This window comes from Equus asinus, chromosome 4 (assembly GCF_041296235.1).
Source record: "Equus asinus isolate D_3611 breed Donkey chromosome 4, EquAss-T2T_v2, whole genome shotgun sequence".
Lineage (NCBI taxonomy): Eukaryota > Metazoa > Chordata > Mammalia > Perissodactyla > Equidae > Equus > Equus asinus.
The window spans coordinates 31,352,167-31,640,524 of NC_091793.1; the positions used below are offsets into that span (position 1 = coordinate 31,352,167).

General features: G+C 38.8%; 1 protein-coding gene and 2 long non-coding RNA genes across 10 annotated transcripts; 1 reads left to right on the forward strand and 2 right to left on the reverse strand.

Annotated features, from left to right (window-relative positions):
• Nucleotides 1–62,190: 62,190 nt before the first annotated feature.
• On the reverse strand, nt 62,191–184,887 carry ATP2B1 (ATPase plasma membrane Ca2+ transporting 1). 8 transcript variants are annotated; one of them, XM_070507038.1, is made up of 23 exons: nt 184,476–184,631; nt 151,539–151,760; nt 128,469–128,894; nt 117,360–117,557; nt 111,139–111,393; nt 110,922–111,047; nt 106,977–107,117; nt 104,330–104,368; nt 103,427–103,588; nt 101,713–101,927; nt 98,352–98,594; nt 96,741–96,982; nt 93,895–94,132; nt 88,640–88,819; nt 87,879–87,966; nt 87,370–87,476; nt 80,731–80,922; nt 80,285–80,498; nt 79,629–79,840; nt 75,980–76,087; nt 73,858–74,040; nt 73,384–73,470; nt 62,191–65,436 (listed from the first exon to the last, which is right to left on the reverse strand). In XM_070507038.1, the coding sequence occupies exons 3-23, from the start codon at nt 128,674–128,676 to the stop codon at nt 65,125–65,127; spliced, it is 3,750 nt and encodes a 1,249-aa protein (XP_070363139.1). In that variant the 5' UTR covers nt 128,677–128,894; nt 151,539–151,760; nt 184,476–184,631; the 3' UTR covers nt 62,191–65,124. The 8 variants fall into 8 exon arrangements, with proteins under 8 accessions (XP_070363139.1, XP_070363140.1, XP_044599868.1 ...); XM_070507039.1 differs by lacking the exon at nt 184,476–184,631 and adding an exon at nt 183,860–184,106; XM_044743933.2 differs by lacking the exon at nt 151,539–151,760 and having other exon boundaries at nt 184,476–184,887.
• Nucleotides 184,888–188,671: 3,784 nt separating this feature from the next.
• LOC139045047 (uncharacterized) lies at nt 188,672–209,196 on the reverse strand. Its single transcript, XR_011502632.1, has 3 exons — nt 208,850–209,196; nt 195,168–195,263; nt 188,672–189,095 (listed from the first exon to the last, which is right to left on the reverse strand). It is a non-coding gene; the product is annotated as an uncharacterized lncRNA (long non-coding RNA).
• Nucleotides 209,197–243,400: 34,204 nt separating this feature from the next.
• On the forward strand, nt 243,401–265,881 carry LOC123283231 (uncharacterized). The gene is made up of 4 exons (XR_006523831.2): nt 243,401–243,998; nt 258,871–259,001; nt 263,317–263,603; nt 265,156–265,881. It is a non-coding gene; the product is annotated as an uncharacterized lncRNA (long non-coding RNA).
• The last annotated feature ends 22,477 nt before the right edge of the window (nt 265,882–288,358 follow it).

Below are 288,358 nucleotides of genomic sequence, written 5' to 3' on the forward strand. Positions count from 1 at the left end.
AAATGCTGTCCTTGGTCCTGAACCAGCAGTATCTCTTGCTAAAGGGTTGTCTGGCCTACCCAGAGATATTGGTAAATACTCTTTTAGGGCTTATAGTTTAATTTTTAATTTTTTTTAAATGTAGGTTTTACTCTCTCAGAACAAATAAAATCATGGTAATCATTCACAATTTACCTAGCTGAGTCCACGTATTTTGAGAGTTGGTTGAGGTTTCTACATGTAAGAATTTGTTGCCCTTTTCCCACTAGGAAGAAAAGGTAGTACATGCCCCCATTCCCTCTCAGTCCTAATCATAAGCTTATGCATTGGAATGTCAGTGGATATTATGCGTCACTAGGACTTGTCAAGTGACTCTGTAAGAGGGCTGAAAGGGAAGATGGAATTGAAGATGGCTGGCAGGTCTTTGCTAAAATGTCACTCCTCAAAGAGGCTTTATAGACTACCCTATTTACTGTGGCTCCTCCTTCCAGTCATTCCCTATCCAACTACCATGTCTTATTTTCTTCCCGGCCATTTTCCAATGAAGACACACAAATGGCCAATAGGTACATGAAAAGTGCCCAACATCACTAATGGTCAGAGAAATGCAAATCAAAACCACAGTGAGCTACTATCTCACACGTGTTAGAATGGCTAGCAACAGGAGGACAAGAGATAACAAGTGTTGGTAAGGATGTGGAGAGCACTGTTGATGGGAACTTAAATTGGTGCAGCCACTGTGGAAAACAGTATGGAGGGTCCTCAAAAATTAAAAACAGAACTACCATATGATCCAGCAATCCCACTTCTGGGTATATATCCAAAAGAAATGAAAACAAGATCTTGAAGAGATATCTGCACTCCCATGTTCATTGCAACGTTATTCGCAATAGCCAAGACAAGGAAACAACGTAAGTGTCCTTTGATGGATGAATGGCTAAAGAAGATGTGGTAAACATATATATATATATACACACACACACATACATACTTACAGAATGGAATATTATTCAGCCATAAAAGATAAGAAAATCCTGCCATTTGCAACAGCATGAGTGGAGTTTGAGCACATTATGCTAAGTGAAATAAGTCAGACAGAGAAGGACAAATACTGTATGACCTCACTTATATTTGAAATTTTAAAACATCAAACTCATAGAAACAGAGTAGAATGGTGCTTGCCAGAGTTGAGAGAAATGGGGAGATATTGGTCAAAGGGTATGAACTTCCAGTTATAAGATGAATAAGTTCCAGGAATCTAAGGTACAGCATGGCAACTATGGTTAACAGTACTGTGTTGGATCTTTGGAAGTTGCTATGAGAGTAGAGATTTAATGTTCTCACTATAACAACAGCAACAACAAAATAGCAATGATGTGAGGTAAAGGCTGTGTTAACTAACCTTATTATGGTAAACATTTTCAATATATCCATGTATTAAATCGTCACATTGTACAGCTTAAACTTACACAATGTTATATGTCAATTGTATCTCAATAAAAGATAAGTGTTGGTGAGGATGTGGAGAAACTGAAACTCTGATAAATGGATGGTGAAAATGTAAAATGTTACAGCTGCTTTATACTTAGGGGTGCAATTGCTAAGTGATATGCTAATTCTATGTTTAACCTTTTGGGGAACAGTTTGGAAGTTCCTCAAAATGTTAACACAGAGTTACCATATCACCCAGCAATTCTACTCGTAGGTATGTACCCATGATAATTGAACACATGTGTCCACACAAAAACTAGCTACTCACAATAGCCGAAAGTAGGAACAACCCAAATGCCCATCAACTGATTAATGGGTAAACAAAATCCATACAATGGAATATTATCTGACAAATAAAAAGGAATAAAGTACCAATTCTTGGTACAACACGGATGAAACTTGAAAACATTATGCTAAGTGAAAGAAGCCAGGCACAATATTTGACTCCATTCATACACAATATTCAAAATAGGCAAATCCATAGAGGCAGAAGGTGGATTAGTGGTTGCCAGAGACTGAGGGGAGGGAGGAATGAGGAGTGACTACTAGTGAGAAAGGGGCTTCTTTTGGGAGTGATGAAATTGTTCTGGAATTAGATAATGGGGACAGTTTCACAACTTGAAGAACATACTAAAAACCACCGCTTTTTATACTTAAAATAATTTTTTTAAACACAAATAACCACTTATCTCTCACCAGAATGTAAACTCTATATCAGTCATCTTCATGGAATGAGAATGAAAACATTACAAAAAGGCCTAATAGATTAGTAGAGGATTCAACGATGTTTATGCTAGTGAAAAGTTAAGTACCAATGCATTTTCAAGTCAAAATGAGTAAGTAATTGGGAAATGAAGAGCTTGGAGAGTAGCCTGGAGATTTCCATTCATTTCCATAAAATAAATGAGTCGTTCATTTTAGAATTTAGCAGCACAGACGTACCGTTAGGTATTATTAGCATCCACTGCCAGGCAGATAATATGTTTAATGGGAGTTAGATTCTTATCCCTCTGCTGACTCTTCTAAAGTTTGAGTAAATGCTCTCATCAGAGAAGGGAGAAAGGATGCAGGTCAGAGGATAGCGTATGGTGTCTTAGCTTCCCCAGCCCCGTAGACACCGTCTGAGTCTCATGGAGAGAGGGAACACAGGAAGAAACAGAGAAGCTGCTTTATGATTGAGTCTGGAGAGACCCTTGGCACAGACTGCACTGCATGTGTCCCCAGAGGCTACGAAGAAACTAGAATGAAGAGGCTCCGTCTCAGGTCTGCCTCGACCACAACGTGGCCATGGCACAGTGAAGACTGTGGAGACCTTACTAATTTTTTAGTTCAATTGGATAATTTAAATCAGTGGTTCTTAACTAAGGACACCTTTTTCCCCCAAGGAACATTTTGCAATGTCTAGAGACATTTATTGTCACAACTAGGGATGTGGGTGTTACTGCCCTCTGGTGGGTAGAGATCAAGGACGCTGCTAAACATCCTACAATGCGCAGGACAGCTTCAAAAGTCAGTAGAGCCAAGGTGGAGAACTTGATTTAAATGAAAGCACTTAGCACATTGCCCGGCACTTGTTAGATGCTCACTAAATGTTGATTCACCCATATGGGCTGATCTCCTGGTGTTCATGATGTTTCAAATCATTGACAATCCCCTAAAGTCACTGTATGTACCAGAATTTCTTCATTATAAGACATGCTTTTATAAAGAACTACTGTTTTAGTTTTTTGAATTGACATAAGATGTGATAATTTATATATTTTTTCCCCTAAGTAGCTGTTATCAAATCATGGTGGGGGTCAGTTAGTGGCATCTTAAACTCCCAAAACAGGATACTGTATACATTTCTAAGGTTCTAGGATTGTATTTCCTGTATTAGATCAGAAGTTCTTGAAGTAGTGCTTGAAGATGTGAAAAAGTAGTGTATTTATATGTTAGCTGGCTTATTATCACCAATTACATCCTCATTAATTGACTTTTCTCCTGCTGCTGACAAATACCGCTGTCAACTTCTACACATGCTAATCGTTTTCTATGATGAATATGCAGACTGACAAAGAAACCAAAGCCATCAGCTTTGGTGGAGGTCCCAGAGAACAAGTCTTTCAACTCCCTTCTTTTAGAGATGAGAAAGCAGAGGTCGGGAGGGCTCATTTAACTTGCCCAACTCCATTCAGCTAGACAGTGGCAGAGTCAAGCCTTCAAGTCGATGCGCCAGAATTCCAGCTCAGGGCTGACCCTCAAATAACCACAAATGGATAATCTTTATTCAAGATGAGCTCCGCAAGAGGTTACTACTTTTTATTCATCTTGTGTGACTTGGTGACATTCTCTATATGGAACGAAATTTTGGTCCTCAGGCTATATTGATATATTAATTCCACAAACATTATTGGGAACACTGCTAGGAACCAGGCAGTATATTAGGTATTAGACATATAAAGATAAGTAAAAATGGGTACAAGTGTAGAAAACTCAATTTCTAGGCTCAGGCAGATAAAAGTGAGAGAGGCCAGCTATGTTGTAGAGTTACCAGATACAATGCAAGGTGACCTTACTGAATTGCATGAATTGCCTGGGACATACTTACAGTAAAAACAATAAAATAAAATAAAATTGCTGTTTATCTGAACTTCAACTTTAAAGTAGACATCTTGCGTTTTTGTTTGCTAAATCCAGCAACTCTAACTGGATGGGGATTGGGAAGACTGAGAGAGCGTGCCTCATCTCAAAGGGGCAGCTGCTACTCAGCTGTCCCTCAGGGCAGTTGCCATGAGGAATGCAGCTGTTACCAAATCATTGAAATTATTATAAGCTGGAAATCCAGACTTTTAGTTAAAATCTCGCTAACTTTAAAAGTTGTAAACTGATTTGGAAAAATTTTAAGGGCTGTGTGGGCCCCCAAAAAATTATGTCTGTGGATTGTAATGGTGTTTAAGGGAGCCCCCAAATGAGACCTCTCTTTCTCACCCAAATGGAGAACCATTTGAGCCCTACGGGTCTCAGACAGATGGAAGTTAAAGTGTCAGCTCTGATACTGTCACCAGAAAGGATTTGGCTCAAGTGTACAAACAGGCTTGCCAGCAGGCTCCTGAATGGAACTAGCTCTCCTCTCCCCTAATCCAGGGGGAAGGCCAAGAGTGTTCCTTCAGGGCAGTCCCTCCTTATATGGAAACGTGAGCTGGAGAATAAGTTCCCTGGGTCCCCCAACAGTTGGATTTGGTCCGCGAGTCTCCAGTTTTGTTCCCTTGACTTGGTCTCTGACTTTCAAAGTTGCTAGTTCAGTAGAGGAATTGATGTAGTCAAGTACATCCATGTGCTACCAGTACTTTAATGAACATCTATACAGCATCCGTCTCTACAGCATGAATCCTCCCTGGGGCAAGGTGTGTATATGGGTTAGGATGTGACAGAGAGACACTTCCTGCCCTTTCTGAATTTCTGCTAAGACCTGAAGACAATAGGTGGTTAAGTACACTGCATTATAATGAGAAACACTGGGACACCTATGTAGGACTTGCAAGGAGGGGGCAATCAACCAGATTTGTGACTCTCAACAAATATCCATCTCAAGGTTGAGTTTAGGAATAAGAGAATTTTTTTTGAAGAGTGTGTCAGTGTGTTTGTGTCTCAGCCCTGCTTCCCGTGCCTGTAGGGGGAGGGTAGGGGCTCTCTCTTCCTCCCCTCAAATCTGCTGAGAGGAGATTAGACTATCTTCCAGATATGTAACTCTTGGGTTTGCTGAACCTAATCACTGAGATATGACACATGCCTATGAAACCGAAAGGCAGGAGGCTGTGGCTGGCTGGCTGCTCTGAGGGCAGAGACCAGACTGCTGTGAGAGCAGAATGTTTTCCCACTGAGGATGAGGGCAAGGATGTATGTGTCTCTCCAGGACCAGAGGTGAGCTCTGTGGAGGAGAGAGAGAGCCAGCCTGCAGCCTAAGAGAACCTGGAGAGATGCCGTAAACCCAATAAGAGAAGTGGCTGCCAGAGTCCCAGGAGCTGGGGAGGAAATGAGAGTAGCAGACAGAGAAATGCATTGCCCACATCACAGGGAGTACAGCTGAATGTTCTCAGTGAGGTCCTCACAGAATCCACAGAAGTGCCCATGAGAAGAGTTCTCTCAGGGCTCAAACCCAGGGAGAGTTGGTTTCAAACATTTAAAGAGCAGGAATCATCACCATATTACTTTGGAGTGTCTATACAAGTAAGATCTTCCCTGTTTCATCTCTCTCTTCCCTCTGCTTCAACTCAGGAGAAGACAAAGAACTTCTTAGTAAGTGAGAAAGAGGGGGAAATAGAGAAAAAGTTCCACCATTGCCCGAGTTAGATGGGGAAGTAGAAGCGTTCCCCTCCCCCACCCAACACTCACTGCAACTTCTAGGGGTTGAAGTTGAGGGAGGGGAGAAGCTTTAATACTGAATGAATTTCAGAGCTTTAACTATGACATAGAGATGGATATTTTAATTGCTGAAATAAAACTATTTTCTAATTAAAGGTGACTGGAAGACATTTTATTATCAGTAAAGGAACAGATAAGGCATGGGGCTTTCCCCCTCCTCCTTGTATCCCACCAAGATTTCATCCAGGGGCAGGGGAAGAAGTAGTCCTTCTACTACTAGTAGTAGGGTGGATTTGAATAAGCAGCAGAAGAAAAGAACTAAGTTGTCTTCTAATTGCACCCTACAAATCTTGCTCTTTTGTTAACACAAATGCCATATTTTGTTTGTATAACTGAAAGCCCATCTCAGACTGTTCTTGCAGAACAGATTGGGCACAGTTTGATCAAGCCCACAGCTCTGTTTCCCAGTGGTTCTCTTGACTCTGCCCTCCCTCCATGCTGGCTTCTCCCTCAGAATAGCATTCTTCTTGGTTACAAGATGGCCGCCAGCAGCAGATGTAACTACATGCTCCCTGTTCATTTCTGAAAGAGAGAACATCACTTCCTGAAACCAAAGAACAAAGCCTCTCAAAGTTTCCTGCTGAGTAGACCACTTGTGAAGAAATCCCTACAGCCAGGGAAATGTCATGTACTGGCTGGATTAGGCCTGTATTCATTAATCCAGTCAATGGAACATAATCCTGTGGAGGAACCCAGGATCCTCCACAGACACTACAGAAAAAGGTAAATCCAACCAAAATGCAAACCTGTTAAACAATAGGATGGAAACAGCATGGACAATGGTGAGATGGGAAATAAAAAATGTGCACCCCAGGAGATCAGGAAAAGACTGAGTGGAAGACACGGTCATTGAGCCCTGGCCTTTAAAGAGGAAAAGGGATTGGGATTGGGCAGGGGCCCGGGTGGGAGGTGGATGATAAAGGGCTTGGACATGGAGTGTGTAAGGGCACTGCAGATGAATGAATCAATGGGAGGATCCTGGGGCACTAAGAAGCATGATGATATTGTGGAAACTGTAGGTAGCTGGTTTGTTGGAGCGCAGAGTACTGGGGAGGTGAATTTGGGGAATCTGGACATAGTGTGAGCAGAATCTGGCAGGAGCCAGATGGCACACTCAAATAGGGTAATTGAGGAGAACTTAATAAAAAGGACTATTTACAAAGGTGTGGGCAGGAGTAAGGGAAACAGCTGAGATGGTGCTGTGTCATGGAGTAGCAACAGCAGGGATCCATTTTCAACACCAAGGGACCAGAGATCTTAGAGTCTGCGTGATAGGAGCTGGGGCCTCTGGCAAAAGGGTATTGTCTACTCCCAGCAACCTAGCTGGAAGGGGTGGGGGAAATAAAACCGCAATCTCTCTCCTCTTCCTCAATGCTGGTGACTTCCATTGGTTAAAATAAACTGATAGTCATTAGGCAAGGGAGCCCACAGATGCAGTTTAGACAGGTCAGCATCCTGAAGAGGAGTGGAGAGCAGATCTGGAGGGACACCCAGAAAACACCCAGCACAGAAGGACAGACTTGGAACAAACGAAAAATATCAGAAAACACCCTCTGGGTCCCAGGATGTCAAAGTTTCAAAGTTAGGAGCATCACTGGCCTCTAGGGGGAGCTCAAGGATTTCACTCCTTCCACTCTGCAGGAGAAGAAATATCAGTAGAAGCTAAATATTGTAAACTCCGGGCAAAGAGCCCTCCACTAGGGGATGGAACTAGGAGGCATAAAGGGATTGCTTCTGCAATGGGAAATTTCCCCTTTGTCCTTAGATTTACTACATTTGAATTGATCTACAATAATAACTATTAAAATAATCAAAGCTAACACTGAGTATTCGATGTGTACTAAGTTCTTGACTCTCATTTAGTACAACTCTTTGAGGTAAATACCATTGTAATTCCCATTTCATAGATTAGGAGACTGATGGAGCCTGGATTTGAACCCACATTGCCTTGGACCACTCTCTGCTCTTTTTCTTCCTGCTGGTTTCGTCAGCCGGGTGAAAGCTTGCCCTTGCTTAGAAGGCTAAAACCAGGGCAGGGCCCAGGGGAAAGGGAAAACTGAAAAGAGAGAAAACTTTCTATGTTTAGATTTGTCTTCATTTAACAATTGTAAGCATATATTTAATGATTGAGCACTGGCTACCTGCCAGGCTCTGAGCCAGGTGCCGGGGATCCCCAGGAGAACGAGATGAGAGGCACCACAGGGCAAGGCCTGAGAGACTGCAGAGCCTGACTGAGTCTCCTACTTGCTGCCTGTGTGACCCAGCACAAGCCACTTAAGTCACCTAACTCTCTATTTCCTCGTCCCTAAAATATAAGTAACGAGTAAATACAAAGCACTTAGAACAATGCAGGGCATGTTGTTCATATTACAAGCGTATGAGCTGCTATTCTTGCAACACATTGTCAGCCTCTGAAGCTTTTACAGTAGATGGAGAGACACAGAGAGACAAGATCAGGTTCTTGGTTAAGCGCCAAGGAGCTGAGAAGGCCTCACTGCCTGCTACTTTGGCAAGGTCCAAGATTATAACGCAAAAGGAGTTCTAGAAGCTCTAATGGTCCAGCTTAGCTTTTGGGTTTGGGTTCAATGCCCTTATTCAGAGGTGACAGACACGTTCTTGTCTGACATTCCAATTCTGATCAATTGATACTGGCTGCCTGAACCACTGTGTTAAGAGGGATTCTCAGACTGCACGTACAATTAATGAGGAAGAACACCATGAGAGATAAGCGATGTCTGCCATCCATAGAGGATTGAGACGGGCAGCACATGGTTTTAGAACAGTGTTCTTTTGCCTGGATTCTCCCTTCAGCAAGGGCCTCTGGGCAGGACTCAGAGATCCCGGTTATAGTCACAGATTAAGGTAACCAGCCTTGTCCAGGACTGTCCCAATTTTAGCGCTGAAGTCTTGCATCCCAGGAAACACCTCAGTCTTGGGCACAACCCAATTAGCTTCACAAGCTTTTTCTCCTGGACTTCACCTTTAAAAAAAAAAATAATAAGTCCTGAATTCTGACCAGTAGAGATGAATGTTTTTATCTTGGCCAATTTCAGCCTGTGAAAATGCCTGTATTCTGGCCTGTTGTAATGTGCCAGCCTTATGTCCTCACATTTCCCCTGCCTCGCAACAGCTGACCACACAGCTCTCTCCTTTCCCAGTGATTTTCCTGCTATATTCATTGAAGTCTTAGCAGGAAACAGATGGCACCCTCAAAAGGGTTTAACTGGAAAGCATCTCATGCAGGGATTATTTACAGAGGCGTGGGCAGGATTTACGGAACCAACAAGATCTGGGGAGACACCCAGGGATTAGCACTCACCCCCGGAGGCCTGCAGGGTCGGGGAGGGAACACTGTGCCCAGCCTGGTGAGGGCTGGAGCCTCTGCTGAGCTGTGGAGAGGCCAGGAGGAGGAAATATCCTGCCCTTGTTCTCCCCCTGCCCTCAGGCCTCTTTCCAGGGCCTCCTTGCCAGAGGGCAAGGAAAAGCAAGTCAAAGGACAGATTTAGGAGCAGTCAGCCTCCCAGGCCACAGAGCATGGCAAGAAAGAGCAGAGGAAGGATCTAAATAACCAGCTCAGGCCACTCTGTTCTCACTCAGCTTCCATTACTTAGCTAAAGAAACTCAGGTCCCCCACGCAGGAAAGCATGAAGTCTCACCACGGAGGGGTGACAGAGCTCAGTCCTACTCCTTCCTGGAACCTAAGCTGTCACAGCAGCCACCACCAGGATGCAAGGCAGCAAGGAAAGGGAGAAAAAGAAACAACTGCAATGAAATGTAGCTGCCGCAGCCTTGCGTCTAGCAGATCCAACCCGATAATCCTGACTTCCTTCTCACCACTCGTTCCGTGAGTCCCTAACTCTCAACTAGCACCTTGACAGCAAACGTGTTCCTACCTGACGGGGTGGGCCAAACCTTCGTTTCCACAGGACCCAGGTTTGCAGTGGTTCTGTCTTTATCGAGTTGCTGCTGTTTGCCATTGACCGTTGCAGTTGAACTCGGGAGTGCAATAAATCCCATGGGCTCCCGACATAGTGTTGTCCTCATTTTGTAGCAACAATCCAATTTCTCCTTGATAAGCAGAATCAATCACACTGGCCCATACGAACATCCAATTCTCTGCCCTAGATTAGTGGCACGAACAGCCTGAAGTGGCCAGGGGGCATTCTCAGTGTTGTGTAATGGAAAGATTCCTCTCTGTTTGGCACAAGGACCTCAAACTCACTAGACACAATGTTTCAGAGACAGAAAGAAAGTCTTCTCGAACCAGGTTATTAAGTGTAACAATGAGAGAAGCCACTTCCACCTCCACTCCTGGGTTCCCAGCGCTGCATGTCCAACGTCTTATATTGACTACTGATCTGACAACAAGAGATTGTCTCCCCCTGGCTCCAGAACTGAGCCTTCAATAGGTCATTCCATCATTCCCTCAAGCCAGGTGCTTCTAGGTGATGTAAGAACAGTGGATTTCATGATGTGAGCCCAATACCCCAGTTATTTAACTGTAAATGAGTTCCTCTGTCAGAGGCAATGATATGTGTGTTACAATGGGGTGAAAAATGCAGTCGATTAACCACATATGATGGTGCTGGCAGAAGCATCATGGGCAAGAAAGGGAAATCACTCTCCAGAATTTACAACTATTTTCCTGAAGACAAATTTCTGCCCCCTTCCAAAAATGGAGTGGTCCAAAATAATCAACCTAGTCGGCTGGTGCCCCAGGAAATGATGCCAAATAAGGGCTCAATGTGGGCTTCTGTTTTAGAAAGTTGAGCACTCAGCAGCAGCAGTGGCCAGATCAACAGTGGTGAGAAGAAGTCCACGTTTTGGTTCCCAGATATTGCCTCTGTCTCTGTTCCCACAGCCACTTGGTACATGTGCCATTTGCACAAGCATAGAGACAGCCAAGGAAGGAGACTCGCTGACAGACGAGGCCGTCATGGCCACCTCCTTATTTAAACTTCTATGCAGTGGATGTCCTCTGGGGGGCATTTACATGGGGCTCACAAAGCATCAAAGACTATTGCCATTCTTGTATGTCGACCATATAATTTCCCTTTGGATAATCTTGGCACCAATCTTCCAATCGTGTAAAATTACCAAGTCCCTGATAAGTTGACCAACCCATTAGCTACTGCCCATACTGCCCTCACTGTATTTCAGGAAACGTCATGTTATCTCTTCTTCCTTATCAGGTGGCCAACCAGATGTAGTGCCTGAAGTTCTGTCCACTGGATGCTCTCCCTCTGACTCGCAGAGCTACGCCATACCGTTATATCCTTAAACCAGGCCAGCATCCCACATCTTCTCATTAGTTGGTCATAGGGAATTCCCCGTGAGGCCAGAGGTGGGGTTTGAGGGAAAGACAGGAAGCAGCAGGAAGTCTGAGTCATCTGCTTCTGTAGGGAAGAAAAGTGCTGAGAATAGACGAGGGATGTGAAGGAATAAGGAATAGCAGCTCACCCACGTGTGTGCAAGTTCCTTACCCTTCAGTTTAAATAGAATGATTCTTCAGAAGCTTCTTCCTACTTTGAGTGAGAAAATCCCACAGATATAACAGTGTCAATACTACGAGCCAATAATGCAATAAAGGAATCATATCTTAGCACTCAACATGTATTCCTGACAAATAACGTATGTCACAATCCTTCCTAAAATGTCCGTGAAGCAACAGTATGCATCCAATATCTATGTTTAATTGATTTTTGCCAGAAACTCTCTTGAAATGTGAGCTTCTGATAAATTCCTTATGTTTGTGCTTTCTAAAACAAGCTCCATATTTATATATTTTTGGTCAGTGAAGGGGAAAATCAGATCAATTCTAAAAGATCCATTTTATACAGGCATTATTGAAACTGTTGAAATCCCAAGATGGAGTAATAAAATGTGCTTAAACTAACCTATGGTATTAGAAGTCAGGAAGGGAAGCACGGGGCCAGGGGCATCTAGGGGCTGCTGATGTTGTGTTTCCTCCTCTGGGTATTGGTTACATGGGAGAATTCATTTCATGAAATTACAACAAGCTGTGTGCTTATGATAGATGTTCTATTCTATATGCATATTATACTTCAGTAAGAAGAAAAAAATGAAATGTGTTTTATATAATGATGACATTCTTGCAAAAGTTTCCATGAACTACAAACTGGGTTAGAAAATTTTGTGAAATGCTACACAATTAGTGCGTTCTTCCAGCTAAACCATCAGTCCATCAAAATCATTTATTGAAGGGCTAGAATGCAAGGAAATGCACTAGATAGAGCCTATCATCTTGTGGGGAGGGGCATGTATCTACATAGAAACTATTAATTCACAAAACAAATATTTATTACGCATCTACTACATACCAGACACTAGTCTAGACACCTGAGATTACACGAGTGAGCAAAACAGGCAGAACTGTTCTTGTGGAATTGATGCCTTGTGAGAGGAGATGGCCAGCCAATGAACAACAAATAGTAAGCAAATTGCATGATATGTTAGAAGGTGATAAGGGCTACTCAATCAAATGGAGCAGAGTAAGGGAGATAGGGCGTGTTGTGGGGAGAAGTTGGCAATTTTAATTAGGATGTCCAGGTAGGCTTCGCCAAGAAGGTGATTCTTAAGCAAAGATGTGAAGGAGATGATATCAGCTGTGTATATAGGGGGAAGTTTGTGGATGGGGGAAGAGAATCCAGGCAGAAGGACAGTGAGGCAGGAGAGGACCTGATGAGTTCAAGCCAAAGAAGCCAATGTGATTAGGATGAGTCACCAGGGCTGGCCTGGTGGTGCAGTTGTTAAGTTTGCACACTCTTCTTCGGCAGCCTGGGATTCGTGGGTTTGGATCTTGGGCATGGAACTACACACTGCTCATCAAGCCATGCTGTGGTGGCATCCCACATACAAAATAGAGAAAGATTGGCACAGATGTAGCTCAGGGACAATCCTTGTCAAACAAAAAGAGGAAGATTGGCAACAGATGTTAGCTCAGCATGAATCTTCCTCATACACAAAAAAGGAAGACAAGTCAGCACATGGGAAGGGAGTGGATGTGAGGTCAGGGAATTAATGTGGGGAAAGAGAATTGGAGGCTGTTGCAAGATTTTGGTTCTTACTTTCAATGAAATGGGGCAGCATTGCAGGAATTTGATCATGGGAGTGGCATGAGCTGACTTCCATTTTGAAAGGTTCTGGCTGCTGTTTTGAGAATAGACTGCAGGGGAGGAAGGATAGGAGCAGGGAGACCAGTCAGGAGACTGTTGCAATAATCCAGGTGAAAAATGATGGTGGCTTGGACCAGGTTGGTAGCAGCAGACGTGTAAATAATTGTCAGAGTTTGGATATATTTGGAAGATTGAGCCAGCATGATTTGTTGAAGGATTGGATATGAGATTGGGGAAAAGAGAGGAGTCATCATGATATTGAGGTTGGGGCCTGAACAAGGGTGAAGCTGTCATCAACTCAGATGAGGAAGACTGTGGGCAGAGCAGGACTGGGGAGGAAGATTAGAAGTTCACTGTTGGGCACATTAAGTTTGAGATGTTTATTAGATATCCTCACGGAGAGGTCAAGTAGGCAGTTATGTATACATGAGTTTAGAGTCCAGTATAAATGTGTGGATACCATTATAAATTTCAGGTTAATAGGCAGAGAGATTATATTTTGCAAGACTGGATGAAATAACTAAGAAGAAAGTATAAAATAGAGAAGAGAACCAAGGACCAAGGCCTGGAGCGCTCCAAGAGAAGGACCCAGCAGTAGAGAAAGAAGGAACAGCCAGTTCTGTCCTAGGGTATTCTAAGCCTGGGACAGGACTAGTTGACTTAGCGGCACTTACGACTGTAATAATTACCTCCCAGGAAAATAAGTCCAAGGACATTTTTCCAGTTTCTATGCCAAGCCATGATCATGAGTAATTGCATAGTACCTGGCACATAGTAAGAGCTTCCTAATTATTGCAAATTGTTGAATGAATTATTTCAGGACTCTGGGGACAGGCCAAAACCTCTTGAGGCTTGAGCTCTTATTAGAGAGACCTGGTGTTCTAAATACATTTAGACTTCCTGCCCTTTTGTACCCTCCAGGCACACTGGGGACCAGATGAGTCAAGGTGGTTCCTACTTGAGACTGAGCTGGAAGCCTGTAGGCTACTCCATCCAAAGCTTCTGTTCTTCCTCCCTGATCAATTCTATCTGATCAGTGTTTTTTGGTCCTTAAACATCTACCTGCTGTGACCAAGCATTCTTCTGCCCCAGAGCATTGGTCTCGCTGGTCCCTCAGTCTGGACCATCTCCCCTTTGAACAGCTTACTGCCTGCCTCCACTGAAGCCTCTGCTTAACGTCACCTCTTCAGAGAAGCCTATTATCATCACTGGACCTCAAACTGTACTGTCTCTTCCACTTTCTCTTTATACCACCCACTACTGCCTGCCATTACGTTATATTTATTTGTTTGATTGGTGCTAAGGCCTGAGGTGTATCCCCCTAAAATTTGTATGTTGAAACCCTAACCCCAGTGTGCTGCATTTAGATTGAGGAAGTAATTAAAGTTAAATGAGGTCTTAAGACTGGAGCCCTGCTCCAATAGGATCAGTGTCCTTATAAGAAGAGACACGAGAGAACTTTCTTTCTCTCTGCCATGTGAGGACACGAGAGAGCTTGCTTTCTCTCTGTCTGCCATGTGAGGGCAATGAGAAAGTGGCCGTGTACAAGCCAGAAAGAGCCCTCACTAGAAACCAAATTGATCAACACCTTGATCTTGGACTTCTAAACTTCAGAACCGTGAGAAATTTCTGTTGTTGAAGCCCCCTAGTCTACAGTATTTTCTTATAGCAGCATGAGCTGGCTGAGACAATTGGTTACCTTCTGCCTCTTCCACTAAAACAGTCTCTTTAATGCAGAGAATTTCTTTTGTTCTTTCTCTATCCCAGTGTACAAATCTAGAACAAAGCCTCGCCCATAACAGGCAACTTATTAAATGTTGATGAATGAATCAGCTCTCCCAGATCTGGTCAAGATACCACTTAATTAAATAATTATATGGATTACCCCCATGTGGAAGGATCTATGCTTAGCCTGAGTAAAAGTGAAGAACATGTGACCCCTAGCCCACAAAAAGCCTGCCATCTGGCTGTTCTGGGTTAGGTTGCTCTGTTAGGTTGATAGCAATTCACTTCCCAAGATTCCAAATTCTGTTTCCTGCCAGGCTCCTGAGAGAAGGGACGGAGCTTGGGGTAATAGCAAGACTCGTTTTAGCAGAAGTTCCAGGGTGTTTTCCACGAGTATCGTCTCTGGGCAAACAGAGCAGATTTTCAAAGTAAATTTAGCCTCTCATTTGAGATGAACAGTCTGTATTTTTGTCTTATAAATTGTACCCAGCTATCCTTTATTCAACCTCTGCCCTTGAAGAGTGGGAGAAATGGTGTCGCTCACCAAATCACTTACAGGAGGGAGTCCATTATAAAGACACTTACAGGAAAAAGTTTGGAGAAAAAGCCTTGTCCACCCTGTCTGGAGACTCCCAATTCAGGCCTTTATATCCTTGATTAAACTCTGACTTTGAAAAATTCTCCAAGTACACACGCACACACACACACACACACACACACACAGCACAGTTAATATATTCAGACTGAAACCAGCTAACACAGTGGCACATTGTGTAGAGGTTGATCTTCATTGTGACTTAACTCCATGGACTACGTGGACATGAGAGCCAAAACTAGCTATTTGTGTGGGCAAAGGTAATGATACTATGGACACACAAGGCTATTAAAGAACAAAAATAAGAAGATAAGCAGTAAGAAAAGTGTTCAGAGTCTCACAGCTCAGTCCCCTATGAGGAGGTAAAAGGGTTTTATTTCTGTCTCCAGCGTGGGCTCAGGCAAACCCGAGTCTTACTCTTTGTGGTGGGCTTATGAGCAGGGTAAATGGAAAAAGGGAAATTCCTGGCAAGCCCTGGCTTGGAGATGGTACAAAAAAACCTCAGTAAGTATAGTGTATTTCCTTCTTTCCTGAATCCATACTAACTTGCCCAGTAAAACTTTCTTTAGTCCTTTACTGATTCCAAAACTTATTTTAATTCTTGCCTTTCACTTCTTATTTCCTTTCCCACAGATGGTACTGGGTAAAATAAAAGCCTGTAAAAGCAAAGCCTAAAAGACTTTCTTTTCTTTTTTTGGCTTTCAAATGTTTCACATGACTACATGACAGTCTCACCTCATCCACCCACACTAACATTTTTCCTCTTCCTAGCATTAATAGGTCTAAACATACAGTTAGGCAGGAAATTTAGAATAAGGAACTTCATCCACCGTTCTCTTGCCTCTTGGAAGAGTTTTTCAAAACATTGAAGAGTTTTGATTCTAGATACAATGGAGAAAGTACATTCATTCTACCGTGTCCCTCCCACTGAATGCAGCTATAAAACCTGGACAGAGTACATGGGGTATCTGAGGACTCTGAAAGTACATAGTAGCAGGCAGATTGGAGAAGATGAACAAAATGGTGAGTTTATCACTTTTCCCCCTCTGCTATCTGTTGAAATAAGCTCAAGACTGCCTGAAACCCAGAGTGGGCACTGAGGCACAGACAGAGAGCGCTCCAGGAGAGGTCCTCTAATTCTAGCTTAAAGATTGGGAAAGGGAACGCCTAACACTCAGAGAAAATGGAGGAAACCATTATTTTAGTTATTTTTTTCTTTTCTCCATTCTCTCATTTACTTTAGTCTCCAAGAAATACTGCAGTGGTGGCAGTAACAGGAGCATGCAGAAGGCAAAACTCTGAGAAAGAGCAATTCTCCTCCCCAGTTGGAGGAGCAGTGGTCCCAAGGGGACAAGGCAAACCCCTGTGGCTTTGTCTGTCTTTGTGTTCGCTCATCGCTTGGCCTCAGATGTGTGTCAGTTGAAGGACGTGCACAACAGAGTAAGATTACCCAAACCCCAGCTTTCTGGCAGAAGTAAGGTGAGCCCCAGGAAACCAGACTATACCAAGGAGATCACTGAGAGAAAGGAGTTCAGGATCGCAACTCCTTAAAGTTGTTTATGAACTCCTGGGCTTACCCCTGATTTTCACATGCATGAATCTGACCCTAAGCTACATGGACATTGAGAACTGAACTCCTGCCCAAATCCTTGGGTGGAAACTAGGTGGCACATACCGGGGACAGATCTGAATAGGACTGCAAAGGCTTAAAACACTGGAGACATTGAAATCATAACCTACAGACAGCTGGTTGGAGCTTGCAACTTGGACCCAACTGTGTCAATTGTCTGCTAAAACTAAAATATCAATATTTTTGTAGGATTTACCCAGAATCTAATAACATGGTACTCAAAATGTCTAGTATACAATCCGAAAGTATGTAGCCTATAAGGAACCAGGAAGATCATGACTCATTTGGTAAAAGTCAATCAAGAGATGCCAACACTAAGATGACATAGATGGGGGAATTATCAAAGAATTGCTAGCGGAACTATTGTAACAATGCACCACCAAATAAAGAAGTAAACTCATACATGGAAGAGCAGAATGTCTCAGCCAAGGAATAGAATATGTAAAGCAGAAAAACCTGAAAATATTATAACTGAAAAATATAACAACTTAAAAATAAAATCTCATTGGATAGGCTCAATAGCAAAAAAGTGAACTTGAAGATAGATCAATAGAAATTATCCAATTTTGAATAACAAAGAAAAAAAGGTTAAAAAAAGAAAGACCAGAAATTCAGGGGCCTGTAGAACAATGCCAAAAAGTCTAACATTTGTATCATCAGCATCTCAAAAAGAGAAGAAAAAGGTGTGGTGCAGAAAAAATATTAGAAGAAATAACAGCTGAAAACATCCCAAATATGGCAAAAAGAAATAAACTTACAGATTTGAGAAAGTCAGCAAACCCCTAAAAAGATAAATCCCAAGAGATCCATTCCCAGACACCTTATAATCTAATTGTGAAAAAATAAAGACAAAGAAAAAATACTGAAAGAAACCAGAGAAAAACAATACATTACTTATAGAGAAACAATGATCTGAATGACTATAGATTCCTCACCATAAATCATGGAAAAGAAAATGGAGCAACACTTTTAAAGTGCTGAAGGAAAAGAACTGTCAACCCGGAATTCTAAAGCCAGTGACAATATTCTTTAGGAATTAAGGGGGAGAGGACATTCTCAGAGGAGGAAGAACTAAGAGAATTCACTGACTGCAGGCCTGTTCTAAAAGAACAGCTAAAAGGAGTTCTTCAAACAGAAGTGAAAGGATACTTGAAGGAAATTTGTAACATCATTAACGAAGGAAGAGCAAGAGACATGGTAAATAATCTTGGAAAATATACTCTCCTTCTTTTATTGAATATTTTAAAATATGCTTGATGGTTGAAATCAAAAAGTATGACATTGATGGAGTTTAAACATACATAACTCTAATACATAAGACAACTACAACACAAAGTAGAGAGAGAAAAGAGATCTATATGGTGGAAAGCTGTCAAGTAGTAAAATATTGATTCCTCGTAAAATTTGAAAAGTTAAGTATGTGCACTGAAATGTATGGGATTCAGCAAAAGCAGCGCTCAGAGGGAAATTTATAGCACTAAAGATTGATATTAGAAAAGAATAAAGGTTTCAAACCAACAATCTAAATTCCCAATTTATGAAACTAGAGAAAAGAAGAGCAAAATAAACCCAAAGCAATCAAAAGGAAGAACATATTAAAAATAAGAGCACATGTCAATAAAATTGAAAACAGAAGAGCAATAGAAAAGTCAATGAAACCAAAATCTGGTTCTTTAAAAAGACTGTTCACACACACACCTCTAGCAAAACTAAAAGAAGACACGAGTTACCATTATCAAGTATGAAAAGGAATTTCACTACACACGCTGCGGACATTAAAAGCATAATAAGGGAATACTGTGAGCAACTCTACATATATAAATTAGGCAACTTATAAAAGTGGGCCAATTCACAGAAAGAAAACAGAAACTACCAAAACTTAGCTAAGAAAAACTACATATCCTGAATAGTTCTATAGCTATGAAAGAACTTAATTCCTAGTGGAAAACCTTCCAAAAAGGAAATTTCCAGGTGCGGATGATTTCACTGGTGAATTCCACCAAACATTTAAAGAAGAAATAAGACCAATTATACAAAATCTCTTCTAGATAAAGAGCAGAAAGTAACACTGCCTAACTGATTTTATGAAGTCAGCATGACCCTGATGCAAAAACCAAAGAAAGTGCAAGAAAACGAAACTAGAGACCAACATTCCTCAAGAAAATAGATGCAAAAATTCTCAACAAAATCAAATCCAACAATATATGAAAACAAGAATATACTATGCCGAGTGGCATTTATTCTGTGAATGAAAGACTGGTTCACTGTTGAACATCAGTCAATGCACTCCACCGTATTAACAGTCTAAAGAGTAGAAAAACACACGACACCAAAAGCATGATCCACAAAAGAAGAAATCAATAAATTGGACTTCATGAAATTAAAAACTTTTGCTCTGCAAAAGACATTGAGAGCATGAAGAGACAGGCTACAACTGGGTTAAAATACTTGCAAATCATACTTCCAATAAGGGACTTTTGTCCAAAATATAGAAAGAATATCAACAATAAGAAAACAATCCAATTTTAAAATGGACAAAAGGCTTGAATAGAAACTTTACCAAAGAGCATATGTGAATGGCAAATAAGCCCATGAAAAGATGTTCAATAACATTAGCCCTTAAGGAAATGCAAATTAAAACTGTAATCACACATCTATTAGAATGGCTAAAACAAAAATTACTGAAATACAGAGTGGTGGCTACAATGCAGAGCAACTGGAACCCTCATACTTTGCTAGTGAGAATGCAAAATGGTACAAGCACTCTGGAAAAAAGTTTGGAAGTTTTGAATAAAGCTAAACATATTTACACCCACCTTATCCAGCCATTCCCACTGCTAGATATTTACCACGGAGAAATAAATATGTTTACAAAATAACTATGTCCATAATTATTTATATAGTGACTCTAATCACAATCATCAACAATTGGAAACAACCCAAATGTCCTTCAGTTGGTGAATAGATTAACTATGGTACATCTAAATAGTGGAATCCTATTCAACAATATAATGAAACCAACTACTGAATCATGCAATAATTTGGAAGAATCTCAAACGCATTAAGCTGAGTGAAAAGAGCCAGTCTCAAAGGGTTACGTACTAGATGATTCCATTTGTATGAAATTCTGTACAGAACAAAATCATAGTGATGGACAACAAATGAATGATTACTGATCTTTTAGGGTTTAGGGGTTGTGGCGAGGGTGTGATGTCAGAGCAATAACATGAGGGAGTTTTAGGGGGTGATAGAATGTTCTGGATCTTGATCCTGGCAGTGGCTACATGAATTTGTACACGTGTTAAAACGTACATACATAAAAGGTCAATTTTACTGCATGTTATTTAAAAAAACAAGACTAGAAAAAGCACAAAAGATTGCACAGATACGTAAAACAGGCAGAAAATCATCGTTTTACTCAATTTTCCTTTTCCATTTCTCTGGGGTAGAAAACAGTTTAAGCAATGTATTTTCGGGTTCAATGCTCTACATGTTTGCTCATTCCCAACTTCCATCAAAGCGTCCATGCAACTTGAGTCACCAAGTGCAGATCTGGAACAGATAGCTGGGGGAGAGGACAGCCTATCAGAAAGTTAATGACTTGGCCTGATGCCATCGTCTAAAGAAACAAGGAGGACATTCAAACCTTAATGGAAGTATTCAGTCCATGAGACAAGGAGACACACTAAGCTTTAATCAGCTTTTCCTGCATAGGTTCCAAGAGTTTGCTGGGTCAGCAAATGATCAACTTCAAGTTCTGAGCTCATAAGAAAGAGAAATCATTACTTTTCTTTGTTTCTCAAAAAAACTATACACAACAAAACTGTGCCACCAGGCCCAAAGTAAGACTACAGTTTGTTGATTTTTTTTTAGGCGGAAGCTCCCAGAGAACTTATCTGCCTTATGCACAGTTCTTCCCAATATCCAGCACGTAATAGATGTTCACGTAGCGTTATTGAGTTGAATTGAACATTAGAAAGTGGCTTTAATTTGCTAGGATGGCTTTAGGATCCCCAGTTCCAGACTAGATTAGCAGTAAAAATAAGAGGAAGATACCAGGTAGAAAAAACACAGTCCTGGTGAAATGCTTTTCTTGATTAGAACATCGCTTTTCAGATCAGAAAAGGGAGGCATTATCTAGAATCCCACTAATGTAAGTCAGGAGAATTGGCCTTGACTCGAGCCTGGGTTCTGGCTCTCGAGCACACACAGAGCAACCGGCCACAGGGATAGCATAGGCAGGTGGAGATGGCACCTCCCCACCCGGCAGCCCCCTGCCGTGTGGAGTAGAAGGCAGTACCTTAGGAAAACATCAAAGGTGATCTGGAACTTGCTCCAGCTTGCTTGGTTAGTCTTCAGGTTACCTCAGGAAAAGCAGGGACTGTGGTAGGAGTATGCCTGCATCACTTCTGGAAACAGTCAGCTCAGGAACAGAGGCCACGCTAGCCTAGACCAGCACTGTCTCAGCCTCTCCACTGTGCTCATCTATTTGCTTCATTTTCCTCTCTCTGCCTACAGTGTCTCTGCTTATGCATTTGCTCTTTATGTACATCTTCTCTTTTTTAGCTGAGGAAGATTCACCCTGAGCTAACATCTGTTGCCAATCTGCCTCTTTTTTTTGCTTGAGGAAGATTAACCCTGAGCTAACATCCATGCCAGTCTTCCTCTATTTTGTATGTGGGTCACTGCCACAGCATGGCTGACGAGTGGTGTAGGTCCGTACCTGGGATCTGAACCCTCAAACCTGGGCCATCAAAGCAGAACATGCTGAACCCAACCACTATGCCACTGAGCCAGCTCCTACATTTGCTCTTGTTCTCACTACTAACAGGAAGATCTCTTAGAATTTTCTAGTTCCAGTGGGTTACAGAATTTTACTGGGCCATAGTAATATGTCCCAGCCTAGCCAGTGATGGGCTACCCTTGGGTCATGAATGCCTGTACCTGGAATCACAAGGTACAAATGTGGCCACAAAAAGTCGGGGGCTGGGTGTGGGGCAGCTCCCTTCACAGGGAGCGTGAGGGGCAGTGGCTGACATTTAAGGACCGAGGTTCCTCTGGAATTTGGGGCTGGGGCTGATAGTTGTTGGCTGACACTCATACTCATTTATATTGCCAACAGGTGAAGTGGTGAGAAGGGTAGTGGCTTTCTTTAGGCTAGAAGGACAAATTTACACAAAGAGACTGTAGCCCACAGTTCTTGTTGCTGGATGGGCGCCCTTGGGTCCCACACAGAGATGGAATGCTTCCCTCCCGGCATTGGAGGTGCCCTGTGTTGCATGTGGCTTTTGGGGACCTAGTCTATATGTTGGCTAAGAACACGAGTGTAGGATGTCTTGGGTTCCAATCCCAGCCAAGCCACTTGCTTTGTGATTTTGAATAAATAACCTCACCTTCTGAACTCCAGTCTTCTTAGTTATAAAATGGGAATAATTCTCAAACAAAATTCAGATTATGTCACTCTACTACCTAAAATCCTGCATGGCTTCCCATTGCTCAGAATCACATCCCAAGTCCTTACAATGGCTGACAATGCCCAGAACAATGTCTGCACCCTCCTCATTTCCAGGGCCTTCTCCCCTGTCTTGCTCTCCTGCAGCCACACTGGCCTCCTGGCTCCTCCTCGTATACTCTAGGCCTGCTTCTAACCTTGCACCAGCTGTACCTTCTGCCCAGAAAAATCTTTACCCGAGTGCTTCAAGACTCACTTCATCATCAGCTTCCAGTCTGTGCTGAAACACTCCTATCTCAGTGAAGTTTTCCCTGACGACTTTTTAAAATTGTAATCGCTCCCCCTCTTCCAGCATTCTAGATTCCCCTTGCCATGCTCTACTTTTCCATAGCGCATATCCCTTTCTAACAAACACAGCACATAATTAATTATTGATCTTGCTTATTTTCTCTCTCCCACAGCAGAATATAAACCCTGGAGAACAGGAATCTTGTCTGTTTTCTTCATTGATCTGTCTCCAGTCCCCAGTACAGAGCAGGCACAGGGTAGATGTGCAAAAAATACTTTTGAATGAATGAGTTTGTGTATGTCAGCTGCCTTCTGGCTTCATTTCCTTCCACTGCAACCTCAGTTTCTGATGATTAACCTGAATCACCCTCTCACTGTTCATTCATTCATTTATTTGTCTGTTCAACAATTATTTATGTGTCTATTCTGTACCAGACATTGGAGACAGAGCAGTGAACAAAACTAAGTTGTTCCCTCTTCACTTGCCAGGAAGGCAGGCAGTACCTACAGAAACAAATAAAAATATACTATAATGTTTGGTGCCGTATGACACCAGAATATGCCACCCCAAAATATGCCTGTAAGAGACCAGAATATGTCCCCAAATCTACCTCTTTGCCATAAGAATTATTTTGAGAAACAGCAGACACAGGAGAAGCTAGGAAAACACAGCAGAAGTTGCCCTTTAGTCAGGGAAACTCACATTTATAAAGGAAATCTCCATTTGTCCTGGTGTCTCCCTCTCTGCACTCGGAAGAGAAGATGACTCTAAATCACAAGAGACTGTCATCAGCGGAGAGGGCCTGACTTAAATCTGCATAACAAACCCTACTCTCCTTTACCTTGCTTTTCCTGGCCACTTTCCCATGGCTTGCCTCCCCAACACCCTCCTCCCTTGTTTTAGCTGAAGATGGTGTTTAAGCCCAAATTCTAAACCACCTCTTTGAGTTACTCTTCCTGAGTTCCTCCCATGTATATATGAGATATACATGTTCATAAACTTCTGTTTGTTTTTCTCTTTTCAATCTGTTTTTTGTTAGAGCAGCCACAGCCACGGACCTAGATGGGTTGAAGGAAAGATTTTTCTCTCCTATGGTGCCAAAACGTGCTAATGAAAATATCAAGCAGGGTGAGATAGAGTACTACTCTAGGTAGGATGGCCAGGGAGGTGTCCCTGTAGCAATGACATTTAAGGAAGAGTCTGAATGAAGTGAAGAAGTGAGCCATGTGGCTATGGGGAGAAGGTGTTCCTGGCAAGAGAACAGTAGTAAAAACAAGGGCCCAGCGGCAGTGGCATGATTGGCATGTTGCTGCACTCACCCAGCCAAACATCAGGTGGTACAACCTGCTATTGCCACACCTGTACCTGATCAGCCCAACTCTGTTGGAAGAATTTATGCCAACAGGCAGACTGTAGTACTGCAGATCTATTATTGCAACTCTTAGATGGGTTTGAAGCTGGCTGGGTACCTGAGGATTACTGTAAATATTCAATAAGATTACCCTTCTACCTTGTCCCCAACACAGGCATAGACGAAAAGACGTTAATCTTGTCAATTTGCTGTTTTCTTGTTTAACCTGAGGGATGACTCAAGGGTCACAAGGATTTATGAACTTGTTTTACAGAAGAAAAAGAATGCCTTCTGGGGCTGGCCCGGTGGCTAAGTGGTTAAGTTTGCACCTGCTGCTTTGACAGCCTGGGGTTTGCTGGTTCAGATCCTGGGTGTGGACCTATGCACCGCTTGTCAGGCCATGCTGTGGCAGGTGTTCTACATATAAAATAGAGGAAGATGGGCACGGATGTTAGCTCAGGGCCAGTCTTCCTCAGCAAAAAGAGGAGGATTGATGGCAAACGTTAGCTCAGGGCTAATCTTCCTCTAAAAAAAAATAATTAATTTTGAAAGAGAATGCCTTCAAGGAAGTAATGATCACCAGATAACCAGCCCCCAGCTGCCATGGCTGCCCAGAAGTCAGATCACCCAAGGGCTTATCTGGAGTGAAAGAAACATGGATTACCCCTTTGTTTCTCCAAAACTCCTCCTGCTCTATTAAACCCCCTGCTTTCTTCTCTTGTTAAGGTGGATTTGAGAGAAACCTATCCTCCCTCATTCTCATTTTGGCCAATTTGAATAAACCTTTCTCCATCTCCAAGCAGGATGTCTCAGTGATTGGCTTGCTGCATGTCAAGCACGTGAACTTGAGATTAAGAGGTTCAGTATCAGTTCTCAGCTTCCATTGTTCTTAGCTCCTTCTCCCACTCACCTCCTCCCATTCACACTCCACTGAACCAAATATAATAACAACAATAGCCATAACTAACCTTTATTCACACTTTCCATGGCCCTGGTAGCATGCTAAGATTTAAAAAAAATTTTTTTTATACATTCATCTCATTTAATCCTCACCTCAAACATATAGGTTGGGTACTGTTTTTCATAGATGAGAAATCTGAAGCTTAGAGAGATTAAGGACCCCACTAGTAACTGGTTGAGCTAAGAGTCAGTCCAGAAGCAGGCTGTACTAATCCAAATTCCAATCCCATCCTTACTGGCAAACTACCTCACTTCATCTCCTACTTCATTTGCTCAGAAAACCAAAAGCGTGGAGGTGGTCAAGCACGAAAGGTCTCAGATTACTGATATAGTTACCAGCTAAATTTCATCAAATATAAGAGACTCTTGATTATAAGAAGCACCATTACTTCATACAACACTAAGAAAAAATGCTGCAGTTAAATTATAAAACAATGTTAAGACAATTCCTATATAAGAGATATTTCAAGAAATAAACTGTCTTCAAAAATGAATGATTTTTAAGTATGATATCCACGCCCATCAAAACCTCTTTCCTTCTTGTGTCAAAAGATGAGGGGTCCCTCCTCCAAACTAAAGCCTTCTTCCCATGTTCTTTATTCTTTTTCCTCCTTGACCTTTTTCCATTGATTTTTCATTTCTCTCCAGTGTTTGCAACTTTACCTCCTTCAGACTAAAAACATCTTCAGGTCTCTTTCAGCCTGAAAATCATCTGCTTGACCTATGCTATGTCATCCTCTAGCTATTATTCCATTTTTCTCTTTCTCTTCTGATTTCTTCTTCTTTCTTGTCTTGTATTTATGTTGAGACCTTGAAGGGCTATTATAGAGACATCAGATATTTGTGTTCTAATTATAAAGCCTAATATTTGTTTGCGACATCTTTGTTGTGGGCGTATGTTATGATTGTTCTCTGCCCAGCAAAACTTTCATTGGGGAACCACTCTTCCCCCACACCATCCACAAAAATACTGTTCAGTGTATTTTTCAGGTTCAGGAGGACTGACTCTCTAATTCCTTCCCCCAGGAGTGGGCACATGATCCAGGCCTGCCTGGAATACAATATCAAGGTTGCCACTGGCCTCAGGTTGAAACAAGGATGGACACATCACCTAAGCCAGGTCAGTCTGAATTCTGCCCTGAACTTTTCTCTTGAAGTTCTCATGAAAGATGTACTCTGTCTGCCAAGACTGTTTGTGTACCATTAGGGGCCATTTTGTCCACCATGTGGAAATAGCATATCTAAGAGATGAAGAAAGATATGGGTCCCTGATGTCATTACTTGATCTCCTAGACCCAAAGATGCCGAAAACCAGATTACCCCTAGACTTTCAGATACATAAGCTAATAAATTCTTTTTTGTTCATGCTGTTTGATTTGTCCTTCTGTCACTTGCAATCAAGAGTGCTAATGCAGTGTTGTGTTCTCTTATGTGATGGCCAGTCAAGTGCAGCCACAGGAGGAGGCACAGGAGAGGCATAAGAAAAGAGTTTATTAAACTCACAGGTGTAGGGAGGGGGTCACAGCTTGCCACACAGGGTCATAGGGGAAGCGCCAGGTTTGGGTCAGGTGAAAGAAGACAGGAGCAAAGGGAAAGTTGAGACTAGAGCTTTTATGGAATTTGCATGGGAAAGGCAAGGCAAGGCAGGGTAAACAGTCTAGGAGTGCCTAGAATATTTGAATAATTTCAGTGGGTCTCAGCTATAGGCGTGGTCTCTAGTTGCCTGGCACCTGGCCCTGAGATGATTAAGGCAAAACAGTATTTTCTGCTGGGGTGTAAAGCCTGATAGAGGGGGAAAAGGAGGTTGGGCTCTGGATTGGTTAGTTTGCATACCAAATACATGCTCCCAGCTGAGTTCTTTGTTGTTTTTAAGAAGTGGCTATCTTCAGGAGGGGCAATCATTGCCCAGCCAGAAAGATTTGTTTTTTTAAGATGTCAAAATATCATAATATAAAGAAAATAAAAAATATATACAATACACACAGCGTTACAGTTTTCAAAGAGCTTTGACATGCATTCTTTTACTTGATCCTGTGGTTAGGGCAGGCAGGGTATGTGTTTGTCTTGTTCATGACTAGGTTTCTGGGACTCAGCACATGTTAGGTTTATGACAGGTGCTCAAAAATATTTGTTGAATGAAGTGAGCAGTGTGTGTGTTATTACTTACCCCACTTTAGAAAACAGGATTCTGAGTTCGGAAAGCTAGTTAGGTTGTGGACTTGGATCAGAGTGGACTAGTTAAGAGGCTATAGTGAAAGCCTAAACTGGGAGGGGGCAGTGTAAACAGGATGGATTTGGATTATGACACACATGTCAAATCCATTTCAGCCTTTTTTCTGGAGTTCTACAGGAGCTTTTAACTCTCTCTCCCATCAACTTTTTTTTTTTAAAGATTTTATTTTTCCTTTTTCTCCCAAAGCCCCCCGGTACATAGTTGTATATTTTTAGTGTGGGTCCTTCTAGCTGTGGCATGTGGGATGCCGCCTCAGCATGGCCCGGTGAGTATTGCCTTGTCCGAGCCCAGGATCCGAACCGGCGAAACCCTGGGCCACTGGAGTGGAGTGCACAAACTCAACCACTCAGCCACGGGTCCAGCCCCTCTCCCATCAACTTTTGCTCCTCTACAATCCATTATTCACTCAACAGCCAGAGTGATCTTGCTAAGGCGTCAGATCAGATCCTATTACTCTTCTGCTTTAAATCCATCAAGGATTTCCCTTTACTTTCAGGAATAAAACCCCAAATCCTCAACATATCACACAGGTTTTTTGACCCAGCTGGCCCCTGCCTATCCCTTACCTGCATTTCCTCCTCTCCTTCTCTCTGCTCCAGCCACAATAGCTTCTTTCCATCCTAGAAAAATGCAGTTCTCTTCCCAACTCAAAGCCTTTGCCTAGAACACTATCCTTCCTCCGCTCTTTGTCTAGTTAATTCCTCCTCAATATTAGGTTCTCAGTTTCAACATCATCTCCTCCAGAACCTTCCCTGAGTTCTTCACCACTCTCATTCTAGATCAGACCCCTTGCTATCCACTCTTGTCCCTGTGTTGTTGTAACAGAAAGCAATAGGTTTGCTCCTTGGTAAGCGTGGGACCAGTAAGCACACCAGGGACACGCAAGAGTGAAATAAGGTTTATTACTTGCAGCAAGCAAGGAGGACTCTGGGAGGACTCCTGAATTCCAACAAGGGTTTGAGGGGTGCTCGTCTTGTTAAATCAAGGTAGGGTTTATGAATATTCAGTTAAAAGGAAGGCGGGAATTTGGGGGTTATTGTCCAACAGCCGTGTTCTTTCAAGGTGCACGCGTAGCATGCCCACATGCTATTACATACGTTGCATGTTCAAAGGAAGGGGGAGGGGACACATCTGGGAGGAGATTTTAGCATTGTAATGAGATCATAATGAGCAGGTTCACTCTCAGTCACCCAGAAGGGGAGCCGGGTGGCTCAGGTTGGTTTAAACCGGTTCCTCAACAGTAGTCTCAGCTGAAAAACAACTTAAAAGAGTGTTAGTTGCTGTGACAGGAAGCAGCAACTTCCCTCTGCAGGCACCAGTGCCCAGCCTAGCAGAAATCTCAGCCTAGCTACTAACATTTTGGCTTCATAGCCCCTGTCAGTTTGTAATGACTATTGACTATAGACTCTCTGAAACACCATCAACATAAGCTGTTGATCCAACAAAACTTAGAAATGTCTCAGAAGTCAGGAACTGATATTTATAAAGTTTTGAGGTCTGGACTCAAGTGGTTTTAAGGGGATCTGATTGAGATGGAGCAAAATTCTTCATATAATGATTTAGAATTGGTGAATTTAGCGTGAGGTGAGAGTCTTTCAGCAAATCGTTCTTTCCTTTCCTTTTATTTTTTGTGAGGAAGATTGGCCCCGAGCTGACATCTGTTGCCAGTCTTCCTCTATTTTGTATGTGGGACGCCACACAGTATGGCTTGATGAGCAGTGTGTAGGTCCACACCTGGGATCCCAACTCGTGAACCCCAGGCTGCAGAAGTGGAGCAAAGGAACTTAAGCACTACACCACGGGGCTGGCCCTATAAGCAAATCTTGCTAAGTAAACAGTTGTTTGATGAGTGAGCAGTTCGCCAGTTAAGCCATCTATTGTCCTGAGAAATTGACCAAAAGCTGAAGTTGAGATAAATTGATTTTTAGGAAGTTCCTAAAGCGAACAATAAAAGTGTTTACTGGTATATGGCTTTAGCCCCCTGGGCAAGAATTACTGGAACAAATAAGCAAATCATGTTCCTGTAGGTGCCTTAGTTCTTAGTCTCCACTTCAGGTGTGTTGATGCAAGCAGTCTCAGTTCTGATGATGTGCCTGTGTTTATGTCACTCCTTCCGCATTAGCACCCGTGGCAGTTCCAACTTGACATTTGATTAATGTCCATCTCTGCCAGTAGACTGTATACTCTCTGAGGGAGAGTCTGTTTTGCTCCCCATTTTATCCCCGGTACTGGTCACAGCACCGGGAACATGAAAGGTACTCAACTAAAATTTGCCGAATGAATGAGACCTTGGACAATAGCCTGGATGGGAGGATGGGGGAAGAAATCAGAGATTACTTTGTCTTCAGTCCTATGTTCGAGTCATTCTAGTCATGCCAAGATGGGAGCTGGGGGAGCACATTTTGAAGGCAAAGGTGAGAAGCTCCACTTTGAGAAACTGAGTTTCATTTCCAACAGGAAATATACATCAGGAATTCAGAGGAAAGACAAAATCTAGGGCGATATATGCAAATTTTATGAATTTTGTTTCTTTGGAATGACTTAAAATCAAAGTAATGTCGAGCTGTTGGATGACTATCACTGCTATAAATCTAACTTTATCAGAGAAAAATCCTTCTCAAAATCCATTTAGTTTGAAAGTCCCCCTCGGTCAGGCAAGGGCAAGACTAATTAAAATGTACTAGGTTGTAAAGATAATATTAAATGCAGGCAAAGCATCTTCTGTGTGCCAGGCTCTTTTCTAAGTGTTTTACCTCCATTAACTCATTACACCTCACAATAACTCTATGAGGTAAGTGCTATAATCATCTCCATCTACAGATAAGAGACATGCAGAACTGAGCCAAAGCTGCTTGCGACTACATGAAGTAGGACTGGCTACGAGACTTAACTTTCTATTCTGGGAAGTTCTTGCCCAAGAAGATAAAGATAAAGTTGCAAAATATTTGTTTCAAGAACCTCCTGAAAATTCACTTATTTGGAGAATAGATGGCTCAACTGGGAAAACGAGATTGCTTCTCAAAAGGTTATTGACTCATCAAGAGTCACTTCAAAACCCATGCCTTGCTGAATTCACCAATCTTAAACCATTACATCACAAATTTGGCCGCGGTCACAAGCAGGTCCCCACACTAACAGTCTCACCTTAAACCAGACTGCCTAAACCTTCTAAATATCCATCCTTGAAGTCCCCTCTGAGACACACTGAGATGATGTCAAGATGGTGCTCTCCCTTATTGCAATAAGCAATAAACTTGGCTTTATTTAGCAATAGGTTATTTTGGTTCTCTTAACAGAACCAAGAAATTAAAGCCTTGTGCCCAGTTCTTTGCTGATGTGTTCACTAATTTCACATGGAGAAGGAAGTTAAGGCCAGGATTTACTATCCAAGTGGACACCCACCTCACTTGGGTGAAGAAAGTTGTTTTACGAAAATTAAGGGCAGAATTCTTTGTATCTGTTACAGAACTCAGCATAGCATTATACTGAATTAAAATGAACCTAGACTAAAAGACAGAAGCAAGATAGTTAAGTGAGTATAGCCAAAAACATAATCAAAACTAGCCAGGTGACAATGAAGGTTAGATTGAGGAAGGTCCCACCCACTGTCAGCCTCAGAGGTTAAAAATACTGGCTTTGGATTCATAAATGGGTTTAAGTTCTGGCTTTATCATTTTCCAATGATTTGACTTTGGGCCATTAATTTCCCCAAACCTCAGTAGCTCAGCTAATAATGTTAGTACCTACAAGATAGAGTTAATGTGAGGACTAAATGGGATAGTGTATGCCAAGAGTTTGTCATGGTGTAATTGGTGGTATTTATTGTTATTATTGTAATTCACTGCAGGATTTTAGGGCTTGGGAAGAAGGAAGATAAGATCAGTGGTATACTTGAAGGGGACTGGAGAATTCAGAGAAGAAAAAGTCTTATAAGCTGGGAATTTGGGATTGGATTTTTCTGTGGTAGTCTGGTGTTTTTCCAGGAAGATTGGTTACCAAGGCGCAAAGGGTAGTTTCCCAACTAAACTCTCTCCACTTGATATTAGAGCACACTTTACCTCCCAAGAGGGCTGCCTGGGCAGAGTTTAGGACTGTAGGAGAAGCTTGATCTTAGAAGTTTTAGAATTTAGAACCCTGAGAGAGAGAGATGGGATCTGTCAACGAGAAACACCTAAGCGTTTTGTGGGGATATGTAGGAGGTGAGTACTGTAGTTTTCTAGATGTTATCACTGGTGATGAAAAAGAACATGAGCTCACCGAGCCCAAGGTTGTTCTCTTTCAGACTTACTTATTCACCAACCAAGCAAGTCCTGTACAGAAGTATGGAGAGGAGGTGTTAAGCGAGCCCAGTGCTTACTGCATGCCACACCAGCTTTATGTCTGGACTCCAAAGATGAATAATCATGGAGAGGGAGGTCATTTTTCCCATTATTTGTGGAACTATAAAGCTAATGTTTATTTTGTATTTACCATGTGCCTCTAGGGGCTGCTGCTTTGCATGCCTTACCTTATTTAGTCCTTCTCACAAACCCTCTCAGGTATTACGATCCCCATCATTGAATTCCTACTTGATTTATGTGTGTTTTCTTATCAAGTACTCACAACTTTGGAAAGAGCCCTGGGGTCAAGAAAAGGAGAGATGTGGTGTAGTGTTGGATGGAACGTGGAAGCACAGAAAAGTTGAGAGAATCAACAATGCCAAGTTCAAAGTCGAAGTGACAGGATGGAAGGATGGGAGGTTGAATAAGGAGAAGAGCAAACGACCTCTTTTTCAACAGTGTGGCCTAGCTAGTAACTACACATTCAGGGAAGTGTCTTTAAAGATGAAAACAGAATCTTGAGGGTGATCTTGAGATTATGGGGTTGGAAAGGGTGAACTATTTTCTGATTCTAATGTCTCACTTGGAACATTGAGTGGTTTTCTAGACTCCAAATGAATTCTTGGAATAAGACTAGAAGTTGTAAAACAGAATATTGTATATATATGTTCACACTCTCCTGCAATTTTATTTTGTGTGACATGATTTTTAAGTTAACACTATCTCAAGATGCAAATTATATGGGTTTTAATAATTTTAATTTCATCTCATCTCTTCCTAAGACATAGGTGGGTGATTCATTTTTGTGCTAGTTCATACCAACCCTTTGTCAGAAACAGTCAAAATATAAATAAAACTTCTTCAAAAGTAACCCAACGGCAACAATGGAAGTGTGCCAGTGTTGTGAGGTAAATGCCAATCCTTTCACAAATGTTCTAACTTGTTGAACTGTGTATTTCCAAGCTTAAAGGGTCCATTAAGGAGCCAGCCCAGTCACGTAGTGGTTAAATTCATGTGCTCTGCTTTGGTGGCCTGGGGTTTGTGGGTTTGGATCCCAAGTATGGACCTATGCATCACTCAACAAGACATGCTGTGGTGGCATCCTACATACAAAAAAAAAAAAAAAAGGATCCAATAAGTAATCTTAAAAGAAGGGAAGCCTCCTTAGAAAGAATGATATTTGCCAAAGTCTTCATACCTCCTCCAACAACAACTTAGCAAACATTCCTGAGTGTCTTCTATGGGCAACAGTCTGTGCAAGTCTCCATAGGGATACAGGGATGAATGAACATGAACCTGGACAAAAATTACAACACAAAGTAGGAAATGAATTAGCAGCAAGCTGCACAAAATTTAAAGAAATCAGAGAGAGATATTGTCAGATGGACAGGCTTAGGACGTAGGTGGGAATTAAATTTGGTCTTGGATGGGTAAGTGGGGTGAGGTAGAGTGGCACAAGGAGTGTGGGTTTAGAGTAAGTACAGTGGTGAATAGCTTATTTTGATTGAAAAGGGAATTATGGCTTTTGAGGCCCAATAATAAGTCCAATGCTATGAACTTGCTGATTTGTTTTCTAAAGAAAGCCATTAAAAATTGAGTCGAGGAGTGATTTCCTTTGCTGTTACTGAATAACATGAAAAGTACTAGTGTCAGATATATCCCTCTGCCTTCCAGATACACCCTCCACCTTTCTCTTCCTGTTTTCATCTCTGGAAGGCAGACCTGTAGAAGCTACAACATCAAGGGTCTTCCTTACCTTCTGGTTTGACCAATGGGGTAACTTGCAAGAGATCCAAAGGAGGGAGGTGGGGATGTGAGGGGACTTATTTTCCAGGCTCCCTTCTTCGGGATAATCTTGGGCTGCTGCAGCCCTCACAAGAGTTTCACAACTCCCCTTGGCCTTTGGGTTCTGAAAAACACTGCTTCTCCTCTTCTGGTTGGGTCTAGGGGTGGGAACAGCCTGGCTTGGGTACTACTTTATTCTTATTCTTTACGCCCTGTCGTGCCTTTGTAAGGAGTCCTTTTATTAAACTTTCCTCAAGTTATCCTAAGGTGAGTGTACTCTGTTCCTTGCTGAGACCTCTATCAGACCTGGGATAGAGACACACTGGGCATCTGCTCACCTCCAACCCAGGAGGGGCACCAGAGTCTATGTTTATACTATGGGGTCCCACACTCCAGGCCAAAGTTTATTGGAAGCATGTTTGGACACCTGACCCAAATTCGGCCAATCAGATAGTCTTTTTCGGAGTCTGCATTAAGAAATTTTTCATATGGACTAGAGAGGAGGTGCACTCAGGAGGTGTGGGGTGCCATTTTTTCCCACTAAGTGGACTGAGAAGCAGATGAAATTGGTCTGTAGGGACACTTAGCGAAGTTGTCTGAGCTCTGAATGGTTTATCTGTCCTTTGTTCCAGTCCCTCCTGAAGGCCAGGTAAATTCTTGTCCTCAGGTTCTGTGAGATAACTCTACTTTCTTACAATAAACACCCACACACATAACCACATAGTTTTTTTTTTGTCAGTTTAAGCACATTAGAGTTATTTTCTGTTACTTGCAGCCAAAGAGACTTAACTAATAGAAGACCCAAGACACACAGTCCCAGTTACCACTTATGGAGTAGTGTGTGCCAGACTTCACATGACTTATCTTGTTTAATCCTATCAACTACCCTGAGAGGTAGTTTTCTTGAGACTCAGATCTTTCCTGGCTTAAAACTTCCTTCAAATAACTCCCTCTAAGTGTCCCTCAATTTTTTCTGGATGCCCCCCTGCAAGGATTCCTTATTAAAAGGATTCTGATAGCCAATTTCTGATAGGGGAGCTTCCCCATGCCACCAACAAGCATTTCTTGGACATTATCTGGGTGTCCTACAATTCAATTCAATTCAATTCTGACACTATCTACCTAGAGACAGCATCAGTTTCCACAGATAAAGGGCTCAGTCCCACAGGATGGTGCTCCACTTCAGATGCCAATCACAAGCCCAGGTTGTTACCTGTACTTCTGACTGACTGGCTATAAAGAAGACGTCTTGACAACCCCCTCCTTGGGTTGATTAATTTTCTAGGATGGCTCACAGAACTCAGGACATCTATTTACTCACTAGATTATCAATTTATTACAAAGGACATTAAAGGATACAAATCAACAGCCAGATGAAGAAATACGTAGGACAAGGCATGGGGAAAGGGTACAGAGCTTCCATGCCCTCTCCAGGTGTGCCACTCTCCCTGCATCTTCAGATGTTCACCAAGCCGGAAGCTCTCTGAATCCCATCCTTTCGGGTTTTTATGGAGGCTTCATTACATACACATGATTGATTAAATCATTGGACATTGATGATTGAACTCAATCTCCAGGCCCTCTCTGAACCTCCCTGAGGTGGGGGGATGGGACTGAAAGTTCCAACCCTCTAGTCATGGTTGGTTTCCCTGGCAACTAGCCCCCATCCTAGTGGCTTTCCCAAAGTCACCTCAATAACATAAACTCAGATGTGGTTGAAGGGGGTTTGTTATGAATAACAAGACACCAATTTCACCTTTATAGCTCTGAAGCAATTTCAGGAACTGAGGACAAAAGACCAAATATTATGACAAAAGATGCTCCCATTACTCACTGAGGAAACTCCAAGGATTTTGGGAGCTGTAAGCCAGGAACAGTGAACAAAGACTAAATATATATGAGAAATATATTTTGGTCATGTTTATGACCAAAATATATCTTTTTTATTAATCACAATATCACCCTGATGGTTTCTTATAAACCAATCTGTTGGCCTTGGTCACCACACAGTCTGTTCTGTTCTTTTTCTTGATTCACAGATGTTACCACACACATGAAAGTGACAGTATCTACATCTAAGATCCTGCCTGCAGATGCTACCAAATGTCTGGGCCTCAGGGTGCTCAGACATCTCTGAATTTGACGAAGAGAAGGGGAGAATGTCTCCTCTCCCTCTGTGTCAGTTCAGCCCTGTGGCAGTCTTTCATGTGGCCAGAGGCTCCTAAAGTCTTCTGAGGAGATCTGAGATCTATGAGCTAAGGGCAGAGCTTCCCCACTGTGCACCATGGCACAGCAGAGTACCACAAAGGTTACGGGGATATCGATTCCCCTGGCCCTACTGGCAGCCTTAGGGGAGGACTGGGTGGCTACAGCCCTAGCACTGTCCTCTGATGTTGAGCAATCTTAGTTCATCAACCCTCTAATGAACCTCATCTGTGAGCTACAGATACTGTTGTTTTCTGTCAATATCGTGTCATGAATCTAGCCCTCTACACAAATCCCCATCCTATGCCAACCCCAAAGGAATAAATATCCAATCTGGACGAGAGCAACAATTGACATTGTGCTGTTACTTGCATGCTTGCCTTTCCTGTTTTCTGGTTTCTCTTCTTTGTTAGAAAACAAACTTGCATGCAAATGAGGAGGCAGATTTTGGTGTGTGTGTATGTGTGTACTATTAGGAAATAAGAAAGATATTGTCTGTACTCTCATTAGCCAGCCCCAAATTCCCTATTATATATACCATTCCCCTCTGATCAATGAGGAGACAGTCTTGCAGAGTTTAGTCACCTACCTGAGGTCACACACTATGTGGCAGGGTGGAGATTCCAATCCAAGCCTGTCTGGCTTCAGAGACACATGCCTGATTCCACATTGCCACATCCCTTCTTCCCAGTGTTCTGCTGACTAAGATAAGACCTTCGAATCTCCATTTAGAGAACAAGTTCTGGAGTAGCCATGGAGGTGCACCTCTCAGGACTCCCTTCGAGGGAACTGTCACAAGTAATGCAGTCAGGTGACAGCCCCCAGCTGTAGCAACTTTGGGGTTTGGTGCTGTGGGAGATCAGAATTTGCCACCCTAAAAAAAATCTCCTTGGCTTGATTATTCTTAAAAACAAAAGACTCAGAAAGAAACTTTGAGGTTTCACCTAACTGCCTAAAAGAATTTAACATAGAATGCCTGTCCCAGGAAGGAGCTAGTACCATAGATAACTTTAGGTATGATCGATTAGGAGGAACCTTGCTGAGTCCATTTTTATCAGAGTTCTCTCTCCAGTTGCATTGTCTACAACTGGCCCAACAAACATTTGTTTATCAAACATTTGCTTTTCCATCTCCATGTAAATTGCCTTCCTCTCCTTTGAAGTCCCAAACTACTACCTCTAACATCCTCCTTTGTCTTCAACTAAAGATGCTATTTAAGGTGGTGGCTTCAGCCATTTTGGTAAGAACTCAGATTTCCTGTGTTTCTCCCATGTATGCATTACTAAACTTTGATTTTCTCCTGTTATTCTGTCTTGTGTCAATTTAATCCTTAGACCAGCCAGAAGCACCTAGAGGGTAGAGGAATAGCTCTCCCTCTCCTACAGTACAATGTTTGAGGAAAGGACATGTTCTCTTCAGGAAGCTCCAGCCTGGAGACTGGCGTGGCTACCAGGGCCTAGCCACCTCTGCTCAACCTTGGACTCCTCTACAGGAAGTTTATGAGCTGGAATTCCCCACTGGGCTGCCCAGGATGGTCTGAGAGCTGCACTGTAGTCTGAGGCTCTTCCTACGCAATCCTCCATCCTTCCTCCTCTCATGGGTGTCAGACCTGCATTGTGGTCTAAAGACTCACCCTGCCTAGTCCTGTTCCCTCACCCCTCTATCATTATCCCCCATAGATCTCCTGTACTCTTAACACTCTTAACTCTGTCTTAGTGTCTATGCCCTGACGTAAGCTCCCTGAAGGAAGGGCCATGCCACATAATTCTGTTTCTCCTCCACAGCACCTAGTACAATACTTTGCACAGAATGAGTTTCTTGCTTTTTTTTTTTTTTTTTTTTGGATTAATAAGAAGTTTTGCATGGTGGCAAATGAGCAGTTTCAATGTCTTCTTATGCCAGTTCTGGGGAAGCTCTGAGCCCAAAGGCCCAGAATGACACAGGTCAAGGCTTTAGAAGATCAGTCACCCACAGATTTTGTTTAAATGAGGATTCCTGGATCCCAAGCTCAAAGATTCTGACTCAGGTCCATGGGGCAGGGCCAGGACACACCATTTTTATTGAGCACTCCCAATGGATCCTGAGCCAGCAGTCCTCAGACTGTAATTGAGAAACACAACTTTTGAGAATGACTATACACACAGCTCCAACATTTTCCCATTTCCCCACCACTACCACCTTCAGTGGCATGGGTGTCCCTATGAATTTGGGAGGATCTTGGCATATTGCAGGATCAGGATTTTTCTGTTTCCTGGCTATGTTCCAATCTGCATTTAAAAATGAATAGGCCCCAAGGGTAGAGTGTGAAGATTGCCTTGAACTTGGAAGAGACATAAATTGGCGGGATTGCCAGCTGACATCTGGATGTGGGCGGGGACTATGAAAGGTAAGCAGTTAGCCTTATTTCACAGTGTGGATGGCTGACACATGAGTCATTATGGATGGAGTGATTCAGTTTAGTCCAACACTGTCCCTTTGTTATCCAAGCAGGATGTCTTCTGTTCATCTCTAGCCTTCTTTTGAGGGTTGTCTCAAACATCACTTCCTGACTCCTCCAACTGCACATCTTCTTCCAAGATCTCATTGCCCCTAGTACTTCCTTCCATAGGAGTACATTATATTTAAATAGCTTACTTAATGTATCTTTTTCAACCATTAGCCCAAAAATTCTTTGGGAGTGAAGTCTATTTCTTTTCACCTCTTCATTCTAAGGCCTACCCCAGTACCTAGAATATGGTAGGAGCTCAATTGATGGGATGGATAGATGGATGGCTGGATGGATGGAAGACAGAAGGAAGGAATGATTGGAGGATAGAAGTAGGAATAAACTAAAGGTGATCAGGAATCTCCATTTCAGTGCTTCATTTCACTTTACCTCCTGCACCCATATCCAGTATCACGTTAACTTAAAAATAAATGATTTTGTCACAGAAATATATATATTCATCGTTTTTGTGGTTTCAATTGATTTAAATTTACTTTAAATGAATTGAAAATATTTATGAGAACATTTTTAAAAAGTAAAATTGAAGAAATTTTTCTAGTCAAGATGAAAATTTGGATTGGAAGAGGTAGTATGATGTAGTGGGCTTTGGGATCAATTAGTCTGAGGTTAAAACTCCACTTGGTTACTTACTGGTTATGTAGTTTCAGTATCCTCATGTGTAAAATTGGATCAATAATATTTATATTATAACAGTTATATAAACCCTAGCCAAGTGCTTGACACATGGTAAGGGCTCAACCAATATTAATTACCTTCTTCGTCTTAGCCCAAAACTTAATAGAATCCTTATACTCGGAGACCAAACTCATGTCGTCATTTTTTTTTAATTTCTAAACGCATACACAAAGATTAGATGCTCAGTAAGTACATGTTAGATGAATGAGAAAATTGTTTCATTGCTTCTGGCTTATCTCAACTTCTAATTTTAGTTCACTTCAGTGCTAGGAAGCAAATTTAAAAGCATAGCAATATGACTCAAAAAATTAAGATTTTTCTATCCAGAATTCTTGATTTAAATCTTCAGTGGTTGACTTTAGAGAAGAGTGCAAATGTTGGCATTATCTTCTTTATTAGCAATTTGTGAAGAACCAGGATCTCACACAGCTGCGTGCAGCTCAAAGATGTATCAAGCAAAGAATAAATTTCCTGCCCACACAAACTCAAGGCAAAAAATCACAAGCTGTCTTATATTATTCTGACAGCTCAAGCAAGGTTTCTTATTTTTCTCATAAAGAAACTTGACAAAATTACAAGAATTTTCCACTATGTAGAATTTTTACCTTGTGGGATTGTTAAAGCTGATGGTATATTTGTTCTAGGAAAGACTAAAGACTCAGAGTTACAGAAATTTACAGATCTCACTCTAGCAATTCAGCAAATAAAAATTCCTCTTTTAAGCCTCAAGGTGACTAGGGTATGAGCTGCACTGGGTCTGCTCATGCCCCTCTCCAAGATGCGTTCCAAAAGGTACAAGTACTTGGTACTCACAATTGCAGTGTACTCAAAATCATGGCTCAGGACAAAGTGGGCCAGGCCGCCTTGACACCCTGCTGCAGCCTTATTTAAAATGGACTGCAGTGGGAAAAGGGCATTCGATAGAGGCTGTGCTGCTTACAGCTCCATTTACTGGAATCCATCACTACAGAATACAGAGAGGGCTGCAGACATCTAATAGTCTCAGTAAAGCTCAGTTCTAGGCAAAGACCAAGGAAACTTGTCTATTAGGCATTCATCATGTAAGGAGTACTTAATGTTACTGTGTATTTGTATATCTATTTTATTTATACCTTCTTTCCAAAGGGACTATAGAGCTGCTTGTAAGAAAACACATAGGATAAGTGTGGACACTATACAAAACGAAATAAAGGTGAAGCCAGAAGGGTATATACATAGTGCACGTTCTCAGTTCAGTTGCTAGCAGTGGGCTGTAAACCCAGTTTGGAAATTCCCACCAGCCAGCGAATGGTTCTCAGTGGTTCTATGTGGTTCTTAGTGGTTCTCTGTGGTTCTTAGTGTCCAAAAGGCGAAAGCAGGCTGTTGCTCTGAGACACAGAGCAATTCCTGGAATGAAACTCAAGAGAGATATTCCCCACCCCCATAAGCTTGTAAGGGTTGAGGAGTTTCAGTGAATTGCACAACAACCCAGATCTGCTTGAATCCTACCCTGCCATCCTGTCTTCGAGCTCATTCTTTAGGACCCTGTATACACAAAGAAAAGTGGCAGAATGGGAGAAAAATCACTACTCAATTAGCCGATGCTCAGCTACTCAAAATTTCCAAAACCAAGGTCTTCTGGTAAAAACCACCTTTGGCATGAAGTTGAGGCTGAAGCAGAATCAGGTCTCCCATCTCCTTCTGGAAATGTATATGTAGGTGTGCCTACAAAGGGGGGTCACGTCCCTCAAGATTTCTGAGCCTTCTTGCCTCGCCTACTACATGGAATGGGAGAGAGAACAGGACATAGCTAACCCGGAAAGTTGGATGACGTTAACTGCATAACATCACTCCAACCTTAATGGCATAAAAAAATGTCTCTTACTACTATTCTCTATTCTAGTTCTGAGGGTTGACTTGGTTTGAGGAAGAGGTTCTCACTGAGTGCCTCACACAGGTGCAGTCAGAAGGTAGCTGGGGCTGGAATCTCTCAGAGGCTTCCTCGCACACGTGTCCGGTGGGTGATGTTGGCCATTATTTGAAACTGCAGCTGGAACCATCAGCTGGAACACCTACACCAGACTCCTCCATGTACATGGACTTTCTTACAGCGTGATATTTGGGATCCAAAAGCGAGTGTCCCTAAAGATTGATAGAGAGACAGATAGACAGACAAGGCAGAAGCTGGATCACCTTTTTATTTTCAAATAAACTTACTTTTGATATGATTTTAGATTTACAGAAAAGTTGCAAAGAAAACACAAAGAGTTTCCATACACTCCTCAGCCAGTTTCAGTTTCCCCTAATGTTACCATCTTTCCTTACTGTGGTTCCTTTGTCAAAATTAAGAAACTAGCATGGGTTCATAACTATCAATTAAACTCTAGACTTTATCAGGATCTCACTAGTTTTTCCATTAATGTCCATTTTTTCTGTTCCAGGGTCCACTCCAGGGTCCCACTTTGCTTTTATCTTTATATCTCCTAAGCCTCCTCTGGTCTATGAAAGTTTTGAGGAGTACTAGTCAGTTATTTTGTAGAATGTCACTCAAATTGGATTTGTCTGATGTTTTTCTCATGATTAGACTGAAGGGATGGCTTTTGGAAAGAACACTATGGATGTGAAATGCCCTTCTCACCACGTCACACCTGGGGCTGCATGATAGACACATGCTATCACTGGTGCTGTTAACTTTGGTCACCTGGTTAAGGTCGTGTTTCCCATGTTTCTTCGCAGTGAAGCTGCTATTTTTTTCCCTTTTCATATTCTATTCTTTGAAAGCAAGTCACTAGGTTTAACTCCATGCTCAAAAGGGAGGGGGGAGGCTACACTCCACCTCCTGAGGGGGTGGTATCTACGTGGATTACTTGGAATTCCTCTGTGTGGAAGACCTGTCCTCCTTCATTTATTTATTTATACCAGTGTGGACTCATATACTTTATACTTTGGGTTATAATCCAATACTACATTATTTTACTGCTCAAATCGTTCCAGCTTTAGGCATTGGAGGTTCCTTTACTTTGGCTCGTGTGTCCCTTTGACATGCCCTTGCCCTTTGATTGGTTTTTTTTGAGCACTTCCTTACATTCTAGAATAAAGATGCTCCAGGCTTACTTGTCTTTCCCTTTCCTATGCCCTAAAATCAGTCATTTCTACCAGGAGCCCTGGTTCCTTTTATGGGATGATGGTGTTTTATCACCTTTTATGACCTAGCCTCAAGTCACGTAGCGTCTCTTCAGCATGTGGAAACAAAGGTGCACCCAGCTTCAAAGGCGAAGGACATAGACTCCATGTCTTGATGGGGGAGTGGAAAGGTGACATTGTAAGAAGAGTCTCAGGATGAGAGATATTGCTATGGACATTTTTGGAAAATACAAGCTGTCACAGGTGGCCAGTGTATCTCAATGAGAAGGTGAAATTTGAGCAAAGACTTAGAGGAGGTGAGGAAGTCAGCCATGTGGCTATCTGTGGGAGGAAGGATCCAGAGAGAGGTAACAATTAATGCAAGGGCCTCACAATGAGACCATATCTGGTGTTTTGAAGGAGGAGCCAAGGAGCCATTGTAGCTAATGGAGAAGGAGTGATGAGGAGAATCATAGAGGATGAGGATGGAGAGGTAAAGAGAGGTTGGAGAGGATGAAATATAAAGGAACTGGAGGACATTCTGAGGATTTGAGTGAGCAGCCATTGCAGGGTATGGAATGATGACATGACCTGACATATTTTAAAATGATCACTATGGCTACTGTGTTGTGAATTGACCTCAGGGGACAAGGGTGGAAAGAGGCAAACCAGTCAGGATGCTACTGCAGGAATCTATGCCGGGATGACGGTGGCTGGGACCAGGGTGATGGCGGTGGAGGTGGTACAGAGTGATTAGATTCTGAACATCTAAAACTACAGTTAACAGAATTTCCTTCTGTATCGGAGATAGGGTGTAAGAGAAAGAGGAAAATCAAGGACGACTTCAAAATTTGGCCTGAGAAACTGCAAGGATGAAGTTGCCATCAATTGAGATGACTCTGGATGGGGGAACGATCATGAGCTTATTTTTGGAAATGTTAATTTCCAGATGTCTATTAGACATCCAAGTAGAGATGTCAAGTAAGCCTTGAGTATACAAATCTGGAGTTCAGGAAAAGAGTCTGGCCTGGAAACATACATTTGGATGTGACTGCATAGAGATTTGTATTTCAGGTCATAATGAGATCACCAAGGAAGTGAGTGAAGATGGAGAAGAGAATCCAGGACTGATCCCTGGGTCACTCCAACGATAAGAAGGAGCCGTTGAAAGAGACTGAGAGGGAGTAACTAATAAAATACAATAAAAACCAAGAATGTGTGGTGTCTGGGAAGCAAGTGAAGAAAGTGTGTCCAGAAGGAAAGCATCATTGACTGTCAGATGATGCTGCTCATTTCAGTAAGACGAGGGTTCAGAATCTGACCATTGGATTAAACAATACAGAGGTCGTTGATTTTTCTTAACAAGAGCAGTTTAGGTGGAACCATAGGGCTGAAAGGCTCAGGGGAGTGGTTTCATCAGAGAATGTGAGGAGAGGAATTGGAGATAGCGTAGATATCTCTTTGAGGAATTTTACTGCAAAAAGGAATAAAAAGAATGGTGTGGTAACTAGTGGGGAAAAATAAGTTCAAGAGAAGGTTAACATGCCCACAGGAACAAGCCAGTAAAAAGTAAAAGGCTGGTGATTTAGGAGAGAAACAGCCAACTGCTGAAGCAATGTCTTTGCGTCGGTGAGGGGGACTGGGGTCTGCTGTCAGGGCTTCAGTAGGCGCACATATAATTCTTCTGATTCCAGGCAGAAAGGCAGAGTGAGCGGGTGCAGATGCTGGCAAGTCAATGTGGTGTTGGGGTCAGCTGAAACTCTCTTCTGATTGGTCCAATTTTTTCAGTGAAGTAGGAAGCAGAGTCATTAGCTGAGAGTGAGAGCCTGGGAGGGTGTGTTAGAGGTTTGAGGAAAGAGGAAAAGGTGCAGAATAGGCACCTTACAGCATGGGGGAGTGAATGGATTAGGGACATATGGTATGAATTCCTGGCAGCATCATGGGTCCACCTGAGGGTTGTTGTCTTAAATTCAAAGTGAGGTTAGTCCGCACGGCTCTGTTTCCTCCAACCACCTTAAAGCGCAGGTGCTGAGTTGGCAGAGAGTTCGATTTAAGGAGGGTGTGGAGATGGTAATGGAGATGAGGATGTAAGCAAGGGGGTGATTATAATGACTGACTAGAGCATTTAAGCTGAGTAGGGAGGGTAGTGAGGTATGTCCTCCATATGTGGAGTGGGTGAGAGACAATGTGAAGTTTATAGGATCATTGGACTGAATGTTTAGTGGACAAAAAGCAGAAGTGTCGTCCCTGCGGGCTAACTTTCACACCGGGTCACCCTGCCCACCAGTAATAGGCAGTGTTATGAACATACCAATCAGATCATTAATTCTTACTCCCGTGAGCTGGAGAATTTCCTAGGGAAAAGTAACGTAACCTTGGAGTGAGAAGAAAGACAGAAATGCCCGCCTCGCCAATACTATTCACAAAAATTAGACAAGGCAAGGAATGAAGTTCTTTGTGCAGTAAATGCAATAACGAGTTTCATACAGTCTTTATTCTTATAGCAGCCTTTGATGAAGGCTTCTGGCTTCATCACACTAAGGCACAATGCTGACATTTAATACTGTCATGCAGTCATCCCACGGGGGTAGGATCAACACCGCCTGCCCAATTTTTGGGGATGTTGAGATAATGATGTCATATGAATACCAAGAGAATATGAAGAGATTTATTAGTCACACATTGGGGCTTTCTGGGGAGAACAGGACAGTCACCCAAGCTGGGCTGAAAATGTCTGGAGAGAAGGAAGGGGGAGGGGCTTGCTTGTGTGTGTGTGTGTGTGTGTGTGTGTGTGTGTGTAGGAGGTAGGGTTGGAGTGAGGTGAACTTCCACTATGGCGCCAAGAGAGGGAAGGTACCAACTTCCGTATAGGCTTGCCCAGATGCGGGGCAAAAAGGAGAAGGGTTGAGGTGGATGAGACCTGAAAGTTGTCACTTGTCAAACATCAAAAATGGAGTCAGAATGTTTATTACAAACATACGCCACTAATCTATTAGGCAACAAGTGTAGCGTGGTACCTAAATCTTAAGCTTTAGAGTCAGGCTGGAGTTAAATCCTAGCTCTCTAGCTGTGTGATTCTCATCAGCTCCTTGACCTTAGGCAAATTACGTAGTTTCTCTGCTGTGTCTGTTTTCCAGCTTTCTCACCTGGAAAAGAGGCACAAAAGTAGGTAACTCCTGGGTTGTTGTGAGGCTTAATAATGTTGGTGAACTGCTTTGCTAGCTTTGCAAGTTAGCATGCCACATACTAATTTCTGAGAACCCTGTGATTGACGTTTCTATTTCAGATGTGTGTGATCTTCATTGTTGAACCATGTCGTGTTGCCAATGGCTCTGAATATGTTCTTTTTCAATAATTTGTTTCCTTTAGTTCTGAAAGCATTCACGGCATAATTCATAAATTCACGGCACAAAACTTACATCTCTATGCTCTGTTCTGTTTAAGCTCCTCTAATAGTGTACCGTTAGAAAACAAAACTTAACACTAGAAAAAAAAGGGAAGGAATCTTGGCGAATCAGTTTGCGAAGTAAAGAGTTCTTTTAATTTATGTATTAATATTACCTTTGACGTTTAATTTTTCATAGATTCTCTTAAATCATAGAATACGTTTAATACATTTTGAGAAAGTAAAAGCCTGATTTTTTGACATTGTTTATTAGCATCTCTTATATGCTTAACACTCACTTATTCGTTCATCAAATAACTATTGAGCACCAACCTCGTTTGAAACAATGGGACAGGCCCCAGGGATTATGCCATGTGAACAAGCAGATACAGACTCTACTCTCATGGGATTCGGTAGTCTAGGGGGTCTAATGAACCATCAAATAACCTCATTCTAACAATCAGGGTTTTTTTATTTGCAAAAGACAGAAACCAACTCTGGTGACCATAGAAGGAAGCGGCAGTTTTAGAATGATGCTGCGTAACCCACGGATACCACGGGAAGCCTAGAGAGCAATCACACTCAGAGAATGGAGCCTTGCTAGGGGAGCCTGGGCCCCTAGGGTGGTCAAAGCCGGGACAGGGCATTCCTAGTGCCCCTGTTGAATTCTGCCATGGAAATCACTGCCACCACGGCACAGTAGTGCAGCCACTGAACCATTACCTCCACAGCCATCATGAGCCCTAAGCTGTCCTTGCTTCTTCATGGCACCGGCTCTGTATTCATCCAGGAGCAGAAGCATCCAATTGGCTATGCCCATAGCCATGCCCACAGTCTTGGTGTTGGATTGAGGTCAAAGGGAGGACCTCTTTGTTTTCCATGCTGGAAGCTAGGAAATGCTGGGCAAGCAACCAACCAAACACAATTAACATCCACAGCATGTGGAAAAGAAAAATTACAACAATTGTTAAGTGCTTTGAAGGGGCACCAGCAGCAAAAGTACACCATGTTCTGGGTGCTTCCCAGTCTTCTCTAGGGCTGGAACTGCTGGCAGCTCTGCCTCTTGGGGAGGCATCTTCATCCAGAGCAGTGTTGCCCACACCTCGGTCATTCCCAGGCCTCCTTCCCCATGTGGCCAGGTCTGTGCACCATCTGCACTCATATTTATACCCACTTTCTCTTACTTAACTACATCTGCTTTGTTTCACTGCTGTATATGGAAAGCCTGCATCATGTGCCAAAAATAGAAGGTAAAAGTAAGAATAAATACAATGAAACATGACAAAACTATGAAGATCTAGCTAGATAGTTTGCTGAAGGTTCCGAGGCCGCAGCCCACTTTCAGCAAGTGTTAGGTGTTGAAAATTTATTGGCATCCATCAGAGACTTTATACTTGACCTTATTAGAAAAATTAAAAGAGGACACAAGAGGAACAAGTCTTCAATCTTTGTATTTTAGTACTTTTTAAAATGCTTCTCTGGGCACCATTTAAAATTAACTTTCATACTAATATTCCATGCTTTGAGTGATAAATATTAGAAAGAGTGTGGGTTTAAAAACGGGCTAGATTGGACTTTGAATTTCAGTTCCCACACTTGTTTGTTCCGTGATTTTGGGCACATTATATAACCTCTCTGAGCCTCAGTACACCCATCTGTAAAATGGATGCAAGAATACCAGTTTTCCTGGTGTGTTAAATAGGTCAGTGCTTCCCAAACTATGCTGAGCACACGAGTCACCTGGACATCTTGTTAAACTGTAGGCTCTGATCCAGCAGGCTTGGGGCGAGGCCTGAGAGTCTGCATGTCTAACAAAATCCCAGGTGATGCTGATGCTGTCACTTTGTGGACACACACTAAGTAGCAAGTTATAATTCTGTGCTGTCAATACGGTAGTCATCAGCCATACGTGGCTACTGAGCCCTTGAAAGGTGGGCTCATGCACCTAAGAAACGGAATACTTTTATTTAATTTCAGTTAATTTTTTTTATTAATGTTATGATAGATTACAACCTTGTGAGATTTCAGTTGTACATTATTGTTAGTCATGTTGTGAGTACACCACTTCCCCCTTTGTGCCCTCCCCCCACCCCCCCTTTTCCCTGGTAACCACCGATCAGATCTCCTTGTCAATATATTAACTTCCACCTATGAGTGGAGTCATATAGAGTTCGTCTTTCTCTGACTGGCTTATTTCGCTTAACATAATACCCTCGAGGTCCATCCACGTTGCTGCGAATGGGCCAATTTTGTCTTTTTTTATGGCTGAGTAGTATTCCATTGTGTATGTATACCATATCTTCTTTATCCAATCATCAGTTTCTGGGCATGTAGGTTGGTTCCACGTCTTGGCTATTGTAAATAATGCTGTGATGAACATAGGGGTGCAAGGGACTCTTGGGATTTCTGATTTCAGGTTCTTAGGATAGATACCCAGTAATGGGATGGCTGGGTCATAGGGTATTTCTATTTTTAACTTTTTGAGAAATCGCCATACTGTTTTCCACAGTGGCTGTACCAGTTTGCATTCCCACCAACAGTGTATGAGGGTTCCTTTTTCTCCACAACCTCTCCAACATTTGTCGCTCTTGGTTTTGGATGTTTTTGCCAATCTAACGGGTGTAAGGTGATATCTTAGTGTAGTTTTGATTTGCATTTCCCTGATGATTAGCGATGATGAACATCTTTTCATGTGTCTATTGGCCATATTTATATCTTCTTTTGAGAAATGTCTGTTCATGTCCTCTGCCCATTTTTTGATCGGGTTGTTTGTTTTTTTGTTGTTAAGCCATGTGAGTTCTTTGTATATTATGGAGATTAACCCTTTGTCGGATAAATGGCTTGTAAATATTTTTTCCCAATTAGTGAGCTGTTTTTTTGTTTCAATCCTGTTTTCCCTTGCCTTGAAGAAGCTCTTTAGTCTGATGAAGTCCCATTTGTTTATTCTTTCTATTGTTTCCCTCAACTGAGGAGTTATAGTGTCCGAAAAGATTCTTTTGAAACTGATGTCAAAGAGTGTACTGCCTATATTCTCTTCTAGAAGACTTATTGTTTCAGGCCTAATCTTTAGGTCTTTGATCCATTTTGAGTTTATTTTGGTGTGTGGTGAAAAAGAATGGTCAATTTTCAATCTTTTGCATGTGGCTGTCCAGTTTTCCCAGCACCATTTGTTGAAGAGACTTTCTTTTCTCCATTGTAGGCCCTCTGCTCCTTTGTCGAAGATTAGCTGTCCATAGATGTGTGGTTTTATCTCTGTGCTTTCAATTCTGTTCCATTGATCTGTGGACCTGTTTTTGTACCAGTACCATGCTGTTTTGATCACTGTAGCTTTGCAGTATGTTTTGAAATCGGGGATTGTGATTCCGCCAGCTTTGTTTTTCTTGCTCAGGATTGCTTTAGCAATTCGTGGTCTTTTGTTGCCCCATATGAATTTTAGGATTCTTTGTTCAATTTCTGTGAAGAATGTTCTTGGGATTCTGATTGGGATAGCATTGAATCTGTAGATTGCTTTAGGTAGTATGGACATTTTAACTATGTTTATTCTTCCAATCCATGTGCATGGAATGTCTTTCCATCTAATTTCAGTTAATTTTTAAAATCTGATACCTGGTCCAGTTGATTAGAAAACAGTTCCTAGTGTACTTGGAACAACTTGTGCATCTACCATTTCAGCTGTTAATTTTATGAAATCTAAATAACCGAACATCTATTTCCAATAAAAATTTAACATCCAAATTGAGATACGCTCCAAGTGTAAAATAGATTTTGAAGACTTAGTTTAAAAAAATGTAAACTATCCTGTATTAACAGGATTTCTATAGATTACACGTTGAAATGATAATGTTTTCAATATGTTGGGTTAAAATATACTATTAAAATTAATTTCACCTGTTTCTTTTTACTTTTTAAAAATGTGGCTACTAGAAAGGTTAAATTACTTATGTGGCTCAGGTTATATTCCCATGGACAGTGCAGGCACAGACCCTGATCACAGGGCCAGGCTCCTGTCTAAATTGGGTGGGTGACCTCTGGCTGGAAAGAGTGAGTGAGGTGGTGAAGAAAGTTTCTTCCTTCCAGGCAGGATGCTGAGCAAAAAGCCAACATTAGCAGCAAGTTCTTCAGCTCACAGGCTATTTCTTCTGTGGTGGGTTATTTCTACCACATTCCAAGGCAGGCTCTGCTTTTTGGAGAGGTGAAAAAGGAACATGTCAGCAGTCCAAAGTAAGTTGCTCAAAGTTGGCTCTCATAAGAAGATGCTCACTTTTTAAAAGTTGAGGGTCACGGCAAAGGGCCCACTTACCCCAACCTCCTCTGTTAATATTAAGGGGAATTAATTAAAACAGTGTGGGCTCCTGCAAATCTGCTGCTTTATTTCCTGGTCGACTCAGCAGTTCCAAAGGAGGCTGCAAGTTTAATGAAGAGCAGTAATGAAGACATCTGCAAATTTGACACCAACCAAGAAATCAGCAGACGGAAGTGTGCAGAAATGAAAGGTAGTTTTCTCATATTATAAATTACATTATTGTAACCTCACTCCCCCCAACTCTTGTGAAAAAAAATCTTTTTTAAACAACTCAGGCAAATATTTATATGTAGAATCAGACCTGGCAGCAAATTCAAAGAAAACGATTAAGGCCAGCAAAGGCTGCTTCTGTATCAGAGGCTTGGAATCTCCAGGTCTCAGTTAACCTTTCTAAATAGGAACTGACAGCCTTGGATGGAAAATGTGGGGGAGACTAAAATGTTTTTGAAGAATTTTGACTACAAAGTAAACAGCATGAATAGAAAATATTAAATCAGACGCTGCCTCCACATTCCATACAACTGAGTACACAGTGAAATGCACTGTAGAGTTAAAAGGCTTAGATAAAAGAAGTCGAGACAATTTTAGTTTAGTGATGACTCAAACTTCACGGAATTAGTTATGTTGCCATAGGACGGAGAATTTATTTTTTCTGATTATGTTAGATCTTGACAAGAAGTTGTACAGTTGGCAGTGAAGGCATAAATGTGAAGATATTTATCTCTAAGTCTGTCGTCCTTTGTATCACCAAATCAAACCAGGAGAAAATACTTATTAGGTATATTATTCACTAAAGAGTAGAATGTCCTTTTGGTAACTAATTTTTTTTTTTGAAGATTTTACTTTTTTTCCTTTTTCTCCCCAAAGCCCCCCAGTACGTAGTTGTATATTCTTTGTTGTGGATCCTTCTAGTTATGGCATGTGGGATGCCGCCTCAGTGTGGTTTGATGAGCAGTGCCATGTCCGCGCCCAGGATTCGAACCAACGAAACACTGGGCCGCCTGCAGCGGAGCGCGCTAACTTAACCACTCGGCCACGGGGCCAGCCCCTTGGTAACTAATTTTTTTCCCACAAAATAGTACAGTAAATATTTACTATTCAGATTCAGGGTTTATTTTGCTTCAGATGGACGCAAAAGGAAGATGAGGTTAGCAATTCATAGCACAATCAAGATTATGAGGGGAAAAGTTTAAGTGCTAGAACAAGACATGTTAGAAGCACACATTTATGAGCTAATGTTTCATTGTTAGTTTCCAAGTCTTATTATCCAACAGTTATTCTCATCTGAATGGCTTTACATATTTAAATACAATATAATCCCACGTCTCAAATAATCTAGTTGATCAAGATAAGCCTTTTCCATTAGCCTGTTCTAGAGAGATTTTTACTATATTTTAAAAATCTATAATTCAACTAGTCTCAAAGGGTAGTAAATTCAGAACTCTTGCTTACCTGATGAGCTCGTGGGTCATGGAGAGAATCTGTCTGTCTCCCCTGCTGCTTTGTGCCAGCTGTCGTCTCTGTCTGCACCGTCTCCGTCTCTCCAGGCCGGCAGAGCTCCGTCCATCTCTCAATTTCTTGCCCTGGGGATTTCTCTGCTATGCATCTCTAACCCTGGATTCCATCCTCACTAGAGTTAATCCTCCAACATACCCTATTTGGCACCGTTATTGCACTTATTGCGTTATTATAATTGTTCCCATATCAGTCTCAGAAACTGGGGATTGTCTTCTTCATCTTGGTACCCCTTCTGCCTAGAACAGTCCCAGAAAAGGGCAGATGCCCAGTGAGGTCTCTGGACCAGAATGTAAAGCATCACTTTGAGTCATTTGTGTAACAAGACTACTTATTGCTGTAATTTCTGCATTCCTCTGGTCGGCTCGCCCCTTGTCGCCCAGCTTGGGTCTTCCACACTTGCCCCTTGGGACTATCGTTGCTGAGGCCTTTATTCACACAGCTCTTCTTGTTTTTACTACTTTCTGGGGAACAGCCTCATTGTGAACCAAGATCCTCTGCTCACATCCCTTCAGCTGACCTGGTCAGTGAGATCAATGAGCTGTGCCTTAAACCTCCATATATGTGGATTTTCTTTTTCTTGTAGGTGTCCCTTGTCCCTTCCTACAATCTGGATTGCATTAGGCTATTCCTAAATCCATCAAACTTTTTTTTTTTTTATATCTGAAACCCCAACTGTGGGCAGTTCTGAAGACATGAGCAGTACTGCTAACTCACAGAACAAAAGCTTCCACGTATATACACCAATATTTTAAGTCTGGTTGATGGGACCAAGGATAGTTTTCCTTGTCATTAGATACTTTCCTTATTTAATAATGAGTATGGATTATTCATATAATCTGAAATAAAACCAAAGCTATTTATATTTGGGAATGTTTCATAACGAATGTAATCCAAAATCTCCCATATAGAACTGTTTCTAATTCAATGATGGAAGGTAATGTTCGAAAAGGGAAAGTGTAAATAGCTGTTTCTTTTTAAATAAAACTACTAGCTATAATTCATTTGTTCTATCTTCAAATTAACTCAATTAGTCACCTGATAAATCTCAAAAGAGCTTTAGGGGCCAGCCCGGTGGTGAAGCGGTTAAGTTCCTGTGTTCCGCTTCTCGGCGACCCGGGGTTCGCAGGTTCTGATCCTGGGTGTGGACATGGCACCGACTGGCAAAAAGCCATGCTGTGGTAGGCGTCCCATGTATCAAGTAGAGGAAGATGGACAGGATGTTAGCTCAGGGCCAGTCTTCCTCAGCAAAAAGAGGAGGATTGGCAGTAGTTAGTTCAGGGCTAATCTTCCTCAAAGAAAAAAAAAAGAGCTTTATATTTTTCTACATACTAAAATGTCTCATTTATTTAATATAGATCTAATTGTGAATTATTCATGTGATCCCCTTTCTAACTGCTTTGCGCCGTTCCCTTTCTAGCGACTGGAGAAGGGGAAGAAACAGAACACAAAAATAAAATGGCTTCATTCAGTCATTTGTTATTTGTTTTAAGTAATGTTTTGGAGAAGAAGCTTGAAATTAATAGTTAAAAGAAATTATATACATACATATACCTATAAATACACACATATATGCAAGTGGATCTAGCATTCATGGGTCTTCTAGTTCCACAGGTAATCAAGAGCCACTGCAATGTCTTTTCTGACAGACTAAATGAAATCTACAACCTGTAACATCAAAACTACCTCCACATGTGTGTTTCAAGGTTGCACGGCTTTCTAGGGTCAAATTCTATCCAGGTTCTCCATTCTTGAAAAGAGGAAAATCCGTAACGCAAAATACAATACCTTTCAAATGGTCTCTTTAAATTCGCTACAAGCATTGCAGCAAAACAAGTTTATTAAGCTAAAAAGTTTATTGAAGTTACCAGAAAAAGCTAAAAATCTGCATTTAGAAAGCCATGAATCACATATGTGTTTTGTAGGAGGAAGAGGTATTGGAGGGTTTGTTTACTCTAAAGAGAATTAATTTACACTAATTTCTATTATTTAAAAATTAAGAAAAAATAACAAAACTTTTAAAAGCCTAATAAATATATAAAGACAACACCCTACCTCTAGATTCAGCCTCAACTTGATTTCTAACTAGAATCTTGGGCAAGTGACAATCTCTCAGGGGTCTTAACTAACTTATCTATACAATGAAGAAAAGATATGATCAACTGGCCCAAAGTGCTGGTTCCCTAGAGCTTGAGAATTTTTTGAGAGGCTACTAGTTCCACTCAAATGCCTATGAGGTTAGGCAGGTAACATTCTGAATGAAAAAGACCAGAGAGAGAAGAATTTTTCTTGAGAGTGAATCCTTATCAGTCAATCTTTCATTATTCTACACTCAATAGTAAGAAAAATATTTCACTTTCTTCTTAGTTTTACTATGAGATAAACAATAATAAATGGTCACCAATCCTGATAAATGATAGTGGTGTGGAGACCATAGGGAATGGTGGGGACTGTGGCAAACTAAAGAGAGTAGGTAAAGCATCAAGCTATTGTTACCACATGGAATTGAGGGTCTAATGTTGCTAGATGCCAAGAATTTGGATGTTTTTAGTGAAATCTAATTGTCAATGTAGGCAATCGATTAAAAACACTAAAAAAAACCCACCTTATGGGCCATTACCATTCTCTACAAACAAAACACATCACTGGATCAAATAGGGCTCACAGGACACCAGTTTACAATTTCTGTTCTACTATGTCCGTCCGATACTAGGATCAGTACATATTAAATAATTTGCTAATAATGTCCCTTTCAAGAAAAGTCCTACTAACATAACCCACAGAATATTCACTGTGTTCTTTTTATAGGCGGTACTCTGTCCTAGGACTTTCTGACTTATCATCTTAACTCATCATCACAATAACTCTGAGAGGTAGATATACTGTTATACCAAGTAAGGCTCATAAAGACCAAATAACGTGTTCTAAGTCACACAACTCATTTTTTACAGAATTGAGTCTAAAATACTGACATGGAAATATTTACAATATTATGCTGAATGGAAAAAGGCGGCTATAAAAAGTGTGTATGATTTTTAAATTGCTTTTTAAAGACACCTTTTATGATTGAATGTTATTCTATCCTGAAGATATTCCATAATATACATAAACAAGTCTCTATCATTAAACATTTGAGTTGTGATTAAAATCATGTGGGGAAGCATTTTTTAAATATCCTCACTTCATTTTTTTAAAATCATTAATTGATGGCCTATATGTCAGTTACTTTCATTAAAAGCTGTCCTCAAAGGGAAATATGAGTTGTAATGTATCTCTGGTAAGAAAGGTTTATCTTATGTATATGTAAAAGAAGCCACAGGGCTTCTTTGAACTTGAAGCAGGAATTCAGATCGGCTACACAAATTTTTAAGCTATCTAAGCAATCACCTCTGAATCGGTGGGTCAGGTCCCAAATTGCATTCTTTGTCTCTTTGGTGGAAAGAAGCTAGGCTTCCCTCAGGCAACTTAGTTTGGAGAATTGTACAAAGGATTATAGCGGTCTTCTCAGCTAGAAACTTCAGGAGACTTTATTGACATTTATGAATTGAACTTTGAGAGCTACTCCTATTAGCAGGCTATCCTTTGGAGTCCCTTTGTCAACTATACAGATGACAAAAAGTACATCTGCATCTTTTCTCAATTTTCCACTTTTCATAGCAGCAGAATCCCAAATACTACAATTTCAAAATAACAGCTGCCAGGCTGCAGACACAGAGGGATACAAACACCTTGGAGGAAAGGGACCAAAATGATGATGCAACTTGAAAACATGATTTTTATCCCTCAATCTAGAAGACTTTCGAGAATGAAAGGAGAAGCTCTTAATAATCACGTTGGGATGGCAGTCTTGTACACAAAGACTCTCCCTGGTAACCTGGGACACACATACGGTCACTCTCCTATGAAAGACAGTTGTAGAAACTGGAGATATTGAGCACAGAAAAGAGAGGATGGGGATGAGTTTGGAGGGTGGGGGACCTGCAAGCTGCTTTTAGGTGTCTGAAAAACTCCGTGAAGAACTGGTTTGATGTGATCCTAATTCTAACACTTGGAGTGACTGGAACATGATGAAGAGGCTTTACAGTTTGATGTAATGGTCATGAGTTCGGTTGTCCTGTATTCAAATTCCAGATGATACTAACTAGATGTGTGGCCATAGACACGTTTCTTAACTTCATTATAAAAAGAGGACAGTGTTTTAATGACTTACTGAGGTAAAGAGGAAAGCAAGCGACTCGAAATAGGGGCTTAATAAATGTTAGCGTGTGCACGGTATCTACTGCTAGAAATAGTCAAGGATAGGGACTAACCACCCAAGACGTAATATTATGGGATCTTTTAGGGATTAACTAAATGGATAGTCAGAGCCAAAATTTTTGACTAATTTAACTTAGAGATTAAAAAAAAAATCAATTGGTAATTTTTTCTAGGTACGAGATAAGGTTATCTTATGTAAAATCTTATTTTAAAGACATATATCCTTAAATATTTTATTATAAATATTTTAATATTGTATTCATTATGAAATGACATTTTCCTATCAAGTAACACATGCTGTTTACTTTCAACCATGCAAAGAAAGCATAATGTGCTAGAAATAAATTTTAAAATGACATACTGCTTGATTTTGAGACTATATCTGTAAATATGGATTAGAATTTCAAAAACAAGTAAACTTTCATGATCTGATATTTGAAATCCTTTCATTTTGCTTCCACAAAACCAATCAGCTTATTTTAAAATTGGTCATAATGTTTTTCAAATAATGACATCAAGAGGTTTTAACTTATTAGTAAGCATATTTCCACAAAAAATATATTTCAGGTTAGTTTTTAGTCACAGTAAATATAAAAAACTAAGTTTAATATAATCCTCTATATTCTTCCTCTTCTTAACTTTGATGTTTAAAGTAGTAGAGACAACCTGATTTTTTAAAAGCATTTTGTCCAAGGAAACAGAATTTCTGGTACTGAACATCATCTTGATGGGAAAATTTACAAAATTATTTTTTACGCTCTTCATTAACTTCTTGTATTTCAGTACTGTATTTCTCAATGCTTCCCTCTGTTTAACCCAGTAATTCCCAGACTTTGGCTGCATATTAGAATCATCTGGGAAGTTCTTAAAAATCCCAATGCCCAGGCCACACCCTTGACAATACCCTGGGCCTGGGTTGGGTGTGGGGCGGTTTCCTGGTACCAGTATGTTTTAAAGCTCCCAGGTGACTTCAACGTGCAGCAAAGTTTGGGAAATACTGATTTAGCGCATGATCCATGATCCATGATGGGAATACAGATATGACCAGGAACCAAAAAAGCAATTAAAACTACACAACAGTCCCAAACCATCAGAGCAGCTTGTGGTGTTCAGCTAAATGATAACATGATAAAAAAAACTGAATGACTGGGTCACTAGCACACTTATCTGATCCCCACTTCCCAGATGTGAAAGAGGCAAGCAAGCTGCTTCTTTTTAACAGGGAAAAATGTTTTTGAAAGGAAATCTGACTAAAAACAGAAAACAGGGAAATGGAAGCAAACTATTATTTCTAATGAGATGAATCCCCAGGGTAACCTTCCTAGAGCCTTCGGTGTTTATGAACAGTTGGGATTTAAGGGCCCTTTCAACTCTGAAATCTTCTATGTAAACCATATTTATCGGAAGAGGGAGGTAGGAACAGCTCTTCACAGGATTGTTTCTGTTGCTGTTGATTCAACGGTACCGTCTTGCATTGCCCTTTATGATTGTTAAAGTACTTTCACATTTCCAAGTTCATCTGAGCACCCGAAGTTGGGCAGGAATTATAATACTCACAGTCCTGTTGAGGAAAGTGAAGGCTCAAGGTATTAAAAGTTGGGAAGAAGGCAGAGCTGGGACCAGACCCAGGTCTACTAACTCCTAGGCAAATGCTCCTCTGACATAATACCGGCTCTCCCTAAACCTCAGAGATCCACTCTTTGAGTCTCAGCACCCTCCCCAGAGAGGTGACATTCCTCTGGAAAGTACCACTCCTATTTTTTCCTCACTTCTGTTGTGTTGAGGGCAGAGGGACATCCGGTGGGGCATGCACCGTGAGGAGATATGAAGTACAAAAGGGCTCAGGAAGATGGAGAGCTCCAAGGAAGAACATGCAGGAGCAGGAGGAACACGAACAGAGAACGTGCTCATGGCAGTGGAGGGAGGAAGTGACAACTACGTAAGGCGAAAGGGCTGTTATGGAACAAATAAAGAGCCGTTCAAAGCTTTTTTTTTTTCGTATTTATTTTTTGAGGAGGGGAGGGAGGATGTGGACAAAGTGGCGATTTAGGAAGATTTTGGATTATGTATTTGATAGATTTGTGATGGTACGGATTTGGAGGGTTCAGAAACCTGAGTGGATGGGCCCGAAGTAAAGAGGGAATAGCCAAGAGTACTAACAGCGAAACTAGAGACTGACAAGAGTGCTTGAAACCAAGGAGCAACTATTTGTAGCCAAACAGGAAATGCTGTTGACAGCATTTCAACAAGACACCATCTACTTTTGGATCTGAGGGTTATTGCGTGTAGGATGACAGAACATTTAATTAGTGAAAGACTGGGTTAAACGGGCATTAACATCAACCTGGTAGTGGTTTCAGAAGTAAGGCAAAGGTCTGTTGGCAGATCTGCCCTGTGTAAGTCCTTCAGTTTCCCTAATGGAGTAGAAGGGAAGCTAACCACTGTCTTGGGCAGCATTAACTGGGAGCGGTTGAGGAGAAACTAGATGATAAAATCAGCAAAGTGATATGAGTTGACTACAACAATAGTTTAATACAGACAGATGTAAAATCTTGTTCTTTGGGACCATAAACCAGTAACAAAAGCACAAGGGGAGGCAAATGTCTGCTAAAATATGTGAAAAACTACAGGTTTGATTGACAGTGAGAGGTACAATGGAAAAGGTGTGTTCTAGAGTCAGACAAACCACGTGTTGCATCTTGACTCTGAGAAAAATGTAAAGGTTTGGAATAAATGCAATGAAGAATGACCCTGGAAAGAATAAGATACAAATTAAAGGTCAGTTTGAGCATCCGTGTGGAAGAGCTGGACATGAGGGTGAACACTGGTCACCAGCAAGACCGAGCATCCTCTAATGCTTCAGGTGTGAAGCTGACGGTGGTTCAGTTCAGGCACCAAGGCAGTGACACATCAAGGAGACAAAGCCATCTGGGTCCATGAGAGCAGGAGCGAGGGAGCCAGCCTACGTGAGTTAGGAGGCAGTCAGTGAAGCTTAGCAGGCTAGAAAAGACTGGGGGGTGATGGAGGATTCCAGAGACTAGCAGTCATGCTTAGTACAAGATCAGCAGGTGTAAAGAGCTTTTACAAAGCAGGAAATATTTTGGAGGAGATGCCGATTATAATCTTAGAGACTGAACAGCTGAGAAATGGCCATTTTCTGTTTGTGACCATGTTGCTGAATATCACAGAGTGAAAACGAAGACTATTGTGATCCATGAGGGCAACTGCATGGAGGCTAAGGCAAATAAGGAAAATATGTAGGGTCTTCTGAATTGACTGTAAAAATGATGCCAGCCTTGTGTCATCTGGAAGAGCAGGACGAGCATAAAGATAAAGCAGATGAAAGAAAGTAAAAGATCAACAAGACTTGTTAGAAGGGAGCTACAGAGGAAACAGAGAAAGCAAACTGGTATGGAAAGAATCTGAACGAGGCAACAGCTTCCTAACTGGTTTCCTAACTTCCAATCTCTCCCCACAGAGCAGCCAAAGAGCCTTTCGGAAGTCAGATTACATTGCTGCTCTGCTCAAAATCCTCCACTGGCTCCCATCTCAGTACTATAAAAGTCAAAGTTCTTGCCAAGGCGTATAACTACAAGGTCAGGCAGTCTCCCATTACCTCTCGAAGCCTAGCTCCTCCCCTCTCCCACTGTTTCCCTCCACACCAGCTACAATGGCCTTCTTGCTGTTCCTGACACTTGCCAAGCCCTATCCACTGGGATGTCTTCCGGGAAGGCTCTTCCAGACAACCAGGCAGGTGGCTCCTTCACTTCCTTCAGGTCTCTCCTTACATGTCACCTTATCTGAGAGGGCTTCCCTGACCACACTATGTAACACAGCATCGTCCCCTACCACCTGATATAGGTCTGTCTCTCTCACCTACGAGAACATAAACTCCTTGAGAAGAAGGAACTGGCTTGGTTCTCCCAAGTCCAGAACAGTCTGGATTCCCCATGACAGATACCAAATGTCTGTTGAATGAATGGAGGGCAAGAGCAGTAGATAAAGGGCATGAAAGCTGTTGGTAGGTAGATAATTTGGGGGCAGGAAAAGGGGGACTGACTCTAATGTTCCCATAAGTTGAGTCCCAGACTCTAGAAACTTGGTATGACTTTACTGTTACGATCCACTCTCTGCTTCACCACGCTTCAAATGTTGAGATCTGCTTACAGCAGTGAGGAAGTGAAAGTGAAAGACCAATAACTTTAGATACTACAGACTTACCCTTCTCAGAGGGTGTGAAGCCAATGAGAGCAGGCTTACGGTAAAAAGATTTAGAATACTGGATAAATTAAAAGCATTCTAATTTGAATTTCTAACCTCAGACACCACAGGTGTCCCCGAGGTCCCATTCTTATTTTTTTGTATTCATTCCCAAGCTGTGCATTAAGGTATGCCTTTGACTAAATATTTATGATTTCAAAAATAGGCTTATAGGAAAAAAAATGTTTTAAAATAGCTTTACTAAGATAAATGTTAAACATTATAAAAATCAGAAAGCATCTTGTTTGTAGACTATGAGGCCAAATGACTATTCATAAACCACAACCAACCTTAATATAAAATGCTATGAAAACAGTAGTGAAATAATGGTTGCAATTTTCTTATTTTAAAAATTGTGAATTTAAAAGCCAATGTGCAAGTCAGTCCCTTAGGCTAAATATTAAAGCATCACGAATTTTCACCAAGGAAAATACTGCTGAAGGACAAAGTAATTCTTCAGAAACAAATGTAAGACATCCTGTTCTTTAGTTTCATAAATTTCAAGAACAAAAAATGCAAATTATCTCATTGTGATAATATTTTCATTTAGAAAATAAAGCAATAACCTGTCAATAGGTTATCTATGAAACTTAAGAGTAAAAATAACCTATTTTAAAAGTACTGAATCATGAAATACTCTAGCCAAAGTATGCTATTAACAACAACACTCCACTGAGCTTATCTTTGACTCTTCAGCTAGAGGTGGTCTGACTATAAGACAAGCTTGGACTATATGCCTTAATCAATGATTCTTTGCCTCGGTCTCTTGAGTTATTCTCCAGCAAGGTTATGAAGATTCTTCAGATCATCTCGGAAGCATATGATATCAGAAAAGAACAACAACAAAGGAACGCTTAAAAGTTCAGCACAGATCGTTAGGCATTGGGCCCCGACTCAGGTTACCAAGATGCCAGTACTGCAGTGAAGACCAGTAGCTACCAGCTTGGGCTCTGGAGATCTCGTGGGAATCCCAGCTCTACCTCCTAGCCACGTGACTTCGATGGAGCAAGCTACTTAAACTCTCTAAGCCTCAGTTTCCCCGTATGTAAAATGGTAGCAGTGGTACACAAGGTTATTATTTACATAATCCATATAAGGTGCTTAACATACACAGGTGCTCCATAAATACTAATTTATGTTGTGACAATATTCCTCGTAATAGCGAAGGAAAGTATTGGTGCTTATATTTAATCGTCTTAAAAGTAATCTGAAAAATATGTGGTCCTTGTAACTCTGATTTAAATTAAGAGAATCTTAAGGACTTCCTGCATTGAACCCAAAGCTAGACTTGTGTGTTAATGACTTGGGAACTAGTTTTCCTAGGATATAGTGCTGGTTAAGGAAGTTGCACCAGACTGATACTATAAGCAAGCATGCACATTTCTTACTTTAATCCCCTACTTTGGAACCACTAACATTATACTGTTCAATAGTGACACTTTGAATTCAAAGAATACAGATTAAACATGCTTACATTTAGTATATTTATCTGTAAACTGAAGTGTTTTTCTAATAAACAGGGAAAATGTTAAAGAGTTCTTAAGACAAAAAGCATCAAAGTAAAACTCTGAGTTGAGAGTTTAAGGGACAAAATTAACAATCTGTCGAAAAGGAAATTACATTGTAAGGATAAAGATCATTTCCTTTTTGACATGTATTGATGAGAGAACAGGAACACAACCACAACTTGCCTTACTGCATGCAACATTCTTGGTCTTCTTATAACACTTATCCTAAAAGAAGGTTATTTTTCAACGATCTTTCAAAGATTATTTTTAGTTAGGCGGTATAATTATGCTAATACAAGTACCTTATTTTTTGTCTACGAATGAGTTTAACACTGTAATTTTAAAAGATAAAGGTTGATACGGGGTTTGGGCACCAGTCTTAGGGCAGCAATGGTGAAAAAAAAGAAGGCAGTGATAATATGACAGGAATTCTCTTAAGACATGGGGAAGGCAAAATGTCAACCAGCAAAGACTTCTGGAAACTCCCCTTCTTATTCTCTTAATTTTACAAAGGGAACTTAATTCCAAATTCAATCCTAATACATAATACACATATAAAAACTAATTTGACAAAATGGAAAATGTGTCTCATGTCATAAATAAGGTACTTACATATACCCCATAATTTACTAATTATTTTTACTAATGGAAAAATATGGTATTCATAATCATTTAAAGTTCACTCAGTATCTCAACAAAGCTGCTAATTTCTGTTAATAATTTATTACAAAAACCAACTAAAGGCAACTTGATTTTGTTACCATAGAGTTCAGATAATTGCCACGGACAAGTTTGGATTATTTAACAAAAGAATAAGCTCTTACAGTTAATGTGAAAAACTAATCTCTTCCAAAACCAAAGCATGACACTTTCATGGACTGCGGAAATGATCTATTGTGCTGCAAGGACTGAAGTTAGTGGGTAGGAGTAAGGAAAATATACCCACTTTCATTCTAGGGGCAAGATCCTGCACATTTGAACACTGATTCACTGTAACACAACCATAACATTTCAAGTCTATTACAGAATTTTCATGAATCAGATTTTTAAAATTTCAAGCAGAAAAAGGTAATTCCAAAAGATGATGTTCAGATCAACTTAAATATTCAAAAAGTTCAGTCCCCATTCAGAAACAGATAAACAGTATATTTATTAAATGAGTTAAGACAAATAAACTTTACAAATAGACAAATAATAAAAGGCTCAGTGGCTAAAATAGATGGTAAGCATCATTGAAAGAAATCAACACCATCACGGTATCTCAGTTGGCTTACACGTGTAAAAAGAAATTTTCAAAGAGCAATTTCACAGAAATGAAGCCAGTTTTTTTTTCTTATAAACAAATCACCATTTCTTGGTTCAAAACTGACATCTGTTATGAAAATTACCATATCACATATTTGTAAGATGACAAGGAGTAACTCATCTTCAAAGTGCAAGTAAGTCTATTTACAACCACAAAAAAGGCAATGATGAGGAGAAAAAGATTTTTAAAAAATATACAAAGATTAAAAACATTTGGGATGCAAAATTAAACAATTTTTTGGTTAGAGGATAAAAGAGAAAAAGTGATTGAATTACAGATGCTGATTTCTGCTATACATATTATATATGGGATCCAAGATCTTTAACAGCTTGCTTGCATTTTTTTCTACTTACATAATGCTCTGGAAATTTCTGGTAGAAATTACAGTGCCTCAAAGAGAGATATACACACTAAGCATGTCTTGCTACTACTTCATGGATGTCTTAAGACCCGTTTATGGATTAGAGTTGGTGTAAAAAGCCATTGCCTTGAGTTGAAAAATGAATACTGTAAAAGCTCAATACAAATCCTCCAAAGCACATGCACTTCTAAATCTTTTGGTAATTACATTCATATTTAAGCATAACCAAAATAAAAAAGAAAACTGAAAACATTTCCCTTTTCTCTATTCCCTATGCCTTGCAGGCTCTCCAGTTGATAGGGTCAATTTTAGAGTTGAAAGGGTTCTTCGAGATAGTCTAGTCCACCACCCTTGTTTAGGGTAAATGATTTTCCCAAGGTCATGCAGCACGTTAATGGCAAAACCAAGACTAGAAACCAGGTCTTGACTCCTAGCCTTGTACGCCTTCCAGCATATCATGCTACCTCTTTTTACAGTATGATTTGCTATAAATACCTGATGAATAAATGTACAACTACAAATGCTGACAGAGCCAATGTATTTCTAAGACTTGCAGAGGATTACTGCAAAGGACTGATGGAGAGAAAAAGGTTTTCCCCCACCCACCAAAAATATCAAGCACCATCAACTAAATGTTTCCTGCTGGGTCAGCACTCTCAGATGTCAGAGTAGTCCTCGTAAACTTTATGTCAGCCTGAGGATTGTGTATCTGGTGAAATCTGGGCCCTAACACAATGCCAGTTCCTAAAAGGTAAAGACAGAGGCAAAAAAGGGGAGGAGATAGACAAAAGGAAGAAACAAAGACTTAAAGAATCCAATTGGCTTAGAGATGGGCATTCGAGCATACCGTTAATATATCTAAATATTTTTTTTAGGAACTTTTCCACCTTTTCATATAATCTCATTTTACCTAATGTGTTATTTGGCCACTTAAGAAGTAAAATAAATGTATCAAAGACAATGGTGGTCATTTTTGTTTTTTAAACTGAGACTATTTTAGGCAAACTAAATTCTCTGCAGAATATGTCAGATGGTGATTTTCTTGGTATGGTTCTATTAGATTACCACCAAGGAATTACAGCGGCACTTCATGGGGCTGTTACCATCTTGAAATTTATTCCAATTACGGTTAAAGGGAACAGACTGATGTACCATATATGCAGAATTGAGGAAGGAAGCTGAAATTTCTTTTTAAAAAAACAGTGCCATGTATTTATTCAATAAAAGGGCATATTTATTTATGTTTACAAACAAGTTTCAAAAACAAAAGGAAAACATGAATGCTTCTACTTATTAACCTTTTTCAAAATGCCAACAGCCCTCATGCTGTATGAAGGTTCCTAAGGATTTATTAGAAAAATCAATACAGTTCACTCACAGTTCACCAAGACATCACTGAACTAACATGTTTAGACAAAAACAAAAAGGACTAAGGTTCTCTTGTAGTTTGATAGTTTGATTTAATTTGATTTGCCTGAAATAACAAAAGCATTTCAAGCATCTTTCATTATGTAGTTGATGTCCCACATTAAACAATCTACTAAATTCTGAACAAAGGTTATTAGCAAGTTTTCAAAAATTTTAAAAATTAAACAGTTCTTTCAAAACCATTAAGTAGTAAATGTATTTAAGAAACTAATTAGGACAGATGCCATAACTTCATTAGAACACCACTGCTCATGTTTTTTTGTTTTGTTTTCTTTTTTTTGTTTTTTTAAACAAAGCATTAGTGTTATCTATTTGGCTATTAGTATTAGCAATTTATCTACAATATTTAACAAGGTAAATTGTAGGCAAAAATTTAGTACAGTTTCAATAGAAACACCCCCCCCCTTTTTTTTCCTGAAAATACAGCAGTATTTGAAGGACTAATTTTTCTCTGCATCAGTTATAAGGAAGCTTCCCATCTATGAACAGGAACAAAAAAAGTATCTACAAACCTTGTAAACAGATCTGTATCATTTATAAACATAAATAATCCAAATTATTAACAGCCAACAGCAGAAATTAAAGTATCGATTCAATGATCCAGGGCTCTTTGCCTGCTTGCCCGGCTTTCCTCCTAACTCTCTCCCATCAAGGATGGAGATAAACTAAAGGTCTACATTACACTGTTCAGGACCATTCCTAGGTACCACTGATGATCCACAGGTCAACTTACGCTGAGTTACTGTTTATCTGTCAGTTCATTTCTCCCACCCCCCAAAAAGCACCCTCAGTCTGGCAGAAAGCTTTGCTTTTTTTTAAAAAAATAAATCTACATTCGTACAAGTGTGTCTTCTGTTGAAGTCCAAAGACAAGAATACGATCTTGTCCGTCACAATGTGTGAAAAGACCCAGTTTCAATTTGTTTCTTTACAATGCAGCTAGTGTGTTAACATTCAGCTTACAATCAGAGTGATGTTTCCAAACTATGTAGTGGGCTTCCTGGGGATGAAGAGGTAGCAGACTTGTTCATTTCTATGGTAAGGTGAATCCCGCTGTCAACAGCATTGTTATTTTTGTTGGGGGAGGGTGGAGGACTGGAGTTACGTTTTGTAGGAGCATCATCTTCAGCATCAGTGTCATCGATAAGGGGGATGTGAGGCTCTGAATCTTCTATCCTAAACTCAGGATGTGTCATAAAGTTGTGAATCGAACTTCTTGATTCCGGTTTTTCTAACCCTTCATATAAAGAACTACGAAATGCATTCACCACTCGAATCTGTAAATATCAGAAAACACAGAAGGATGTCAGTACACTACTGGGTTAACTTAAAAATGGTGCATTTATGAGTCTGAATCCACAAACAGCTAGGTATGAGTGAATCATATTTGCATGTAATGCAGTGGAACTTGCAATACACTGTAAAAAAAATGAATATTTTAGTAGGACACTACAGAACAACAAAACCACATACTCTAAGAATTAAGAGGTAGAGAATTCAAAGTAATATTAAGAAAATCTCATTTTCACTGGCTCAAAATTTAATAGCCATTTTATAGGATTTTTTCCACTAATAAAATCAAACAAAAAACAAACAAAACAAAAACTTAACCATACACAAGCTGTAGCTGATTTTTTTAAATTAAAAAAATGTAGTTTTTGAAAACAATTCAAGTAAGTTAAACAAAGTCAAGCACAGAGGGTTACTGTTTATCATGCTAGGAATTAGGGTGTCACCGACTATGAAAAAGCCAAGCAAATAGAAGCTGAATGCCACAATGAACTCACATCTACCCCACTACTCCCTTAATTAAAAAATAAAAATAAAGACAAAACCCAAATAAATATCTATAAAATGCCATTAAACAGCTATAAATATTTGAGTATATGCCATTTGTCTATAAAGTGTTAGTGTTTTTCTCTATAACAGATTAAAACTTAAATCAATTTATATACTACAGTTCACTGGAAAGAAAAGATTTAAAAGAAAAACAAAAATATGCCTCTGAGATTCTTCTGTGAAAAATTTCCCAAGGAGAAGACACAAAGTTTTCCAGTATTTTTGCCCCTAAACATACAGCCCAATGATTCCCCTTCCTTCTCAGAAGTCAGCCATATGGAGGAAAAGAGGTTAAGGGGCAATTAACACAAATACACACCCCGACGTTAGGTCTCATTAACCCAGTGTCATACAGACTTTCCAAAAAAAGGGGGACAAAATCCAAATAGTTGAGCATCTGCTGTAACATATCAATTCAGATACAGTGTTTGCTTTTGTTTTGGTTCTAATGAGTCCTGTTTTGTAATGAGACATCGTTTACTCATAACATTAAGAGAAGTAACTGACATTGACATTCCAAAAAAAAAGATGTAGTCACCAAAATCACTTCATAAAACATTTATACATTTTTTTCAAAAGGATATTTGAATGTATTGTTAAAAAATGTAACAGCTTATGCCTTCTTTTTTAACCGTATATATTTAAAGTGTACAAGTTGATGATTTGATATACACGTACAGTATGAAATAATCACTACAATCAAGCTAATTAACATGGCCATCACCACAGTTAGGATTCTACCCAATTAGCAAATTTCAGGTATACAGGACAGTATTGCTACCTCTAGCTGCCAGGATGTGCATTAGATCTCCAGAACTTATCTTGTATAACTGAAACTCCGTAACCCTTGACTAACATCTCCCCATTCCCCTATCCCCTGCCCCTGGTAACCACCATTCTACTCTTTGCTTCCATAAATTTAACTATTTCAGACTCCCACTTCTGGGAATTTATCCAAAGGACTTGAAATCAGGATCTTGAAAAGATACCTGCACTCCTATTATTCACAATAGCTAAGATATGGAAACAACCTAAGTGTCCATCAATGGACAAATGGATAAAGAAAATGTGATATATACATACAATGGGATACTATTCAGCCTTAAAAAGAAGGGAATCCTGCCATTTGTAACAACATCTGTCTAGTTCTGATTAAAACCTCATCTCTCCCCAAAGTGGTCTTCCCTGATTTACCAAGCCCTGTCTGTGGGCAGCTTTCCTCCTTGTTCACTTAGCCCTTTATAGAGAGAGAGAGTGTACAGCACAGCTGAGCAAGGAAGACAGAGGTAAAATGTCTGGGTGTGAATTCCAGCTCTGCCACTGAATAGATGAGGAACCCAGACAAACAGATTTCCTCAACTATAAAATGGGAAATAACAATGATGCCTACTTAGGGGATTATTATGGGAGATTGAATTAGTACAAGCACAGGCTTAGAACATGGTTAGCTCACAAGTGTCAATGTCAGGGCTTCTCAAACTTTAATGTGCACACGAAACAGCTGGGGATCTTGTTAAAATGCAGATTCTGATTCAGTAGGGGTCTGGGATCCTGCACTTCTAACAAGCTCCCAGGTGATGCGGAAGCTACTGGACCATAATCCACCCTTTGAGCAGCAAGCTTCCACTCTCTGTGTTGTGCTGCTTTATCGTATGCTACTGCATAATTCTATTCTACTCACGTGTTTGTACTTTAGTGCCTTCATTTGACACCATTAGCAGCAAATACATTTTCAATTTCTTTTCTTACTCTTGTTCTACCTTTACTAAGACGTAAAATGTTTTACATGTGGTGTGTAAACAATGCCTGCTAAATATACCATTATAATCATTCATTTAGTTGTTTTTTCTTGTGAAACCTCACAATTCACACTTTATGTATGTGGACATTTAGTAGGTATCCCCAGTGTCCTAATGATAAACTATACAGTCAAAAGAAGCAAAAAGATAAACTCTAAAAAAAAAATCTGTTGGTGTCAGTGGCCAGTAGGCCCAGAGGAGAATACAAACTGCAGGGTCAGCCAGCAACCCTGACGGGTGGGGTGAACTGGTCAAGATGACCCTGCAGTTGTTGCTTATCTGACTTGGTTGCTGGCATTTCTGCCTTGTTTTGTCTTGAGCAGTCTGGACAGAGGGAGATAGCGAAGAATCAAGGGGGAAATAAATCCATTTTTGGAAGATGCTAAATCTGAGGAGCTGCAGAACATCCAAGTGAAGACATCCCGAGCTCAGGAGAAAGGCGTGCGCTGAAGTCAGAGATGTGGGAGTCAGCAAGCTCCAAGGAGGGCAGAGGGTACAGAGTAAGCAGGTGAAGCGTGTGTGCATACCCAATCACACACACACACATCTGCAGCAGGTGAAATTAGATTCCTTTTCACAAAAACTTTTCAATTTTGGTTAAGATTTTTGTTCTTTCTGAAAGAACTTCTTAAGTTATCTGAGAACATCAGAGCTTGCAAGGATATTGGAGCTACTTTATTCTAACCATTTTGCAAATGATGAAACTGAGCAACTGAGAGGAATGGTGGCTGACTTATCAAGTCACTCCTAATCAGTGCCAAAGTGTCTTAGAACCAAGATTTTGGGAGTGCCAATTCCCGGTTCTTTGGAAGTCAATGAAAGAAGAGAATACGTGGACATTAACTTTATAGCTCACGTCACCAGAATACAATACTTCCTAAGATTAAGGTTAAGCTGCCTTCCGCTGACTCCACTACTCAGCCACAGGATGGCTGGGTTAGTATGCGCACAGGAAAAGGACAGCTCAGAAATGCTTCAAAGCAACACAATTTTCAAAGAACAGTTCTCATATTAGATACATACAATAAAGTTTATTTTAACCACGGATCACTGAACCAGATTTGTTGTACTTTCTACTCACAAAGAACATAAATAAGAAAGCACTCTCGATCTAAGGCATGACATCGAGCTGACCTACACTTGCTCTGATATCTTACCTTTATATGTAAAATTCTCACAGGACCGTAACAATTCTGAGTAATTAAAAAGCCTAACTGTGTACACAATACTTAGGTAGGAAACTATTTTAATACCACAAAGAATTCAGTTTAAACAGAGACTTAAGAAGTGAGCCTAACTACCCATTCCTCACAATCAAGCCTTATTTTATCCAGTCTTTTAACAATTCCTTTAATATTTATTGAGACCTACTATGCACAACATAGTAATTCCTAAAATTAAGAAAAATTCAATAATCCCTATGTCCAGAAAAATTGTTAAAGAGGAAATTATTCAACAGAGGAAAACACTGCATGAAGGATATATGATAAACAAAAAAATAAAAGTGATGATCATAATCATAAAGTAATTTTAAGAAAATGAAAATGATTATCAAGATAAATAATACATTAAATTTCAGTAACAAATCAAAACAAGATCATGCATCCTGCTAAAGCACCCATTTTCCTAAATACAAACCTAACTTTTGATAGCAGAAGAGAATGACAATATTATTGCCGAGAACGTGGGATGCAAGGACAGCTCTAAAATGAGACTTTTTAATCACTAGCTGATATACCTTATCTTCAACAACAGTTTGCCTATTTCTAAAATTTCTATTCATCGTTACTTTTACTATGTGCACTAACTTAAGGAATTGCAATGATAAAGCAAAAAATATTTTGTAACAAGAAAGAAAATTCTAGGTTGTTTTCCAAAGTTGGGTATTTGCATACTGAATTTTCTCAAAGTAAGACCCACCTGCGTAACGTATAATGTTTTAATTATTTGGAATAGGGGTTGGCAAACACTTTCTGTAAAGGACAAGAGTAAAGGTTTTGTGAGCCATACGGTCTCTGATGCAACTACTCAACCCTGCCCGTGTAGTGGAAAAACTACCAGAGACAATACTGAAATCAATAAGCGTGGCTGTGTTCCAATAAAAATTTATTTTCAAAAACAAGCAACCAGGCAGATTTGGCCCATAGGCTATAGTCTGCCAACCCTTCATCTAGAAGACCAAATTTTCTCTCAATTTCTCCTTTCCAGGAAGGCTTAACTATTGCTTGAGCACAAGAACATATGAACAGGGAAGACAGATAGTAGAATGATATGCTTTATAAATAAAGAAAAAGTATAGAATCCTTTGTCTAGAAATCTTTAAGAGTAAAGATCTGACTGATAAATGAGGGAAAAAGGATGATCTCTCCAGAGACATTTCAAGCTTAGTATAAGACGAAGTCGAAATGGATTACTATTTCTTCCATTTAGCAAAGCAAAGACTCCGAATAAGAGTCACAGAAGTCTGACCTCCACAGATATTTCTAAGACTCTTCTATATTAGGGCAGGAACGCAGAGGAAATGAAAACTTTCATGAAACATATTAACACTACTAATTAATTCTATATACTGGCTGATGTTCTGCACCACCTAAGACAATGTTTCACCAGCAAGGCTGAAAGAAATTCAAGGTAACGGCAATATAATTATGGCAACTATTAGTGTATAATGATAATCTCATGGAGAAGATGTGCCATGAGCCCTCGATATCTCCTTATGCTTCCAGAACAGAGAATATAGAATAAAGAAGTAAACACCTCAAACCCTGATGAAGTAACAGCTGCAAACCTTCCCTAGCTGCTCTCTGAAATACACCTCCATTCCCCTGGCCTCATGGGCCCAGCAACTCTCAGTTTTCATATACAGTTGCGTACCAGAAAAGAGCCTGGGCAGGTGTGGGTGGCTATGTCTCAAAACACAGTTTGTGATTGATTGGATGTTTAACATAAAGCCTGGAATACAATTATACAGAGAAATATAGCAGACCTAAGGTCATGTGACACTCTCCAAATGAAAAAAGTCCATTATTTAAAATTTTGCTAAAATAAAAACAGATATAATACACACCCATGAGATAAATCTGTCTAAAAAGTTTAACATGAAGCTACACATGAGGAATCAATCAGATAAATCCAGAAGTTAGGGCACTTTATAAGACAAGTGGCCCAGATTCTTCAAAAAGTCAATGTCATGAAAAATAAAGGTGGAGAAAATGGTTCCAGGTTAAAGGAGACTAAAGGGTCATAACACACACTGTTGAGGATCCTTTCTTAGATTCTGGATCAAAAAAGCTATAAAGGAAATTTTGGGGGCAGCTGGAGAAATCTGAAGATGGACTGTATATTGGATAAAATGGTATCAATGTTAAATTTCTTGGATGTGATAATATAGTATGATTGTACAGGGGACTTCTCCTTCTTAGGAGGTACATGCTGAAGCATTTAGAGATGAAATGTTACAATAACTGCCCCGCTTAGTTTCAAATGGCTCAGAAAAAAAGTACATATTAATATATAGATAGATAAAGCAGATGTCATAAAATATTAAGGAGTGCTAAATGCAGGTGAAGGGTATTCATGTATTAATCTTTCAAATTGTCTGTCAGTTTAAAATCTTCAAATTTAAAATTTTGAGGGGAGAGAGTCTTTCAGGATAAAGTCTTATTTTTGGATCTTTCTTATAGGATATAAACAGACACTTACCTTCCATTCTAGCCTCACGGACACCTTATATTTTGTTACATTTAGTATCAAACTATGTCACTAAGTCTCACTTTCCTCAACTAGTGAATTCCATCAAGGGTCAGCTCAGGAGTCATTTCCTGCAGGTGATTTTTCCTGACTTCTCAGGGTGGGTTAAGGACCTTGTTATAATATTCTATCTTTCACTATTGTGTAGAAATTCCCAACTACTTGTTTCCCTTACTAGATTACGTGGTCTGGAGGTTCTAGCATAGCCTGGCATATGGTAGGCCTTCCCTAAGTGTTTATGGAACACAACTAAAGAAACCCTAACAGAAGAAGAAGAAGGGATAAGGCGTAACAAGCCACTGAGAGCCAGGAACAATGTGAAATCCACAGACAGACAGAGGGAAGGATGCAATGGAGACGTTAGCTGTCCCAGGCACAAAGTCAGGCAGCTTACATTGACCACTCATTCAGGCAGGGAGTGCCTGGGCAGTTTTTAAAAGGAAGATTCCTATCTGTCCATGTATATAAACTTAACATCCTATCTAATATTACAGGGTCAGTTTGTCCTTAGAGCAACTGTCTGCCCTTTCTCTACATCGTGCTGCCTCTGCTTATTAGCCATGGATGAGTCATTTCAACTCCAAGTCAGTTTTCACACCTGTAAAATGGGGCCAGTTCCTGTTCTGCCTGTTTTAAAACACCGTTCAAAAATACCATAGGAAAATCACTTAAGCAACAGCAAACAGGCCCTGAGCAGACCGTCCTCCAAACAGCACTGCTTTCTCCCTCGATTCCTCCTCTCTCCAGCTTCCCAAGGTTTCTCTTTTCCTCACCTGGCTGAAGACCAAACAGAAAAGACAGATCTCTACCCAAATAAAGATTAACTTAGGTATTTCAGCTGATTTTGGGAGTAGGGGTGAGAGGTGGCTGGGTTTATATCTTTAGTGCCTCCAATATACTGAGAATTCACCATGAAATCAAGACCCTAATTCGCACTAAGGATGATATGGGTTATAAGGCTTTTAGGGAGTTTGCCATTTACTAAAAACCTGAAAGAAAATTTGTTATTCTAGTCAATTAATGGAAATTATGACATGTGATAGCCCAATAATGACTCAATAGTACCCTTTCTCTACTGCTGTGGAAAACTTAAGACAACAGAATATTTCTTATCTAAGATGCAATTTTATATTAAGTTGATTATACAAACAAACAAAAACACCCCACGGATACCACAGAACTTTAAAGCTTATACAGGGACCTCCGCTCAAAAAAAAAAGAAAAAAAGAAATCCAAAGCAAAACCACCAAGTCCAGGCTAAGAAGGCCGAGCAACAGGCTCTACGCTGAGAACTTCCCTTTGGGGCGCTGACTGACTTTCCAAACTGAATGAGATAAAAGTCAAAATGCTAAATTCCTTTGCAGCTTTAAAAACACAATTTCTTGGTTCTGTTAGATCAGTTTCAAATCACATGCTTCTGGGAACCATGCAGGAGGAACATGTTTAAAGGCATATACTCAAAAATTTATAGTCGTTTCACAAAGTCTAAGCTACAATTTTATTCCCCCTATTAACCATCCCAGTTAGCACAGAGACAAGCCCACAGACTTCATATCTAATCTTTGGTTGCAATTGCTCCGCCTGTTATCTAGCCCTCTAAGAAATAAAACAACAACAACGACAACACTTTGAGGTCTCAATCCACTTTACGAAAAGAAAGCTTTATGAAAAGCCTGAACAATGAATTTAAACATTAAGGAGAAAATGAGAAACGTTAGGTGTGTGAAGTAGGAAATGTTAATTTCATGCACTTAGGAACACACACTCACACCCCACAGTAGTAGAAGCAGTAGAAGAGGAAAACACTACATGTGTAGGGGTAGAAATATTTGTTACATCATGATGCTGGCTGGCGATGGAGGGTTGCCGCCTTAGAGCCCCCTGAATGGAACTTCCACTCTGGAAAGCATTCACTACATCCATCTGCAAGGAATCAGAGATTGTGACAGCTTGCTCAGCAAGAGAGAGAGAGAACAAGAGAAAGGACCATTCCATCTATCAACATATAAAAAGTAAAGAAAAAGGCACTTTTTACAGAGCAGATAAACAGGCAAGAGTAGCATTTTGAGATGAAGGGGGGGAAAAAAAGCTAGGAAAAAAGGAGCTTAGGGGCATATAGACACATTCTTTCATGATCTGTTAAAACTTCCACTCATTCCAGGCATCAGTATTATTTTTCAAAAGAATAAGTTTTGTGGGTTGGGAAGGCTGGAAAGGAATTTCAGGAGCACATTCAAACCTCCTCCCCAGGTCCAAAAGCCCTCGGCTCCCGCTCCCGGCACCTCTCCTACCTCTCCACCAGGCCCATACCTGCGTCTGGATTCTGTTCAGACCTCTAAACCACAAGATCTGGCCACGCCGCAACTCCCTTTCAGCGTGATCGATCTCTTCCACGTCCTCTGCCAACTCCTCCTCAGGGATTTCTTCCTTCTGTGTTCCATGACCAGCTTCTTTTAGGAATTTTAAACGGCTAGTTGGAATAGTTGAAATAAGCTACAACACAGGGGAAAGAACTTAGAAATAAATGCTATCAGGCACAATTAAACAGATCAACTTTAACACGAAGGGTACGAAGAGTTGCAAGCACAGCCAACTATCTTTACCAACGAGGCAATGAGATCCTGTCCATCAGAGGCTTTTTTCCTCAGAACACAAATATTCTTCTCTGAGCTACACAAAAGATTTAAGTCTGGAAGGGTAAAAAGTTCTCCTGAATGGAAATAACCTGATTACATTTTTCATATTTTATTGAGGACATTCAAGACAGTAAATTATACAACCATGCTTTGATATATATATTTACTTAAACTCATATTAGTTGTATCTGTTTCAAATAAAATAAAAATGGCAGGTGATCTTATTGATAAAATAAGCTTACATTTCATTAGTGCTGTAACAGTTCAATGAGAAAAACATACCAAAATTAAAAAAATCTTCAAGGTTAAATTGAAAATAGCTTGTTGTTTATTAAATGTATTCACTTTTTATAAAATGCAACTACTTAAAATTGAATTAACACTGATTAATAATGACACCCAACAGGAAGAGATGCCCCAGAAAACATAAAGGATACAAAAAGCACCAATAAATACGGATCAGCCTCTAAGTGTGAGCAGTCACTCCTTAAGGAAGTCAGGCTTGTCAGGGGAAAGAGCACAGTCGGAACCAGAACTGCTTAGAGAACGTCTAGTCCAACTACTTCATTTTACAGAGGTGGAACAGACTCAGAGACATGAGAAGTGACTTGTTCACGGAGTGACTGAGACCTGAGGTCTCCTGACCACCAAAATCAGTGCTCTTTCTCCCACGACACGCTTAACATCAACAGACGACGTCCACCAGAGATAGTAACTGATGCCTGTTGGGTACGTCTGCTGTACTCAATTTCCTCCTGAAATCAGCCAGATTCTTTTGGCAAGGTTGTGGGTTCTGTCTTGTTGAGGGAACATTATGAAATAACCAGAATAGTAATCAAAAAAAAAAAAGTTGGACCAAGTATGGACACCCTACTTAAAAGAAGATCTCAGTTAAAGAGGTCTTCAAAATGAGTAAGAAGAGAAACATCAGAACCTAGAAGCACAATTAAGAAAAAGGTGAGATAAAAGGTGCCTGAAGACTGCGTTAAGTGTAAGTAAACCCTGGATGTTTGGGTTGACAGACATGTAGAATGGCAATAAATTAGCTCACTCCAGTTAGACAGCATAACATGTAAACTTTCATCTACGAAAATGTTAGTACAGCTTCTCCATCAGTTAGTTTTACAGTAATAGTAATGGACGTAAAACGAAGAATGCACACACCATTACTACTTATCTTTTAAAAAATAATGACGTAACATTTGCAAGTCAGCTGCCTACAGTAAGATGAAGTAACTTTCATTTTACAGGCATTGTATTTTATATATACACTGTTAAAGCAATTCCATCCCAATAATATAAAATGTCATTCTGTGGCTCATTATTCCACATACCACTATTTTTATGGAAACATTCTCCACGTGAACTGAAACTGAAGATTTTTCCTATGCTACATTTTTATTAAACTACATAAAAAAGGGTAAGAAGTCTAAAGTATATAGTATTTTTAATATTTTCATAAACATATTTTGAAAAGGCAAAAATAGGTCATAGAGCAAAAAGTATCAATATTAGCATCCTAACCAGTTATCAATACATCATCTCTAAAAAACACATTAAAAAACTACGTAAGAAATCAAAATAGTGTCTTATCGTATAGGCATAATCAAAACAGCAAGTGACATATTAGAACAAATATTACTTTTTAAAAAAACATTACTCCTGAATGCCCTTTCTTGACCCAGAATGATAACTACTTAGAATCAAGTAACAGAACTGATTAAAGAAAATACACACTACAAATTAAAAGAAAAAAGTCACTTTAGGTTTGAACAAACAAATGATGAGATTTTTACCTGGCCCCAGAGCAACGTTCCCATCCCTAGGAATATTGACCATAGCCACTGTTCTATTGAAAGTTCTGAACAACTGAAAGGCTTGCCACCAAACTGCACGATTAATATCTGGAGGAATAATCGAGAGTAAATTTATTTAAGTCTTTTAAATTTTACAATTCACATACTTCAAAAATTACCCAAATATGTGTCCTCTAAAACTCAAGCCAAACAACTGTCAGTCTGATGGTGATGTACATGATATTTGCAGCTGAAAATAAGACAAATAAAGTAAAATCTCCCCTCCACATTTAAATGCATGCATATTTTGTGTTCAAATTAAGCTTACTAAAAATTCAAAAAGACAATTCTCACGACAACTTTACACTGTTCCGTTATGATCTGAAGTAACTATAGTCCCCTCTATTTAGTATAATTCCTTAAATAATTTAGGCCTTCCTGCAAAAGACAGTATACTTTTGTGGAAAACACTATAGGTTATAGAAAAATAGACATAATATTCAATCTTTTTTGTTTTCCTTCTACATAGCTGTTCATTCCTAGTTAACATTTAAATGTTAGGACAAATATAAATGGACTCTGAGAAAAGAAAAACAACTTGCAAAGTTCTATGAAATCTGTGCTAACGCAGGTGGTATGCCTTCAAAATTTGTTCTCCCTGATAGTGGGAAGTCCAATGATCCACACAAATAAAATTCATAATACACACTTATGCTTCCCTCTTTATTTTAAAAGACCTAAAACAGCGTATATGGGAATATTAAGAGTTAAATAATAATATTCACCCTCTTGTGTGTCTGACAGGCCTCTCTTTGATATGGCAGTTAGGAGCTGCCAAATATTGAAATCAAAAAGAATCATTTTGGTATTAACATTAAAAATGTTTTTTTTAAGTTACAAACTCCATTCTTTGGGGCTGTACTTTAACCAGTTCAAGCGATATGTATTTGTCAATTCCACTGTTCTTCAAAGTTAAGATTATTTGTATACTTGTACAGAGAGATTCCCAATTGGTTTGTTAGTAGCCCAACCAGTTGGATTATAACTGACTTGACAATCTTGCTTGAATTTTAATAGAGATATCAAACTGGAATAATTTTCTTTTGTAAACCAAGAAAATAATGTGCATGAAAAAGGCTCAACATTTTTATGAGTTTTCTCAATCTCTCTCTGTTTTTTAATTTAAACTTTATCTTTTCTTTGGTATAAGAAGGGATGTGAAAAGGAGGATGTTAAAATGCTGGAGAGACAATCAATGATTAATATGATAGTTGATTTAGTTTCGCTAGAAATAATAATCTTTCATTTTAGAGTTGGACTATAACTGTATAATTAGTTGTGGCACTTACTTGCACTGTCTCTCTTAATTCTTCACTCATTCTGTCATGTGAACTAACACTATTACCCCATTTCACAGATGAAGAAATTGTAGCTTGTCAGGGTCACACAACTCCTAAGGGGCAGCACTTTGATTTGACCCTGGCCCTGACTGACTCCTAAGTTCATAATCTTAAGTACTATGTTAGACTGCTTCAAGAATCTCTAAGAAATAAGCGAACAGGCACAATTTCCTACACTAATCTGAGGATGTAAGAGCAACTCAAGGGACTACTACTTCAATGGAATCTATTTTGAAAATACTGATACTGCGTTAATTGCTACAAAGTAGAAAAGAAACTAAAAATATTTATAAATACTTAAGGATTATTATATACTTCATGATCAGTTAAAAAAAAAGTGAAGAATGAGAATCAGCTAGTAAATAAAAGAGACAAATTAAATTTAATACAATGTATAAGGTGAAGCCCTTCAGGGACCTCAGATTTATAATCAAGACTCTGGCTACACTGTTTCAGAAACAAAATGAGCTATGTGTAAATGAAGGGTCATGCTTTCCTACCCAGCTGACTGTCTACAAAAGTGCTATTCAAGGTGCTGAGCCACCCTAAGAGGATGAGGAACAGGCGCCAGAGTGCAAGCTGACACACAGTCTGCACAGCACTGCTACCACCCCTACTACCCAACAGAAACGAAACACACCAACCCCAGAGGAAACACAGGGAGGCGGGAAGGCACAGGCTAGTTACCTCACTGTGCACTTGGAACAAACAGACCAGTGGCTGGTCTGCAGACCACCCTTGGCGCAGCACTGGCTTATTTACAAGGCACTGAAGAATGACACCTCACATGATCTGTCTGGGGTGTATCAACCTTTGTTGGGAACTAACTTACTGGATTTGCTTGATAGAGAGGGGCAGTTAAATCTCTGCAATTCTCCTATATTAAAAACAGATAACTCTAATTTCATAAACAAGTAAAAACTAAAACTTTAGCATGCCATGAACAATGGTTTTTATAAAATCTAAATACTTCCAGAAACTACATCGCAAGTAAGCAACGTTTCCCCTAAGAATTACAGAAATTGAAAGCTAAAACAGAAACAGTTTTTACAGAAATAATTAAGTCTAGGGTTTTGGGTTTCAGTATCCACAGTGAACAAGGAAGAGGATGAATAAACTGTTTTAAACTCTTGGATCATCATTTCAAAAAAGCACCATCATTACTCCGATTCCGTTGTTGAAAAAACTCACTTTTTAATTTTAAATTTTACTGTGTTTACTGACTTCCTGGTGTGATCATGCACCATTCACTTACCTGTTTTGATTCCAGATTCTACTATTAACAATCACTTACATGGAAGAGCACCACAGAATCCAAGATGACATAAAAACACAGGTGTAATACACAGTTGTATAAAAAATCACCATATGCAAAGTGATCCTCAGTTTTGTTCTTAGAATGACCTCTAAAAAGTGGGAAAGTTTTTGGTCCTATTTAATCTCAACCTCACTTTCTACTTTCTTTTCTGCCTTGCTTCGACAATATTACAAAATTGAAAAATGGCATGGGGCCGGCCCTATGGCCGAGTGGGTAAGTTCGTGCCCTCCACTTTGGCGGCCCAGGGTTTCGCCGGTTCGGATCCTGGGCACGGACAGGGCACTGCTCAAGCCATAGCACAACCAGAGGCACTCACAACTGGGATATACAACTATGTACTGGGGGGCTTTGGGGAGACGAAGGAAAAAAAAGAAAGACTGGCAGAGAAAGACATTAGCTCAGGTGCCAATCTTTAAGAAGAGAACAATAAAAAGTCATGTACCAACTGAGGAAGCAGTCATTCGGAATCACAGAGATTTTAAAATATTCATTTCAAAACTTTTATTATTTAATAGTAAACAACTGTAGAAATACAACTGCTATTAACGGCTAGAAGCAATGAAGTGATCACTCTAGCTAAACTAGTAAGTGGTAAACTGTAAGATTTACCTTAAATTACATAAGAATTCTAGCAGTTTTCATGATAATGACGTAGAATGAACAATCAGAACCAGAGCAGGGGGCGAAGCATCACGACCAGAGGACCAGTGCAATGAAAGCGGAACTAGCTTCATATACTCTTGTCACACACAGAGTTTCAGGCTAGGGCCAATTTTCACTTGAGTTATGATTTAAAACTCTTTTTTGATGTCATCAAGGTAATACACAGAAACTCCACATATTGCAGTCAAGTAATTTCTGGAACAAGCCACCTGTTTACCTAATGTCTCCCACATAATCAGATTTGAAACTATCTTTTACAATTACCCACCTGTACCACAAAAGTGCCTAAAACAATTGTGCAGAAGATGGCATTATTAAAGATTCCTTCAAACACATTTCTTTCACCGTGAATTTTCCGGGCATTTATTTCGTTGAAAAGTTGCATCAGTACAAATGTATTAAAAACAATAGTATAATGTTCCGAAGGAGGAGCATGCAAAGGAGCATTTCTTCCGCTATCAATATCAAAAAACTTTTCTCCTGAAAGAATGAAAAATTACTGTTTTGTAATTATCATACAAAATAAGTTAACATTTCAAGGAAGTATGCAATAATAAAACGCAGTCAGACCTTTATTTGATCTTAAATGATGGCACAGCAAAGCCGGGAGGGACCTGGGGGTTAGCAAGAACAACTATTTTGTTCATAGATGAGAAAAGTGAACTATGGCGACAAGCTCAAGATCCCATCTCTAAGTAGTGGCAGAACCAGGACAAGAAATCAGGACTCTCTTTACTTCCCTCACCATCCATCCTACTGCCTCCCACAACTTACTAAGCATCATTGATAGAGGAAAAACAAAAGATAGATGGGGAGCCAGAAACAGAACAACTTATGTTCTTGAAAAATTTGTAACATTAAAACATCTGGGATATGAGCTTGGAAGGGAAACAAGTGAAGCTTCATCAGGTGTTGAATTCTTACCAGCAAACAAGAGTGTAAAGACGACGACAAGTTGATAGAATGCATGGCCCAAAATATTCTTCATCATTGTGCGTGAGATGAGAGGCTTGTTTCTACCGTAAGGTTTCCGAAGCAAGAGGGACTCCGTGGGGGGCTCAGTTGCCAGAGCCAGGGAAGCGAGTGTATCCATTATGAGGTTTACCCACAGCATCTGCACAGCCTTAAGAGGTGAATCCTAGAAAAGAGACGTTTCCTAATAGACATCCACAACTATTCAGGGACTCGGCAATTTTCAGGAAGCCTTTTGTATTTAAAAACTTAAAGAACAGAACAGGATTACATTTTTATATAAGTTAACCTAAAATATTAAGCTTCAGCTTAAATATTTATGTACTTTAAAAAGGCAGATTATACATATTTTTTTACTTTAAAATAAACAAGTTTTAATGAACAAATTGTCCACCTACTTGGGTGATGCACGCGCCCGTGAAGGCGACGATCACGGCCACAACGTTCACAGTCAGCTGGAACTGGAGGAATTTGGAGATGCTGTCGTAAACATTTCGTCCCCACATAACTGCTTTAACAATGCTTGTAAAGTTGTCATCTGTGAGAATAATATCAGACGCCTCTTTAGCGACGTCAGTTCCAGCGATACCCTATCAAAAAAAATTCTGTGAATTAGACTAATGTTTAAAATGTAACTTTCAAATATTTGAAAGGATAATGTATAATTAATAAACAAAAATTTACTATTACATTTAATAATCATTGACAAATTTATTGTAAAAGAAGGTGATATCGTTATGCTAAGATATCATCTCTCAGAAAAACATTCTACCTGAGTAGAAATCAGACATAAAGAAGGAGGCATCGAAAATGAAGTTCAAATTGGGTTAAAAACAGAGTAATGGACGAAGGCATTACCGAAGTTCCTTCCGAAAGTCACAGAAAACAATATATGAAAAAATAAAAACCCACAAGGACAAAGTTAGTGGGAAAGGAAATGCTGCAAGAAACCTTTAGAGGCTAGAAAGCAGATAACCAAACAGTAACCTAGCAGACCGCAGAAAGCCGATTCCTAAGCCAGCGGTCGGGAACGTGGCTGTTTTTGCACAGAACTCTCCTATGCAAGGCTCAGGACTTGGCAGCACCAGGTAGCCCTGGATATAGGGGTGCAGGTGGAATTAAAAACAAGAGGATTTCTTGAAAATCTACTGAAGAAGTACTCAGAAGGTCCAACCCTAAAAACAAAAATGTCTACCAACAATAAAACGTGATGGATTAATAAATTGTGGATTAATGAGTGAACTACAGCTATAAAAAGCAACATAAATGAATCTCATGAGCATAATGAATAAAGGAAGCTGGACTCAAAATAATGTCTAATAGAGAGTAATCTTCAGGATACTGGTTATTTTTGTAGAGAGAGAGGGCAGTAATTAGAATGGAGTATGATTGGGGCTTCTAGGGGTATTAGTAATATCCTATTTCTTGCCCTCCATAGAACAGGTCTGTTCACTTGTAATAACCCATTCAGTTGTATGCTTATGACTTCAGCACTTTTCTGTACGTGTGTTATGTTAGTAACAAAATTAAGAGCAAAGGCAGCTAGATCCTCAGAGCCCCTTCCCAAGTCCACGCAACCAGGCAATCTGGTGCCTCCCCTGACCTTGCAGACTGCCTGCCAATTTACTAGAGAGGGTGTGACAGAGAATGTCTGGACTGAAGGGTACGAAGCACTGCTGCGTGGAGAGGTGCTATACCGACAAAGAAGGGGTTAACAGTAACTCTCGCTGACAAGGTTGAGACCACTGCCCTTCTTTCGCCACTTGTTTCCCAGAATACCAGGACTCAGGATTGCCCTCTAGGCAGCAGATTTGAAGATTCTTTTCTGGGAAATCTGATCATTTCAAGAGAAAAGAACTAAAAATACTGCATAAAGTTTCCCTAAGGAAGTGAAATGGACAAGCCAGACGCTTTACTGAGAAGCTTCTGGTTGACAAATCCCTCTTGCAGGCCCAAAGCTTTCCAGCTTTCCACTGTCAGCATGCAGAGACAACCAGAGTCCCCTGACCTCTGAGGAAGGCGTTAACCTGAAAGACAGACTCAACCAAAAGGCACAACGGGGGACAGACTTTGCAGAGACAAGAGCTTATTTAAAAAAATCAAATCCTTAGCAAGAGAGAATGTGCATCGATGAAAGAACAGGATGTTAAATATGAAGGAAGACTCAGAGATCCAAAAACAAGTCTTGAAAGTTAAATATACGACAACAGAAATGAAAAACAAGTTGAGAGAATATCCTGAAAATAAAGCAAGATGACAAAGGAACGGTAAACAGGAAAAAAGAGAAGATAATGAGCTAAGTCCAAGAAGTCCAAAATCACGGGGAGTAATCCACCAAGAAGAAACAGTGGAGAGGAAATGAGACCAGTTTACGAAAATGTCACAAAACTGACGAAAATGAGTTTTCATAGTAAAAAGCTACTCTAAGACAAACAATCATGAAATTTCAGAGGACTGAAAACAAAGAGGAAAGACATATACCTCCAGAAAGGAAAAGAAACAGGAAGGTCAAAATTCAAAATGGTAATGACCGTGGAAAAATCAATTCAAAATTCTGAGTGAAAATGATTTTCAACCTAGATTTTTATACTAAGTCAGATTAAGGATCAAGAGTGAGGAGAGGTTGGAGATTTCAGTCATAAACATTACGAAAAAGTTTAACTCTCACAAACCCATTTTCTCAGAAGTACTGGAAGAGATGGCTCTACCCACGAGAGGGAGCAAACCAAAAAAGAGGATGACATCAAATCCAGGAAATACAAGATGCAACATAAGAGACGGGTAAAGGAAATCCTCAGGAATAGAGGAAAACAAGACAGCTGTGTAGCAGGCCCAGGAAATAGCCACTTCAGACTCAGCATATCAGAGATGTGGGAGACATATCTCTAAAAAGGCGAAACTGGTCAAAGTGCCAGACATTTCTGACACACGAAAGGAGAATCTGACGCTAAATCAGTGTTAAGTACATAAAAAAACTAAGCAAAAAAAAAAAAAAAAATTTTTTTTTTTAAATTAAGAAAGTGAATGAAGAAGAATTTAAAGGGAATACAAAAAGTTTTGCAAGGAAGTAAAAAGTGAAAGTAATTATAGTAGACAACACGGCTCAGCCTGGAACAGCATTTACCATCACAACAAGGACTGTATATTGACCTATCCAAAATTATGATATAACTCTGCCAGAAGAATGACAGGCTAGGTAGTGTGCATGAATGCACACGTGTGCCTGTGGGAAACTGCTAAATCCTTATCTTCCTTAATGAAAAGTCAACAGCAATGCTTTATATTAAAAAAATCAAAAAGCACATTATGATCATACCATTTAGATACAGGGAGGCAAACAACTAAGGAAAACAAAAAGCTAAAATAGTTGTTTCCCTTTAGTCAAAAAACGTGCTGGAAGAAATGACATGTGGTAAGGAACTTAGGTATGAAGTCTTATAGAACTATTTGTCTTTTTTTTTTTTTTTAGGAAGATTAGTCCTGAGCTAACATCTGCCACCAATTCTCCTCTTTTTGCTTGGGAAGATTGGCCCTGAGCTAACATCCGTGCTCATCTTCCTCTACTTTATGTGTGGGACGCCTGCCACAGCATGGCATGATGAGTGGTGATAGGTCTCGCCCCGGATCCAAATGGGCGAACCCTGGGCCACCAAAGCAGAGCGTGCTAACTTAGCTGCTACACCACCGGGGGCCCCCAATTTGTCTTTTTAAATGCTATGCATATATTGCTTTGATAAACACAAAAATAAAGTTCAAATCAAGCGTTTCTCAAAATATTCAATGAAAGAGCAATCTTAATTTAAAAGTTGAGCCTCCAGCTTGTAATGTGAATATTTTACTTTCAATGTGCAACACATTTAACACATCTAAGCCCAACATGTTTCCCTCTCTAATCATTCCCTGTCTTTTACAAATGCAAATCTCATCACTCCCTTGTTCACAATCCTTAAAGAAAGTTAAACAGCTTTTTCATGAGCTTCTCCGAGCTGTCTGATAACATGCAGGGTGAGTCTCCAAACTAATTTTACTCCATCAGAAGTGTGCTTGGGAAGCGCTGATCCACAGGAAGCAAGGACAAATTCCTCATCCTGGCATTCAAGGCCCTCTTCAGGAGGCCCCCTGTCAATTCTCCCTGCTTCACACCCCATTGTGCACAGACACCACACCCCCTTCTTGTTAATGTTAAACCACTGTAATTCACGAAACGAGCTTCTCCCTCCCTCAGTTCAAACGGCACCTTCTGCAGAAAACCTTTCCTAGTCTCTAGGGGCGAAGTCAAGGACTTGTCCCCTGAGGCACTCAGCGCGCTGCGTTTAGTCCTTCACCAGCTGCCACTATGCTCTGATTATTGATTTCCTTGTGTGCTGAAGCTTTAGGAGGCAGCCACTACTCACCTCTCACGCTTCTGGACCAGAACACTGAGAACAGCTTCTTAATGTTTGGAGAGTAAACAAATGAATCCCTTATTAATCCAAAGTTTTAAAAGACAGCATTTTAATTACCTTAGGGAAGATTTTGCCACCACAGATGTATTTGGCCATAGAAATACATCATGACATTCAGTCTTTGATGACAGAAATACCTGTAAATGTGGTTAACTGAATTTTGGTAAGAATAACGTAACACAATAAAAATGTAATCATATTTTAAAAGTACCATGGATGCTTGCTAACTAAAAGAATTCTAAGAGGAGTGGCTAAATAGGGGAAAATGCCAGACCTCTTTGCAAGCTAATAATGTACTCACATTACAGTCCTTCTGTAAATCTTATTTTATTGCTGTAAATTTTATTTGAATGTTGAATTTGCTAAATAAACTATGTCTATTTACAGTATATATAGCAAGAGAGAGACAGTATATAGATAGATAAATCAGTGTTCTAAAATGCTATTTCTGCCCAAAAAAATAATAGAAAAGTTTAGAAAGAATTAATCAATAGCAATTTCTTGTGGGCATCTAATAAACGCCCAAGACAAATAATTTTGTCTTTCAGTTTTAAAATATGAAATTGAAGAACTGAACAAATATGCAAAGTAAATTCCAGCTCGAGCAAGAGTGCTTTCAAGTCCAAGCCACTCGGCACTTACTCTTTCTCTCTGTTTTGAAAACACATTTAGAGATTGTGATGCACTACCTTAAAAAAAAAGTGGTACAGTGGACCTAACGCCTTGAGGGCTTTAAAAATCAAACAAGCAGCCACTGTGTGTGTTTTTGTCTGCACTACTTTACTTAGCTGTATTTATTTAAAGCCCTTAGTCGACCCTAAACACCTAAGTTTGGGGAAGAATTTCTTTTTTTACTTTAAAATGCACCTGTATGTAAATGCCTTCCAGGTCAGCTGTCCAGATGAAAGTAGCAGTAAGAATCCTGCTAAACGCTCAAAAGCAGCAGTGAGTGATGCTACATTCCTGAGCCAAATGCTCCTGTATGCCTACAGCCACGGGAACTGCTGACATAGTCCTTACCCCCCAGCCACTCTTCACAGGTCTTCAGAAGGTCAGACCAAGGTGCTGCCAACTGTACTAAGTTTGGGATAACTCGGGTTGGGGGTCTTTGGGTTGACAGTGATCGCTTGGGAGCAGTTTATCCATGTAACGTCCTTTTTCCACCTCCCTCACTCCTGTTGAAAGGTGGCCACCATGGCGGTGGTTCTGCTAAACTCCTGTTTTAGCAGCAAAATACCAGAGAGACAAATTATGCAAATGAACATTGGTACACATAAATACTCTCTTATCTGAAACCTTTGAGGCCAGACTGTGTTTCCGAATTTAAAGTCTCTCATATTTTAGAAAGATAATGAGGCACATACTTCTATCACAGATTCACCCAGATGGTGTTAGCACCCCCCAAAAACACATTAATATCTCCACAATGGCTATGAATGGTCATATTAAGTAGGACAAATACCATCCTCACATCAGTTCAGAGTAACTTCTGCAATCAAATGAGTCTGCTGCAAATTTAGGAAGGAAATTTCAGTTTTCAGATTTCTGGATTTGGGAATTGTGATTAAGGACCCGTATTTTCCAAAAATGCCATAAAATTAAAATTAAATAAACTACTTAAATTTTCTATGGCACTGAAGGTACAAAGATTCATTCCAACACTGAAAAACTGAAAGAAAGTGATTCAAAGATATAACAACCTAATGTCAATCTTAAACACTTATGTAGCATATGTATTTCATGATATCCTTTTTACAGCATTTCATCAGTACTATGGCTACAGTATGAGAAAATAATAATGAAATCCTGAAATTTTCTGGCACTTCAAATAATCATATCTAAATTGAGGACTTGGAGGGAATAAAGTAGATTTTTTTCAACCAAAAAAGATTACATCCAGGGCCAACCCAGTCGCATAGTGGTTATGTTTGCATGCTCTGCTTTGGCAGCCCAGGGTTCGTGGGCTTGGATCCCAGCACGGACCTACACACTGCTCATCAAGCCATTCTGTGGCATCATCCCCCATACAAAAAATAGAGGAAGATTGGCACAGATGTTAGCTCAGTGACAATCTTCCTCAAGCAAAAAGAGGAAGACTGCCAACAGATATTAGCTTAGGGCCAATCTTCCTCACCAAAACAAAAGAAAGAAAGAAAGAAAAAGATTACATTCATTATATATGAAATGATGACATTCAGTTACTCTTAAGAGACATTTTCAGTTTGCAAGATTCTCAATTATATTATAATTTAAATACAGAAGTGTTCTAAGCCTGTCTCCTACTTATGAGGATTGTTGTAAGGCTCAGATGAGATAAAAGACATTTATACATTTTACAGAGTACAAGATACATGTATGATCTTATAATTGTTCAAAAGAAGTCATCTTCCAGCCAGATTTCATTGCATCAAATAAAGGTAGTGTATAAACTAATTAGATTTATAAACCAATTTAGGCTTATATATTATCCCTCAAACTAATCTTGAGGTACAGTGTTTAAAATCAATAGCAATTTAATAATAAACAAAGCAAACAGATAAAAAAACCAAACCAGTAAATTACATCCGAATACTAGAATAGGTAAGTTCCTACCATTGCAAACCCAACATCCGCTTTCTTTAGTGCTGGGCCATCATTTGTACCATCACCAGTTACAGCTACAACCTGACGTTGTTCTGAGACAGTGCTGTCAATTATACCTGAAATAAAAGTAAATATTTGTGCAGTAGAAATATTTCCTTGAATTAATAAAGTGATTCTGCAGAATACCCTGACTAGCCAGTTTTAGAGACTCAAGAGTAAAAATAAATAATTCAACAAACAGAGAGACATGGAAACTGCTGAGATGTTGGGCAAAGACCAACTCCAGAAACTAAGGTACATGAGGAGCAATATCCTGTTTTACTTCCTGAAGATAACACAATTCACCTAAGGTATCAAGAGGAAATGTATTTAGATTTTATTGGAAAAGATGATATCCATGATAGAATCTAATATTCAGTACCGATTACTATTTTAGGAAGCAGAATTACCATTTTAGGAAGCAATCTATTATTATTTCTGTATTAAGAAACTGTGAAATAATTGTAAAATCTGCTTACCTTTAACCAGTGTATGTTTATCAGTAGGAGATGATCTCGCAAGTACTCGAAGCTTTGGCCAAATCTTGTCTATCCGCTCTTGCTCAATCTATAAATTTTTGTCAAAGTTAAAATGTGCTGATACCTGGTTTCACAATTCAAAATTAGTTATCTAGCGTATATATCAGTGATGCTCAAAGTGTGGCTAACAGACCTGCAGCATCACCAATTCCCGAGAACTTGTGACAGGAGCAAATTCTTGAGCAAGGCCCTAAGCTTATCTTATCAAACACTGGGGTGGGTGTGGGGGGTGGCCGGGAGCTAGCAATCAAGGCTTTCAAAAGCTCTCCAGGTAGTCACTCTGATGCATACACTAGTTTTAGAACCACTGCTATACATACTATTATAAGATCAAATTTTAAAAATCTCCCTGCTATGAAAATGGAAACTCCTTACTTTAGCACAAAAAGCTCAGAGTTTGGGGTCCCCTAAAATACACTCCACATGAACCTTTCCACACTCATCTCCCATTACTCCCTGACACGTTGTAATTCTGAAACTGGCCTAGACTGAAAAAGAGAAGTGTTCACTCCCTTTAGGGCAAATTTCTTTATCCTTTATTCCTTTTATTTCCTAAAATGTTAGTATTTTGCTTCTTGAGGTGCGGGCTGCATTTATTCATGTGCGATGCCTAACACACAGTGCACATTCAATATGTATTTGTTGAACGAAATTCCTAATATATCAAAAACATAGCAACTTAAAAAATAAAAAAACCTTACCTCTCCTTTTTCATTTCGTATTCTTCTATTGAAATCTTTACCTTCTAGGCACAGGAAATCTTCCCCAGGATGTAAAATGCCACACTTGGTAGCAATAGCCCGGGCAGTATTAATATTATCACCAGTGACCATCCGCACAGTAATTCCAGCCCTCTGACATTTCTTTATTGCATCTGGTACCTGGTTTACATGGAAAAACATTCATCTTATCGAGGAAAAGTAGCATTTCCAGAAGAGAAAAATCCCACTGAACAAATAGCATTACTCCATAGGCCCAGAAATAATGATAATTTTAATTTCATCTCAAGATAGTCACTATTTCTTGAATTACTCCCAATAATCTCTTCTCTCCTCTTCCACAGCCACAGTCCTAGTTCAGGCTTCATTTTCAGTTGTCATCCTACTTAATTTGTTTGCATTATTTATTTATCAAAGGCTTTTTAAAGCACCTTTCCCCCGTAGCAACCACTAGGCAATTCTTTTCTGGTTGGCTTTCTACCTTTCTGGTTTTATCGCTCAGACCACACCAGAGTGAAATGTTGGTGTTCTTTAGGATTAGGGTCGGCTCACTTTTTTAAAGGTTACCTCACCTACTCTTGTACCTTCAACTACCATCTGTGTGCTAATAACTTTCACATCTACCTCATTGTCCCAGCTCACTGTGAGAGCCGGATTCCTAGTTCCACCAGAAAGGTGGACACCAGAATCTGGAGACCATGTTTTCTAAACCTACCTATCTAAGAGAACCTAAAGGTCATCTGACCTCTTCCATCTCCCTTACCCGACACATCCTTAAGGGCCAATGAGTCCTGGGGGTTCTATCTCAAAGCGTCCCTGCACCGTGCCCCTACTGCTTGTTGCCTGAGCTAGTGTAAGAGCTTTTTAATGGGTATCCCTATCTATGTGTTTGTCTGTCTTTTAAAACACCTGATATATCTAGCGATAGAATTATTCTTCTTTTCTTTTTCTTTTTTATTTTTTTTTGGTGAGGAAGATTTGCCCTTAGCTAACATCCGCTGCCAATTCTCCTCTTTTTTGCTTGAGGAAGATTAGCCCTGAGCTAACATCTGCGGCAATCTGCCTCTACTTTGTATATGGGATGCTTCCACAGCATGGCTGACAAGCGGTGTAGGTCCACCTCCAGGATCCAAACCCATGAACCCGGGCTGCCAAAGTGGAGCATGCAGAACCTTAACCACTCAGCGCAGGCCAGCATCTAGAGTTATTTTTCTAATACACTTTCTTAACAATGTATGATTCCTCAATTGTTAAACTATAAACCAGAAAGTTCTCACATAACAGAGTATCACATTTAAGCCTCACAATAGTTTTCCAGATTTATCTAAAATTTTTCTGTACTATACACAACTTGACAGATGAATATCTATATATTATTTCTGTGCCTCTGCTTCCGCAGTTCCCTTTGCCTAGAAAATCCTTTCCTACTCTTCTCTAACCAGAAAATCCATACTGATCTTACTACAGCAGAGGCTGCAAATACAAAAGCCTGCAGGGCCACGCAGGGAACACGGATGAGGAAAACGAACTGAAAGTGACAATGCGACATGAATGCCTAAGGAAAGAGCTATTTCCCTCTAGCCTGTTTTCACCGTGGTGGAATGCACACCCAGTGTTGACAGAACCTACCATTTCAAGAGAGAGTAGAAATCTGGATTTGTATGCAGTCTCTCAATACTTCATGTTTTAAATAGAGACACACACACACACACACACACACACACACGGTCCAAAGATAAATCTGGCCTGCAGACTGCCTGTTTGTGACTTTTATGGTAAACAGAATTTCAATGTAACGTCTCTGGGAGTGGTCATGGCTTCCCCTAGTCAGACTTATGGCTTCATATTATACACACTTCTACCACAGCTCATGACATCATATTGCAGTTATTTGTTTACCTGAGTTTTCAGCAGGTCAGTGAGCTTCCTACAGGTAGAACCCTCATCTTTGCATCACCAATGCTTAGTACAATGCCTTTCAGTCATTTAACAAATAAGTGCCTGGCCTATAACTGGAGATTAGTGTTTGCTGAACTACTGAATGTATCTATCTGTTTTAAGATTTACATTGTAGAAGTACTTCCTTTCACCTTGTCAACTCTTAGTCGTTCAAATCACTGAAGGGGAACATCATATGCCTTCCCTCAAATGAACACGTACTGAATGCCAGGCACTATGCTAGGTGCTAGGGACACAGAGGCGAGCGCAAGGACAGAACCTGCTCAGATTATTATTTAACAACAAAAATCAGTATTTGATTTTGAAAACACTAGTTGGCTATATAAATGTAATATACATTCTGGTATCTCATTTGAGATAAAATGTACCCCAAATTTGCCTATCTAAGCACTCAATGATTGGGTGGTATCTCGAGATCATCTGGAATAGGAGAACGGAAAAGAGGGAGAAACTGGTCTCAGGTGAAAATTATATAACAAATAAAAGAAAGCCAAACTAACATTTATTAATTGCCTGCTAACCACCAAATACTCCCACTTGAAATTCACAAACTACCTCTACTTTTACAGATAAGAAACTGGAGAGAAGCCAAATATCTTGTTAAAGCACCTATGCATATGCAACAAGCTGGACTTACTCCAGCTAGTTAAGCAAGGTTTTATACACCAGAACTACACAGTTCAGAACACCCGCTCAGAGAAAGCTGTTTCATATCACACTGTCTCACTTTAGTATAAAAGTACCCATCTCACTTTGTGACACTGAAAAAATAAAGTGCCGCTTACATGTTTAAAAAAAGATAAAACTCCCCGTCAACCTCAATGCCAAGAGCACAACCATAGCAATACTTTTTCCAAAGGACAAAAGTGGCAGACATGCTGATTTAATATTATATTTAGAAAAGATTTAAGCCATAAGTCAATGTATAAAACTTTGAATGGTTTCCTTTGACCAAAGCTTGGCAAATATTATCCACCTGGATGTTTTACAGGCATTCTAAATGCCACAATCCAACAGTGAATTTATCTTGATCTCTAAATAGGCTGCTTCTCCTGATTCTCTTATTACATTGGTAATACCATCTACTACCCACCCAGTTAGGCAAGGTAGAGACTGACTCCCCCTCCTCTATAAGACGTCTAATTGTGGAAATGTTTCCATCCTAAGCCCTCTTCTCTATATGCTTTCCTGGGGAGATCTCCTTTAGCCTCGTAGGTGAATTCTCCAGCCTACACCACTCTCAGGCTCCCAGGTCCAAACGCCTACTTGAATATACCTGGATGTTTCAGACACCTCAACAATGTCAAAAACAATGTATTAAAACCCAGCATACTCATTCTTATCGGTATCTTCATTTATTTTGAAATCATCCCCTTCTTTCCATCCTCCCTGCCACAGCTGGAGTTCCAGCCCATGATCATCTCTTGCCTGGGGATCACACTGCCATCATCTTACTGGCTTCTCTGCTTTTACTCTTCTTTCTCTCTGATTTCTTATACCCTACCCCCAATACTAGTATTGTAACAACATGAATCATGTCACTTCCTAGCCTGCATTTTTTTTATCACTTCCCACTGAATTTCAGAACAAAATTCAGAGCCCTTATTGCTAGCAAGGCCAAAGATAATCTCATCTGTCCCTTCTTGCCCACACTTATGAGCACAGCGGCCTCCTTTCCATCTTTGAAATAGCTAAATACTTTCTCAAGTTCAGGCTCTGCATTTTTTGTTTCATTTGCCTGGAACACTCTTCTTGCAGCTATGGCTCACTTTCAGCCATCAGACCTCGGCTCAAATGTCATATCCTCAGAGATTCTTAATGTGGTCTCTCTCAGTTACCTTATTTCATCACCCTGTGCATATCCTTATAGCTCTTATCACACCCGTACTTGTCTTACCTGATGTTACATCCCCCACATGCCATCCGGAGCATAAGGCCCATCAGGGCAGGGACCAAGTCTCAGTCCTCACAGAACGTGTTCTCACTTGGCATACCGCCTGTGTACCTATCATTTTTTTCTGTTTGGGTATCTTACTTCTCTAGAATATAAATTCCTCGACATTTTGTTCTGTAGTATTTGCAGTCCCTAGAAGAGTGCCTGGTACCACACATTGGGTGTTGAATCAATTAGTCAATAGTCACCAAACAGAAGCTGTTTTTGTCTTTGTCCTTTTGTTTATGTCGCGTCTTTGCTCAGAATGTGCTTACCGCTCTCTCTCTTGCTCTAGCTAATTCCTCCTCAGCCTTTAAGACTCCATCAGGTAATTAACCTTTAGGAAGTCTTACTTACCCCTCCAGTGGTTAATGTAGCATAGTGGGCTTTTAAGCACATGTGTTTTAGACAGAGCCAGGATTTGAACACACGTGCTCTACGGTCTAGAGCTAACCTCCATACAACTCAATTTTTTTTTCGTCTGTCAAATGAGAGTATTAATACTCATCACTCATAGAGATGAATGCTAAATGAATAATACACGTAAAGCACTTGGCATAGAATCTGGCACACAGTAAGTATTCAATAAAAAGATTCTGTACTTTACACTAGGTTGGGGGCTCATGTTCTGTGCACATAAAACATGCTCTGTATGTATCTGACAATGTACTAACATCCTGGGTTATAACTACCACGTGTTTGTCCATCCCCACCCAGGACAGTGAATTCTTTCAGGCCAGGAACCAGATCTCAAAAACCTTTATGTCTCTAGTACCCTAGTATAGTGCCTGGCACACAGGAGCTGCTCAACTAAACTAGAAAACAACCAAAAACCTCTACAACTATAGGCTGTCTAACATAGTAGCAAGATATTTAAATTTAAGTTAAATTAAATTAAAAATTCAGTTTTTCTGTTGCACTAGCCACCCGTCAAGAACTCAGTAGTCATATGTAGCTACTGGCTACTGTACTGAACATAAAGAACATTTCTGTCATCACAGAAAGTTCTATTGGACAGTGCTGGTCCTGAGACCATGAAAACAAATAACTTCATGGCATTTATTATTTAATGTAATATAAATACCAACTGAAAAACCTACCCAGCTCACGGCACTGTGCTAGGTTATGGTACTATAAACACATGGGATCCCAAAGAGAAGCTGTCTAATCAAAAACCATAGAGAAAAGTGAAATAACAGCCCTTGTAATACTTATCTTGGGTTCACACAGAAAATAATAAAATTAGAAACACTGAGAATTTTACTAGAAAACTGGTTACAGCTAGTGCCTAGACCCTCTATAGTTAAGAGATTCTGCACATGCAGAACACAGAACGTTTCACCACCTCAGGTCTCACAGGATCTTCAATCCCCACAACAGCAATGCATGTAAGGCCGGTGACAATATCATTTTCATTATCCCACTCTGGTTCTGGTTCTCCTGCTGGGAAATCTCTGAATGCAAGACATATGGTTCTCAAGCCTTCTGATGCCATCGGTTCAATCACAGTTTTTACAATATCATCACGGTCCCTTGGTCTGAATACTTTTGCCTCACCATTAGCACTCAAGATTTTGAAACACCTAAAAGGAAATGTTGAATCCAAATATCAATAATTAACAAAAATAATGGTTAATGCCATTTAAGTGAACTGGAAGGGCTAGAAATCATGGGATCTGATATCTGGAATTTAGAGAATTAAATATACTGCATTTTTATACACTCAAATCATATTCACTTTTCACTCATTTAAAAACAGATAGTTCTCAGTTCATAATTCTCCACTTTAGCAGTTACTCTAGACATTCTCTAAACCTAATCTTCTGGAAATGCAGAGTAATTTACATTTTCACAAAGAACCCCTAGTGGCAGAGGAGTGTAAACTATACACCTGTCCATTTTGGTAAAGAATGAGACATTAATTTTAATTAACACAAAATTCACACATATTTTCTTCTTTCAAATTAAAAAGACAAATCCAATCAACTCCTTACCTGAGATGCTGTTTCATCACCTATATTGTTTTAACTATGAAAGAAAAAAAGTAACTTATTGTTAAAATAAGTATTCTATTAGAATGAGAGAGATAATGCCAAAATAGTTTTATTTTCAGTGAAACTAACTACAACCTTTTCACTATGTAGTGAATCAAATTACACTGTGTACTTCCCTATTTAAAGTTTATTTTCTCCACACTTGTCTCTCTGCTCTTCTCCCTTGGTGATGCCGCCTCCTCCTGCTTCTAGGCAGGTGATTCTCAAATCCACGTCTTCTCTGTTCTGACAGTTTTCAGCAGCTTTCCATCACTGCTGAACAGTTCCACTCGGATGTTGCACCAGGACCTTAAACTCACTGCATGTAAGACGAAAAACTGCCTCCTCACTGCCAATCCAACGGACATCCATATCGCTCCCAACAATGTCAACGTACGTCTAAAATCTCACTTGAATGACTTACTTTTTCCTCATCGCCTAGCTAGTAGTAGCTCCTAAGTTCCATAGATCTGTGCTCTCAACAGTCTTCTAAATGTTTCCTCTCCTTTCCAGTCCCCTGACACTGCCTTCTTCTGGCTTTGACTTGGAGCTAGACCTATTGTAATAGCCTTTTAATTGATAACTGTTTCCAGTCCATCCTTTTTTCCTCCCAATCCACCTTATTCCTTGATGCAAGACTTATGTTCAATTGCAACTCTGATCATTCCTCTACCTGATGAAAAAAAATGCTTCAGTTGCATTATCTGGCTTACTTCACTGTTTTAACTGCTCAGCCTAACATTTAAAAAGAGCCTCCACAACAAAAAGTAAATATCACTGTGGAGATAGTTACTGTACACTATCTATCAGATTCCACACTAGATGCTTTACATGCATTATTTTCTTTCACTGCCACAGAGTTGGTGGTCATCACCCCTTTTTCAGTGGAGGAAAATGGAAGCTAAAGGAAGAATTTGCCTAACATCCCAAAGCTAGTTAGTCGCAAAAGAAGAGTCGAAGCCTGACTAGTTTTGATTAAAAAACCCCCATGTACCATCTATCTGCTACCCAACAAGCCACGGATGCAAGATTTCTAACCTTTCACACTAAAATCAGATAATCAAGTATCCTGAGACGGGAAGAAGGCTCTATATGGCCTACACGTCACAAAAGCCATCACTACTCAGCTGAAGTCTACGACTAGCCGTTCTCCCCAGCTGGCCTGCATATCCCCACCTCGTTTCCTCTGACAGAGCTTCCTTCACACCTTGATGTTCTTACTTCATAACAAAACCTACCTTAAACGCCAAATCCTTCACAGTACAATCTCTCACTCTAAACCTTTGTACACGTCTGTCATATGCTACATTTTCATTTATTTATATACTTATCTCTTAAACCTGTTAGACAATCTGTCAAGTGTTCATTAAGATAACACTGGATCATAATCCACATACAGGCAAATTAAAAGTAGAAATATTTTAAATGTCACAATTTCAAATGAGTTCTAATTTTCTAAAATTGCTCTTAAATGTGTTTTAAGGTTCTCTACTTCTCTACTGAAATTAAAGAAACCAAAATAATTTCAACACCTGTAACAACACATAAGCATTAGGGAAATTATACATAAACATGTAATGTCAAAATTGAAGTTACTGGTCTGTATAAGGACAGTACAAAAGAAAGATTATCATTCAAAATGACAGGAGATATTTAAATTTGACAGTGCAGCAGCATAAATATCATAAAACCTCACTCTGACATAAAAGGAGAACTCTCAAGATCTAATTTTAGTGCTTTGCTATTCTAAAAACTAATCTATAATTCATTCATCACATTTTCGAGTCCACTAACTACAATGCAGCACTGAAGATATAAACTTGCGTTTTTCTTCCTGGGATGCTTGTATTTTTCATAATCCTACATAATAACGGAATCAACATGTCTAAGAACAAATTTTATTAAATCTACCAGACTGAATGTAATGACCTTATTTTCCCTACAGTAAAATACTAAGAAACAAAAAGCAGCTGGAGTATGAAAATGGTAGAACATCGCGGGCAGATATCTGGACACCATTAAAATACACCAAAAAAACTGAGGTCCTATCAAATGCCTGAGGTTCACAAAGAAGAACACAGCAACAATAACAGCATAGTAGGCATTCCAGAAAGCAACTACAGTTAGCAATTTATTCATCTAAGCATTTTACTCTTACTTTTTCAGAATTATCTCAGATGCACCCTTGCTGAATATTCGAAAACTTCCATCTGAATTTTTCAGGACAGTACTCATGGACTTCCTAACGGAATTGAAGGTGTAGACTCTGTACAGTGCTTCTTCCGGTATTTCATTTCTAACATCCTGATAATCCCGTTTCAAATCCAAAAGAAGTCCCAACAAGGCACATTCAGTTTTATTACCAACATGACGAGGTAATCCACCCTCTTTCTCTGGTGGCTATAAGAGAAAAAGGTTTAGAAGCTAGTATCATCTTGTTTCTTCATGACAATTTAATTTATAATGTAAAACAGAACACAACATTCTAAAACAAAATTATATAGGAAACTTCTACTAATATTGGCATTTCAAAGAGGGACACAGAAAGGTAAGGTAGAAAGGAGTTCTGGGGTAACACAGACATGGATTCCAATCTCAGCCCTGCCAGTTACTAGCTATGTGAACTTTTGGCAAGTTACCCAACTGCTGTGGTCCTTGGCTTCAGCATCTGGAAAACAGGAGCACTTATGACCCAAGAATTAAAGGGGATAAGACATGTAATGTTTAAAGTTGGTTCCTGACATGTAGTGGGATGTAATAAACTTTAATTCCTTTCCTTGTCTCTTCCTGTTTTCGCTACGGGTTTACATTAAATAATTCAAAATTAACTCTACTTTACAAATTTTTATGTCTTAAAATAAAAGTATATACATTAAAATAAAGCACTGTTCCCTTAAAAATATATAAAAACTTTATTTCTCTCACAGTGTCTTCACAAATACCACCTTATACAGTCATTATAACAGTATCAAGGGCAGATATGATCATCTTTACCTAAGAACTAAAGAAGGTAAAGCTCAGACTTTCAGCTAGTAAAAGGCAAAGCTAGATCTAGAACCAAGATCTCATAACCTTCCACTCCAATCATCCAATTCATGCATATTTTCACTAAACAACTTGCAATATTAATTTTGTTCACGGTCTTCATCCATAAATCACTAGAACACATATCAAGTCAAATAATTTCATGCTTTATGCTATAAATGAGACTTGTAAAACTTGCAAAGTTCAAAATACTTTATTCTAAGGTAGCATAAGTCTAGAATTCCTTTACAGAGTTAGTTCCAAAAGGTCTAAACATCACCTTATAGGTAGGATCTACTGAGAAACCAAACAGAGTATATAGCAAGCATACATAAAACATATTAAGTTGAAATCTGGCTTCAAAATTTTCTGCAGAAAATTGAGAGTTGACTTTCTACAGTAAGATAGCCTGGTCTTTCACAAAATGAGCTTAGTAAGAATTTAAAGTTATGAACTTGTACTGGTTACAAAGCTTGAGTTTCTAAACAAAGAAAATTCAAAATATAGGAGAAGAAAAATAAAAGTAAACAGAATGCATATGTTGATCAACAGACCTTACTCATAATGCAAACTGCAGCAAAAAAAACTTATATACATTATATGGATATATGCCTTTCAAAAACTTAACACAATCCAGTGCCTTCAATTTATATATAGTAACGGTAGGTCTCAAGAGCTACCTACAGTCTAATCATTACAAACTGAAAACCTAATTTTCACATATAAATTATTAAAGAAACCTTACCAATATTTTTGATGTATAAGCACAATTCACAGAAATTCCTGTTACAAGATAGGACAAAATATTTGGTGGAATAGCTTCTGGTTCAGGAACCTTTTTATAATGTTTTTCATTTATGTAAGCTTGAACAACTGTCATTCTGTTCATTGTCAATGTTCCTGTTTTATCTGAACAAATAGCTGTAGCATTTCCCATGGTTTCACAAGCATCCAGATGCCGTACTAAGTTATTATCCTTCATCATTTTCTACAGTGACAAAAAAAGAATCTAGTTAAGTTACATATAAAACCAGTCATCTCATTATATTAAAATGAGTATAAACTGCTTTAAAATCAGAATTAAAACTTATAGTTTAAGCACCATTTTAATACTGGAAGAATTTTAGTGTATTTGACCTATTCAAATAAGCTAAAGAGAGTACTAGCTTTCTGTGGTTTCAATCACTTTACTGCTGCATAACATAATCTAGTAAATGAATATAGACACTCGCAACCACAAGCAAATCATGTTGACAATATGCCTCCAACAGCTTCTGCGAAGTGTCCTTGCATTATAGGAACAATGGCGATCTATACTCTAAGTACAGAGGTACTTATAGCAATGCAAGAGTACGTCACATTTAAGGATTAAGTCTCCTTACTAAGTGGAAAACAAAAGATTCTTGTATCAATCACCAAAGAAAAAGAAGCTTTCATCAGTTAAAATATAGAGCTTGTGGGTAGGTATGTAGTTGCCTGATTTTTTTTTTTTTTTGACTCTGATAGATTAACACATCAAACCCAGAATGGGTCATTTTATCTTTTCCATATGCTGGTATGCTTGGTATTCTGTTCCTTATGATCATCTCTTCCTCTGATTTACAAAAACAAAAAAGATAGTTTCTAAAAAACCAAGAGTTTTCACTAAAACTAAAAGGCATTTAATTTCACTAAAATCAAAAGGCATTTAAGTTAAAATGCTTGATAATTCTCAAAACATATGTGGAATGGGTTAAAAATTACATAGAGTTATTTTACAAAGTGTGTTCTCTGACTACTGATACACAAAACACCAGTTCCTTGAAGAAATACATATGGTGAAGAAAGATGTATACCTTCCAAATTACTTGTGACTTGCATCAATATTAAAGATTAAAAGAATGAAGTTCTGCAGTAAAGAAAATGTGTTCAATTTTGCAAAACACTAACAGAGGATCCATTAAGACTAATTTGGGTTAGATAAACATTTAATAAAAGCTTAAAGAACAGTAGTTAAAATGCTCTTATTCATTGGCAAAAATATCCAAAACCAAGAGTGACAAATGTTGGAGAGGCTGTGGAGAAAAAGGAACCCTCATACACTGTTGGTGGGAAAGCAAACTGGTGCAGCCACTATGGAAAACAGTATGGAGATTCCTCAAAAAGTTAAGAATAGAAATACCTTATGACCCAGCCATCCCACTACTGGGTATCTATCCTAACAACCTGAAATCAGCAATTCCAAAAGTTCCATGCACCCCTATGTTCATCGCAGCACTATTCACAATAGCCAAGTCATGGATCCAACCTAAGTGCCCAGCAACTGATGATTGGATAAAGAAGATGTGGTATATATATACAATGGAATACTACTCAGCCATAAAAAAGGACAAAGTCGTCCCATTCACAACAACATGGATAGACCTTGAGGGTATTATGCTGAGTGAAATAAGCCAGACAGAGAAAGACGAACTCTGTATGACTCCACTCATAGGTGGTAGTTAACATATAGACAAGGAGAACTGATGGGTGGTTGCAAGGGGAAAGGGGGGTGGGGGGAGGGCACTAGGGGTGAAGTGGTGTACCTACAACATGACTAATAATGATGTACAACTGTAATTTCACAAGGATGCTAACTTTCATAACCTTAATAAAAAAAAATGCTCTTATTCATTTTCCATTAAAGGAATGCAAATCAGTCCCGCCTATATCTTTTTGATCAACTGAAAAATTAGTATCATTAATGACTATTCAAAATGAACTAATGACAGTAGTGGTAAAATGACTGATCAATGCATCTAAAACTTATGTTGAACTCAATTATTTCTAAATATTTTAAAACATGAAAAAAAGGACAAATGGATGATTATACTGTATTTCATCATCACTTGGACACAATTAACATTTGATTTTTGAAACGGAAAATGTGAAATGCCTGAAAAGAAAATAAACTCAGAAAGCAAAAAATACTCTTATCGTGACAGGTCTATTGTAAAATACTTGGGAAAACTGGAGATAATAATAATGAAGTAGAAACTACGACTAATTGTATTGCTCACTGTCAGCAATGCTACTTTAGGAGAACTGCTAATTAACGTTAGACAATTGAGAAGAGCAGCATTCTTCCATTAAGTATAATTTTATTTGCAAAGCCATTTTGAAAGAAAGATCAAAATTGACCAAGCTAAACCTTTTTTAAAAAAATCCATACCTTTTCCATATAATAAAATTGATAAAAATAAATTAATAATCTTCAAACAGATTATTACTTTAGGTAAACAGCAGTTAGCAAAGCCACCGAAGCTTACTTTCAAGCATTTTACCTGGAAAACAACAAGCACTGAGCTACTGTAAATTGAGTGGTCAGAGGTGACATTTGAAGAGATGTGAATAAGATAGGTGAGCAAATGATTCAAAGGAAGGAACAAGTGGGCCCTGAGATGAGAAGATGGCTGGGATATTTGAGGAATAGCAGGAAGGCTGGTGAGGCCAGACGAGAGGAGAGGCAGGAGAGGAGCATCCAGAGATAAGTAAGAGCCAGCCTGGGCAGGGCCCTGCGGGCTATGGTAATGAGCTTGGATTTTCTTCTCAGTGCACTAAGAAGCCACTGGAGGGTTTTACACAAGGAAGTAATATGATGTGAATTATTTCTTAGAAACATGAGTCTGCCTACCGTGTGAAGGCTCAACTGTGGAGTGATGGGAGCAGAAGGGTGGAAACAAGGAGGCACAGAAGCTCAAACTCCGGTAAACTCTCTTTGCTCTCGTACCACAGGTAAATGACACACGTCCTTACTTTAATTTGACAGATGGGAAAGAGCAGGGGACATGACTTGACAACATTAACTATCATAAAATGAAAAATTAAGCCAGAACTCTGCCTAGCAGAGTCGTGCTCAGTTTTGTGTCAAGGCTGCTCTCCCAGGAACGTGTGGGTCTCGATGTACAGAGATCTTTAACTGGGGGGGAAGAGGAGGAAATTGATGACAGCATTTCTAAAGGAAACAGTGTAAGTTTATGGAAATCTCCTATTTTCAGGACCAGAAAGAAAAGAGCAACCAGATGTGCATTTTATACACCAGCTGAGTCTTTAAACTTAGCATAACACCTTAACTATTTTCTACTTACCTTGACTGAATAAGCCAGGGAGATAGTGACTGCAAGCGGAAGCCCTTCTGGTACAGCTACCACTAAAACCGTAACTCCAATGATGAAGAACTTCACAAAATATTGGATGTAAATTGGTGTACACTCAGCGAGCCACTGCCTCTTCTGAACCCAGAATGTATCAATTACAAAATATAATACTAGAATGATAACTGTGATGGCAGACATCAACAAACCTTTCAGTATATAAAAAAAAGAAAAATGCAATTATTTAAATATTCCAGACACTACCCATCGTTAGTTACATATTAGCCACTGGAAGAATGATAACTGGTTTGGTAACAGTTATTTTAATTTCTCTGAGAAACAGTTACCTCCTTTTTTGCACCTAACTCATCTTGTGACATTGTCAGATTTAATTTCTGCTCCAAGTATAGCCCTGTCCCCAGGAGAGCTGGGAGAAAAGCATTTACGATTCTTTCCTCGACTTAATTCTATCTTCGGTTTTTGACTGAAGCTGAGACAAAATAATGAGCAGTGCTAAGGAAACACCAAAAGCTTAGCATAAGCTGGTGCTTTACCTGTTGGCAACTTGCCTAATGCTGAAAGAGAAGTTGATGAGAATCTGATAAATGGAGAGCCTTGGAATTAAACATTCAATTCAAACCTACGTTTTTTAAGAAAAAAACAAATTATCTGAATAATTCTGTCTTAATTTCTTTTCATCTATCCTTACTGCTTTATTAACTTAGAAAACCAGAATTAATCACGTATCACAAATCTTTGACCTCTCTATTTTATAGGATATTCAGTCCCTTATCAATGAGTAACAAAAATAAGGCATGTCCACATATCTGGGTCTAATAACCCAACCCACTGTCTACTAAATGCCATCACCATCTGAAATCCACCCTTTTCCCCAACACTACATCAGCTGGTATTACCATCTGGCTACATATTACAGGAAGCAAATAGTTGCTATTAGATAATAAGCTTTCTGAGGACAGAAGCAAAAATTTGACTTTTCCCAACACATTCCCAGGAAGTAACAGAATGATGCAATTTAAGTGATTTTAATAATACACGCTGATTCAGCCACACATGTTCTTTTACAAAGATGACACTGCTGGAGGGCATGCACTGTTTTAAGCTAAGAGCTCTGCTTTTTCCTTTTCCCCCTAAAGAGTGGTTCCACTAACAGGCGTTTCCCAGGGACGGAGGCAATTTAGTAACTTCAGGCTCGCCAGGAGGCTGAAATCCATTCAATTAGAGTAAATGGTAACTTTTAGAAAAACATACACCTAATTTTTTTCATAGATAGTGGGAAGACAGCAAGATGTGTACCGTAATTCCTTTTCATGAAAATATAGTTGGGTAATGTGCACTGAACAACCTCACTGCTGGCCCCCTCTCCAGAAACGCGGAGATGAGAGCATGGGCTTATGGACTGGGCAGACTTCGCGTGACTCCTAACCTGACCACTCATTAGCTAGTTGACAGAGGACACCTCCCTCTAGTAAAATGGAGATACAGCTCCCAAGCTGCAATCATGTTATGAGGATTTACAATAACTCCCAAGGCCTGGTTCACTGTGGATAAAATTGAAAATATTTTTAACTCCCTTTCCACTCACAAAGCAACAACTTTGAGCCTTAAGTGCGTCAAAAGATGATTTTTAGGTAGAAAGTTAGTGTATTTTAAAACAAAACCCCTTATTTTCTTTTACAGATCATACCTGCTTTGCCAATCTGAACAGCCAACTTTGTAAGTTTCCCTTGTAAAACAGACTTTTCCTTTTTTGGCAAATTTGCTTTCTTTTTGTCTTTTTCATCACCGTCTCCACCTTCTTCACTCTTCAAAGGCTGCATTTCCATGGCTGCACCATCCTGGGCTTTTGCTACATTTAAGAGCAAATATAACGTCAGTACATTTTAAGGGTACACATCCATTAACATGTGCAAACAATTTTTTAAAGAAACCAGTTTCTTACATAAACTAGAAAAGATTTAAACATTCAGCTTTGTGTGTGTGCATGTCTATGTCCACCAAGAGAAAATAAGACAACAGTGACACCAGGCTGTGACATTTTGAACCAGATTTGAGAATGCTGTGCTAGGTAACAGAGATGGGGCATAAGAAGAAAAGGTCCTAAAACTAAGAGCTAAATACCCCATCACTTCTCTTCCCCTGTGTTGTGGTAGATAATGAGACTCATTCCAAACACCATAAATTCCTCCCATATACGTTATGACCATCATAGAACGTTATGTATAACCATACATATAGAGAAATGTACATAGGTTTATACTCTTAAATGCAAAAAACACGTTATACATTTTCTTATGCATTTTTTCTAGCAATTATATAGGAACCGATGTAAAAATATCCCAAACACTTAAGTTTAAAGTCAATTACATCTGGATTTTTCTAAGTTTACTACCCTAAGACGTAACTAAAATCTTATTATTTAACACTGTAAAGGCAGCTTGAGTAAGGCACTGGAAGAGAGGTTACCCAAGTTAACATACTGTTTTCTCTGCTACATGTGTCCTACTCTTGGATGAATATACTACACAGTAGATACACTTCTGGATATAACGAGAACAAGCTAACTGTACTTTTATCCTTCTGAATTTACCTTTGTTGCGATTCTCAATAGCTCCATCTTGTTTCTTATCTGTAGGAACAAAATGGGAATTAAAGCTTTCCAAGAGAAATGAATACAGCCCTGCTAAATTATGTAAACGTAGTTCACATTTCTATAACAGAACTGTTACACAATGACCTGTGTTTGTGTGTGTGTACAAATTAGAAAGCATTTGGCTTATCATGACCTGCTGGGGCAAACACTCCCTAGGTTTCAACCACAGGGGAATACCCCAAAATAATCTGGGGCATCTAAACTTGTTTGACTTCTCCATAAGACTTTACTCTTTTTTACACTGTAATAAACCCAAATATGGTCTAAGAGGTTTTCAAACTAAATACAGATATAATCCTAAGAAAGTAGAAAAGGGCAGGGGTAGAAAGAGAGGGAGGAATGTCATAGGAAGACAAGAGGCACACAGGAGAGCTTTGACAGAAGTGAGAACAAAAATGGTATGTGTAAAAGATGGGAGAGGCAAGCAAGTAAAACTAGAATATGAAGATACAAAATAAGCCAGTGAGACTACCACGTAAGGTAATTCCCAAGTTAGCTTAGATGTGGAGAAAACAGAAAGATGAGAACGTCTGAAGCAATAAAGTAATCCAGGAGGGTATGGGTCTATTGTTTGGAGAAGGCAGTATAATATTAAAAATGACAAAGAGGAAGTGGAAGTAGAACCATTCAGCCTATTTTTCTTCCAGCTTCTCTATCAAGGAGAGCTATCTTCAAACTTGAAAATGTGGACCAAACATGGTCAAGAAGAAAGAGACGCTCAAGATAGGAGGAGACAGTAAGAGAATACCTAGCTACATTTAATGAGCTCAAGTTTGGAGAGAGAGCCAGACCATGAAGGGAACTGAGACCCATCACCCTGGACCCTCTGGAGTGACCACCAAAGCAGTCAAGGGAACGGGAGGAGAGCTGGAAACCCACAGATGGAAAAATGGTGTTCTGTTCTAAAAAGGAAACCAAAATACCCCCAAGAATCAAAAATGGTAGATAATCAGTTATGTGTTAATTCCTGGGAATACTCTTGACTGGATTAATAAAAAACAGGGGTATAAAATCTTAGAAAGAAGGGTGCTTATTGGAAAAGACACTGTGGGGTCAATAAGAATAAAGTCATGATCCAAACTTCCCTTTCTGTTTTAATAGGGTCTGCTGACTTCAGTCTCCTATAAATCAGGACCTACACAGTGTTACAGTTAAAAGAGCACAGACTCTTGAGCCAGATAAGAGGGTCTGACTGCCACCTAGTAGATCTTTGATCTGAGCAAGTTATACAACCTCCATAAGCCTCAGTTTACACATCAGGAGAAAGAATAACAGTCTCTACGTCATATGGCCGTGAGGATTCATGAGATTATGCACACGAAGCACTCAATAAATGGTATCATTACTCCGGGTTTTCAAATTGCCTTCCACTCCATGTTAAGAAAGCCAAGGTGGCACATGGAGGGCTATTATGAGGAGTGGGATAGGCGAAACCTAGAATGTGGGGCTTGTTACCCTCGCTTGCAGCCAGAACTTTTCAAACACATTTCAGTTTGAAATACAGATTGCATAGCTAAAGCCAAAACTCAAAGAATAAAACACCTAAATATTCAAAACACTTCTGTAGTGCAAACCAAGACTTTAGCGAGGCATTCATTTTAGATCTCAAAATACTTCTGAGTGAGAGAAACATGCACTTACTTTCCTAAGTAAAATTAAATAAATCTAAGTGGTTAAACCACAGTTAACTGCTTTCAGCCTAAAGGGAAAAAGCACCAGAGGAGTGATCCTGAATGGGAGAAAAGGGTGGTACAGCAGATACTGAGAAGCAGGGTGGGGAGGGCTTTTTAAAAAAAGGAACATGGCCCCCAGCTAAGTGATTCTGAGCTGTTTCCTTACATAGGACAGAGCTGCTTATAAGATCCTTGCAGATAAGCTGTGATTATAAACTTTGTTGATGACAGATCACTTGGACGGACAGCAATCAAAACAAAAAAATGTTGGTAGTTAATGATGGGCTGAATATAACAAGACAAACCTAAGAAGTGTCAAAGTGAAGCCTTGGTCTTATGTTCAAAAACCAACTGCGTAAGTACAGACTGGGAAATGTGAATGCTAGCAGAAAATCTGAAAAAGATGAAAAGCTCAATGGGACCAAAGTGTGAGATGCTGACAAAGAAGGCTACTACTCAAGTAGCAGAAAAAATGAACAAATAGAAAGTGAGAGTTTAATTCATTTTGCTGGTCAGATGACAGGGAGATTCTAAAACTAGAGAATTAACAGAATAACAGAATTAACAGAAAAATTAATTAACAAAAAATTAAAATTAAAAGAGTTAACAGAAAAAAACAGAAAAAACAAAATAAAGCCAATGGAAGTGTCTCAGGAGATGCTGAATCTGTCTGGCTATGGTAAAGGCTTCAATGTATTCACTAAAGGCGCTTCATAGACTGTTAGGTCTGAAAGGAAAACTCCCCATTCGTTAATTCTACCACTTCAAAGTGCAATACTGGGTAATTAACTTTTCGTAGAACTTTTCATTTCAGAATCTCATGGAAGAAGCGTACTTTTTTGTACCAGTTCTTCTGATCTTAGTTGCTGCATTTCCACATACCAATTCTTATAGTAAACTGCGATTCTTACTTTTCTTTTCCTTTTTCTTCTCATCTTTCTTCTCTTCCTCTTCACCTCCAGCTCCAAGTAAGGTAAAGATAATTCCAGTTTGAGAATTTACACCTACAGCAGTAACTACCATTCTTCCAGAGCCTTCCATTACATGAGTACCTACAACAACAGAAAACTTGTTTGTCTTTTAAATTCAGTAAGACATTAAATAAAACCTAAGTTCTTGGGCTTAAGGTTTTAGCTCTGTAATAAGTCATATCTGAGTTCAAACCTCACTCTACCACTCATTTATCACGTAATAGCGGGTAAATTATAACATCTCAATTCCCCATCCACAAAACGAGGAAAACAGTACCTACACTTTATAAAAACGAGACTCAAATAAGCCTATAAATGTAAAGTGCTTAGCACACTGCCTGGAATTTGTAGCAGTTCAATGAATGCTCAATATTTTAAATTATTATTATTGTTATTATTAGGGACATTTCCCTAAGAAATAAGTTGCTTATAAAGAAATGTGCTTATAACCAAAAGGATTCCACAGCAACAAATGCCATATTTCCCACATTCAACCCCACAACCGCTACCTAACCCAGGCTTTCTACCACAGCCTGCCTAGATTACTGCAATAGCCTCCTAGCTTGGTCTGTCTTTCCAGTTCATCCTGAAATCAGTTTTAGTCTTCCTGAAATGTGATTTTTTTTGAAAGATATGCCCTGAGCTAACATCTGTTGCCAATCTTCCTCTTTCTTTTTCCCCCTCCCCAAAGCCCCAGGGCATAGTTGTATATCCTAGCTGTAAGTCATTCTAGTTCTTCTATGTAAGCGCCACCACTGAAAGGGAGTGGCTACTCAAAGACGGTGGTGTGGTTCCCAGACCAGGAAGCAAACTCAGCCTGTGGAAGCAGGGAGCGCCCAACTTTAACACTACACCATCAGGACTGGCTCACTAAAATGTAATTTTATCATAAGCCTCTCACTACTCAAAAACTGACTCTACGTCACCTACTAGATTAAGTCCAAAGTCTTACCCTGAAGCCAACCAATCTTTCACACTTTCTCACCCACTACTCTGACATCTTCTTATAATAATATGCCGACAAACTTGTTTACAGTTCTCCAGCTTGTACATCCACATCTCTGCATCTTTCCTCACTCATTAAAAGGCTTCCCATCTCTCTATTCTAATATTTTTGTGAATTCTAAGTAGCTTTCGAAACTTAATGCTTTTTTTTTTTTAACACTCAATAAAGTCTTCTTTATAGTTATCGCTTACTTATTTGATCTCCTAGTTCACAACCATCTGGAGGGGAGGGCCTGTGGCACCTACCACCATCTTATGTACCAAATCAATGCTCAGGGATATTTGCAACATAAGATCATAAAGCATATGTACTTACTCCAATACCTAAGAATTTATATTTGGCTATTAATTACTGACTAATTTATCCAATATGAATTTTTTAGGCCTTTGATTTTGTTTTTAAAAATCTATATTTTGAATACTTCTCTAGTAGCTTCTTTGCCAGTGAACATGTAAAGGAAACAAGAAATGAAATTAAGGATAGTGAAACGATAGTTTTTGTGCGAGGACTATGTATAAAGACAGTTTGTTTCTTTTAACAATTTTGGCTTTCGGTGGATTTCAATTTTTTATGTTCTTACCACAGGTAATCAGAAGTTGGCAGTTAACGTGCTCAGGCAGAGTAAACAGTTTTTGTTCTGGTTATACCCCCACTGCTGAGTAACTGCTTTTAAAAATCTAAATTTAAGAAGCCAAGCACAGCAGCCAGAGATGGCATCATGAGAATAAATTTAAAAATAAACGCATTTCATGTTTTTTAGTACATTTTTGGAAAAGGGAAATAAATGCAGAAAACTTTCCCACCCGGCCTGTGATAAGGGACTCCACAAAGTTGCAGTCTTTTCTTAAACACGGAAAATTTATAGAGTTCTCTTGGTATACTTGGTGTGTTAGGAACCTGCGTCTAGCTACACATCTCTGTTAAAACAGAAAAGGACCAAAGTTCAGTTAAAGATGTCAACCTGAAGAGCTAAGCATTATGTAAATAAGATAGATGTACATGAAAGTTCATGAAGTATATATGGCAAAAAGGCAAGAGGCGACTATCTCAGTTTACCAAATACTGTGGCCCAGTTACTCTGTGATGATAAAGTATGATTAGCTAGCTTCCCTCTCCTTTGGAAAGATTATAGACTATTTGGTTAACAGTAACTACAATTTCTTAGAAGTATGGCAAGGAATGAGTATACATTACACTAAAATACATTATATATCCAAGATATTTGTCTGCTTTAATGAATTACAAGCACACCAATATAAAGAAATACCCAGAGTATGAATGTTCTTAGTGGTGTAGGATATTGAAGGTATACAAATCTCATGATTTTTTCAAAGAAACCTAAGTCTATATTACAACTGAAACTTTCACCATTTATAATGGTGTTTATAATGCATATATAGTCATGCATCGCTTAATGATCGGGATATGCTCCGAGAAATGCATCGTTAGGCTATTCTGTCATTGTGCGAACATCACAGAGTGTACTTACACAAACCTAGATGGTATAGCCTACTACAGACCTCGGCTACATGGTACTAATCTTATGCGACCAGTGTTGTATATGTGGTTTGTCACTGACCGAAATGTCATTAAGTGGCACGTGACTGTACTTGTAATTACTCTGATTTTTAGTGGTGGGATGTTTTGCAGTAAGCTTTTTGGCACATATGTGCAAATCTTAAAAAGGTAACAGTTAAACAAAGCACACGCCTTAAATTGTAATTCTAACTTAAGTGACCCTTGTCACAGGTTTGACTTTGGTTTCAGCAAAACCATGTTCAACTAATTAAAACAAAAAGTTCACAAAGAAGAACTGAAAAACTGTAGCTGCCAAGTTACTAAATAATTAAATCAGCAGGAATTTCCCTACAATATATAAAATGTTAGCATTCCATTAACATCTGAAAATAATAGAAGACAAATAGGCACCATTTTGCTTCCTCCAAACTCTAGTATAATTCAATCTAAAAAATATATTTAAAATAACTGTTGTACAATTTTATAAATTCTATAAAGAATACTAGAAAATTAAGAGTAGGAACCTGGAAATCAAAAGTTAAAGAACTGGCATGTTTGGGAGTCAAGGTGTGGTACTACGGCTTCCTCTCATTCATCATTTTAGAAGGCAGCTTGTAATTTTTCCCATCAGCCCATTCACTTCATTTCCAATTAACCTGAGGTCAAGGTATCACAGTTAGGGTAGCACAAGAGCCTCCCACGTAGCAGCCACCTCCCCTTTTCCAACAAATCCTTCCCTTCTCCACGCTCAGAACATGTCTTAACCACGTGCAAACTCCACCCTGCCCAGTAGATGTGGTGCTACCCCTGGACCTTCTGTTTATGAGTCATATCGTCTTAGATAAGACAGTTTATGTCTCACTCATTCCTCAGCAGTTAAGTGAGGGAGTTGGATTAGGTAAACTTAAAGGATTTTGTTAGTTCTTTAAAAAAAAAAAAAAAAAACCCTGTCCTTTGCAGACTATCATAGAGAATTCATAAATTTGCTGTAAACACAATCATTCTTTAATTTTATACTTCAATAGGCCTTAAGAACAAATGTGATACAGAAAAACTGAACAATTCAATAGAGATCATAGGCTTACATTCTACTTCTATCATTACACCAACATTAACTGAGTTTCAAATCTCTTCATTTTTTGGACACAGATTCCACATTTGGACAATATAGCTCTGGATTCAAAGATTTCTAATGTCTCTGCTAGCTTACAAAAAAAGGTCCCTAAGGATTTTAAGGGTAGAAGCTAAGAAAAAACATAAAATCCTCTCCATATTATTGGCTTGTAGGGAAACTGTGTTTGCTGGCAATGGTATACAGTTGTGGAGGAGGAAAAGTTCAAAGTTGTAAAAGAAATTCATACCTGATAGAAGTAAGGGATCCTTATCTAAAGACTTCTTGACATGGTCAGATTCTCCAGTCAATGAGCTTTCATCAATTTTAAGATCATTGCCTTGAATAAGTATGCCATCAGCTGGAAGAAGATCACCTAAAACAAAAAGCAATGATGTGCTAAACTGTAAACAAGATTGCAATAATATTACACCTAGTGTGAGGCGTGCTGCTCTTTTTTTACTTACCATATTTCACTTGAGCAATATCTCCAACGGTAATGTCAGCTACAGGTATCTGAATGACCTGACCACCCCTGATGACTGTGAACTTCTGTTCTTGCTCAATTCGACTCTGCAAACCTCTAAACTGTTTTTCCTTACTCCAGTCATTGAAAGCGGTTACTAATACCACGCACACCACTGACAAGAGGATTGCAGCCCCTTCAATCCAACCGGTTTCACCTTCACCTTCTTCCTCTCCAACAGAAACTTGTCCACAAACTATTTGGAAAGAAAGAAAATGCTTATCAAAAGAGATTGTGAATTGATGGCAAAAGATACGCAACAAGTTCATTATAGTGTTTACATACCCCATTTATTTTACTTATAGCTCTAAACATCTTACTGAACTCAAAGCATTCCATAACGACAAGAATGATTCCTAGGTCAATTTCAAGTTCCCTGCCTCTCAAGATTCTCACCCCCCGGATAGGGAGGCAGTCTAGGGTACTAGTTAAGAGTAAGGACACTGGGGAAGATTAATCTCAGTGCTAAGGCACGTTAATTATTTTTGAGACTTGGTTTCTTCATCTGTCAAATTAGGATACCACCAACTACCATAGAGTTGTTGTGAGGACTGAATCAGAGGATACCTGTAAAGTAGGCAGAGCAGTGGCTGAAACATCCTTTGCACTCAATGATTACTGCTATTACCTACATTGCATATGGTCGGCAAGACAGACATGAAGTTAGGTATTATACGTTATTTATGAATCATACTTATTTACTGTATCACTTTTACTAGAGTATAACCAAAGCTTGGCTTTCAGAACATGAAAAGTTAAGCAAAGTGCTACTCAGGAATTCAACTATTTGGGCACCTACCCTAGGAGCCAGACACTATTTTGGGAGCTAGAGATACAGCAGTGAGTAAGACATACAAGCTCCCTCTCCTCAGGGAACTCACACTCAGATTGCCAGGTGTGGATGGTGCAGGAAAAATTCAGATGATAAAACACAAATAATTAATTTCAGATACTGTTATGTGCTATGAAGAAAATAAAACATGATGACATGCTATTAAATGAAGAAAGAGGGCTAATTGTGGTTGGGTGAACAGAGAAGGCCCCTCTGAGGAGTCAATGACGTTTGAACTTGGAGCCAATTGCTAAAAGGGAACCAGCCATACAGATCTGAGGGAAGAGCATTCTAGGGAGAGATTAGAGTTAGTACAAAGGTTCTATGGCAGAAGAGTTCGGAAAAAGATAAGGGAGTGGAAAAAAACAAAAACTCAAAACTGTAGGGTCGATAATGGTGAAAAAAGAATAATGGAACAGAGCTTTTTAGACTTCGGGCTATAATCTATCTGTGAGTTCAGAATCAATTAAGTGGCTCATGACCAGCATTTTGAAAAATAAAACAGAACAATACAGTAAGGATATACATATAGCAAAGGTAAGTGTTGTTTCTTGAAAGCTTACATTGGTTATTTACAAATTCACATGAAGAAATACATTCTTCCGAGATCCTACGTAAAGTTATTTCTTATTGAGGGTTAAGCTGAAATCTCTGAAAGCCAATGGTTCTCTTAGGTCAGGCAAAGCAGGAAAAGGATTATTGAGAAGAAAAGAAGGAGTAAATGAATAACAGCAGAAATGGCTGAAGCATATTCCAGAATACTGAGCATGAACTGAAGAGAGGATGTGAGGTGTAAGGGTGCTGAATAAAGATTAATCTGGGAGAGGTATGTGGGACAGGTGAAGGGACAGAAGACAGAGGTTAGAGTAGGATCAACTGGGGCTGAAATGGAAGGGATGATGTGAAAACTCACAAAAAAACATCCCTAGGACCATCAGTAGGATGTAGCCATCAAAGGGTATAAAGAAAGTTCTCCAAAGAAGATGGCAGGATGATCCAATTGTCAGTGCCAGTGCCACCAGCCCCACCAGATACTAAAACTCCTATTTTAATTATATTCAAGCTGAAGAAATGACCATGTATCATTGCGTACAATAACCAGTTACATGAATTAACGGTTTACATTTTCTTAAACAGTAGAAGCTGTAAGGACAGCTGTCCCTTATCACTCCCCCTGCCCAGAAGACAGGAGGTCTGCTCTCTGAATTAGATAAAGCAAGTGTGGACTCAAGAACAGATGAAGGGTGAAATGCCATGCTGACCACTTTCACCAATCTGGAAACACAGCTCAAATATTATCTTCCAAATGAAGCATTTCAGGGGGTTTTGATCTCATTGGTTAAACACATGAAAATGCAATACTTTACAACAGTGTGCAAGAACAGCAGACTGACATCAGAAGATGGAATTTACCAGTCACATCTCAATAAAAACCTTCGCATAACTGGTGGATGGGAGTGAACATAACTACCATGATTTAATGAGTACACTCTTCCACTTAGATTTTCCTGACGTTTTGAGTTTCTTTTTCAGCAAGAGAGACATTAAAACCAAGTTCTGAAATAAACCAAACTTAGACTCAAATCAGGTTAAATCAAGATTATAAAGTATAATTATGTATATGCAATAATGCTATAAAAATTTAAAATTTCATCTTTTTAATTTTTCTATTTCTATTTTTATATATGTTTAAAAATACACTCATTGTATATAGTTACAAATATATATATAATTCATAAATACATCATTTGGAGATATGTGCTCAGATTTTTTTTCCTGATAGGTAAGTAACCAAAACAGTTTAAAGATCAATGCAACAGAAGTTAAGGGGTCTGGGGGCCGGTCCTGGGGCTGAGTGGTTAAGTTAGCACGCTCCACTTCGCTGGCCCATTTCACCAGTTCGGACCCTAGGTGCGGACCTGGCACTGCTCATCAGGCTATGCTGAGGTGGCGTTGCACATAGGACAACTAGAAGGACCTACAACTAGAATATACAACTATGTACTGCAGGGCTTTGGGGAGAAGAAGAAGAAAAAAAATTGGCAGCTGATGTTAGCTTATGGCCAATCTTCAAAAAAAAAAAAAGGTAAGGGGAAGAAACTGTGAGACAATTATTTAATTTTCAGCTTTAAATTTCACCTGCATATTTATAACGAAACTACTGAATATTTCAAAAGAGAACTTGAAACAAATTAATGACATATTTCATTTCATATATAGTTCTACTATCTTGAAATAGACAGCAGTAAAATATTTCTAGAAACTGAATCCTTTTCCTATTGATGAACATTACAAATCTTTAGAGGGATAAAAATAATCCCTAAATCAAAGTGAAGAATGGACTGTAGTTTACCAGTCATATATGAAAAAAAGTATGTTAATAATCTTTTCAGTAAAATGCAAGTATAAATACAACAATAAAAATTGATTTTACCAAAGGTGTTCCCTTGTAAATATATTCACCTGAGAGAGATGCACAATCCAAATTCAGTCTACGTTTTCTACCACAAGGCATATATTCCATTCTAAAATCCCCAACTTGAGCTACTTCTTCGGTGGTATGTAGCACCTGTCTGCATTAATAGCATAACGAAGCAGTTCTTAAAGTGTTGTCCAGGAACCCCAGGGGGATCCTTTGAGGTCAAAACTGTTTGTTTTTTTTTTAAAGATTGGCACCTGGGCTAACAACTGTTGCGAATCTGTTTTTTTGTTTTTTTTTCTGCTTTATTTCCCCAAACCCCCCCTGTACACAGTTGTGTATCTTAGTTGCAGGTCTTTCTAGTTGTGGGATATGGGACGCCGCCTCAACGTGGCCTGATGAGAGGTGCCATGTCCGCACCCAGGATCCGAACCCTGGGCTGCCACAGCGGAGCACGCGAACCTAACCATCCGGCCACGGAGCCAGCCCCAAAACTGTTTTTATAATAACATTAAGACGCTATTTGCCTCATATTGCATGAATGTATAGTGAAATTTCCAAAGACCACATTACATGTGCTAATACAACACCATGAACACAGAAGTAGATGAGAATCCAGTCAGCTTCAATTAAGCCAGACAGCAGAGATATGATGAAATGAAAAACGCTACTCTTTTCATTATTTCCCTTAAAACTTCATTAATAACAATAATCATATTTTATTATATATGTTACTTTAAAACGCATTAACATTTTTAAATTTCTCAGTTTTAATTTAGAATATAGTAAATGTATACAGATATAACCCACAGAATCAAAAGCTCTTTGGAGTCCTCAGTACTTTCAGAGTGTAAAAAGGCCCTGGGACCAAAGAGTCTGAGAAACACTAGTACACTAGTGACTACAGTGCTTATTTTCACACAAAACAGTACCAGTAAGAAATTGTGACCATTTAGATTTCTGTGATGGTAGATTACAATGAATAGGTTTCCTTTTAAGTAAGTTACTACCTCGTAGTGTTAAAACATAACATGATGAAAAGATACATCAAGTACACCAATAAATGTTAACACAAAGTGCAAACACTAACTTTTCAGCATGGAACAAAAATATCTTTCTATGTTTATTAACACCTTCTGGGAGATTTTGAGTCTCTTTAACTGGTCTTATGACACTGACAACTAGATTATCTTCCCAGTTGGATCTAATACCAGTATCTCCTTACGCAAATTTGGGATACGGCCTGTCACTACATCCTATAAAAGAAGCAGTCTGAATTCCAAAAAGGTTTGTCCACCCTTTGTCAGTAACAAAATCCACTCCCATTGATAACAGTTTTCTTTAGTTCTTAGTCTTAGGAAAAAAAAATGTTAAAAAGTTTTTAATAATCTGCTAACTGACTCAATTCTAGAATACCAATTCCTAGTATTCCACAACGACAGTTGGGTAAACTGAACACTAAAGAATTTATCTGGATGTTGCTGAACATGGTATGCATCCTTTGTCAGATAAAGACACACATTTACACATCCTCACTTAGCACACATGCACACATACATGAGCGCACACACACACATATATACACAAAAATATATTTCTGAAATCTGGGAGGATACATATCAAAATGGTATAGCAATAATCTCTAAGAAGTGGGATTTTCAGTGAATATCATTTCCTTTGAATTGTCATTTTCCCCCTAATTTTTCTACAGCAAAATATGTACTATTTATCTAATAAAAATAAATAAAAGTTCTAAAAATAATTTGGCTCAATACTGACAAAAATATTCCCTAAATCCTTTCTTATCTCTGCATTAGCGATTCTCAACCACAGGCAATTCTGTCCCCTGAGGGATACCTGGCAATGTCTGGAGACGTTGTTGGTTGCTTCATTTGGGGGGTGGTACAATGAACATGGCAACAAAGAAGGTTCCAGTGCAAAATGTCAACAGTGCTGCTGCTAAGAAAGCCCGATCTCCATTGATCTCAGATAAACTGGCTTATTCTGTGACCAACATTCTCCAAAAGAAAAGTTCTCACATAAGCTCCAGGCACACCTTTGAAGGAACTACTTCAAATGATTACCTAAGCCAACTTGTAGAGTTAGCAAATATTTGCTCAATTCTTCATAACTTGAAAGGCATAAGAATGAAGCTTTCACACACAAATACTTTGGTGAATCACTCTTCTGATAAACAAAATACTTCTGGCTCACTCTATAGCGACTTAAATACAGTGAGCAAAACCCAAGCTAGATTTCCTAGCAATTCTAGACTATACTCTCGGGGATATCCATTTTAAATAAATTTTTTTAAAAGGAGAAGAAGAAGAAATGTAAAGGTGGGAGAAAAGCAAAACCGTTTGTAGCTACAAGTTAAAGCAGATCTACCATTCTATAACGTATTTTTCCATCACACAGGATACTTTGTAGTATAAACATTTCTAGAATGGCAAGGAAATTACCCAAATCATGTATATAGCAACAAATTTTAAGAACTTGAAAATTAATAGATGGGAAGAGAACAGAATTTTGCTTTCATATGAGTTTCCTAAAGATTTTTTAAAAAATCAAAAAACAAATTAAACACCAATTTTTTCACAATAATGTTCTAAAGAACTTAAAACCTGTGATGGCACAGACACATCATATATACGGCTTAGCTCCTACCAGACACACAGTATGCATATATGGGAGGGTTATCGAGAAGTGACACCATCTATCTCATAGAGTTATTGTGAAAATTATCTGAGGTAATATATTTAAAGAACCATTAAAAGCACTATTAGAATGGTGCCTAGCACAGAGCAAACAGTCAATGAATGCCCACCTGTTATTACGATCTATCAAGTAAGTAAATGAGTGAACTTAGTACCACACATAGAAGTCCTCTTTTCTTCCCCAATTTACTTACGTGCATTATCCCCTTCTGGAGGTTGATAAAAAGAAAGGCCCAATGATACTAGGGCTGCAATTTCTAATATAATTAAAGTGACATCTTGTAATGCTTCCCATACTAACTGAAGAAAGGTTTTTGGCTTTTTAGGAGGTATAAAATTCTTTCCAAACACTGCTTCTCTTCTCTCTATATCTGCAGGGTTTCCACTTAAACCTAATAAAAAGAAAACAAATTTCAGTGAACAGTTTTACAAATGAAAATATCTACTTTATACAAAACACATTCATTTGTTATACTTTAGGTTCCAATTCGGAAGACCCTACCAAAATGGTTTATTTTTGTGTATTAGACTAAGTGTATAGAATTTAAATCACTGAAAAACATGTGCAGTGCTTTAAAAGAACATTTTGAATAGATAATTCAAAACTGGATTAAGAATTTTCACTCTTCCCAACTGCTTATTTTTGATCATACTATCTTATACCGTCTTGTAGACTGACAGAGACCAGAACTGACCCGACAGTTTGGAGGTTTTATATTAGAATTAAACATTTCCCTGACCTTTACTTGTGTTTTCCCTCCAAAGATGGACGAGTATTTAAAGGTATTTATTTGATTCACTTATTGCATTTTGGTTAACTTAATCAGTGAAAGTCTGCTTTTCTCTCTTACTCACTGAAGAACAATGAAAAGTTAATCTATTACAGGCTTTCAAACTTCTCTACTAAAATGTCTGTTACAATTAGATTGATAAAAAATTTGCAAGTCACAAAAAACAGGAGACCTACGACGACCTTTCAAGTTTTACTTTTAGGATTTATTTCCAATTGAAGAAATAGGTGGCGCTATTGACTGACTGCACCTGCGGTCCCTGTAAGGGAAAGGGGACACTGTAGGACCTAAAACTTATTGCCTGGAGTGTGGAATTAGAAAGCTATGAGGGAAGAGGTTAAGAGAGTTGGATAAACATCAATTTTGCCTTTCCTTCACCCCATCAAGCAAGTCCTCCTCCAATTTAACCCAACTGGTCCTGTCAAGCCTGATACATCCCAATTAGCTAAAAGTATATACACATTTACATTATTGTGGGGGTCTGAAAGCACAGCAGTGACAAACGACATTTTTCCTTAGTTTAAGAATATCGAAGAAGGGGCAGAGATACTAGGATGATACAACTTTCAATTTACCATTATAGATTTAAATTTACAATTAATTTAATTAACTTCAACTCTTTTTTTTTTGGCAAGAGCTCATTCTAAGAAAACATCAAAGGAGGAAGACAGGAAAACAGCAGATTACTGGAAAGCTCTCAGCTTTAAATGTTTTAGCTATTAATCTCAACGCAGAGGCAGGCAGAGAGCAGGAGAGAGAGAAGAGAGAAAGTATATTGTTAGAATAAACAATGAGAAAGGAATACATAGATTTTTAAAGTAATTATTTACTTTATTAAAGGTAACGAAAAGATTCCAGAGAATGTTTACACTAGTAACTGTAACAAACTCGGGTTCATACTGGGCAGTTCAGAATGCATTTTAGACTTCTGATGAGAAAAGTCATCAACAGAAGGGCTCCACAGAGCTCTAGGCTTGAGACAGAGTAACAAAAGGAAACGCAGTGAAGAACTGGAGTAACTGATCAGGGAGAAAGACAATATGAGAGAAGAAACTTGCAAATTATAATTTCGAACCCACATACTGTTTCTTCAGACTAGAGCAATGCTCCCCAATCACACATGGCTGCAAACAGTTAACACGAGTCCATGGTTTAACCGAGGGATAGGGGAATCAAGGCAGTGAAGTTTTCCACAAAACAAAATTTATTTGTTTTAAAGAACTATAGTTTGAGAAGTTCCGAGATTACATGCTTACTGATTCTCAAATTAAATGTTCTTTCTTTTATGAAAGGATGATATTAGATAGTGGGAAAGTTTGTTCTGTCTTATGATTTAATGCCCTTATTAGCAAAAATAAAAGACTGCTATCCCTCCTGTGTCAGTCTTCAATTTTTTCTAAGAAATTTGTTTGAAGATAGTGGTTCTATCAGTTGAACTCACATTTAATAGAACCTACCATTAATTACATACATAACACCTGGTAGTTCTAAATATCACTACTGTAACTATAAAAATAATTGATCAAGGCTGGCCCCATGGCATAGTGGTTAAGTTTGGCGCACTCTGCTTTGGTGGCCCAGGTTTGGTTCCTGAGCGCAGACCTACACCACTTGTTGTCAGCCATGCTGTGGCAGCACAAAACAGAGGAAGATTGGCACAGATGTTAGCTCAGGGTGAATCTTCCTCAGCAAAAAAATAAAAATAAACATTGATTAAATCTTAACTTATATTGAATATAACACAAACCAATATTTTATGTTAATGCTGAAAACAACAGCCATGGAGCTAAAGATAGCTTAAAAACGTTATCTTGGAGGGAATTTAGGAAGTAAAAATGTAGCTGGTCCTAAGGTTGTAATTATTCTATCCTACAAGCACACATCTGGGTCATTATACCAATGAAGTTGTCTGGTTTAGGAATTAGAAGACCTAGGTTCCAGTTCACCTACTGAAATCTTGTGCCAGTCGCTCAATCTCTTTGGAGGCTGAGGGGGAACATTAATATTTGTTGGTGTAACTGAAAGACCAAAGGAGAAGGTACAAAATACGTACATCATAAACTACAGGATCATAGTTAATAAACGAAGTAATGGAGAAGACAAGTTACAAACTGAACACCACAGGTTTTAACTCCATTTTGGGGGCAATTAATTTCTATTAATATAAAATAATAACTTACATAGTCTAAATATAATGAAGTTAACAGTTTTGTAACAAGAGTCTGTTCTCCACATCTAAACATCTACTACTGAACATTTCCTACTTCCAGGCGCTGTTCTGTGTGCTGAGGAATCAGTGCGAGCAAGGCAAGTCCTACATTCAGCAACCTAGTGTTATACTGGAGGGAGACAAAGAGACAAGTACAACAAAATAGAGAGAGAATTGGCATTTATTCTAACTGCCAAGGAAACCACTAGAAGATTTTATAGCAGGGTAGTTACATGAGATAACTAATCGCACCAACGTGGCTGTGTGAAGGATAAATTCAAGCGTGCGAGAGTGGAGGGAAAAGAGCGGTTGGGAGGCTGTTGCAGGACAAAGCAAGAGATGACCGTGGCTTGCATCTGGGTTTTAGAAGGGGAGGCAGAGTGATGGATCTGCCACGTATCCTGTACGGAGATCACACAAAACCTGCTGAAGAACTAGGTCTGGTGAAAGACAAACAGAAGAATAAGAATGATACTAGATTTTTTTTTGTCCATTCCCTTAAGTGGATGGATGGTAGAGACATCTACCAAGACAGGACAGGGTTTGGAAAAGGGAGGCAGGAGTTAATGGTTGTTTGATAGATTTAAACATGAGATGCCCATTAAACAAACAAGTGGAGATGTTTGCAGACAGCTGGGCAGCCATATTCAGAACTCAGGGAGAGGTCTGAGCCAGGGAGTCATCAATACGTAGACAATTCTGGAGCCATGGGCCAACGAGAACTCCTAAAAGCTAGAGTACGCAGACAAGGAGAGAGCAAGGCTGAGGCAAGAGCCTTAGAACACTCCAACATTTGATGATCAGACAGGGGAGGAGCGCCCAAACGCAACCGAGAAGAAACTGCAGGAGGCAGGGAGGGCAAGCACACAACAGATTCGTGTAGTACTACGGAAGCTTGGAAAAGGGGAATTTTAAAAAGATGATGCGGCCGACTATATGCGATGGTGTTACAAAGGTTAAGTTAGATGAAGACAGAGAATGGACAACTGGCTTTCACTAGTGGAGGCTGATGACCTTGATAAAGAATCTTCCAGTGGAGTGGTGTGGAAGAAAGTCCGATAAGAAAGAACTGAACAGAGAATGGGAATGAGTAAGTGGAAACAATGAGTATAGATTACTTTTTTCCAGGAGTGTGATGCAGTGGGGAGAAATAAAGCAGTAAAGGTGAATTTAAATGGGTAAAGAAAACCCATTTTATTCTTTTAAAGATGAGTGACAGATTTTAAGGCAGGTTTATTTACCAATGGAAATGATCAAGTAGAGGAGTGAATGATGATACAAGAGACACAGGCTAATGCAGGAGGGAAAGCCTTTGCAGAGGCAAGAGGAATAGAATCCAGAGTGTGGGTGTTACTCTAGGTTCCACTGTGAGGAGGGAGAAACCAAAGTTTGTAGGGAAGCAATATAGCTAAACTGGTGGAACTGGTAATGAGATTACATGGTCCTAGTTTTAAAAATAGATATGATACCAAATCATTAAGAATAACTTATGAACAAATATAACGAGAAATCGTCTGCCTAGTCCTGTTGGCTCAGTTGACTGTAATGCAGTGGTAATGAGGCCAAGGGCACACGTGGTATTGATCTCCTTACGGCCCAGTTAGCTTCAAAGAGAAAACAGATTCAAAACCCATCAAAAGCAGTCTCAGAATATGCTTTTGGGGCCTGGATCCACCATTGTGGGAAGTTAAAAAAAGCCTATATTCATTCTAGAATAGATAATTGCTCCAGAGTACTGTCTATATATTTGAGAAGGACATATTATGGAATAAAATGCAAATTCTATCAATAGCTTGACATCTTACAAGAAAATGTAGCATTCCAAAAGCTGGGACTAATAAAAATCATGTCTCAATTTGGGAAATGAAGAGGGGGGAGTACTGGAATGTAGGAAGCAGGTGGCTTTAACTGAAAATCACAGCTAATATACAGCACATATCACAGTCTTATCAAATTCTGTACATGAAATTATGTCAGTATTTGTGTGTACATATGTGTCCGTGTGGTAGTGGTGATGGCAGCAGCCACCTTGACTTCTTTAAGTGAGGGCCACATGGAAACATACAGACCAAGAAAGTAGGTGAAAATTTATGTTTAGGTGCTTTCTTCTTGGGAAATAAACTAATACTTTCATCATATTGTCAATTTCAAAAGAGGAGGAGACCCCCCCTCCCTGCCAAATTTATGAATCACTGATCAAACGTCAAACTTATGCATTCATTCCCGAATGCCTACCATGGGCCAGACACTGACAGGCACTAAACACACAAAGGGAAATGAGTCAGACAGGATGCCTTTCTCTGGCACTTGCCCTCAAGGAACGCATAGTGTGGTGGGGCAGACTGACAGTAACCAGTGAATCACAACCCAGGGTGTATTACAACGGGGGTGGTGAGGATGTTAGGGCAGTACACAGAGAAGTGGAATCCAACACGTAGGGGTGGGGATGGATAAGGGAATTCCAAGATATCTGACCTGAGAGCTCAGGAATGATTAAGAGGAAAAACAGTCACAGGAAGGACGAGGTAAGGTGTTTTAGGCAAAGAGATCAGGATGTAAGAGGCCCAGAAACAAGAATGACTTTAGCAAAATAGTATTTAAGAAATTTTGCTATGCCTCAAACATTGAGGAGCAGCGTTGGAAAGAAGAGATGACATTAGGAGGTAAGCAGGGGCCAGATCCCAAAGAGATCTGTTAACTTAAGTGAGAAGTCTGAACTTCATTATAGGGCAATGCGAAACCACTGCCAGCTTTAAGCAGGAAAGTGACAAGCAGCATGAAGGGAGACAGGAAAAGCCGCCAGTTTGTTGTTACCTGAATTACTACACAGAAGACAGCGGCCTCAAACAGGGCCATGGGGATGCAGAGAAGCACACGCCCTTGAGTTAAGACAATGCTGGGAGTCAGATTTCCCATGTCTTGCAAACCAAATGAGCGAGAGTGGTTGAGAGACTCCTGTCAAAGTCAAGGCCACGTAACAAGGTGGATAACAGTTTCGTTGGAAAGGGGAAAAAGAGAAATATGCTTCCAGAAGGGGAAGTTCAGCAAAGCTGAGAAAATGAAGATATCGTAAAAGAAGTGATTAGGCTTTTGGGCCCAAAGCTTGGGAGAAACACCTGGACTGAAGCTACAGATGGTGGAATCCTCAGCATCCAGATGATATGTGAAGTCTCAGGAGTGTATGACATCACCCAGGGGAAGTGGATAGATGAACCGAAGCCTGAGGCCCGCCAACTTCTAAAGGAAAGCAGAGGAGGCTGACGAGACCAGCCAGATAGGAAGAAAGAAAACTCTGAGAGCATAACGTTATGAAAGACAGAATGTCTGAGTTCTGTACTCAGAAACTGAACCTAAAAATATTCTAACTAAAGCTATGCTACTTCAGGTTGTATCAAGTACAACTTTAATACTACGAAGTTAGAGAAGTAGTAGTCAGTGTTACAACTATTAGCAAAAAATTCATAAGCAATGAAAATTAGTGACCTGAGCAGGTATTAATTAAATGTATAATTCTCTATTACAGCAGCAATCAATTTCTAGGACGAGGTCATGTAGGATCATCCATATAAAGCCCTCACTGGTAACTCCATACAAGTACTGAAACCTCCACAGCTGGCACACCACAGCTATGCAAATGCTTGCTGAGCACCTGAAAGGGCTGTGCCACCCCGAATAACCAAGGACACACATCAGGGCAACAGAGCGTTCTCATGGTAGTCTATAAGTCAATAATGACTTCTCCTGGGCAAGCGGCTGATTTTTTAGAGAGTTAAAATACATTTCCATGTGTGAATGTTAGTTTTATCATACTGCACTGTGAAGACATGGTCAAGGCACACCATGACCAACAGCCTTACTTCTAGTGAGTGCAAATATCAACTGCCAGCTGAAACACGATGGAAACATTAGTCAGCCAGGGACAACAGCTGTCGACTCTACCCTGCTTCCTACCACATACTTCTTTTGTTTCTTTCTACCAGTTTCCTTTCTTCACTTCCTTTGCTTTTTTTTCTTCTTCTTCTACCTAATTTTAGCAACCACCACCTAAGAAGCTTAGTGTCTCATGTGTTTTCTTGCCTTTCGCAAGTAAACGAAGCTGTGCCTCTTACAGATTACCACTTGATACCCGTCTTTAATTTTTATGAATTCATTTTTATCCTTTGTTTAATGCAGCACTATTGAATGATAAACATGATACCAGGCCTAGAGATCTGCATTCTAAAAGTCTTATTATCAGAGTCTATTCTCCTATTCAATGTAAAATATAATATAGAGAACATAGGAACACATTAAAATGGAAAAGATACCAAAAGCTAGTGTAAAACTAAAAGGATCAAGAAATATGACTTAGAATAAGAATAAGAAGACAATGTAGGAAAACAATAAAGATACAGGAAAAAAAAAACCTGTAATGATAATTTTATGCAGTTAGGATGTTATAAGCAGGTTATTTTGGCATAAAGGTACATTCTTGGATTTGGAGGACTATAAGATTTGTGCTTCTTCTAACAGATAAAGCTAAAAATATGAAGTGACAAGTCTCAATTTCTGTTTACCTTGAAATTTATAGTTCTAATTCTATAAAGTAAAGATGGGTAATCAAAACCATTAGGAAGTTTTTAATACGAAAATCACATGTGGCTCAAAACACTTCCTATTGATCAGTATAAATACAATGTGCTTCAAATCCAGTTAAAGGACTACTCTGCCAAAAAACAAGCAATAAATTAGCAAGTCAAATAAGGAAGCACACAGATACAAAAATAGAACCTTAAACCCAATTTTTTCTTCATTATGTTATTCCTGCCATCAAATACATACTATCGAAGGGCCAGCCAGTGGCATAGTGGTTAAGTTTGCATGCCCCAATTCTGTGGCCCCAGGGTTTGCAGGTTCAGATCCCAGGTGCGGACTTCACACCTCTTGTCAAACCATGCTGTGGCAGCATCCCATATACAAAAAAATAGAGGAAGACTGGCACAGATGTTAGCTCAGGGCCAATCTTCCTCACCAAAAGAACCAAAAAAAATCCCAAACTATTGAGAAGAGAGAACACAGGTACCTCTTTTCTCACAATCTTATCGCAAGCTGTACGAGATGAACTTTTATAACACGTAGTACGCTACAGTGGTCAAAAGCATGTTCTCCGTAGCTAAAGTGTCAAGGTTTGAACCCCTACTCTGGGCTTCTGAATTGTGAGACTTCAGGTAAGTCACTTAACCTTTTTATGCTGTGAGTTCTTTGGCTGTAAAATAGGATAAAGCTGTTGCGAGGACAAAATAAGTTAAATATCTTTAAGTGTTAACAACCAATCTGGCACAAAAAGCGTTACCTAAATGTTACCTACCATTTTTGTTGTTAAGAAATGTCTTAAATTGTTCCTCCACACTTTATAGCAATCTAACATCAACAACCCCAATATTTCTGATTTCCCTTCTCCACTCATTTTTCTCTTAAGCACATATCACTAACAAACTACACATTTCATTTAGTTGTCTCGTAAATTGTCTCCCTCATGTAAAAATAAGGCAGGCATTTTTGTTTTATTCATGGATGTACATCCAGAGCCTAGAAAAGTGCCCTCCACACAGCAGATCCCTGATGGATACAATATCCTGCTAATTCTAAGACACATATATTCTTACATTTTATAAACTTCTCTGAAATTGGGATGTAATTTAATTATACACTCACAGTTATCTTACAATTAAAACTGCCGACATAATTCTTTCTTTAGGGGGTATACAAAATACATGATAATTAACAACCCAGATCTGATCAAAGACTGGATTGTCAATGAATGAATTAATGAAGGAAAGAACTAAAGGGACAGATAAACTTCAGTTTTACCTAAGCAAAATTCATGCACTTTGAAGAATCATTTCCATCTCAGTTTCCCTGACTATAAGCAGGTTACACCAAGAGAAGAGTACCTGTCATCTAGATCATCTTCTTGGGCATACAAACCCCTTGCTACCTATCCCTGATGATGATTCATTTACTATCATTTGCCTAGTTGATCAGTGAAAAATGTTCATTAGCTTTCTGAGCGACTTAGTTCTAAACTTTGGAAATAATATTCCTGTGAAAGCTGCTGTTTTTATTTATTCTTACAATTGTAAACAAATATAATGCTTAAAATGGCTTTTTTACATTCTTCAAAAGAGTATTTCCAAATGACAAACTGTTTATATATAAACAGCGAAGATAAAAGTTTGTACAGATTTTAACAAAAATTAAACTCACAACACTATGAAGAAGATGAGAAAGAATGTTCTAAGAACAAAAGAGGGAAAAATATTGCATACACTTATTTAATAGCACAAAGCAGCAGTAATACACATAAAATTTTGAGTGTTAAGTGAATATTTCTAGAGATCACCCACAGCTTCTATCATATTGTAAAAGAGGTACATAATCATCCCTTTACCAGACTTTAAAAACTACTGTAATAGATGCAAAACTTTCAGTTCACTTGATAAACTTCACTAAGACAAAATCAACATGAGGAGCACCGCCCAAAACGACAAAGGAAAGTGCAGTGCAAACTAAGGAGAAATCATGTCCATTAAAGATGAGAACACAGGATGGACAGGTATTTAGTTATTAGAAGACAAAAGTTTTGATTAACTAACAGCATAGCAACAGAAAGACATGATTGGGGGAAGTGCAATTAAGTGTAGCTTTGAAACTGAAGTTCAACAATGCTTTTATGAACAAACTGTGTTGTTATATCGAGGGCTTTTTTATGTCAGTGTTTCCTATCAATTTGGTAATCATGAAACATCCAACTATTAGGTTTTAGATTAAATGCAGTAAGTACATACAGTTGAATTAATAAATCTACCAACTGAGAACAGCATATTAATGTACAATCTCTAAAGTGATATAAAGTTAGCTAACATTTCAAAGTGGGTTTGCATAATGAACAAGCTCTGATTTTTGTCAAATTACTGTCTATAAAAGTCCATGGGCCAATTTCTGATTCCCTGAATTTACACCAACAAGAGGGAGCCCAGCTATCATTAAAACGGCACAGCGTATTTAAGGTATGACTAAGAAGTTCATGTTTCTAGGATTCTGCTGACTTGAGGAAATGATCCAGAAAATCGGGAAAACTTAACAACAAGTCTTGCGGAAAAGAGAACATACTGCAAGTGATCTGAGGAAGCCCTTTTAGGATGTGTGCGAAGGCGGACACTGGCGCCCTCAAGATCATGCTACCTCAGAAAAATTAAAGTAACTATCTACCATTAAAACAATTAGCAATTCACAGAGAATTATATAAAGGTTTTAAGGAATTTGTTAGTGTGACTTAAAACTCTTGAACAATTTTGGAAATAACTTTTTGCTATTACTTTAAGTTGTACCACAAGTAGTACCATGGCATAAGGTGTTTCAGAAAAAATGTTAAGAAAACACTTTTACATAATTTCTCTATAAGTGCCTTTGGAATATATACCAATATGCTTCAAGTTTTAACATTAATAATTTCCCATCCTTACTAAAATAAATTGTAACCAGCAAACACTCATCCTCACATATCCACTCTGCTCCTTTGCAATCTGGAAACTCCTTCCTGAGACTTCCTAACCTTAATTTTATATTCAACGTGATCAGTATACAAAAGGTCATCCTTCTCACACCATTTCAAAGACCATAATGCAATGAAGTTATAGTGAATTTTCCTTTCTTTAGTCTCAAAAAGAAACTTACTAAAAAGCAAGAATTATGAAACCAAAGCCTTCCTTGAACATAGGGAAAATGAACATAATTCTAAGAATGAAAACTATTTTTAATCAAAGGAAATGTCTGCTAGGTAGAAAATTGCCATCTAACATATACTCCATTTGCTTTAGGACCTTCTGAACTAATTATTAAAGTTTAGGTTAAAAACAACTTGGGCAGCTACTGGCAGTGACAACTATTTTAAGCCAAGTGGCGAAATGAAGGATCCTGGGCCTAGTGTATTTCCACTGAATCCCCTGAGGGCCACCAAGCCTGGTTCCATCCTCTATAGCTCGAGGGGAAAGACAATCTTGCTATTGTAAACAAGCAGCAATAATATGTCCAACAGTACAAAATATTTCCCCCCACCAACCTAAAAGAGATAAATTAATTTGCAACATTATTTTCTTGATCTAAAGTTACTTCAACTGAATCAGAGAGCTGACTCATCTTTAACGTGACTAAAATTATGGGATAATCCTACAATAGCCAGGACAATATAAACATGTTTATGATGAGCCAAATATACTGAACTCTCCACACAAAGGACTAAAAATGAACGTAATAAAACCCACCTTCATTGGGAGATGTTTTCAACCTGGTGCAAATTCCATAGACGTCGCCATAGCTTTCCTGTATTTTTCGTAATGCATCTGTAGACCTGAGCTCCATGAGGGCCCGCAGCTCCGCGAGCGTAATTCCAAAGTCTCCATCATGATTAGCTTCCTTCAAAGAGTTTTTTACTCCACCATATGCAACTGAGTTGTTTGCCATGTCGCCCATTACAAGTATAATTTATTAGGAGGAAAATGTTTCCCAAAAGACTCTAATTTTCACTTGATATATTTCCAAGATGAAAATCTTCTAAATATCAAAATCTTTCTTAAACCACACACTCATTGTATGACTTTGTACAGCAGCATCAGCAGCATTTCCCAGAGAAGTATCTTAACCTTTGGCCCATGACTAGTTTCTTCACATCAAGCATGAGATGTACACATCTGCAGAAGAAAACATTTAAGAGTTAATAAAATCCATCTTAGGGTATTATGCATATAAGTGTACTTTCTAAATGTCATCAGGTAGCTAATCACAGTATACCATTGAATTATAAAAAAATATTTAATTGTCATCTCATGCCTTTAAAATGTTTTACATGATAAAAAAAATCAAAGTATAACTTCTAAATAAAATTGTATATCAAAACACATTAGATCTCACCGTTACTAAATGAAACTGCATTTCACATGACTGAATTTTATGTTCCATTCAGTATGACTGTTATTAATAGTTATCATTAAGCACTTATGCTCCAAGCACTATACTAGTTGCTTTAAATCATTCTCTCATTTAATCACCACAATTTAATCCCATGAGGTGTTATTACGCCTTACTCTACTGAGAAGAGTAAGCTTCAGAGAAATTGAGTTGTTTTTGCACAGCTAACAAATGCCTGAAACCAATGAGCTGGGATATCTCCAAGTCCATGTTTCATCTAACATACAATCCTATTTCTCTAAACGTTTCATATAGAATAACCCCTGAAAGGGCAAAAAGCACAACAAACTTTCTAATACACTTTCTTGCAATTCTCCTTGGCCCCTCTATGACGCCATGTGTAGCTCTGTTATGTATCCTCATTGTTGAGAAATTTAAAGATGGCTTTAAAGTTTGGCTTCCTAAAACGATCTTCCACCACGATTTCTGTCACATGTCACCGCCTTAGGTCCTCCCCTGACTGGCTATATAAGAAATTCCCTACCCCTTAGTCACTCTTTACTGTAACTCTATTTTTATGTTCTTTGCTAGCCCTTAGGATTATCTGCCATTATCTTGTTCATTTATTTATTTGTTATCTTTTTGTCTCCCTCCACCAACAATATTAGTTCTGAAGGCAGGGCACAGGTTTTTATCCATTATCATATCCTGAGAACCTAGAAATGTGCCAGGCACATGGGAGACACTCAATAAATGTTTGAGGAATGAATGGATGCATTACTTTAATTTTTCCTGACAATACTTTCAAGTTCTCCTTACTCTAAACTTCCAGAAGATGAGAGTTCAACTCTTCTTTCTCCATATACATCCTTTAAACAATCATCTCAAAGTTTTTAACATGCCCAACAATGGATTCTTCTCACTCCCTAATTAGAGCTCCCTCCCCCTCTCACCATTATCCTAATCACCTGGGCTTGAGATGGTAAATCATCTTTGATTCCATCCACCGCAGCTTTAGTCAGTTACTAAATTCTTCCCTTCAGTTAATTCCTCCTTTGAAAATCCTATTCTACATTATCATTTTTCTTGCTGATCTTCAAGTCCCCCTGAACAAATTATAACACTACCCCTGCAGGTTCTCTCATTCTAGTATCTCCTACATCCATTCCCTTCTGCATTTTGCTGCTACATTTAGTTTTATAAGTAGGCATCAGGCCCCTATATGTAAATTTATAGGATGAAAATACAATCCCATTGCTCATGCCTGTTTGGCATTCAAGTCTAAACTCTATTTTACCTATTCAACCTCTCTCTCTCCCCAAATACCCTGCCCCATATTTCATAAATAAAAAGCTTAATGATTAGGAACTAGAAAAGACTACTGCCAAGTGCAATTAATCTTCAGCTATGAAACTGTCATCGGGATGTTTGCAAAACATGGTATGTGGTTCTCACAGTTCAGTATCCGTCAAAATCACCTAGGGTACTGTTAAAATACAGATTGCAGGGCCCCATCTCCAGAGTTTTAGTTTCAGTCGGATTAGGGTGGGCTCCATAATTTGCTTTTCTAACAAATTCTCAGGTGATATGATGCCATGTATCCAGGGAGTGCACTGTGAGAACCACTGCACAGGAGAATGGGCTGAAAACTTTGAATCCACACCAGCTGGTAGAGAAGTTTGCTTGCCTGGGTTAAATGTGCAAGGATGTGATAGTTATGGACTCCGTAAGACATTTTGTTTCCATTGCCCACTTCCTCCCATTTCACAAATCCTTATGCTTGCCCAACTATTACCAATTTTACTCATGTCCTAGGCAAAGTGGGCTTCCTCCTACTCACACATCAATTATTATAACAACCCAACTTCAAAAACTGGAGACGGTGGTTATTTGATAATCTCCCTGAGTTTTCATACCCAAAATATGTTGGTATCTGAACCATCATGGCAACTCTAAAATAAATTATTATTATTAATTTAAGAGAAAATAATTAAGATTCACAAGTCTGTGTGTTGGGGGCATGTGTGTCATCATTCCTCTGGTTTCCACAAAGAGGAATTTTCCTTAACAACTTCTGGCTCCCAACTCACCCATTACCACTGAGGTGAAATGAGCTGCCTGACAGGAGATTTTTCCAGGAGCAACTAAACGTATGTCACTTCCTCACCTCTCTGCCTTCTTTTGGAAGGCAGAGGTCTGCAGGACTCATGCATTCTGGTTTGAGTTAATTAGGGGCAGATCCCCAGGTTAAAAAACCTATTGTTCAAAAAAAAAAAAAAAAACCTATTGTTCAAAGTGCCCAGGGTGGGGGCAAATAACTGTTTGGTTCTGGGTTCAATATTAGAACCTCACTATTGTCACAAAAAAACAAACCTTCATTTCAGCTTTAGTCAGTAATAAAACTAGTATTTTTATTCCTACATACCAATCTTTGTCTTTTCTCTTGACAGAATTCAAGCAGGAGAGAAGGGTGTTATTTATTAGGTGCCCTTAAATTTCTCAACAATAAGGATACATAATAGAGTTACACATAATAGAGCTGGAATTTGAATCTCAACTTGTGATTCAAAAGCCAGGCTCCTTCCACTGTACTGTCTCCACTTTAAGTCTTCACGTTTATTAGGTTGAAACGGAAGCCTCGGTAGGTCAAAAAAACAGCTAATATCAAATACACCAATTTATATAATAAAATCAGAATTTAAGAGACATTATAGTGGATATTTGTTATTTGTCACCTCAGCACCCCTTCCCCCATTTTTCAGCAATAGCCCTACTTTTTGTTTAGGGGTCTGCCCTCCCCAACTCTCAATGTAGTCCATTCCCATATCCAGACACTGCCCTGGCCATAACGATGACGGGTTCAAGAATGTGCATGTGACTCAAAGGGCAACATGCAGCAATGAGGCTGCTGCTGTGACTCTGGGGCAGAGGCTTGTTTCTTCTCACAAACTTAAATCTGAGATGTGGAAAGCCCCCACGAATAGATCTAAAAGGGAGAGACAGAGGAAGGGGGAAAGGAGATGTGCCTGTTAGTGCTGGATCATTTGAGCCCCTTGGTCAATCAATGCCTAAAGTCTGTCCCATCTCTGATCTTTTCAGTAATTTGTCAATAAACTTCTTTTGGGGTTGGAGTTTCTATCACTTTGCAACCCACAGGACCTTTGATGAGAATATGATTAAAGAAAGGGAAATCCAGGCAAAAGCACCACGTGCAAATGAGCCACTTTCCAAAAGTGGACTATTTATCTACAAATTATACAGCAACCAGGTTGTTGTCTATTTCTGGATCATCTACAGCCTCTTCCACTACTTTCCTATCTGCCGACTCTTCACTCTTCCACTGACCTAACTAGTGGATTGACAAAAATGCTAAGCACAACAAAAAAGTTTTGCTTTTCACTTGTTAGCTACAACATGGCAATCAAGAGAGAGACCCACTGTTTGGGATTGAGATACAACAGAAAGTAGAACATCCATTTTGCTTCTCTTTGTTCTCTAAAAGATATGATCTCGCCTTTGAAACATTTAAGAAGAAATGTTAAGAGGAAGCTGAGTCCTCAAAAGAGGAGGATTTTAAAGAAAACACATAGCTACTCTATGTGGACCTCCTGGCCTACATAACTTATTCCAGAATCCCTAGATGATGTCTCTGATCAAAGCACCGTTGGCAGTCTTTAAGGGGTTATGGAAAAAAACAGGTGGTTTAAGACTAGAGTTGGGCAAAGTCAGTCTTCACAAAGAAGAATAAGGTGGATTCCAACTGACACATAAGCTTTACTGTGAATGGGTAGGGCCCCAAAAGAAGACAAAAGGATGACTGTGAGGTCCTAGTAATGAGTGAAGCTCATAAAGAGACAGCTTTGATGATAATACAATTTCAGTTCCTTCCTTCACAAGGTCACCTGACTTACAGTCATGGAACAGCTGTATGGATGTTATCCAGACTCAACAATAACAACAAAATCACATATGAGAAAAACTGAAGGAAATATAGGGAAATTAAATTATGGGAAGAAATATGGCGCTGGATGAAATATGGAGCTCTGAAAATGATGATTAATATTATATAGTAACATGAGATTCCTGCAGGCAAGATAGAAAATATATGCTAATTTAACTAAGTGCATTAGACCAAGAGGAACAACCTAGAAGGTGTTTTTTTAATGCATTATTGGGTCCCTAATGCCTGACTCTTCTAAACTTTTGTTAGTGATGTGAAAACACAGAAGTAATGTCTCTCCAATCTGTAGATGACTTGAAGCTCAGTAAGTCCGCAAACATGTGAGATGACAGAATCGGGATCCAGAAAGAGGTGGGAATGAGAGGCTAAATTTAACTAGGTACAAAAGTCTGATCTCCTACACTTCATTCCAAAAAACATAACTGTACAAATCTGACATATGAAAAATGCAATCGTGTAAATTCAAAGACAAAGGTTCAGTTTACTCAAAGCTCGGTATGCATTAACTTGATGCTAATTACCATGATGTAACTGCTTTTCCCTCCCACTCTCAAGCTGTCTCAGGCAGCAAGGACAGGAGTGTAATATCTAACTAACAAAGGGAGGTAACAGAATTCTATTTCGTCTTGGGCAAACATACCACTAATGTTAAAGCTTCATTGGTAAAATACAGACATACTAACAGCACACATCCTTAAATGTGTTAATATATGTAAAACAATTTGAACTTAGCCTGGCACACAGTAAATGGTAAATATATGTTAGCTATTTTTATTGTTATTTAAGAACATTTGCAGATACATTCTGCAGAGAATAATATCCTCCCTCACCAGATGTGGCAGACCCCCCCAAGCCTCTTCAGACAAGGAATGTTTAAAGATGTCTAAACCTAGAGGAAAAGAGAATCCTGATGGTAGTCTAACACAAATGCAGCTCGGCTATACAGATAAAGCCTATGATGACTGAATGCATGAAAAAGAGTGATGAATGAAAGAGAGGCACCAGCTTCTGTGTGTATTACAGATAACAGGCTCACCAGACTTTGCATTGCAGGTCTGAATTATCATGAAACACATACTTGAAAATCGTTAATAATAAAGAGAACGTTGAAGAGTGAGGAAACCAGTTCACTGAAGAACTAGAAGGAATTTAGTCCAGGGTAGGAATTTTTCATGATAGCTACCTTCTCGCATTTGAGATTTTATAGTGTAGAATAGTGGCTAGATATTTTCTGTGGAGTACTGGAGGTCACAAGTAGAATGAAATGAAAGAAAGTTACAGAGGTAGATTTTTGGCTAAGGCAGAACCTTGTAACAATAAATTATCCAAAATTGGAACGGGTCTGTAACAATTTTATATCAGCCCGACTGGATCACAAAGTGCTCAAATATTTGGCTAAACATTATTTCTGGGTGTGCTTGTGAGGGTGTTTCTGGATGAGATTAGCATTCGAATAGGTAGACTAAGTAAGGCAGACTGCCCTTCTTAATCCAGTTGTGGATGGGATGGGGGTGGATATCATCCAATCCACTGAGGACCTGAATAAAACAGAAAGTGAAGAAAGGAGGAATTGTTTCTCTGGAGAAACCTGACTAATAAAGGGTGCCTCCTTAGATAAAACTCTCTACCCCTGGAGCTGATCAAACAAGATGATAATAGAACACATGGGAGAGTGCTCAATACCTGAAAACAACCCACACCCTTTTCGTGACAACTCTAATCTTTAAAAACCCATTCCTATTTTAAAAGTAACACCGTCAGCCCTAATGCACTAAGTATGCTTTATACATGTACACAACTGACTTCCTGTTCAGCACTCCATTCTCCACCAATCCTGCTTAGCTTTTAAAAATCAAGATTCCTTTTAGGCAAGATTACTTCAAAGACAACATACCCCAGACAAGAAAAGTTATTCTTGTATATAATGTATGAAAGATACCACTTAATTTGATGATCTGCTAATTATAGTCATAAGCTTAGGAAAATCATTTGATTAATTTCAACCCGAAATTTAAACTGGTTATAAATCAAAACGAACTTATTTGTTAGAAACCAATCCTTTCATTTAAACTTTCATTACTCTCTTAACATGTCCTTTGAGTCAACTAGTTAAAGATTCTCAAGTAATCTTGATTTTTCAAATCATTCCCAATGCAGAATGAAATTTCAAAACTAACAGAAAAAATTATAGTCCTAAATCTTACTCTTCAATTTTCTAATGTTTCACAGATTTTGTAACTACTTCAGTGCATGAAGTTACTTTTGATTTCATATATTCTTTTCTAAGAAAATTCAAACAGTTCTCTAAAGGTATCCATACTGATATAGCTCAATGAAATGTCCTTGGATTTTCATTTGACATACTGAAATAATTTAAGTGTTAAGTCAAATTTCTATTTACTAGTTAAATTACATGTCTCAGCAAACTTTTAAAAATAAAAAATTAGTATTTACAAAGGTTCTTAATCCATGACTTATTCTACAGGAACACAAACTATGGATCTGAGGTTTTGGGGGAAAAAAAATCCTCTAAAGATAACACAGCTTATTTTCATTCACTATAAGAGAATAGTTATTTAAAAATTTCTAAATCAAAATAAAATACTAACCATAATCAAATTTTAAAAAGCCATCATTCTGTTAAAAAATGGTTACAAAGCAAAGAATCATAGAATTTAAGAGCTGAAAGGGATGTTGGAGACCAAATTCAATTGCTCATTTTAAAGCCACTGAAACCACTCATAATCATCTACTTTCCAAAAGAATAAAGATGCTTATAATAAAGAAAAGCAAGGATTAAATATTCATAAAAATCACTGAACAGAAGAGTAAAAGACCAACATTTAAATCACGGGAAAAATCCTAACAATGTCTGGGTTTTAAGGAGGCCACTACCAGGGAAATAACCGGTATTATACTTCAAAATGGATACTGACAACCTCGCTGTGAGACGCACCATTTGATGAACAAAAAACTTAAAAAACAGTTTTTGGCTGCAGCCTTTCACAAAAGATCACTTCTCAAGAAATCCCCACTTTCTTAGTTTAACGTAACAATTAATTCAACTTCCTGTGCAGATAAGTAACTGTGCGAAGAGGGATAACTAACTAGTCTTTATAGCAGTTTGTCACTGTGGCTGCTCCGGACATGTTACCAACAGTGAGCACTGTCTCAACAATTAAGGAAGCCAGCCCTGCCCTGCTCGCCTCACCCTACTCCACCAGATGCTGGCAGTAACCCTCAGTCTTATTCACACCTTCTTCATCTTTGACTGCCAGAGCTTGAGCAAGAGGTACTATGATCTTTCAACCTTTCTGCAGGAAAAAAAATAACCACCTTATTCCTGATTCACGCTCTAAAAATTTAGCCTTCCAAAAATTAAAACAATTTTTAGTAAGAAATGATAAAAATGTACTGTATATGAAATACTGGCATTTACTATCTGACAGTAATGGCGGAAAGAGCAGATGGTCTAATACCATACGTGTCAAAAGGAGACACCTCAAGATCATTAACGGTGGCGAGTTTCTCTTACAAAGTTTTGTTATATTCAAGTTATTTTGTTAAACCACTCTGAAGAACCAAGGATAACTCAATTTTAATGTTAGTCTGAACTCACATTTTTCACCTCGCGGCTTAAAGAAAACATACACTGCATAAACGACCACAGAGATTATAAAGCTTGTTTAGAAAAGCACGGTCACGCGTTGCTTAATGTCAGGGATACATTCTGAGAAATACGTTGCTAGGCAATTGCGTTGTTGTGCGAACATCACAAGAGTGAACTTACACAAACCTAGATGGTACAGACTCCCACACACCTGGGCTACATGGTACTAATCTTATGGTTTCCACCGTCATAGATGCCCATGGTTGCCCATGGTTGACCGAAAGGTCGTTATGCAGTACATGACTGTAATTTCTATCAGGTGAGTAAAGAATTATAAATATAAATAAGATTATATTCACAAAAGGGGATTTCAGTTTTACAGAATGGATAAAGCATAAAATAAGCACTGTCTACAATGCCTGATTTATTAGTCTCAAAGGACTCATAAATACCATCGCTGTGTCTGCGTTGACTAAAATTAGTCGGACTCCCCTCGGTAAGTTACTGATCTAGCAGACTTGCGGAGGCAGAGACTAAGTACAATACTTTGAAGGGAAAGTTACAGCTGCTGCCAGTGATAAATTCAGCATGACCACTTTAGCAAATGTCTCAGGGTGGGAAATAGGCAGATTAGAAGAGTGGAAGCACCAATTTGTTCTTCTAGTGTCGCTTTTATCACGCAGCTGCAATGATTTGTTTACCTCTGTCTTCCCCAATGAACTGTGAACTCAAGGCAGGATCTGTGCCATTTATTTTTAGCCCTCAGCACTGTCAGGAAGATAGTAGGCGCTCAATGTTTATTGAATAGAAATGTTTGAAACCTTAAGCTAAAAATCAATTTATAAAACAGGCTTTACAATAGTAAACAATGTCAATTCAAACAGAGCAAAACAAAACCTCCTAACTCTATGATTAAAATAATGTGCTAGGTGTATAATGAATTAACAGAGTCATAACATACAAGGAGTTTTCAAACCACCTAGGTATGAAAATATATAAACTTAACTTTCCCTTAAATCCATTTAGACAATATAAAAGATATCTCAGATTTTCAAGTGAATTACACAATGACTGCTACATGGAAATGGTTTTTAACCAGGCTCCTAGATCCTTGAGGCTATGCAAAACAGTAACACCAACTTTCAATATTTCAAACAGCATAGAGGAAATGATACATTTACTGGAGAAATAATTTGTTATGGTTACTCATGCTAAATTAAAATTATACCAAATCAATAGTAATAAAGTTAGCAATTAGGTCCAAATAATAAAGAAATAAAAATTTTACCCAGTAAAGGCCATTTGGTAAGAAAATCCTCAATCCCACGTCTAGCTACCATCCTCTCTGAAATTTTCTATTTCTACTTTATCTCCAACTCACAGATCAACTGATTTCAATCTAGCTGCTTCTCCTGTGCTGCTGTGCTGCTCTTCAAGATGACCACAGAACCCTGTTGTTCCCATATCTAATGGACACATTTAGTCCCCCTTATTTGACCTTCTAGCAACCTTTGCTACTGCTAACCGCTCCCTCATTCTTGAAATGTTCTGCTGCCTTCATTTCTCTGATGCTCCTCTCCTGTTCCCACCACACTGCCATCTCTGGCTGCTTGTTCTCATTTTCCACTGCTTGTTCCTCTTCTTGAATAATTGTCAAGGGAGTCAGTGGGTAGGAGCTGGGTGGCACTGTAATCCTGACCATAATTGTTTTCACCTGTTTTTAGTCAGCGAGCATCAGATCAGTTTACAGATAATAGTAAAAATTTATTTGCATGTGCATCTACAAGGTTTATTTATTTTTCTGTTTCTCTCATATTTCAGAATTTCACAATTCAATTAAAATGATGAAACCACACTATAGCAGTCTGGCTCAGTGAAAGTGTGAATAAAACCACTCAGTTTCCTTATCCTAGCCCAAAACGCAGCCCCGTATTCCCCAAAGCCTTTAGCTTATAAAGAAATATGTCAGCCCAAAGCAGAACAGGTTCCATAAATTGATGATTCACCCCCCTCCCTGGGGCTGTAAGACAATTACTCTTGCTTTTGATCACTGTCATTTCCAGCACACATTATTTGTTTAAGCCAACAAGGTACTTAATCGAGCAGAGCACAGGATACAATTTTAATGTGAATGATCCCAAACACAGATATCTTGAAGTTCATCATAGATATTCTTGCTTTATCATCAAGTCAGGTGGAATTATAACCCACACATTGATGATTACCTGTATCTCTTGAAAGCTTGTCCTAATTTTGCAAGGTTGTATTTACAGAGTTAAAAAACACAACCTCTCTGTATTTACCACAATCAGGATAAATTTATAAGTCCTGGGTCACATATTGGATTATTAAAATCATTTATACACTAATTCTGCATGCTACAGACCCGTGGTTCTCAAACTTCAGCATCACCTGAAGGGCTCCTTAAACCACAGATCACTGGGCTCCACCCACAGACTTCAGAGCAGTAGATCTGGGACAGGCACAAGAACTGACATTTCTAACAACTTCTCAGGTGATGGTAATGCTAATGCTACTGGTCTGGAGAACTACTATTGCAAATAAGTGTGCCCTAAACTTTGACTAAGGACCGAATTGTTGGATTATCACCTTAATCCAAAATTTCCTGAACACAATACAGGCGAATTACTCATGGCTCTTTATTAGGTTATTCCTAATTTGCATGAATAATTGAAAGCAGACCAAATTTAAGAAACATTCTATGAGTGTTACTTTGTTTTAATTTTTAATACCAAGTATATTGATATTTTCCTACTTAAAAACCTTATATTACACAAATATTGCAAATAATTTTCTTCATTCAAAGTAAGAAATGTGGAGAATCATATTGCTACATTTTGAACATATGTAAAATGATTTTAAACACCTAAAGTATTAAATTTTAGCAAAGTTAACAGAGAACTATAATTGAGATAACTACCACTCCTCCAAAATAAACTATATTTGGTTTTTCTCCTATTAGATTGTTCCATTCAGGCATTTTAGGAACTTTCATCCTAACAATAGTTTCCTAGTAAAATATAAGCCTTCAAAAAGCTCAAAAAGAAGGAAAATTAATTTTATGTAATCCTGTGCAGTTTACCACCAAATATAAGAACATATTATATCTCCAGTTAAGTAGGAGAACGAGATGTTCTCTCATTTTTTAGTCTCACTGGTTTTGAGAATTTCAGCTACAGTCAAGGAAGAGATTTCTAAATTAAAACAGTGTTTTTTTCCTTCTGTTCAGGAGCTAGAAAGGCAATACGAACACTTGAATGTCACACCAGCTGCTCTATCAGCCTACTCAGTTCTTAAGAGCTTCTATCCTGTCAGTTCACAAGAACCTACACTTAAATGCTTAAGGAAACAGGATGCTCATTATATCCCTGAGCGAGCGCACAAAAATAAAGTTGGCAGTATTTAGGGAGGCATAATTCTTATCTGTGAATTCAACATGAGCTGTTTGCTTAATTAAAAACTCTAGATTTCAAGGATTATTTATTCCAATATTTAAACAACTGAATACAGAACTAAGGGCAGAAGACATTTTTCCATTTCTTTCTCTTCTTTTTCTTTCTTTATACAGTTTGATAGACGATGGTCTGCAATTTCCAGCTGTGGTTACTAAAGAACAGCTCAGTAAATCAATACTCACTTTTACAACACATTTAAAGAATCTGGCTGAAAAATAAGGAAAGCTATATTTTAAGAGGATGTTAGGCAAGAATCTGATTTACAGTTAACTCACCAAAGTGCAAAGAATACGGACATTAGGGGATGCACTGAGCCGGAACCACTCAATCACATCATGGTGATGATCCTTCAAACCCTCTGGATTCACAGCGTGCCTGACCTTCATTCTGAGACTTTGATTTGTACTCTGTGGCTGCTACTCAAGGGTAGAGCAGCACATTAGAAGTCATCATCATTGGAACTGTTCTTTTTTCAAGATTTCCTCTCTGGTACTACATACTTCCCTTTACTTCTCTTTACTTACACGGAACCCTGTGCACACATTCTCACCTCCAGACTCAAAGGCAGTCAAGACCCCTTCTGATCATACTTGCCTCCCTAAAAAAGCTAACTTCCCCATGGTTGGTGACTCCAGTTTTGCTCTTCTGTCTCACTTGCTCTTTTATCCTCCTACTATGCCCATCTGGTTAACGAGCTACCCCTGAATAGACATAACATCTGGCTGAGCGATGCTGGCTAAAATTTTTAAAACTGAGTTCTCAGTTCCACTAGAAACATATTTTTCTCTGTCATATGTGATCCACTGACACATCTCTAACTTCCTAGCATATTCCTCTTTCTATTCCAAGTCTCCTCAATTACTCTCATCTCTACCCAAGCTACTCTAAGACCTTATTTCCTTAACTGCCACTGCAAGCCACTGGCTCCACTTCGTACTTGTTCCTTCACTTAGCCTACCCAACATTCAGATACATTCTACCACATAAAGGCTGTTCCTCCTCCTCCCCGCCAAATACAAGCCTCTCCTGTATTTTGTTAACCAAAAAAGTTATCCTTTTTCCCCCCTCCTTTTACCATACCTGTTAATAAGATCTATCCTCAATGTTTCTTCCTGAGCATCCACTTTCCCTCTGACCCCTGGCAAACTGGATTCATCCTCACACTTCTGAGTTGTCTCTATGTGCTGATTAATGATCTCAGGCTTCTTCTCAGTCTTCATCCTCCTATATATTTTTGTGTCATTTGACAGTATTCTTCCCTCCTATCCATTACATTACCTACTTCTCTCAGGTCTCCAAGCAATCATCCTTAGCCTACATTCCTTGGCTTCTTAAATCTGTACCACACCCTAAAATGAGGTTACTACCCCAGGATCTGTCCACGGACCTCTCTTTCCTACAAGCTCTCTCTTGGCAACTCATACAACATCATGACCTACATCTAAGGCCTTGATCAAGTTCCAGGGCTAGTTTTCAACCTGTTAGCAGATATCTCCATGGGAATATCTTGCAGCAAATCAAATTCACTCACCAATATTAAACTTATCACCGTCCCTCCAAAATCTGTTGTTCATCTCTGAAGCTCCTATGAGTCCCAAACATATCTGAGCAAGCCCTACACCCAATGCTCTTTCTTCACGAAGTTTACAGCCTAACTGAGGGAGAAAGACAAGTATACGAGTAAATACAATTAAATGTTGCAGAGAGTATTACAAAAGGTTTAGAGAAGCGAAACGTTACATGCATATGTGGCTTCAAGAAATGCTTCACTGTCTAGGGCACAGCTAAACTGAGGAAGAGTGGGGCAGGGGTGGGAAGGGGCTGAAAACGCAGAGGTGTGACTGACAGTCTGATAAACCTGAGCACAGGAGAACAAGGAGGCAGCGCAGGAAAGTGCTGATACCTTGATTAAAAAACATCAGTTTGTTACCTCTGCGAGGTTTCTTAAAAGGTTTCTCTCTTCAAGTACAACTTAAGTTTCCTGAGGGCAGTGGCCACAGCTTGTATTCCTTTTATGGCTCTTACAGAGGCTAATAAATTGCTTAACTGTTCACTGGAATAAAAATGGATAAGAGTAAAGTTTAAATTGTGAAAGATTAATGCAATTAAAATCCTCAAGCTCCCTGAATAGCAAATTGAAATAAAGCAAACAGGCACACACATAAAAAAGAACATAACCAAAACTTCAGGTTAATACAGTACTGAGATGGAGAAAATACACAGTTTTCAAAAGCTCCTGACTTCCTAATTCTTCTGATAATTTTTTAATACAGAGGATTTAAATAATCTTATAAAACTAATGAGAAACTGCATCATCTTTTGAGAAGGTCAGAATGTTTTCCTTTCGTAACAAACGCAGAAAGTAAAATGAAGGAAGCAGGAAGGAGATCAGAAGGCAGGAGTACTTTCAAGACAGTGACAGACAGTGGGCAGTATCCAGGCTGGAAGCATCCCCCTTCTGTGGAGGTCTCCAACAGAGACGTGGACACTGACAGCTTCAGCATGGGCGTCAGGCACCGACTGGGCATCTCTCCTCTCATCCATTTGTTTCAGTAGCACTCTCAGACTCCCCGCCTCCTTTTTCTTTGGAGAAGTTTCAAAAAAACACTCCTACCATCGTTTTCCCTAATAAAAGCTGGCCAATTCCCTTTGCCTTTCTACTAACTTCCCCTTCGAGGAACAGTCAAAACGCCCCCTCTACTGACCCCATGACATGGAATTAGTCTATTTCTACTTCTGCAGTCTTTTTGAGCCACTGTAAGACATTCAGTATGTACTACAATTCTTTCTACCTGATTAAACTGTAGGCTCTGAGGGTGGGATGTTCTTGCTCATTTCTGTATCTCCTAGTGATCACTGAGCAATATCACCTTGGCCATAGAAACTACTGAACACTGGATAACCGGAATGAACTGGAGAACGTGCGGCAATGCACTGAAGACAAGCAGTGGTCCTTTAGTAAGGCCCCTCCTGGGTGCCAAGGAAAGAGACGGTCAATTCCAGAGAAGCAGAGACTCGTTCATCACTCAAGAAGTTGCCTGGCCCACCACCGAATCCTAACTATGATGATGGCAGGTGCATAACTTCTTAGATTTCATTCTAGCACTTTCCTGTACTGGTTGAGTGACCTTGGGCAATTTATCCAGTGTTCCAGCTTCCTCATTTGTAAAATGGGATAACACCATCTACCTCATAATTTGAGAGGTTTAAATGAATTAATACATGAAATATCTTAAAATCATTCCAATGTCGTAGCGCCTGGTACTTAGTAGTAAGCACTCAATAAACTATAGCTGTTTGTTATAATTAGCAGTAACACATTTTTAATTAGTTTTCAATGAACTGTCATATCCAGCATCCATTACATAATACTTAAGTTAGCCTACTGATATAGAAGGCAGATAATACACAGTGTTAAAGATATTTAATTAAATATTTGAATGTGATGTCCTTATATATGACACCTAATAGTATTTAAGAATTAAAAAGCAAGAGAGCTGTATCACACATCCAGAATTTTGTAACAGCTGATCTACAAACTACAAACTAGTTTGGTCTGCTTTAAAAAGAACAGTAGAGTGACACCCCAAACAGAGAAAAAGGTTTTCTCCCCACAATTAAAATTAGATGATTAACTACTGAAGATTCTTGGAGACTTAAATAAAATAATGAAGAAAACTAAACACCAACCTGGAAAACTCTTCTCGACACTACATTGAGGGGAAAAGCACAAAAATACAGCTACCCAATGATTATAACCACACAGAATTCACATACTGTAAGTGAACAAGAACCAGAAAACATGAGGGGTAAATGAGCTAATTTGTCAGAGTAGTCTACAGATTATTTTCTTTCCTAAATGGTTTGGGTGATATTTGTACAAAATAAAACTGAAGTATTTCTCTTCAATTGTTAGGCATTCTGACTTTGATCCATCAGCATTACATTGAAATTCTAGTGCAAGAGAAGATATTTGCCAACTCTGGTATTGACCCACAATATCCTTACCAAAACTGAGAACATTTGAAAGCTAATGTCTATGATCTAGGATATCATAAGCAGAATGTATACTGAGCAGCACACTTTGGTTTAATAATCTTAATAACTTTAATAAAAAATGTACCATGTAAACTATCAATCAAGGTAGTACAAATAATCAATCCTATGCTCAGTGCTGGTCTGAGCCAACAGACTAAATGTAAAGAGGAAAAATGGCATACTACACAAAGACACAGGCACATACACAACAGAAGAACCTTCTCAGAACCTGATCATAGGGAAAAATATCACAGTGCAGCCCTCTGCATTTAAAGGAGAGGCTTCCTAAATCGTCAACAGGCTCAGCTCTGGAAATAGAAACTGCTGGGAGGAATTAAATTTTAAAATCAGTATGTTAGAGTAAGCCATATGACACTGCCATTTTTGTAGATGAAAACTAGTAGAATACCAGCAATTTCATATAGTTCAACCTAATATAATCAATTGAGCAGAGCCCCCAAAATGAGCATCCTAAAAAGAACAAAATGGAACCCAGAGCTCGAGACCTGACATTAGCAAGACTGAATGAATCAATTTAACTCAATGGGGGAAAAACATTCAACAGTCAGAAATGAGCTGGTCAACCATGAAAAGCACAGGCAAAGGGTGGTTAGAACAGAAAAAGAAAATCTGGGCTTTCTCATCCCAGCAGGGTTTAGGAGAGAGAGTATTCTAAGCCACAGTGAGATTCCAGTAGTATTTGTATCCTAACTGTAAAGAATTATAAGACTGATACAGTTATCAGAGTTAAGAAGAGGATGTGCTAAGCAATTTACAGTACACTCTACACAAGTCATTCTACTTAATCCTCCCAACACCCCATGAAAAAGGTACCATTATTACCCCCAAATGCTAATGAGATAACTGGTTTTTGAGAGGTTAAGTAAAGCCTGACTCCATTACACATTCCAAACATATAATACCACTTGTTCTGCCTACACACTCACTAAGCAACCTTCTAATTATAATGTGGTTTCCCATGTGGCAAATCTACAGGGAAGAGAATATGCTAGCCAAGACTTAAGATTCTGTTTCCCAAGGCAGTTACATTTTTTTTTTCTTTACTGTAAATTAATAAATTGACATTCTAATTTTTACATCAATCTCATGAGCTTTGATAACACAAGCCTGACCCAAAAAACAGATTATTAGAGTGCAGATACATGGACTGGGCTTCAGAGCCTGCAAGTCTTAAGACTCTTTACCACAGTAAATCTACTAAGGGATGCAATCCTCATTCCCTTGACAGGACATCCCTCAACAGCAACATTAGTAGCCTCTTCTTTTTTGAAATTTCTAGAGTTCAAAGAGGCAAGAATGAAGGGACAAGATTCTAATCCTGACTCTGCTGCACTAACATTTAATCCTAAGTAAATCACTCTATCTCCTTCCTCAGTCTCATTTTTCTCACATATAAAATAGATGAATTGGGTCCAATGATCATACACTCCTTTCTTATCTAACACCTATGGCTGCCTAGCCTGGGCAACACTCATCGCTTACCTTCCATGTGCAGTTTCTCGTTTTATACCTATTTCTCTGAGCATTCCTTCTCTGTCTCTCTGACAGCCTCCAACTGTCCACTTTCTGCCTCTATGCCCATCCAGTAAAGTCTGGGAATCTCTACTCTTATCTCACCAGTACTCAGTTGTAACTCTAGATTTGTATTTATAAACATTACCTGTATTCCTCAGGTAGATCCTGACTACTACAGATCATACAGAGTCTAGTACATACTCAAGGTAGTGAAAAGCATGCCTTTACCTGAAAGACCCATATGCAATTCAATAGTCTTGGGTTCAGGATTACAACTGGATATCAGTATTCTCTTTTCCAGGTTTTGTTTCTTGCTTCCACTTAGTTCATCTACAAAATCACACTTCCAAGTCTCATTTCTCTCTCATCTCCAAAATCTCCAAAACTTTCATGGTAATGGTAATTTAGTTTTCAGTCCTAACCTCAACCTGAAACCCAAAAACTCCACTCCTATTACCAATCCCCAAATCATTCTAGACCAGCCTTTTGCAAACTGGTCTCCTAGAGAGGGCTAATTCACAGTATGTTCATAACGATGACGTGTAGAGATCAGCACAGTAAATAGGTTTCTTTAGTCAGAGACTTTTCATAGCCTTGTGCATCTGTGAATCTACAAAAGGGAAATGTTATATGTAGCATTTCCTAAACTTATTTTTAACTACTTTTTTTCATGGAGCACCTATTAATATCTCCTGGAACCAGTGTTTCACAGAATACTTTAGGAAAAGCTGTTCTAGTCTTTCCTATTTCAGTTAAAGTATAGACCACTTAAGCTCAAAAGCATCTCTGATTTTTCACTCTCTCCCCAATATCCAATCAGTAGCTAAATTCCTTTTTCTTCCCAATCTTACTATATATTCATCCCTCCTATTCCCTCTAAAACACTGAATATCATACCTTGTCATAGATAAGCATTACAGATCATATCTACAGAATAAATATTAGATATGTTGCCATCAACCCCTCAAGGCTGTCATGAGGATTAAAGAGAATGAATGTGACATCTTGCATAATGTGTCTTTCATAAGCAACCAACATTTCTCCGAGATAGCTGGAATTTGTTCTTAACTATGGCAAATTTTAATTCACAGCTTAAGGATACCCATCTCCTTGATAAGGGAGGCAATAGTTATATACATATCAGCCATGACTGGGGACTTTTAAATGAAGTAAATAAGAAATGCAGATAATATGAATATAGCATCTATAACAACAGTGGCACGTGGCTGTCATGCCTACCATTGGGCTATCATCCCCTTCAAAATATCATCAGGAGGTACAGAATAGGTAAGAGCTTACTGCTAGTTTCTCATCTACTCAACCATTTAAAGCTGGGTTTTTCTAATGCCGTATCTGTAAATTGCACACCTCCTCAACTAGCCTGTAAGTTTCAGAAGAGGTGACGAACGTCATTCATGTACATTTATTTGTACAGTCATGTGTCGCTTAACGACAAGGATATGTCCTGAGAAATACATCATTGTGTGAACATCATAGAGTGTACTTACACAAACTAAGATGGTATAGCCTACTACACACCTAGGCTGTATGGTACTAATCTTAAGTGACCACCATTGTGTATGCTGTCTATAGTTGACTGAAATGTCATTATGCAGTGTAATCCCTTACTGACATTAGCACAAAAAGAACATTCAAACGTGGTTTCCTCATTCAAAGTGTATCTGAGTGCTAGGTGTTAGGGATACAGTGAGGAACAAGACAGAATCTCCCTGTCTCCTTAGAACTTATATTTTTCTGGAGGAGATATATATATGAAACTACTAATTATACAATTAATTACAATTGTGCTAAGTATACATCAGTTGATTATTTTTTAACCTTTGGTTATTCATAGTTTGGTAAGAGGCAGGAAAAAAGTGGGCATTGAACTCATACAAGTGTGTCTTACTAGAGCCTTTTGGAATTGGCCAGAAAATGTAAGTAAACATTTGGAAGAAGACAAAGATGGTTAAATGTGGACACCTTTGGCCACAAGGTAGCATTAAAAGCAAATTCTTTGAGATTATGCCTACGATAGCAAACACACCTCAGAGTACTACCTCTTTGGCTTGTTGTAAGATGCAAAAGAAAAACCACCCAATTTTGAATACTATATAGAGAGAGCACTGTGCTATCAGTTTTATGTAAGCTGAAAGATTATGACGACAATGGTAACAATAATTAATAACTAACATTTACACAGTGTTTTAGTTTCCTATGGCCCTATGAGACTGGTATTATTACTTCCCATTTCACAGTTGAGGAAACTGAAGCGAAGTAGGTTAAGTAATTTGTCCAAGGTCACGAAGCTATTAAGGGCAGAGCTGGAGTTCACACACAGACTGCGTGGTTCACTCCTCCCCACTCTGCCCAGTACCTGATCTCTCTGAGATGCCCATCGATTTGGAAAGTCAGCACATATAATTAAGCTGTCACTGAAATTCTCTGGGAATTTTAACTCTGAAGGATCCTATGTTTAAGAGATCAGGAATTTTCAGTGAACAGCTTTATATTACACTATGAAAATACAAAGCGGCTAAAAAAAGGAAAAGGTGCTGTCCGGTTTACAATCAAGAAGAGAATTCTTCATTAAAAATAGGATAGAAAACCTCAATTTGTGCTGGCAATTAAGCTTATGGCCATGCTTTTCACAATTAAGACACATATGTAATAGCATAGAGGGAATCACATTACATATACGTCACTTTATCTCATTAAGAGTCACAATATTCATCTATTCTGAAGAATGACATACTTGTATTCCGAAGGCAGCATTATTACTTATTCTTTGAAAGATATTATTCTCAACTTTGAGAATATCTGTGTTCCTCTGTAGTATTAACAATGACCTGGAGTGGAGTATGTGGTCTGGTACAAGGTAGGCACTTAAATGTCTGCTAAATGAACGAACGGTACTATTTTACTATAATGCTAGAAAACACACACAAATATAAAATTTGCACCCTCCCCAATACTGCTGTTACATACCTTACAACTGAAGCAATGAAGTGCTTTTACTACGTTTTTAGAAAAGTGAACCCATAACTCAAGTTCCTGATCATCCAAATATTTCACACGATTCAATCATGAGTTAGCATGTTAGCACATGTAAGAAAAGGGTCCTTTTGAGGCTGCCCCAGACTCGCACAATTACAGCGGTGGGAGTGCTGTTTATCTTTTAGGGGGAGACACTGCTTTAACCTTAAAGCCCTATCTAGCCAGGACTTATTTCTAGGTATAATTTATTTAAAAAAATAAATGGTAAAAGGTTCTCAGAAAATAGTGTTACTTAAAGAACACTTAACAAATAAATCTATTTAGGGCAGAAGAAGTATTTTCACTCTCTCAGAGATTCGTCCTCAAACCTTCCTCACTGGAGGAAGGGGGTATATTAGTAGATAGGCGTTAACTTTTAAGGCAGCCGAACCCACTGCTTGCGGGTGTCTAATATGTAAAACACAAAATCCAAGCCGGGCGTGGATGATGGGGACAGGGAAAGAAGGGCAGTGATGGAGAAGCTCCCAATCTCCTCTCCCCCACTGACGGAGCTCCTAGGAGGTTCTGGAAAGAACAGATTAAAGGGTAAAACCAAAGGTTTTCCATTTACGTTCAATAATAAATACTTCTGAATTCACCTTGGATGCGCAGAACCACAATAAGCTATTGCAAAAGAATTACAGACAAGGTTTATCCAGCTGATGGCTGGAAGAATTACTGGTGATGTATTTTGTTAGACTTTCGTGCAGCAGCATCAGATATAACTGCGTATGACTTGGGACACTCATTTACAAATTATAATGCTCTCCTAGAAAAGGTCTGAAAAAAAGCATTTACCATATTTCAATTTTTAAATGGGACGTGTTTCTACTGTTGTGGTTATGTAGACAGACATTATTTACATTAAAAGGACAACAAAGTGGTATGCAAAGTTTGGTATACAAAGTATTCTCTAAGAGAAGACACCACTTTTACTTAACTAAGGGTATAAAAATTGCAAATAGATGCGGCTTATTCATTTTATAGCTGTTGCCACATTCGCATAAAACAAAACAAAACTTTCTGGCTTCCAGATTCTTTCAAGATAATTATCTTTAAAAATACACTTTTAAAACAATTGTAATTCCAAGATTACAAAGCAGCCATTTATGATGATGATGATGATGATGATGATGATGATGCTGATTATAGAACACAACGGAAAAAAGTGTGTTTCGAATCATGTTCTCTCCTTAGAAGAAACTCTGTAGAAACTAGTATCTATTACGGATCGAAAAAAATTTCAGAAGTCACTCTCTCAAAAACAAAAAACCACCACCACCAAAAAAAATCAAAAACAATCACAGTGCCACTCTGAAAAGTATTTCACAATTATGAATATTAACAACTACTTGGTATATCCCATAGCGCCCGGAAAGCAACACAAGGACCAGAAGATAGCAGCTTTCTTTATCGTGCCAGATGATACTGAATACAGACCCTGCGGGATATTAAACACCTCCTATTCTTCACGGACCCAGGGCCCAGCTCTGAGGGACTCCAATCCAGCGCTCAGCCTTTTTGAGAGATTTATCCACAGGGGTCTAATTTCAACCGTGTGCTGGAAAGTGGGAGGCAGTGATTATACCCTCCCCAAATCTTTCTAGCACACTAATGAACATTTTAAGGAATAGTTTCCAACTGAGATTAATTTGTCCTTCAAATATTCTCCTCCTCTCACTAGTGGCGAGATCTGATTCACCATACTTTAAAAGGAAGAACAGAGGACGAAGCTTATAATGAAACTTACGGTTTACTCATTTTAAGGCTGGCAATGCCACACAACAAACGCTCGCTCTCTGCATCCTCCTCTACTATCTCCAGAGGAAAGCTGCACTGCAAGTACTACTACGTATACTTCCTTGAAAATACATGAACCAGCTCCTTCAACTCTTTGCCCGTGCTTATTTCTCCCGGTACCAAGCTGCACCAGTGTTCGCTTCTCCTCCTCTGCAGTGCCAGAAAATCAGGTGTGGCTATTGATAATTCTACCAGCAGTAGACTACTGATTAAATGATATGTTCATCCTGTTCATCGTTTTCAAAAATCCAAAGGAAAGCATAAAAGAGACAATTTTCAAATGCCACAATGAGGGGAGATCTCATAGACCAGAAGCAGATGGCTCGATGACTGGGACAAAAAGGGCACAATATGAAATTTTACAAATACTAAATCCTGCGTTTAGATTTCTTAAGGAAATAGCCATATATATGAGTACAGAATGGAGAAATCTTCAAAAAAATCTAGGGGTTTTATCTAGTTCACCACAAAGTCAACCTAAGCCTGCCTGTATTAAGGCTTTATTAATTTAAATAGGGGAGGCAGTGGTGGATCTTTAAAGTTTCCTGAAGAAGCTAATTAAGGAAAAGCATGATTTGCCTGAATAGGTCTTTGATACTGAGGAAGCTTGGCCATTTCAGAAGCACTTGATTCACTGGGGCGTGCAGGTGGGGCTGGTGTCAGGCTGACAGCACAAGAGAAGAACTCCCTTTGCGTGAGGTCAACGGTTAAGGCGAGGTCAGGGGGAACTCACTTTCACAGAAATCTAAATTCAGATGCTCTTATGGGAAGGCACAAAAACCATCCTCCTATTTAAAACAAAACCAAAAACCATCCTCCTGTTTTTCCGGCAATCAAACAAAAGTCCAGGCAAATGCAACTCCTCATTAGTTAATTCATGAACTGAACACTGAAGATTTATTTTAAAAGGGTAAACTGATGACAGACAACTTTCCCAGTTGTAGTGACCGAGGCACTATTATGTGCTTACCCTTAATGATGAAACGTTCCACTAAAAGACTTCACTCCTAGGGGCTGGCCCCGTGGCTGAGTGGTTAAATTCGCGCGCTCCGCTGCAGGCGGCCCAGTGTTTCGTCGGTTCGAGTCCTGGGCGCGGACATGGCACTGCTCATCAGACCACGCTGAGGCAGCGTCCCACATGCCACAACTAGAAGAACCCACAACGAAGAATACACAACTATGTACCGGGGGGCTTTGGGGAGAAAAAGGAAAAAATAAAATCTTTAAAATAAATAAATAAATAAATAAATAAAAAATAAAAGACTTCACTCCTACAAGCCACGGATCACAGATGGGCAGAGCAGGTTACAGGTACCATCAGGTACATTTCCAAGCTCAGCTGAATCAGCCCTTAACTCCCACCGAGAGAAATGGAGTGGGGTAAGGGGTTACACCATTGTGCATATTCTATCAATAATGAAAGAGATTATAATTGAAATCAAAATCACACACCCTGGCAAAAACTTCCATTCATTCCTCAAAATGAGTGTCTACTGTGTGCTAGGCAACATTTTAGGAACCCAGAACTCAGTGGTGAACATGACCGTGCTACTGCCCTAATGAATCTTCAATTAACTAATTATCTGTCTCCTCCATCTATTTTCTAAGAATGATAAATACTTGAAAGGACAGTGTGCAAGGGAGGGGCACTATTGTAGTGAGGAAGAAGAGTATTTGTCAACAATGCCAAGGAAGCAGGCTCAAGAAGATGTGGAGAAGGGCATTCCTGGTGGAGGGAAGAGGAAAGTCCTAAAGTAGGAACAAGGTTGAAATGTCCAAAAGAGATAGGAAGAAGGCCAGTGCAGCTAGTGCACCGTGCACGAGGCAGAGATCAGCAGGGGATAAATCAGGAAAGAGTTGGAAAGGGCCAGATATTGAGGTCCTTGAAGGCCACAACAAGGAGTCTGAATATTAATTATAATGTGATATGGTCCGATTGGTGCTTTAAGAGTATTCTGGCTTCCATGAAAAATGGACCACGGTGCGAGGAGAAGAAATGAAACTTGACCTCTTTTGTCCATTTTTCTTATTAGACAAGAAAATGAAAATCTCCAAAACAGTGGAGTCAAGGACACTGCATCAAGCAAAATAACTAATCCCTAACGGCCCCTCCCTCCTGCACAAAGTGAGTCTGTGTGAAAGACTTTTAGACATTGACTGCATCAGTGAATAACGAAGATAAACAGGATGACTTGTGACCAAAAATAAAGGTGACTAACGTAGTGCCTTTCTTTTTAAACCCCATGCTTCAAACCATAGTGAACCACAGTGAAAATCAATCCCTTCATGGAACACAGAAGGATTAAACGATGCGACTCTAAAAGTTTTAAAAGGTCATTTTTTTTTTTTAAAGTGGGCATTTGACCTCTATTTCATGTTTTCTCTTGGTGGGTGAAGAAAGAAGAACCAGTGAGTGAGTGACATTCCGAGACGGCTCAACGACCAACAAGCCGGCTGATTAAGCCTTATTCCCTCTCACCTTTATCCTGCTATTCATGTTACTTACCCTTCCAAAATAATCTCTTTGCTCCTTAAGTGAGACTTATGCTGTAAAGCCTGTTTAAAACTACTGCTGGGGAATCAGAAATGGTAAAGATGGTCAGACATACAGTAAGATTTCATGTACATTCTCCAATACATTTAGACAATATAGTAACAGCTCTAAGACTAAGAACATGCCCTCTGGTCGCGGGAAATAGAAAGCTGTTTTGCGTCTGTCTCACTAACACAAACCAAGAATTGCCTCAAGAAGCAACTGAACCTGTACACTGCCAGAAAAGCTCAATGTCAGCTGTGCAAAGAGTCAAAATAAATTTGGTATTAAAGAAATAACTTTGGAGTGATATTTGCAACTTACTTATTCTCCAAGGGCTCCTCATTCACATATTTGCACACACTGTGGTGGTCAATATGCTGGGCACCCATTAAAGTACAGCAGTTTGTGAAATCAGGTATTTTACAAGAATCATATAAATTCTTTTGTTGTTGAAGCAGCTAACCAGTAACACCTACATTTCCCATTTCATATTGTTACCTCCATGCTTTCTAACTTGTACTTCAACCCATATCTTGATTTATACTCCTGAGTAGATCCAAAGCTTTAAGGCCTTCAAGATAGTCCTCGTTTCAGGCACTCAGAAAAAGGTAAACATTATACTAACTTTCAAGCCAAGATCAGAAAAAGGCATCTGAAGATGCTCTATGGCAGAGGTTAGCCAAAATCGCCCACAGCCTGTTTTCCCAAGGCCTAAGGATAAGAATGGTTTTTTAAACAGTTTTAAAGAGTTAAGGAAAAAAAAAAAAAAAAAGAATATGCAACAAAGACTGTAAGTGCTCTTGAAAGCCTAAAATAGTTAATATCTGACCCTTTACAGAAAAAGTTTGCTAACCCCTGGTCTAAGGCAAGCCGTTCCCAAAACAAGCTCTGATCCCAAATAATCTAAAGAGCTTTAAAAAAATAGAGTTTTAGGCCTCCCTCCACACCAACAGAATCAGAGTCTCCAGGACAGGATCTAAGAATCTTAATTTTTAAAAAGCTCCTCTGAGGCACGAGGATAATGGTAGCAACCTATATCCCAACCTCTCTTCCCCCAAAATATAAAATCATAAAGAATGCAAATAGAACCACATGTGACTTCCAGTATTACTAAAAGACAGAATATCATAAATTTCAAATTACCTGTAAGTACAGAAATAAGCACCAAAACCCAACGGAACTCCTATTGCCTCTACAAGCCTGTGGGTGCAGAGCACAGGAGAGTGGAAGCTTAAGAGACGTTAAGAAAAAGAGAAGACAGGACCAGGGGACACATGAAGCACAGACAAAACCACCCACAGAAAAAGAAAGTCCAACAGCAAATGACAAAATACTGAACACGGGAATCTGGCAGTTCACACCATCAGCTATCCAGAAAGAGACTGAAAGGCAACAGCAATGGAAATGCAGGCTTAGACAGGCAGTGCTTCTGGGGAAGAAGCTGGTCAGTGGTGAAGAGAGGTGCCCATGGAAATATGGCAGTGAAGGAATAGAAGGAAAAATTAAGGAGCCTGCAGAAACCAAAAAGAAAAAGACACAAATTTCCGCCTAATCCCCTTCACTACTGCCATCCTCCATTAAAGAAACGTATTTCACTATTTTGACATAGGGCATTTATAAACTGAGAACCCTGTCCATAAAATGCCTAGGAATAGGGGGAAAAAAATCAAACCAATTCCATACAGAGCTAATGGAAGAAGAAAACAGAAAATGAAAATCACAACACTTCCGCTGATGAACATTCTCCCCACAAAACAACACCACACACCAAAAAAGGGGGAAACATTAAAAAACTGTAAAGCAATATTTCAAATTGATGAAATACCTTCAAGCAAGTATTTGAAGATATTAAAAACAAAACCAAAAATCACTTAGAACCAAGAATTCAAAAACTAAAAACAGAAACAAACAAAAATCCAGAAAGAAATGCAGTAAGAACTGATCAATCTCAGAGAAGGAATGAAAGAAAAAGACAAAACCATTTCTGAAATTAAGAATAAATTACAAAATGCTCAAGGGAGAATGGATTTGAGTGAAAATCTAGTAAGAGACACTGAAGAAAGGCAGGAAAGTAAGAGAATAAAAATGAGATAAAGAAATGAGTCATAAGAGTCAGAAGAAAAACGCTGAAATATAAGACATGCAAGAGATCCAACATTGTATAATTGGAGTCTTTTAAGAAAACAATGGAACAGAATTAATATTTAAAACTATAGTTCAAGAAACCTTTCAGAAATAAAATCTAAACCAGCATACTATATTGAAAGGGTCTACTGTATACCTGGGAAATCTGACCTAGAATAATCTCCTTCAAGACATGTCTTAGTAAAAAGACTAGAGTTTAAAGACAAAGGGAAAAATCCTCAGAGCAAAAAAATCACATTTCTTTAAAAAAGAATAAAATTAGACTTCAAAAGCAATATACAAAAGAAAAACGACAAGAGTGGAGCAGCATTTTAAGAAATTTAAGAATGTGGGAGCCAAGCTTTCCTTCAAATACTGTCCACAGAAAGAGAAAAAATTTTGAATGTACAAGAAAAACTCAGGACTCAAGAAAAACTACTATACACATATGCCCTTCCTAAAGAATTTACTATTAGATGAACTTCATCTAGCCAAGAGATAACTAGGGAAGCTTTAGCAAAAGGACTAATGGTGAACATTTAATATATTCAACTGTAGAACTAAGACAAAGGTGGGAACATGGTTAAAAAACAATGTACATGTTGGTAAAGCGGACAGAATGCACAAATATACTAAATAAAATGACGAAAGAGGAAACAACTATTTATGCAGAGGAAATTTTAAAAAACAGACTGAAGACCTCTTACGTAAATAAGTCTTAAAATCTATATGAAATGGATAATTTCTTAAGAAAATACAGCTTACCAAAACTGACTACAGCAGAGATAAAGAAATAGAGAACATCACCAAAGAAAAACCTCCACAAGAGAGCACCAGGTCCAGAGAGTTTCATGGAGGAATTCTACCAAATCTTCAGAGACCAGAGTCCAAATGCTACATAAATTGCTGGAGAGAACAGAAAATAGAAGAAAACTTTCAAGTTTCTTATGAAGCAAGTCTAACACTGATAAACAGACTCCAATATTATATTAAGGGAAAAATACACCATGATAAAGTGATATTTATATGAGGAATGCAAGTAGGGTCCAGTATTAGAAAAGGTATTAGTAAACAGGAATGAATGGATACTTCACGTGAAAAATTATGTATGCGTGATATATATATATATTCTCAACCCTAAAGTCAGTTAATTAATAGGGAAATACTAGGGGCATTCAATATAAGGTCAAAAACAAGGAAAAAATGTCCACCACGTCCACTACTATTTAAAATCATTCTGAAGCTATCAGCCAATGAATTAAACAAAAGAAAACAATTAGAGATAGAAGAACTGGAAAAGAAAACAAAACATTCTCTATAGATAACATGATAATATACCTGGAAAACCCTAGACTCCAGAACTAAGAGAATCAATGAAAACTAACAATGAAACAATTGAGTAGGGTATGAGGATTAAAATTAACACGCAAAAATCAATGGCCTTCATAGACACAATTAATCACCAATTAGAAGATGTAATGGAAAACGCCATCACCAAAAAAGGTTAAAAATACTTAGGAATAAACTTAAGAAGAAATGTTCGAAATCTATATAAAAAGCCTGTAAAACACTCCTGAAAGACGACAATGCAGACTTGAACAAATGGAGAGACATTCTTTGTTCAAGATTAGAATATCTCAACATCATGAAGATGTTACTTTTCCCTAAGTCAATTTGTAAATGTAATGTAATCTAAATGTAAACAAGCTTTTTCTGGAACCAGACAAGCCAATGCTAAAGTTTATATGGAAAAATAAACACACAAGAATAGCCAGGAAACCAGAGCAAAAGGAAGAGCTATGATGGGGAGATTAGTCCTACCAGATATTAAAGCATACTGGAAAGCCCCTATGAATAAAAGAGTGTGGTGCTGATACATGGAAACACGAATGGACTAGAATAGAAAGTCCAGAAATAGACACAACCACATACTGAAATTAGTACAGTTGTCCCTCGGTATCCCTGGGGGATTGGTTCTAGGACGCCCTGTGGACATCATAATTTGAAGATGCTTAAGTCCCATATATAAAATGGCACAGCATTTGAACACAGCCTACTTACATCCTCCCGTATACTTTAAAAAATCATCTCTGGATTAATTATAATACCTAATAAAATGTGAATGCTACGTAAATAGTTGCTATACTGTATTGTTTAGGGAATAATGACAAGAAAAAAAAGTCCATACATGTTCACTACAGGCACAAGCATCACAGGTCTATCAATCCATGGCTGGTTGAATCTGTGGATACAGAACCTCCCCACACCAAGGGCCCAGCTGCTTGTGATGATGGGAGTAACTCAAGTTGCTTGAGAGGGAAAGAAAGCAAAGACGGGCCTTTTCCTAAGTTGTGCTGGGACACTCAAACAGTTATTCAGACGTAGATAAAACAAGATCTACCCACTCCTTTTATAAATTCTTGTAATTTATAAGAATAAATTCCAAGTGGATCAAAGAAATGAAAGCATGCAAAAACTAGAAGAAAACACAAGTGAATCCCTCTGTAACTGGAATGTAAGGAAAGGTTTTCTTCCTACGACTTAAAATTCAGAGGCATTAAATAAGATTGATAAATTTGACCACAAAATTAAACTTCTACATGGTAAAACACAACATAAGCAAAGTCAAGATATAGATAATAAATGTGGAAAAAGTACTAATGACATCATAGAAAAAGGGCTACTTTCTCTAACATATTAAAGAAATTTCTTAAGTTGAAGGAAACAAGACCAGAGAAATACAGAAAAATGAGCAAAAGTCACAGACTATTCACAAAAATACAAAAATAGTCCGTAAAAAAGAGGAAAGATATTCAACATCACTCATAAGAGAAATGCAAATTAAAACTATGGTGAAACATCATCTCTCACCAAACACATCAAAAATTCAAAAGCTGGAAAATGTACTGTTTAGTGAGGCTTTGGGGAAACAATCAGTTCAACATCAATGTATGCAAAATGTCATGTGGCAGTTTTAAAACAGAGCTGCAAATTTTTTGACACTAGTCCCATGGAGAGCTGGGGTCAACGTCCTACCCTTAAATCTGGGCAGAATTGTGACTGCTTCTCCCAACAGAGTACCACAGGAACACCATTGCGGGACTTGAAGCTAGGTTATAAAAGGTGGTGGAATGCCCACTCTCCTCATCTGCTCTCTCAGAACCCAGGCTGCCATTCCTGTGAAGAAGCCCAAGCTACAATGAGAGACCATATTTCTGGCTGAGAGTCCAAAATGAGCCCAAGTTCAGTCATCTCAGTCAGGCACCAGTTATGAGTGAAGAAGCTGCTGTGTAACTATAGCCCCTAACAGTTCTAGCCACTCCCCAGCCATGAGACTCCCCAGTGGAAGGTCCAGACACTGTAGAGGAGAAAGACAAGCCACCCCACTCTCCCTCACCCAAATTTCTGACTGAGAATCAAGAAGTATACATAACAGGACTACTTCACACAATTAAATTTGGGGTGGTCTGTAAAGCAGCCATAGATAACAAGAACATGGCATATCCCTGTGGAAAGGAATCCAACAACAGCTAATAAAACTACTATTAATTTACCCTTTATCTTGGCAATCTCACTTCCAGGAATGTACAGTCATGCATTGCATAACGATGTTTCAGTCAACAGCAGAGCGGATATATGAAGATGGTCCCATAAGATTTGCACCATGTAGCCTAGGTGTGTAGTAGGTTATACCATGTAGGTTTGTGTAAATACACTCTATGGTGTTCATACAAAGACAAAATGGTCTAACAATACACTTCTCACAACATATCCCGTCATTAAGTGGAGCACAACTGTACTTTGAAGATAGATCTTAACAATATGAAAATACATATGCACAAAGTTATTCAGCACAGCATTATTTCTAACTTCAAAATGCTGGAAACTACCTAAATGTCCAAATACTGGAGAGTGTTTGCATAAAGAATAGCTCATACAGAATACCACGCAGCTATAAAAAAGAATATGGAAGATGTCTACAAGCCAATATGGAGGGATTTGTAGGATATATCAAGGATGGAAAAAAGCAGAGTGCAAAACACACACCACTTTTTGTGTAAGAAAGAGGAAATAATATATATATCTGCTTACTAGGGGGAAAAGAAACACAGAAAGAATAAACCAGAAAACAAGAAAATTGGTTACTTGCAAAAGGAGCAGTGGTGGGAGGACAGAAGGGAAGAGGAAAGGACTGACAATTCCAGTACAGTCACGTGCTGACTAACAACGCTTTGGTAAATGGCAGGCCACACATACGATGGTGGTCCCCTAAGATTAGCATCATGTAGCCTGGGTGTGCAGTAGGCTACACCATGTAGGTTTGTGTAAGTACACTCTACAATGTTCACACAGCAACAAAATACCTAATGACAGATTTCTCAGAACACATTCCCCTCCATAAGTGACACATAACATTTTTTACGTGTAGTTTTGACTCCAGAAGCACGTTAACATTCTACTTATTCAAAATATAAAATTGACACAAAAAGTGTTGGGGGGAGGGCTAAACCTGGATACAACGTAAGTAAATGAACCCAACTGTACTTCAAACGAATAAAAGGAACACTCAGAAAAGGGGGTTGGGGAGAACCTAACACAAGTAAATTTTAGACACGCTAGTTTTTTACTACATAGACTTAGTTGGGGGGGGGGAAGGAGTGTAATGAATCTTAAATTTCTCTTAGTACCTTTGTTTTTCATAGTGGCATGGATGTAGAAGTTCTCAAACTATATCATATGTACTATAGGACCGAGCAAAGAATTAAAAGTATTAATGCTGGAAGCTCCAGTTCTCACTGTGGAAGTAGAGAGACAACAAATGGAATGGGGGAAGGCAAAGAAGAACCCCGTGGGCTAGACTGAAATGGGAAGTATCAGTATGAATTCATGATTTCATATATATTCATATATAATTACACACATATACAGATAACATATACACGTCTATACACTTCCTAAAATAAAATAAGGATGCTAAGGATGAGGGAAATTAGGTCTTTCACACATGCATGATTATGATCTGAATTAGGATTGTTCAATACCCAGTTAAAATCAGCCACACCAAGAGAAAAGCAGTTTTTGAAAAAGAAAGACTGGGCTATTTTGGAGCATCTAATCCACAGCTTTATGTTCACCCAGAAAACTTATCTTCTCTTTCGGTCCATCTGAGACTGGATGAGGGACGAGACCTTGGCCTCTCTCCCTCTCGCCTGCTTCCCTGTGTTAATGTAATGAGGACTCCCAGATTCCAGGCTAGCAGTACTAGTTAGCTTCATTTTAGAATTTTGTTGACCAATTGCTCATAGTTTTATTTCTATGAGAAAATCTGTTTCAAGTTCTACCTCAACAAAAATGAACTTTTGGAGCACAATACAATTTGACTCACTGCCTACACTTTAACCCAAAAGAGATTGTTTAAACTATGTAAACATTAAATTGTGAGCTTCCGGCACCACTCTATTTAGTTGATATGACGGAGCCTCTGCCTTTGCCCTCTCTTCTTGGGATAGTCTTCAAATTCATAGATGCAAGTGAATAGGACGGTCAGGGAATGCCTCACCAAGAAAGGAACATTTCAGCAAAGACTTGAAGGATGTGACAAATATTCTGGGAACTAAATTCCTTATTAACAAAGTCTAGAGTCAGTCTTCCTCCCATAACAGACAACAGAAGGGCTTGCTTTCAACCTCCAATCCAATGTCTCTCTAACTCTTCAAATTGAGAGTGAACACAACAGTCAGTAAGCACAGCCAACAGTTCCTCAACATTCCTACTGAGTCTTCTACTTCCCACTGCAGTCCGTCTCATCACTCACATCGCTCTGGGTTTTTCCCCCTTATTTCCGGGGCATTCTTGTGCAACTTCCCTCAATCCAAACAGGAAATATGACATCAGTGCTTCTCGAAGTATGGTCCCCAAGACCAGCATCATCAGCAGACCTTGGAGCCTGTTAGAAAGGCAAATTCTCACACCCATTCCAGATCGATTAAATCAGAAACTCTCCGAGTGGGACCCAGCAATGTTAACAAGCCTTCCAGATGATTCTGATGACTCCTAAAGTTTGAGAATCACATTCTATTTGACTAAAATTACTTATTGTGGATTTCTTTGCTTTCCCTGTTATGGACTGAACTGTGTCTCCTCAAAATTCATATGTCAAAGCCCTAACTCCCGATGTGACTGCCTCTGGAGAAAGGACTTTAAAGAAGTAATTAAGGTCATAAAGGTGGGGCCCGAATCCAATAGAACTGGTGTCCTTGAGCTCAGGGATCTGCTCACAGAGAAAAGGACATGTGACGATACAGCAGGGCAACCATCTACAAGCCAAACAACGAGGACTCAGAGGAAAACCAAACCTACCGACACTATTGATCTTGGATTTCCAGCATCCAGAACTGTTGAGAAAATAAAGTTACATTGTTTAAACCACTTGGCCTGCGGCATTTTGTTCTGGCGGCCCCAGAAGACTAATACATTCCCTTCTACCTCAAGCAATATTTAATTTCAGTGCTTTTTCTCTCTAGGTATGAACTGAAAATACTGGCTATTGCTAAAAAAATTCTCTGAGATTCCCTTAAGCATCAGTAGAACTCGTTCCTCAAGTCATTCTTCCACCCTCTTTAGATGAGAATGGGAGGATTATCTTAGACTTTACTCCCCTGAGGTGATAAACCAGAAGCATATCCAGCTTATTCTGTTAGAAGTCTATTTCCAAGGGCAAAATGGTGCTCCTTCCAATGTCTACAAACCGTCCTAATTTGACTTTTGAGCACACTCACTTTCCAGTTTACACTGGATAAAATGTGATGTGGAGCACATCATTAAACCTTCCAAAAAATCCAAAAGGAAATTTTAGCAAAAACGGCACTACATTGAGTACACCTCCTTAAGAAATACTAACATGTAATAGGTGAATATTAGCCAACTAATCGTATTCATAAACAACCTAACCAGCCTAAGAGCACTCTCCAGACACAGGCCATTCCCACATGCTTCACTAGACTTACATTAGTGCGTGACATTTATGTTTAATTCCAACATGAAACTACATGATCAAGAAGGGTTTCATATTTCAAGTGTGTGGTGCGTGATGTGTGCGCATGCATAGATGCACGCAGCAAATTTACAATAGTTAAACTGTCAATAAGTGCCACTATGGAGGCCACATACATACTAAGAGAAAACAATTGGATATTAATTCAAATAAAAATATGATCCCGTCCCTACCATACACCCGTAACTAGTTTAATATAATACTCTTATGGGGTTACATTTTTCAGAAATACAAATTAGTCTCTTTCAACTTATTTGGCAGTTAAGATCGAGAAAGTGGCTGATCTAATCACACAGTTCCTTCCTCATTTAAAAAATAGTGACAATATCATTTCGCTATAAAGATACTACCACACAAAATGCCTTTTAAAAATGGTATGAAACTCTAATTAGAATGTAACCTGAATATTTATTGAATTAGAAAAATTTTTCTCCAGTTTAAGGAGGTAGTCAAGTTTATAAATGAGAACCATTTTAAAAACACATTCCAATTATTCTTGGAAAAGCATAAATTTAGCTCATCTTCCCCTTAAGGTACATCATCTGATACAGTGTTGCTGGTAAAAATTATAAAATCGGGGCACCTAAGTAAAAGAAACATTGTTTTATCCCATACACTCTATTTGCTAAGACAGAAAAATACTAATATCTGGGGGGAAAGTTCAACAAGGGATTGAAATAAAAGTTACCTGGTAATTTTAGTTGCTAGATTCTACAAGTCATAATAATATTTCCTTTTCTATGTTGAAATCAAACCAAATATGCTTCATATATCTGGAAACCAGTGAAAGACATCTAAATAAGGAGGCAAAACTCATAGAGCATATGGAAGATCATCCTCTCCAACAATTTAGTCATATGCAGAATACTAAGCCAGATGTTTAAAAGAAAAAAAAGAAGAAAGCCCAAGAACATAAATGAACACTCTCCTCCAAGCGAAGACTGGAAAACCAGGACCACAGGGCCAACCAATTGAGAGCTCCTACATTAGCACGCAAAGGATGCATCCACCTTCTTATAAATTAGCCATCATTCTAGATCGAGGTCCTTGGTGGGCATCTAACCCAAGAAGATGAGGCCTTCAGTCAAGGTCAGATTTTTGACACTTCCCTGTATCAGGGAATGAATTTATACCATTCTTTCATAAAACCATTGAGGCTCGTCGATATTACTCTTCATTATTGAGGATAACTGAGTGAACTACAAATAAAGGAACAGTTAAAGCCAGCCTATCAGGTGCACCAATGTTCTAGGTTACAAAATATGTGGAAACTCACGTGAGTCTGTGTGCAGCTATTACAAACTGCAGAACAGGAGAGTGGGCCGCAGGGATTAGGGGTCAGAGTTCCAGCTCTGGACCACTCATGGTAATGAGACCATTTTACCCTAAATCTTGCTCATTTAGCACTCACTACTTACAATAAATAAATGGAAAGACAATAAATTTCCATTTATACCAGAAAGAAACTGCCTGTTTTAACCAATAGTATCCCTAGCATCCAGCAAAGCACCTGAAACTATGCTGGCACAACATAAAGCTGGCACTCAAACATTTTGCTGAATGAATACTATTTCCGTCAAAGCTTAGGAAAGCTAAACACTGAACGGTGGAACGGGCATTAAGTTGGGAATCAGATCTGGGTTTTCATAATCACTGCATGATCTTGGGCAAGTTGCAAGGTCCCCAGGTCTCAGTTTTCTCCTCGACAAAAGAGAGGGTTAGACCAGGTTCTCTAAGATCTCTTCTAGCTGTGAAATTCTTCATCTACCCTCAAAATGCTGCCCCTCATTACCTCCCCAAGGCCAAGTGCAAAACCATCAGTGTTCCCATCCATGGATTTAGGGCCACTCATATCTTTTGCATACAGTCTTCTCTACCAGAAAATGCAGAATACTAAGCCAGGAGTAGAAGAAGCCGGGAGAAGAAGCCTCAAGCTGAGCCACGATGGAGAGTCAGTATCAAGTTCACTTTAATGGTTCAGAACCTCGGTTCACTGACTACCTCCAGTTGTTCCCATCCTGAATCTGAAAACTCCTGTCTAGTCTGACCGGCAATAAACAGATGCTCTTCAAACTTTGTTTTCCATATTGGCCTCCCTTTTAAAACCTCTGTATGGTCTATATTTCAACTTCCTGTTTTCCAACTTAGAGAAAAGATTCACTCTCCAATAACACCTATGTTGTCAGGTCCTAACAGGGCTGCCAAATAAAATACAGGAGATCCAGTTAAATCTGAATTTCAGACAATCAGCAAACAATTTTTTAATCTAAGTATGTCCCATCCAATATTTGGGTGTATACAAAAAAATTATTCATTGTTCATCTGAAATTCAATTTTAATGGGTGTCCTTTATTTTTGCTTACTAAATCTGGCAACTCTGGTCCTCATTTAACATTATCAGCTTCCAAAGAAACAGAATTTTAAAAAGTAACTTAAATACTAAATATAATTTAATTTTTCTGTGATTCAGAAGGAAATTGGGTCTTCCAGTAGCTAAGCTGCACCTCTCTCTGGTCTTTCAACATATCACACTTACAAAACCTCGGAAATGAACTGCAAAACAGCCCATTCCATCTGGCCTTTTTTTTTTGAGGAAGATCAGCCCTGAGCTAACTGCTGCCAATCCTCCTCTTTTTGCTGAGGAAGCCTGGCCCTGAGCTAACATCCATGCCCATCTTCCTCTATTTTATATGTGGGACGCCTACCACAGCATGGCTTACCAAGCGGTGCCACGTCCACACCTGGGATACTAACCGGCGAACCCCGGGCCGCCAAGGCGGAATGTACGAACTTAACTGCTGCGCAACCGGGCCAGCCCCTCATCTGGCCATTTTATGGCCTCAGACTAAGAGAAGTAATAACCTTCATGCTTCTACGACGGAACTTAAAAACATCAAATTCCCAATTTGCAGCTCAGAGGTTGCCTTCTTCCAAATGGCCAGTACTCAATATGGTTTCCTTTTTTTTTAAATTAAGATATAATTTTTCTTTTTTAAAAAAAATATAATTGACAGATAACATTGTATTAGTTTCAGGTGTACAATACGATTCAGTATTTGTATATAACATGAAATGATCACCACAGTAAGTTAATATCCATCACTGCATACAGTTACAAATTTTTTTCTCTTGTGATGGAAACTTTTAATACCTACTCTCTGAGCAACTTCCAAATACGCAAAACAGTATTTACTATAGCCACCACGCGGTACATCACATCCCCACAAACTTACTTATTTTATAACTGCAAGTTTGTGTCTTTTGACACCTTCATCCATCTCGCTGCCCCCTCCCCAAACTCCCAGCAACCACCAATCTGTTCTCTTTGTCTATGAATTCAGTTTTGCTTTTGGGCTTTTTTTTTTTTAAGAGTCCACATAAGTGAGATCATACAGTATTTGTCCCTCTCTAACTTATTTCACTGAGCATAATGTGCTCAAAGTCCATCCATACTGTTGCAAATGGCAAGATTTCCTTCTTTTTATGGCTGAATAATATTCCACTGCGTATATACACATTGTATATAAACTATCTTAATCCTTACTTGTTCTCTGATTTGCTATATTAGTACTTATATTTCTCTCTCTTACCTAACATGTCATAAACCAGTTAGGAAGATACTTCTTTTGTATCCTCACTTTCATCTCCTACCCTTCCCCACACACGGAGTACACACAGTGTTATGTATACAGAGGTTCAACAAGTGCTTCCTAAATATTAAATGTCACTGTAGAATAGTATAAATACAGAAGCTGTGATGGTCTGCATTGAATTCGTACTGATCCTATGACAAACCTGAAATTCACTTTTTGAATTAAATTCATATCATGCTTGACTTTCTATAGCTTAAGGACAAAATGTATAGAAATTCCAGTTATGAACTTTCTGGATACCTGGATTCTTTCTAGTAAGCATTTACTGAGCATCTAATAAATCTAGACTGTGTCCTAGATGTTGCTTACTATGCAGTACGACTACAAAGTAATGAGATATATCAAAATATACATCAGACACATATAGCCTAAAAATATTTATTTTTCCACCAAGAATTATTTGAGCTCATCTCAATAAGGCTGTCATTGCTAAAAACATTTCAAGCACTCCAATTTTGAAATTTCCTTTAGAGTCTGGGGCACTTTTTTAAAGAAAATATCCTCAACAGCAGTAAATCATCTTTTGTTGAAGACACATCATCAAGAGTAATTTAGTAAATAAGTTTCATTCACAAGGTGGATGGCTCACACACTACATGTTACAGGGACATTGGTAAAAAAATTATATCATAGAAACTGTTATCAGAGGCAAGTTTTCTATGAAAGGAAATATTTTGTAACATAGAATCTCCTCAATCAATTCAGAATGCTAATATTCTAAGCCCAAATGAATTGTTCTGTCTTGTAGGATGAAGTCAACAAAATTACACTTTTTAAAAATTAACAAACGTGTTTTACCATTTATTATTTATCACTTAATAGTTTTGACATGAGTGCTTCCTTAGATCTCAAGTGCTATGTTTTTCTACTAGACTCCCTTTCCCTAGATATCATCAGAAATACCACATTTCATCAACAATTACTATTTCCTCCTAAAATCTCTGGTAGCATAAATTCTCCCTTTAAGTTCAGAATAATCTCAAGTCTTCATTGTTTGTCACTTTAAATGTGTCGCACAATCTTCCCACAATCTAAGCAGAACTAGATTTAAATTTGGCTTTTTGCAGTCAATATTTAAGAGTCAGCAAGAATAAAACAAATCTGTAGCCTCTTGTACAGTTTTCATCAGTCCTTAGGTAAACAGGCAAGCACTTCTAGAATCATCCAAGAACATTTTAATTCCAAGAAAAGAAAAAGAAAAAACATCTAGCTCTTGACATTAAACTTCTACTAATACATCAGAGGCTCACCAGTGTGGCAGAAAGAGCGGCGGACCTGGGAGTTAAGAGAGCTGGGCCCGCATGCTGTCTCTGCCCCGCCTTGCCACAACCCCCCACCAGCATTTGGGTCTTTCTCTACCTGCAGAGAAAGAAGCCATCATCCTATTTGGAGGGCTGCTATACACAACAGATGATAGCAACTGTTACATGCAACATGCTTCTGACACAATCAATCCTCTTCTAACTGCAAAAGAAAATCAGATTCTTTATCCTCATGACCTCAAATACTAAAGCCAGTAAGTTCAATCCATTTTCTCTAACTAAAGCAGTGGTCTGAAGTCTGTGACTGTCACTAGCATAACACTCCAACTCTTCATGTCAAAGCATTTATTTACTCAGCAGAATCGGGTTATGAGATATCTGCCATAAATGGAAGCTTATCTTTATAAAGAAAAAAGATTCATTTTAAATGTTTTACACAAAGATCTTCCAATTACATACCACAAAATTATCTCGGACAATTTAAAAAAATCAAACATAATTAAACCGGCAAGTAATCACTGAGGATTACTATTCATTTTTTTAAGACCTACAATGTGTCAGGTACTAACCTAAGTCCTGGGGATCTAAACTCCCACCAACCCAGACTCGCCCTTGAAGAATTCTGCTTATCTAGGGGCATGAACTTGAAAATAGATAAGGATACCAAATGATATTTTAGAAATACCATATTTCCCTGGCTCAAATATATTTCAGAATCATTCTTTCCACTTTCCAGCACTCTGAGCCCATAAAATGGCGAATTCCACCCTTTTTTCCATGTTGAGTCAACGGGAATTTGAATCTCTAATTTTTGCTTAAAATATCTTTCAAAAGTCTGTAATTAAGAAGTAACACTGAATCCAAAAGCTGGTTTATACACAGATAGCTTGTCACATGCCAGACAAAGCAATTAAAGCGAACAGAACTTGTTACCTCTCGGAAAAATCACAGAATTATCAAACTAAGAAACGGCAGTGTTTCCTTTTTTTTTTGCATCAGCACTCAGAGTTACTACTATGGACAAAAATTTAAAAAACACATTGACAACAAAATAAAATCTTTTCAACCAATAGGAAATGCAAACGAAATCTATATACTTCACTAAGTTTCAAAGTTATAGGTCAAATGTAAAGGAGTTAAGGAGATTAAGGAACACAGGTTATAAATAGCCCCATGTTACCATGTTGTTATTCTTAATCAATGGCCAAAATGATTCAGATGACTTAAAACTCAGAAAAGGCTTGGACTCAGATTTCTCTATATTGAAGAAGGTGGAATATGCCTATAATTAATATACTTCTGTCAGTTAGTAGAAGTATTTCCATATGTCTAGTTAATTTTTCATTTTACTCCCCACAGTTATTATTAAATCAATAATTTATTTCTGAATAAATAAATCTGTAATTTATTTTCTTGATTCTGGTGTTTCAGAAGCAAGAAAACAGTAACAATACAAAGTGATGGCAACACACACATGGAAATGACCTTGCCTAGGGAAGCTGGGGGAACGTCTCATGGAAGAACTGTGTTTCTTGAAGGAACAGTGGTATTTTGTAACATGAGGAATCTAGGCAAGGGAAGTATGAGGTACAAAGCATGTCACAGAATAGGGAGTAGGCTGGGCATGTCTGTAATACAGTGAGGTCTCCTGGTGTGACTCCAGGTGACCTCTGTGACAGCAGAGATGGGGCAGTACAGGGCACTCAGAGCCTAACTGGACACACGTGAATTCAGTAAGTGCCAGGGGAGAAGCATCTAATTTTCTGGAGATGTTGGAGGGCTTCGCGAAGAAGTTTCATGATGAGTCCTAAAAGATGGTTAGTCCCTATGAGGGTATTCCAGATTGGAAGAGCAGCAGAGAGCTACTGTATTTGAACCAAAGTTTCCGTGATGATTAAGTTTTGTGAGTTCCTATTTTTGATTTCAGAAATCTCCTTTTTCACTGTCAAGATGTCAATTCCCCATTCTTTCTTGCAATACTTATGCTTGCTTCTGAACAACTTTCAGTTCTTCCAAATTTGCTCTCAACTGCAGTGTGCTGGGAAACCAGTTATCAAAATGTTACAGAAATGTATATAAAATACATGTTAACACACCAAGTAAACACCTAAAGCAGAGTGAGGCACCCAGACGGATAGACTTCTGGCTTCTAAGAGGGTTTTCCTGCCAATTTCCTGGTTCTCTACTTGTTGTACATGGTTCAGGAAGCAAGATAAATAATAGCCTTCAGGCCAGGAGAGAAATTACCCCACACCTCTCTCCATTCTTGTAGTCTCCTTCCTCTTTCATTCCTTCCCATGTCAGAGGCATTCCAGATGGCAAGAGTCCACTAAGTTGTACTCCACGACAAGAACACCATTATTCATCGGAGGAATGGCATGATACAGTTATTTTGGCACATTTTATCCTTTTACACCTATAATTTGTTTAAGTAATTTTAGAGGCAGTACTTGAGAGGAAAAAAAATCTGCTTTGAATATTCAAATACCTATATATTAATATGTATCTCCTAAGTAAATGCAAAAAAGGCACATTCAATCAACTACGTAATCTGTCTCCCCTCCCCTATCACATACCACCTCTAGAGCTGTCATTTTAAAGTCCTCAACACCACTACAATCCAGTGACGATAACTCCAAACTGTGTACATTCGAAACTTTAAGCTATAATCTCTCTTTTCAAGTCCCTGGGGTATCTGCCTTCTGGGGCTACTTAGTATCAAATATATTGGAGGGGCGTGGCCAAAGAATCTATCAAAGGAGGAGTTTTCCCTCCTTTCAGCACAAAGACCTTCACCAACACAGCCTCCACCTGGGGCGACATTCAATTTGAACCTAGGGGTATGCATCGAGAGACGAGACAGTAGATGCAAGTCCAAAATTAGGATGCAACTCAGAACGGCCAGCTTGGCTCACCACCTTAGCTGTATGTGGAAATACAAGCAGGGCTTGGCATAACTTAAAAAAAATTCAAAAGTAATAGTGACAGAAGGACAGAGATCACTCTCAAGAGTTCCAAGAAGAGGATGATGATAGCAAAACTATCAAGATTTGAGGGTTTGCTAGCTGATTCCAAAATGCCTTTCTTCTTTGTATAAGAACAGCTGGAAACAATATATCCCTATTCATTATGGGAAAAGATCAAAGACAGGAAGGGGACATTTGCACACACACACACTGCTTCCCTGGAAGCATACAGCACCTGATGAATCACCGCACAAAAAAGGAAACTGAGAAACACCACGGGCTTACCCAGCCAGGCTGACCTAAAGCTCGCATAACAGCGTCTCTTCACGGCAGGGCTCAGGTGTCACTGTCCAGCACAGTGATTATACAAGTATTTTTTGAAGAAATATATTTATCCAAAATCTTAAGTTTTTCATTCAACATATGAGAATTAAAAAAAAAAACAAAACTGAGATACAATGTCACAGGAAGAGTCTGCTAGGACAAGAACACCTTCCTGAAACTTACAAGTTTTGTTTCACATACAATACAGAACCTTCACTGTTTTAGATTATCTCAACGTAACATTTGCACTTAAAAGTTTAGATGTTAAACTTTTGTAGAGTTGTCTCCTCTATCAAAAAAAAAGATATATTAGTCTTAAAAAAACATTTTAGAAAAACTGTTTACTCATTGGCACTTTGAAATAAAAGTAACTTCCATTTTGATGGTTTTCTTAGTGTTCTATTCCACTTAGTAAAGTCTATCCCACCCTTTAAAAGCAAGGATGGTGGAATTAGCTCAGAAAGAATTAAATTTATATAGCATCGTTACAACAAAATATTTCTCATCCTTGATAGTGTCATTCAGCTGACATATTAATCAGCTGAAATGAAAAGAAACAGTGCTTTGTGATAAATTCTCACCACAAGCATGTTACAGTTTCTAAGGAGAGGGAGGAAAAAAGCATTTTACCAGAGTCCAGTGTCAGTGGATTCAAGATCCAGACCGAGCACAAGATGCTCATTCAAGAGTCATGAGGAACCTCACAGGTATAAGGCACTGTGCCAGGGGTGAGCGATTACAGCCCCTGCTCTCAAACTGAACCCCACACGGAGATGTCAAACATGTAAAAGACAATAAAATATGAATTTTTAAGACGGCTGTGAGGATTTGAGGAAGTAAAGCAAAGACCTAGAAGTGAGTGGCATGAACTGTGCACACAGCAGGAAAAAACAAAGAACCCCAAATACCTAACCAGCCTGACAGAAAGGAGGACGGCAAAAATTTTAATCAAAAGATAACTACCAAAATCCTCTAAACTCAGTAATTGCAAAGGAAATAATTGTAAATGAAGATAAGCATCTACAAATAAAGATGTTCACTGAGGGATTATTTAACATAAGAGAAAAACTCAAAACCCAAACATCCAGTAACAAGAGAATAGCCATGGGATGAAATATTACACTCATTAAAATGATGTTAATGAAAACCATTTAATAACATGAGAAAAAGAATCTAAAGCTTTTTAAAAGCACACTATCATACCTACATTATCTCATGCATGTTAATAGGTATACAAAATTTTTAAAAGATCAAAAATAAAAAGTTGAAGCTGTTTATTTCTCAGAGGTAGGATTACACGTGATTTTGTTTCATTTTTACATTGGTCTATATTTTCCAAACATTATACAGTAAGTGTTGTTACATTTTAGTTGGTAAAAAGGTTATGTAAGTCACTGTATTTTAGGATTTCCCTTTAGATCCATTTACAGCCCTTTTCATCTTTTTTGGTAGAAAGTAAATCTCTCAGTATTCCACAGAACCCACTCATTTAAACAGGTTAATATTTGTAAATTGCTTAGAACAGTACCTGGCAGGTAGAACACAACTACACAGGTGTTCATTTTATTCAGTAATTTTAAATTCCCTTTATCTAGTCAAAGTAACAAGTGTTTTAGAGCTGGTCTGTTTGTCATGGCACCTTGGTATAAGAACATTAGTGGTTTTTTTCCCTCCTAAATTCTAACATCGCTTAAGAGATGACTGCTGTCTCCCTTTCAAGGAAGAAATTCAGTCAAATATCAAGTTCCTCACAGAGAAGACAGGAAATTAATGAAGGGGGTGGAATTTTAAAAGACGGTCCAACTGTAAAGAGACACAAAAGTGTGCTCAACAGATTTATTAAAGAGTCTCTCTCAAGTCAACATTTCATGGGATTAAACTCTAACATTAAGAAGAATATATACAGGGAGGCTGGCCCCGCAGCCGAGTGGTTAAGTTCACGTGCTCCGCTGCAGGCAGCCCAGTGTTTCATTGGTTCGAATCCTGGGTGCGGACATGGCACTGCTCACCAAGCCACGCTGGGGCAGCGTCCCACATGCCACAACTAGAAGGATCCACAACGAAGAATATACAACTATGTACAAGCGGGCTTTGGGAAGAAAAAGGAAAAAATTTTAAAAATATCTAAAAAAAAAAAAAAAGAAGAAGAATATATACATATCCAGATGAATAAATGGAGAAATCATATACCAGACTCTTAGTGGGGAGAGGGCTATGTGTAATTATTTGGAAAATAATGTTTTCAGGAGTTGCTTGAGGGTGTGATGAGTAGTGGTGGTGTGGTGGTGAGGGACACCCCAGGGGAAAGTCAAGAAACTAAAGATGACAACCAACTGTTCTAAATAATAAAAAAAAATGAAGAATTTGAACTTGCAAAGCAGAGGAATACTTGAGGGAGAAATCAAGGAGGACTTTAATTGTTTGAGGACTGTCTTTGCTAAAGAAATTTTCGATCAAGTCTACACTACTCACTTACGCTCTTGTAAAAATGGATTCTTTTATCCAAAGTAATATTGAGTTCTGCATCTAAACTGCACAAGACTGCACATAGACACAAGACCTGGACAACAGGTAACAAATCTGGGTTATCCACACATATAAACCTATTCCATACATGTATTCATTTCTGGTTTTGAGAAACTTATACATGCATAAAGTTTGCTTAGAGAAACAGATCGACAAGGACTTTTTTATTTTTTTTATCAGCAGTTCTTTTAGTCCCCCTATCCCATTTTCGATGCAGAGGCAATGAGGAAGAGGTGCCTTTCATTTTAGTACCTAACTCCATCTCTACAAAGAATACTTACAATGCTCCCATTTGCTTTTTCAGTTTTAGGCATTATATATATCTTTCAACACCATTCTTCCTTCCATCCCCAGCACAAAGACAAATGCTTCACAAAGGACTTTTATCTAGAATATATTAAAGAAACAACAACTCAGTAATAAGACAAACAACCTAACTTAAAAGTGGACAGAAGATCTGGACACTATATGTTACTGGAACCCAAAATGTCCATCAATGCATAAAAGGATAAACAAACTGTGGTATATCCATACAATGAAGTCCTCTTCAGCAATAACAACGATTGGACTCTTAATAAATGCAGCATGGATGAATTTCAAATAATTATGCTGAATGAAAGCAAGACCAAAAAAGAGCACAGACTGTGTGATTCCATGTACATAAAATTCTAGAAAATTCAAATTAATCTATAATGACAGAAAGCAGATTAGTGGTTGCCTGAGGAAAGGAGGTGGGAGAGGCGAAGGGAGGGAAGAAGATCACAATCAGGCACAAGGAAATTTCTAGGGGGATGGTTGTGCTCATTAACTTGACTGTGGTGGTAGTTTCACTGCAGTATACAAACATCAAAACACAAGTTTTTCACTTTAAATGTGTGCAGTGTACTGTATGTCAATTATACCTCATTAAGTCTGTAATAAATGTTTTAAATTATGAGAGAAAAGAATAGGACACAAATAAGCTACACAGGTGTTGCGGACTCAGATGTGGGCTTTCTGACTACGGCGTTCACTGTAGGATGATCTGACTGGGACATTTTCTTTGGACAACCCCGCACACAAACACAGAGCCAGTGTCAGAATCTTTAGGTCCTTTGCCTTGAGCTCGTCAGAGACCTCAGAGAAGACACTTCAACTCTGGCCAGCATCCCGAAAGCTAAGCGAGGGAAGACACCCGGGGATCTTAACATAAATGTGTAACTCATACTCACTCTCATTACTATACTTCTGGCAGGGAGCAGAGTTAAATGCCAGTTATATGCCACTTCTTTAACTAGAAATCTTAGATAAATATATTTATTGAAAAGCTAAACTATCTTCATAAATGAGAGACAGCATGTCACAGGTGAAACATCAAATGATGATAAGCTAGATAAAAGACAAAATTAACAGGCAAACCTAAAAGAATAAAGAATTACGTGGTTGAAAATTTGGGGAAGGGTGGGGGACAAACAACTACTATGACCATACAAATTTTTTTAAAAGTCAAAACTGCCAAGAAGAAAATTAATAAAAGTCCCTGACTTTATATTTTGAGAGGAAACAAATCAAGTGATTTACCCAAGGTCATTTGGCTTTTTAGTGACAAAGATTAAACTCAAATTTAAATCTGGAGAGAACTTAAGATAACGTCACAGAGTGAAAACCTAAATCAGAAGTTTTGGGTCCAGTCACACATAGGAATACCAGAAAGATACAGAGGCCCTGAGAAAGGTGGGCATTCCCGGCAAAAGGAACACTGCAGCCAGAGGTCCAGAGGCCAAAGAGAATCAGATAAGTTCCAGGGTTCAATTACGTATATAAAAATAGTGGCGTTTAAGCTCAAAGGGAGCTGAATTTAAACTTTACCCTAAATCTGCTGTGCATACAGAGGAAGACTGACTGACTGACTGATGTTTGTTTTACTGACACCTGACATTCCGAGGGTTTGAGGAGCTCCTTTTCCTACACTTGGCCATCATCTATCTCTTCCCCCACTGCACTGACCGCCCTTCCTTGTTTTCAGTCCTCTCTCTGCTCTGGTGCCCTTTAACTCAGGAGTTCTCCACCATGGTTACAAGGAGCCAGGAGTGTCCAAAGGAAAGCACCTGAAGTTGGTGAGTCACTTTTCAAACAAACAAAAGAACAGTTAAAGCATCACTCACTTGATTTAGGGCAGAAGTAGAGAAGAAAGGACAGAATAATAGCAAAGGAACTGAAAATCTCACATAACTCTAGTTATTAGCATGGAAGCTTGGAGTCTATGCCAATGTCATCCTCGTGTGTCCCAGTAGGAAATGATCAAATCCAGTAGGAAAAGCTCACGTTCTAACCCATTTCACGTTTGCTGGTTTCACTGATTTCTGCCTTCACAGGCTTTTTATTTTTTTTTCCACTACCAAAACCACTCTACACTCCTCTTTTGATAAAATTTATTGTGATTATTATTGCCATGTGAAAGCAGCAGCAAGTCTTAGAGTTCCTTCTACAATACCTTCCCAACAATTAGATCTACAAAGTTTAACAGGGTTCAGAGAACATGCAACAGCAAAGCACCTGTACGGTTTCAGCTGTGCTAATCACTGGGAAATGAATACGCTCTAGAGAGCAACTCTTTTCAAGCATTTTTTAATATAATGGCATACACCCTAAATCTATATAAATCATTAGTTGCTTAACATTTGAAATTATGACTCCATGTACTACATGAGCATTCAACAGAAATGATAAAATCAATTACAGGCTTTCCTCTCTTGACCTAAGGAAGGCAGTTACAAGAAAAACCGCATTACTGTGCTTTAACTAAACTTTAACGAGACTGTCTACCTTCACTTCTTCCTGATGCCTACAGTGATCCTGAACCAGGTTCATTCTCAGTTCGGAAAAGAACTGTTTCAGAAAAATTAGAACCTGAAGCAAACAGACATTCAAAAGCTTAGCTCCAATAGCTTTCCAATCACTAAATACCAACTGCAAGTATCATATTTTCAATTTTGAACCATAATAGATGTTTCAAATTATGGCATTTTACATCATGCAATGTGCTAATGGATTACAGAGCCAATAAGCACATCTTAAGAACATCAATCTTGATGAAAGGAAAAGATGTCACAAGCCAAAGGAAAAGTGAAACAGGTCATTTTAAGATATAAATTTTAGCTACTATAATGACTAATTACAATCAGAATAAAATCTAAAAATGCACAAATCAGCTACTACACTGAAATTAAGAAATGGAACAGACTTCCTATATAGAAGCTAAGTTCTGTTGTCTTAGCAACATTCCATGAAACGTAGCTGCGCTCCAGAAGTAAAACGGGTTTTCCTGCAAATCTAAGAAAAGTTAAAATTTCAAAGGTAAAAAGGCTTTAAAAATTCTCCAAGAAAAATTCCTCAACCATATCTACTGTGCCTTAACACAAGCTACACAATGTCTGAGTCCAAAATTAATATGCCAGAAAATACTGACTGAACATTTACTGGATAAAATTCTATATATCCTCAAGAATCCAGGTTCTTATCTCGGCTCCTCTGTATTATCTCCAAGTGAAATTACTGAGTAAGACAAAAGGATATATAATAGATGGGAAGTGTATGACCCAGACTACAAATGCAGAAAAATTCAGACAAGAAAATTAATGAGTGACGACTAGAAAAGGGAGACTAATGCTGAGTTTTGAAGGATGGGAACATTCTGATAGACAAGAAGATTGAAGGTCTTATCAGGTGAGAGGAAACACACACATGCAGTCACAGCAAAGGGAATGAGAGGCTGTGTGGAGGAGACGGCCAATGATGACCGTCACAGAGTGGGCAGTCAGTGGTAGCACAGTACCGCAGCTGTGCTCTCAACTCCAGGAAACAGGATTTATCTCGCGTTCTATGTGAACGGCACCAGCTGGAGGTGTGCAAAGTGGGGATCCTGGGTAGGTACTAGAGAAAAGTAACAGGTGAGATGCTCCACTAAAGAGTTTCTGTGAAACAGAGGAGCCAAACACTGAACACATCCAGACAGACTCAGTCCACATTAGCACATCAAAGTACAGGAGCTGTCCCAAATGGGGAAACTGCATAAACCAGCTTATCTTGGATTGTGGTTTTGACCCTCTCCCCCTATGAAACCCCTATTAATATTTCTTAAAGCACATTTTAGAAAATACTGAGCTGCTTTATAAAAGGCCTTCAGAGTCAAGTTGCGTCTTGATAGAGAAAAATGAGGAACCACTGAAAGTTTTAGTGAAGAAATGATGGCAGGAAGGCTATTTAAAAACAAAACAAAAAAATTCTACCACAAATATGAAAGGTAGATTAAAGCAGCAGATCTGAGAATCTTGAGAGTAAAAGACTGTTTAAAATCCTTCTTCTGGGAGCGAACTCACTAAGTTAATACAAGGAACAACAAATCCACATTGTTAATAATCAAGTTATTTAAAAAGCATCTTTTAAACAGTCAAATCCTTTTTAAGATCTACTTTTCAGGAAATATAACCTTTACTCCTAAATTCACCAGGTCTTCACGGTAGTCATACCAGTTTACGGTCAGGCAGTGAATCTCAGATTTCACAGTGTAAGCAAGCACGGCCCATTCAAAACGACCCTTAGTCGTCCCCCAGAGGCCCAGGTGACAGCACTATTAATACGAAGTAGGTATCACAGATTTTGAGAAACCATATTGTTGGAAGTTTTTGTACTCAAAAATAGCAAATAATACGCTTACCAAAGAGGTAACTAAAAACACCACATACTGTTCAGAACAGTGGACACTGTCCTACGAAAAACTTAATAAAAAATAAAAAGCTTTAAAAGAACAGGATGAAAAGTTTACCCATAGTTTATCTGGATCCTTCTGCTAGAAATCTTTATTAGTTTAGATTGCCACAATCATTAGTAAATTATAACCCATGATTTCTAAATAGATGCTTAAGGAGGGTCAACAAGCCTAAGTTTTGGAACAAACAAATGTTCTGCATAGTCTTGAGACAGATCTGTTTGGAAATCAATTTCATTAGAAAACGCATTTTAAAAACAGATGCAGGCGATTTACCATATTTTATAAATGAAGCAAAAACAACTGCATTTTAAAACTGGTCTTAAAGAGAAAGTAATCCATATATTAGATAAAATAGTTCAAAAAGTCAGATGAGTTTATATCAAATGGACCTTACAATAGATTGGTGAACAATATAAACTATTATTTAACATTTAAGTGAAATAACAGCAACTTCTATTTTAAGGCACAGAATGGTAAAGTACCAATGTCTTATATCATTAATATTCTTGAAAGATCATTAGGCATTAACATGCTGTTTCTGTTTTTGTTTTTTTTTTTTTGAGGAAGATTAGCCCTGAGCTAAGATCTGCTGCCAATCCTCCTCTTTTTGCTGAGGAAGACGGGCCCTGAGCTAACATCCATGCCCATCTTCCTCTACTTTATATGTGGGACGCCTACCACAGCGTGGTGTGCCAAGCCGTGCCATGTCCGCACCCGGGATCTGAACCGGTGAACCCCGGGCCAAGGAAGTGGAACGTGCGCACCTAACCGCTGCGCCACCGGGCCAGCCCACTGAGCAACCTGCTGTTTTTGAAGGAACAGCTGCTAGTTAACTGAAACTAGTAAGAACCACCACTTATCCACCAATTTATATCCTTTTAGTTTGAAGTAACGTCCAAAGTATGTCCTTCTAACAAAACATAAAAGCTAGATTAAAGCATAAATATATAGTACTGTACTAACACAGCATACATTATTTCTACAAAAATAAGCCCCCATGTTCAAGTCATATGGAAATGGCAGACATTGAGGCATAAAAACAAAAACAGAAGAACATTCTCTGTCTAGAAGTTTACAGTGCTCAACGAGTAACTTAATAAATAGCCACAGGTGGATCTTCTGAAAGAAGATAACAGATAACAGAGAGACTTTCAATTTATCAGTTTTGCAATTGTCACACAACCCACCAATTCCACAAATCAAACCTGGCTACCACAGTCCAAACTGTTTGAAAGCACTAACTCCACTGTTCCAAGTCAAATAAATCAACGATGTCCTTCTAATTTAGAAGTGCATCTCTACTACATAATATAATTTTAACCCAGGTATAAATCCAACGTTAGTGTTTCTCAAAATGCAAACTACTGGGCTCCCCCCCCCCAATCTGCTGACTCAGAACTGCAGGGGTGATGCCAGGGGATCCGCACCTTCAATTACTCCACCAGGTGATCCCCATGCACGCAAATGCTGGAGAGCCACCACCTTCCTCGTGAGCCTGATAACAAGGTTTTGGCTTTTAGGCACTAAAATCTCCTCATTTGGGACCTTTTCAAACTAAATTTTATTACATAAATTAATACTTCAAAAAGATTTAGGTAATAAATGTGTTGTGCCAGAAAAAGAAGTGCACAATAAAATCACAGCAGAAATTAAAAGAAGAAAGTTTTTGTATAGGCCATTTTATTTTTAACTCAAGATTTAAGACATTCCTAATCAGGTCTTTGACATCAAAATTTCTAACTTAAAAATAATCCAATCCACACTATTAAAAATACAGTATTTCAAATATGTTCAGATTCATTTACACAGCTGTTAAGTAAATCAGGGTGTTAACTGTTTACATTATACCAAATATAAGCAATGATTAAACTTATAAAGCTAAATCCAAGCAAATCAGTTTATATGCAACTATTAAATTTACTCTGGACAAAAACTGATTTTTCATAAACTTACATAATTTTCACAAACTTACATAAACATGTATAACGGAAAGAGCAATGGAGCAAAACCTAGAAGCCACCTAGAGTCCAGTTCTGGTTAATATAGCTGCTAGCCACCTGACCTTAGGGCCCTGACAAATCATTTTACCTACCTAAAAAAAGATACAGCTATCTACTTTACTCACTTCACAGGATTATTTCCTGTGCAAATCAAATGAGATGGTATGTCAATACATTCTGAAATACTAAATACTGTAAAGCACTTTATAAATCAAAGGCATTATCATTAAGAGTACAATTTGAGACACTATCTCTGGGTGCCTGCTGTAAGAGAGACTTACAGAAACAACGGAGAACATAAAAATGGACCTTTCAGATTCAATTAGATATTGAACGCTCTTGTATATATTCCGTAAATTACAAACATAAAACCTAAGAATCCAAATCAATTACCCATCCTTGGTCCTTATTTATAACAGATCCATTTCCTGCATAAAGATATAAACAAAATTAGATAGGCCATGAGTTAATAATGTCAAAACTGGTCAGTAAGTATGTTATTCTCTCTCCTTTCACGTTTGACAGTTTCCATAATAAAAAATTTTAACAAAACAACGATGTATATGTGTGTATATAAAATATTTGTAAAAGCTTAAAAATAAATCTCTTTTATAAGTTATCTTTTTGAAAACGATTCCCATACTGCTGCATCATTTTCCTTCAATGTTACCTCAGATTCTATACTATATTCCAAAATAAGCTAACTCGTGACACCTACTAACCTACTAGAAAATAATTATTCCCTTCCAACTAGGCAAGTAAATGCTCTTACCTGAGCTGCAAAAATTTAATTCATACGTTTCTGCTTCCTGATCTTTACTCCTTTGTTTTTTAGCTCATTCATTACAAAATCTCAGAATTAAAAAGTGAAATGACCCGTTTCAACTGCATTTATGTGTAAGAAACTTAAGGGAAAAAAGGTAAATACTCTTGTTAGTATTGCCAAAGACCACCCATAGTTGGGATTGGCCATTCCTCTTAAAACCTGTTGACCTATACAACTCAACATAGTAAGAGACTGTTTCATCCAAAATAAAGTTAACATGTTTGTCAGACAAAGGAAATTAGTAAATTTAACACTCATATCAAGGATTCTATCAAATTATGCATAACAATGTATAATTACTCTGCATACATCAACCTAATTGCTCAAATATGTCCTTTAACCAGGGGCCATATTCCACAGATTGAAAAAGCATAAACCACCTTTCATCTCAAGCAGATTTTTTGTTTAACTTAATAAAACTTATCTATATCTCAATAGCTTACACTTCAGTAGTCAATGAAGAAACTGCAAGCGCTCAATGAAAACTTAAATGCAGACAGAAGGGCAATAATATCTTGTGGTTTGTACTTAAAAGTATATTTGGCAATATCCACATCAATTTGTTCATTACGTGGGAGCTAAATCTTTGTTTTTTCATGTTACACCTGCAGTCACAATAACCAAAAAGTATCCTGTGCCTGAAGAGATAGTGTACCTTAAATCGTTGATTTGGGAGGGAGGGGGCCAGGAGACAGCAAGTGGGCAGGGAAGGGGAGCTCACCAATTCAGCTGTCATGACAGCATTTGTCTTCTAAGCATTAAAAACCCCATTCATTTTTATATGAGATGCATTTGAGAGGAGCCATATATAGAAACCACTTTTTCCAACACAGTCTTTCATAACTTTGAATGTAAAGACTCCTGATCCAAGTCCTCATTTGTATTATTTAAAAACAAGTAATTGTAAAACTCTCAGTCAAGCCATAAAAGGAAAGCTGTTGGAAGATGAAAAACAAACAAAAAGGAACTACCATACCTGATTCAAGTAAGGTTAATAATTTTACAGATTTTGCATGTTTACTTTAGAGTCTGTTAATAGTACAGAAGCAAAAAAGAAAATTGTAAAACCACTAGCAGGCTGGTAGGTACCCTTATTTGGTGGCAATGGCTAGAGTTAAATATCTATCTATTCACAATGCACCTATTACTTCCCTTATTTCTTTTCCTAAGTCGATGAGACCATCATTACCCCTACTATCGTGTTCTAAGCACACAAGTAAACAGCTTTCTCACCTCATCTCAGAATCCTACACTAAATCCCAAGCTTCAATTAAAAAATCATTATTTCCCATACAATTGCAGAAATCCCCCCTAAAAGAGTGAGGAATTACAGAATACAGAAAAATGAAGACAATTTCACCTCGTACATCTAAATAGGGATGCCAGTAACAACAACTGCAATAAAAAATCAACAAGGCGTACTCTGAATTTTCATGATTTTAATAAAAGAAAATCATGAAATTTTAAAGTAAAGGTGGCGCTCTGTCCTCAATTCACCCTATTGTGACTCACTTTTGCAGACTATATGGTAGGAAATAACAGTTACTTTTCAAAGATCTTTGCAGTTACACCCAAGCCAAAATCAGGACAGAGATCCACCCTTAATTACAGCAATTTAACTGTCTCATCCAAAGCAAGGTAGAAACTAAAACGTCCCCCTGAAATCAGGGCTAAATAAGCCCATTTCATATACTAGTTTTCAAAGCCTCCCTTTAAGGGAAATGTTTCTATTTACTTCATATTTGAACTCAGCAGGAGGAAAAAGAATAAAAGGGGGGGAGGGGGACCCAAATTGAACGCACAAGTACAAAAAGCAGATTCTCCTCCAATCCCTCTTAATTCCCCCAATCCGCCTCTGCCACACACAAGGACAGCGAGTCTGGGGAAGGCTGGCAGCAGGGCAGACGGTGAAGGCCCTCCATTCACTCACGTGGGCCACCATCCAAAGGGTTACACACACACTGCCCGAGGAGAGCTCATACAAAGCAGATCCTTACAAGTACTTCTTATTATAAAATACACCCACGCTGAACAAGAGCTTTATTTTAAAGTAAGACTGTGTTCAGGTGGGGGAGGTTAAACACAACAAAGGCTTCCATGATGAAAGGCTGACAGCACAAATATATGCATATACCTACACACATATGAAAAAAAATCCATCTAACTAATTTATCAGGAACAGCAATCGATACCAACAAGAGCCATTAGATTAATAAATCCAAAAAAGTAGCATGCGTAACAGCCAAAGGGGCTGCCTGCTGCGCTCTAAGCCCAGAAAGGTAATGATACGCCTGCGGAGGAGGGTCGAGCCCTGCGCAGACTGAGAGACCCCCCTCAGCGCCCCCTTAGCACCCCCTGCCCGCCCCTCGGCGCCAGGCACCGCTGCACCGCACAGCATGCGAGCACCATCAGCGCTGCGAGTTCCGCAGAAAACTGGTGAATGAAATGCGCACGGAGACCAACCTGGCCAGTGACCGCGGCGCAGAACCAGGGGTCGCTAACTAGCTTAGCCACGGGATTCTCCTGCAGGATGGAATAAAGGGAGCACACCCCAACCCCGGCAGCTGGAATGCGGTTCTTTCTCACTGCCTCTTTCCAAAAAGAGGGTGGAAGACGCAAGGGTTTTTTCTCTTTCTTTCTTTTAAACTAACTCCAAAAAACGCGAATCGGAAGCAACTGTGAACATCCTGGGGGACCGGGCGGGCGACGAGGGGAGAAAAGCGAGGCAGCTCTCCAACTCCCGGGGAATCACCGTCCAGTGTGACATGCATCCATCAACCAGTCCCGGCCGGGGGACGACGGCGGCCCCCGCTCTCCGCCCGCGGAGCACCAGCGGGGCTGAAGCCGGGGATTAGACGGGTGACCCTCCCGGGGCGCGGGGAAAGAATGCCGGGCACCGCTGCCCTCAAGGTCACCACGCGCCGGGGCGGGGGCGGCCGGCGGTGGGATGGACTACGGCGCGGCCGACGCGGCTCGGAGAAGAGCTGCGGGTGTAGATGCGAAGCCCCCCCGAGCCCCGTCCCTCGGGCCCTGGGCGGGGACTCCCGGGCCGACACGGCGCAGAGGTGCACGCCGAGGAACCCGCTCACCTTTACGATCTGCGGGCGCGGCAGGACACATGCCGCGAGGGGCCCCCCGCACGCCCCCGCCAACTTCTCCCGAATCCGCCGCAGTCCGCGGGGCAGCCGGCTGTCAGGACCCCCGCGCGCCGCCCCGACCTCCCCCACAGGTGACCTGCTCCGCCGCGGCCGGGCGGCGGCCGCCACTCACCTCGCGCGGCAGCAGAAACCATTTTCCGAGGGGGGAAAGGAAGGGGAGCCGCTGGAGGGTCGGGGGTTGGGGGGTCGGGGAGGGACCGTGAGCAGCGCAGAGATTGGGGACTCGGTCCTCGGCGCAGCGGCAGCCAGCTAGCGGGGCTCCGGGCACCACGCGGAGGTGCGGCTGCACCTCGAGGAGGAGGCGGCCGCGGAGCCGAGAAGCTCGGCGTCCACCAGCCGGGGCTCCCTACTCACGCTGCACTGCGAGCAGGCGGCGGCGGAGGCGGCGCCCGGCCCGGCCCGGCCCCCGCCCAGAACCCGGCAGCCGCCGAGTGGCCGCCCGCGTCCCCGCAGGACCCGCCTCCTCGGCTCCGCAGAGCCGCACACTGGGCGCGCCGCGCTCCGCACGGGCTGCTCCGGGGCCTCCCGCAGCCGTCCGCAGCGGCAACGGCGGGCGGGGGGCAGCCCCCCGGTGAGCACCGCTGCCCGGCCGCTCGGGCGGGGCCCGCGGCCACCGGCGAGCGGCCGGCCGAGCACGAGGGGGCTGCGCACAGCTCCGGGCAGGGGCCCCGTTTGCACCGGGTGGCCCGCAAGATTGCCGGGTCAGGCAGCGGGAGGAGGACTCTCACCCGTTCCGGTCCGGCGCTCCCTTCTCTCCACACCCACACGCCTCCCGCTCCACGCTGGCGGCGCAGCTGCTCCCGCTGCCACTGCCGCCGCCGCCGCCACCGCCGAAGCTCGCGCCGCCGCTGCTGCCGCCTTGGCTGGGCGCAGTCACGTGACGCGGCCCGCGGGGAGGCTGGGGGCGGGCAGGCGCGCGCGCGCGCGGGGGAAGCGCGGCTCGGACTGGGACTGGGAGCCGGGCGGCGCGGAGAGGGCGTTTAAGGGGAGGACCCGGCGAGCGCGCGCCCGGCTGGCAAGCGCGCGCCCGGCGATTAGCCCCGGCGGCGCGGTCGGGAAAGGGTGGCCGGAGTGAGGGCGGGGGCCCCGCGCCTCCGCACGCCCCTCCCTCTCTTCCTTCCCCGACCGCCTCGGCCCGCCGCTGCCCCCGCCCCCGCTCGCTCCTTTCCTCCTGCCGCTGCCTGCGATTGGCCGGGACGCTCTGACGTCCGTGTTTCCATGACGTATCGGGGCAGGGGGGCGGTGGGGGAGGAGGGGGTGGCTCGGGCGCGAGGCGGTGACTCCGTCAATCACAGTTGCTGTTTCGGCGCGGGGCCGGACGCTCCCGCGACCGTGGAGACAGGAGGACGGGGACTGCCGCAGGCGGACGCCCTTCACCTGGGGCCCCGCCCGAGCCACCCCGGGCCTGCGCCCCTCCAGAGCCCAGGAGTGGCGATGGCGGGTGGCCCAGGACTAGCGCTCCTGGCGAGGACAGGTTAAGGCTGACCACTGGTCAGCGGACATTTGAGCAGCTCCTCGCCGCGCCTCGGCTCCGCTCCGTACCGGACTCGATGCCTGTCCCGAGCCGTGGCGCACGCGCCGGACGACCCAAGTGCCTCCCGGCTCTCTGCCTTCTTGCAGAGGAGAGCCCACTCCCCCTGTGGGCGCCGGGCGCCGCATCTCTCTTTTTGCCGGTCGGGCCCGCAGACCCCGGGGCTCCACGCTGCAGCGCCCAAGGGTTAGCGCAGGCGTTGGGCCAGTGCCAACAGGCCCCTCCGGACCCGCGCTTAAAATCCCCGTGTTTTCGTTTGGGGCTGGCTTATTCTCCGTATGCCAAGCTGTTGGCTCTTTTAGTTCACTTGTAGCAGCTCTACACAGCACCCTTCTTTCGTGTGGGGACAAGAAAATGAAAACCCACAGGGTAACGTGCAGGATGTAGATGCTAAAAGGTAACTTGCTTTGCCCCAACCTTCAGGAGCTTTTGCAAGTTAATTTTTTTAAAAAAACAAAAAACACCCGTAGTGACAGCTACTTTAAAAATAAAACGGTTTCTCCTTCCTACACACACGGATGCACCTATGGAAAGATTTGTGCCTTACCTAAGACACTGTTCTCCATCTTCATCTGATCGGCTCTATTTGAACTAACCATCTCCGCTCGTTCAGAGACCTTGTCAATGTTGTTTTCAACACCGCTTAATCAGAACAGAAAGATAAGTTCTGCAGACTCTTCTCCTTTCTCTTAACTCCAGGACTGGAAAAATCAGTATATGTAACTTCGTCTTAAAATCATGCAGGCAATGCGAAGGACTTTATTATGTGTGTTAGCTCTCTGGTAGCATTTATTTTTAAATATTTGTAAAGCCTTCGAAACAAAATATGTAAAAAGTTTAAAAAGCAAAAAACTCCAAGTTAACCCTGTTGAAAATAAATTTTTATCAATTTGCGTATCTTACCAGATCAGGCATTACCAACCTTTTGAGCTGCGCTTAGATGTGCAAAATTAACAGTGGGCAGAGTGACATTGTTTTTCCTCTCTTTAATCCCTGTGAAGGAATTGGTTGATGTGGTACAATAGCCTTTCCTGACGTTATTTCAAAACTTCTTAACAGAAGAACAGATTAACTTTTCAAAACGGCTTAGAGACATTTAAGTATCATTGGCTTTTGTCCAACTTTCCCTCCAAGGAAGTTGCAATAGAAAATTGAATTACATATTCCACTTTAATCAAGAATTTGACATTAAAGTAATATATGAATCATTGCTATAGTACACTAGCAAAACGGATAATAGGTTAAACTAGAATCTATTCACTTTGTGGGTTTGTTGCAGTTCAAAATAAAATGTATGCTCTTATAGTGTTGTGGTCATGAAAAACTACTCAACATCTTCATTTTAGAACATGGTTTCAATAGTTTTCATTTATGGAGATTATATACATATTTATCCCAGAACATATTTATATGCATTTTAATGAAATGTGAGTCACATACAGTAATGTACTGTTACTGATATAGTCAAGATAATTGTACTGTGTAGTTTGGTTTTTATATTTTCATTCTTCAAATAGCAAATAAAGGCTGAAAGCAATGTAGAAATAGTTGCACACATTACCTTTGAAATTCATTCTTTTTCTCCCAAAGATTTAGTATGCAAATCTCCTTAATGGCATATTCTCTATGTAAAAACCAAGGAAATATTTGATTGCTTAATTAGCATTTCCTAAAAAAATGGAACTACTTGAATTCAAAGATGCCACTATGTATGATATAACCATATCCTCTTAATCGTAGACCCTACTTATCCCGTGGATTTAATTCATCCAGAGATACATCATTGCATAAGAACAACATAATAATGCAATTTATGTTGAAATACTTAATCTTACAAATTCCTTTTAATATGCTTTAAATATCTTTTTTAGTTACAATGCAAAAAAGATGTTTAAATCCAATGGCAAGTTACTATTTGAGATGTTAACGTTGAAGATGGGTCATGCGTTCAAAATAATGTATTCTGCAAAATATTAAAGTATATTCCTTTTAGTGGATTAAATCTAAACTATTGACATCTTTTCTGATAAGTTGATCAACTCAACATGAATTAATCATGTATAACTCATGGAGACAGTTTTCTAAAGTTCTCAAAGTAATTAAATGTAAAGGGAAACAGTAGAATCTTTATTCCCTCAAGAATTGTCAACATGTGTCTAGCAACAGGACAAAATAAAGACATACCAACAGCGACATAACATAACAGCAACAACATTTTTAAAACCATATCATTTCCCCAAATAGACATTTATACATATGTGAATATGTCCGTTTTGATCATTGCAGAATGCTAAGGAGAACTGACACATGTAGGGAGGCAGGAGTGGAAGAATATTCAGTGCTTCATAAAAAGCAATTGTACACGTTCTCAAATTTCCATTAACCTAGATCACCAGAGAGAGATGTCAAGAGAAACATTACCAAGCTGGAAACCACAGAGAACTCTTATCTATTAGTAACAAATTAATTACATTTGCTCAATTAAATGAAGTATGATTACAGGTAAGCCTAAAATAAGAATTTTCAAGTCACATTATGGAAAATTTTTATAGGTGAAAAATGTAAAATGGTTAGATGTCATCGTTTGACAGGAATTATTTAACACCCTGTACTCTTCTAGAATAAGGCATTTTTTCTACTTCAAATGTTGCATAATCTAGGTCATAGAGTATGGTCCTAAATCTGAATTCCAGAGAATCAAAAAAGGGAAAGCTCATACTTAAATGTCGTTAAGAGAGATTTCCTAACAGAGGATTTGGACTTACCTTGTGCCACGAAAGATATATAGGATTTAAATTAATGCAAAAGAAGATAGGCAGTAGAAATGCCAGGAAAAGTACTTGGGAGTTAACAAGTTGACCACATCCATTTTCCTATCCTTTCATTATCCATGAGACATCCATTTACTACCTTTGGTACGCTGCATGTCCGTAAGTGGAGCTCATTTATTTTCCTATTAGTAATGGTGAGTTATGGTGTATCATAGGGTTGTGATGGGGTTTTGGTGAGATATTTGTATAAAGCTCTTAAAGCGCTTGATGTGTAGTAAATACTCAATAAGTGTTGTCATTACTATTCACAAGCATTCATTCTTTACCCGTTATTACCAAGTAAATGTACTGCAAACAAGAATATACACTCTTACTTTAATTAAAAGGGGTTTATTTTTCTCACATTGGAAGTCCGGAGGCAGGTGATGTTATGGTTGATTCAGCTGCTGAACACAGCCATCAAGGATCCAGGTTCACAGCTTTCTGCTCCACCATCCACGGGGTATGCTTACTTCAATATCTTTTTAGTTTAAAAATAGGAAAATCAGCAGGATTTTCTCTCATTTGTGGTGAATCTTACATTTTTCATATTTTTTAGTGTTTACATTTTTATATAATTTTTCATTGTTGCCCACCTTTTCTTTGAAACTCTTCCTTTGTTTTTCATGACGTTAGAACATGCAGAAGAATCACCTGTGTGAGCTTAGCAATGCAGATTCCTGGGGCCACACTGGCAGAGCTTCTGGTCAAGTCTGTGTGGAGTGGAGCCAGCAGATCCACATTTTTGACAGTCCCTTTAGGTGGTTCTGATGCACCTCACTGGCTCTCGTTCCCTCCTCCGTCATGATATTCTTTTGTTGGTTTCTTCACTAGTTCTTCTTTCTCTTTCCCTGGCTATTTACAATACAAAGTATTTACACTTGAGCATTTCTTTCTATCTTAACTTCTAGAAAGTTCACCCATTTTTACGACTTCATTCTCTTGAGGATAAGGATGATCTTATTCATTTTTCATCAACCATTTGTTGATCCTGACAAATGGCCTCTCTAGGAAAACAAAGAGGATGCCTATTTAGAAGACATTAACATCAAAGTGATACTTCATCTATTCATTTATACATAGAAACTTTTATTAAACACTTATACATGCCAGGCCTAAAAGGGCTTGGCCCATAATAGGCGCTTAAAGTAAAATTACTTTGAAATGAATGAATGAATAAATGAACTATCTCCTCTCTGATGATGAATTCTAAATTTATATCCCCTGACTTTTTCTTTTATTCTGGTGACCTGAGGGAACTTTTTTCAGGGTCATTTTTTTCCTTCCATATAGAAATATTGAAAAGAAGCCAATTTACCAGCCATCCAAAACCAAATAACTGAGAGCCAATTTTTTGAGGGAGAGGTCAAGGGAGAAAGCTGAAAATGCTGGGGAGTGGGCGCAGAGTTGGGAGAAGGGAGGCTCTAAAACAAACGGAAGGGACTTGCCTTCGAAAGAAAAAGGAATATCTTTTTCTGATGTAGAGGCAAAAGGCAAAAAAAAAAAAAAAAAAAAGAGTGGGACGGAAGAGTAAAAATTGAAGTTTAGAGGAAAGATTATATAGGTACATAAATGTCCTTATGTATATTAATATTCCTTATGTAATAATAGGTGCTTGTGGTCATCAGCCAGAATCGAGAAAGGCTAAGAGCTGGAAGGGGCAGAAACTGAAGGATAAGCAAGGGATAAACAAAATGTTATTCAAGGCCCAGGCAAATTTAGAGTATGATTTTACAGCAATATAGGTTTTCACGATATTCTCTAGTGACTCAAAGTTGGGGGTTCCCGTTGTGGTTACAGTTTTTAAGAGTTCAAAAGCAGGGCTGGCCCATGGCCAAGTACTTGAGTTCTTGTGCTGAGCTTCAGAGGCCAGGGTTGTGCCGGGTGGCGTCCTGGATGCAGACCTAGCACCGTTCCTCAAACCTTGCTGGGGCGGCGTCCCACATGGCAGAACTAGAAGGACCTGCAACTAGAATTTACAACTATGTACTGGGGGGCTTTGGGGAGAAAGAAAAAAAAAGAGTTCCAGAGAGTCTGGTGCAGAGCTTCTCAGTGGGGGTGGACGTGGGCACAGATAATCAGACGGTATGAGCTGCTAGGGCTGCCATAACAGAACGCCACAGACTGGTGGCTTAAGGAACAAAATTGATATTCTTATAGTTCTAGAGGCTAGAAGTCCAAGATCAAGGTGCCTTAAGTATTGGTTTCTGGTGAGGCCTCTCTTCCTGCCTTGTAGACAAAGATCTCCTGTGTCTCTTCCTCTTCTTGTTATGTCTCCAGTCATATGGGATTAGGACTTATGATCTCATTTAACCTTAATTACATCCCTAAATGCCCTATCTCCAAATACACTCACATGAAAGTTAGGGTTTCAATATATGAGTTTTGGGGGCGGGGGGGCACAATTCAGTCCATAACACAGACTCAACTGGTGAGCATTTTTCAGAATTCATGTATCTGGGTCCATCCTCAGATCTAATGGATCAGATTTCCTGCATTATGCAATTCTACTCCCCAAATGTGTGTGTTGTACAATGCTGGGAAAAATATAGTAAACAATGTTAATATACAGCTAAGTACAAAAAAAAGAAGAAATCTGCAGTGCTGGAACGGCAGCTCTCAGAGCTCAAAGGTGGAGAAGCCAGTGTACAGTAAGTGGCTATCAGCCCAGGGGACTCCTGAACCTGGAAATAAGTCATAAGTGTGTAAGTGCAGAGTTTTAAGGATAGGAGATGTGGCTAGACCTGAGTGAGGACGGGAGCTGGAGTTGAACCCCGTGTAAAGTCAGAATCCTGCCTTCTGGCAGTGGTATGCTGGTACCAGTTTCTACAAATGGCCTTGCTGGGCTCTTCCAAAACCTCCACATGTACCCACAAGACAGTCAGTATTTGGATGCCTGCCATGCCAAAGGGGCCTGGAGTGTCTAGCCAAGAAAATAGATTTTGCCCTTTTCTCCTCCTCCATGCTCCCTCTCCTCAACACCAAAAGAGCCTTAGCTTCAAGAAGGGAGGGAAGAGGGGAGAAAAAGTGCACAGAGACAGTGAGGGGGAGGGGAAATCTTTGACTCAGATGGAGATTCAAGTTTATAAGAGCGGTGGGCTAAGTTTTCATAGTTGAGAGGTCCAAGAACGTTAAAGAATCTGCATTAGATATTATTAAGGAACACATATGGGGAGATCCATTGGATCATGGTTGAAATTAGTAGGTCAAGAAAAAAATGCATTATTAAGGCCATAACCTAATAGATGAGCAAATGTCATCAGAAGAATAATCAAATGAGTGAATTGGAAGAGAAAAAGCAATTGCAAATCATAGCTACGTGAAAAGTAGCTTACTTAGTTTTCTAGGGGTAGGGCTGAGGGGACAGGTAAGGAATTACTTTGTGGTAAAGATAGGGAGGGAGCACCAACTTTGAAATTTTGTAGACAAAACTGCTGAATGATTATCGCCCCGAAATCCTGGCAATGAGCTGCATCGGGTCAGATGCATCTTCCTATTTCTACTCTCAAGACCCAGAAATACTGATTTCTTCATGACTTTTCTTTAAGGTCATGGTGGAGAAACTTCTGGAGACAACTTGTCACAGAATCAAATTATTCTTCCTACTCCACTCAACTGGCTATTGTGAGTTTTCTGGTTCCAGACTATGAGCCAAATTCAGACTGTTTGCTTTGCTTTCTGTTTTGGAATCTACGTCCTGCAGGTTCTCACGCTTTGCCCTGAACTCTAGTCACTGTGTCCTCTTAATCTTCTGCTTGCCTACCCGATTTCTGACCCAATGATTTGACTTACTTCTCAATCTAGTTATACTCACTTCTGCTTGCTTGTTGCTTAGTTTCGGACCTCACTGGTTCATGTTGAACTTTAATTATGCCTCTTTATGAAAAAATGTCCTGATGGTTGCTTCCCTTGTCATGTCAAGATTCTCAACTCCTCTGCATTTCTGGCCTCCCCAGTTCCAAATTCTGGCCCCCTTTTAATGCTCTGCTACCATGACACACAATCTCAGCATTTAGAGTTGTGTGTTTGTCCATTATCATTTCGCTTCTTATTTTATTCACCTCACTTGCTTTTTACATTTCTCATATGCCTTGTTTCAACGTAAGCTATATGAAGTCACTCCATGATCGAACAAAGAATTTATCACAGCAAAATTATTTTTCCCAAGTAATAGTGCCTTGTTTATAGGATCACAAGAACACTTCTATACAAAATAATCTGCCAAAAAGGACGAAGATTTAATCATTTTGATTTGATCATGTTAAATTCTCTTTGAGCTACCATTATTCCACTGATATAATAGCATGTATATATGATGTGGTAATATTTTAGGGAGAGTTCTATTCTAACTAGTAAATGTTTTTACTTCTCCCATTTTCTTCAGTATGGCATGTCTTTCTTTCTTATCATCATGTTAATGTGTATCTTGCATACATTTTGCCATCCCTTTCTGTGGTATACATGGTCACTATCCTTTATAGTTCCTCTTTATGTCTTTAAAAATGAAGTACTAGCGGGGGCAGGCCCGTGGCATAGTGGTTGAGTTCAGTGTGCTCCACTTCAGTGGTTTGGGTTCACAGGTTAGGAACCCAGGCATGGACTGTCAGCCACACTGTGGAGGCAACCCACATATAAAGCAGGGGAAGATTGGCACACATGTTAGCTCAGGGCTTATCTCCCTCAAGTGAAAAAAAAAATGAAGTACTAGGTACTTAATAGCCTCATGTTCTTCCCATTTCTGTGCTTTAGTCATCTTTTCCCAATTTTTGGAGCCTTATCCATTACTATTATAAACAGAAAAATAATTAAGCTGCCTCTTGCACTTAACTCTTTCTTTTTTATCTGCAATAATTGAAACAGCAAAACCGGATATAATGTCATATAAATGTGTATATATTCTTTATACTTTTTTCCTAATATCTTCCACATTGGACATTTATCATTAGATTTTTCTAATATTAGATATAGATAATTATCTACATGTATGATGTGAATTTTTTCTAGTTCAAACAATACAGATATGTATAGTGTAAAAGGTGAAAGATCTCTGTGACCATACCCCAACATAACTAGTGTAAAAAGTTGTATTACTTGTCCAGAATAGTTCTTGCTGTGGGGGCATAAAAGGAAGCAGAGGATACAGTGCCTGAATTTAGGAAATGTACACAACTAGTAGTCTTGACAAGTCATGAAATAGCAAGAAAATTAACTCCAAAGAAATATATAAATATGTGATGGTGTAGGACGCATTGTATAAATTTGTGCTAAGAGAATTAAAATTCATTGCAAAGATTATTATGAAAAAGATGAAGCTTAAACTTGGCTTTGAGGAGGAGGCAATGTGATATTTAGAAAGAGCCTGAGCTTCCGTGCAAGGCAGGCCTGGATTCAAATCCCAGCTCTGAATTTTACTAGCTGTGTGGTCTAGTGCAAATTCCTTAACTGCTCTGATTCTTTAGTTCCCCCTTATGTAAAATGAGGACAATCTTTTACTGTTTCTGTAAGGATGAAATTAGATCATGTAGGTTTTCATAGTATTCACTGAATGAATAGGTGTTTACATTCTTCATTTTCCCATATAATCTGCCACATTTTATGTTGTCTTCATATTCTCTAGTGTATGTAAAAATAATACAATTTACAGGGAAATGTAGAAACTATAGCTAAAATTTATACAGCTTCAAAAGGATTTTTTTTTAAATTTTTTAATTCTTTTTTTTTTTAAAAGATTGGCACCTGAGCTAACAACTGTTGCCAATCTTCTTTTTTTTTTTCTGCTTTATCTCCTCAAACACCCCTGTACATAGTTGTATATCTTAGTTGCAGGTCCTTCTAGTTGTGGGATGTGGGACACCGCCTCAACGTGGCCTGACAAGCAGTGCCATGTCCGCGCCCAGGATCTGAACCCTGGGCCGCTGCAGCAGAGCGCGCGAACTTAACCACTCGGCCATGGAGGTGGCCCCAGGAATTTTTAAATTTTATAATCCGTCTTCATCATTAAGAAGGAGATTTTAAAAGTATAAAGAATTTTCAAATGGTAGAGCCGTTGAGTTTTAGGTTCTATCTGTGTGACTTGTATACTAAGTTAAACTAATAAGTCAGATGATTTTTTGATCATACAGGATCCCTCTATGTCTGGAAGATTGGCACCATTTGTTATGTTAAGGCAAAATCAACTACTGACTATACAGTTGTGGCAAGAACACTCGTAAGTGTTCTGAGTAATGATTAAGCAAGAATCCATATGGTCTTCCCTGAGAACAAAGACAGGCAATTCTTTAAGATAGCTTAAAACGACCACTGAACTCTGAACCAGAGCCCAAATAATGAATACCAAGCTACCTCCCCAACAAGGAATGTTATCCCCGTAGTGCAGCTGCGAGCTAATTAAACAGCACAGATCGCTGTGCTGAACTTTAATACTGCATTTACAGAATTAATTCAGAGGACATGTTATTAAAGTCTAGGGTTTATCAGAAGAAAGCAGCCTCTTTTTTTGAGCAGCATTTAAAAATTACATATTGGATAAGCTGCTTATTATAGATGGACCCTATGAGATCTTTCACATAGATGCAAAAACTAAGCAATGAATTTCTAAAAAAATAATAAGGCTATGGCACTCTGACACTGAAATCCAAAAATAGTGCTTTAGATACCCCAAGAGCATTTTCAAAAATAAATTTATATTCTATACGATTATTTCTAAGATTCTAAAAGACATATTGATGACCACTAGTACCTTAGAATCTAACAGCTAGATATATATCTGAAATATGTAGCAATTCTGTACTTAACTTAAGAAATAAATCAGCAGTAATTGGAATGTGTAAGGCAAGAATATTTTAAATTACTGTGAAGTATAATGCTTTCCCTCTTAATAAATTTTAATAACTGGGCTTTAAATTTATATCTAGAAATCTAAATAATAAACAGAAATTCTACTTTATCAATAAATTCTGCTGCCATTATTTAAGTTATTATACATGGGCAGTAAGAGTAGAAGGAAGGTATGGAGACATTTAACGACTGGAAACTTTTTGGAGGCTGTAAAATATGTTACATCATTTCAGGCACCTTACCATAGTTATCAAGAAGACGTGGAGCAAGTCAGTGAATTCTTTACAACCCTATCCACTCTCAGAGAGAGCAGCACTTATCTTGTATTCCTTTCAGTGCTGTAACAAAATAAGATAACAGCTTTTGAAGAGTTGAGTAATTTTGGTATTTGTGAAGTAACAGGTAAAAATCATTCTGAAAAAACCAATAGGAGCCTAGGTAGACACTTCAGATTGACAAACACTAAACCTCATATATGATCTATACTCCTATTTTTAAATTTAATAGATGCATAAAGAATTAAGGAAAGCAGTGGGGCAATATGAGGGAAACTTTCTATATTTTTAAAAGTTATTTTTAGCTTTCATTTTGAATCATGAAAATGTTAAACATATAGATAAGTATAGAAAATAATGTCAGATACCTATGTACCAGACCTACTTTTAAATTAGAGGCAAAGAAAATCTGATGTAACCTTGTTAATAGGGTTGACTGAGCTTTTTTTACAAGCAGGTACACATATTTGCTCTAATTGGTCCATACAGGTTCCATCAGATTGCCTTCTCGATGGAACAGCAAGTCCTTCTCTGATAGAGGAGTGCCATACTTTGGTCAAGTAGTTTACTTCCTCTCTAGATCCTCCAAATACTTCCTAAATAATTCTAAGTAGGAATGAAAGACTTTCTCGAGGATTGGTCTTTCAAAAGCAATTAAATGAAAACAGAAAGTTTATTTGCTTGGTAGATTTCCCAGCAGTCTTAACTTTTTGAGCTAAGACACAGGATTTTACAAATATCCATTCTAGCTCATCCAAGCCAGACATTCCCTTGACAAGATGCCATGGTCAGCTCTTGCCCTTGTCCCCAACCATTACTGGAGCTGGTTGATCTACATATCTTGCCACATTTAGGATGTAGCTTGGAAGAAAGCTCTGAGGCAAAGATTGGATGACTTGATAAAATGAGATATCAGCAATTTTTTTTGGAGGGAATAGCTTTAGGAGTAAGAGATGACAGAGGAATTGAATTATTCAGAAGATGTCTAGTTTTACTCTCAGGAAATGAATCAGATAGAATTTAGATAGTATGTTAAGAATTTTTAGAAGTGGAAGGTCAAAAAGCAAGATGGGGCTAGACAGGAAATCTGTTCAAAAGAGTTGGTAGTCACCAAGGCAAAAACGACAACAATGGGGCTTACTGGCGATGTTGAAAATAAGAAAATAAATTTAAACACAATAGCTAGCTGTCTTTCAAATTTTAGGGCTATTATCCGGAAAAGGTAGTAGACCCATGCATAGGCAATTTTTTGCTTAATGGAAGCAATCTCTTGTTCATTCAACATTGAGTACCTAGCTATATTTCAGGAACCATAATAGAACTGTGGGTACTGGAGATACAAGGCTCACAGTCTAGTGGGAAAAGCAGAGAAGAAAAAGTTCCAATTCAGTGTGATAGGTGCCAAGTATGCATGTGTACTGTGGGAGCTTCAGGGAGTAAATGATGCCCAAGTTGAATTTTGAAAAATTAGCTTGGCCATAGGAGGAAAGAGGAGAGGGCTTTTCAGATAGAAGGAACAACACATGCAAAGATAGGGAGTTGTGAGGAAGCGCTCTTTACAAGTTGCAGATTATTAACAATGGCTGGAGTGTAGGATATAACTCAAAGTTGGATATGGGAATGAGATTGGTGAGAAAGAATGAGGTTGGCTTGGACCAGAGTCTTTACTGTGATGCCAAGAAGTCTGGTTTTAAGCAGTGGGTGACAGGATCAGATTTGTGTGTTAAAAAGTTACTCTGACAGCATTATGAATTAATGGTTGCAAGGGGTGGGGACAACTCTCCAGGAAGGCTGGGCTATTTCAGTAATGCAAGTGGAAGTCATGATGACATAAACCAGGGAAGTGGTGTTGGGGAGATGAAGGGAAATATTAAGGAGTTGGTCTCTATAGGACTCTGAGATCAACTGAATTGGAGGGATAGAAAGGAAACAGAGAGGAAGGATTCAGACTCATTCCCAGGTAAGCTTGGAATACTGTGCTTACAAAGTAGTGAGGTCCTCATCTCTGGAAAGAAGAAAACTTCCAGTAAAATCTGCAAGATTGTCAGAAACTTCTGCATTGAGCAGATACTTGGAATTCCGTGATCTCTAAGATCTCAAACCCTTATGATGGCAAAAAAAATCCTACTTATGTTTGTACTACCAGAAAGTTAAAATATAAGAGAATCATGTTAAATGAACAATTTCTCTAGAGATGAAATTCTATAGGTTTTCCTATATTTCTTCATTAATACACAGGCCCATAGGGATTTTTCAATAATTATGTAGATACAATTTCTTATCTAGAGAAGAATAACCATCTAGGCAGATTAAGTGTCTTAAAATGTTCAGTTAAAATTTAAAATGTGCATACACATGTCTTTGTCTCTTTCTGTCTGTCTTTGTATTTTTATGTATATATATAAAACACATATTTGAAAGTTCTATATATACAAAAGTTTTGAGAGTATATCCATATCCATATGGTTCCTATAAGCACTCTGTCTGAACCAAACTCCAAAGATTTAGATAAAAATATATCTTGGATTTGATATAAATCTCTCTATATTAAGGCATTTACTCCATCTGAAGCTGAAAGCTGTTGCAATCAATAGCCATTAATGGTGATTAGAAAGGAATTGATCTGGAAAGGACCCAAATGGCAAAATTACTTTCCAAAAAGAAACAAAGCCTTCATAATAAATATACAAAACACAACTCAGTGAGCAGCAAAAATAATTGAGGCCAAAAGTGAGTAAGATAAAAGGATAGAAAATATAAAACTCTTCTTCCCTTTGGACCAAATTCTTGGACAATATTAGGAAGAGCTATTTTGGGTACCTTTCCATTCCCCTGCTGCTGCCCTTTTTGTGTCATCTTTTGAATACAAAGTCCTGCCCGGCCTCCTTGTTCTTGGTGCTCCATGCTGGCCTCATTTCCCAGTAGACCCAGGGTCTTCCTTTCCATCTATAACCCTAAAGTGATAAGAGATTGTGCGAATTCTAGACACCTCAATAAGTGGGAGACATATTTTTGATTAGAGAACAGGCACCTCTTTGGGTGGGTCTTAAATCATTGAGCATACAAGGAGCTGCCTACATTTATAACACTTTCCTTCCCAAACTGCCCAGTATAATATTACACCTGAGTTGCCCTTCATTATTTTCCATCGTGCAAACATGTATCTTTCTCCTTGCCCCTTAAAAAACAAAATAGAGCAAAACAAAAAACCAGGATGTGTAGCAATCAGCCAGTTCACATTCTTGCCACAATGATGACTCAGGGCATTGATCAGCATGTGACTTTCAGACTTTCCCCCTGTCACTTTTCCACTGTATCTTGTTCAGTGTGTGTGCTAATCATAAAATTGCACACTAGTGCAATAATTTGTAAAATTTTCCATGACTGTAATGAGAAATAGAGTTTTATAGAGCTTGAATATCATCCAGGATAAAAAGTCCACTTTTTTTTTTGATTTTTGTTTTCTTGTTTGGCTGCTAAACTTGTTGATAGTAACTTAATGGGCAAAGAGTAAACTATTATCCTTTTAATTGATCTCTATTGGTTAATTCATAGGAGACTTTTAGAAATACAATTATTATATACTTATAGAGATCTGTGCCTGCTTTCCAAGTCATTGGCCATAAAAGCCTTTGTTTAATAATTGTCCATCACCTGTTCTATTGCTGTGGCAACAGCACAGTCTCACCTCAGAGATTATTTCTCAAAGTCCAAGCAGTCTCCTGCATCTTCCATGTTTCTCTTTAGGTTCTCTCTGAAATCAGTTCTCTTCAAAATCCCAGTGCTCCTGTTTGTCTCCTCATTGGTAAAAAATAGCTTGATAATTTTCAAGAAGATTGGAATAATCAGACTTTGTTTACACTTCCATTTCTCTTACTTCCGTAATTATCATATTCTATTGCTTTAGAGTAATCTTCTTATTCTGTGATGCAAAGCTCTAATTTTGAATGTAGTCCGTTATAAAATATAGGCTAGGAAACAATTCTGGTCTTCCAGTGAGGTACTTATAAATGTAGCTTTATTAGGATTCTGGAATGTTTCCGTCTTTTGTATTTGTCATGATTTGTCTAGGCCTCTGTGCCGAACTATTCTGCATTTGACCTCCAGCTACTTCTTCTCCTTCTTCTGATAGTTACAAGCTTTTTCCTTAGGTCACCACAAGCTGTCCTACTTCTTCTCTGGGCTAATGGTGCACTTACGTTCTGTGTACTTGGGCCGCCTGCTTGCTCTCAAGTTTATTTCTCATCCTTTTTCAGAGAGCACAGAATTTGAACATGGTAAAGGCAATTGATATTCTTTGTTATTTGTCAGGCGAGGAGCTACTTTAAGACAAAATAGTGTAAATTATTATACATAACAGTCATAAGTGGCTGAGGGCCAATCTTGTGCTTTTAGCTGTAGGAAAGGAAATTTTCTTACAAAACCGAGACTATATACTATTGGTAATAAAATATTCATGCTAATCACGGTGGTAAAATTGTGAAAGTTAGAAATGCTGATTTCCTAATATCACTTATTCTCCCCCTATGATACTTGGTAGAACATGGAACTAGATACTGAATCCAGAGCATTTTCTTTCCAATTTTATTTTATAGGTCATTCTAATTTTACTAAAAACTAAGTCTTTTCTAAAACTATTTCTATTACCAATGAAAAATTGTGTTGACGGCTCCCTACTACTTTATCAGTGGTAACCTTACTTTTGTTAGAAGAATTGATTCTATCGTCCACACTAGGTAGGGCAGAAACTGAACTAGCGAGGGAGATAGATAAATCTAAATTTCTGGAGCATCCTTTTTTTCTCTAGTTATAAATATTTAATTATGCCAGGAGAAATTCTGAAAAATTGTCACACACAATGGGGTGATTCTTCCTATAAGTAGGACACTCGTTATACATCTGAGAAAGGAACTAACACTTTTCAAATCTTTCTAAGTGATAGCTCTATTCTAGGCACCTTAAAATATTCACTTGCATCTTCACTGTAGCCTACAAGCTAGACATTATCATCCTTATTTTACAGATGATTAATTAAGGTAAGTAACTTGCCCACTGTTGCACAGTTATTACTAGGAAAAACCAGGGTTATTACACAGGGCTGATTCTAGAGCTCACGTTCTTTTAATTTTTCTTAAAATAGACCCCTCCTGCTCATTCTTAGGGAGAAATATCAGCCCTGCAATATATTATGATGCCTACCTTGGGAGTCCTATGGTCTGATGGATTAGAATGTTCGCGTCACTCAGGTAGTATTGTAATCATCACAATAATATCCACTCAATAGTGTGGTTTGTGAGGATTAAAGGAGAGAATACATATAAAGTACTGGGTAAAGTGGTCGATACATAGTAATTGTTTAATAGATATTGTTTCCCAGAGTTTGACCTCTCTATAAATTTGGTCTTTTTGTGGGCAGAGAAAAGAAGTTTAGGTTGTAATTTCTTCTCTTCTTGGTTACTTATGTCTGGCTCATTTAGCAATCAGTGTTTTGTTTTAGATCCCAACCCATTTTACACATTAATTTTTTTCTTCATGCAGTGTAGAAGATTGAAACATGGCCATAAATTCTTTCCTAATCCCTCTTTGAGAGATAAAGTCTAATTCTCCTTCTCTTGAATATAGGCTATACTGACTGACTTGCTTGATGAATATGACAGAGTGGGACTTTTGAAGATCAGTAATAGGAAGTCTTACATCTTCTGCCCATATACCTCTTTAAATGTTCACTCTGGGAGCTCTCATCCACAAAGTAAGAAACCTGACACCCTTTAGACCTCCATGTTGGAGAGGTCACACGTAGGCACACTGGTCATCAGGCCCAGCTAAGCCCAGCCTTCCAGTCATCCCTGCCAAGGAGTCAGTAATGTAATTAAAGCTGTCTTGGACCCTCCAGACCCGCTCATTCACCAGCTGAATATTACTGAAGGTCTTCAGCTGCCAGAAGAGTCTCCCAGCTGAGCCCTGCCCTAATTCCTGACCCACAAAATCATGAGATATAATAAAATGGTTGTTGTTTTAAGCCACTAGGTTTTGGGGTAATTTATTACATAGCAATGTATAACTGAAATGTGCATTTATTTACTCAAAAAGAAACTATTGTGCCAGCAACTGTTCTAGGCACTGGGGGATGCATCCCTGAACAATCTAGGCAAGGCCACTCTTCTCGTATAGGTTACATTCTACTGAGGAAGACAGACAATAAAAGATAGATAAGTACATACATAATTTCACATATACTATGGAGAAAATAAAGCAAAGTAAAAAGACAGAGATTGGCAGAGGTAGATCTGTGTGGATATTCAGGTAGATTGACTGAGAAAGGCCTCTCTGAGGACAGCTCATTTGAGCTGAAATGAAGTTTTAAAAATTGAAGTTTTAAAATTATGCATTCACAGGGCTGGCCCCGTGGCCGAGTGGTTAAGTTCGCGTGCTCCACTGCAGGCGGCCCAGTGTTTTATTGGTTCGAATCCTGGGCGCGGACATGGCACTGCTCATCAAACCACACTGAGGCTGTGTCCCACATGCCACAGCTAGAAGGACCTACAATGAGGAATGTGCAGCTATGTACCGGGGGGCTTTGGGGAGAAAAAGGAAGAAAAAAAATCTTTAAAATTATGCATTCACTCACTCACTCAATCTATCTACCTCTTCAATGAACAAGCAATTATTAACCACTACTCTGTATCAGGCACTGTGCTAAGGGCTGAATAAGATAATCATAATGTCTTCTGAGGCAAACAGACAGTAGAGATAATAACAGCATCATGTGAATAGGCTATCAAAGAGATATACACATGGAGCTTTGGAGGCACAATAAAGAGGCATTTGACCCAACCATGTGGAAGCCAAGAAGACATAAGACTTCTTTAAGTAATATGTCTTTCAAAGGAGTCAATTAAGAAAACTGAATACTTATTCAAACGATGCTTATTCAACTGCTATTGCTCAAAACACATCAGGAATTTCCCTTTTGCTCTTGTACACATAAAAGCAACGTGCCTGGCTCATAGACACAGCAGAAACATTTGTTGAATTAAAATTGCTTTAAGATTCAGTTATAAGTCATGTAGAAAACCTTTCTTGCTACTTGCTACTCCTCTTCTTTGAGCCAAAATGATGTTATATAATATGATCATTCATTCGCCTTATTCATCAGACTTGGCTCTGAAGTTTCTTTGCTTCCTCCACCAAATTTATCCAGAAACAATGAAGATCTGCCATTACTGAGGATATTCAAAAGAATATCTTGTTCACTTTTTAAAGGGTGGCCAAAAAAGGAGTGTTGAAAATATTTTTAGCAGTGGCAGCGCAGAGTCAGCATGAGGGCAGGGCCTCCTGAGGTGACTCAGATGAAAGAAACATCATTCATTTGGATGTTTAAGTGATGCTGTTGTTTTTCTTTTGAAGAAGCAATTGTATTACTTTATAGTCACGCCATGTTTTTGCAGATGTTCATTAAGTTGTGCTTGATCTCATTTGTGCCCATGTTTTCAACTATCTTCTATGCTCCATTGATTCCGTCAAATATGTCTTCCACTTCAAACTTGTAATTTCTTATCCCCTATACCCAAAAGTTTCCCCAAACCCCAAAATTCTGCTTCTCCTAAGCTTAGCTAACTTTCTCATCTTTCCAAACATTTACTTCTCCTTTAATCTCTACTTAACAAATGGTATTATCACCAACCTAGTTGCCTAAGGTGAAAATGTGGAAGTCATCTTGGACACCTGCTTCCTCAACATTTACAACCAATCTCTCAACAAACCTGTTGATTCTACTTTCAAAATGTATCTTGAGAGCCAGCCCTGAGGGCCTAGTGTTAAAGTTCAGCACGCTCTTCTTCTATTGTCTGGGTTCGGTTCCTGGGTGTGGAACCACATCACTTGTCTGTCAGTAGCCATGCTGTGGTGGTGGCCCACACAGAAGAACTAGAAGAACTTACAACTGTAGACAACTATGTACTGGGGCTTTGGAGGAGAGAAAAAAGGAGAAAGAATGGCAACAGATGTTAACAAAGGGTGAATCTTCGCCTGCAAAAAAAAAAAAATCTCTCTCTCTATTTTTCATTTTTAAATCAAGATATATTCATCCTCTCTCACTACAACTGCCTTGATTCAGGATTTTATTAGTCTTTTGCTAGGCTATTGTCTCTTCTGCCTGAAATGCTCTTACCCACCCTGACGATCTGGTGAACACATTTTTCAAGACTCAGGTTAAACTCACCTCTTTGTATTCCGTAGCATCTCATTCATGCTTCCGTAGTAGCCTTAGCCACACTGTAGTATTACTCATTTATCCTAGATCTGTCTTCAGTTTTCTTTTTTCACAGCTTATATGGCATTCTATTCATTCATTTATTCATTCATTCATTCAACAAGTATATATTAAACATGGGGCAGGCAGTCTGCTAGATCCTGCTGTTCAACACAGACATGATCTTAAACGTTTTGGGGCATTTAATATAGTGAGGGAAATGGATAGTAAAAGAAATAATTATAGTAAAGTACAATGACCATGATGATAGTTGGATGACATGCAGCCATGAAAACATATAATGTAATTATATGGGGTTAGAAATGGTTTTCCTGAGGCAATAACATTTAATCTGAGATCTGAAGGATGAGTTGGAGTCAGCCAGGTTTAGGGATGGGAAGGTGGGAAGAGAAGGGAGAATATTCCATTTAGAGGAAACAGCATGTGGAAAGACCCAGAAGTCTCAGATAAAGGCCATTGAAGGGATTGACAAAATACTGTAAGGCTATCAGTAAACATCTACTGAATGAATAAAGTCTGGGGACTTGAGTCCATTTGTTATGCTAAATTGTCTGAAGAACATACAGGGGGTTTAATTACACAAGGAACTTTTACAATAGTTTGTGGACTTCACTCCATTCTTAAACAGAAACCATCTAATTTCACTTTTATTTGACAATTCAAAATAGTCAAAAACAATTTCAGTAATTGCATTGATGTGGCAGTCATTGTTAGTTGCTTCTCTTCATGTCCACTCTAACCTCTCTTCTCCCCTTGTTAACAAAACCTGATTTGATCGGGGTGGCAAAGTGCTCTGCCCCAGGCAATGGATTGTGATTGCTCTAGAGTTGCGAGACCCAATACGGGAACCACTAGTCACAAGTACCTGCTGAACATTGGGCTACTACTGTGGCCAGTCCAAATTGATGTGCTGTAAGTGTGAAATATACACTCAATTTCAAAAACTAAGTCTAAAAAAAGAAAAGAAGGTAAATTATCTCAACAATTTTTATATTGATTACACTTTGAAATGATAATACTTTGTGTATATTGAGTTAAAAAGGTATTGTTAAAACGAATTCACTTATTTCTTTTTACTTAAAAAAAAAAAGCCCTGTAGAGTATTACACATGTTGCTTGTATAATATACCCACTGGACAGTGCTGATCTAGGCTGTTTATAACTATATTTTTTCTCTTTCCCTTTCCCAGCCTCCGTTAAAGATAAGGTTGACCATGGGATCCAATTCTGGCCAATGAGACTTGAGCAGAATTCTGCTGGGAGTTTTCTGGGAGTTTTTTAAGAAAATTTCAACTCCTGGTAAGAAGGGACTGAAACCGCACTGCTCTTTTCTTTTTTTTCTTCTAACTTCTTTTCCCCTAGAATTGACAGGATGGCTAGATTCCCTGCAGTTATTTTTTAAAACCATTTTTGAATGGCTTAATATTCATAGGAGAAAGACCAAGAGAATCACAGAGATTTTTGTCTTTGAAAACATTGATTTATTGCTACCATATAAGAAAAATGACATTCTATTTACATAAACTACTATTGTGTCCACATTCTGTTCCTTAGAACCAGATGAATTATTACCTGAGACAGTTGTATCCAGTGCTGTCTTCAGGGTGGATTGGATTGTGTGGAGCCATAATCTTGTTCTCAGAACCCCCTGACTGCCAGGTACTTGTGTCTGCTTTTTAAAAAATAATCTTTTAAAATTATCTTTTGTTGGGTGGAGTCTTCTGTAAATGTCAATTAGGTCAAGTTGGTTGGTAGTGTTGTTCATCTTCTGTATTCACACTGATATTTTGTCTATTTGTTTTATAAATTATTGAGAGAGGGTGCTGAAATCTCCAACTGTCATCATGATTTGACTGTTTCTCCTTTCAGTTCTATCAGTTTCTTGCTTCACGTATTTTGAAACTCTTTCGTTAGGTACATAAAGATTAGGGATATTTATGTTCTCTTGATGAATTGACCCCCTTTATCATTATGAAACGATCCTCTTATCTCTATTGTTTTTATCCTGAAAATCCACTTTGATATTAATATAGCCACTCCAGCTTTCTTTTGATTACTGCTACCGTGGCATATCTTTTCCTATAGTTTTAACCTATTTGTGTCTTTGCATTTTAGGGCATTTAACGTTTAACATGACTATTGTTATGTTTGGGTTGAAATCTGCCATCTTAGTATTTGTTTTCTATTTGCCTCATCTGATTTTTGCTCCTCTTTTTTTTTTCTGCTTTGTTTTGTATTGAGTATAATTTTCCGATTTCATTTTATCTGCTTTGTTCCCTCCGCTCAGGAAGACCATCAGTCTCTCCTGGTTTCCCTCTCACTGGGTCATGACCTAGAAACTCTCTCCCAGCAGTAAGTGGGGGCAGTAATAGGGCTCACCTCACTGGTCTTTTGTTTCTGAGAAATCATTGCCCTTCATGGCCTGACGCCTAATGTCTTAAAAACCATTATCTCTCAGGTATTTTGTCTTGTTTTTGATTCTTTCAGATGAGAGGGTAAATTTGGTCCCTATGACTCCATTTTGGTTGGAAGTGGAAGTCCCCTTCATTATCTTTTTGATATAAGAGTCGAAACATATAAAATATATAATACACACGTAAATAATGAAATGTAATTAATACTCTGTCTAATTTCAGTAATTTTTCTGTTATTTTTCTTCTTTTCAAGCTGTGTGTGAGCTTTCATATAGAACAATACAACCCTTATCTCTCTTCTTTCTCTCATACTCTACCCCCAATCAATTGAGCTGTCCTGTAATTCCAACCTTAAAAATATATCCCAATCTGACCATATCGACTTCCAGTGCTCCCTGGGCTGAGCCACCATCATCTCTGGAGGCTACTGCAGTGGCCACTTAATTTGTTTCCTTGGTTCAAAGCTCTTCATCCAAATGGAGTGCCACCATACTCAGAGGAAAATTCAAATCATTTTCTATGACCAAAAAAATCCCACATGAGTTGGTCCCCTACCAGCTATTTGATCTCATCTCCTGTCTCTCTTCTTCTCACTTCCTCTAGCCACATTGGCCTTCTTACTATTCTTTAACATGTCAAGCTTTTCCAACTGCTGTTCCTTCTACCTACGAAGCTCTTCTCTCAGATCTCCCCATGACTTACTCACTTCATTCATTCACATTCAACATTACCTCTACAACGTGGCTTTCCCTGAACTCCTGCACCCTTTTATACTACATCTTCTTATCATACTTTATGTATGTTCATAGCTCTTACAACTCTTTGAACTTATATATTTAATAACGTCTTCCTGATCTTGGACATAATGTCCAGGAGGGCAGAAATCTATCTTATTAATAGGCTTATCTACAGTGCCTAGTCCCATACCTTACACATAATATTTTTATTGAATAAAACAAATACTTTTTGAATAAATGCTTAGAATTTTAAAAACATAAGAGGACCTTAGGAATCATCTAGGTTCATGGGTCTCAACTTGTATCTTGTAAAACTTAAGTTCTCCTTACATTAATGGACAGCTGTTTCAAAAAATAAAAAGATGTGAGTCTCATCATTTAATAACTTTGGGAAACACAATGGGTTAAAAACACAACTTCAGGAGTTCTCTGAACTTTTATTATGCTAATGTTCTTTATGAATTTCTGCTGGGGCAATACTATGCAAAGTTACACAGTATTTTTGAATTTCATTTACTATGAAATCTTGTTTTGTGGAATACCTCTATTAATCATCTCACAAAATCACTGTTTCATTAGAACATAATATGGTAAACATTGATCTAGTTTCCTCATTTTACAGATTACAATGTTGAATCTTAGAGAAGTTTCCTGATTTGCCCAAGGTCTAAAACCTATTTAGCCACGTAATTGTGGCTTAGATCCAGGTTGACCAAGGCTGTTGACCAATGCTATTTCCATGGAATCAATTTTTCACCTCTGCTATGTGCTTTTCTATAGCTTTTCTCTTCCTCTCAAATGTGCTGCTTCTCTTCTTCTGTTGGATAATAAGCCAAATAATTCTACCTAAAATAGTGGTAAGTAGGTTTTTATTAAGTGTCTAAGGTGTTCTCTTCTGATTAAAGTACTTGAGCTCAATTGCATGAATTTTGTGACACTTAGAAATCATTTTTTCCCCCATTACTTCCAGGACCCGGTTCTGTTCTATAGAGATATGTTCACTGGACTCTGAAGTCCAGTTTAGGGTTATTTTATTGGAGATAGGAATGTAGAAAAAGAAAAATAAAAAGAGAAAGACTGAATATTGCTAGTACATGTTGCAGAAATTATCATAGTTCTATTTCAAAGAATAAGCAGTTGATAATTCAAATAAAATTTTATGTATAGATAACTGGTTATGCTACACAATGAATTTTTGTTAAGAAATGTAAGCTATGGAAAATTTAGAAAGCCTGGGAATTAAAACATGTTTTAACAAACATACAAAAACATTATCAGCTTTAATCAAGAACATTTGACTTGGGGCCAGCTCCGTGGCCGAGTGGTTAAGTTTGTGTGCTCCGCTGCGGTGGCCCAGGGTTCGGATCCTGGGCGCGGACATGGCACTGCTCGTCAGGCCACGTTGAGGTGGCGTCCCACATCCCACAACTAGAAGGACCTGCAACTAAGATATACAGCTATGTAAAGGGGGATTTGGGGGCATAAAGCAGGAAAAAAAAAAAGAAGAAGAAGATTGGCAACAGTTGTTAGCTCAGGTGCCAATCTTTTAAAAAAAAAAGAACATTTGACATAATATCTTAGGATTATTTTTTATGATAGATATGTTACGAGTTTCAATTCTGCATTATTCATATGACCTTGAGCAGGTTACCTAAACTTTCTGGGCATTTGAAGGAATTGACTAAATAATCTCTGAATCTGGAGTCTAGAGTAGGGGTGAGGATAACCGTGGTCCAGACTGGGGGTCAGCGGACTCTTTCTGGAAAGGACCAGAGAGTAATTATTTTCGGTTTTTCAGGCCATGTGGTCCCTGTCACAACTGCTCAGTTCTGCCTCTGTAGTTCAAAAGCAGCCATAGGTACTATGTAAACAAATAGGCATCTCTGTGTTCCAATAAAATTTTATTTACAAATAAAGTGGGCTGTAGTTTGCCAAGTCCTGGCTTTAGACAATCAATATACTCTCTCTGACTTACGTGAATATGACCTAAAATGATTTCATAGGTAACAATGAACTCTTTCATAGGCATGGCAGATCCTCTATGGTAGCATTGGGTGGCACTGGTGTAATCGCCACCCCTTCTACCTCTCCTACTGTGGAAATCCTGTACTTTTATTGGCAATCCTTGTTTTCCTTTTATATGAGCCCATGCCCCAGTGCTATGGCAGAAAATATCCCAAGACACTCAGAAGAATTTAAAGGTACCATTAAAACAATTTTACTTACATTTTGAGCTTCTGTGGATATATCAGTTAAGAACGCTTGCAGCTGCGAATACCAAAAAGCCAGTCCTGCAATGACTTAATCATCAGGATATTTATTGTTGTCTTAACAGGAAGTACTGAGATAGGTGGCAGTTCAGTGACTTAGTGAGAACTCCAACTCTTTTCATTCTGCCGTTGAACCCCTCTCAGCTTGTTGGCTTTTGTTTTCCAATGTAAAGCCTCATGAGGACAAGATGGCTGCCACAGCTTCAAGCATTATGTCCTTACACAAGTGTTCAAAGCAAAAAGGGAGAAAAGGGATCCAAAAACCTTCTTATATCCCCTCTCTTTTATCATGAAAGAAACTCTGTGTCAGAAACCTCCTAACCGACTTCCTCTTACTTCTTACTGAGCAAAACTAGGTCACCTACCTATCATTAGATCGATTGCTGGCAAAGGAAACGGACTTGCTATGATTGCTTTAAACCAAGGGTTGATAAACTATAGTCCATGGGCCAAATCCAGCCTGGTGCCTGTTTTTGTAAATAAAGTTTTATTTGAACACAGACACACTCATCCATGTATACATTGCCTGTAGCTGTTTGGTGCTACCATGGAAAAATTGATTGATTACAACAGAGACCATATAGTCTGTAAAGCCTAAAACATTCACTACCTAGCTCTTTATAGAAAAAAAATCACGTTCCTCTGGCTCAAACTGTGATTCATTCCCTAAAGCTGGCCATAAAACCAGAATTCTTTAAACAAAAAGAACAAATGGCTCTTGGAAAGCCAACTGAGAGTGACTCCCACCATCATTTATAACACCATTTAAATGGTGAGCTAATGCAAATTTCAACAAATGGCCAAACAGATGCACTTTTTGAAAAAACTTTTTTTCCAAATTGTGTTGGGACACTTTACCTCTTGTTTCTATTACCATTTTGCTCAGTTCTTAATAACATCCCTAATCTCTAATCTCTTCTCTTTCAATACTTTCTTTTAGCCTTTAGGAACTTAAGAAGAATTCTTTAGAGTCAAAGGCCCTGAGAGGAGTGTGGTGTGGAATTCAATTATCGAGTAAAACTGAATTTCAAATCTTTTCATCCTGCAACACATGATAACGTGCCTCCATACTTCATATTACTCTGGTGTCTGATTTCCTTTCCTGGAAGTACACTGTGGGCATGGCTAGTGTTTTCCCCCAGGTGTAGGCTGCTCTCCTCAGAGCTAAGGGAGAAACACGAGAGAAAATTGTCTTACAGAGTTGTTGGTTAGCAACTAAGAAAATATTCCACCAAATGCTAATTAAGAAGAGGTGTTGATCTTTCAGAAAGTATGAAGCAGATGAAAGAAAGAGATGCTGGGTGAATTTTCTGAGCTCCATGGTGTTCAGGTTCAGAATCTTTGTGTGTTGCTTGTGAGTTTGAGCTAAGGCCAGTTGAAGGAGACTGTGAGAGCAGAAACATTTTACTATCACCACATAGTCTCCTACTCCCTTACTCCTCACCCCCCCCTCCCCCCCCAAATCCTATAGCTTTTCATCTAGGTGTCACAAGAGAAGCTTTCAAAAATAGAGGCACTGGATGAGGAACAAGGGTCTGGAACATGAAGGAGACTATATCACTTTGTTCAATAGCCATCAGAAGTCAGTTTCAACTTTTCAGATCTAATCTTATGGAAAGGTTTAACTTACAGTTTGATGAAAAATTCAACCAGTGTGAAATTTTGGAATACAGGATATCTATGACTTAGGACACAGACCTTCCGTGACTCATTTCATGGTTGAATCTTCAATTTGAAGAAGAGGTAATTCACTTGAGTTGATCTAATTGTGCTTCCTCTTTCCTTAGATTAATAATAGCCCACTAGAGCAGGAGCGATAAATAAGGGCTTCCAGGGTTTAACTTTAAAGTCCACCTATTTAAGCCCCCGGACTTCTCAGGCTTCCTACATCTCCTTGCTTATGCCCTCTCCACAGTGGCCATTAAAGCTTTGCTCCTGTGGTAGCTCTCATTCTCCACTCTGCTACCCTTGCCCAGTTGGCTCTGCTCCCTCCACCTGTCCTCTTGCTGCAGCTGCTTCCCCTTCCTTTCTCACAGAAAGGTGGAAGGGGCCCCTCCTCACCACTGCTCACAGCTCTGTTCTAGGATCCCAGTGTTAGCCTGACTCTTAGATTACATGCCCTTCTGCCAAAGAATCTGGAGTGTTTCCTAAGTGCTAGGAGGAAGTATATTTGAGTGACATAATAATATGTCTTCCTGAAAAGTTTCCTTCCTATTAGTAGTAACAAGTATCACAGGATGGACTTCAAACATCTTGACTTTTTTCCTACTTTAGGTGGATGGTCCATCTTCCCTTTTCTTTTTGGGCAGGTGGGTGTCAATGATGGTTTCCTAGGTTTTCCAACTCAATTTTCCCCTCAAGAGAACTAGTAGATCCGTGAGCAGCTAGAACTCCTGGAAACCTGTGGTTTTGTCCCCAGTTCCTGGTGTGGATATACTCATTAGATTCTTCCTTGCTTCCCATCTTTTCTCATCTGTTGGCCCACAATGCAGTAGCATCTTAAAGTAAGGCCATTAATATGTCAGGTTAAACCTTGGTTTTTATGGTATTGAAAATATGGTTCTGTGTGTTTTATAACTGACTGCATATTCCCTTCTTATTCAGAACATCACAGCCTTAACGTACTGGCAGATTTGGGACTACGTAGGTGTTAAACATGTGAGGTTGGGTTTGAGGTAGGCGGAGGCCCAACCTTCATGGCTCTGGTATTCAGTCATTTAATCACTTATTAGACTTTTTTGCTATGTTTAAGATAATATGTCAATGACACTGGAGAATATATAGATGCGAGAGGCACACAGCCCATGTTTCAAATGGTTAGTACAGAGAAGGGCATCATTTAGACAGAACTGAGGGACTTTAAAACAGAATCTGTTTGAGTTATAAATTTGGAAACATTCCCCATAGAGATAATATTTGAAGTTTTGTGACAGGCATTCATTCAGTCAGTCAACAAAAATATATTAAGTACCTATGTGGTAGGCTCTGTTCTAGGTGCTTATGAAACATGAGTACACAGGAATGGGGAGTTATTGTTCAACGAGTATAGAGTTTCAGTTTTGCAAGATGAAAAGAGTTCTGGAGACAGTGGTGACAGTTGCACAACAGTATGAATGCACTTAATCCAGCTGAACTGTACATTGAAAATGATTAAGATAGTAAATTTTATGTTATGTGGATTTCACTACAAGAAAAATGGAAAAAATAAACAAAAATACTCAAACAAAAATAAATAAATGAACAAAATTAAAAAAATCTATGAGTAAACGAAAAAAGATCTTTGCCTCTATGGGGCTTATAATCTGGCAGGGAGAGATAGACAATATATAATTAAATTATTCCTATATTAGAAGGTGATAAGGACTATAGACACAAAAAGCAGCACAGGGTACGGGGGATTAGGCATCTTGAGTGGGTTGTTGTGTTAAATAGGATTGTCAGGGTAGGCTTTACTAAGGAGGTGACTTGAGCTGAGACATGGAGATGATGGAATTAGCCCCATGAGTAGCTGGGGAAAAGCATTCCAGGCAGTGGAACAGGCAGTGCCAAAGTCTTAAGGTGCGAGCATGCCTGGCATGTTGAAGGGACCACAAGGAAGCCGGTGTGGCCAGGACAGTTTGAGTGGACGGGGGTGGGGGCAGAGCGGTAGGAGTTGTGGTAGCAGAAGCAAGGGGAGGTCAGATCATATAGACTCCTGAAAGCACTTGAAACTCTTCGATTTTTACTCTGAGGGAAATGAGAACTACTGCAAGGTTTTAAGGAGAGGAGTGACATGATGTGACATTTTTTAAAAGGACGATTCTATATATAAGGAATAGATGCAACGGAGCAAAAGAAGAAGCAAGGAGACCTGTTAGGAGGCTCCTGCATTAGTCCCTGGGTGAGAGATAATGGTAGCTTGGACCAGAGTAGTAGCAGTGGAGGTGGTGGAAAGTAGTCAGAGTTTTAAATATATTTTAAAGTTAGAGCCAACAGAATTTTCTGAAGGAGTAGAACTGGGTTGGAGAAAAGAGGAGTCAAGGATGCCTCCAATGCCTTTGACCCAAGCACCTGGACTGATGAAATGCTATTACGGGAGAGGCTTTGAGTGAGCAGGGTTCTTTTGGAGGTGATGGTGGTGGAGGCCAGGAACCCAGTCATGAATACGTTGAGTTAGCTCTGCTATCTCTACAATTCAGTTTTTTTAAGCTTCACAAGTGAAGGCCCTGGAAAGCATGAGTCAGTGATATAGCGTCTGTCACATAGTATTGGCTCAGAGTAGGTGTGTCCTTTTAGATGTGGAAGGAAAAAGAGGATGCAGGATTGTAAGAGCTCCATGACTGACTCGTACTTTTCATGACCCTCATTGTGCAACTTGAAAAAATGAACCATAATGATAACAGAGCTAACAGTTAGCAAGCTCTTACTATGTACTAGACACATGACATGTTCACCAGTGCCTATGTGTATAATTGGAGGAAATGTTAGACTTCACTTAGAGCCTACTGAAAGCAAAGGTGTAATTTTCCCGCATCCAAATTCATGGAAACCTATCTTTTATCCTTGGACTCCAGATTAAGAACGCTGGCATGCTTTACAGTTTATAAACACCCCCTTTGCGTACATTATTCATCCTTCCGACAGTCTACAGTCTTATGGAGTAGATCAGTGAGATTATCCTTTCCATGCTCAGAGGGTAAGAGTAGCTTGCTCAAGATAAAAATACCAGTTTGAGGTTCCAAGTTCTCTAACTTCAAGGCCAACAATTTCCCAATACTACCTTGCCTTCCAACTTTTCCTTTAGAACGCTTTAAACCTACAAAAATTTTAGAATAGTACAAGAAACACTTGTATGCCCTCTAACTAGTTCACCCATTGTTATTTTGCTACATTTGATTTATGTCTTTCCACACACGCAGAGTATTTGGGTGACCTATTTGAAAATAAGTTGCAGACATCCTGTCACCTCCAACTATATTCAACCTGCGTCTCTTAAGAATAAGAGCATTCTCCTACATAACAAATCTTTTCACTGAAAAAAACTAGTAATAATAATTCAATGACATCACCTAACGTATCATATATATTTAAATTTCTGTAACTGTCCCCTGACTTTTTTATAGCTCTATTTTCTTCTATCTAAGAACCAATCTAGGATCACACATAGCAATTGAGTATCAGATCTGCCATCTCTCTTAACGGAACAGTTTCCCTGTTTTTTGTTTTTCATGCTACTATCTTTTTTGAAAAGTCAGGTCATTTGTCACACAGAGTGTCCCACATTCTGTGTTTGCTTGATTGTTTCCTCATAGTTAGACTTATGTTGAAATATTTTGGCAGGAATAGTACAGAGGTGAGTGTCAGGTTGCTTCACTGTTGCTGATGCTTAGTTTGATTACTCAGTTAAGATGGTGACGGCCAGATTTCGCCATTGTAAGGATGAACTTTCCTCTTTTTAATTCATAAGTTATCTATGGAGTAATACTTTGAGACCAAGGGTTTAGCATCCATTAATGATACTTGCTTGAACTAGTTTACTGGTAGCTACAAAGCTCTCATTATCTCTCTATGCTACCTATGGACAAGGAATCTTCTACTCCTAAAGCTTTATTTCCAGTACCCTGAGACCACCGTGACTAGTATATTCCCCTGTGGACATGGGCTACACATGATGGAAGGAGCAGGAAGTGAACCATGGGATCACATGGCAGATAGGGTGAGGGCTGTGTTCCAGAAACGCCCGGCAGGACATGTTATTGTGAAGACAAAGGCTACTTTGATGACAGAAAAGTTTCAGTTCTGTAATTCTTGGGTGGTTATAGTTTGTGTTTGACAATTTAGCCAACTTTTCCTTCAAAATAGTTTTTTCTTTTTGGAAGGAAAAAGAATTAAGGCAACATATATTTGATACGAATTTATTTTTAATCCTTTTATTATGGTTTTCTATCCTTTTTCTTTTTTTTTTCCCCCTCATGTTTTCTATTCTCCTTTTTCTCTGGAGGCTTTTTTCGTTTTAAAAGTTCTACTTAAAATTTCTCTCTGAATTTTCTATTTTCTCAAAAAACCGCTTCCAATTGAGCCATCTCTACTTTTTTCTTCTAGTTAATCTGTCCCTCTTATTCTTCTAGGTAAGGAGAGGGCTTCAGAAATGCTAAGGCACTTTTAAATTATGACACACGATGCCCTAGGCTTAACACTTCATATAATAAAATACCTGATTTTAGAACATCTTCACTTAAAACAATGTTACAATATATTCTCAAACAACTACGGAAGGCCTTAGTCATCTCAACAGTACTCTGGTTGTTTTTAAATGCATTATTTCATTAACCACACCCTTTCCCCTTATATAAAGCTGAAAAATAGGAAGCTTTTGGTCTTTCATTTTTTTCTGGGTATTTTCTAACCACATTTTTGCACTGTGGTTTCATGTAAGCAGTTGCTGATATCATCTCCTAAGTGTTGTTATGTACAGAAGTCATGCTTATGAGGTATGGAAATAAGTGAAATATTTGAAAAAATGTGTATTGAACTCTCCAAACATCAGGTTCCTATGGCAAGAAAGACAAATGCATTTTCTCAGATCACTCACCTGTCCCGTAGACAGCTCTTTGGTTGTTCAAAGATTATTGTCATGATCCACTTTGTAATTTAATGTCAGTTCTGTTTTCTGGGTTTTGTTTTGTTTTTTGGTGAGGAAGATTGGCCCTGAGCTAACATCTATGCCAATCTTCCTCTATTTTGTATGTGGGATGCTGCAACAGTATGGCTTGATGAGCAGTGTGTAGGTCCACGCCCAGCATCCAAACCCTCATACCCCGGGCTGAAGTGGAGCGCATTAACTTAACCATTATGCCACTGGGCGGCCCCTACCACTTTGTAGTTTAAAATAAACATTAAGAAAATTTTTTTTTGCCTCGATGTACTTTAATTATTTATTTTAAAAAGTCCCACAGGCTCTAGAACTTCTCTCCTGAATAATTTACAACTCAAAATAATAATAACCATGCTATAGAGTATGGCACAGTTTTAAATTGATAAATTCACTTTGTTGATCGATACGATTTTAAATTCAATTCTCTGAACCAAAGTTAGGGATGACGCTCATGCACAGGGATGGGAGAAGGCCTTCCATATTGGCAGAACAGGAGCCTGTTTGCTGATCTCTTTTAAGAGTTTGGAAAGAAAGAGCTGAGGGAGACTTTTGCTCTGCCCTAGGGACATCCTTGGCCCTGGACCAGCCCTTCATATTTCCAGACAAAGAAGGTTATTGTCTTCCCGATATTAACCCTACATGAACCTTCTGAAGCTAGAAATTTGGGCAAATAGAATAAATTATATTTCAGAAGAATAGATTGTCTGAAGATCAGCTTTGAAGACAGTTGAAGATTAACCAAGAGTTTCCTAAACTTAGTTGACTTTGGAAATTATCCTTCTTACTGAATAATTCAGAACATCATAAACCATGTGTTAAAAAAAACTGGTGGCACTTGTATTCTGGAATTCACTTTGGAAATTACAATTTAATGACTCTACATTGCAAGTTAAGGCCTAAACCAGAAAGCTTTTGAAGGTTCTTTCAATCCTTATAACAATAAAATTCCAGTATAATGTGTTAACAAGATCTCATTTTCAACCTGGAGTGTTAACAAAATAATATAGATTTTATAAATCTCTAAAAACTAAGTGTGTAAAGTAAAAAAAAAATGTATTGCTTACTAATGTAAGTGCAATTTTAAGGGAAATTAGAAAGGTGAATTTTAGTTACAGGACATTTTATTGTATGGTTTAAAAAATGACATTTTAAATTGAAAGACAATATTTTACTATAATCTAAATATGTATTGGGTATATGACCCAGATGTTTTGATTATAATTTTTAAAAGCATCCTTTTGTAATAAAAAACCAAGAAAAGGTCAAAACCTACCATTACAGATTTTCTGATGTCTGAGTCTTTACCTTTGAAACCTGTGGTACCATTCAGATGAAACCATCACAAATGTTATTGTGACTTTTTTTTGTATAATGAGACATGAAATGGTTTCACTATCCAACCAAAATATCTAAGAAACTGGTAAGACCACAAATGCTACAGAATAGTTGAAAATATATAGAACAATTTATTTTACTATTTCTTAGAAAAATGTACTTTTTAAAATCAACCCTTGTTCCCTAGGTTAAACCAACTCAGTGACAAAAACGAGATGACAAAAACAGTCATAAAACAGGAATCCTCTGTCTTCTCCTTTCTCCTTGGTAGAAGTCCAGTCCTCATACATTTCTCTCAAATAGTTCTGGGCCTCCCTACAAAGTGGGCTCACACGTGACTGGGAAGTGGTCCTCTTGACTACCGTGTCGGGTACTGTAGTTTCTCCCTTTCGGGCTCGTTGTGGTAATGACACCAAAAGTGGCCATTATGTCACCCCTACTTATAAAGTCATTGGTGTTGAGGTCTTGTCATCCCCTTTTGGTTGCTCAATGTTGATATTGTTCAATGTGGATAACTGACGGTTGCGTCGTCCTGCTGTTGCCAAAGCCACCAACAGTGATAATGAGGTTGACCAGCTCTCTCAATGACCCATGGAGATTTTGGTGGATGAAATGCCTCTTCCTTTTAGTTTTTACCCTTCGCGGTATTCAGGACTCCATGGGGCTGAGCTGGAGGAAAACTGTTAGTGAGTACGACTATGTGATTGGTCTTTGATTTTCTCTGCCTTCAGGATGAATTCTTTTCCTGTAGGCTTCTCACCTCTCAAATAAATAATCCTCTAGAATTCCTGTCCCACAGCTTTCCAGGTATCTCCAGATATACGTAAATCCTAGGATGAAGCTACCTTACATTCAAGCCTGGATCCCTGTTATAATATATTGTCACATACAATATAACAATTCCAATTGGAGAACAAGAATTTTCACACTCAGAACCTACACATATCTATCTACTTATCTATCTATCCAAATATATATATATTTGTATGTGTGGATGTGTATACCCTAGATTGTACAACCTTTGAGAACAAGAACTGTAAGTCTTATTGATTTTTGTAGCCACTTGTTTTTGTTACACTGCCTGGCATATGAAAGATGCTCAATAAATATTTGTCAAATATATTGAGAAATATGTATCAAAGCTGTGGAAGGAGGACATGTTCAGCAGAGGACAGTTAAGGAAGAGAAATTAGCTGACTCCATAAGGCCAATAAAGTAAGTTTGTGCCATTGTATGTCAAAATTTTAACGGCCTCTATCTAATCCTTATTGACATTGTTTTCTCTATTCTTAACATTCTTAATGTCTCTTGATGACTTTTCATTTCTGTTGACTAGAATATTTATTTATTCAATAACATGTTGGGTGTCATACAACTTTATTCTTGGTGTGGAATAAATTTCTGCAATAATTTTTAGCATTATGAAGCATTCCCTGGAATCCTGTCTTGCTATGGAATCTGCTAATGAATACAGTGGAGAACAGATATTTGAATATTAATTGTTAAGAGATGTTAAAGATGTTAGCATTCTTGTTTGAAAGTTACAGAGGCCTATGGATTGGAAGGAAACATTGTAAAGGGTAGATGGGTTTGAGGTTGAGCCACAGAAACAGCTGGCACCAGGGACTCAAAGGCCATCACAACTCCACGTTTTTCATCTCTTGTGCATGTTAGTTTTCTTGTCTCTTGTTGTTGCTGAGATTTCCCTGTGTGGTAGAAAACATTTTGGCTAATAGCTCTTGAGTTGTATATATGATCCCTTCAGCCATCTGGACTATCTTAGTTCCATTTCTAAAAATCCCCAGAAAGGGGGGCTGGCCCCGTGGCCGAGTGGTTAAGTTCGCGCGCTCCGCTGCAGGCGGCCCAGTGTTTCGTCGGTTCGAATCCTGGGCGCGGACATGGCACTGCTCATCAGACCACGCTGAGGCAGCGTCCCACATGCCACAACTAGAAGGACCCACAACGAAGAATATACAACTATGTACCGGGGGGCTTTGGGGAGAAAAAGGAAAAAAATAAAATCTTTAAAAAAAAAAAAAATCCCCAGAAAGGAGTCTTGTTGCCCTAGCTTGGGAGACCTTAGGACCTGTTACGGGTTGAATAGTGTCCCCACAAAAGATGTTGACGTTCTTACCCCAGTACTGCAAACGTGACCTTGTTTGGAAATAAGGTCCTTGTAGATGATCAAGTTAAGATGATGTCATCAGGTGGACCGTAATGTAACAGGACTGGTGTCCTTATAAAAAGGGGAAATTTGGACACAGAGACAAACAGGCACACAGGGAGAATACCACATGAACATGAAGGCAGAGATGGGGTGAAGCATCTACAAGCCAAGGAATGTCAAAGATTGCCAGCAAACCACCAGAAGCTAGGAAGGAGGTGTGGGACAGATTCACTCTCACAGCTCTCAGAAAGAACCAGCTCTGCTGGCACCTTTGTCTTGAACTTCTAGCCCCCAGAACTATGAGACAATAAAATTCTGTTGTTTAAGCCATCTAGTTTGTGACACTTTGTTACAGCAACCCTAGCAAACCAATATAAGACCACTTAATGATGGCTTAAGGGTGGGAGTATGTAGCATCATGGGAACCATGTAGGTGGGTGGAGGCTGATTCTCAGAAATTGGTCCTGAGAAGACAATCTCATATATTTGCACTATAGACCCCCCCAATGCAATTAATTATGATTTGGAACTTAATTGGGATCAATAAACTTGAAAATTTTGGCTGTGAAAGTTTTCCATGGAATGAATATGTTTAATTAGAAGTTGGGTAGACAATTAGAAAAAACCTAAAAAGTAACTTGCATATCGTTTTATCTAATTGGCATCTATGCCTCAGCTTACAAATCACCAAATTGCAGGGTAAGTAACAAATCTGCTTTGTCTAGGACAGGTAAATATCTGTAGCAAAATGGAATTTATGTGAAGGAAGCAATAATGTTTTAAGAGCCCGCTCATGAAAGATAACGTTAAGCAAAATGATGGATTCCTGTCTTAAAGGGGTAATTGCTTGGGTTCTTTAATACGTAGGTTCTTTTGTAGTTGCTGATTTATAAGAGGCTCCAGTAGAGACACAATCTTGTAACTACTGCTACCTTCTAGGCTTTCTCGACCTATTCTTCCTTATAAGTAATAGTATTCACCGGGTTAGAAGTCATGAATAAGTAATTTGCGTCAGAGTGAGGAGGCTGTCTTTCTCCGCTTACGTTTTCTAATCTGGGAATACCATACCTAAAATTCTAGATGAGGGATTGGGCAAACTACAGCCCTCAGGCTAAATCCAGCCCACCATCTGTTTTTGGAAATACAGTTTTACTGGAACACAGCATATCCATTCATCTACTTATTGTCTATGACTGTTTTCATGCTACAGCAGCAGAGTTGAACAGTTGCAACAGACTCTGTGGTCCACAAAGCCTAAAATATTTGCTATCTGGTCTTTTACAGGAAAAGCTTGCGCATCCCTGATCTAGATGGTTGTATCATGTGGGAGAGCAAGGTTTGTTTTTCAGTTTTTATTTTTTTAATTAAGTCTGCCAGGGACAGACATTTTAGTCTTTAGAGTAGAAGTAATCCCCACGTTCCTAATGACCTGGACTCCACATTTCTGAAATGAAACACATGGTTTAAAATGCTTCATTGAACTCCATTTTTCTTATTTACAGTTGCTTGTAATTAGTAGTTATTTTGCTCTTAGAATTGCTTTTTTCTATTGCAAATAACTAGTTACAGAACTGAAAAATGGAAAGGTTGTCCAAAGACATCATGGGTTTGGAGTGTTTTTGACCTAATATTTCTTGAAGGCAGGAAGATGTCTGTGCTCACCATCAGTGGCTCCATTTCCTTAAAGGAAATCATCTAGGGCACATAATAGCAAGCTCAGTACATTCTTCTTGCTTACTTGATTTGAAAGAACAGAAATAATGCAGAAAGATATTTCTATTTGGGAAATGAATTAAAACAAAACATTTATAATAATGTGACCTTAGAAAGTTACCTAATCTTTCTGAGCTTCAGTGCCTTTCTCTGTAAAATGGAGATAATAAAAGTACTCACCTTACAGGGTTATAAGGATTTAGTGAGGTGCCCCATTTAAAGTGTCTGGCAGAGTATATTGTATATAATTAAGCCATAATACATTTAACTCTTGTTATTATTATTATTGATATCTCCTTAGCTTTATATCCTAATTTCTCTGCCATATTGTAGCTACACATAACATCGTTAATTCACCTATTTTATTTATTGATTGTTACTGTATTAGTCTGGGTTCTCTAGAGAAACAGAACCAATAGGACACACACACACACACATGTCCACATACATACACATGCATATATACATTTATTATATGAAATTGACTTACACAGTTATGGAGGCTGAGAAGCCCCCAGATCTGCACTTGGCCAGCTGAAGACCCAGGAGAGCCGAAGGTGTAGTTCCAGTCTTGTCTGAAGGCCTGAGAACCATGAGAACTGATGATACAGTTTCAGTCCGTGTCCAAAAGTAGGAGAAGACTGACATCCCAGCTCTAAGACAGCCAGAGAGAACGAATTCTCCCTCACTCTGCCTTTTTGTACAGTGATTGGAAGTGAAGAGACTAGAGGCTGAGCAACTGGATGGGTATATATATGTCTGGTGAAGTTATCAAGAATGATGACAAGGTGGCCATAGAGAGTGTCGGCAAGTCTTGCGCTAAATTTTCCATGAAGTTTCGTTCTTTCCCGAATGTGCCATGATTTTCTTGCTTCAGAGACTTGCACATGCTATTTCTGTTTGGAATATTCTTTCTCCTTCTCTCTGCCTGGAAAATTCCATTCATTCTTCCAGTTCAGAAGCCGCTTTCTCTGAAAGGCCTGTACTGACTTTCCCCATATGGGTTGCTTTTCCTTTGAGATTGCATGGAATTTCTTAATGCTTCTTCCATGACACTTACCAAATTGTAGAGGATGTTTTGTTTATAAATGTGCCTCTTTCACACATACTGTGATGTTCCAGAATGTAGAAATTACACCTTATGCATCTTTGCTTCCATTCAATAAACATTTTTCAAGTGAACGCTCTCGTACTAGAATAAGGAAAAATTAAGGGTGCTATTGTATTCTCAGTGCATATCACAGTGTCCAGCAATAGTAGAGTCCCAATAAATATTTATTGCATAAGTTCCATGATCATTTTTAAAGGAAAAAAAGCCAAGATTCATTGACAGTAATTATTTTCAAATGTCGGTAGAAGTCAAGTACTTGGTAGCGTGATCAACCCGGCTAACACTTGACTACAACAAAATATGGATCATATCTGAGCTTTTCTATCTATAAATGTTTAAACCATACCAGCTGACTAATACAAGGCAAAGGGAAAGTTGACCCAAAGTGAACATTTACAGTTAAACTTTAGGAGAGACTTGGAGGGATTTAGATTCAAAGGTTGGGTTGGTTTGCACTGAAAATATGCTTGGAATTTATCGCAGCTGCTGAAAGTGGGATAGCCTGGAGGTGTACAGATTGCGGAAGGACAGCTGCTTTGTGGAGCAACGAAATTGTGGTAACTCTTCTTAGCGGTCAAATTCTCCTTATCAGGGAGCACTTTTTAAAGTTTGTACAGCAATATCCTAACTAATTGCTCTCAGAGAAAGCTCACAGAAGAATTATTTATGTATTGCTTATATCAGAATTCTCAATCTCGCTTGTGCCTTAGAATCACTTGTGGAGCTTTTTTTCAGACAAAGAAGCCCAGGCAGCACCTTCAGAGGTCCTGAGTCAGCAAGCACTTTTTGTATAAAGCTTTGCAGTTGATTCTAATCCATGGGTTAGATTGAGGACCTCTGAAATACAGAGTCAAATTCCAGCGAAGGACTTGGTGAATTATTTCCTTCTCCTAAATCCAACATTTACTGAAATCTTTTGTGCTTATTAAATTATTTTAAAATTGCAAGTTAAAAAAGAGTCAAGCTGTTTTGTGAGAAGGTCCCTATTATGTTATGATTCATCCATTAGAAAGAAATATTTTGTTTTCTGTAGTGCTGTACAGGTCAAACATGTCCATTTATATGGACAATTCCCCAAGTTTCAGTTCTTGAACTTCATGACTAAGCCATGAGTTGATGATGGCTCTGTGCGAGCTAAATGCTGAAGAACAACATGTTTACTGAGGCAAAGAGGCAAAATAGAGCATTTGATACTCATAGATGGAAAAAATTATACCTAATTTCTAAATAATATGGAAAATATTAAATTTTCAGATCTAGAACATTTTATGACGCATTCGCACCTTTTTTTTTAACCTGAGGAAGCACTCCTAATGTCATCACAGAATATGAGATAATTTTCGGATTCTGTGTTAACAAACAATAGATTAAAAACAATGCTATGCCATGATGAGTGTATCTTTCCTTTATATCTTTTTAGCATATATTTATCCAGCTTCTATTTCATTATTTTACCTTAAAATTATTCCTATTTTTACTCTTTAAAGATAATGGTATCCTCTCCTATCTTGTACTTTTTTGTCCTTTTCTTTTTTAGGCTTTTCCTCATCTGCGTGTACACATCCTAGGAACACATTTTGGTCCAGGATAGGAACACATGAAGTTCCAACTCTTCTAGGAAGATTTTTCTTTCCCACCAAAAAAAGACCACAAAGCCTTATCTTACTTTCCAACCTGATGAATGCCTTTTGTCTTTTCTCTTCATTTTGGCAACTATGTCTTATTTATTGTCTGTCTTGTTTCAAGAGGTTTTAAGGCGACGTTTCTGTGAAATCTTTGTCACAGCAATGAGTTTGTAGGCCATTTAAAGAGCAGAAAACCTGTTGTTTTTTTGATATAGAAGACCAAGATTTGGGTCTTAGCTCTGCAACTTTCTAACTGTGACTGTAGGCAAATTATTTAAACTGTTTTTTGCTTGGTTGGTTCATTTTGATTTTTAATCTCTAAATTGAGGACAGTAATATTGGCCCTAACCAAACTAGCACAGAGGATTATTACACATGAAAAATGAAACTTTTTCATTGAAAGTGCTTTGTAAATGGTGATAACCTATACATACTTAAAATATCTTAGTTTTTATTTCTTTTTATCCACCAAAGTGCTAGCACAATGGTAACTACTGAGTAGGGTTTGCTATAAACTCACAGAATTGGATTAAAGTAATATGAGTTGGTATCTTTGATACACCAACAAACACACATGCAATTATGCATACTCATTCCAAGTATTAGGGTATAGTTTATTGGAGGCACACAAAGGAGTGAATATTGAACGTTATTAAAAATTCACTGAGGCTTCCATAATAATGTGGCGTGCTCCCACTGGCCTTGTGTTGTGAAGTAAGCATTCAGGTTTCTGCTGCTTTAATATAGGAGTTGCTTGTTTGGACTGGTAGTGGGAAATCTGAATTGCTCTGACTGTGCAACAATTTGAGAAATGAAGGTCTAAGTGGATTCTTCTTTATTCTGATGATTTAGTAACGTTTATGACCCTTTCCTTTGCATAATACAATTCTTTACATAAAGAATATTGTAAACGAATAAAATTTTTTCTATTTTTGCAGCTAGTATGTACAGGGAGTCAGATTAGATCCTCTGGGGAAGTTCTCAGTGGAATCCCAGCCTTTGATCACGCCACCAATGCTTTAATTTTAAAAGCGTGAAAAGATGATTAGAGTGTCTTAAGATCTTGGTATCAGGCACAAGACAGAGTTGAAAGCTGCCATGAAGTCTGCCACCTAGGAGGAACACCATCCTCTGAGGCTCTAATTGACAAAGAAGTAGAATGTTAAAGAAGTCGAAAGTCAAATCAAGAAGAATAAAGGATATTGGAATGTTGTCACATATACCGTGGACTTTATTAGGCACCAGATATTGACTCAAATTAGGAAATAGTGAAAATTTAAGGCCTAGATTGAATAGAGGTCCCATATATAACTTCAAATAGTTTTATAATTGTTCCCCCACATATTTGATGTTAAATAAAAATGAATAATGATGTTTCAAAATTCCATTAGTATGCCCGAGTTAAAGCAAAAAAATTTTTTTATTGAACGACCATCCTGGGAGAGTAGTGGATCAACATAAGACAATTGTTATCTTTAAAATAGAGTGGACCAAAATGATGCCACAAGGCTAACAACAACAACAATGACAATGACAGCAACGACAACAACAACAACATAATATAAAATACAATCAGAGCTGACTTTCAGGAAAACTTTAAAGCAGAAGCCGTGTGCTTCCTTCTTGTTGATCCAACCCTCTCTAGGCTTCTGGTGTCCCTTGCTCCCCAGCGATCAGCACCTGTAGCACTTCTCCATCTCCCTTGTCCAATAGTCAAACAGACGTGCTCGATGTCTCCATTTCCCTGCAGGTCTGCTAGGTGACTAGTTATCAATTCTCAGACTCTATAATGGGCTATTGAATTAGTGTGTGACTACCTCTCTTCCTCCCTTTACATCATTTGCCTTTCAGTAAGATCTTTTTATTGCATGATCAAAATAAAATAATAATAATAGCTAATTTAATGGAATTTACTATATAGCAAGCATTATCCTAAGCACTTTAACATACTAGCACATTTAATGCTTATACCAACCCTGTGAGTTATACACTGTTTTTATACCCATTTTGCAGATCATAGCACTAAAGCATAGAGATGACAAATAGGCCATAACCTGGGAAGCGGTTTCGAAACCAGACAGATAACTTCACAGTCCCTACTCTGAACCACTAAACTATCTTGCCCAAACATGGAGTGGGGGACACACAGCATATAGTGGGAAATGCCAATGCAGTAGTCAGAAACACCTATTCAGATCCCATCTCCGTCCCTTACTGACTATGTGGCTTGGGCAAGATATTTAATTTCTCTGAAATTAATTTTCTAAGATGTAGAATATCGACAATAATACTTATATCAAACGTTTAGTGTAGAATTTTAAAAATAATGTATATAAAGCACCTACCACCCAAGTGTAAAGCATTCTTTACATGCTTGAATGTATGACTGGGTGTAAATGGGGAAGATATATTTGTGCAAATAGATTTTGCACAACCACTCAGCTGCCCTCCTCAGCCTGTGTATAGAGTAGGCAGCTGTGGAATGCTTGCCACAGCAGCATCAGACGGGTCAGCCCAGTGCTCACCAGTGAGAATTGGGAGAAAGTCAAGGGCAGCATGAATACAAGAGGTAGAGGTGACAGTCACCATACCTACAGACCAGTGGACACCCGAATTACAGTGTCATGAGATCCTCATATTGAGATGCACTTGTTGGTAGCCAACTTTCAGAAGGAGATGACAAAGTTATCAAACAGGTTCATAAAAGGTGCCTGTATCCTAAAATACAAATATATATGAGATACTTACTTTCCATGGAAGTATAACATTTATACTTCTATAGAATATAGAAACCACCACAAATGTTGTAAACTTTTTATATTTGACACATCATGTAGAAAGTGAATTATAATTTTTTATGCTTTCTCCATATGTTCCTCAAAACATAAACTTTGAGTTTGGTTTTACCTTTGTGTGGGTAATTCTTTTTAACCTTATATGCTAAAAGAAAAAATCTAAGTAGCTCCATTCATTTTTCTTTCTAATTTTATAAATATCAGGAAAGATGTTACATGTAATACATTGTTAAATGCAAGGAACAATGTCAAGAAATTCACCTTAGTCAATGATGTCATGAAGACTGCGTTGGGAGGAAACAATTACTTCCCAAGTATTGATTATTGAACTAATAATAGTTAAAATGTTTGTCTTTCAAAACCAAACTCTAATAGCCAAAGTGAGTCTTGTTATTTTAAGATTATTTGGAAAGAGTTAGCATTAAAAACACTTTGCATCTGATATACGTCAATATTAGTTATATTAGCTTCCCATGTAAGGGAAGATGCTATTCTACTTTATAAATAGATCTTGTGGGAAAACTGCTTCTTCCTTGAGGTTAAACAATCTGATATACATTTTTAATGTAGGGATAGTTTAAGGCAATTTGAAAGCTAATCTACGTTAGATTGTAACATGCCAACCCCCAAATTAACAGACTTCATCATTCACGGTGTTTTAAAGACTCATTAAGTTTGGTTGCCATAGTTTATGAAATATATATAGAAGCTAGAAAATGTACTAAAAAGACTAAATAATATTTCTTAAGAGTTAAATAGTAGATACTAGCTAAGTGGGATGAAATGTCATGGAGGAGACAATGTTTGGGTATAAATAAATTCTAGTAAAGTTAAACATATGAAAATTCTAAGAGGTAAGTGACTGACGGTGATTACCAGCTCCTTTCCTAATTCATTAAGGATGAAAAGGAAGTGGTATGAAATTGCAGTAGGAGAGATTTAGGTTAGATATCAGAAAGAACTTCCTAACTGTAGGGGTTGCTGATCCTTGAATGAAAGATATCTCGCATTCCTACAGAGCACCTTGGAGACATTTAAGAATGGGTTATCAACCTTTTGCCCAGGGATAGTTTAAAAGCAGTCTTACCCAATCACAGTGACATTGATAAGATTGTATTCTGAAGTCTTTTTTAGATTCATCAGTGAAAATTGGTCTTCGTGTGTATGTGTGTTTAAAGGTGAATAGATACAACTTAGGATCGTAAAATAAAGCAATGGATTCCACAGCACAGTGACAAAGCCAGGCAGCATAATAAAACCAAGATACCTTGTGAAGATGCGGAGTGATAAAAGAAAGTCAGAAATCCTCAGCTTATGGAAACTAAATACTGACTTTGAGGTTATTTTAAATGAAGCAGTGCATAGATAGAACCATCTGTTTTTATGAAAATCAGAAAATATTCCCATCTGATTCTCTCCTCTTTGCCCTGTCTTGAAAATATCATTTTCAAAACTGCAAATGAAACAGAAAATTAGAATAATTCTTAAAATAAAAAGTCAGAATGCAAAGTATATCAGGTAGAACTTGGCTCTTCTGCTTCCCTTACATCCATATAAGGAAATGAAAACTTAGGAAAGCTGAGTGGGTTGTTCGGGTTCACTTGCTGGTGGCAAAGCTGGGGATAGATCCTCAGTGGCTGCTGCCCACACCCCCCCACCCGCCCCACTTTTATGGGCTCATTCTGTCTGTTGAAAGCTAGGAGTGTTGGTTGCCGAAAAAGACAGCCAGTTTTGTCTCCAGGAGTTCCCTCTTTCTCTGGGCTTTGTCTTCTGCCAAAGGGAGCTGCCTTGCCTAAGTCTGTGCCTTCTCCCTAGGGGCAGCCTGCATTCAATGACTGACTGATGTTGGGGCCAGGAAAGTTCAAAGGACCGGCCTCTTTGCCTCAATTCAGGATAACTCTGAAGGGGCCTTCCTGCTCCAGTGCTCCCCCAGGGATCAGCTGAGGCCTTTGTTTCAATTGCATCACAGTTCAATTTCTCCATCTGTCCAGTCCTGGTTCTTCCACTTCACTTATGAAAGACAAAAGGAGCTTCTCAGAAGGCTTCTGTTTCTTTCTGTGCTATCGCCACTGTGGAAGAAGAGAGGGGAGGGAAGCAGTTAGTCAAAGGATTAAAATTGAAAGGGAAGTAGAAGGATAGATGGAGAAGGCAAAAAGAGGAAGTGGAATCAAACTACTTCCTTTTTCCTTCATCATAAGCTCTACTTGTACACAGAGACCGAGAGGAGAAGATGGACCCAAACTTCTTTCTGATTGGAAGGTGATCTTTTGTCTTCAACGTCGTTGCCCACATATTTTCTTGCCTCCTAACTCATTTCCTTTTCTCTACCCATTCTTCGAATTTATATAAACTGTTGGATAATGCAAGAACATTTCATAGTTAGCTTTGAACTGTAAAGTGAGGAGTGGGACTTTTTAGCCTTAAGATGATCATGACCTCAGCTGTTGTTGTGATCTACTCCTACCTTTGGAAAGATCCTATGACTACATCCTCTGTACTCACAGCCACCAGCCAGCAATACTGGTGAATCTGCACTTCAGGGTTCCTTTATATTCTGAACACTGACCATCTTGGATAGGACAGTAGCTATGCTAGTGTCTAGGGATATAGCACTAGCCACATGTGGACATTTAAATTTAATTACAATTAAACTTGTTAATTAAATTAATAAGATGAATTTAACTAAAATAAAAAAAAAATCAGTTCTTCAGTTGCCTAAGCCACAATTCAAGGGTTCAATAGCGACATGTGGCTAGTGTCTACCATATTGGACAATTCAGATATAGAACACTTCCTTCTCTGTAAAAATTTCTATTAGACAGTGCTGTTAAATCTGAAGTCTTCAGAGTATGGTCCTGACCATGTGTTGCCCTATGTGGACAGAACTTAGGGTGACACATTTGGAGTGAGGGTCTAGATCAAGCCTGGTTTTAGGCTCCACCAACTTCCTAAACCATTCAGCTTCAGTGATGACTTAGAAAGTCTGGGGTTATTTACTGTGTCCTAACCACACTCCCTTCAAAAGGACCCTTTTCCCTTCTCTTTCCACTTCCATTGCCACCATTTTAATGATCATGATAATAATGACAGTTAAAACTTATTGCATGTTTTCTATGTGCCAGATGCTATGTGCTTCTTATATATTATCTCACTTAATTCTCATGACAATTCCATGAAGTAGATAATATTATCATCGCCATTTTACAGATGAGAAAATTGAGTCTTCAAGCAATCAAGTGTCTTGCCCAAAGGTGAACATCTGGCAAATGTCAGCACTGGGATTTAAACCAATGTTTCTGACCCTAGAGCCAACCAACTGTTAGACTACACTGCCTTCATTATTGCAGATGTAGATGGCTGGAAAGCACCTGCCTGTTGACCTGCCCTTTTTGTCTTCTACTTACTAGGTACTGTTGTCAGACTAATTTTTCTTAAATTTCACTTTCTTCCTCAAAAATCTTAATGTCTCTATTTTGTTCTGCATCCACTCCATGGCCTGGCCCCCTTTTTTAAAAAATGAGTTTTATTGATTTAGTTTTGCAGTTCATAAAAGTGTGTAATTTATTTCAAAATGCATAAGCTGATGACTTTTACTTTTCAGGATTTTTTTTGATAAGAACTTCCATTTTATTATTATTCTTGCATACAATCGATCATGGCCAGGCTTTTACAGTCCTCCATGATTTCTGCATACAACCAACTTGAACTTATTGTCCATCTTTCTTTAATGATCATCTTGTTTCTAACCAGAACAGTCTCCTTATATTTCAGGAACATGACCTCTTTCAGAGTATAGTCTAGGCTCCACAATTTTCCATTTAACAACATATTTCCTTGACTTGCCTATTGACATTTTGTATTTATTAATGAGATTACTAAACATCTACTCGTTGACTGAAATCACACTAAAATAAGTTTGTTATGCTTCTAAACACCACTAACAAAAAAGGAGGCTAGAAATATTATTTTATAGGGAATACAAAGTGACAAGTCTTGTACCAAATGCATATTAATCATTTCAGTATCAAATTGCTAAGTACATCTTTTGAGAAAAATTGTTGTCAGATAACCTGCATGTGTCATGGTATAAACTTCCTTTAGCACTCATCCAATCAGAAAATATATTTTCTTTACAGCTCTAGCTGAAAGTGTCCAATTAAAGCAAGTAATACTTTCAACATGGTATAAACTTTAGAAGAAAATACATCAAAATCAGTAGAAATGCAGCTAAACTTTGGCTTCTCCACGGAAGCTTTGGAAAATGCATTAATTCCTCAAGAATGTCAGCCTTAAGAAAAGCTAATGGAAGTGTGGGTTTACAGGTGGGTGGGGAGGGAGAGAAGATGCAAGAGAGTAAATACTGAGTTGCCTTTCAGAAAAAAGATAGTCTGTTGGAAGAACAGTGGCTTGGGTTTTCAGTAAAACAATTTCGGGATTTGAGTCCATTCTTTGCTACCTACTGTGCCCTTTGTAAATCTCTTATCCTCTTTGATCTTCATTCTTCTTATCTCTAAAATGTGGATAAGTGGATAATGATAACTGTGGAAGACAAATTAAGGACCACCCCCCTTCCCTGTCCCCACCTCTGCTCCACCCGATGTCTGGATGTCCATGTGCTAATCGCTGGAGCCTGTGAATATCTTACCTTACATGACAGAAGGGGCAGATGTGACTAAAGATATGCGCCTTGAGATGGGGAGATTATCCTGGATTATTCAAGTGGGCCCATTCTAATCACACAAACCCTTAAAAGCAGGAAACTTTTCCTGGCTGAAATCAGAAAGATGCAACAACAGATAAGGCAGGAGAGCTTTGGAACATGAGAGGGATTCACCTTAAGATTGCTGACTCTGATGGAGGAAAGAGGCCATGAGCCAAGGAATGGGGCAGCCTCTAGAAGCTGGAATGGTTTTCAGCTAATAGCCAGCAAGAAAATGAGGACCTCAGTCCTACAACTGCAAGGAATTAAATTCTGTCTACAGCCTGAATGAGCAAGGAAATGGATTCCGTCCTAAAGCGCCTAGAAAGAAATACAGCCCTGCTGACTCCTTGATTTTAGCCTGGTGAGACCCTTGTTGGATTTCTGACCTCCAGAACTGTAATAAAATAAATTTGTGTTGTTTAATTCACTAAACCTGCGGCGATTTGTTATGTAGCAATAGAAAACTAATACAATAATACTATTCCATCTACCTCAGGGGTTGTTGTGTGATAATGTGTATAAAAATGCACTGTTAATTGTAAAGCAGCATACACAATGTTATCATTGATGTTCTCAGCGTCACTGGTCTCTATCTTGTCTTTTAATTGCCACCTTTTAAAATGCAGCCTTAGAAAATAATAAGCATCTACTTACTGAGCATCTACTACGTGCCAGATAGTCAACATGAGCTATACAATTTCATCTGTATGACCCTATGAGATAGACAGCATTATGCCATTTTATATATGTGGGACCTGACATGAAATTCAACCCTGTTGGATTTTATAAGATTTATATTTCTAAGGGTTTATCTGCCTTCAGGAAAACAGGTTAGAAATGTAATTCCAGTGACCAAGGACAGGGAGAAAGTTATTAGAAGTTTTTCTTTGCTCTTTTTTGATCACTAAAGAAGAAAATTAGAATAGAAGTTATCAGAGAGAAAGAGATGCAGCACTTGAAGTGATTAAATATAAGCTATCATCCAGAGCTGCGTGCCTGAGAATATGCACAGTTTACCTTTAGATCTTGCCTTGGAAGGTCCCTCCCGCTGAATGTGGGCTGTGATCAGACACAGGTCCCAGGGAGCTGCCTACTAGCGTACACTCTGTGTGATGAGAAAAATTAAAGAAGGATGCTCAGTTTGAAACGAGGCTTAAAACACAATGCTTTGAGTCACAAAATCCCAAACAGATCTCCATGGAAGAAAACGTTCTTTGAAAATTAATTGAAGACGTTCAGCCTCACACTTGGAGATATTCTTCCAAACAGCCGCAGACTCCAGCAATGTTCTTTCATGTAGTCAGAACAAAACTTTGTTTTTTGGCAGAGACAGAAGGCTAGAAATGGCAGGTCATAGGAAGGTAAGCAAACAGGGAAGGCGAGTCCATATCCTGGGTTGCAAGACGAGTATGAAGCTCCTTCCTACATTTAAAGGATGATGTCAGTGGGGTGTCTGTTCTGAAGTTTCTAGTAGTTATTTGAGTCTTGGAGCTTTTGTTCCTCAACTCTCTTTCTGATACAATGTGTTTGTCTCAGTTTGGGGGTGTAGATTGTGGCCTTGGAAAAAAATTTCTTGACTGGACGAAGTTGAAGAAAACACACCCATTCACTCGTGATCTTCCTTCCAAGGCTGGTCCTAGCGAAAGCTGTGAACTAGGCAGATTTTCTTTTTTCTAGGACTTTGTACTTCCCTATTCTCTGCTCTTTCCTCCATTTCAAAATCTTCCACTCCCAGACCCCAAAATACTTTTATTTTACCCTTGACCTTCAAATATTTAATAAGCTGATTTACCCTTCTGTATTATCGACGCACCTAAGGGTATTTGTATTTTAATGCAGACCTTGGTAGGCGTGGTTATTTCAAAGGAAGGGATTTCTCATGGTAAAACTGCAGAATTTATGGGTAAAGATGTCTTCCTGGAGCTTCTGAGAACAGCATCAGTTAGTAAACAGTTGCCAATTTCACTTCAATATTACTCCTGTCTCAGCCCAGTAGCTGAGTGTGGGTGCAGCTAAGCTTCCTGGGCACCAGTTGCTAGTCGTTCGCCAAAATCCACTAATATTTAGATATTCTGGTTATAATCAACATCTCACTAGGGCTGCGAGTAACAAAAATAGATATAACTCGTATTCATTAAGCATTTAAATCCACACTCACAATTAGTCCCACAACACTTATACTATTAAAAGAAATATGCAGAAATGCTACCTAGGGCCTTTAAGCCACTATTTCCTACAAAGTGTGGGATATACCTACCCATAAATCTGACACTGATTATAAGGCTGATGCTAACAGTAAGTATTCAGTACACGTTCATTGAGGAGACCATGCCTTAAAGAACCAGGCTTTGTATCTCAGAATAGGACACACGGAAGGATCAGGGCAACAGCGTTAATTTCTTAATTATCAATGACTACTGGCAATTGACAGAAGCCTATGAAACATATGGTTTTTCTTTTTCAACTCTGTGCTGGGAAAGTGTTTTACAGGAGGGTAGAAGAGCTTGGAATGTTCTTTCTCACCCCTTGCTTCCCACATCAGTTCCAGATAACCGCTCTCTCATAGATCTGAGTTACTTTTGCATTCTAAATGTTCTTAAACTGCTTTGAAAGATCTCTAACTGACTCTGCACCCCAGGGAAGACTGGCGAAGAGGGGCTGATTTGCCAGGGGCATTCTTTCTTCCCATGCTGGATAATTCCACAACTGCTTGCTTTCCCTGGGGAAAGCATTAAACTCTTTTTACCATTGACTAGGTAGAACTTTAGAATCCTGTTTTGATCCATTAGTATTTAATTGACCGTTTCACTCCAATGCCAAGGCAATAAAAATATAGTAAGTTATAGAAATAGGTATTTGGATTCTTTAGCTAGGGTACATTTAAAATATCATTCAGACACTTAGCAATTCATGCTAAGAGTACCAAAATGATGACACGTACTCTGCGGTGGTCAAAGCTATGTCTTATGGTCACTGGAGACCCCTCACGTATAAATCCTCACTTCAATCTGATCCATTTCACCTCCCACACATTTCTTGTATGCGTCCCTTTCTCTCTCGTCCCACTGCTATTGTTCCCTCATCATATAAGCTCTCATCATGTTTACTTTTACTTCTATTCTGACTTAATTTCAGAGTTAAAGAAAAATTGCAAAAATAGTGAAAGAACTCCCACAGACCCTTCACCCAAATCCCCCAAATGTGAATGTTTTATGATATTTGTTGTTTTTTTCTTTTCTTTCTCTCTCTGCATTTTTTCCCCTGAACTGTTTGAGAGTAGGCATAAAGCATCTTCACCCCCAAATACCTCACTGTGTATTTTCTAAAAACAAGAGCTTTTTATTACATAACCACAGTACAAGAATCTAAATCAGGACATTAACATCGATACAACACTGTTATCTGATTTCCAGACCTAATTTAGATTTCACCAGTTTGTCCCTAATGTCCTTGCAGAAAAGGAAAATCCTGTACTGTGCACAGCATTCAGTTGTCATGTCTCTTTAGCCTCCTTTCACCAGGAACAGTTCCCAGTCTTTCTTTGTCTTTCATGACATTGACATTTTTAAAACGGACAGGCCAATTATTTTGTAGACTTTCCTTCAATTTGGGTTTGTCAGATGATTCTTCACTATCAAATTCAGGTATGCATTTGTGGCAGGAATACCAAGGATGTGATGACGTGTTCTTAGCGAGTCACATAGGGAGGTGCACGATATCAATTCGATCCATTCCTGGTGACGTCAACTTGATCACCTAGTCAAGGTAGAGCCTGCTATTTTCTCTCCTGTAATAATTACTACTATTAATTATAACTAATAAGAATCTTGTGGGGAGGCCCTCATTGTTTTTCACCATGATAGCTCTGTGCTGGATAACTTCTATCAGCCCTGCTATATCCCCATCCCGCACTTTGGGTTCTGCTCTGTGGCCTACATGACTGAGCTGTGTGGACTGTGTTGACCTGGTCCTCTGGTTTCTGGTTGGGTTTGGTCAACAGGGAGTCCTGCAGGAGACCTGAAGAGGGTGGAGAGGAGGGCTGGGGATATCCTCTTGGTTTTCTCCCCCAGGATAGGCAATGTTCTGCAACTGAAGGTCAGGGCATCTCTCAGGATGCAACTCTGGGTTTTGTAACTGCCCCTCCTCCTTGTTGTCTCAGGCCTAGGGGTGAAGCACACATTCCTTGCAGTTTCCCTACATTTCCTACATTCTTCCCCCATCTTTGCAAACTCTCCTTACCTTTTCCAATTGGAACATGTCAAGAACCCTTACGATACAGTCTCCTGCTGCATTATTACCTTCTTTCTTTTCCATTCTCAGTTGCAGATCCTGCTGGTCTTCCATAGTCTCAATCCTGACTTGTTCTTATGTCAATCCAGACCCAGCAGAAAGTACATTTGATGCCAAAGGCATCTGTGAATTGGATCAACGGTGAGCTTTTCTGCTCTGCAGCCAATCCTCCGGCGTGCCTGGGGACTCTCCCTACGCCCACATCTCTGGCATAACTTGTGCCAGCAGACTTCCGCCTTGGTTTTCTGCTTAGCCTCTGACTTCCTGCGGTGGTGGAGTCCTCCTCTGATTCAATTTCTTTATTTGACTAGGGCTCTGTTAACCTGCTTCACTCTGCTGGCCCCTTTCTCTAGCATGCTGGGCCCTCATCCCCAGACTCTCACGTATTTTTTGGATCCTGTTTGTGCCATCATTCTTTTACTTGCCCTGACAGACCCCTCTCCACCCTTTCCCAACTTGTTTCTCCCTTCCTCTTCTACTGACCTATATGGACCTACCAACCCTTGCCTTCCAGCTCTAGCTGGGTTTGGCCAATGGGGGAGTTCCGGGGAGGACAACCCAGAGAGTGATTAAGTGAGATAGGGGTATTTATAACACCAGCTTCTTCCCCCTGGGGTTACCGCAAGCTGCCCACCTTCTTTCACTGAAGGTCAGAGCTCTGCTCCAGGTGGTCCTCTGCTTCCAAATTCCTGGAACCGCTCCTCACCCCTTCTGGCCTAGGGATGGTTACAGCCTAGCTGGGTATTGGGGTATAGCATTTTCTCTTGTGATTTAGCTCTATACCTTTAGGAATAATCTCTTAATTGAGCCTCCTTGAATTATCCTAACCTGAGTGTGATTGATGCTTCTTTTTGGGACCGTGACTGATACAGGTGCTATGGTGACAGCCCATCTGTCTTGGCAGATCACTTGGTGCCTTAAACCTCATTTTGCCAGACTTTACGTGCTCAGTGGATCTCAGATGCTGATGATTGCTGCACCCAACCTCGAGGATCACTGTGCTTTTTTGGACTGGTCATTTGACTGTAGATTAACTCCTTGGGCATCCGTCCTCTAGCTGGGTCAGTTTCTCCCAGCTTTGTCCCTGCCCAGGCCTGGCCTTATTCCCGTCATTACTTACCGATGCTGTTGAAGTATTAGCATACCTTGTAGCAGAAGCAACACTTGCCCAAGAGAAAACACGAGTTTCCTTGTCTGTAAGCTACATGAGACAGACTTTTAGTCTGGACCCACTCCTTATGATGATAGGACAGACCCTAGAAAAGTAATCTTCTAATCCAGTTCTCCTAGGATGCAAAGATGTGTCTAAGATATTTATATATAAATCACTAAGGACATGCTTTTCAATATGATTGTATAATATAGTTTGCTAATTTAAATTTGTAGGTGTTTTAGATATTGAAAAATGAATATAAATGAGCTTCATTCTGCTAGGATCTACTGTCAAGAAAATCCTGTACCTACTTGATAACCCTATAAATCTCTCCCTCTATGGAGATATTTGAAAGTGTTTTAAAAATTGAGTCAGTAGATTACTAGTCATGTTTTAATATTTTCAGCTTATTGTTTTGAGGATAATTAAATTTTCACCATAACCCAGAGATGTATCTTTGTATCTTAAATAGCGCCAGGTACGAAGGCCAATTTGTAGTGAAATGTTCTAAATTACAATGTTTCTTTGAAGCATTTTTGGTTCAGATTGCTTCATGAGATCATTACATTTAGAGTTTTCTAGTATGTTCTTTTAATAGTATATTAATTTGTTTGTTGGTAATGTGTAAACACTGTACCTTTAATGGGATACTACTGACTATGACATTTTGGAGTTGCTATTTGTACTCAGTTTTAAGTTGGCAGGTTCGTGATTTGATAGGCTTTGCTATTTGTCTTATGCTAAATGACCGATGGTCTTAGTCCAGTTCCTAACGGACTTGTGTTTATTTCTGTTAAGGTTGGCATTAATAGGTCTTCTCAGCAAAGATGCACAGGACTGACCTGGAATAGACTCTAAATTAATTTTCAGCTTTGAAGATGTTCCTTCTAGGTCAGGATTGAGGCCAACTAGTAGCACAAGGGACTGGAGCAGAATTGTCACTGCCGTGTTTCTCCTATTCTGTGAACTGGACGGACCATCAAAACGAATCAGAGATGTAGGGTAAATTTTATTAGTTAGAAGGCAAAAAACATCTAAGATCTCACTTGAAATGTTTTAAGGCCCAATCCGCTTATAGTAAAGAGATACAGGGGGAATTTTCAACAGATTTCATAAGCAATTGTGTGGAATGCTGATTATAGCCAGTGCATCAATACTGAGAGATTAGCTGTATTGTTCCCCCCTGCAATTTTATTGAAGAATAATTGACAAATATAATTATATACATTTAAAGCATACAATGTGGGGGCCGGCCTGTTGGTTCAGTTGTTAAGTTCTCACGTTCTGCTTCAGGAGCCCAGGGTTCACTGGTTCAGATCCCAGATGCAGACCTATGCACCACTTAGCAAGCCATGCTGTGGCAGGCATCCCACCTATAAAGTAGAGGAAGATGGGCATGGATGTTAGCTCAGGGCCAATCTTCCTCAGCAAAAAGAGGAGGATTGGTGGCAGATGTTAGCTTAGGGCTAATCCTCCTCAAAAAAACCCCACAAATAAATAAAGTATAAATGTGATAATTTGATGCACATTGTGGAATGATTAACAGCATCAAGATAATTAACATATCCTCACTCCACATGGTCAACTTTCTTTTGTGTGTGTGAGAATGGTTAAGATTTACTCTCAGCAGCTTCAAGTATTCAATGCCGCATCACTCACTATAGTCACCATGCAGTACATTAGACCCTCAAAACGTATTCTTACAGCTGAAAATTTGTACCCTTTGGCCTATATCGCTTTTGTCCATGCCATCTACTTGACCTTTCTTTTTCTATTTGTGCAGTTATCAAAAAATAAGTAGGAATAAGAGAAAATATTTAATAGAAGAAGAGCTCTAAACAAATTCATAAAATGAGGTTTTAGCATTATCAGTTACATTATATTAGGTATACTCATTTCATCCCAGTTAAGTCAAGAGCTGTCTGCATCCTTCTGTCATTTGAAGTAGTAGCGTAGGATGTTAGCGCTTGGAGGGACTCTAGAAATGACTCATTCAACTCTGATTTAGAGACTAGGACAGTGCTTGGACAAGCCACAATTTCACCAGACTCAATTTGCTAATCATATTATCCTATTTTTTTAAAAAAATGGCTGTGATAAAATGGTGTAATCATTCTGCTTGCAGATATGTTTTTTAAATTGTTGGGAGGGGCAGTCTAATCTTTTATTAATTGTTGTTTTACTTGAACAAGTTCACGGTAATAAAATAGAGGATAATTGTAGAAATATCAGGAGCCCGGAAGAGGTAGAACTGATTAAAACACAGCATTTCCTACTCCTGCTTCCTGGGTTTTATTAAAATTGCTGCTTCTCCATTGCTTGACTTTTGTAGACTTGGTCTGGTTTATTGCTAGCCCTCGATCTGAGAATCTATGCTATTTAACTTGGTTGTGTCATACAATATAGAAGGCAAGTTGAAAAATAAAAAGGAGCCTCGTGGTAAAGGAGATTTGGACTCCCCCAGACATCTCTATCTAGCAGTGCAAGCCAAACTGCTAGTGGAAACACTGAAAGTCCTGTGCCTGGATCTAGCCTCCAGATATAATGTGGCTGTGAAGCAGCAGGGGCAGGGAAAAGTATCTGTTCATTTACAGAAGTCTTTCTTTCTGTTTTGGTATCTGAAAACCAAAAGCTGAAACTTTAACCACTGGCAGTGAGAACGCTGTCATGATGCTAATGTTCAAGCAGGTTCCTTTCTATCAGTCATGTTCTCAAAGAACTGTGCCCCATTTGTCGCCAAAGATAGGACAAACAGAAGATGATGCTATGACCTTCTGGAAAATAGCTTCTGCTCAGATTGAAGACCTCGGTGACAAATGCGTTCGTTTATGGACCAGATACACAGTGGACCCTTTGGATAACTGAATGGAGAAACTACGTTGCTACTCTACTTTTACATCCTTAAAGTAGGTTAATAGTTTTACTTTAAGGCCAAAGTCGATTTAAATAAACATGAGAACTGTGGCTGAAAACGCCTCCCGACTCCTAACAGCGACTTAACCCGACTAACGGGGCTGAGCCCCAGGTGTTTGCACGCTGCCTCATTTTTCTTATCCACCACCCTGCAGGCTTTTAACACGTGACAGCTGAAACAGTGTTAATATTGAGGTCAGAAAAACTGGTCCCCGGCGAAAGCCGAGTAACATGGCATGCTGCTGATACCGTCCTGAGGCTCCAACTGGCTGACCCCAGCTTTAGAAAATATTGAATAATTTTCAGACCTGAGGACAGGACACATGGTTTAGGCCTTTGAACCTGATGTTTTTATGTCAAATTTAGCTTTAGGATATATGTGAACTACCATAACTAATTCCCTTAGTTTCTGAAAATGTGACTTTACAGCAGAAGAATATCAATTACTAGCTAAGTAAAATTATATTACTATTATCTTGCATGTACAAAATGCTTTCACGTGTATTGTCTTCTCTGATTTTCCTAATAATCCAGCTGAGCAGGCCAGAAATATTTTTATCCTATTTGACAGATGAAAAAATCGAGAGTTATAAAGGCTGAGAGATTTTCCCAGGGACACTGCAGAGCAGATATCCAATCTACTGGTTCCTGGTCCGCTGCCTTTCCATTGTGCCACACGGGCTGTCTGAGAAAGATAGACCTTCAACCAGCCAACCAGCCAGCCGGTCAGCTAAAGCAGACTGAGCACACAGAGGATCCAGAGCAATGTCCTAGTAACTGTATCCAAGATGTATATTGTTTTTCTCTTGGTAAATCTAAAATGACTAGCTAAATAATTTCATTTATTTGGTAACTATGTTGATTAAAGAGTATTCAATATAGCAAATTCATAAAATAATTGTCCTGAAAAGTTTGGATAAAAATCTACATTTCATATTGTGCAGAAGCTATTATAATTTTAAAATATCTTTCTTCGAATTTTCAGTGGGATTATTATTTTAATTGTCTTAGATGAATAAAACAACTTATTTACTTTGGACGCCCTGAAAGACTGTGAATAAGTATATATATACGCAATACCATGTGGTCTAGGTTTCTGCATTATAAAAGAAAGTTTTCATTTAGTGATCAGAAAGGCAACCCACTTTTGGTCAAAGAAAGGCAAATATGAACAGATCTGGAATGATTAAAGTCAAAAAAATGTTGTCTAATCCTATATCATAGAAAAGAAGAAAAAGAAAGAAAGAAAAATTGGACAAATAGTAGAAGTCTGAAATCAAGGGTTTTGTCAAGTATTTATTCTGTAATTTTATGTGTCTGTAATATGCAGACATTAACTTTGTTATCCATAGACATCTGAAGCACATTCTAACTCTGCTTTCTGCAGTTTCTACATTCTGGTGACTTTTTGCTCCCTAAGAGCTCCCCTTTCTTTTCCATGAACGTGGTTTCATATCTGGTGTGGCATTTGTGTTCCCTGGGCTCCACTCAGCCTACCAGACATTCCACAATATTTATGAATAGTCTTAGTCTGTCCTATTGCTTTTTCTGACAAAAACTCTTACTTCAAAGGTTAGAGAACTGAGTTTTAGAGTTGAAAAAGTAAGCTAGGCATCCCCTGATTAAGGTGGGTCCAATTAATGCATAACTTTCATGCCCAAGTAACCAAGATATGAATACTGGAGAAGGAATACCCTAAGGATGGCGAATATTATGGCGACCATATCCATCCCCACTTCTTTTTAGTGGTCGTGGTCCTTTGGTATTCTTAGGAAATGTAAGAGAAACAGAGATTATTTTGGAGGAAAAATCTTAGGAGATTTTACTTATCACATACTGTGTACTATACAGTAGAGTGAGACACCAACCTAGTTTAAGGCTGATCCTAAGGCAAATTTTCATAAACATTTTGAATTTATGCTTCCACTGTAGCAAAAGAAAGATGTGTGATTGGTACTTGCAACAAGAATTCTTCATGGAGAGACATGATAGTATTAATGCCACAGTTCAGGGATATTAGCGTTAAGTAGATTTTTGTGGGATGCTGCAAGGATCTACCTGTCAGGGAAAACATTGATAAATCACAAAAGGGGGATGTTGACAGTTTCTCATGGACTGTATTCTGATGGAAGCACAAAGACTGAAATGTTGAGGGGGTGCAAAACTATCATAGTAGTGCTCTGGAATTTAACGAAAGGCAATATTGATCAGAGGGGGAGGAGGTAGAGATGAGCATTAGGCCTGAATCCTTAGTTCCAGGACAGGACATGTGCTGGGGACACTCACTTGGATTTTGGGCCCAGCTGCAGAGGGTCCAAGAAAAGTATGTCTTTTGGCCATAGTATCACACATCAGGAATTCCAATCAATTGGGTGGGGCACATTGGCAGATGTTATCATGATCAACACTCTTCCCTCATTTATTTGCTTGTTTGTTTACTTAATGTTTGTACCTGTGGATTTCAGGATTCTTGGATTACTCAAAAGAACATGAGAACTCTTTGTCTAGAATGAGATTTTCTTAACCACGTGATATTCATCATCTCTTGGAAGTCAGATTAAAGCCCTAGTTCAAGCTAACATAAAACTTTTACAAAGTATTTTAAAGGTCTAGTGTTATAGCCTTCTCCAACCTTCTGATTTCATCCCTCCTGTGGTTATTAGGGCAGCCCATTTAACAAAGGGAAAAATCTTACCCAGTGACTTTGAATTTTTCTTTGTTATTTACAGACTTTCAATATCATGAGACCCTGAGTTATCAGAAGTTTATGTATCAGTTTCATCAGAGACAATGGGAGCTAGTGGACATGTTCAGAAATGACTGGATGGGGCAACAGAAACAACAAAGGAACATGGGGAAGTCCCTATCTGGCCATTCTTAGCTCTCTGCCTTGATGTGATAGCAAATTCCTAGCAGAGAGTTGGAGGAGGGCAGTCAATTCTCCACTTGTTTTGAATATTGGAAATTCAACCTCTGAGCCAGCCCTGATAGCCTCGTGGTTAAAGTTCAGTGTGGTCCACTTTGGTGGCCTGGGTTCAGTTCCCAGGTGTGGAACCACACCACTTGTCTGTCAGTAGCCATGCTGTGGCAGCAGCTCACATAGAAGAACTAGAAGGACTTACAACTAGAATATACAACTATGTACTGGGGCTTTAGAGAGGGGAAAAAAAAAAAAACAGGAAGAGAGAGGAAGATTGAAGATTGCCAGTAGATGTTAGCTCAGGATGAATCTTTCCTGGCAAAAAAGAAAAAAAAATAAGAAATTCAATCTCCATAAACTTAGATCTACGTTTAACAGTATCATTCAAGATTGAGAATGTCCAAAATCAATCTATGGGCAGTGGGCCCCAGGCAACTGCTCTGAATTTTAGCCTCAAAATGTATAGGTCTGATTCAAGACACTTCTGGAGGCACATAAACAATAATGCATGTAATTACATAGAAAGGTGTGCTTTTGGGGTTGATATAATAACTGACCTTGCCTAGAAACTGATGAGAATTCACTTTTCTATGAGCACTGCAGTGCGTTTGTGGCGGCAGGAAGCGAGAATGTCTGATGGATGTTCCAAGTCTAAAGAACTCTGCTTGTATCTCATCTCTCAACGTTACCTGGGGGACCTCTCTGGTTCCTGTCAAGTAAGGAAGTGGATCAGTGTTTTCCAGCTTTTTTTTGGACTCAAACACCTTTCAATGAAATATATAATCTATCAAAGTCCCTTAGAAATTAAAAAAATTATTAATATATATGTGATAGATGGTAAGTAATTTTAAAGGCAATCAAAATTTTCAGGTCAGTACGTCTCTAAAGATTACTGTATACATTTCGGTTCCTTTTCTTATTCTTTTTAATATACATTGTGCATTAGTCACTATATTTTTACATATATCTTCTGGATCTAGAAAATGCTTAATTTTCTTTGATTTTCCTGAACTTTAGTGCATGAGGAAAAGCATAATTTGTTGATAAATCAATTAAAAATAATATATCCTGCTTCATTTTGGACTGAATAGATATTAAAAAATATACTAAAATTTAACTGCCTATTATGCATCAAACCTTGACAAAAAACTGCCTTTGTACCTATACTTAGAATTCTTACACTTTGCTTTATAAAAGACCTAGCTTATTTTTGTAATTTTTGTCTTTTGTTTCTAAGTGGCAGGATAAAGGAAAAGGCTTCGGGCTGCAATTTCTAAGCACTTACCCACAAAAAACACATTGAGAGTTTAGAAGGTCTTTATTCCTAACCAATTATAAGTCAAATTGGATAAAATGTTCCTATATTTTCCCTGTCAACAATGGTTTTTAAAATACTAGAGGTACATTGATGCATCATCTAAAAATTTTGATCAAACATGCAATTTACGAATTCAGTGTTGATCCTCTTGAAGAAAATGTTCAGAATGATCATTTTATGCTTCTTTTCAGGATTATATGTTGCAAACAATAGAAATCTATTCTTGAAAACTCAAGCAAAAAGAGAATTGACTGGAAGGCTATAGGGCACCTCAACATCAAAAGAAGCTCAAGCACCAGCTTTGAGAAAGAGCGAGAACCTGGAAAGCTCTAAGGATTTTGGGAGCAGTAGTGAATTTAATAGTCCTATCAAAGTGTCATCACAGAGAGGAATCAGCTTCTGCCATTCTTCCTGTCTTTGAGCATTCAGGTAAGATTCAAAGTCCCAGGAAAAGGAACTGGTCTGGCTTATTTTGGGTCACATGCTCACTGCTTGGCTATGGGAGAGAGGGGCATCTTGATTGACAGTCCCACCTATATCGTGCACACTAGGGTAAAGATAATAATGCTCCCCCATAATACAGTTCTGGTGCCATCATCAGAAGGTGTTGGGTGAACATGAACAGCACATTTGTAACACATGTGTCTCTGTTTCCAATCAGTGGTCTATTATAGGTGTTAAATTATACAATATGTGACTAAGAGTAAAAGTTATTTAAAGCTGAACAACGAGTAAAACATTCAACTAGTAGTATACCTGGATAGTAAACTGAATGACTGAGTCAGGGGACTATCCATTTGATCTCCATTGGCTGCCATGAATATCCTTTTGATAAACTCTTGGAGGCTCTAAGATGCTTCAAGGTTAAAAGAAACTATCTGAACAATTATTTTACTTATTAATTTAAAAACACTGCCCCCTCCCCACATGTAGTAGACTTTTGCCATTTAGGTTTCTTGGCATTCACTGCACTTTCCCATGGCAACAGTATTCTAGTCTTCCATTTGTCTCAGGAGAAAACAACGTCGTCCTTAGCTCCAGGGATGGGCCCTGATTGGCTGAAGTACAGTTCATTCTCCTAACCACAAAGATTAGGCCCCATGAAACAACCTGGACTAAAGAAAAACCAGGATATATTTTTTGGGGACTTACGGAAGAGAAGAATCCTTTACTTTCCTCAGAATTTATCTGGAGAGACATTCCCTCTTTCTCTGGATAGTATAGGATGCAGATGTGAGTCCTGATACTGCTGCAGCCATTTTCTACAATGAGAAATATCAAGTCTAAAGTCAAAGTTGACATAAGGAGGAGAGTAAATCCAAGAGAATTGGAGATAAATGGAGCTGGGGCCCCAGGATCCAACTGCACCTGAAGCTGTCACTACTTGTGGACTCTAAAAATGCCCCAAGTATATCTGGTTATTAATCCTAGTTTGAATTGGAGTACTGTTATTTGCATCTGAAACAATCTTAACTGCTACACTGCCAGAAAGCCTTGGTGAGCCCCAGGGTCTATGAATTGCTGGTTGCAAAATGCTGGATTACCTGATATCTAAGATCATCTCTAACAATAAAGATTTTGTGCCATTACTAGTAATAGGGGGTGTAATTGAAGACAAGTGGGAGAAATGCACGTTAGATGATTGGACATGCATTTTGCAATGGGTCCTACCTTATTGTTGAAGCACATTTACTATCTAATTAGCTATTTTTAATTCAGAAAGAGGAACTTTCTTGATTCTTTTTTCTTTTTTTATTCTGTATGGTTGAATATTTGTGGCTTTTACAACTTTTTATTTTAATGCATCATCTTTCTGCCTAGTTGCAAATTTTATAAATAATCTCAATTGTTGTCTTTTGTTGGGCCACAGAAGATTCTAAAACATAGTAGCTTTTTAATACATATATATGTTTAATCAAAGGTATGATTTTATTGAAAATCTATTCCTAAACCTGCAGTTCTGAAACTTGGCTGCACATTAGAATCACCTGGGTAGTTTTAAAATAGTGGTTCTTAAAATTCAGCATACATTAAATCACCTGGTAGGCTGTTAAAACAGAATTTCTTGTGCCAACCCCAAGTTTCTGATCCAGTAATTCAAGGGTGGGGCCCCCAAATTTGCATTTCTAACTAGTTCTCAGGTGATACTGATGCTTCTGGTCTGGGGACCACTGCTCTAAAAAATACTCATTATAGACTATTTAAAGCAGAGTCTCCTTGGTGGGGGTGATTTTTAAGACACCCCAGATTATTCTGATGGAGACCCAGGTTGAGGGACACTGTCCTAAACGGTGGTGTATGGCTGGCTTTTATCTCCTGATTTAGCACTTACTTTTATTATCTCCCCCCAAAGTCCCTTTCACATCTCAAATGAACTCCTTGACCAGCAAACACATTCTCTTCCTAGGAAAGGTTAATAAACTTAAAAAAAAAAGGCAATCACTAAAGTTGATTACTCAAAAGAATCACAGGCCAAATATGAAGCATTTCTTGCCCCAGGAACTGTAGATCAATTCAAAAAAATTTCTGCCATGATTTAATCAGTCAGAGTCCAATCAGGAAAACAGAAATCGTCATCCGTAAGATTAGCAACTGCTGGAGGGATTTAGGGGGTAGGGGTGAAGGAGGTGATGTTATCAGGGCCCAGTGGCCTGGGTTACCTGAAGGAAGCCAGAACCAGATGGGATTTTTCAGTGGTAGCTGGAGTTAAGGAAGGGATATAGCTGCTGCCAGAGATGATCCCCAAGGCAGAGAGGAGAAATACCCTCCCTTTTCTCTTCCTTCTGCTTCTCTGATCAGCACTTTTCACTTGGCTTCTCACTGACAACATCCAGCAGAACAGCAGTTGACAAAAGAGTCTGGGAAAAACAGTCTGTGGGTCAGCCCCTCTGCATACAGAGCAGAGCAGAAGAGGGGAAATGCAAGGAATGCATCTTCGGGCAAACATGCTGAGGACCAGCACACTGGTCTTATTTCTGGGACAATTCAGTCTCTTATGGATAAAATTGGTAGAATGAACATCCATGCTTGTCACTTCACTTCTAATAACATTTGGAATCTTTAATTATATTGGAAATTTAATGTAGCCTTAAAAATGAGTGTTTATGTACGTGAGTATGTATTTGTTGTATATATGTATAGTCTCCTTTGGCCAATCGGCAACCTGCTCCAAACACTACAGTCACCTTTTAAAGTAAAATCTCAAAAGAGTTCTAGAGTCTGGTATACTAGCTTCTCTAACTCCTCCCTTTATCATGGAAAGTAAGGAACTGTCCAGGATTCAGATAATCCCTACCATGGACTTTAGGATATAGATAGTTACTTTGATTGTTTTTAAAATCACAGAGTGACCCTATATGCTTTCCTGCCTGCCAGGGCTTAAACCCTCAAACTTCCTGAATTCCATTGCAAACTTCCCTAATGAAGCCGTCCTGAGTTGGCTTGAATCTATCATTTGAATGGCATATAAAGTTTCCAGTTAATCTGTCCTTCTGCCCTGTCTCCATAATCTCATCAGTGAATCTTTCCTGGCCAGGTTAATTTTCTGATACTGTTTTCTCCATGAATACCTAATGATCACGTCCTTCAATCTCCAGAATAACAAAATGTTATAAGATATAATTTTTTATTAATATAGAGTGGTCCCCCATTATCCACGGGGGACACATTCCAAGACCCCCAGTGGATGCCTGAAACAGTGGGTTGTACCAAACCCTACATACACCATGTTTTTTCCTATGCATACATACCGATGATAAAGTTTAATTTATAAATTAGGCACAGTAAGAGAGTAACAACAATAACTAATAGTAAAATAGAACAATTATAACAATATACTGTAGTAAAAGTTACCATAGATCTTAGCAACCCCAGCATATGATTTTTCTTCTTATTAAATTGAGAACCTTCACCCTTTTGCTTAAAGGAAGTACTTCTTGACTCTCTTTGGCATATCCAAATTGCCAGTAGCACCACTCCTGAATGTTGGGGCCCTTATTAAGTAAAATAAGGGTGACTTGAACACAAACATTGTGATAGCTCAACCGTGGATCTGATAACCAAGATGGCTACTAAGTGACAAACAGGCGGGTAGCACATACAGGTGGCTAACTGGACAAAGGGGTGATTCACGTCCTGGGTGAGATGGAGCACAAGAGTGCAAGATTTTGTCATGCTACTCAAAATGGTTCGCAATGTAAAACTTGTGAATTGCTTATTTCTGGAATTTTCCATGTAATATTTTTGGACCTCGGTTGGCTGCAGGTAACTGAATCCACTGAAAGTAAAACCTGTGGTAAGGAGGCGACTACTGTATAATATTATTAGCTATTACTAATTATTGATTCCTCGTCAATTTCTAGCTCTTCTGAGAGGATCAGTTGTAGGAGCTCTCCTAACTGTTCCGCATTAAGGAATCAATAACTGTTCTAGCTTTAGTCCAGTCTTGAGTGAGTGGCTGATCCCACCTGGGGCCTGTTAATGACTTAGCAGCTACAGAATTATAGACTCCTTGTAAAAATACTGTTCTTTGGTTCACCCCACTCCTTTTCAACCTTCGGGTCATACCTTAACAGAGAAAAGCAGCTGGAAATTCAAAGCCTACATTTTCCAGTTTCCCTAAGAGTTGGGATTTTCCAAGATGTCCATGTGTGAGATTTGGGAGTCAGAAGTGAGGTGTTTATGCTTCTGTTGTTGCTTTGGGCAAACTTGGTCATGGAGCATTTGGTTTTCAGCAGTAAGGGTGACTGTTCCTAACTTCTTGGGTGTTGAGAGGTAGGACATGGAGCATTTATTTTGCTGGCATGGATTGTGGCTAGGGTGGTGTGCTCCCAGAACAAGCAACGTCATTTTCCCTCTTCTCTGCATTTCTGATGGCAGAAACAGCAGCCATTTACATTCATTGTTATATCTGGGAATCGTTTCCGGAAGCTAAGACTAGATCTGGCTCCTCCAGCTCTGTAAGTACCTGTTTCTCTGATTAGATAAGCTGGAACAGTTCTGAATCTTCACTCAATCTTAATACGCTACTAAAAGCTAAAAATGCAAACGGCAGTATTTCCCCTGATTTCCAGAAACATACTTCATATTTATTAAAAATGCCATCCTAGAAGGTGGCAGGAAAATGAACTAGATTAAAAGATCCTTGCCTGCTAAATTTGCTCGTGGGTTTTGGTTTATGTTATTTTAAAATTCAATTTTAATTGTTTATTTTTATCAATCCTATACAAAAATACATATGGTTTAAAAAGTCAAAATTTTCACTAGACTTACAACACAAAAACAGCACTACTTCTGTCTACCTTTCTTCATCCTAGATTCCTACTCCTCACAGACATTCTAGCAATTTCTTCTGGTATTTACTTTTTATTTTTAAATAGTATGCCTATGTGGCTATTTCTTGAGTTTTTCCACTTTTATTTATTATCTTTTAATTTCCTTATATGAAAGGTGTCAACTGTCTCTTCTCATTCTTCTCTCACCAATAAACACCTTCACACGTTTGCTTTCTCATCATTTTCTTATATAGATTTCAAATATTTATTAGAGTCTTTTGTTTTTACATTATTATGATTATATCCATATTATTTTTTGTTGAACTATATAGTATATAAGGCTCACATTTCCTTTCTCATTAAAAAAAAGGTTTGTTTCCCTGAGGTAATAATTATCTTACTTTTTCCTTTTGCTTAGTTTTTTCTGTACCTCTTTGCTAATTTATTTTCAAATTCTCTACCAGAAGTATAAATTTTCCTCAGGATATCAAAGCATACCAGATCACTTTTTAATTTCTTTTTCTCTTTTATTCCCTTCATTGGAGACAAGCTTTTGTGAGCCCACAGACCTCGTGCTCCGGTCTACAACAGACCTGCTGCACAGCTGTCATCTACAGCTATGTTGGATCCCTGGTTTCCTGGATCTTACATTTCAATTTTCTTGGTTTATTTCCACATTTTGGTGGAATATTTCCTCCAGTAACTTTTTGAGGTAAACATATTTGATAGGACCTCACATTACTTTGTTGAACGATAGTTTAGCTGGGTGTTGAATTCTAATCTCACATATGGTAAGTAGATTTTTACTTAGTTCCTTGTATTCCATGTGATTTCCCAGCCCTCAGATGTGCCTAGTGGCCTCCAAACTAGAGTTCTTCTAATTAACCTCTCTAGAGAATAAAGCTCTAGTCCTCTTCTGGAGTCAGAGAGGGGAGAGCCTGTGGATGCTTGGAGTTGGGGAGAAGATATGCTTCTTATATAGATTTTCAGTCAATTCTCTTCTCAGCCCCACCTACATCCTCTCTTTCAGAGATACCAGGTATCTCTGGTTTCTGAGTCCTTCTGGGGTCCTACAACATGTATTGTTAGATTTTTCTGGTCTTCTAAGTCAATAACCACTTGTCCATCTTCTTCAGCTATTAAAATTTTGTTGTTGCAGTCCTGTTCTCTTTGTTTTTATAGGTTGATGCCCTTTTAATCCCTTTACTCATATTTTAGAGAGGTTTGGGGAGTGTGGAAGAGGTAAATGCATGCATGTCATTTGCCATATTTAATTGGCAGTTCTTGGACCACTGGTTTTAACATCATCTATTTATGAGAGACCTGGACTGTAAATAATTGATTCCTTCATACTCAAGGATTTCGGCCCTTTGAACAAATCCAGACACTTAATAACATAGATATAAAAACAGACCAGTTTTACAAAATTCAGTTAATTTTAGGAGGATGTTTTTTGAGTTGCCTGAAATGTCCCATCACAAATTATTCCTCTTAATTTTAATTCAGCTAACTAGCAAGACTAGCCTATGTTATAATGGGCTTATTTGTTCTCTGCTCTATTTAATACTTTCCTAGTCTTTGGATGACTGGTCCTACTTTCTCAGTCTCTTGATATTAATATTTTAGGTCCTTAATTCACATAGGCATTGTGAATTTCTAAGGACATTTCTAAGCTAGAAGTAGTAATACTTTTGTTAAATTCTAATCTCGGAAACATCTGAGATGGTTTTCTTCTGGCCACTACTTTAGGGATGCTGACCGAGTCTAAGAAGAAAAATATAACTCCTTATAACATAATATTGTTAAATGCCAGACAATGGGACGCCTGGCTGAATAGGAGGGACTTAGCTGACATCCCTAATTAAGAGGCCAGCGTTTATTTTTTTAAGTGCTGCTCTTGTGCCTATAGAAGTAACTTGTAATATTCGTGGAAAATTAAATTGAAGGAAGCAAAATTCATCACCAATTCCACAATTCAGAGATACCATCTACTGTTAATCATGGTTAATATTTTTAGGTTTATTTTACTCAGTCATAGTTCATGTGTAAAGATACATTAAAGAAACGTTTTATTCTAGAAGATTTCCAACATATATAAAAGCAGATAGAAGAGTATAATGAATCTTCATGTGGGCATTGTCTTTATTCCACAACTTTTAGCGCTTTGCCAGTTATGCTTCATTTACCCCTCACTCTACTACCTACGCATTCCCAACTTCTACTTTTTTTGATACAGTATTTAAAAAAAAAAATCCCAAACATCATATAATTTTGTCCATAAATACTTTAGTACATATTTTTAAAATATAAGGGCTTTTCTTTTGTTTTCAACCTAATCACAATGCTATTATCAGCCTTATCAAAATTAAAATAGTAATTCTTTTCTATCATCTAGTATCAATCCATATTTAAATCTTCCCAATTACCTCGAAGATTAGTTGTTTATACCAAATTTTTTTTATGGAGGTATAATGGACATAAAAGATTACTTTTTATGGTGGTATTTGTTCATCAGGATCCAAATCAAGTCCACACCTTGCATTTAGCTGATATGTCTTTTAAAGTCTCTTAGTCCACAATTGTTCTCCCTGCTCCTTTTTTGAAAATGCCATTTGTTTAAGGAAAAAGCTGTCATTTGTTTTGCAGACTATTTCACAACCTGAATTTAACCTGTTCTTTTATTTCCCATATTTCCTTATAATTGGTAGTTGGAGTTACAGACTTGATTGGATTTGGGTCCAATTTTATTTATTATTATTATCTATTTTGGACAGGACTACTTCATAGATGGTCCTATGTAGTTCTTATTACATTACTTCATGAGGCACATGTCTGGTTGTCCCACCTTTAATGATGCTGAGCTTGTTCAGTTTGTTTTCATGGTGTTAGCCTGATTATAAGGTCTCCCATTTTAAAGTTATCTTAGTGGTTTCATCATCCATTACAAGCTTTTCTTTTTTTTTAGTAGTTGCAAAATGGGGATTTTCTGAAGATATTATTCCTTTTGCATTTGTTGGCTAGAATTCTTCTATGAAAAACTTTCCTTCATCAGTATTTAGTTATCCAAAAGTATACTTATTATAGGAAATGCAGGAAAATGGAAAAAATGTATTTTCCTTCACTAATTCTCAGCATCATGAATTGGTTAATGAACAACCTCCGTACATACCTTTTCTACGCTGTATTGTGACTATGTTCTCATCTCATGTAAAATTCTCGGGAAATCACTAAATTTAAGGTATATAGGTCAATACTATTATTTAATAAAGATTTCTTTAATTATTTTCATTCTTGAGGTAGAAAATTCATCTGAAGTTAGTGGCCATTTCTCTTTAACTATTTTTCTTTCCTGAAGAGAACCATTGCTGCATGTAAATCTACCTACAACTGGCATGAAAAGATCTAGGGATGGAGAAAGCTGAGATAGCAGGAGGGGCTCACGATGAATAACTCTTTGTAAAAAGAAGTAATATGTTACCATAGCAACTTTTGGGTAGAGTCTTCTCTGCTAAGCAAGTCCTATGAAATCATAGCTAGGAGTCCCAGCTGCCTTCTGGTTTACTAGGACTGCGCATTCTGTCTGTTAGTTTGGTAAAGACAGCTGGAAAGGCAGGAAAGACTATTGTGCAAAATAGTACTTTAAGCAAAACTCAGAGGAAGTTACCCAGTGGTGTGGACTGAATTGTGTTCCTCCCTGACTGCCAAATTTGTACGTTGAAACCCTAACCCCCAATGTGACTGTATTTGGAGACAGAGTCTTTAGAGAGGTAATCAGGGTTAAATGAGGTCATAAGGGTGGGGCTCTAATCTGATAGGACTGATGTCCTTATAAGAAGAGAAAGAGACACCTGAGCTCGCTCTCTTTTCATGCACATATGGAGTAAAGGACATGTGGAGACACAGCTGGAAGATGGCTGGCCATCTGCAAACCAGGAAAAGAGGTCTCACCAGAAACCAACTCTGTCAGACCTTGATCTTGGATTTCTAGCTTGCAGGACTGTGAGAAAATAGATTTGTGTTGTTTAAGCCACCAGTCTGTGGTATTTTGTTGTGGCAGGTCAAGCAGACTAACACGCACAGATACTCGAAAATTTTTATTTAAAAAAAAAAGCAATTTCTTTGTTTATTTGGCTTGATTCTTTTAGGCAGACTCTATGTTCAGATATAATTTACACACCATAAAACTCATCCATTGTAAGTGTAGTATTCAATGGGTTTTAGTAAATTTATACAGTTGTGAAACCATCACCCAAATGCAGTTTTAGAACAAATCCAGTTTTAGAACATCATTTATTTATTTTTTAAAAAGGATTATAATAAATCTCAATGAGGACCTTGGGTCTGATATAACTATTAATAAATGTCAATTTTGGAGCATATGAGATCAGAATATGATATTACGAAGAGGAATTGTAGGGGCGCACACCTATTTATTGATGACAATAATTGCTCACAAACTGACAGCTCTACTGTGAAAGTTATGGTAGCATCATAAGATGAAATGGGTCCAGAATTTTCTGTGATTTGAAGCGGCTTATATACCATGGGGATAGCTTTTACTTAAAAAGAAAAGAAGCGAATTCATTGGAAAAATCAACTGTTCCTCAAGCAGTTTCTTTCTTTTCCTTCTAGCTGAGATTCTGCATGAACTTGGGTTGATCCTGGAATTTATATTTTTCAAGAAAATAATTCACCCTGTCAAGATTTTACAAGTAACTAGTACAGAGTTGCACAGAGTATACTACAGTTTAAAAAAATTCTCCACAATTATAATAATATCTCCTTTGCATTCCTTTTTTTTTTTTTTTTTGAGGAAGATTAGCCCTGACCTAACATCTGTGCCCATCTTCTTCTATTTTATATGTGAGATGCCTGACACAGCATGGCTTGATAAGCAGTGTACAGGTCCCAGCCTGGGATCCGAACAGGCGAACCCCAGGCTGCCTAAGTGGAGCATGTGAACTTAACCGTTGTGCCACTGGGCTGGCCCCTTGCATTCCTACTTTTGTCAATTTGTGTACCTCTTTTGTTATGTTCACAAGAAATTAGTCTATTATTATTTTTCAAAGAATTTTTAATTTATTATTAATTTGTTTTTTCTTATTTCTATGTTCTACGTTATTCAATTTAATGCTTATTTTTTATTTTATTAAATAATAAATTACAGTAATAAATTTGCCTCCATATGGCATCTTAGGAGGCATCTTATAAATTTTGATGTGGTGGGTTCTCATTTTCAATATTTTCCAAGTGTCTAGCTTTAAAGTTATGGGTCGATTCTTGGTTTAATCTTTTTTCATTTTTAAATAAGACAGCTGTAAAACTTTAAATGCTGATAGTTTAGGAAAAGTAGATTTTACAAAGTACTACATGACGTGGTAAATAAAGTCGTGAAGAACTTCTGAGGGAGACTTTCTGGATGCTCTTAAGAATTTTCCCTGTGGAGCCTTGTTGTGCATTATAAACAATTCTGATAAAGCAGAAAATGACTAGGAAAACAAGGAACATCCCTATTCTGCATAAATAAATACTGTAACACTTTAGGGATACCTATGTTAAGATATTTTACTATGTTCTCATATACACACATATATTTTAAAATAAAGATTATGGAACCATATATATGATATTTTATGTACATATTTCTATTTCAATAAATTTAAATCGATATTTTCTTCTAAAGTATTTGATACATGGTCATATTATAATTTATTTAACCACATCCTTCCTGATGAATACTTAAGTTGATTTTATAAATAATAATATTGTGAATATCTTTGGATATAGATTTGTAACTTGTCCAATTTTTTTAGGATAAAAACATGGAGTATTAGAAGCCAGTACAGTTGTTTTCTATTAATAATTATTTTTGATATTTTCATTTACTTTTATGCAATGATAATGGTAATAATTATTTAAATAACTCCACGTTTAATTGGATTTAATGCTCATCTCTGGCCCATACCACTTTTTTTTTAAATCAAGGCATGCAGTTTCTATATTTTCTTTTTTTTAAATTTTGCCTCTAGTTCTTTTTTTTCTTTTTTTGTAAATTGCCGTAACATTGGATTATAACAATAGATAGCTTTCAGATGTACATCATAATATATTTCGAATTCTGTATAAATTATATTAGGTTCACCACCCAAAACTAATTGTAGTCCATCCCCTCACATGTGAGCCTAATCACCCCTTTTGCCCTTCCCCCTACTTCCCCTATGGTAACCACCAATCTAATCTCCATTGCTATGTGCTTGTTTGTCATTGTTTTTATCTTCTACTTACGAGTGCGATCATATGGTATTTGACTTTCTCCCTCTGACTTATTTCACTCAGCATAATACCCTCAAGGACCATCCATGTTGTCACAAATGGCCAGATTTCATCATTTCTTATGGCTGAGTAGTATTCCATTGTGTATATATACCACATCTTCTTTATCCATTCGTCCCTTGATGGGAACCTAGGTATACTGATGGCCAACAGGCATATGAAAAGATGCTCAACATCATTAGCTATGAAGGAAATGCAAATCAAAACTACAATGAGGTATCACCTCACTCTGGTCAGAATGGCTATAATTAACAAGACAGGAAACAACAAGTGTTGGAGAGGATGTGGAGAGAAGGGAACCCTTGTTCACTGCTGGTGGGAGAGCAAACTGGTGCAGCCACTGTGGAAACCAGTATGGAGTAGCCTCAGAAATTTAAGAATAGATCTACCATATGATTCAGCAATCCCACTGCTGGGTATTTATCCAAAGAACTTGAAAATGCAAAGGCATAAAGACACCTGCACCCCTATGTTCATTGCAGCATTATACACAATAGCAGTTTCTATATTTTCTGATTTTCCTGTGTTTCATCCACATATGAATGGGTTCCTGGCTGATTCAAACTTTACCTCTTAAAACTTTATATATATCACAGTACTGTCTTAAGATATTTAATATTGCAGAGAACTCTGACACTAGAATTATTTTATTCTACCATTATCAACTTATTTCTTTCTACATGAATACTTACAGGGATTCATCCACCTTTGTAATAAAAATATGTTACAATGTGGTCTGTTACGGCTCTCTTTTCATTATTTTTATAATATAAAGCAAACCCTTTAATTTTGAAGACTTTTACATCTTTATTCCAGTCAGTAAAGTTTTCTTCTATTATATTTTCAAAGTTGATTGTGCTCTTTTGGTTCAGAATTCTTCAGTACTATCAGTTCATCCATTTATTGAATTTCTGTTCTCTGGACTTCATATTTATTATTTATTTATTAAATTTTTTTCCTTTTATTTTTAATTCAGCTTTTTCATTTCAAGTATCATTTAAAATCTTACCTTCTTCCAATTCTGTGTCTACTTTTATTATGTCACCCAGTTTTAATTCTACTCCTAATTCAAAGGTTTCTTATCTTCTGTTATCCTATTGAAAACACGTCTAGAAGTTTTCTTTTTCTTTTATTGTGGTAAGAATTTCCCTTGTTCCAAAGAATTTGTCATAAACTCTCACATTTGTTTGTTTGTTGTCTGCTTACTCATCCTATTGCAAGGTGTTTGCCAACAGATAGGGTCTATGGCTGGCTTCTTAACTGACTTAAAGCTTATTGGTTGTCAGTAGAGTACATTTTTAGATTTCCAGTTGGGGAGCCGATTAATGTTCACAAGTCCTAGACTATTTAAATGCTGCAGATTGACAGCATTGAGATGGATTCTATTCTATCCAAAATATCTATTGTTTGATACTTTGAACCAAGGAAGTAAAAGCAAAACTAGAGTCCCCATGGCTGACTAGCACCATTGTCTTACTTTCATTTCTGACCATAGTACCTTACTTGTTGAAGCTATGTTACCCTTCCTGCAGCGTACCTATTGTCACTACCACCTCCTCTTCCTATACACACACACACATACACACACACACCCAACTTACTTTTTGTGTTTAGAGAGTTTCATTTTCCAAAAGAGGAAGGTAATGATGAGGGCCAGGTTGGGGAATAGCACACTCTCTCCCTCCAAATGTTATTTGTGTCCTGGATGGGATCCATTGCCTGATGTTCTGGCTAGTACTGATCCTACATCTTTGATCTGGATGGTATAAAGTGAAGGATGAAAGAAAGCTCTTCCTATATTCTTTCAGATTGTCAACTTTCTCCATTGAAAGTGGCTGCTGATTATGATTTACAATTCATCTCCCTAGTTCCTGCAGCTAATGGAATTTTCTCTGTTTCTGGTGGTAGGATGACTGTCAGTTTTAGTTTTTGTTGTCATCAATTTTTGTCTTTCCTTTGCCTTTAGAAGTACTTTAGCAAGCCATTGGGACAGTCTGCAGCCTGGACTGCTAGTCATGTGCCAATTTTTGAAATATTTCTTTGGATTCCAATTTTCAGTGTTGGTATACAGGTCGTGTCCTGGCGTCTCTTAATCGCCTATCTTAATATCACTCCAATAAACTGAATACATATCTTCCTGCCTTAGCAACAGGGAGATTAGCATCCTCCTTTATTCTGGTAACATAGTTTTAGTCTTATTCAGGACTAAGAACAAGAACTAACTTAAATGGGTGACTAATTACTGTCAGAAAGTGCAATTTCATATCAACGGTGCCAAAATTAGAATCATGATTTTTTTAACAGCTATTCTTCAGAATTCAGATGGACCAGACTACTTAACAACTCAACAGGTCAGTTCTTATAGTTATTAGAGTTATGTTTTGTAACTAATTCATCTTTCTTGGGCAAAAAGGATTTAATGTCACTGGAAACTGTATTTGGCAGGAAACGATGTTTAGGTCAGCTACCTGCTTATACCTACCTTGAAATTCTAGGCCTGTATTATCTCTACTGTAATGTATGATAAGCAGTTGGCCTTAGCCAAGTATTCATTAAGATACTCACTATGATGAAATGTTACTTCTGGAAGAATATTTTAGCTCTGTAGATTTCCAGTAGGAAATGGAATAGCTGGCATTGTCCCTAGGTGAGACCATGAGAAGTTCGTTTTTTGGCAGATTCCTTCTCTGAATTTGTATGAGAAAGTTGAACACATGTAGAAGGAATATGCTCTATGGGAATATGTCAGTTATTTATTGCTGCCTAACAAGCTACCCCAATTAATACTTTGCAACAACAATGATTTATTGAGCTCACGGTTCTGTAGGTTGGCAATTTGGGCTAGGTTCAGCTAGGCAGTTCTTTTGGTCTCTGTGGAGATTACTAATTTGTCTGCAGTCAGCTGCTGGCTGGTCAACTGAGAGTTGGCTGGTCTAAGCTGACCTCTCTCACATGTCCAGCAGATGGTTCACTGTCAGGCTTGGCAATGGGGGATACCTGGGTCGCTTGTCTCTTGACATCTAGCAGGCTGGACCAGGCTTGTTCATATAGAAGTGGGGAGAGTTCCAGGTGAGAGGAAGACAGCATGCAAGACCTCCTGAGGCCTAGACTAGGAGCTGGCAGAATGTTGCTTCTGCAGCATTGTACGGGCCAAAACAACAGATAGGGTAAAGAAATCAACTATGTCTCCTAATGAGAGGAGCTGCTAATTCACGTTGCAAAGGGCCAGGGATACAGAGAGGAGTGGAGTTTGTGGCTATTTTCACAAGCTATCTAATGTGGAAGTAGATTGATAAATCAGTAAATGCACTAGCCTCCTATGGCTGCTGTAACAAATTAGCACAAACTTACAACACACGTTTACTCGTTCACAGTTCTGAAAGCCAGGTATCCAAAATCACTCTCACTGGCTGAGTCAAGGTGTCAGTGGGGCTGCACTCACTCTGCAAGCTCCAGGGGAAAGTGGGTTCCTCTCATCTTCCAGCTTCTGGGGGCTGCTGGCATTCCTCGGTTTGTGGCTGCATTATTCTAATCTCTGCCTCCGTGGTCACATTACCTTCTTTTCTTTTGTGGTCAAATCTCCCTCTAGTAAGGATACATGTGATTACACTTAGGTCCACCTGAATAATTCAGGATACTTTCTCCATCTCAAGATCCTTAACTTAATTACATCTGCGAAATTCTTCTTTTACTAGATGAGGTAACATCTTCAGGTTCCAGAGGTCGGGAGGTGGATATCTTTTGGAGGACTGCAGTAAGGGATGTATGTGGGAGATAGTCTTCCCCTATCTAGCATCACGTATCTGCTTTCTACATCAGTTAAAAGGTAAGCAAATTTGACCTGATTCACCTAAAATTATTAAGGAAATGTTATCTTTATTACTTGCAAATCTGGCACCAGAAGAAGCAGGGTCTTCTTTCAATCCGAGACAGAGAATGCTTACATTCCACACATTCACGCATTTATTCATTCCACAAACTTATTGAGCACACAAAGAATCAGGCACTGTTTTGCTAACCTAGGTTCCAGGGATACTCCAGTGAACAAGAGTTGGCGTTTTAACTTGTGCTGTCCAATATGGTAGCCGCTAACCACATGAAGCTATTGAACACTTGAAATGCGCTCATGTGAATTTCACCGTGTTGCCAGTGTGAAATACACACTGGATTTTGAATACTTAGTGTGAAAAAAGGTATATGAAATATCTCATTAAATTTTTTATTGGTTTCATATTGAAATGGTAATATTTTAGACGTATCAAGTTAAATTACTAAAATTAATTTCATTTGTTTTTACTTTTTTCAGTGAGGCAACTAGAAAGTTTAAACTTACATATATGTCTTGTATTTATGATTCACATTATATTTCTATTAGACAGCACAGTTCTACAGGTTGGGAGAAAAGAATGAATGAAATACTAATGAACAGACTGAAAATAAAATCTAGCGATGCATTAGAGAGTATCTGAGTAGTCCTCTCTAGATTGGCTGGCCGAGGAGGGACTCACTTGATTTTGAGCTGAGAGCTGAGTTATAAGAAAGCATCAGTCACATGAAGATTTTTGGGAAATATTTTCTAGGTAGAGAAAATAAAAGGAAATTTTCTAGGCAAAGTTCTTTTTAAGTGTAAAACCCTAATGTGGGCAACAAGTTTAGTTGGTTAGAGGCATATAAAGAAAATCAGTGAGCAAAGAGGATAACAGAGTAGGATAACATTGGAAAGCTGGGAGTGGACCAACTGATTTTAAGGTCAACGAAAAGCTCAAACTCAAAATTTCTCCTATTCAACTTCTTTTAAAATCCTAAATGAGATCATTAATATTTGAAAGAGAATAATGTAGGGGGAAAGTTACTAATGTAGCTGTACAAACTTTGGAAGTTATTTACGTCTTTGCCTCAGTTTTCTCATCTGTAAAATGGGAATGGTAAAATTGTACTAGCCTCATAGGGTTTTTGTGAAGATTAAATGAGATAATGCATGTATGCATTCCAAGTGATAGGTGTTGGCTCCAACTAGTCTTGATTCCATATCAAGTCAGAGTGTCAGAAAGGTAGGTATCTATATTAGAATTACTTATAGAAATGCCTTCATGGGAATATAATTAAATATGCTCTCAGTTTCATCAGTGGTTGCTCTGGGAACGAGTCATGTATATGACATTTCTGACTTTTCTATTAAATCATCTTTGCCTACTAGGTTATTAAACATTTCTTGTAAAAAATTTCTTCTGAGAGTTTAATACAAAGAAAAGGTATTTCCTGATGAATTAGTATATATCATTTTATTAGACAATGAAGAGCACAAAAGAAGTCAAAAAAAGTGAAAAAGAAGAAAAAAACCCCTCATTATTTTCTTTTTTATATTGCATTGGATTCTCATAGCTAAAGTTCTACTTGATTTTAGGTTAGTGTAGGTTTATGGAATTTATGATATAATTACTTTCCACAGGCCAAATGTATTACTATAGACTTTACTTCATTATTTTAAAAGCTTATGACATGTGTATTTTATTATATACTGCTTTAAATCATTTTAAAAATAGTTTAAGTCTAAATTAAATAAAATATATAAAACATTGCTTCTATGAGAAAATGCATTCCAAGTTTCACAGAACCAAGTTATAAGAAAATTTTTGGAACATAGCCCATTTACAAGTTCAGGAATTCCTTATATATTTGGGGGGTATTCTAAAATATCTTATTAAATGTTCTCCTTATAAGACACACTTCCTAAGAAGAGGAGCAAAGTTTAAGACTCTATTTTGAGGATAACACATGTTAAGTTTCAAAACAAAAGAGCTATGTAAATTTATCTTTGTATAAAAATCATTATTTCTTGAAGATACAAAGAGGCCATGTAACTTCTTTTTTATCTAAGGATATCCTTCTCAGAATTCATTCATTTATTCCTTCATTTAATATGTGCCTGTCAAAGGCCTATTTTGTAGTAGAGCTGTAAATGCAGAGATTAACTGAAGTGTCTATGAGATGAAGCAGGAGAAGTGTTCTGGAGCCGGATAATGAAACGCCTTGTAGGACAGACATGCTGTGGAGTTAAAATTTCATCCTGGAGGTGACGGGGAGCCATTGAAGCACTTTAGGCACAGAAATGACTTGATCAGATTTGGTTTTTGGAATGGCCTTTGACAGCTATTTAAGAGACGAATGGGGAACTGGGGGCAGGTGAGTAGGTGCGGTCGTACATAAGGGGACCTAATAAGGAGCTTTTTCATAACAACCAGGAGAAATATTTTGAGAGTGGCAGTGAGCATGGGAAAAATGAGCCAAATACAAGAAACATTTAGAAAGTAGAATTGAGAGAATTTGGCAGAATTGTCTGGAATGACAGAAGTTTCCAACTTGGGCAATGGAATAGATAACGCAGGTATTCATGGGGACAAGAAGGAAGTGATGTGGAAATTGATGAGATTTAATACAACTCAGTTGGTTTGGGGCATATTGAAATTGTGATGCCTGGAGGACAGCTGAACTGTTTGTCATTTATTGATCTAAAGTTCAGGAATGGAGACGGAGATTTGGGAGACATTAAATCATTGGTAGTCCTTGAAGGCATAGGTATAGATGAGATTTTCTAGAAGAGTGTGTAGATAGAAAAGATTGCTGACAATGGGAGCTTGGGGAATAATGGCGTGGTATGGAGGGAGAGGATCTAAGTGAAAATGAGTACATAGGGGAATCTAGGGAATGTGGCCCTCGGAGGAGAGAGTTTTAAGGAAGGAGTAGTTTCCAATGTCAAATGCCAAAGAGAGGTCAAGTAGGACAAGGAATAAAAAGAATACTTTGGAATTTGAATTGGTATATGGTATCAGAAACTGACAGGAGCAAGTTTAGCAGAATAGAGGAGGTGAAAACTGAGTCACAATATGAAAAATGAATGAGGGATGAAGAATTGGAGACAATGAGTTTACACTTTGGGTTCTGAAGGGCAGGAAAGAGAGCAGCAGTTCTAGGGGGACCCAGGGAAGAGGCAGGATTGTTTTAATATTGGGACTGATGACTATAATTTTATGTTGGTAAACTGGCAAATGAGGATTGGTATTTGATGGCAAAAGGCCCCCGATGCGTGAGGGGGGATGGGACGCAGAGCGCAGGTGGTGGGAGCGGTACCTTTCCATTTTAATCCTGTTGAAACTTTATACAGCTCCACAACAATAGGGTAACTTATATGTGTCCTTCATCAATTAGTAATCTTCATTTATAACCAATGTGAATTTCAAGAAATGATTAATTTTTATTACACTTTCAAAAACAATAACATCCATAGTCTCTCTACAGACTTTATGGCTTTCATAAAGTCTTCAGAATTCCATTATTCCTCTCTTCATTCTTCAGACTTTATGACTCATTAGGGCTTGTTCCCCACTAATTCAACCAAAATTATGTTTAGTGTCAGGGATAAGATGGTGAGCAAAACACAGCACCAGCTTTTGAGACTCTGTAGCTGCACTCAGGGCCTAGCTAGGAGTTCCTCTCTGGGTACCTGTTATGGCTGCCGGTGACAGTGACACGATACTAACGTATTGATGATAATGATATAATCACTGGTATATTTGTCCATTTAGTATGATTGTGACAAGATAAAGTGTCAATTTCTCCTTTGCATGCAGTTTTAGTAGAAATTCTGCAAAATAGTCCTATAATTCCTTTTACAAAAAAGATGTAGTACTATGAAAGCACAAACAAATTCTTCACAAAAAAGTGCTTTCAAGGGTGTCAGTTTCTTTCTTCTTATTTCAGTATTGAGTGTCTTAAGGATAAGGATCTTGTCTAACATTTTCAAGATATGCTATACTGGGAAATGCGGTGTTTCGAACTTGGGACACCTGGGGTCAATTAGTAATCATCCAGATAACTAGCTGAGAGACCTTGAACACATCATTTAATGGACTCTGGAGAATGAAGGTTACATCTGTCATGACTACCTCTTAGGTTTTTTTTTTAACAATCCAATAAATGAGAGAGTTTTCTATAAGTGAAAAGTGCTGTGCAGATGGTTTGGGAGTGTCCCAGACTCCTGAAGTACTTTGATTCTATTTGTGCCTGGAGTTTTTCATTTAGGAAAGATAACTTCCCAGCTTTGTCCACACAAATTTGAGTTGGGTTTCTGTCCTTTGTAACAGAAAGAATCCTGACTTATGCAGTGGCCTCCTTCAGAATTCAGGCACCTGCATTATCAGAGGCTTGGTCTGAATCAGATGAAAGGTGGCAACATGGCAAAATAAAATGAGCATGTATAGCACGCCTTCCGGGCAGCAAGCATGGAGCCAGGCGCTTCCTCAAGGACTGTCTCTCAAGTGCAAGGGTGGCGGCCTGGACTGATGGGACGCGTGTGATGCTGACTGTGGAAGCTGAGAACAACATTGTAACCATGCCCTGCGTGCTGGTGCTCAACCTGAACCTCTGATTGGTAAGTGCCAGATCTGCGCTCTGTCGGAACATTGGTGTGTTCTTATCATTGATAGAAAGAAATGCTCCTCACATTATCAAGATTCAAGATTATTATTTGAGGAAATAAATATGTGTATCAAATTGTGGAAGTTAGGCATTCTGGTTGGTTTTGGGGAGCAGAAAAGAAGTCGGAGAGAAGCGAAGTCAGGCTTTCTTGTAGTAAATTAACAGTTGCAGTCTTGTCCATGGTCAGCTGAGAAGGAATGATCCATGAGTGATGGATCTCTTAAGAAACTAAATACCTTTGCTACCCAGGTTACTTTCAGTGGGCATTAATGATTGACAGTACATGTGGAACGATCCAAGTTATGCATCATTCTGTAATTAAAGCTTTCTTTTGCCCTCTCTTGACTTCTGTGACTTGACACTTATTGCTCAGCCTTACCTTGTCTACATGTTTTAGTCCAGAAATTGGAAAATAGCAGCAGCATCTGTATTTTAAAAGGGCCTGGATCCTAGCTATTAAGTCATTGGTCATTAACTTTTTGTTAAGTGCCTGGTGAAACATACCCACGTAGATGCTTAATGAATAATAGCAAGCGCCCTTATTGAACCCATAGAAAGTTTTCAGCACTTATATCTATCAAGTAATATGTACCTTAATCAACTTATCTTTACCAATTTTCTTCCTACTTTTGGACAGCTTCATCTCTTTACCTATCACTGAAGTAAGAAAATATAAATATTTACAAAGGAAATATAACTTCCCCACAAAAACTGGTTTCTATGGAATTAGATGATGGTTATGCATGAATATGTTAGGACTTGCTGCCTGCCTTCCTTCAGACATGTCTGATTCTTCATGCCTTGCCTAGTTCCATGGCTCACGTAACTGATATTTGCTAAGCAGCTACAGATCTTAGAATGTGCTGTGCTTTGTCCTTCTGATGTCTAGAGTCAGGTAGGCCTTCGCAAGTGCTGCCTCATGTTCCCCAGAGAGTGGGCCCATTTTGATGATCTTACCTCATGTGAGGAAGTAAAGCAGGAATGGTTAAGAGCCAAGACTCTGGAATCCTACACAGCAGGATCCAGACACAAGCTCTGCTTTACTCTAAGTTTGAAGCTGGGCAAGTTGCTTCAACCCTGTAAGCCTCAATTTTTTCATCTGTGAAATGAGGATTACTTGACCCTCCTCGTTGTTGTAGGATTAAATGAGTTAATACAGTCAAATAGCTTAGCAGGGTGCCTTCTACAGTCATTACAGATAACAACTGCTGGCGATCATGCATGGCTCAGGGATGGAGAATACGAAACTCCTATGGCTTTTTCAGAGTATAGCGAGATTGGCCTCTCAGTTAAATCAGTGGTTCTCAACTGGAAGACAATTTTGCCCCACCCCTGACCCCTGGGAACACTTGGCAACGTCTCGAAACATTTTCTGTTGTCCCAACTCATGGCGGGTGGGGGTGGGGGGCTGCTACTGGCATCTAATGTGTAGAGATAGTGGGATATTTCCTTTCTAAACATCTTACAATGCACAGCAACCCCCGCCCCCCCCCTCCACTTCTCAGGGAGGAATTAATCTGGTTCAAAATGTCAGTAGTGCTGAGATTGAGAAACCCTGAAGTAAATGGAAAGGAATCCTTCTGTCGATGAGTCATGAATAAATCCTAATCAAGAAACCAGTCTATCAACAAGCATCTGCTGCCCTTCTGCTCCAGGTATAGTATCATCACCTTCCAGCTGGGGGGCATTTTACGGTTTATGTACATCTTCACATGTATCAATCTATTAATTCTGACAAAAGTCCTGAAAAGCCAGGCTGGACTGGCATTAACCACCCCCTCCCCATTTTTTTTCTTCTGCAGGTGAGGGGTTAGGCTGAGAGGTTGACTTTCTCACAGAAACACAGATGGTAATTAAACCCAGATGTTCCGAGTCCCAAACACAGTGCTTCTGCCACTCTCACATGCCTAGCATTGCATTTCTGTGGGGAATGCAGGAGACATTTTAGACATGGTTCCTCCCCTTGGATTTGTACTCAATTGTTAAGAGATTTACCCCCATGAACACTTCTTTATACCTATTGGGCTATAACAGATGCGAATTCCCTCCCGTATCCCCACCCCTTCAGCATTAGCGAATATTGCAACGCGGCTAACCTGAAACCAGAGTGTTTTCTTTCTCCTGAATCTTCGAGGGCTCTTTTGCAACATAAATGTAGTAACTTGTCTGCAAAACAAGGGTGTTACCCTTCTTTACAATCTGTACTTTCATAGCATATGCCATCGTGTTCCTTTTCCCCCACCAGTCCTCCTACATAGACCAGATGGTGCCTGGCCTGCTCTTGCAAACTTCTGATTGCCTTTATTTCTTTTTTAGGCCTGTCCTCTCCTGAACACAGAGTGTGAGGAGCTGACGTTTACTGATACGATGTCCAACTTGATGCCCAGGTGTTAGACTATTCCAAAATGCAACCTGTTTCGACATGTTAACTCCGTTCTTCTCAGTTCAGTGGCTATCAGCATGTCAGCACCTGCAGATCATTCCATGAAGTTGTGGAAAGAGCTGATTTTTAATTCAGATTATGTGAAAGTTACAGGAATTTATCTTAGAAAAAAAAATAGACGGTAATGCCTAGTCATTGTGTAGCCGTCTGCTCTTTCTAAAGAACAATGTACCTTCCTCTTTGCACACGCTTGAAATTATTTTGACAAATGAGTAAAACTGATTCTAGCTGTCACTCTACCACAAAAAAGTTTTAATACCTAAGCTATGAAAAAAGCAGCCCAAGCACCAGGTAATAATCCTTACCACAGAGGAAATAAACAATTCATGATTAATTTGGTGCACATTTATTATCAAAAAGTTATCAAAAGACTCTTAGAAAACTTTCTTCATGAGGAGTTCTTTGATGATAATAGTAAAATTTGCCCTGGCATTTCTTATTCTAATATGTGTAACCATTACCAACACAGACATTAGAAAATATTACATCAGTCTACAACGCTTCAGCAAGTAATATAAAGTTCAGAACTACTTGTCCCCAAGCAGGGAGATTTTTGTTTGTTTGTTTGTTCTTATGTTTATTTTACTTTGGGAAATATACCTTAATGAAAATCATTGAAAGTTCAATGTTACTTCAAAGACAAATGACTTGGAAAGATAGGGACCCCCAAGCTGGCTTTCTTCCTGCCTAGGACTCGCAGGCAAGTGGAGTGTAAAACACAATCCTTCTTGATTTATTTTTACTTGGGTGGCTTTGGAAGTTACTCAGAACTTATGTGCTCCATAAAAGATAGAACTGAAAGTGTGCAAGATGCAACTCAAGCAGAAACTACCAACTAGAAATATTTTCCAGAATCCGCCCCTGCCCCACGTGGTGGGCTGTTCAGTTACTCTCAGAGCTGATTACACAAAGACATGTTAAGTTATGCCAATGCAGGAAGGGTGCACATAATATTTTTCTATGAGCCGTTCTTCCTTCTGTCATTCTCCTGCTCAGAGCCCCTCCAGAGCTTCCCATTGCTCTAAAGACTTTAATCCCTGACATGTCATAGGGAGATCCTTCTAGATCTGGTCTCTGGCTAGCTCTCCAGTCTCAAGTGACACCACCCAAACAGGCAGGTGCGTGCAAAGAACTACCAGCAGTTGATTCATCAAATATTTGTGGAGTGTCTACTCTGTTCCAGGCGTAGGGTTCGACACAGTTTGCCATTGTTAGAGCTTAAAGAGGGAAGTGGGGGATGGAGGGAAGCAGCACTGGGAGAGACCAGTTTTTGGGGCCTTATGTACCAGTCTAAGGAACTCGAACTTCATTTTATTGGTGATAGGGAGTCCCTGAAACATCTTAAACTAATTTTATAGAATGTTGCTTTGGAAGGACTTGGTTTTTACGGTAGTAAAAGAGGCCACTGTTTAGAATTTAGCATTTGAATTTAAAAATAAATGGCATGCCAACATAAAGAAATAAAATAATTTTGCCTTATGACCTCTTTTTGGGTATGAATTCATTCACTGAACAAATGTTTATTGAGAATTTACCAAGGGCCGGGCACAGTGATATGTACTCATGATATGGTATAGAGCAAGACATTTTGATTCCTTTCCCATGGAACATGCAATCGGATGGAGGACAACTAAATAGAAAGATGACAAATTATGGTATGTGTTAAGAAAGACACAAACAAGATGCTGAAATAGAGACTAATAAGGTGAGTTCCCACTTTGGATAAATTGCTGGGAGAGGTTTGACCGGGGAGGTGATATTTAAGCCGAGTCCCATGAGATAAGTAAGCAACTGTTCAAAGAGAGGAAAGATGAGCATTCCAGGAAGACGGAACAGCCACAGGAGGGTTAGATACGGTTGCAGGGCTGGGAGATCAATCATGAAATGAAATTGCAAAGACAAACTCCAAACACGCAGGGAGTTGTAAACTCAGTTAAAAAGTTTGGATATTATTCTCATTTTCTCTCTGGGGACAGGATGTAGTGTATCTTTAACATGGTTTCATAGGTATTTTTTAATGTGAATTATCATGTATATATCTTTAAAAGTATTTAAAGTAGATTGAGAATGATTATAATGAATTTTTCTGTGAAAAAGAGTCTACAATATTTATAGTTTTGCAATGAACCATTTTATCTTCTGGCTCGTTGGGCAAAAAAGGAAAAATAAATACCATTTTAATTGGTCTTCTAGGAAAAACTTATTAACATCTTAAACTTCCAACTAATCAATGGTTGTTGAAACTATAAAAAGGAATTTTAACTTCCAGAAGAGAATTTTTGAGAAGATTTTGGTTAAGCAATCTGAAAGTTATCTCTCTCTCCTGTAAGCTACACATCCGTTTATCCTTCGGTGTGTGTCATGCTCAACAGAGAAAACGACTCAGGGGAGCCGGGTCCTGAGTCAGGGCGGCTGATATCGTTACAGCCCAGCCTTTTAGATAAGGTTTCATTCCCTTTGGTGCAGGAAGATGTTAGGACTCACAAAGCAGCCTGGACCATTGTGATTTTGACGTGGCAGGGTTCTAAAGACATGTTGTGGATAGATTGTAGATTTCAAAGAGTGACCTGAGAAATATCTGAACAAGTCTTACTTCCTTAAATACCATCACCACCCCCCTTTAAAAAATTTTGGTTGCCTTTTCTGTTAACTGAATAACACTTACAATGCCATGATTCCAATATTAAATAGTAATTGGAGCAAGACCTAAGATTGTTTGAATGCTAAAAAGGCTGCTTAGACAAACTAAAAACTCATTTACCTACATCTGGAGTATATTTAATATAAAGGGAAAAACGGTAATGACTCCAGCTTATCACTAAGAGCTGAATAAGAATTACTTGCCATCAAGTTTAAAGCTGTTAGTGTCCAGCTAAATTGATAACCACGCCATTAAATCATATGAAAAATAATGTTTGATGCTCTTTTATTCCAAACTTTGTCCCAGGATTCTATTTCTCTTTGTTTCAAAAATGATCTATTTTAGGGGCTGGCCCCGTGGCCGAGTGGTTAAGTTCACGCACGTGCCACAACTAGAAGGACCCACAACGAAGAATATACAACTATGTACTGGGGGGCTTTGGGGAGAAAAAGGAAAAATAAAATCTTTAAAAAAAAAAGCCTTTAAAAAAAATGATCTATTTTATACTGAGAAAACTTTATTCCATTGGCATCTCATTATTAATGAGATCCCAGTGTAACAATATAGTGAAATTATAATAAAGAGTGGAGAGATTACAAAGTATCCTGTATGTGAGTTACATAATATGCTGAGTAGATCCCTATGAAGTCATACTTTAATTATAATGAGGCCAACTCCTTGAAGAACACATGTTTGTGTCTCATATAACTAATTAATGAAGACTGAAATAATTGATGGTGAATGTAACAGAAGTATACCAGTAGATACTGAAGTTTATCTCCTTTTTCACCATTGGTTCTTTATCTGTGGTGCTAAAATTAATTGAGTAATTTGACAAAACTATACTTTTGTTTGCTTTCTATCCAAATGGTGCAACATTCCTATGGAACACATTGTATAAGATTAAAAATCTGAAAATAAATTATGAATGGTTGATTACAGTAGAAAATTAAAATTAATATCAAATAGTCATTTCTGAATCATTTTCTTAAATTTCCATATCATGGTGGTCTGTTTTCATGGGTAAGAAATTAGTCTAAGATTCCAAGCTCACCTTATTCATTTCAAATGATAGGAGCTTTCATTTTCATTAAACATGATGTGTAAGGACTGCACTGATTGATCCTTCCAGAAGTGAAACAATCTTTATTTCTATGATTTGAAATCTACATAAATTATAAAGCCTACTTTCTGCAGCAATGCAATAGCATCAGTTGGTTAGCCAGGCCTGTGGGCATCTATGTAAGCACAAGCTTGGAAGAATGGATTTTTAGTAAAATTGAGTATAGGAGGTAAAGGTAAAAATAAGAGAATAATATAAAGGATGAAGTGTTTCATGAGTTATAGATCCACCTATAGTAAATAATAAAACTGAGTTAACTGAAAGGCAAAACAGGATGGAGATCCTACAGCTATAAAGAAATTTTATAAGAATGACAGTATGGTCTATGTTTTGAAAAGAAGTGAGAGAGAAATGATAACCATTACCAGTACCCACATCCCACATGGAATGGTACACAGGTCAAGGGTTTTTGAATGAAATGAGCATTTGTCCTCCAACATTTATTTCTTTGTGTGTGTGTATGTGTGTGAGGAAGATTGGTCCTGAGCTAACATCTGTTGCCAATCCTTCTCTTTTTGCTGGAGGGAGATTGTTGCTAAGCTAACATCTGTTCCAATCTTCCTCCATTCTTGTGGGATGCCACCACAGCGTGGCTTGACAAGCAGTGTTAAGTCCTTGCCTGGGATCTGAACATGTGAAACCCTGGCCACTAAAGCAGAGTGTGCTAACTTAACCACTATGCTATCAGGCCGGCCCCAGTCCCTACACATCTTTAATTTCTTTTCTCCAATCCAACCTTGGGATTCCACCTCAGTCTCCCACAGAACAATTAGACTTTCCAAATACTTACCTAATTGAGGTAAAAAAAGAACTTTTAGGCAAAGATGCCACTCTGTTACTGGAAAATCTAAGTATCTGTCCTCAAATAGTTACACATTTGTCAAGGTCTTACATATTTTAATTATTGCATTAGTTTGAGTTTTCCAAATTTATCCAATCCTTTGGAACAATCTTATTGGATTTATGCAAATATTTTTCCAAAAAAGTCTTCTGCAGTCCTTTTGTACTGTGCCAGTTTGTAGGAAAGTAATAGGAATTTACTTTTTTTCTCATTTTGAGTGACTGTATTTTTTATTTTGAGGAAAATGGAAGAGGCTGTAGATGATATCAATCTTCTCAATCTCTCGTCTGTTTTTTTTTTTTTTTGAGGAAGATTAGCCCTGAGCTAATATCCAGCGCCAATCTTTCTCTTTTTGCTGAGGAAGTTTGGCACTGAGCTAACTTCTGTGCCCATCTTCTTCTATTTTATATGTAGGACACCACCACAGCATGGCTTGATGAGTGGTGCATAGGTCCCTCCCTGGGATCCAAACTGGCGGACCTTGGGCTGCCAAAGTCGAGCGCAGGAACCTAACAGCTTCGCTATCTGGCAGCCCTGGCTCGTTTCATTTTTGATGGGTGAAGAGAGAGCTATGTGAGTTTCTTTATCTGCCTTTTGCTTACAATACAAAGATAATGGATGATCTTTTCCGAAGGGTCTGACTTCCACTTTTCAAAAGTGGCTGAGAAAAGAAGTCAAGGAGCTTTTACATCAGTCTTTTGTTGAATTATATGGGGCTACATTGATACCCGCTGTGTTGAAAGGGGGACCTAAATTCACCTCTCAAACTCTTATGAGAGTGTCTGTGGCACTGGGGTAGACAATTGCTGCTAAATACTCAATGTTCATACAGAAATAATTTAACAGTAATATAAGGTAGATATGAAAACCTTGAATGGTATGTATTTCTCATAGGGAAATTAGTCCTGTAAGTAGGGGAGATTTTTAACTTAAATTTTCAGATTATAATAAAAAATTTAATAGGAAAATTGAAAAGTCACAAAATATTGCAATTTTTCCCCCTCATTAACAGGTAAAAAAATAATGCAGCACTGAAAACTTGATCTTTCTATTTACTTCACAATCTGAGACTTAGATAACAAGCTTTATGAACTTTTGATTCTTTATTGTTCTCAAATAACCCCAATTTAATTACAAAAGTCATTTAAAAATTCACAGATTCATGCTGGTATGAATTATACAAGATTTCTAGAACTAAATAAAATGAACACAAGGACTGCGTATGATGTCATGGTAGGTAAACTGCCTGTTAATTTTTTTTTCCAGATCAGTTTACATAGAGTAACTATAGCTTTGTTTTATCTACCCTTAAACTCAATTCACCCAACAGTAAAGGATCTGAACTGGTAACACAGTCTAGATAAAAGATAAAATAGGCTCATGTGGTACAAATGGAGGCTTCATTCTCTTTTTTTAAAGAAACCTCTTAAGACAGGCGCTTAACTCAAAGACATTTTTGCACAGCACAAGCCTAAGGCACTGTTTATACCCCACTGATGACAAAATTAAATTATTTCAAGCTGAGAAACATTTTCTCCTATAGGATGAAGACAATTTTATTCATGGACAAATGCCCAATGGAGGGGATCTTATAATCACAACACCCATTATCATAATCACCAAATGCATACAACGTCTAAGTGCAATTAATGGAAGATGGGACCATATGGATGTCTGTTACAGTGTCGTGGTAAGAAGATAATGCTTTGTGTCTTCAGTCCAAGTGCTTTAGAAGCAGTACGCTTCTCAGTACCTTTGTGAACTAGGTAAGCAATTTGCTCTGCTCTGCTTTTCCTTTGTGCCTCAGTATATCCAAGGTAAGTCTGATGTGTAATGATAACTATGAATTGAAAATGTCTAATTAAGACTCCACACGAGGGAACATATCAATTCTGTGTTTTACATGATGTCTTAATGAAGAAAAGGACCACATCTCTTCATCACATCACTTCCATTGTGTCTATTAAAGTGACCTCATTCACAAAGCGAATGCTCAGGGAAAGGCAGCTCTTAGCACCAGCACGTATGAGGATGGTGCCTGCGTGCCCTCATGGGCTGCTGCTGAAGCACTTTGAACACACTAGGTCAACTCAGGTGGCTTTACCCTGCACATTCTTTAGAGCTGCCTGTCTCTGGGATTCCAGCCTAGGGAGGAGCTGGGGGCTAGCAAGAACCAATGGACATATAGACATAACGATTTTGTACTTATATATTTAGGGGAGTCAGCTATATGAAGGGAAGATGTTGCAGGGTGGCAAAAGAATGCTTTGTTTAGATGTATAATAGCTGATAAGGCTTTTGAGCTCAAAGGGAGGACTGAATACAGACTTTGTGTAATTTTGTGCCGTATCAGACAACTCAAAGAAGAGCTGAGCTAATTTGTACAGCAGGCATCATGGAAAGATTCTGCATGATCACCTTATTTTATGGCTTGACTGGGTTGACTTGATCTTTCTGCATCTTATACAGAGAGGGGAACTGTTAGCTAAGTGAACATTTTATTCCTATAGAATATTTGTAGATATTACTGTGATAAGTGCAAAAAATTACTATTGTTGAATTATCTATACTTTACTGTTGTCTTATTGGCCTTCATAGAGGTGTGATCCAAAAGCTGGACAGATAATGTCACTTTGTCTTTTTTTTTAAAGTGTTTTATTTAATTAATTAATTTATTTTGGAGGAAGATTAGCCCTGAGCTAACATCTGCCGCCAATCCTCTTTATGCTGAGGAAGACTGGCCCTGAGCTAACATCTGTGCCCATCTTCCTCTACTTTATATGTGGGATGCCTGCCACAGCATGGCTTGACAAGCAGTGAGTAGGTCCATACCTGGGATCCAAACTGGTGAACCCCGGGCCGCTGAAGTGATGCATGGGAACTTAATTGCTGTGCCATTGGGCTGGCCCCTCACTTGCATTTTTGCTGTGAAACTAATGTTTAAAATATTATTGATGATGTTTCTTCTGAAATGCAATATAATACTTTTATTTGAGCATTTGGTGCCAGAAAAAAATGTTTTCCTCGAAGTCTTGACCCAAGAATGATGCAGCCCATCATATTTGCCTTGTTGCCTCAGCACTCAGGGAGCTCAGAGATAAATAATGATAGTGATGATACAGTCTATACGTAATGAAGTAATTTGTTTTCCCATTTATATAAAAGTAGACAAATCTGAACCTGATATTTGGGTCATGCAAGCTACTGCGCTCACTTACACGGACATGTTAAGTGTACTACCTATACGCTCGTAAGACAAAATTTCTCTGGATTTGGGGAAATTGGCTGGCAAGTCTTTTGGCACTAATGTGATTAACCCCTTCTTGAAGAAAAAGGTAATGAAGAAAAGAATGGAATTATAGTCGTCTTGTTATTAATAGAAGGCAGCACTGTGACGCTGTGGAAAGATCCTGAATTCAGAGTCAGACTGATCTGGATTTAAATCAGAGTTCTTCTACCTTTTATCCATTTTTGAGTTTCAGTATTCTATTTGTGGAACATGTGAAGCTCTTAAAACAGTGCCTTGCATATAGTAAATATTTAATAAATATTGACTACTGTTATTTTTAATAATGATAATTATTGATTAAAGCTTAGACTAGGTAATGTTGGCTAAAACTTGAAAATAGATGTTTCTAGATGATTCTATAAGAGATACAAAAGAAAATATAAGTGAACTAATAAACATTTTCTATTTGAATGAGGAGGTTTTACAAATATTTTATTATGTATATTTAAACATTATATAAAAAGACAATAGTTTTGCTTGTATAATATGGAAATCTAAAATATTTATCTAAAATAAAATAAAATTGCTTGTATAATATGGAAATCTAAACATTATATAAAAAGACAATAGTTTTGCTTGGATAATATGGAAATCTAAAATATGGAATCTAAAATAAAATATGGAAATCTAAAACTCAGTTTAATATTATTTTTATGTAAGAGTGCTAAAATTGTAGTCAGCTTAACAGGATAAAATCTTACTAATTAAAATTGATAAGTAAAACAATTAATGAGTTATGATTAAAAATATCCTAAGGTTTCATAGTTCCAAACCCACAAACTACAGTAGTGCTATTTAGAATTTATATGTCTATAGGTAACCCTACCCGCCAATTTACAAATACGTTGTCTTCTAAAAGTTTCCTTGTAACTCACTAGTTTGAAACTCAGAATGAATTTTTTTACAGAAAACATATTGTAAATGCTAGCTTGTTTTCAGTTTAGTTCTTCTTTCCAAAGCCGATTTAATTCATAATAATAAAGCTAAAGTTTTTTTTTTAAAGATTGGCACCTGAGCTAACAACTGTTGCCAATCTTCTTTTTCTTTTTCTGCTTTTTCTCCCCAAATCCCCCCAGTACATAGTTGTATATTTTAGTTGTGTGTCCTTCTAGTTGTGGCACGTGGGATGCCGCCTCAGCATGGCCTGATGAGTGGCACCATGTCCATGCCTAGGATCTGAACCAGTGAAACCCTGGGCCGCTGAAGTGGAGCGTGTGAGCTCAACCACTCGGCCACGAGGCGGCCCCTCAAACTAAAATTTTATGTTTTCAATCAAAGGCAGAAAACAACACTTTGGGAACACTTTTTATTCTAAAGCTAATAAAATATATTTAAGCATACAGAAAATTTATAAAGCATTTTAATTAAATATTTTCCTATTATGCAACCTATAATCAAGAAAGCTTGAAAAGAAATAATTATGAAATTTGTTTTGAATGAGTTTAATTAGATGTGGGCAAGAAGGCCAGGGGGAACTTTGGCAAATATCTCAGCGGAGAATCTGGGCCCTTTCAGTGGTTTTTGAAGTTCAATGCAATAAATATGTTTTTCAACTGGACCTGCCCAATTGAGATTGTGCTGCCTATTTCAATGAAGGGTGAATAGAACATCATTTCCGTACTTCTACACCACTGAAGATCAAGTCCAGCTGCATATCACAGGAAAATCCAGAACAACCTCAAGTTAAATGAGAGTATATTTCCCTCTCATTAATAAAGCACCCCAGAGGAATGGAGTCCAGGGCTAGCGAAGGGCTTCTGTGTCTTTTCCCTTGCTCTTCTGCTGCATATGGTGTCTGTTCCCAAGGCCACCTCATGGTGCATGATGGGTTCAGGAATTTAGCCATCGCATGTGCGTCTGTGTCTAGAGTAGCAGGAAAGGAGGAAGAGATGGGCACACATCTCTTCAAAAAAATTTTATTAGACTTGTTTTTAAAGAGTAGTTTTAGGATCACAGCACAACTGAGCAGAAGGTACAGAGGTTCCTATATACCCCATGCCTCCACATGTGCCTCTCTCCCCCGTTATCAATATTCCCCATAGACTCTTCATTTTTAGGGAAATTTTCTGGAAGTCTCATTCAACATTTCTGCTTACCTCTCATTTGGTCAGAACTTGGTTATATGGACCACTTATTATGCATGGAAGACTGGGAAATGCTGTCTTTTAGCTACCTGGCAATGCACCCAGCTAAAATTCAAGGTTCTATTACAAAAGAAGGGGAGATGGAAATCGACGCAACCAGCAGTCCATACAGCACTCTCCGGGCAGTTCCGCTATGGAAGTCAATGTAAAGAGAATGATAACACTGGTCATCAGGAGTGAAGGATCACAAGAGAGGGACACACAAAGGACAATAGGCTGTTGGAGACTAGATTCAGTTGGGAGTGTGGGGACGTCTTCATGAAAGTGGCAGTATTTGAGGAAGATCTGGAGGGTGGGTGGTGTTTCAGATACTGTTGCCTACCCCAAACTCCTCTGCTCCTTTCTTTCTGTCTGGCAGACTCCAAGTTCTGAGGCTCCTGTTAACATGAGGCCCCTCTTAATAACCAAGCTTTCCAAAGAACAGGAAATGATGTCAGTTACAACTTAAGCCTCACTTAAGCTGAGAACTAAACATAAAATTAAAAAGTTCTTGAAGAGAACCTGAGAGCCTCTTAAAAATGTTTGAGGGCCCCAGGGGATCTCAGCCCCTACGTTGAGAATACCTTGTCTAAGCCCACAAAAAGGAACAAAATATTACCCTCACTGCCGGGGGCCGCATATTAGAATGGTTAAGTGCTCAGTCTGGAGCCAAACTGCCCAGGTTTAAACCTTAATTTTGTCCCTTACTAGCAGCATTGTTTTGGGCAAGTAATGTAACATTTTAATATTTCAGTTTCCTCATCTGTGAAATGAGGATAATAATATACCCATTTCACAGTCATTGTAGGGATTGAGTTAATATTTATGAAGTACATAGAGCAGTATCTGAAATACAGTTTGTGCCATATTAGTATTAATTAAATTTAAAAAGTTTAAGTTGTGTCTCTCTTCTCAAAATCAGTAATTCCCAACATTTTTGTAAAACCTAGTCCCTTCGCTTCATTTCCCATCCTCTTTTCTCTTTGTGCTTGCTGAGAATAAAAGTGTCTTTTTGCTGGCTTACTTTCCCTTAAGGCCTCACTGCATTAGTCACACAGAAAGAACCTTCCAGACCCCTAGTTTAGCACAGACTCAACTCGATTGATTCTGAACCCCCGTCCCTTGTTCTTCTCAGATTCTACCTTGGGGAAGGGAAAAAGTGGTTCGTTCCTTTTCTTTCCAAAATCTGGGCTTGAGTCTAGGCTCTGCAACTTCTACCTGCCTGTTCCCTTAACCTTTCTAAGCTTCAGTTTCTTCATATGTCAAAGGGAATAGCAATATCTCACAGGATTGTGATGAGGATTAAATTAAATGATGGATATAGAGTGCTTGTCATGGTGCCCAGCATCTGGTAAATGCTCAATAAATTACATCCATGATTATTAGAGGAAGACATCATGGTGCAGGTTCTGTAAGTGAGCCTCAAAGGTCAGTCAGATGATGAACTGTCATGTCAACTAATCTGTCCTTCCAAATGCTAAGCAAACAGGAAGAGGTGGGTGCTGGGGAAGATCAAAGAGAAATCACTGCAGCTGAGGAGGTTAGAAGGTACGAGAAAGTTCTGACGATGGGGAGGTGAATTTTTGGCCAGGGCTCTGCCTTATAAATTCTATGCTTTTTTATCTTGAACACTAAACATAAAAGAAAAACCACCGGGGCCGGCCCAGTGGCTCAGCGGTTAAGTGCACATGTTCTGCTTCAGTGGCCTGGGGTTTGCCTGTTTGGATCCCTGGTGCAGACGTGGCACCGCTTGGCAAGCCATGCTGTGGTAGGTGTCCCACATATAAAGTAGAGGAAGATGGGCATGGATGTTAGCTCAGGGCCAGTCTTCCTCAGCAAAAAGAGGAGGATTGGCAGCAGATGTTAGCTCAGGGCTGATGTTCCTCAAAAAAGCCCACAAAAAACAAAAAACAAGAACAACAAAAAAGAAAAACCACCAATTGCTGTTTTTTCCCAAAGAGAAGTGTTCACATTATGTAAAGATCAAAACTGAAATTTGGGTACAATGAATTTATGGCCATTTCACTAAGTGAAACAACAATTGCTGTGATGCATAATTTGAAACCTCAATGCAGAAATAGTGGACCTTAATAGCATATGAAAGTAGCATTTCAACTTATTTCTTGGAATTTCTGGGCAGAAGTGAGAATCCCCTTAGTAGCAGTACATTTTAACATGGCCATAATCAATCAATTTGAAAAATAGAAAAGGTCCCTTGAGAGCCATTTATCAAAACTACCTTCTGTATAGCTAGAGACTTCCCATAACTGGACTGATAACTCCATAATATGCTTGAGCTTCTTTCATTTTTTTGGGACTCACAGATCCTTGTGATACACAAACAGATACCATTATCCTTAGCTGAAGCCAAATATTGGTTTGATATTAGATTGAGTTTTCTCAGATGGCATAGAATAATTAAAAGTGCTTACAGTACATCATACTATCTAATTAATATTTTCTTTCCTAAGTTCAGAGGGACCTTTACAGAAATGTCTCTCTGGAAACATCTATCATCATGATGAAAGGCTGTCACCATGGGATTGCCATTATCCTAAGAACCCGCATACAGAGTAGCCTGAGGTAGAGGCCCATTATTTTCTTTTCTGCTCTTTGAGCCACACCAGAAATTTCTTGGGGAAGTTTAAATAATCTTCACTCGAGTTTGTTTTGTTGGCAACGGCAAGACTTTGTTGATTGTCTGGTACAGACATGTACTATATAATTTCTAAGTTTTTTTCTGAAGCACCTCCTTGAATTATTTTTGACAAAGTTAAGTTGATACAAAAGTTTATTCTCTCTCTATTTTGTAAGGAGAGAACTTCTAAAACATTAAATATTCTTGATATAAAAACTCATGAGTATTTGCCATGAGTAGTACATCTGAACTTACGGTGGACTTCGGCCTAAAGACGACGAAATACCTAACCTATTCTTGGACTTCTTATTATGCAGCAGACAGGACAATGTCAGTATAAAACACATTGTTAAAACTGGACAGAAACAGTCAGAATAAACTATTGCAAACCCTCAATGAAGTGAACAGGTAACAATTTCTACAAGGGGATTACTCCATTTTGGGCCCAAATTATAGTTCTGTAAGGGCAAAAAAGTTCACCAAATGGGAGGCTGTTGGAATTCACAGCCATATATATCTTTTTCTCCTGAAAGAAAGAGGCATTTGTCTCCTGGCATGTTATCAGAAAAATTGTTCATTTTGATTCTTCATCTGTCACTCAAAGTTGTCACTACATTGAGTGGCTATTTATTCTGCGCATCATTCCTGTCTCTAATAGTGCTGTCAGCCTGTCTGTAGTCATATGCCAGCAACACATTTCTTTAGATTTCAAACACAACTTCTGGAAAGTAACTTCCTCCTTCTGTTATAAATCCCAACCGAGTCATTGCAAGAAGTTCCAGTCTGCTCACCCTCCTTTCTGTTCCTCATTTTTAATCAAAATAGGAACCAGTGACATTTTCCTTGATTAGTGGAGCCTTGTTTTGAATTGTTCCTTGAGTCGACGTGTTCGATTCAAGCTGACCTCTCCATGCATTTCCACTGAGCCTTCTTTGGGACAAATGGCGCAAGTCCCAACTTGAGTGACGAGGAGTAAAGTGCAAATTGATCTGTAACCTTCATAGCATAAATAGCTCAATCAACTTAGCTCAATAGTAAGTAGTAAGAAACAGTGAAATCGATTTTTATTACTCATTTCTTTCACATTTGTCTGAGAGCTCAGAAGCTCACACTCCTCAGATGTGATGTAGGCTGAATAACAAACTGGAAATTCCATCGAATGCATAATTTAAGGGCATTTGTCTTGCAAAACAAAACAAAACAAAACAAAAAATAAAACCAAACCAAAACAAAGAACTGACTACTCTAATCCTTTCTTTACCGCTAATATACTGCATGATTATAAATAAGTTCATTAACCTCTCCATACCAGTAATTCCCTTGGCAATGATGAGAAAACTACAGTTATTGCACAGAACAAAAATACTTATCAAGATTGTTCTTGAAAGATTTTTATTAAGATTTCCTCATCTAAATGTTTATAATAATAATGTATTTACCAAGAACATATTAACTAATATCTAACAAAGATAAAGGCTTAAAATATAATTATTGGAAGAAACCATGATAATATTCTGAAATGTATTACCTGAATGAGCTTAAAAGTGAAAAACCCCAGATAGCTTTAGAATTTCCATTTCCAAAATGGAATTTGGTGTTTGATCTTGCTTCTTCAGAAGACAAATGTTTCATCGTATATTACTGTAGCAATGATTTTGTAACTTAAGATTAGTGGATCTAGTTATGGAGCACAGTCATAGATATAGAAAGGCTAAAATTTGTCCTCAGAAAGAAATAATCTCCCAAAGAAGAACTTACTCTTTCTCATTTACATATTGGCTGCATTATGTGACACTGCAAAGGACACAGGAATATTGGTCAGGGGGCTTAGCAGCTAGTCCTGTCTCTTCTGTTAAATGTCCCCTGACCACTTTGGATCTCAGGTTCTTCATGTGTAAAATGAAACGGTTTGGGCCAGATAATTCCTACTGTCTCTTCCATTCCAAAGATTTTATTTAAAAATCTGGAAATAATTATATTGCATACAAAAATGGAAAAGTTAATAAAAAGTAATTTTAAAAGTTGAGGTAGTGATTTTGAATGTAAAGATGAAAAAAGTTGTGCCCCAGTGTATTTAGCTAAAATGACTGATATGTAAATGGTGGCATTCTCAATCTTAAAAATAAAATCTGTGTTCTCTGCCTCAGACAATGAACTGCCTGAACAAATTAGGCAATGCTGCTAACCTGACCTCAGGACAACTCTGTTTTTTCTGAACTAAGGTTTTTGACCTCAGCACTATGGATGTTTTGAAATGGATAGTTCCTTGTTGTGGAGGGCTCCCCTGTGCACTTCAGGAGGTTTTAGTAGCCTTCCTAGCCTCTATTCACTGGATGCTAGTAATATTCCCGAACCTCCAAAGTTGAGACAACTAAAAATGTCTCCAGATATTTGTCCCCAGTTGAGAATTACTACTCTAAAGTGAACTAGTCTTCTCTGGCTTCCTGTCTCACCCTGTGCCCTGGATACTGGAGTTTACATGATATCTCAACATATTTTAAATATGTATATATGTTTCTATGAACAGAGCACAAAGAACAAGAATTGTTAATATTAATACGGAAGTTATAATACATGGATGCTTACTTGTGCCAGGCACTGAACAATCTCTATTTCCTGAAGCCAGTGTCCGTGCAGTTAACTCTTGCATTATATGAAAAATATAATCTTTACCCCCGAAGACCTTACTTTCTGGCTGGAGAGACACACAATCCATGTATATAAAATGGGCTTTGGACTGTATACAAAGTAGCACACTGATGAAGTAAGTATGACTGAAGAGGGTGCTGAGTGAGGGACTGATAAGAGTGGACGGGGAAGGGGTGGTGGAGGAGAGGAGTGAAGTGGTCCTTGCTGTTGGAGGTTCTGCCAGGGCAGAAGCAGGAAACGAGCTGTGTGTGAGGGATGGCAGGCACCCCAGGAACAGTGAGAACTCAAAAGTAGAGAGAAAGGCAACGAAGGCTGCGGGAGGAGCTTGTAGAGTCCTGAGGTCCAGCCAAGTGGTTTAGTATCATTTTTTTTATTGAGGTCATATTGGCTTATAGCACTGTGTAAATATCAGGTGTACATCATTACATGTTAGTTTCTGTATAGTCTGTATTGTGCTCACCGCCGATAGTCTAGTTTTTGGTTCTTTTTGTGTATGGAAGATTGTCACTGAGCTAACATCTGTGCCAATTCTCCTCTATTTTATGTGGGATGCCACCACAGCATGGCTTGATGGGCGGTGCTAGGTCCACACCTGGGATCCAAACCGGCAAACCCAGGGCCGCCGAAACAGAGTGGGTGAATGTAACCACTGTCTCTGGGGCAGCCCCTAATAGTCTAGTTTTCATCTGTCACCATACATATGTGCCTCTTTACTCCTTCTGTCCTCCCCCTACCCCCTCCTCCTCTGGTAACCACTAATCTGTTCTCCTTTTCCATGTTTTTGTTTATCTTCCACATATGAGTGAAATCACGTGGTATTTGTCTTTCTCTGTCTGACTTATTTTGTTTAGCATAGTACTCTTGAGGTCCATCCGTGTTGTCAGAAATGGCACGATTTTGCATTTTTATGGCTGAGTAGTATTTTGGGCACTTGGGTTGCTTCCATGTCTTGGCCATTGTGAATAATGCCTTAACCAACATAGGGAAGCATAAATCTCTTGAATTGTTGATTTCATATTCTTTGGATAAATACCCAGTAGTGGAATAGCTAGGTCATATGGTATTTCTATTTTTAATTTTTTGAGAAATCTCCATACTGTTTTCCATAGTGGCTGCACAAGTTTGCACTCCCACCAGCAGGGTATGAAGGCTCCCTTTGCTCCACATCCTCTCCAACGCTTGTTATTTGTTGTGTCAATTTTATATGTAAGAGACAAGAAAGCTGATCTTGAGAGGGGCAGTGAAGTGAAAGGAGCTTTTTGGTGGAAACAGCACCTTTCATTCCAATGACAGGGCGTTAAAGGAAATTGAAAGATTATTTAAAATGCCATTTTATTTCCCAAGATGGCAGTCAAGGGATGATTTTACAGTTTTTTTCCTTTCCAGTCCCACTTAAAAAAGTGATCAGTCAGAAAATGTAGAGTTTAGCAAATGTTATACAACCGTTTCAGAGCAGCTAAATTATTGTGCGACTAAGCTCTCATATTGTGTTCTGGCTATGTCTTCATCGCAGGATGCTGGAAAATGCTACCCTCCTTGCCAAATAAATGCCAAAGACAGCAATACTAGAGTTGTCCAGAGCAAGAAAGCATAAGAATATTGGCCAGAGCATGGATGTTGTGGGCACACGGGTTTGGGCTTGAGTCCTGACTCAGTCATGTACTTATTGTGATCTCCAATTTTCTCTTCTGTAAAATGGGAATAAGAAGTGTATTGGAAGGAATCATGATATATTGGAAATGTTGGGACAAATCAATGATATCATATATAATGTATAATTTATAACATAAAGCACTTAGCGGGAATTCCTGGCGTCTAGTAGGGACTCAATAAATATGAACTACATTATTATTCATGCTCAAATGTAAATACTCCTCCTTAAGAGTATTAAACATGTGCCAGAATCCCCTTGAGGTTGTCTTTCACATGTAAACATATTTTGTGAATCCACAAAATGAGAAATTTTAAAATAAAAAGATATGGAATAAGGAGGAAAGCTTCAGCTATGCTTGGGGAATAGAAAGAGCTCAAAAGTGCTCCTTGTTCTTACTAAAAGGCTAGAGAAAGAATGAGCAGATCAGGTTCAGAGTTCCCAAAAAGGGTTATGGAGAGAGAGAAGCTAAGGCAAGCTGATGCCTTGCATACGGGCCCGGGGAGGAATGCAGAACCATGCAGTCCTGCCCCAGAGTCGGGGTGGAGGGGAGGTGTTTCTTGGAAGGAGTTTTCAGGGCTTTTGGATGTCCCTGGGGTACTGGCTTCTCTATATTGCTTCCTGTATCCCCTTCTCCCTCAAATCCAGAGGAAATAGGAAGAAGGGCTTTGAGCAGCTCAAACTCATCCTGCCACTCTCAACCTTGGGAAGGAATGGAAAGAGGCATCTGTCCTTGTCCAACATGAGCTGAGGACATATAGGTCTTGTTCCAGGGCTCTCTTTCCCTACAGCCCTGCACACGTCCCTTCCCCACAGAAAGGAGTGAGATGTCTTTTGCACGAGTGAAGGAGGCAATTTCAGAACAGCAGTTTCAAGCAGAAACCAAAGGATCCTGTGAAGAATGTAGCTTGAGTCAAAGCTATTAATCAAAAGGGAGTCTGACCTGATGTGACACTGGATAATAGGAGGTGGGGAAGATAGGACAGGAGGACCCAACCCCAAGGGCAGACAAGTTGCTGGGACTCAGGGAGTTGAATGGGGTGCTAGTTTACCAAACCCAATGCAGTCATCTTAATCTCTTGGTTCTATGTCCAGGATGCCAATCTGTGGATCTTGATTGATCAGGAGGAGTAAACATGTCCTTCGTTTGAGGCAGGTCTAACTTCAGTTTTAAGACACTCTGTCTCTGAAGCTCTGCAGTGACCCCTGGTCCTTCTGAAGTGTTGACTTCTTTCTGCACTACTGTTTTATCCTGCCCTCATCTCTCTAGTTTCTGATTCTTTGTCTGACTTTGCCTCCCCATTTCCTTCTGTCTTTTGGCTTTTGTTTACCTCTGACTTCAGGTTATCTGTACAATGTATTCCTATAATCTGGTTCCATCTTCTTCCTTAGTTAATTTTCTGCTCCTATTTTATAATCCTTCATTGCACAATCCATTGTTGCTCAAGTTTTGGTGTAACAAAGGAGGAGGGTCTGGGGAATATCAGAAGGGACTCCGTGTTTTACAAAAGAGGAATAGAGGGATGACAATCATCAGTATTGAATTTGTTCTTGTAAGTGTCCTTATCCTGTTATAAGTTAGTTGAGTCATGAAGTGACAGTGTGTATCAGCCTACAGTGTGTAGCGCTAGTCATGAGGGGAGCCGCTGGAGAAGACCACCAGGAAAGACTTGATTAGATGGAGTTGTATGGTTTTGAGTGGAAGAAATCTTCCCTTCTGTCCTTATCCCCTCTGCCTACCCTCCTTGTACTCTTTGGTAGTTATGCCAGAGTTCACTTGAGCTCAACCTGTGCATGAGATGGGCTCCTTATCTGTTTTATTACCAGATGTCATTCTGCCATTTGATGTTTATTAAATATGGCATCTTATTATTACAGAGGACACTTTCCAGAGACCAACTGTGACAGCAAAAGCCAGTTCAAGTCTCACATTCATCAGTGTTTTGGAAAGAACATAGCCATTTTCGCTGTTTAATTCCTATCTATTCCTTGGTGTAAGTAAACGCTCTGTGACTTCCTTATTTTCAATTTACTTAGAAGTACAATTGCATTGCTATATTATCTGACAGCATATTAAAGATAACATAATTCTGTGTTGGGTTTCCATTCTGAGCTGTTTCCCTTCATCTCTTTCTCCTCATTGTCTGGTCTGTAAGGTTTATGTCATGTTGGTCAAAATGTTATTTTTAACTAAAGTAGATCATTTTCATTGTCTAAAATTCTGCTAAAACTGAAAAGTTGGGCTCGATATAAAGGATTAATAATAGGTAAGTGGTGAAATTCAGAGTTATAGTACATATATCTTATGGACAACAGGCAGCCATTAAAAATCACTAAAATCATGATTTCAGAAAATGTTTAATAGCATGGAAAATGCGTACTACACAACCTCAGAGAAAAAAGCAAGAGGCAAAGCCATATAGATAGTATAATTCAAAATAGGTAGAAACATAGATTATATGTGAAGAAAAACATTGGAAGGAAACCCCAAATGTTAACAGAGTTTATATATGATATGAGTTTATGGCTGGCTTTGTGGATTTTCCTTTTGTATTTCCATGCTTTCCAAATTTTCTTTTTTAAGTGTGTATTATATCATAATAAAAGACTTAGCTTTATAAAATTTTTGCTTAGTCAGATCTTACTCATAACACCTTTTCAAGTTACATCTTCTAATTCTACAATCTTCCCAGAAACCTCCTCTCCTTTATATTCATTGCCCTTTGTATCTTTTAAATAGCTAAGTATTTATACATACATCTGAATAGCTCTCATTAGTAATATATTTAATGCTACTTCCTTGTTACTTGTGAGTATGGCTTCATGTTTTTGTAGTGAACAGTATATAGAGTCGCTTGGTATATAGCAATCAGAAAGAAGCTTTTGTTTTTTTTGTTTTGTTTTGTTTTTCAATCTTGGTATCTAAGAAGCAGAACTGTTAAGAAGGTGCAGGCTTTACCATGAGCTGGCAGTCAGAAATCAAAGTAAAATGCAATGTGGAAAGAGAATGAGTGGTTACAGAGCGCTCTCTGCTAGGCTCTTCCACATGTTACCTCATTCTCCTCTCTATAACCCACTCAAGAGGTAGACATTTACTCCTTTTCACAGATGAAAAATGGAGGCTCAGAGAGGCCATACAACTTAACATAGGTCACACAGCTAGTAAATGCTGCCTCTTCCAGACCTGTCTTCTCAGCTTGACTCTTCTACTTTACTTGGTGATACACCAATCTATCTGGCAATGTGGACACTTAGCAACCGCACAATTGAAATGTAAGTTTGGGAATGCATGACAGAAATGTGTGTGTACGTGCATTTTTAAAAAAATGTTTGTCATTTTATATCACAGTTACTTACTTTGAGCATGTTGTCTGTAAGTTCATTGTTGTCAGAGAACAAATGTTTTTATTCCTTTTTAACTCCCTATAGTTACAGCACACAGTGCCTTCAATCCAGAGTTTCAATAGATCCTCCCTCCTACCCATTAAGCCTTAGTATTATATCCTACTCACAGGACACTACTATTTTGGATCCAGAGGTGGCTTGGTGAATTTCATTATGTTAGGATTTTATGTAAATGATTAGTAGCTAGTGAGACAACAAAGATATCCAGACAATCAAAACGGCTAGTGTGGGAACTGTAGCTGTGATCTCAGGTGGACCTCCATTACATTGAGGGAACTAAAATGGACCTATTTTGTAGTTAATTTTTAGACAAGAATGGTGGAAAATGCTTGCGTTATTAATGCTACTTATATAACTACCTTCTAGCAGAAGAGTCTCTTAAATTAGTGATATTTTCTGAGGTGTCAAAAGTGTAGTAGTAGCCACTAAATTCCAAATATATTGCTGACATGAGGACACTTTGGTAAGGTCAGTAAGCAAAGTTGTAGTATTTAAATCACTAGTGACAAGTGTGCACGATAGTTCTTAAATTCCAAATATATTGCTGAATCAGAATATTTGATAAGATTGACAAGAAAATGACGAGAATTGAAATACCACCAACAAAACCAAAGCTACCAGGCTTTCTCTTCACGCATTTTCACTCATTTTATTTAGCAAAACTTTATGGTTTTCCTACAATTAACTGATTGATTAATTAATTGAATATCTAATCATGTGGCTGGTGTCCTGCTGGATATAACATGGAATACAAAGGTAAAAAGGGCAGTTCCTGGCATCAAGCACATTAAAGTCTAGTACGTTATTTGTATCCCAACAGGGATACAAATAACAGTAAATGAAGATGGGGAAAGGAGAAGCAACAATATTCTCTGAGTATAGAATGAGTCAATCTAAAGACTCCAAGGGGTTCTATCAAGTCCTCCAGAGAGCAAATCCTGCTGGTCAGATGCTGGTGAAGGTGGTTTTCACATCTCTCTGTAAAATATATAATGTTTATAAAGTCGCGAGCCCTGTAGCTCCCTTCCACAGCAGTACTGCGTGCAAAGGAACTTAGCTACCAATAGCAATTTTAGAATGTCTCAAATACTTCACTTATATTTCTCAAATACCATGAAGGGTACAAATAGCTCTCAGAAAATTTCCTCAAAATTCCCCTTTTCTCTTTCTCACGAGCTGCCTTCACACCCCACAGCTATTCTCACTCCTAGCTTATTTTCTGAGCCATTTCCTCTCCCTCCAGTTTGGGCTGTCTTCATTTTCCTCGGCTCACCCTCTCCTGCTCTTTGTCATAATCGACTCGAAGCCCCTCCCCTCCTCCTACCGCCTCGCAGGCATCGCTCTCTCTGTCTGTTCTCTAACGATTCTCCATTACGAATGCCAAAAGCATGGCTTGCTGTTGACATCTCTTCTCAGAAGATAGAGAAGGGGAAGAAACTGCACAGAGCCAGGATCTTCTTTAGCAGCCTGGAAAGAGACTTAAATGAGTAGTTTTTGCACCCTCATAGAGGCACAAAATCTTTCTTAAAACCTACCAAATCTGAGTTCCTGAATATACTCCTTTAATCTCTTGCCTATCGAATTCTTCAGTCAAAGGGCTGCTGCCTAACCATTTTTGTATGTCTGTTCCTGCACATTTCATGCAGCTGTGATTCACTCAGGAAACAGCCTTCAGCTGCAGAAATGTAGGTCTGGATCATGCATATTTAGGATGTCATTCATACGGAAGATAAAAGACAAGGATTCCTATTGTAAACTTCCTCTTTCCTTATTCCATTCTAGCATTTTCCAGTATTGTAGGTCTTGGTATTTTGATTTTTCTTGGTCTCATATGGAAAAAAGTGGATTCTTTCATAGTAATGTTCATGGACGTGTATACATGTTGTGACACAAACAATAAACCAT

Coding starts and splice junctions, on each gene's coding strand:
- ATP2B1 (XM_044743933.2), bottom strand. CDS start 128,676: ATGGGCGACATGGCAAACAACTCAGTTGCATATGGTGGAGTAAAAAAC. Junction 107,118..110,921: donor GGATCCCTTACTTCTATCAG/GTATGAATTTCT, acceptor CTGTTGTTGTAG/GTACTCATGTAATGGAAGGC. Junction 103,589..104,329: donor TATTGAGAATCGCAACAAAG/GTAAATTCAGAA, acceptor TCTTAAATGTAG/CAAAAGCCCAGGATGGTGCA.